At 37.2% G+C, this 288,358-nt stretch overlaps 5 protein-coding genes across 12 annotated transcripts; 3 read left to right on the forward strand and 2 right to left on the reverse strand.

The window, feature by feature from the left end:
* The first annotated feature begins 6,814 nt into the window (after positions 1-6,814).
* Su(var)2-HP2 lies at positions 6,815-79,777 on the forward strand. Of its 3 annotated transcripts, none has more exons than XM_067770494.1 (16): positions 6,815-7,177; positions 7,326-7,484; positions 7,577-7,666; positions 7,742-7,810; positions 8,400-8,581; positions 8,648-8,963; positions 48,032-48,196; positions 48,278-48,778; positions 48,836-54,412; positions 54,497-54,676; positions 55,454-55,510; positions 58,530-59,965; positions 60,069-60,189; positions 60,452-60,721; positions 61,574-63,492; positions 78,612-79,777. In XM_067770494.1, the coding sequence occupies exons 1-16, from the start codon at positions 7,129-7,131 to the stop codon at positions 78,954-78,956; spliced, it is 11,436 nt and encodes a 3,811-aa protein (XP_067626595.1). In that variant the 5' UTR covers positions 6,815-7,128; the 3' UTR covers positions 78,957-79,777. The 3 variants fall into 3 exon arrangements, with proteins under 3 accessions (XP_067626595.1, XP_067626597.1, XP_067626596.1); XM_067770496.1 differs by having other exon boundaries at positions 61,613-63,492; XM_067770495.1 differs by having other exon boundaries at positions 60,491-60,721.
* A 6,781-nt stretch (positions 79,778-86,558) lies between these two features.
* Acsl (Acyl-CoA synthetase long-chain) lies at positions 86,559-166,775 on the forward strand. 5 transcript variants are annotated; one of them, XM_067770500.1, is made up of 13 exons: positions 86,559-86,671; positions 119,990-120,355; positions 136,836-136,971; positions 154,253-154,691; positions 154,756-154,962; positions 155,352-155,511; positions 155,573-155,747; positions 155,830-155,969; positions 156,035-156,207; positions 156,282-156,391; positions 156,471-156,624; positions 162,885-163,160; positions 165,460-166,775. In XM_067770500.1, exons 2-13 carry the CDS (start codon positions 120,333-120,335, stop codon positions 165,612-165,614), a joined length of 2,148 nt encoding a protein of 715 aa, XP_067626601.1. In that variant the 5' UTR covers positions 86,559-86,671; positions 119,990-120,332; the 3' UTR covers positions 165,615-166,775. The 5 variants fall into 5 exon arrangements, with proteins under 5 accessions (XP_067626601.1, XP_067626598.1, XP_067626599.1 ...); XM_067770497.1 differs by lacking the exon at positions 86,559-86,671 and adding an exon at positions 86,994-87,195; XM_067770498.1 differs by lacking the exon at positions 86,559-86,671 and adding an exon at positions 87,722-87,983.
* Positions 166,776-181,276: 14,501 nt separating this feature from the next.
* On the forward strand, positions 181,277-208,513 carry LOC137243156 (uncharacterized). Of its 2 annotated transcripts, XM_067770504.1 has the most exons (4): positions 181,277-181,350; positions 181,703-181,809; positions 184,471-185,172; positions 203,299-208,513. In XM_067770504.1, exons 2-4 carry the CDS (start codon positions 181,730-181,732, stop codon positions 206,891-206,893), a joined length of 4,377 nt encoding a protein of 1,458 aa, XP_067626605.1. In that variant the 5' UTR covers positions 181,277-181,350; positions 181,703-181,729; the 3' UTR covers positions 206,894-208,513. The 2 variants fall into 2 exon arrangements, with proteins under 2 accessions (XP_067626605.1, XP_067626604.1); XM_067770503.1 differs by lacking the exon at positions 181,277-181,350 and having other exon boundaries at positions 181,359-181,809.
* A 35,541-nt stretch (positions 208,514-244,054) lies between these two features.
* Positions 244,055-262,105, reverse strand: LOC137243157 (uncharacterized). Its single transcript, XM_067770505.1, has 4 exons — positions 261,956-262,105; positions 260,911-261,017; positions 257,756-258,457; positions 244,055-249,239 (listed from the first exon to the last, which is right to left on the reverse strand). Exons 2-4 carry the CDS (start codon positions 260,988-260,990, stop codon positions 245,645-245,647), a joined length of 4,377 nt encoding a protein of 1,458 aa, XP_067626606.1. The 5' UTR covers positions 260,991-261,017; positions 261,956-262,105; the 3' UTR covers positions 244,055-245,644.
* A 2,643-nt stretch (positions 262,106-264,748) lies between these two features.
* On the reverse strand, positions 264,749-267,546 carry LOC137246194 (uncharacterized). Its single transcript, XM_067777278.1, has 2 exons — positions 267,403-267,546; positions 264,749-267,347 (listed from the first exon to the last, which is right to left on the reverse strand). The coding sequence occupies exon 2, from the start codon at positions 267,331-267,333 to the stop codon at positions 264,952-264,954; it is 2,382 nt and encodes a 793-aa protein (XP_067633379.1). The 5' UTR covers positions 267,334-267,347; positions 267,403-267,546; the 3' UTR covers positions 264,749-264,951.
* Between the last annotated feature and the right edge of the window lie 20,812 nt (positions 267,547-288,358).

The following is a 288,358-nucleotide window of genomic DNA, read 5'->3' on the forward strand; positions in this document are numbered from 1 at the left end:
GTCCTAAAAATCACAAAATTATCATCCGCAACTCTAGGAAACTCTTAGTTTATGAAATATAAGCCTTTTAATTTCCAAATTTAGTAAAATTTCAACTTAAGTCCTGCACTTAAAATTCGGGTCGCACATGTCGATAGCGATATCAAAAGACGCGTATTTGCGTCAAGATTCAGAATCCGACAGCAGAAACTACATTTTTTATCTCGTTTAAAAGTTATTCGCATTGTAAATTTTACCAAGTAGCGCAACTAACAGCTGATCGGTGAAAATTCGCATATTCACACGAACAGTTCTCGACTCAGTTTCAAAACAAAACTTTAGATTATTTAACTCAAATTTTAAAGTGAGATAATCTTTACAAATTTATGTACATAGAATATATAAGGCGTTTTTCTTGTTATTAAAACAGTAGTTTTATTTTTATTAAAGCTTTTATCAATTTATTTTTTTTAATTTTGAAAAAACTCCGAACACCATTCCTTCATTTTATGACATTCGACTGCCTAGTCCACTGCCTTCCACCCTATTCGCAACATAACCTCTGTTTAAGTTGCCAAACTATATAGTAAACAATGGTTATTCGCGGAAAACCCGTCGGTACTTTTGTCGCTTTTTTCGTTGTTGCAATTAAGCAAACGAAAACAAATGAAGGTTGTGAATAGTGTTGCCAGCTCCGCAACAATATCTTTTTACCTTGGTAGAAGATTATAAGGTGGTGACACGTCGACATAAATGCAAACAAACATACACTATCAATGTATTTTGTTTTGTAATTCTCTGAATAATTTGAAATTTATGTATTTAATTGAAACATGTGCAGAATACATACATTTGTCAAAAAAAAATAAAAAATTGGACTTTATAGAGATTTTTATGCTGATTCCAACGGTAATTCTGCGTAGAACACCTTTCTGCATAGGCGGCCTTCGGCCGCGCTTATAAAAAATAACCCTGGGCTACGCCATGCCAAGTCCGGGTGTGTGGTATAACCGTGGCTACCGCCACGGTGATGTCCTTCTGCGTAGTACACCCTTCTGCGCAGCACCCCAAATAATATTAGACTACAATTATTAAAAGTGTTTTACAAAAACAAAATACATTAATAGTGTATGTTTGTTTGCATTTATGTCGACGTGCCACCACCTTATAATGTTCTACCAAGATAAAAAGATATTGTTGCGGAGCTGGCAACACTATTCACCACCGTAATTTGTTTAATTGCAACAACGAAAAAAGCGACAATAGTACCGACGGGTTTTCCGCGAATAACTTTTAAACAAGATAAAAAAATGTAGTCTCTGCTTTCGGATTCTGAATCTTGACGCAAATACGCGTCTTTTGATACCGCTATCGACATGTGCGACCCGAATGTTAAGTGCAGGACTAAAGTTGAAATTTTACTAAATTTGGAAAATAAAAAGCTTATATTGCATAAAAGAGTTTCCTAGAGTTGCGGATGATAATTTTGTGATTTTTAGGACCCCCTCTACCCTTGCAAATCAACAAAAGTTTGAAAATCGTGGCACCTTATATAAAATCCAACCCCAAAAATTTGAAATCGAGTTAGGTTTTCACGTAGAAAATTCAATTTCAGTTGCTCTCATAAAAAGTTGTATGTGCATGAGACATTTTTGACAGGTTGATAGCATAGGTTGGCATTTAGGTGCACTGCGCTACGGCAAAATATTCCTTGCATCAAATATTTGAACTTAAACTGTATTTATTTATTTTAATAATTGATGGGTACCAAAGATAAATAAATATCTATCCTCTTTGGTGAGGTCGACAATTGGGTTGCGGAAGCTTTGAACTATTGAATAATACTATGTTCAAACAGAAAAATAGATTAAGCAATTTCGATTTAAATTGTGTGGTGTTCATACAACCAATTTAGCTTACGCAATAGTAATTTGATAGCTGGTTGGCTCATCTCTGCAGCAACAGTTCAGACTCAAAATATGCATGTTTGTATTAGGTAATGGAATGGAATGAAAACATCAAACTTTGAAATTTGTGGGTGTTGAAAGAAAATGCATTCAATATTTTGGTTTCATTTTGAGTTTGCCATCTTATTTTGACAGTCCCCACCCAAGTGAAATGAAAAAAATCAGATCAGCTGATGATATTCGCCAACCATATAGTTGAGCCATTCGTAACTGACGTTTAAATCTGCTCAATAAACACACTTTACAAGGTTGCATTTGCAGTTTGAAACAATAAGTTTTTTTTAATTGGCAATTTATTATATGATAAAATGCGTAACAAATTGCCCAACTGGTATAAATTGTCAGTTTGGTGTGCGCTTGTACATAGTCTTCAGCTGGAGACATTGGTGCTTTATCGGTAACCTTTTAACAGCTGATTCGACCAACCTTATGGGAATCAATTATTGGTGCCGCTAACGTCGTAACCGTATAGTGGCCTACCAATTGGTTTTTGGTTTACCGTCGTAACGATTAACAGCTGATTACGTTAGGGATACGACTACAGCGATACGACAAACGGCAGTCGCTTCCCAAGGCAGTCGGTTCTATGTACCGGAGCGACTCGGGATTTTTCCCGACCAAGGACTGTCATTTCAGTGTGACCCCATATAATTTGTTTCGTCCCTCCCACAAATTGTCATTCTCCCAGCATCTCCTTGCAGCAGGACTGCTACATATTCTCTTACTCCGGGAAGGTATCGAACCCAATCCGGGTCCGTCTCCTGACCCCGGTCCTGAGAAATGGTTTTGCTGCATTTGCCAGAAAAGAATCTTTTTAGGACGGTCATACTCTGTTCAGTGTGTCTCGTGCAAGGGATGGTTGCATGGGACAGGTTGTTCTGGGCGTGATCCCAAAACCCGACGTCCACGTAACTTTTATAAATATTTTGTGGCTCCTTGCTGCTCACGCCCAAGGGCGTCCCGTAGTCTACGCCTAAGCGCCCCCCCTACCTTCCAGCAGCCTCGCTGCTCAGCAAGCCACAACAAGTACCCGCTGCTGCTCGCGTCCCACGGCGCCAACAACTCAAACAGCTGATACCACTCATAACTACTACCTTCGTAGTAGAGCTGGTAGCAATGCTGAGCATCAGCCCCTGCCCCCGTCTTCCTCTCCTCCCCTCTTTTCTGGCAGCAATCGTGCAGGTCAAGGAAACAGGCTCTTAGTCCCTACCTCCGTTTGCACCGTCTGCCAGCACAGAATATATAGGTTTGCGACATCCGCTCAATGCAACTCCTGCCTTGGGTGGTGCCACTTTCCTAGATGTTCTGGTCTCCGCGACGGCAACCCCTTGACGGGTTTCATCGCGCCATGTTGCCAGGTCGCAAACCCAAATCATCCGGGTACCCCAATGCTTGCCCAAGGGCGCCCAGTCCCAAGGCCACAACAGCAATTGCGTCCTGGCCTTCCACAACCTAGGCGTAGTCACCCGTCACTTACCCCTAGAGTGGCGGCGTCACCCCTCATGCACTTCAGAATTCTGCAGTTAAACTGTAATGGACTAACTGGGAAGATTACGGAGATAGTCGATTTCATGAAGCGGCACAACATCCGCATTGCTGCGATTCAAGAGACTAAACTCACAGCGAGATCTGCATTGCAGACCTGCTCTGGGTATAATGTCCACAGGAAGGACCGCGAGAGCGGAAATGGAGGCGGCCTCGCGTTTATTATACACCACTCTGTGCAATATCATATATTTGATCCTGGCATCGACCGCAGGGACAATGTCTTAGAACGTCAAGGCCTATCTGTCCGGTCAGGCGATGCAAATCTAGAAATCATCAACATCTACATCCCTACTGTCACCTGTTGCCCCAGTGCATACCGCCCTAAAATCGAGGCCTTACTCACTGGCAACAATCGCATTATCTTAGGCGATTTCAATGCCCATCACGACCTATGGCATTCAAACTTGCGGGCGGACAGTAGGGGTGAGATGTTGGCGGATCAAATAGAAGAAACGACGTTCTGCACAATAAACGGAGACGCCCCCACACGTATGGTAGGAAGCTGTCATAGCTCGCCAGATATCTCAATCGTGAGCGCAGAACTCGTAAACTGCGTCAACTGGCAGCCGATAGTAACATTGGCATCCGACCACCTGCCCATACTTATTTCGTTGGAGTGTACCGCCGACTTCATCGTCACCGAAAAACGCACTTTCATAAACTTCAAAAAAGGAAAGTGGGAAGAATATAAATCTGCAACAGACAGCAGCTTTGCTGCCCTCCCTATCCCAACTGATGCCCGCCAAGGCGAAATGGGAAGAGCACCTAAGAGGTTGTAACCTCTCTACCGGTGTAGGTAAACTTTGGTCCACCGTAAAGTCCCTATCGAATCCGACTAAGCACAAAGACAAAGTTTCCATCGCCTTTGGCGATAAGGTGCTGTCGGATGTGAAAAAATGCGCGAGCGCTTTCTGCCGACAATATATAATGCATCCTACGGTCGACAAAGATAGACGGAGAGCCAATAGACACGTACATAAACACAAATTCAGCGCGTCACCAATCACCATCACCGCTAGAGAGGTTGAGGACGCCATTGGTCGCGCTAAACCATCCAAAGCAGTGGGCCCAGACGGCATAGCCATGCCGATGCTTAAAAACCTAGGGAAAGAGGGTTTCAAATATTTAGCGCATGTCTTCAACCTGTCTCTCTCCACCTTTGCCATACCCGAGAAATGGAAAATGGCCAAAGTGGTCCCGCTACTAAAGCCTGGGAAACCAGCTAACGTAGGTGAGTCATATCGTCCGATATCTCTCCTATCGCCAGTGGCAAAAACGCTTGAAGCTATTTTGCTCCCTTATTTCCAAGCACATTTGCAGCTAGCCCCTCATCAGCATGGCTTCAGAAAACTCCATAGCACTACCTCCGCGCTAAATGTCATTAGCACCCAGATAAATTGCGGTTTGAATCAATACCCCCACCATAGAACAGTACTCGTAGCGCTAGACCTATCAAAAGCCTTTGATACGGTCAACCATGGCTCATTACTGCAAGACCTGGAAGGGTCTACCCTTCCCCCATGTCTTAAAAGGTGGACCGCAAATTATCTGGGTGGTCGGCAGGCATCGGTGCAATTCAGAAACGAAACATCAAAACCAAGGAGAATTAAACAAGGGGTGCCACAGGGTGGTGTCCTATCCCCACTTTTGTTTAATTTCTACATATCTAAGCTACCTTCACCACCGGAAGGAGTCACAATCGTTTCCTACGCCGATGACTGCACAATAATGGCCACAGGCCCAGGCCCAGAGATCGATGAGCTATGCAATAAAATAAACGGCTATCTCCCTGATCTCTCCAGTTTTTTCGCCTCGCGAAACCTGGCATTGTCACCGACTAAATCTTCCGCGACCTTATTTACAACATGGACGCCCCAAATGTCGACCATATTGAACATCCACGTCGATGGCACTACGCTACCGACTGTCCTACACCCCAAAATCTTGGGTGTGACGTTTGATCAGGATCTACATTTTGGTGCGCACGCAACCGCAATTGTTCCGAGAATTCAGAGCCGTAATAAAATCCTCAAATCCCTTGCTGGCAGTACCTGGGGAAAAGATAAAGAAACGCTCATGACCACATACAAAGCAATTAGCCAGCCGATTACGTGCTACGCGTCACCCATATGGTCGCCAGGCCTAAAAACTACCCACTGGACGAAACTACAGGTCTGCCAAAATACTGCTCTCAGAATCGCCACGGGCTGTCTTATGTCCCCAGAACACCATCTGCATAATGAGGCGAGAATACTCCCCATCAGGGAGAGAAATGAGATGCTGACCAAACAGTTTCTGTTGAATACCAAGAAACCTGGGCATCCCAACAGACATCTGATTGAGGAACCAGCACCGCCTAGGGGCCTAAGGAGTCATCTCCGTAAGCATTTTGAGGAAATACTGCACCTGAGAACCCAGCCGTATGAAGCGAAAAAACACAAGCAGGTCCTTGGTGAACTCCATAGACAGGCGTTGGATCTTTATGTCGGGAATTGCCCGGTGAATCCAGTACTTGAAGAAAAATATCCAGAACTCGCGGAAGAGGAACGCATACTCTCCAGGGAAACGCGTGTCACTCTTGCTCAACTTCGTTCTGGATACTGTAACAGGTTAAACTCTTACCTATCCAGAATCAACCCCGACATACAAAATGTATGTCCCGCTTGCAATGTGTCCTCACATGACACCAACCATCTCTTTAATTGTAATGTGGAACCAACGCCTCTAACACCCCTTTCCTTATGGTCCACCCCTGTTGAAACGGCAAGTTTCCTTGGACTTCCGTTAGAGGATCATGGCGCAACGATACAAGGTGGCAGCATGGGACAGCTGATTATTAGCTTTTTTTATTTGATTTGATACATCAAAATACGGTGCAGTACGATTTTGACATTTGTCCATCGAATTTACAAAAACAAAGTACACGAAATTTTTATTTATGTGTGTAGGTATGTCACCATGCTGCCACCTTGTATCGTTCCGCTATGTAGAGGATATTGATGACAATTTGTGATCGGTCGCGGCTATTAGGTGAGGCGAGCATTGCTACAACAACAACAACAACAACAACAACAAACGGCACCAATGAATCCCGCTCAAAGCCGTGTATTGCGCTTGTCAACCCCATGAATCCCCAAGGCCATTGGTGCTAACTAAATACGATGAAAATGGACATGGATTTCTTAAATTAGGCCTTAAAATTTTCCCTTAGCATTTTTTAAATTTTTACAACAAAAATAGCGGATGCATTTTATGCCCACATCAGGCAGCTGTCAAGCAAGTGTAGGCATTATTGAAATCCATGCAAAAACAACAAAAATTTTGTGGATGTACGCGCCGCTTTGTCTTTTGATGAAATTTGGCGAGTTCAGTGAAAAGTGATTTTATGAAAATAATTTTTGCGATAAAAGTGCATTATCAGTGTGATTAAAAAAATGGTAATGTTGTAAATTGTGGATTATGTGTTAAGAAAAACTTTTGTGTATAAGAAAAAATAAGAAAAAGTTCGCGTACAGTCGCTGCCGCAGCCAGCTTTTATACGTTTTCCTTATACTGAGTGTTGGTCAAAAAATGCAGGAAAAAATGGCGTAACCGAAAAGCCAACCATTTTTACTAATAATTGTGCATTTAGAACATGGACGAAATAGAATATCTTGAGGAGTACGAAGACTTGATATTACCAAGTAAGTGACATTATCTAAAGTTGTAAGTAAAGCAGAAATAAAATCTGCATGTACATACGTATGTATATATGTAGCATTGTATAAGTATACCTACTTGTTCTACAGAATACGATTATCCTTAATATTCGTTCTACTTCACATTACCTAGCAATGAGCTCTCACTCCACCGCAACGAAGAACCGCTCCAATACCAATCAATTAACAACTAATATGGCGGACGATGAAGATTCCTCATCGATCGATCAAGATATATTTGAAAGTTTATTTGATGACCATTCTGATGATGAGTCAATAATGCAGAAAAAGTGTGAGTACATGCTATTTTAATATAATAATATAAATCCTTTAATCAGGTTTAGACTATAAAAATAAAAAAAACTAATTATTTCCTATTTTTAGTACCAGCTAAGTTGAGCCAACGGAGTGAACGTAGTTCTCGCGTTTCTGGCATGTCTATGGATTCGCTTGATATGCTCGTTAAAGATTTGGGTAAAAAAATGCCAAATAATAAATATTTTTCTAATATTCATATTTATGTGTTTGGTTTATCAATATTGAAAATAGGTGAGCCACTTAATTCCGCAACTGATCAACAATCCAAAGCTACAAATAAACCTATAATGAAACCAAAGGGTAAGTATAGCTTTTAATTTTGACGTACGTTTTTGGATCCACACTACTTTCCGCAAAACATATTACATCCCTTGGCGGCCTTTTACCGAGCTTAGAAAAAATGGAACCTGGGAGGGTCCAACACCGTTCGAACCAGGCACATACAAATTTTTAATATTTTCACTAAATATCTCTTAACTGAGTTAAAATTCTTCCGCCTTTTAAATTTCTAGGTCTCTGCTTTACGGTTATTGCTTCCTTGCAATTCTGATAAGGTATTTTTTTTTTTGGCCGATCCGAATAATAGTCTTGATTTTAAGTTGCTGGATTTTTTTATGTCATTCGTTGGCTTCCAATTGCTTTAGCCTTTTATCATTTGACATCGTGTCACGGAGGGCTTCGTGTCACTACATTTAAAACCAGTGTTAATGAGGTTTATTTATCATTGTACATTTATCTTGTGTGCAATTTAATATCGCAAACTAATTTATTTTTTTTTTTTTTTTTTTTTTTGATAACGCCCATCTCTGCAACGAATCCAATTGCATTTATGCAAATTTATAACTGCAAGCATTTGCACATTCCTTTTCTTATTCATAAAAAAATACAGGCATATCATCAAATCCTCCAAAGGACATCAATAACAAAACAGCCAGTAAATCAGATATCAATGCACACAAATCATCAACCGCTGATGAACGTAATGCTAAAACTAAATCCGTGGCAACTGTTAGACCAACGGTACAACAACATACAGCACAAGCGCCAGCTAAACCAACAAATTCAAATTCTGTAAGTTCACATATTATGCGCTTTAGCATTTTAGTATATTTAATATTCCTTTTATTTATATATAAGGGTGCTACTTCTTCAACATCGACAACCAATCGTACACTAACCAGTACTACAAGTGTTAATAGTAAGCAAGATGCTGCTAAAGAAGATGGTGCGTCAATAAGCACTTCCGGCAAGCCCACAGCTAAACAAGTGACAGCTGCTACTTCAACAACTAGCGGCAGTTCTGGTAGCAATAACGTTGCAGCGAGTAGTAATAGAAAGACCAATTCAGCATCTGACGTAACAGCACAGTCCAAACATATCATTGAACGTGCCCAAACGACCATAATAAAGCCAGAGAAACCACAAATTAAAGATCCTGCTGAAGATCCACTGAGTAAGTACAATAAACTCAATATGCCTTTATATTTATACACATTGTCATACACGATATAATATACAAAGGACCTAAATTATATATTTTGTTCAAATCTAGATTGTTTATTCAAGTTAATTACTTCAAAAACACTGATATTTCAATTTTATATGAACAAAGGGTTAATGTTTTCAGTATTTTTCGTTACTCGTTCAGACTACATAATTATGATCTATGCCTTAATAAGGTGATGGTTTTATGAATCATCGACATTTTTTTTTTTGTAATTAAAGTAATCAAAGTTGGACAAACGGGAAGTTTTGATTCCGAAGCTCATTGCTTTTTAAGGAAGGGTTGGAGAGGAAAGCGGATGGGCAGAGTTCCTTGTGAAAGGCAAATTACTTCGTGTTGTCTTTCTTCTGTTGTCAAACTCTTTATTTGATAATTTTCTATAAGTAGCCATGATTGTATTTGTATGTGATTCAATCACTATAGGTTTGTTCTCATGATTCAATTACTAGAGGTTTGTTCTCTAAGTGACAGCAGAGCTTTGACACTCCCAAAATTAAAAATCCGGATGGGTTGGTTTTACGAAGCAAGGAAAGCGGTAGTAGTAGAAAATTACCTTATTTATTTTTTAATGTAATTTATTTATTATTACGGCTGTTTTAGGCCTAACACTTAAACTACTAAGTACAATTCATTATTATAATCACTTATTTCTATTGTATATGCTGTTGGAATGCCATGTGATTGGAAAGGACGCGTTTCCAATCCTCCAGTGCTCCCAGCTTAAGGCAACAAAATTTTGAACTTATATTTTTCAATTATATTTGTATTTTAAGCTGTCGGAATATATTGGTTAACATGTGTTTGGATGTTGGAATTTGAAAATACCATGTACCCAATCACCCCTCAACTTTGTTTAGTAAAGACGCTGTCGGAATGCATGAAGATTCCGATCAGCACAGCTCAAAATATAATGGGGGGTTGAAAAGGACGTGTTTCCAATCCCCCCCGCTCCAACTTTTGTTTGACCTTATTTTCGTTACACATATAATATTATTGTTATATTAATGCTGTCGGAATGCGAGTGATTCCGATCAGCAACAGTAAATATAGGCTGAAAATACCGAATTCCAGCGAAATTAGTTGTTGGAACTGTCTGGAGTTACAGGTGGCGACTGATTATCTTTTCCTTAGGGCCGGGTGCATTGTATTTTGCTGCTACCAATATTGCCATTCCCTTTTCGCGCTCCAGTATCGGATATATCATGTAAAAAAATAAAAGAAAAAAAACTTTATCAAAACTTTTACAATGCTCCAATAAACTTTTTTTTAAAAGTATTGAAGTTATTACTACTTTTTATGTGATTAGGAAGTTCATTGAAATATTTCAGGTTCTTATAAAATATATTTTGCTTGTCCACTTCTGTTTTGAAAAGAGGTAATCTGAAATTATTGTTTTCTCTGATTACGTATGGATGCGCATCATTTACATATATAAGCTTTTCGCTGAGGTATTTTGGTAATTTACCGTGCTTAATATTAAATACAAATTTCATACTGTGGTAGAATATAAGCTGTTTTATACTCAACCAGTTTAGTGCTTCTATCATGTTATTAATGGGAGTATCATACCTCATATTTAATATAAATGTCATAGCTTTATTTTGCATAACTTGTAGCTTATCTACCTGAGTTTCATTGGCCATAAATAATATTGTGGGACAATATATGAAAGGCGGCTCTGAGATGGATTTATACACTTTCAGTTTGTATTTTCTACTGATAAATTTGCATGACCTCTTCCAAAAACCAATTTCTTGCTTATTTTGGCAACTATATAACCAATATATCATTAAATTTTAATTTATTATCAATCTGAACCCCTAAGTACTTGAAAGTTTTAACTTCGTTAATGTTTGAGTTCATTATTTTTAGCTCGATATTACAAGATTCCTTATTCATCGCTCTAGATAAGACCATAAAACGGGATTATTATTTGTATTTTTGTATTTTGTATTTTATTTATTTATTATTAACATTAAGTTTAAGCTTATTGTTACAAAGCCACCTGTATAGGGAGTTCAAGTCTTCCTGTAATATGCTCCTAGCTAACATGATATCAATTTCACTTACTTCGAGCAATGCGTCATCCGCAAAGAGCCTTATTATATATATGTTAAATAGGACCGGTGCCGATCCTTGTGGCAATCCAATTCCTGTCCATACCTCATCCGAGACAATAGACTCAATGGCTGTTTTTTTGTCTTCGTTGCCCCTAATTCCAATTTTTTCTAATTTTTTAATCATTATATTTCTGTCTATAGTTTCAAATGCTCTCTTTAAGTCGATAAAAACCGCAAGTATACTTTTCTTTTGATTTAGTTCTTCTTTTCAACTCGATATTACATAATTTAAAGCCGTTTCACAAGAGTGGCCTTCTCTGAAACCGGATTGTTCTTTAATTAGTATTTTATTTACTTCCAAGTAACTTATGAGCTGATTTTTTACTACTGTTTCTAGAATTTTTTCGATATTCGGCAATGAGTTCTTTACCTTCTTTATTGGCGCTATTGTTGATATTTTCCATGCGTCGGGCACTAGTCCCTCTACTAATGATTTATTTATGATATCCGCATAGAAATGTCCCATGTATGACACCGAATCCTTAATTACTCCTTCTGATAGTAAATTTGTTACTCCAGTTTTATTTTTTAACCAATATGACATCATCAATCGTAACTTCTTGGAATTTCAGACATGTGCTAAGCGTGTATTGCACACTGTCACCACACACTGTCAACACAGAAGGAATTCAATGTTGGAGCTATATCTTCGGGTGTTTCATATGTTATACCATTTACAATCACTGTCAGGATATTGTCTCGCACCTCAGTTAAGTTTACTGCTTGCTGGCTTGTGAGTGCAATTGGATTTTTAATTTGTTAATTTCGGTCAGTTCATGATCGTACCACTTATTTCGCAACCTCACTACCCTGTCTTGTTCTGATGTTAATAAACCCATGCAGTGTGATAAGCAGGTATTCATATATTCAACCGAGTCATTGAGATGCATATTTATTAATACGCTGAAATCATCGTATCTTAATAAAGCGCCAAATACACGAAACGAACATTTCCGCGAACATTCCCGTTATGTCATGTTTCTGCGACCTTTTCTGTCGTGTATGGTGGTGTTTGCCAGTTCGCGCAAATGTTCGCCAAAAATCAAAATATTTTAGTTTAAGGCGAACATTTGCGCGAACTGTTCGTGCGTGTATGGCGAAATAGCTCATAATCGTAGTAATTTCTGAACGGAACAGACGTGCGCGGAAAAGTAAAATGGACAACAAAAAATTTCTGAGTGAATTTATTGAAATGTATAAATCTTTGCCATCATTGTTGCAAGTAAAAAGCAAAGATTATTGTAATAGAATTAAAAAGAATAATGATTATGCGACTTTAATCGAAAAATTAAAAAATTTTTTGTAAAAGTTGGTCAAATGTTGCCTTGCTCATACGAACGTAAGTTTTAAAATCATTTTGTGGCGTGAATTCCAGTTCTTTAATAAGCTCACTTTGTCCAAGAACTGCTCGTTTTTTAAACCATTCTTTGCACCAAATTCTTTTTTTGCGATCTTCTCTCTTTTTTTACGCTTAATTGCCACAGCGAGCAATATTGCTGCAGCACAATTGTTTTCCGTATTCATCGCTGTCTGAAAGAGAACTAATGTTCGGCCAAAAGTTCGTATGGTGTATGGCCAAAGCTGCGAACAAGATTGCGGAATGTTCGCGGAAATGTTCGTGTCGTGTATTTGGAGCTTAAGTAAATGAGGTTATCGGCAGAATAATTCTTCCAACACATTGTGGGTATCATTCTCCACAGAGGATTTTAATTACACACTTTGAAAGCAAATGAAATGATTTCGTGATCAGAAATTCCGTGATTTTCAAGATTAGTACAGGACAGTACATCAGCATTTGCATATAATAGATCTATTCTCGTTTGAGACCTCTCAGCAATTCTTGTATTGAAAGTTGCCATTTGCCTCATCGCGCTACTTGAAAATATCTCATTGAGCTTAGAACTCGTTGCGGTATTAACATTCATGTTAATGTTAAAATCCCCAATTAACAAGGAGTTTGTACCACTCTCCAGTTCCTCAGAAAGTATAGCTTCTAAGTGATTTAAAAATTTGATATCACTAGAGCTTGGATAATGGTACAACACACCTATTTGCCATTTAATGTCGAACTTTTTTAATTTAATTATAGCACACCAAACATTTAAATCAATAGATCTATTATACCTGACTTTGTACTCGATACCTTTTTTTAATAGTAAGACTACACCTCCTGTGTGTCTGCTATGAGAATCGCAACGAACCATTGTATAATAAGGAATGTTTATTTCCGCATCACTAACATCCGGTGTTATACATGCTTCTGAACATAGAACAATGTCCGGATCTAACTCTTCTATAATTCTTTCGAGTTCAGCTTTGTTGGGTAGAAAACTACAAATGTTTAGGTAAATGCGCTGTAAGTTAAAAGCTTTTATCCCCCGATCAGCTAGTTTTGGTGGCTAAAAGCCCACGCGTTGTCTTTCCAGCTTAAGTTTCCTTAAATAAACTGGGCATTCATGTCTCATGATGTTGTGTTCTGTATTAATATTTAAACCTAACCGATTATTGGTATCTATGCAATTACCACATTTATTTAGGGGTACACTCTGTACAGTCTTCGACTTTATGTTCCCCGCTGCTACACCTCTGTTTAAGTGTACAAGTAGCTATATGGTTAAACCCTAAGCATTTATAAAATCTTTTTACCGTTTGAGCATCGTAAACTGGACAGCGGTCCCAACCAATATTGATTTTCTTGCATTTCAACACGTCTTCAAAGTATTTGTGCTCAATCTCAATGACTGCATTGATATATGAGGCTCTGTTTTCCTTCCTTGATTTAATAACTCTTACACATTTCATTTTAGCATCTCGCAAAAACTCATTTGGTTGGTGCTCAGTACTAATAATAATAATATAATAATTTATTTATTTACGGTCTTTAAGACCTAGTTCAAGGTAAAAAAAAAAAAAAAATATATATATATATATATAAATAAATTGTATACATTACATGCTTAATGACTTACAGTATAAAAATAATTTTGCTTTAAACTTATTAATATTTTCACAGTCTTTTATCGCATTTGGTAATTCATTGTACATTTTATAACCTATATATTCTAAAGTCTTCTTCGCGAACTCCGTTCTTACTCTAGGCAGTCTTATATTTCCGCTGCTTCTAGTTCCATAGTTATGTATTTCATGATTAAAATGTATTCTCCCGTTCAGATAATTCGGTGTTATTCCTAATTTCATATGATGTATAAATTTCAATGTGAAATAATATATCGACTGTTTTACACTGAGCCAGTTTAACATATTTAGCATTGTAGTTTTTGGTGTTCTAAGCGAACATTTTAAAATTAATCGCATTGCCTTGTTTTGTTGTATCTGCAGTTTTTTTATTTGTGTGTCATTTGCTAATAGCAGGATTGTTGGACAATAGATAAAGTGCGGTTCAATAATTGATCGATACACTAATAATTTGTGTCGTTGACTAATATATTTACAAGTTCTGTACATAAAACCAATTTTTTTTGCAATTTTGTTTTCTAAATAATTTATGTGTTCTCCAAATCTAAGGTTTTTGTCGATCCAGACTCCTAGGTATTTGATCTTGTCTACTTGCTGAATTTCAACATTTCTTATCTTCAGAGTAATATTGCTAAGGGTATTGGCACCCATAATGCTTTGATTTTTGCAAAATATCATACTTTTGGTTTTATCCACGTTCACTTTCAACTTTCTATGGCATAGCCATTTGTAAAGGGAGTCTAAGTCTTCTTGCATTTTCGATACCGCAAAGCCCTCACTTCTTTCACTAATGGTTATCAATGCATCATCCGCAAATAGTCGAATATTGCAATATTTCAAGCATTCTTTAATATCGTTAATATATATTGTAAACAATAGCGGTGCCAATACTGAACCTTGCGGTAGCCCAATATGTACATCAGCAACCGGTGAAACTGCACTTCCAATTATCGTCTTCTGTTTTCTATTACTCAAATAGCTTCTGAACCATTCCAAGGATTTTCCTCTTATCCCATTATTAAACATAACATTCAGCAGTTCCTCTCTATCCACAGTTTCAAAAGCACGTTTTAAGTCTAAAAAGACTGAGATCACAACTTTCTTATCAGTTATATCCTCTTTCCATTCCGCAATAACCATATTCAGTGCGGTTTCGCAAGAATGGCTTTTCCTAAACCCAGATTGTTCAGGTATAATAATTTGGTATTTATCTAGATATGCCACTAATTGAATTTTAACCACCTTTTCCATAATTTTTTCATCTGCGGGTAGCGTATTAATTGGGCGCAGTTCCTCTGGCCTTACGGTATTTTTGACTTTTTCCGCAGGTACTATAGTTGATACTTTCCAGCAATTTGGAACAATGCTACTGTTTATTGATTCATTTATTATATCTTTGTAGAAGTGAGCAATGTAAATCATGGCATCTTTAAATACCCCCTCCGACAAAAGCTTTTTTCCACCATATTTGTTTCTAAAAGATTTAGAAATGTTCATTATATCATCTAACTCTACGTCGGTGAATTGAAAAGTTTCAATTGCATTATTTACACTTGTTTCTGCCGCAATCGGAATTATTTCAATGCTATCATTAATTTCAGCTATGCTCTGTATAAAAAATGTATTTAGGGCATTGGCTATATCGTATTCCTTCTCGAGGCATTCACCGTTAATTACTATTTTGCTAACGACCTTTCTGTCATCGGTGAGCTCAGCAAGATGTTTTAAAGACTTCCACATCCGCTTCATGTCTCCTGCACTATCGAGCACTTTATCTTCCATATATTTCTTCTTTTTATACATAACAGTTTTTTTATATCTTTTTTTTATGCCATTATAATCCACCCAGTTGCCAGTATTTCTAGCAGTATTATAGAATTCAATTTTTCTTTTGTGCAGTTCCCTTAGCTCACGGTCATACCACTTATTCCTCAGTTGTATTTGGATCCTCTTCTCATACGTCAATGCTTGCATAGCTCCAGTTAAAATATTGTTCAGGATCTCAGTTCTACGTTCTATTCCTACATGAGACACAGAGCTAAAGTCGCACGTTCGCAGCAGATTTAAAAGATTTTCTGCGCTATAGTACTCCCAGTTGGTGACAGTAGCAACTTTTCTCATTTTGCAATATTTAGCTGTTGGTACTTTGAAATGAATTGTTTCATGATCGGAAATTTTATATCCACTTACATGTTCAGTTTTAACTTGCTCATTATTGCTGAAGAGTAAGTCTATTTTCGTAGAGGAGTGCTCAGTTATTCTTGTGTTGAAATTTATTCTTTGTACCATAGCCATTTGTGCAAATAAACTTATAAGCTGGTTTGAGTATGTTGATGATATATTCATATTAATGTTAAAATCTCCAACTATTATAATGTTGTCAGATTCCCTGAGGTGTTCATTGATGACATTGTTTAAGTATGTCATGAAGTCAGCATCACTGCTATTTGGTGAGTGATAGAGTACGCCAATTTGCCATTTTAACGCATATTTTTTAAGTTTTATGACAATGCACCACACATTCCTGTCAATAGCTTTATTACACACTATGCTATATTGTAAATTTTCATGTACATACATTAGAACACCACCTGTATGTCTACTGTGGGAATCGCAGCGGATGAATTTATATGTGGAAATGCATAGCTCAGAATCCATGATTTTATCTGTTGTACATGTTTCCGCGCATAAAACAATGCTGGGTTTTTTTATTTCTATAAGATGTTCCAGCTCTAGCTTATTTGCTGTAATACTATTAATATTAAGATATATACAGTCCAAGTTGAGCACTTTGTTACGCAGGTTTGTTTTAGTTTTTGACTTGTGCTTTGTGGTTACAGATTCCCTCGTTGGTTGCTAATAGCCAATCTTCCTCTTCCTTGCTATGAGCTTTTGTTGATACACAGGACACATTCTGTCCATGGAATCGTGATTTTCGTCCAGTCCCAAATTTAATTCTTTATTTGCCCTGATGCAGTTGATGCATTTATTTATTGCTTCTTTATTGCATACCACATATTTGTGCTCACCCAAGCATTTCGTGCATACTTCTTTTTCTTTGCAGTCACTGGCTTTGTGATTGAAGCCTTTGCATTTGAAACAACATAGTACTTGCACTGCATCATATACTCTGCACCGCTCCCAGCCTACATTGAGCCTTTCTCCGGCTAGTATATTCATAAAAGCTTCAACCTCCACTTCAAGTACGGCATTATAGTAAATTTTCTCATTTTTTTTAACTTCATACTGCTTGACAATTTTTATATCTGTTTCGGATAGACAATTATTCTGACGTTTAATTCTCTGGGTAAGCTCATCATTATCATACTTGAAATTTATACCAGTTACAATAACGGTTGGTTTCACTTTCATAGGAATCTTCACATTGTAGTTATTTCCGAGGCTGTTCTCAATAGCATTTTTTATTTTCTCACGATCATGGTCATTTGCACTCTCTACAATCACTACACCGCTTTGTCTTGCTACTATATTTGTAATTTGTAGCTCCTTTGGATCGACATTCAAGTTTAGATCATTTTTGGTTTTTTCAGCACCTTGCTTTGTATTTGGCTTAACTATTAAGGGAACAACTTTTCTAATCTCTGGCAACGCTTTTGTTACAGCTGCATACGATGCCTTGGCTTCAACATTGCTGTTTCTCTTTATTTCTGTGCATATTTTTTTATTTTCATTACTAATTGTTTCAATCATTTTCTTATTGTCATTTTTATTACTTTTTAACTCTTCGCATACTTGCTCACTGCTTCGCTTGAACCCTTCTGCTATTTCACGGATTTTGTTTACTTCTTTCACACTTCTTTCGCAAGATTCTTGAGCTTTTTGCATTGCTTTGATTCTTTCACTAAATGCAACTTCCACTGCTTTAAGTACTTGTTTAATCTCTCGCTCATTTTTCTTTAGTGAATTATCAAACTCACTTCTATACTCTGCTAATTGTTGTCCATTCTGCTTTACCACCATTTGCATATCTTTAAGGATGTCATCAACGTTATGTACATACTGCACACAGTCAGTACACATAAACCTAAGCATCTCACATTCTTCAAGTTTGGTGACGCTGTATTGATCCAAGCCTGAGCATTTTGTTGTTAGGTGGTAATATTTACCACACACCCCTTCACACCGAATTTTTGACGCTTCTCCTCGTATATTACTTTTGCATTTGTCACATTTTTTCTCCATTCTTCTTTACACATATACAAAATTTATTATAAAAGTAGTTTACAATGTTTTTGCATCAAATAACTGCAGAACATTTATGTCCGCTAATTGTAGTTGAATTTTAGAGTTTTTATGTATATTTCTCACAAATATTTAGTGCGTATAACTAATTTAAAAAGATTTTAGAATATGCGCATATTTTTCACCGCTTTCTTTCACCGTTTCTTTCACGTGACTAATGTTAGTCACCATGATTTTAGGAAAATATACTTTCGGTTCAGCTATGTTGTATTTACTTTTATCTAGCCTTTCTGTTAGAGTGTCCTTAATTTTATCCTTATCACTAGCTGACTTCGCACTAATAATTATTGTACCATTGTATCTATTTTGGACCCTTACTATATTCAAATTAGATGAATAGGGTTGGGTTATTATTCCAGTCAATTTAAAATGGTTAACTTTCTTTAAGTTTGAAACTCAGGCTTTGAATTTGAGAGAAGAGTTAGCTTATGTTGGGTTCTGCTACACAGGGGGTTTCTTATTTATTCTGTAACTTCGGAAAATTCTATTCCGTTAGTTTGGAATATTCGTTTGATACTACCTCATGCGGTTCGAATATTCCAGTTATGTATATAAGTGATATTACCAATAGAAAAACGATTCCATTAATAATTATTAATTAAATATTATAATAATTATAATTAAATATAGACGAATGTTCCAAACATACGCAATAATAAGTTCTAGTATATGTGACCCGGCCTATGAAAATGAGGCTTATGACTAAAAAAAAGGAAACTACTAAGAAACTGAAGAAATGCATTGTTTATCTTTAACAGCTGTTTCTCTTAATTTCTTTTTTGAGTCATAAGCCACCTTTTCATAGGCCGGGTCACATATTACGGCATTTTTATATGAGTCCACTTTCTGCTCTAGTTTTTGGCGTACAACCATGAATTTAAATTTTTATTTAGCTTTCGTATGTTCGTAGGTTTACGGAAGTGCACCTTTTCATAGTTTTCAAACAATTTCATTTGATCATCCTCACTAGTCCAGGATATAATACTACAAAATCAGAAAAATACTAAGGAAGTTTGCTTTATTCAGCCACGTAGTAGGTCCTGATATATTTCTTACATTTACCATAAAACTAGAAAAATTACACAGCTCAGTACGTATATGGCAATTGTAAATATTGTAACGAATTTAGGGAAATTCCGCTTATTTCCAAACGTCTGCAAACGTTCGAATAGCTAAATTGTCGAATAAACAACTTCAACCCTCAATAATGCAAAATGGTCTTTATTAGAGTACTTCACAATAACACTTCTACATCACAACCAATTGCGTGTTTAAATTAAACTGATTGCCCATGCCTCAGCTGGTGCTGCTTTTATACTCTTCGGTTTACTCGTTTGCTTATATCTAGGCGTTTCTCCTTCTAGAATTTATTACTTGTTTACCAGCTATAAACTACAGATGCACGTTTATACCTTCTCGCATAGCAATATGCGCGATGATTGCATCCTTTTGTGAGTATCTCAGATGTATGCATGTATATGTGTGAGAACTACTTTGATGATGATTGCATACTTTTGTGAGTATCTCTCCGCTGCTGGATGTACATATGTGTAGACATAATGATTGATTAAGGCCTAACGTTTCGCCAACTTTCCTTGGCATCTTCAGGGGCGGATCTATATTTTTAACAATAAAACATACCAAATAACAACAGTTAATGATTTACAATAATCACGAGAAAAACATAATTTCATACACCAATAAATTGAAAACCATTCACTTATATTGATATTTATTAAATTGAAGTGCCATGAATGGTACATTTGTGTTTCAAATCAGCTTTTCTTTTAAATGTCTATACAGAAAATCAGACTACATATTAATCAGCTCTATTCTGCATTTCGACATGGATTGGAATTTTTTCGATTTGGCAATTTTGGTATTCTGTGTTTCAATCTCTTTCGATCCAACTTCGAATCGTTCGATTTTGTGTATTCTGCATTTCGATCGTAGTTCCGTTTTTCTAAGTTGCAAATTTGTTGGCGGAAAATTATTTTCTTTTTGTCTTTTTCTTAATTTATAACAGAATTTTAACAAAAATGTAGTAAAACTTGTTGAGAAATGTAAAAGGCTTCATGGTGATTGTTTTTTATATGTTTCCAACACAAGTGCAGTATGAGACGTTGCCTAATTTAATGGCAACAAAGCGGGATATGATGAGTCCTGGGAAGCTAGCCCTCGCATAAAATTCTTGCTTCGCTTGTATATTCTCCTCTTCACTTTGTTCAAATGTTATCCACTGAGGGCATAATTTTGGTTGCATTACATCCAGAAACATAGACAGTGACTTTGACACTGTTGACTCTCCCACTCCTACGTTATAATCCGCCCCTATTTCATGCTGGTGGCCACCGTGGTGTGATGGTAGCGTGCTCCGCCTACCACACCGTATGCCCTGGGTTCACACCCTGGGCAAAGCAACATCAAAATTTTAGAAATAAGGTTTTTCAATTAGAAGAAAATTTTTCTAAGCGGGGTCGCCCCTCGGCAGTGTTTGGCAAGCGCTCCGAGTGTATTTCTGCGATGAAAAGCTCTCAGTAAAAACTCATCTGCCTTGGATATGCCGTTCGGAGTCGGCATAAAACATTAGGTCCCGTCCGGCCAATTTGTAGGGAAAACCAAGAGGAGCACGACGCAAATTGGAAGAGAAGCTCGGCCTAAGATCTCTTCGGAGGTTATCGCGCCTTACATTTATTTTTATTTTATTCCATGCTGGTAACTGCCATCTGCAAAAAATTTCAAAGCAGCTACTACAATATTAAGGGCAGATGTCGATGCCGAAGTCCTTGGACGAATTTGCTCCGCAAAAGTATCTAACACTTACTTGAAAGCATCCTTATTAAGTCGACAGTTTTTTTTTGAACCTAAATAAGAAAATAAGTCATTAAACTTTACCACTTTTAAGTTCGATTTCTTACAATTCGTCACTCATCTCAAATGGATTACACAAATCTTGCAATATTTGCCTTTCCATTCTCGCCTGGCCATTTTCGTATGCGTTGCTTTCCAACTCCACAAATAATGCCGCGGCTATTGATTCCATTATAATAGACAGTTATAATTTGTGTCTGTTCGTTGGGTTCAGTTATATGCCAAAGCAAGCTGCCGGAGTAGAGGAAGGTGAAGAGAAAACGTAAACAATCCTTGCGGAGAGAATAAATAAATCTTTATAAAGTATTTTAGGCCACTGCAATGAAATTAGCATCTATAAAATTCAGAAAATGTCAGCTATAATCGTGCAGGAATCCGTTTTTAACAAAACTTGGTGGCCACGGCAGGGTATTGCCCAAAAGAACGACAAAAGCACACTTACAATTGTGAAAGCACTTCACTCAAAAAAATATAACACTGCGGCAATATATTCTAGTTATTGCTTTTTTTTGTACAAAATGGCGTGGATAATGAAATATAAACGTTTTTCCGTGTTTTTTACAAATTTTCTTAAATTTATTTTGTTCCAATGTTCACACATTCCGTACAAACAGCTGATTTCGAAAAATCATTTGCTCTTCCTCTTCTCGTTACGATTCCGTCGTAATGCAGAATACCAAACTTTGATTAAAGCGGGGCGTAGAACGGGAACGTAATCGAAATGCAGAATAGGGGTGAATATTCATTTCTAAAATCTAGTTAATAGATTCAGTTTGAGCAGCCAGTTATGCACACATTTTAAAATATGTAAATAATGAAATATACCAGTCGTCTACAAAAATGTTCGAAGAACACTATTGAGCAAATAATTTAAGGCCCCAATTATGAGCATTATTCGATCTTCGATCGTCGCTGGCTATCGAACATCGAAAATCGAATTTGAAATTGGTATTATGACACCTCATCTCTGTCGGAATTTTCCTTGTGAATCTAATTTTCAAGCGAATAGAAATCTGTTGTCGACGCTGTATCGAATAGAAAAAGAATTGTTTAAAATGTAAGTTTTTTGTATTTATATTCTACTTTTTTACTACCTAGTAGTAATTTTAAACTATTTGAATTAATTTTATATAGGTCCAAGGTCGTGAGTACAAAACAACAGCTTGAAAGAGTGGTTTCAATTATGGAACACAATCCCCATATAGCAAAAGGAACTTGCACATTATAGAAATGCAACTTTGCTTGATGCAGCTCAGCCTCCTCGTAATTCAATTTTATCAATCTTTCACAAATAAAAATTTCCAAGACATTACCTCTGATAGTACCACAGACACAGTCGGCCGGGCAAGTCCGAGTGCATTTTTGTTTCCAATTCTCAGTTGGTAGGATCCCTGAGCACAAAATCGGAGGACTGTTGCCAATTTTAGAATAATAGGAATAGACTTGGCTCTTGTGCATTGCTGCAGCAGTTCATCTAGACTGGACAACAAGTCCATGAACGCTCCTTTGGACAGTCTGAAGTTTTGAATTAATCTACAAAGAAAACTTATAATTTCAATAATTTAACAACTTATTTAGAAAGCTACACTTAAGTGGTGGGATTCATTTCCCAAGGAATTGAAGCATCCCTCACCCGTCTTCTTCTTCTGGTTAGCTCCAGGAAGCTTTCTTCCTCTTCATCTGACGAATAATCAAACCACAATTCCGCCATAGCATACTTATATTTTTAATATTTGTATTTAATAACTAGTTCTGCTTTTGTTTATTTATTGTATTTTATTTGACAGAGTATTGGAAATGTGCTATTGTGAACTTTTGAATTTATCGAAATTCACAATAACGATCGCCTTCATCGAACGCGCGTCATAATACCAAGAGAAAGTTCGTTCGATCAGCTCTTTCGACCACAGTCGAAGATCGAATTTGTCTCATAATAGGGGCCTAAGTAATCGAACAGCGATTGAACAGGTGATCGAGGCTGCTTACTATTGTGAACGTTTTTTTTCAAACATTCGCTACTTGTCTGAATTCACAATGAATAAAACCGAACACATAAGGCAAGGTGCACACGAGGCTACGCGCCATAGACGCGTACAAGATATTTTATGTAGCTACAATACCTCTACGCTTCAAGATCTGCATACGTAGCTACTTCCAAGCGTCGCTACAAAAAGAAAAATATTTCTAAAAAAATTAAACAAATTAATTTAGGCGGTATAATTGCCATTATACGAAAGTTGATTGTGTATAAAATTAAAAAGGAATGTTTTCGCCACATATTTGTAGCAACAGAAGCACAGAACAAGTTTGCAAATGAAAAATTTTAAACAAACGTCTTCTTCTTGCTCTTTTCTGGGCGTATTTACGCCTAGCGACCAACATTGCTGTACGCCTAGCTACATGAAACTTTCATGCTTTGTCGCTTTCATGCAGCTGATGCCTCGTACGCAGCTCTCCATTCAAGCACATGTGTTCGACATCAAAGCGTACATATTTCGCCTGCATCGTCTCGTACCCCTCTGTGATGCGTAGCCTCGTGTACACCTTGCCTAAGTAATATTTGAATATCTGACATTAGCCGTGTTTTTTTTTTTTACATCTATAGACGTTCACGCTTAAACTTTATATGGACTGCTAAGCGTCAAACTTTAAATACACTTCTGAAAAAGCTGCGCATAAAATTAGTACTACTAAATTTCAATACGCATTATACTCAGATGTAACTGAAATATTTGTCTTATGTTTCACCTCTACGCTAATTCTATGTATCACCACTTAAAATGGTGCGTGTCCACAATTCATCGCAACTGATTCAGCTATTATACACTATGTCCATCAGAGGGTTGTGTCTCCGCTTTTCGGTACACCCTACTGTAGCTAATTATTTAACCACAAATGGGTATCCTAAGCATTATCTAAGCGAGGATAAGCGTTTTTTTTTACGTGCAAACGTAAACGTATACGCCTGAAAAAAAACGGCTATTATCAGCCCAATTCCAAACGAAAATTCCTTGCGAGTTGTTTGCCTTCTCCCATTCCTCATATTCTAAATAAAAATTTCTTGTGAGTTTTTTCACCTCTCCCTTTCCTCTTATTCTGAACAATGGTCGAAAAAGCGGAAACCGGTTATGGGAGAAAAGTAGGTATTATGAATGTGAGTGAGAGGGAGATTTCTCTGTCATTTCTTAGGAGCTTTTTTCCCTTTTAAATTAAAGGGAACACATCAAAATAGTTAAAGTAAATTGGTTCTATTAAGAAAGAACACTTATTTGTACACATTTGTGGTAAAATATGTACATTCTACTACAATCATCATATTGTAACGACTTTACTTGCAAATCCTCTTATTTGCAACCTTCTGCTAAGTTCGAATCACTAAACTGTTGAATAAATAACTCCAATATTTAATAATGCAAAATGGCCTTTATTAAAGTACTTCACAATAAATAACTCTACTATTGCCCGACAGATAGCCTGCTTAATTGAAACTGATTCTAGCGCCTCTATCTGTCGCTGCCTTTTATACTCTTTGATTTCCTCGTTCGCATCTGCTAGGCGATTCCATTTCCAGAACCTACTAGTTGGTCATCAGCTATCAAATTTCTCAGCTGTAACTATAATTGCACGATTTCATAGCTTCTCTCATTGCATACTTTCGGGAGTATCTCAGATATATGCATGTGGTTGTGCGTTGCTTCTCAGCTGCGTATACGTACATATGTGTAGACATAATGATTGATTCGTTTATGTAGATAGATAATGATTGATTTATGGATGTGCATACAAGGCGCTGCTTAGCATCGGCTTAGAGATGGCAGTACCCCTTAGTGTTGCTAATATTCGTAACAATATATATTATTTCTAATTGCTGTTTTTATGTACGGGTCCCTTTTTCGCTCTTATTTGGAAGCCAAATGTATAAATTTTTGGTTGTAAATATGGAGGGTCGGGCTATTAGCGATAAAAAAAAATAATTTTTTTTAAAAATAAACGACAAAGAAATCTATTTATACTATGGCACTATTGTGAATATTTGCACTGCATTACCGGCAGTTGCTACCATACACCAGATACACTAGATGACAGTGCAAGCTGTAAGTTTTAAATGATTGATAGAACAGCTAGCTGATTTCTGTTGTTATTTGATAAGATACTTTTATATCGGTTGCGCGCAAGATGCGCACGGGTCCGGCTCGTATTCTTTATTTTAAGTGGAAAAGTATATTATAAGCAACGGAAGAGCTCTTGGTATATTTCATGCAGCCATTCAGAAATGGCGCAATGATTTTTCAAGAAGATTTAAATAGGTTTTGTCATATGACGAAAAACGAATTCAACTTGACTTGGCCGCCAGAAAATTGCTTTGCTGAAAGGAAGCAGGCAACTTCAGCGGATTTCTGTGTTCCCGCCGTCTTCTTCTTATGCTCCTCTGTGGTTGTTGCTGTGGCACCAATTCAGTAAACACCATATGAAATGAAATACTGTGCATTGTTTATACCTCATTTCTTTATTTCAAACAAATTCGCAACAATAAGTAAGCTTTTTAATTTTTTAACAAAATAAGAAATGCGTAACGAAATTTCAATTGACAAAACAGCTGATTTCGAAAATTCGAAATTCCTCTTTCCCAATTATGGTTCTCCCTAGGAGGGCCCCTGAGGACCTGGGGAGTGTTATCGATGTTTACTTTCCGGTAGCAAGCATCATGAAGGTACAAGCCCGACCATCTCTGGAACGATTTGGTATGACCACATGAAACCTTGTAGGTCATAACGCCCTCCCACCCCCTGGATCCATGAGGAACCTGGGGTAGTCAGAGCCTCGGCTGTTAACGAAAAGAATCGCCACGGGTAGGTGAAGTCGACAATCCCTTGAAAGGGCTACGCTACACAACCACGCTAGGGGTAGCATGTTCTTATCGAAAATGATGGCAAACTTCTTTAAAAATACAACATTAACACATCGCTCAAAACATCGAACAATCTACGGCGAAAACTAAGAACTAACACTAACTCAGAGGATCCTTTTAGCAGCCGCGGCGTATACAAGCCTACCTGCCGATGCCAAAACAGTTACTTAGGACAAGGACGGCAAATAAGAACGAGGTTCGAATTATAAAAAAATAATTAAAATAACCCTGGAACAGAACGACTTTCGCAAAGAGTTAACAAATAGACTTATTCACAATTTCCATACAACGATAAATAATGAAGAAAAAAGAACGGACGCGACCAACAAAAACTATTTAACAATGGAATATGTTCCAGGAGTATCGGAGAGGATCAGGAGCTCCAATCTATACCACAAGGATAACTATAATCTAGCATTCACATACAAAAATACACTAAGGCAAGCTTTTAATAACACAAAGGATAAGATTCCCAAGTTCGAGAAATCTGACGGTAGTTTATCGAATCCCATGAAACGGCGACGGGTCCCGCGTATGCGAGAATGTATATGTGGGGACAACAAAACTCAAGCTCATGACAAGGATTTCCGGTCACAGGTCAAACATAAAATTAAGAACAGTTGTTCAGGAAATAAGACGGCCCTATCTGCTCACAGCAAAGATACAGGACATCACCCTGATTTTGAGAACGTAAATATATTGGAGAAGGAAAAACATTACCAGAAACGCTATACCCTAGAAATGCTAAATATTTTGAACACTCCTTTTGAAAAACGAATTAATTTTAAAATGGCCACTGCCCTCTGTGCGAGCGCTTATCGCAATTTGATTTTGAAACAACATACACCGCGCTCACTTAAATAAGAATATTCAGCATCCAGCATACTTCAAGACAACAACTAAGCAAAAAGGGGGGTTGATATACATACTAAGTCTTATTTGTTTTGATTATGAATTTTGTTATTGTAAAATTTTTGTTTATACTTACTGTTCTGGAAAATTGTTTACACTTGTGGTATTTTGTGCATTTGTTTATTTTTCATGCTTTCGCTCTTTTGTACCTTCAGCACAGATTTTTGTCCATTGCTAATTTAGTCGATCGAACATATTTAAATGAGTAAAGCTGTAGTTACCCACGAACGTACGTACAAAAACGTGTCAGCTGACAAGACCTATATTATGAATGTGCAATGTAAACGAAAACTCACCGAAAACAATTTTGATTTTTTCTGTAGGAACGTGTCAGCTGATCGCTCTCTCACTAGACAGAGTTGCCTAGTAAACTTTTGTGCGCTAATTTTTGACCGCTTGCAGTTCCATGTAAAAACGCCTAATTAAAGTTTGAAAAATTGTGAAAATAATTCTAAATCATCATCATCATCATTTATTTAAGAGTTCGTTATTAGTACAGTAAGATAACATAACCTTTTATCGTACAACACAAAATTATTACAAGTCAAGTGAATCGTATTCATTTATAAATATACATACATATAATTAATTTAACAAATTTTAAACAGAATAAATAGCTTAAGTATAAAAAGCATAGAAAAAGGAAGGTAAGAAGTCAGTAGAGCATTATGCTGATAGTTGGTTTATGTTTTATTAGAAAAAAAACTACAAAGAACACGTCTACAGTTGTTTTGGTTTAAAGAGTTTCTCACAATAGACGGTATTGAGTTCCAGAGACGTATGGTGTTGACGAAGAACAGCCTAGCCGATGCCACATAATTAAAACTGGGTATATTCAGAGTACATGGCCTGGTGGACCTATTAAACGCAAGTTTGTCATAAAAGTATGGGAGAGACTTCGTTAAGATTAGTCTGAATAAAAATATGCAACTCCTTGCCATTTGATACTCAGTTATGTGGCAACCTAATAGACGAGATCTCCATGCAGATACATGGTCAAATTTGTGCAAGCCATACACATACCGAGTGACGTGGTTGAAAGCAACCTCCATTTTATGGGCAGAGCTCGAGTCTAATGCATTGTATACCAACTCTGAGTATGTTATGATTGGCATAATGAGCTGTATGGCTAGCTTTCTCCTAATTTGAAAGGGAGTGTAGGGCGCGGACTGCCTCAGATTACGCAAAGTGCCATAAACTTTACCCATCACGGCGTTAATATGGTCGCTGCCATTAAGACTGGAATTAATCACTATACCAAGATTCTTTACTTTATTGACGGTCTTCACGTTAGAGTTGCCAATAATTATTGCAGGTATTTAAAGGCTCGATATATTTTTCTTAGCAATAGGTAACATGTATGATTTTGAAACATCGAGACATAGGCCATTGTCATTCGCCCAACATAATATGGATGACAAATCCCTATTTACTCGACAACATAAGTCACATATATCAGTAAATTCACTAGACAAATACAACTGAATATCGTCAGCGTACGCATGCACATTAACAAATTTACACACATTAAACACATCGTTTATAAAGAGACTAAATAGCAAAGGACCAAGTATATACCCTTGAGGAACACCAGCTGTTAACTCCTTTGGCTGCGATACATCAGCACCGTTGCTCACGAATTGTGACTGGCCGAATAGGTAACTTTTTATCAAGTTGTAAGCGTTGTTACCGAATCTAAAGTATCGTTGCAACTTGTAACATAACAATGCGTGGTTAACAGAGTCGAATGCCTTGGAAAAGTCGAGTAAGCATAGAAGCGTTAGTTGGCTTTTATCAAAGGGCACACGTATGTCATCCAAAATTTTTATTAGGGCAGTAGAGCAGCTATGTCCAGCTCTGAATCCGGACTGACACGGAGATAATAAGTTATGTTTAAGTATGTGTGTGGCAATTTGCTCCGCTAGTAAACCTTCGAATGCTTTATACAAAATTGGTAAAATGCTTATAGGTCTAAAGTCTCCCGGAGAGTTTGCCTTCATATTTTTAGGATGAGATAGAACCTTGGCCACTTTCCATACATCCGGAAAGCATGAGGTTGTAATAGAGTGATTGATGATATGAGTTATTGTCCCTCTTATGAACGGAAGAATAATTTTCAAAAATTTGATAGGGATTTCATCCACTCCTATAGCCTTGGTTTTAATTTTGAGGATGCACCTTATGACATCAACTTCTGTCACCGCAGAGAACTCAAGCCTCTCCCCCGAAGTACATGCAGGTACACAATACAGGGAATTCACAGGACTTAAACTACACATAGGACCACTAAGAAATGCATTATTAAGGATATCTGAATTCAAGGAGCATTCGGAAATGGCCTTACCACAAACACGCAAACTTTTTAAATTTCGCCACAAAACACTGGGTGGAAGATCTGAACCCAAACGTGACGAGTAGAACTTGCACTTTTCCATTTTAATAATCTTTGTGGCTGTATTTCGCGTATATTTATAAAAGTCCCAGTCTGATTCCCGCCTTTTCTTTTTCCAGATGGAATAGGCCTTATTCCTCGTTTTAATTGCATCTATCACTTTCCTGTTAAACCAGGGGCATATTAAGGACTTAACCTCTCGAGTGCGCATGGGAACATGATTCTCAAGTGCATCAGTTATTTTGTTGTTAAGAAACCCCAGCTTCTCATTTACGGTTGGAAGACGCCAACATTCACACCAATCGACACTAGACAAATGGGAGAAAAGAGCGTTTTGGTCAAGTGAGCGGTAATCTCTATAACTATATGTAGTTCCTATGCTAGGTGGGTCAAATTTGAGGTCAAGTGAACAAAATATAAGATCATGGTCTGAAATAAACGATAACTGGTCACATTTTAGGACAATTGTAGGGTTAGCGATAATAAAATAATCCAACAGGCTAAGACTACAGTTATGAGCATATATAGTAGGTACACTTGTGTTAACGACAGAGAGACCTGCTCCAGCTACGTTATCAAGGAGCCTAACACTGGAACACTCGCGAACAAGAAGGTTGACATTTAGATCTCTACATATAAGCAAATAAATATAGTCGACTACACATGAAGCCAAAGACGAAAATAGTGCGTCAAGGCTTATCGACTTGTGGGGATTGTACACACATGAGACAAACATTTTAACAGAATTACTATACAATTCGATAAACAAATACTCTACCCCTGGACACTCAGACATCTTTATACATTTCATTTTGATACTATTTTTGCAATATATCGCAACGCTTCCACCTTTTTTATCCTTTCTGTCATTTCGGATTAGGCTATAGCCATCGATGGTAGCGTGAATGTCATCCAACTCTGGCGTAAACCAAGTTTCTGAAACACAGATTACATCCACAGCAGAAGATTCAAACACATACCTGGCGTAGTCCATCTTTTCATTGCATAGTCTTCTAGCATTGAAGTGAACAATGTTGAATCCCGTTTGTTGTTTACTCAGCAAGTTTACCATCACAAGGCTGTTATCGACAGCACCACTTACGCCTCTGCTAGGAGACATAAACAAAAAACAGACAACCCAAAACAACTATAACAATGAATCTCAAAACATAGATATTGGGTATCCCACTTAAACTGACCATGCCAGCACTTGATATTAAATGTCGAAGCTTAAGAGGAGAATAGGAGAAAGGAAAGGAAGAGCATAAAAATAAACTTATAAAATAGAGTGAAGAATGCTCAAACATAATAATTTTAGTAAAAGCCATGCAGATCGTCAAGCGCAGATATCTTTACTGTCTGAGAGTATCTGCTTTCTCGTATGTGAACTTCTCTAATAGTGAATGCTGATTTGATTTTACCAGCTCTTCGAAGTCGAACCGCTGCTTGCAGAATTTTCCTATTCTCCAGAGTTAAACTTTCAAATATTCCAAAGACACCGGCGAGACCAACAACAGACAGTGATATCACAGACTTAGTGTGCTTACGATACTCACCAAAAGCACGCAGCACCCGATTTCGATCGTATGGGCTGTGGAATTTTATTATTATCACGCTGTTTGATTTGTTTACTGCTCGCGCTGGCCGAAAAATATCACGTATTTGTGGGGAGAGAAAATCAATGGAGACGCAAATTTGGTTGAAAATGTTCTTTAGATTTTCCCCCTCTACATACGGAACTCCAACAATAATCGCGTCAGCAGCAATATAAGACGTTGGTTTCTCAGTTTTTATTTTGGTTACTTCGCTCTGTAGTTTATCCAACTTAATTTTAAAATAATTATGTAAAAGTGCAGATTATAAATATGTAATCTATTTTTACTTATTTAATATTAATTCCAGCCATTTACAACATCAAAAATTAAAATAGAAAAACTTGATGTTTCCATAAGCATGTATTCAAACAGGTTAATGGCAACATTTTTTTCGTTGCCACTACGGGCATAAATTTCGCTCAAATGTGTATACGTGCGGCATACGTATACGTACGTTACACACGTCGGTGGGTAACTGCGGCTTAAGTCGCTGGTTATATGTATATATATACGTGAATATTGTGATTAATACTTTCTAATGGTTTGTTTTTTTTTTTATACCCCTAGTTCCGAAGATGGATTTAGAATAAAGCCGAAATATCGACAAGAATAAATTATACAACTACAATACAAAAAGTTGTGTTTTTATTTAATTTGGCCTTTAGCTCAAAAATTCAACAATATCTATATATTAATACGCTAACGAAATTTCCATACAATCAATTGACAGGCTGTTTCGCATAGTTAGCGTACGTAAAATCATATAAAAGTTATAGAATCGCTTCGTATAGATCAGCCGCAGTGCATAGGCCTATTTTTGTTAACAAATATTACTCTATTTGTTTATAATGAATAGAAAAAGTTTTTTGTAAATTCGAAAATCTGTGCAACTATCGAAATTGCCATCTGTAGGACACATTATGTTCACAAACCCCCCTGAGTACAAAGCTCCAAATGCTGCATTGTCGCGTTGCTCAAATGTTTCATCTCTACATCTATCTATAAATCTTATAAAATAAAGTCGCTAAATGCCATGTATGCACATAACTTCACACAGAATGCTCCGATATTAAAACGGTTTTTTGCATTTTAAAGCTTAGCTACATGAGATGGTACAGTTAATATAATTTGAAGACATATATTATAGGGGCGTGGCAAATTGCCAAAATGTAGTAAAAAATCATAAAATTTTTGTTTACACAGCTATAACTCATAAACGGATTGATGGAAACTTTGAAATATTTACCTTCGATCTGCATAAAAAAAAAATACTTGATTCCTTTCTTATATCAGCCAAATTGTTTAAACAAAAGTAACATTTTTACCAAAACATGTGTTTCTGTGGTTGTTCGCTTTGAACTGTGCGCGCTAATTGCTTTTGAGCGAGGCATGATGCGACACATACATACGTACATATATAGCATTCGCTGCGTTATTTAACTTCGGGCGTAGCTTTATAGGTATGTATGGATGTACATCACTACATACTGCCCTATTCTGCATTTCGACTTGGATTGTAATATTTTCGATTTGGGAATTTTGGTATTCTGTGTTCCAATCTCTTTCGATCGAATCGTTCGATTTTGTGTATTCTGCATTTCGATCGTAGTTCCGTTTTTCTAAGTTGCAAATTTGTTGACGGAAAAATATTTTATTATTTTTTTTTAAATTTATAACAGAATTTTAACAAAAATGTAAGTCAAACTTATTAAGAAACGTAAAAGGCTTGATGATGACTGTTTTTTATATGTTTCCAGGTCAAAAACAACATTTCGATGTCGCACATTGGGGACGAACTTTTCGAAACCACCTACATATCACAAATATTACCCGATTTTAATCATTGTAATTGAATTCTGAAGAGATACATCGCCCGATTTTTAAAAATAATTAGAAAAAAAATTAAGAAAAAAAAAACAATTTTGCAAAATGTTCTTTAAAAAATTGTTTAAACAAATTAATTTTGCAAAACGAATGTCAATTAGCAATACCTACTATCTCTTAAAGTGTATATCATTCTCTTAAGTATTGAGCAAAAATTGTATGTCACGAAAGTGATACATAAATACGTATTATAATATAAAGTTCTGCAAAGAATAGGCTATTTTGCAACAAATTGTTTAATAAACGAATTAAATTGAAGAATAAAGCGATGTGAGTCTCTTCAGAATTCAATTACGAAAATTTCTGTGTAAACATTGTTGCAATCGGTTGATTTTTCGAACCTGTAAGTGGTTTTGAATTAAATTAGTGCTTAATCCCCAATGTGTGTCGACGTCCTTGGTCGTATTTGCCCCGCAAAAGTATCTAACACATACTTGAAAGCATCCTTATTAAGTCGAAAGTTTTTTTGAACCTAAATAAGAAAATAAGTCATTAAATTTTACCACTTTTAAGTTCAATTTCTTACAATTCGTCACTCATCTCAAATGGAATGGCTATTGATTCCATTATAATAGACAGCTATAATTTGTCTGTTCGTTGGGTCCAGTTATATGCCAAAGCAAGCTGCCGGAGTAGAGGAAGGTGAAGAGAAAACGTAAACAATCCTTGCGGAAAGAATAAATAAATCTTTATAAAGCATTTTAGGCCAGTGCAATGAAATTAGCATCCGTAAAATTCAGAAAATTTCAACTATATTCGTGCAGGAATCCGTTTTAACAAAACTTGGTGGCCACGGCAGGGAATTGGCCAAAAGAACGACAAAAACACACATACAATTATGAAAGCACTTCACTCAAAAAAATATAACACTGCGGCAATATATTCTATCGCTTTTTTTGTAGAAAATGGCGTGGATAATAAAATATAAACGTTTTTCAGTGTTTTTTACAAATTTTCTTTAATATATTTTGTTCCAATGTTCACACATTCCGTACAAACAGCTGATTTCGAAAAATCTTTTGCTCTTCCTCTTCTCGTTACGATTCCGTCGTAATGCAGAATACCCAACTTCGATTAAAGCGGACCGTAGAACGGGAACGTAATCGAAATGCAGAATAGGGGTGATAGTTAGTATAAAACAAAGTCACTTTTTCTGTCCCTATGCCCCTTTCAATGCTTAAACCTTTAAAAATACGCAACGGATTTTGATGCGCTTTTTTTAATAGACGAAGAGTGATTGAAGAGGAAGGAACCGATGAACATATTTCGCTGAAAATGGGTGGAGGGGTAGCTTAGAACCAGGAGACAGACATAGGGTAATTTTTATCCCGTTCTGGCTAGGGTCTTGAGATCAAAACGTGGACCTGGGTAATCCTGGGATATGTTTGTACAATATGGGTATCAAATGGAAGCTGTTTATGAGTACTTTAATACGGGGTATTTTTCGTACCCCTGGGTGACTAGGGTCCCGAGATATAGGCCAAAACATGGACCTGGTTACCCTTAGACAGTGTTTATACAATATGGATAAGAAATGAAAGCTGTTGATGAGTGCTTTAGTACAGGGTTGTTTTCATAACTATTGGTGACTAGGGTCTCGGGATATAGGCTAAAACGTGGACCCGGGTACCCCTAGAATGTGTTTATAAAATATGGATAACAAATGAAAGCTGTTGATGAGTGCTTTAGTAGAGTGTAATTTTCATACCCCTGGGTGACTAGGGTCTCGAGATAAAACGTGGGCCCGTGTACCCCTAGACAGTGTTTATACAATATGGATAACAAATGAAAGCTGTTGATGAGTGCTTTAGTACAGGGTTGTTTTCGTAGCTATTGGTGAGTAGGGTCTCGAGGTATAGGCCAAAACGTGGACCCGGGTACCCCTAGAGTGTGTTTATACAATATGGATAACAAATGAAAGCTGTTGATGAGTGCTTTAGTAGAGGGTAATATTCGTACCCTTGGGTGACTAGGGTCTCGAGATATAGGCCAAAACATGGACCCGGATACACATAGAATGTGTGTGTAATAGGGATATCAAATGGAAGCTGTTGATGAGTGCTTTAGTAGAGGGTAATTTTCGTACCACTGGGTGACTAGGGTCTCGAAATATATGCCAAAACATGGACCCGGATACACATAGAATGTGTGTGTAATAGGATATCAAATGGAAGCTGTTGCTGGGAGCTTTAAAGTAATTTTCATTTTGATATTCGATTTAGTCGCATCATCCTGGCAAAACTGATAAATATGCATACGAAGCCGAAATAAAGACATGAATTAATAATACCCACATAACTATTTACATATGTACGTCCTATTCGATTTGCCTGGCAATAAGGGATGAATAAGAATGGGAAAAACTTGAGAGAAGAGAAAAGATGGAAGGAGAAGGAGACTGAGAAAGAGATAAAGTGGGCCGAAAATATAGATAGATGAAGCGAAAAGACGGAGGGAGGAGTGAATAAAAGGATTAAGAAATAGTGAGGGGGGGGGGGGGGGAGGGCTGAGTTAGATGGAAAACGCTTATTAAAATTTATGTAGATAGACCAAATTTAGGGCAGAACAACGTCTGATGGGTCTGCTAGTATGCGGGGTATTCCATCCCATTTCGACCAATTTTGAACCCGACCCCTTTAGAATTGGCTGAAAGTTTTTCTTCTTTTTCTAGCTTACGAAAGACGTTTTTCATAATTTTGTTCAAATTTTTTCATCCAACTCAAAAAAAGTTATGAATTTAAAAAAAATACCGTTTTTGTTTTCAAAATGCTATAACTTTTTCAAAAATTGACCGTATGGGATCTTTTTTTTTTTTAATTTGTTTTTAAGTGTACTTTTCGGAAAAAATACAAAAAAATTTTTAAAGTTTTTTTTTTGTAATTTTTCAGTTTTTCGAGATTTTTCGAATTTCGCCATTTATTATTTTTTTTTTCTCATAAAAAACTTCAATCAATTCTGCAATCATCCCCACTAATACCGGAATGGGCCGATTATTATTTTTTTTTATTTAATTGAATTGAATTGAAAAGATCCCAAACGGTCAATTTTTGAAAAAGTTATAGCATTTTGAAAAAAAAACACCGTTTTTTTTTTAAATTCATAACTTATTTTGAGTTGAAACCAAGATGAAATCAAGATGATCCACCGTTTAATAATCCAAAAATTCCATCACACATACAAAGAACGGAACGACATGTTCAATTGCTAGATAGCGTTTCCAAATGGGTTATACCGGAAAATGTAGAGGCTGTTATGGCGACGGCGGCGAAATTGCCCAGACTGGAAAGTAAAAAAGACTTCAAACAATAATTTTTTTTAGTTTCTTTTCTATAACTCACGTAAATTAACTTTTTTCATTTACATATGGCCTGACTAAATAAATTTCTTAAGAGAAAAAATAGATATTATTATAAATAAATAATAAATATTATTATAAATAAATAAATAAAAATAAAGAAAAAACATAGGAATTTCGCTGATTTTTTCATGTAAAGTGCAAAACCGGCGATTTTTTGAAATGTTTGTATGGTGAACCCCCACTGCCACTGGCATCGGTGGGTCGGGACTCCAAAGTTAGTGGGGGTCGGTCAGACATTTGGACTCGATTGGAGCACTCTAAATGGGTCAAAGTGGGATTTTTCAATATTTGCCCCTACCCAGAAGTTCGACCCAAATTGGAGGACATCAGAAGTTTCTTATTTTGATCCCTAGAATATGATTTTCACAGAGCAATGGGCGATTTTTTGCCTCCCCACAAATCGACCCGGCCTAATGTATACATACATGTTCATGCTCATGATGAGCGTAAGATAAACACATTTTTTTTATTTTACTATTCGAACTATTCGAATAGTACTACTATTCGAATAATAAGGAAATGAATTTGAATAAATGGAAGCGAATAAACGAATTCAAAGGTCGAATAAATATTATTCGAATTACGAATACTTGGCGAATAAGGGAGTTTATTATTCTAAAAAATTTTATTCGAAAAGTCCCACCCCTACTAAAAACCATATACATATTGTAACGAATTTACTGCAATTCCGCTTATTTGCAACCTTCTGTTAACGTTCGAATCACTAAACTGTTGAATAAATAACTCCAATATTCGATAATGCAAAATGATCTTTATTGGACTACTTACTTCTACTGCTCGACAGATAGCGTGCTTAAATCAAAACTGAATGCTGATTCTCAGCTTTACCTCCTTTTATACTCTGTGATTTCTCGTTCGCATACTTCTAGGCGCTTCTATTTCTAGAATTTACTAGCAGCTATAAAATTACCAGCTATAACATAACTACAGATGCACGTTATAGCTTCTCATATGCGCGTGTATATGTGATTGCTACTTCCACAGATAATTGCCAACTTTGAGGGTCATCTCAGATAAGATATATGCATGTGTTTGTGCATCTCTCTCCGCTGCGTGTACGTACATATGTGTAGACATAATTATTGATTCGTTTATGTAGATACAAGTGACTGCCTGCTTTATTTTTGTTGTGGCTTCATTTACTTAGCATCAGACTAGTGATGTGAGTATCACTTAGTGTCACTAATATTCGTCACACTGCCCTCCACCTAAGTCTGATCGTCCCTATCAGACAAATCTCTCGATCTAACCGCTGCTAGCCTCTCGAAATGAACCACCCTTCTATTTCGTGGTTTCCCAATTGTTTGTATGCGGTAGATGACATCACTGATCCTCTTTAGAACTCCGCACGGGCCTTCGCAGCTGCACCAAAATTTGAATGGAACACCTTTCCGCCGGTGAGGGTTGTATAGCAGTACCAAATCTCCCTCCAAGAAACCTTCCGAATTATTGTTCTTGTCGTACCTGTGTTTCATCCTACTACTCATTATCCTGGACCGTTCCCTGGCACTCTGTTGTTTGACCAATGAACTACTTCGTAGAGCTTGCGCTTGACGGATTGGCTTTGCATAATCAGTATCGTTCAGACGCTTCACCGCAGTAGTGTGCCCTGGCTTGAAACCACCCTTGCATTCTTTCTGCGAAATTCTTTCCTTCGTTTTATTGCGTCCGTTTGGGTTTGTCAATGCCAGTGTTTCTCTCGCAGGTACTTTTGATTTCGCTTTATTGGGCCCATTCGATCTATCAACCTTTACCCTTGACTTTCGTGGTCTTTTTCGAGTCTTCTCCACCAGCAATCGCTTACTGCTGAACCCTTGGTCAAAACTGAAGTTAAGTGGCACATCCTTGTTCTTATACTGCATATCGATCCTGATGTCATAGTCAACTAAGAAATACACTCCCAATATGACTTCATCAATGATCTCTGCCACAAAGAACTTGTGTAGAACATTGACCTCCTCAATTAAGACTTCACATACCACTCTCTCCCCACCTAATAGCCGCGACCGATCACAAATTGTCAACAATATCCTCTAACGGGAGTCCAAGGAAACTTGCTGTTTCGACAGGGGTGGACCATAATGAAAGGGGTGTTAGAGGCGTTGGTTCCACATTACAATTAAAGAGATTGTTGGTGTCATGTGCGGAAACATTGCAAGCGAGGCATACATTTTGTATGTCGGGGTTGATTCTGGATATGTAAGAGTTTAACCTGTTAGAGTATCCAGAACGAAGTTGAGCCAGGTAATGGCTTTACTCTCCTGTTGACCAAATCAGATCGGATCAAGGAATGAGATGCGCCCGTATCGACAGTCAGTACACGTTCTATGCCATCCACATTTCCTCTGACGTTAAGACCACTCGATTTTCTTCCAATTTGCGAGACAGATATCACAGGACATTCAACAGCTCGAGCTAGCTCTCGTTTTTTACATCTGGCACGCTGTTGCTCATCTCCTCCCGCTTTGTGTTTACGGCCACCCAAGTTGGAACTACCAGGACCGGTGCTGCAATGACGTGCAATGTGAATTGCGTTACCGCACTTGAAACACTTCATAACTCCCGCATTTTTCTGTTGTAACCTCTTCAGTGCTTCCAAAATTGTGTCTTCCCAGTCTGGCCTTTCCACTTCCACGCGATAAGTTTTGTACGCTGGCTTACTCAAAAGTGAGGCTGTTTCCTGAGTCAGTGCAAGCGATAACGTTTTAGCAAATGTTAGTTTTGGATTCGCATATGTAGCTCGTTTCGTTTCCACATCTCGTATGCCATTTATGAAGCTCTGGATTTTTACCCTCTCGGTGTATTCCACGGGTGCATCCGCATTTACTAGATGGGCCAGTCTTTCGACATCCGACGCAAACTCCTGCAAAGTCTCATTCCCTTTTTGGTTGCAATTTTGCAACTCAATTTGATATATCTGTTCCTTATGCTCGCTTCCGTAACGTTTCTCGACAGCGGCCATCAATGCTTCATCACTGTTCCTTTCGTACTCTGGAATAGTCTGTAAGATTTCAGCTGCAGGCCCTTTCAATGCCACGAACAGTGCAGCAACTTTATCTTCAGCATTCCAGTTGTTCACTGCAGCGGTCTTCTCAAACTGTAGTTTAAAGACCTGGAAAGGAACAGAACCGTCAAAGGATGGTGTTTTTACCTTTGAATTACTCGCTGAAACTGCTGGGCGATTTAGTTGTAACTGCTCCATAAGACCTTTCAACGCTTCTATCTCGGCATCAATTTTTTCCTCGAGTTGTAAAATTTTTGCATCTTGCTCAGTTTCGCAAAGAGCTGCGACAATACCTGTTCCGAAATTTGTGTCGACATTTATACGTGCCGCTTGCGCTTCCAGTTGAGATGACATATACGTCTTCTGTTCTTCCAATTGAGATGACATTTGCGACGACATTTCTGAAATGAGTGCCTCCTGCGACTCCAGCTGAGATGCCATTGTCGATGTTTGTGCAGATATTGTGCTCGTCACTGTCTGTGGTGTTTCGTTTTTTTCTTCCATTTTTGTTGTTGTGTTGTCGCTATCAGAATGAAAGGCATACTTGTCAGCATTGATTCCTTCAAATACCATAGCTACCCTTAGTCGTCTTTGTAGCTGGCATTTATTGCCAGTAGTAGCCAATCCACGGGGTTCCAACTCCTTCAGTAGCTGGATCGTCAATTCACTCAACTTTGCCATGTCCAAGTTGTATTCCCAATCTTCGGAATTTATTCAACAATTCCTCTTCTGACACCAATTGTAACGAATTTAGAGCAATTTAGATTACTTGCAACCTTCTGCTAACGTTCGAATCACTAAACTGTTGATTAAATAACTTCAATATTCGATAATGCAAAATGGTCTTTATTAGACTACTTTCAAAATAACAGATAGCATGCTTAAATCAAAACTGAATACTGATTCTCAGCTTTACCTCCTTTTATACTCTGTGATTTCTCGTTCGCGCTTCTTGGCGATTCTATTTCTAGAATTTACTAGCAGCTATAAAATTACCAGCTATAACATAACTACAGATGCACGTTATAGCTTCTCATATGCGCGTGTATATGTGAGTGATACTCCCACAGATAATTGCCTACTTTTGGGAGCATCTCAGATAAGATATATGCATGAGTTTGTGCATCTCTCTCCGCTGCGTGTACGTACATATGTGTAGACATAATGATTGATTCGTTTATGTAGATACAAGTGACTGCCTGCTTTATTGTTGTTGTGGCTTCATTTACTTAGCATCAGACTAGTGATGTGAGTATCACTAACGCCCCGATTCTAGTGTGGTAACAAAATTTTTCACCACGGTAACGAAATCATGTGGCAACACCCTTTTGGTATTCTACCCGCTGAAGTAGCCGGATAATTTTTTACCAACAAAAGCAGGTGGTTAAATCGAAATAACCACACAACAGCTGTTGTTTAGAAAAAGGCAAAACTGAAAAATAAAGAATTGTAAGCGCAAATAAGTAAAGATAATAGTAAAAAGTGTTGCCTCTTGCTATACATATTTGTTTACATTATGTACTTTCACAGAATAAATTACAATAATGTACCTATGTAGAAACTTATCATGCATAATTTGTATATACACATCGTCCCGTTTATTTCGTTAACCTCGTATCTGCAAGTGAGACATTTTCGGTAAAGCGAACAGGGTTGCCACACCATGTTTTCATTTGGGACCAAAATTCATCGAAAAAAATGACAAAATTTTTGTTTTATTTTATTAGTATTAAATACAACATTTTTAGGATATAAAATTTTACTAAACATAGTGAAAACTTTCCTTTAATTCAAGCTGAACAAGCAAATATATGTGCATGCAACCAAAAATGGTGCTATATTTTGACATAGGATAAGTCTATGTCTTTCACGTTGTGAACCTAGTTTTGGTCAAAAGCTCTTGGTTCTAGCATTATGTTATTGATTGCAATGAAATAAAATGTATAGCGCAGTTAGGTTTTAGTAAGAAACAGTTCAAAATTTGCGTTCTGGTGTTGCCGAACTATGTATGTGGAAAACTCAGTAAATCATAAAAGAAACTAGGCAATTTTTTTACTGCTATTTTTATAGATGCTTACTTTTTCCCTTAACGTTTAAACTTCATATCAGAGCCTAGATTCAGTAAGTATGAGTTTTGATCCCAGGCCTCAGGGGTTCTGCTAGCACCTACGGGAATAATTTTATACAAAACATTTCTTCCGAAATCAAATCTCTTTTGTATTTGCTTTCTTCTGTCTTGGAGTTAAAATATTTCTTGTGCCAAGATACATAGTTTTCAATTACCTTGCGTGGCTTAACACCACAATAGTCCTGGAATTCCTTGAACTCATTGAGCTGGGTGAGAAAGATTTAAATATTAACGTGCCAATAGTGTTGTATAACCGATCGAAATATCTAGCCGTTATTAATATTATTATAAAACAAGAGTTTTTTTTGATTAGTCGGGTATATCATCAACAATTAACGACAATGTTTTTGCCAACATTTTTCTTTTTAATGCCTGGCATAAATTATATCCTAGGTGAAATGTTATTGTTCTGGTACATTTTATTGACTGAGCAATTTTTTATGGTGAGAGTTCCATTGAAGTAAATTCAAAATTATATGGTGGCTAACGAAAGTGGCGAATTTTTGGGCAATATTGTGAATTTTTACCTGAGTGAAAAAGAAGGAAAAGTATCAATCGTGGCTACTGCCTAAAAAGGACCAAATGGGGTTGGAAGGGACCATTTTTGATCAAATGGACCAAAGTGGCAACCGTGAAAGCGAAGAAAACTACCTTTCAAATTTCTCCACAGACACTGGTGAGTTTTTCGGTGATGACAGCGTTACCACTTGGGCCAGAATCGCAGATAAAAGAACTGGTAACGATATTCGGTTACATAATGTTCTGGGTACTATTTTACCGGTAACGCTCAGAATCGGGGCGTTAGTGTCACTAATATTCGTCACAATATGTAATACTCCTATATTGCTAATAGAAAATGCTCGCAATGTGTTTTGAATTCGAAATCAAAACAAGACAGCCTATACAATTTTTGTGATTGTAGCAGCAGAACAAGCCAACCTAATATAAACGCACGCAAGTCATTTTCTGTCAAAAATGTCTCATGAACATACAACTTGTATGAGAGCAACTGAAATTGAATTTGCTGCGTGAAAACCTAACTCGATTTCCAATTTTTGTTCTGCGTGACATTTAGATTTGACGTTTGCACACATGCTTTACATTGTCCCAACGCATGCTTATTTCGGTTGGGGCAAAAAACGCCGGTTGTATGCGTGCGCTAAAAAAACGCAGTGCGGTTTTATTAGGTTGGCTTGTAAGTGTGACAAGAAAAAATTTTAATTTAGGTACATTCGATTATTGAATACAAAAACGTTTAAACAGCAATATATCGGCACTCTGATGTTTGGAAATGTACCTAGCCTTACATATATGCTAAAAACAAAACAGAAAAATTTTACTAGAAATATTCGCTCAGTCCATAGAATTTCTTGACTTTTTGATGTCAAAGAGGTCCCAAGGCAGTTTGGTGGATATTAGTCTGTGGGTATACGGCAGTTTTCCGATTAACAATTGGTGCGTCTTGGGCCTAAGTGCACTGGTGCTTGCACCGGTGGCCACTCTGACCTAACCTAATCTAGCCTTGAAAGTTGAAAATTTGTATCTAAGGGACAAAATCTGGGAACATTAATCTTCTGCAGCTTCCTGTATTCTGGATTCACTTTGTTTGCAATTTTACAATCGGTATTTTTTTACACTGCACCGAAGCTTTCTGCGAATGGATTACAAAAAAGATGTTAATAAAACTTTGAACTTGAAGAATCAAAAAATCAAAATATATATTTTTTACAAGTTTCCAAAAATTTTCCAAACATTTTGCCACAGTTGGTTATAATGTTTACGAAAAATAGAAATATAACAGTTTCTTCCTTTCTTTCCCCCAAAATTTTTTTTAAATAAAACTACTCCTATATATTTGTGGCGTGGTTTGTACTTCCTGTTTTTATCTAATGTTATAAACTCTTCCTAATGTATCCATGAACTCCCTTTTGGCTTCTGTAAAGTTGCTAAATAATTATTAAACAAAGAAGTATGTCTTACCCGTGACAGGTGCAGAGGAACAGTTGTTAAAAGTTGCTTTATAATCGCAATTGTAACTGAAATTTATTTGACCAATGAAATGATTTCGAACCTTTGACACATTTTATTTATGTATAATATAAAAAGAAGTCGCTGAAATGTGAAATAAGCGCTAACCTCGAGAACGGTTGGACCGATTTCGCTAATTCTGTTTTTTTTTTTTTTAGAATATTCCTTGAGGTACGAGGATTGTTCTTACGGAGAAAAAAATTCTAAAAATTGCCTAAAAAAGTCTAAAGACTCCACTTTTGTAGTAAAAAATCATAAAATTTTTGTTTACACAGCTATAAATTTAAAACGAATGGATCGATTGGAATATTTCTTCTTTGCAATAAATTTTAAAATATTTACCTTTGTTTTGCATAAAAAAATACTTGATTCCTTTCTTATATCAGCAAAATTGTTTAAACAAAAGTAACATTTTTACCAAAAATGTAGTGCGTATGGTTGTTCGCTGTCAACTGTGCGTGCAAATAGCTTTTGAGTGAGGCATGATGCGACACATACTACGTACATATGTACATTAGACTGGGTCGATTTATTAAACATCCGCCATCGATTTTTCATTTGATTGCAAAATTTTCATATATAAATTTTTTTTCAAAAAACTGTTATCGACAACGTTTTTAGCGGACATTTTTGGGTCGGACAGCGTATACATATGAAATTATATATATAAAAATGAATGTCCGTTTGTGTGAGGCTTATAGAATCAAAAAATAGCCGGTCGATTTTGTTCAAACTTTCACATAAGTTTCGTATACCTCACGTGGTGGTTTGTACATAGGTTTGGTTGCGATCGACGCACAGGGTCTCGAGATATAGGCCAAAACGTGGACCCGGGTACCCCTAGAATGTGTTTATAGAATATGGATATCAGCTGAAAGCTGTTTGAGTGCTTTAGTAGAGGGTAATTTTTATATCCCTGGGTGACTAGGGTCTCGAGATATAGGCCAAAACGTGGACCCGGATACCCCTAGAATGTGATTATAGAATATGGATACAAATGAAAGCTGTTGATGAGTCCTTTAGTAGAGGGTAATTTTCATACCCCTGGGTGACTAAGTTCTCGAGATATAGGCCAAAACGTGGGCCCGTGAAAGCCCAGCCAGTGTTTTTACATTATGGGTATACAATCGAAGCTGTTGATGAGTGCTTTAGTAAAGGGTAGTTTTCATACCTGTTGGTGACTAGGGTCTCGAGATATAGGCCAAAACGTGGATCAGGGTAACACTAGGATGTGTTTTTACGTTATGGGTATCAAATTAAAGCTGTTAATGTGTGATTTACTACAGAGTAAATTTTATTCCACTGGGTGACTACGGTCTCGAGATATAGGCCAAAACGTGGACCCGGGTACCTCTAGAATGTGTTTATAGAATATGGATATGAAATGAAAGCTGTTTATGAGTGCTTTAGTAGAGGGTAATTTTCAGACCCCTGGGTGACTACGGTCTCGAGATAAAGGCCAAAACGTGGACCCGGGTACCTCTATAATGTGTTTATAGAATATGGATTACAAATGAAAGCTGTTGAGTGCTTTAGTAGAGGGTAATTTTCATACCCGTGGGTGACTATGGTATCGAGATATAGGCCAAAACGTGGGCCTGTTAACGCCTAGACAGTGTTTTTACATGACCCGGATACCCCTAGAATGTGTGTGTAATATGGATATCAGATTAAAGTTGTTGCATCAACCTGGAAAAACTGATAAATATGCATGCGAAGCCGAAATAAAGACATGAATTAATTATACCCACATACCCATTTACATACGTCCTATTCGATTTGCCTGAAATTTGGTATAAAAATTTGCCTATATTAGTATTTACGATCCTTTTTTCCGGGAAGTAGACCAGAGGCGGACTGGGACTGGGATTAGGACTAGGACTGGGATTGAGACTCGAAGTGGGACTGGGACTAGGACTCGGAATGGGACTGGAACAAAATACATACCACCCTCTGGGACTGGCAATAAAGGATGAAGAGGAATGAGAACTTGAGAGACGAGAAAAGAGAGAAGGAGGAGGAGACTGAGAAAGAGATAGAATGAGACGAAGATGGAGATAGATGAAGCGAAAAAGGAGGGAGGAGTGAATAAAAGGATTAGGAAAAAGTAGGGAGGGGGAGGGGGGTGAGGGCAGAGTTAGCCGGAAAAATCTTATTAAAATGTATGCAGATATACCAAATTTAGGGCAGAACAACGTCTGCCGGGTCTGCTAGTAGGTCATAAAAAAAACCTTAAAAATAAAGTCGAAAAAAAGTAAAAAAAAGTGAAATTTAGCAGGCTCGAAAATTATTTTTTTGGGTATACGTAGTGGAACTTTTTTTCACTGAGCCCAAATCCTATCGAAAAATCGATGGCGCGACTTCGGTTAACTTTCGTCCATACAAATCGATCCACCCTAATGTACATAGCATTCGCTGCGTTATTTAGCTTCGGGCGTAGGTTTATAGGATGTATGGATGTATATATTGTGGCGAATGTTGACAGCAGCATAAATGGTTAAGATGCATACATCTATTGAAAAATACTCTTTCGTTACAAATTATAAACAAAAGTTCAATTTTATGGTATTGTCACGGATATTAGCATCACTAAGCAGTTAGATCGGGAGATTTGTCTGATCGGGACGATCAGACTTAGGTGGAGGGCAGTGTCACTGATATTAGCATCACTAAGCTATACCATCACTAAGGCGATGCTAAGGCCATGCCGAGCAGTATTCACATCAATAATTCAATCATTATGTATCTACATGAACGAATAAAGAATTGCGTCTACACATATGTACGTATACAAGCATCGGAGCGGCAATGCACAAACACATGCATATATCTTATCTGAGTTGTCACAAGAGAGAGCAATAATTTGTGCACGTAGTTGTGGCTGGCGATTTTGTAGCGAAACTAACTAGTAACTTCTGGAAATAGAAGAGCTTAGATGTATGCAGCGTAAACTATAAAAGTGGCGCAAGCGAGTAAGAAGTAATTCAGTTTGATTTGAGTTGTCAAGCAGTTGCAATTAAGACGATATCTAGCGAGCAATAGCAGTATTATTTTGAATAGTAGAGTTTCATTGAGCTATCAATCAGTGTGGTTATTAAGCAAGCTATTCGTTGCACAGTTTGAGTGTTATTGTGAAGTACTTTAATAAAGGCCATTTTTCCATTATTCAATATTGGAGTTATTTATTCAACAGTTTAGCGATACGAACCTAGCAAAAGGGTAAATAAGAGGATTTCGTTACAGTATATTTGTATGTATGTATATGCTAATGTCTGTGCACTAAGAAGACTTAATCTCCAATATATTTTGTATGCTAATTTGTATGCTGATCGTAAAGACCAAATGATTGAATATTAATTTTTTATATTTTTTCACGGCAGTCCTGTGTTTTTTCACGAATTTTCTTATTAATATTTGTTCGTAATTTGTGTAAGCTGTGCTCATAGTGAATTAATTTTATCATAACAAAAGTGAAGTGAAGTGAGAAAGAGAGAAAGGCAGAGAGAGGAGTGAATAAAAGGATAGAAAAAATTAGTAATAATAAAAACTTCCTAAAAGTTATGCAGATACGAGTAGATCAAAGTTAGGGTAGAACAAAGTCTGCCGGGTCTGTTAGTTCATAATATAAAAATATTCATAACGGTTGGACCGATTTAGCTATTTCTTTTTTTTTTTTTTTTGAGTATATTCCCTGAAGAACGAGAATGATTCTTACGAAGAGATAAAATCTTTCCAAGAAGTGGACCAGAGACCGATCCATTCGAATGACTTCTATTCACAGTTCGATTTGCCTGAAATTTAGTGTATAGGTAGACCTTTGCATAGATTAGTATTTACGAAACTTTTTTCCCAGGAAATGGACCAGGGACCGCCTGGGAGTGGGATTGGGATTGGAACTGGGATTGGGACTCAGACTAGAACTGGGTGGGGAGGTAAGAGGTAAAAACTTCTTAAGAGATATGCAGATAGACCAAGGTTAGGGAAGAACAACGTCTGCGGGGTCTGCTAGTTATAAATAAGTTCATTGAAGGAAAATTAATTACTTTGACATTATTAGACTTCCCAAAAATTCGGATATCTAAAAGTATTTAAACAAAACAAACTTCTTTCATGTATTCGCAGAGTTTTAACGATACACAACTTTACTAATGGATATTCTTTTTTGGTACACTCGTAACAATTATTAAACTTATAATTTGCAATTATTGTAAGATATTTTGAGCTGTTTTCGATAACAGCAATAACTGATTGTTAAATCTCTCAGCCTACCTATGCGGGTCTAGCATCCGATTTAATCAAAATACTTAATAGAGATGAAATATTGCGTGCAATTGTCCCATCCGTAACGATGGAACCAACCCATATCAAGTTTCGAGTTGCCAAAACAAAACTTATCCTTTATAAACTTTGTCGAATGATTGAGAACTTTTTTCTCGTTTGTTCCTCGACATAATCATGTGCTCGACTCTGCCACACAAAAACTCATAATCATCCAAGATATTTTATTTTGGTCTTTAAGTTATACTAAATTGGAAATTTTTTTCCAATATTCATAGGTTTGGAAAACGTTGATAATGAAACCGATTCGGATACAGAAAGCTTTCTTTACTCTGATATATCTGCAGATACATTTGTTTCGTTGAGCGATGTGGACGACGATGATGAAGAACGTCAAGTTATCGAACTCTCCAATGATTCAAATTATGATCGTGTTAATTTAGGTAAGTGAATATGATATGCTTGAACATGATATTTAATTGAGAAGGAGAAGAGTAAAACTACACTCAAACCAAAACCTACAGACAAAATTCGTGGGTCAACACCATCGCCCACAGTTTCTGAGGATGATAAAAGCGAAAGAGGGGATTCACCAATGAAAATATTATCAAAGCAGGATGATAAAACTACGGAAGGCTCTGCGTTGGAAATAAATCCAAGCGCAACTAATAAAAGTTCTGATACTGAAGTAGCAACAACAAGTATTCAAAACGTTCCAGAAATAACATCACCAATAAATTCTAAAACAAAAACCAAAAGTGTGGACAAGAGTCCTATTGTGAGTGATACGAATCTACTTGAACGTATTGATACAGTGCTTTCAGTGACCAATGCCGAAGAAGAAGATAAAGAACTAGAAACTGATAAACATACTAGCAATGAGGGTGTTGAGCTTAAAGTTGATGCCGAAATTAATATGACAGTTGATGAAGCTGAGGGGAGTATAGCGCCTATACCACCAGGCAGTGCAACGGTATATGACAATGATGATGCTGCTGCAAATACTACAGACGAAGGAATCCAAGGTGATCAACTTAAAACAAACAAATTAGAATTATTAACCAATGCATTATCTTCCGCAGAGCCATCCGAAGCGAACACAACTACAATGGATGAGGAAATGAAAGAGTGTCACAACGACGTAGGGTTGAATGCGGGAGAAGAAACCAAAGAGTGCGAAGAGGAAGAAGTTGAAGAATATGAAGAAATGGAGGAGGGTGAAATAGAAGAAGAAAAAACTGACGTAACTGACACTTCTAATGAAGTTAGCGATAATTTGGCCGAAAAGAGTAATGAACACCTCGAACAATTGCCAAGAGATATTGTTGAATCTGGTGGTAATGCTGATGTCAAGGAACCATCCACAGATATGCAGGAGGATAGTGTAAATTGTAAGGAAGATGAAAAAAAATCCCAAGAACCGGAAGCAGATCAAAATTTCGAATTGGAAACACTTGGCGAAAACGCAAATTCACAGGTTGAAAAAGACCTCTGCAACAAATCAGACGAAAATTCTAAAAAAGAAAATGAAAAGGAAACTTTAAATAAGATGAATAAAAATCTGGATGAGAAACGAGACGACGAACTTGAACAAATGGCCAATAGAGCTAATTCTAAAGGCACTGAAGAAGTAGAAACCGTCGAAGGGAATGAGTTTAATGAAGATACAGACAACCTGAAAGACGATGAGCGAGAAAAAATAAAAAGTCAACCTAAAATTGATAAAACACATAAAAACGATGAGGGAACTGCAAAAGAAGTCCAACTTGCAAATCCAATATCCGGGGGGAATAGTCTCCAAAAGGAAGATATTGAAGGAAACATGGAAATTGAACCAAAGAACGACGAGCCTGATAAAACAACTGAGGAAGTTTCGCTATGCGATGTCGAACAAACGATTGAAAGATCTGATAAACAAGGTGTCAAATCGAATAGTGATAATAAAGTCAGTGAAACGACCATAGAAAAAGAAAAAAAAGAAGATCAAACTGCGGAAGGTGAACGAAGAGTAGAAACAACTTCTGAAAAAAAAGTCGAATACGAAAATAACAGCAAGGGAAATGAAATCCGGGACGCTAAGTCAAAAGTAGAAATTGGGTACATAGATATAACAAACCATGCCAGCAGCTCGAAAAATCTGAAAACGCAACTTCTTAAAAATAGTAAGGGGGAAAAATTTGAAATTAGTTTAGAAAAAGAAGAAACGGAAAAGCAGAATATGAAAGTTATAAATGAATTGGAAGAAACCTCTAAAAGCGTTGGCGAAAACATTACGCAAAGAGAAACTGAAAATAAAGGAATTGAGGTTGAAAAGAAAGATGAACCAGCAATAAGCGCGAAAAATTCACAGCCGCTGCAAGGTGAAACAGAAACAAAGGTAGAAACCCCTAAAAAAACTAAAAGGCAGATAAATACCGGAAAAAAATCTCGGACTCATATGAAAAATAAAAAAACTGAGAGCAAAAACGAATATGATGGCAAAAAACCGGCGATAGAAGCTATTAACATTGATACTTCAGCAAACGAAATAGAAAATGGAGAGCAAATAGATATACGTTTAACTAAAAAAGAAACATCAGACACAAAAGACGCGTCTAATACAAAGAAAGCTGAGTTGGCCAAAGACGTAAAAAGCATTGCAACACCAGCTATAGTCAACACAAAAGAATTGTTACACGAAGGAAGAACGCCATCGCGTAAAAGGAAAACTCGTAAAGAAGAAATTAATACAAAAGAGGAATCAACAGTCATAACATTAATTACCGGAATGGATAAAACAGCAATTGAAACACAACAAAGGAAAACGGAATCTGCCGAACAAAGTTTGTTAAAGTTGGAAGATGGGAATAATATTGAGCACAGAAGCAGATCGCAAACTACTCAAGCGAAAAAAATAACAAAAAATATGGCTGAAAAGGCCAAAGTTTCGGAGAAACTGCCTACCCAGGAGCAAAAAGAAGATGAAACGTATGTGCATAATATTAAAAACACAGAGGGAAAGAAGCTAGATGAAAACGATATAATTTCCGTTGATCAAGGTAAAGTGATAGAAAATAAAGTAGAGAAGACAGATGAAAAACAACAACCACCAGAAAACTGTGCGGATACTAAAGTTTTAGATGGTGAACAAACAAAAGAAAAAGCGTTAAATCCACCATCATCGCCCAAGGCTGATAGAAGAATACGAGGGCTTGTAGTATCCCTGAAGAAAACAGATTTATCAATGGTGCTAAATGAAATGCTCGTACGTAATAAAGAAGAATCAATTGCGACAAAGTTGACAAGTGGTGCTGCAGAAGTTGAAATTCCCATGGCAATTACAACAGAAGTCCATGAGAAAGATGAAACAAAAGCCAAGAAAAATCTGGAAAACCTCGCAGAAAATCTTGGAGACTCCCAAGAGAACAAATCAGTTGAAGAGGAAAAGTCAAAAGTTCAACAAAGTGATATAACATCAAAACTTACCACTAAACACAATAAGAGGCATAAGAAAAAGAAGAAAACACAACGGAAAGAAATTGAAAGCATTAAAGATGGTAAACATATAGAGGAAGTCAGTGATAGGGCAAAAGATGCGATTATTCCTAAGCAAAATGAAGAACTTAAGGAAACGGTGGAAAGTAAAAATATCTCAAATTTTGAGAAGGATAATATCAATGAAAGCGAAATGGCGTGTACAAGTAAAGCTGCGGCGCATAAAATAGCGCTGAAGACGAACACGCGTAAAGCTAAAGCAATTGAAAGTGCATCGGATGCAAATACATTGGCTGAAGGTACTGAAAGTGTAGATGAAAAAGAAGTTGAGGATGTGAACGAGACTGATAAAGCGAGAGAAAACGCATCTGAAAAACCGGATACTTTGGAAACGAATACTAACGCCGCGAGACCTAAACGTAGAAAGGTGGAAGCTAAATTACATGAAAATGAAAAGAAAACAGACGAAAATCAAAAACAAAATATCGACACTACAACTTCAAGTAAAATTGCAAATAAAAACCTATGTAAGAAAGTGGAAACAAATGAGATAATTGAAAGCGCAGATGAAGCGAAAGAGCAGAAATTATTAGCTCGTAGTTCTGTTAAAGATGAAGAGATGAAGAATTCAGCGGAGTCTTCAAATAAAACAGATAATAAGAACGATGAAGTAAAAACGGAAGCATATGTAAAAAGCAAGCGAGATAATAAAACAAGGGCGAAGGGAAATGTTCAAAGCTCCCTTAGAAAGTCGGTTATTAAAACTGAAGCTAAAACTGGTGATAAGATAGAAGCTAATACAGACAATAGTAATTTCGGTAAAATCGACCAAGAAAAACATGAACCAGAGCTTAATTTAGCAGAAACGACAATATCAAGTGAATGCACAGAAGAGGAAACTCATAAAGATAAAAATAGAGATAAATTTCAACCAAAAAAATCTGAAGGTACAGGTGGAAAAAAATTGTTAGATCAGAGGCAGGAAGCAGAAGCAGTAATCGAAAGTACAGATGATCCACAAAAGGGCCTAAAAACAGTTAAAAAGGAATCAGAAAAAACGTTGCCTAAAAATATTGAACCAGATAAAGTAACAGAGGATGAAGATGAAAAACAAGAGACAATATTCGAAGCTAAAAGCTTAAGAAAAAGAGCGAATACATATTTGGAGAGGCCAGAGTGTAAAGATGTTACGCAAAGGCAGGTAGCACAAGCTTTAACAAGTAAAAAAGATGTTAATAAAACGTTCGATGCAAACACTGAGGCAGAACAAATAATTGAAGAAGAATTAAATAAAACGCAAGACAATGTTGTCGAACCAAAAATACTTAGAAAAAGGATAAATAATCCTTTTGACAAGCAGCCAGCAGAAGTAGAAGTGGCACATAACAAAGATAGTCCACAAAAAGAAACAACACAAGCTAAAAGTACTAAAAAAGAACTTTATAAATCGCTGGATAAAAAACTGGAGCCAGAAGTAACGGAAGAAAAAAATAAAATGGAAGAAAATATTGTTGAAGCAAAAACTTTTAGAAAAAGGTCAAACAAAACTCTTCAAAAAAATGCAGTGGAAGAAGCACCAAATACTAAAGATAGTCCACAATCAGCTAAAAGTACCACAAAGGAAGTACATACATCGCCAGATAAAAAAGTGGAGTCAGACGAAATAATGGAAGATAAAGATAAAACGGAAGGAATTATAGTTGAAGCAAAAGCTCTTAGAAAAAGACCAAATAAACTAACCGAAAGAAAAGAGGACCAAATGATGGACCACGAAAAGCCAGCCGAAGATTTAAAAGATGGTCAAGATAAAAAAGTGGAGTCTGAAGAGGTAATGGAAAATAAAGATAACACACAAGAAATTATTGTAGAAGCTAAAACTCTAAGGAAAAGAGCAAATAAACCTCTTGAAAAGAAAGAGGAGAAAAAGGCAGTTGGGGAAAGCACAGGAAAACCTCAAGAAAAGGATGACGAAGAACTAGCTAAAATCACAAAAAAATATTTAGATAAATCAGCAAACATGAAAGTTGATTCAGAAGATGTAATAGAAAGTAAAGATAAGTTGCCAGATATTATAGAACCTAAAGTTCTTAGAAAAAGAGGGAATAAGCCATTCGATGAGCAAAAACTAGCCCCCGAAGCCACAGACACAACTCAAGGAAGGGAATCTGCCGAAGATAAAACAACACAAAAGAGCGACAACAAATTGAAGGATAAGAATGAGGAGGAGAAAATTCTCATTGAAAATGTAGATGAATCTTCTGAAAGCACTGGCGAAGTTAAAATTATAGAAGAAAGCAACGCTAATTCGTTAGATAAAGAAACGGGCAGAGGAAACGAAAGTGCATTTAAAAAGGAAACAAAGAATTTTGCTGCAAAAACGTTGAGAGAAAGAACAAAGAAATCCGTAAATAAAACTGAACCAGTTATAGAAATTGAAAATACCATTACAAATTTGAGAAATGTAACAGAAGTTCAAGTAGGTCTAGAAAATATCCAAAGCAAGCAAGAAAATTATAGAGCTGTGATCGAAGAACTTAGTGAAAGTTCAATAGAAAAGTTGGCTACTGAAGCTTCTGAAGCAGAAAATAACATAGAAGAAAGTAAAACGACCACTGATTTAGAACCACCAAAGTCAATGGATGAAGTGCCGAAAGTTGAAAAATCTTGTGATGTAGCAACATTCAGTACCTCAACAAAAGCAGCATCGGAAAGCTCAGCTAACTTAGGTAAAAATGTGAAACCGGCAAGTTCTAAAAGTGACTCCCGAAGCACGGATAGCACTGTAAGAATGAATATAGAAAATAATGAAAACACTGCAATAAACGAAGAGCAATGTGAACTCAAGGTCAATGAGACTAATAAATCTAAAGACGATTCCAAAATACCTGGAAGTAATGCAGAAGAAGTCATAAGACCTGATGAGGGGCAAGGGGTAGAAGTCGCTCGCCATACCAATACACCAGTTCCAAAAGATAATGTATCAGAAAAGGAGTTAGATGTAAGTGTAAGTGGAAGTGGTGATGCAACTAGATCTCTACGAACTAGACATCTGCGCCAGCAAACAGAAGCATCAACACCATCTCCCGTGCACTCTACCGCGGCCGGCAGCGAGGATGATCATGAAGGTTCCACACGACGCATATTACGCAAACGCGGTGCTGATCAATCGCCCAACAATACAAATGGTTAATTTTTTTCCTAGTTATAACTTGTAGCAATGAAGTTATATCAATATAATTAAGAAATTTTTTTTTATTTCGTATTTACAGAACTTGCTAAGAGGGGGCTCAAAGCAACGACAGCAGCAAATGCAGTAACGATTGCACAAAAGCTTACAAGGGAACAGCCAAATTTGAATCGCGGTCTAACAGTGCCGCCAACATCGACTTTGTCGACAAGGAAGCGTTTGCGTGACATACCACCGCAGAACACAACTGCTGAAAAAAATGGTATACTATATATTTATGTGACCCGGCCTATGAAAAGGTGGCTTATGACTCAAAAAAGAAATTGCGAGAAACAGCTGTTAAAGATAAACAATACATTTCTTCACTTTCTTAGTAGTTTTTCTTTTGCATTATGGTCATACCCAAAAGGCAACCAAAAATGCAAAATAGCATAAATGAGATAAGTTCGTGTGTGTGTATAAAGAGCGATGTTTTTTTTCAATGCTGAAAAAAAAAAACAGTTTCTGACCGAAAAAAAAATCGTGTGAGTGCTCAGATTTAAAAGCAATGCTGAACGAGCAGGACGTGTGTCGCTTGTGAATAATGTCTGTCGAAGAAGAATTTAGCGAGTTTTTTCAAACATATTTCTGTGAAAACGAAGAGAATGATGATGATTCTTTCGATGATGTTGGTATCAATTACGAGGACGAACTACAAGCATGGTTCAAGCTGAAGGTCAAATGGAAGTGGATGAAAATATCATCTCCAGAACACTTCTCAGCAAGTTAGGATTTTCTAGTTTTCACCACGTGAAAGAGCGTCTCAAAAACTATCGAAACCAGAAAAAAAAGTCGGACATTTTTTTGAGTCATAAGCCACCTTTTCATAGGCCGGGTCACATATATTTTTAATATTAACTTATTTTGTTAATATAAATAGGTTTTATTTATTTTGGTTGAGCTACAAAATATCTTAGATCTTATTGTACCAATATCTTGTCAGAAAATAAATGAAATGAAACGAAAATGCTGACCATATAAACGTTTTTTTTTTTACTAGATCCTAATAAATCACCTACGGAAAAGAAAACCAAAGTAGAGTCGCACCGAAAATCTTGTAAGTATGAATATTCAAAGTTAACTATTGAGAATTAATTTTCAGTAAAAGGATTCGATTATGAGATATACAGGGCAGTCATGAAATCCAATATTATCGGATTAATGTTCGAAATGGAATTAGTGTTCGGTTTTAGGTGTCACAGAATCCGATAATATCGATTTTGCTATCGGAAACAAACCAATCAGTTAAGTGCTGTTGGATTTCATTTTTTCTTAGTTGTTTTTCTCTTGCAGTTGAAGAATTTCTAAAAATGTAAGTAAATAAAGGCTTATTTTATAATAATTAATGTAAATTTACATATATTTTCATTATTAATAGGGGAAAGCATAAAATTTCAATGCAAAACAGTATTTTGATTGAATTTATGGGGAAACACCCAGATATTGGGAAGGGATTCACGAAGCACATCATCTAAAATCGTTGACACCGTGCTTCTACCTACACTCATGCTAGAAACCTTGCCAACTGATCCTTGATAGAATCCTTCAGCTAAAAATCGTAACGTAGCTGCTAGTTGCAGCACTGGCAGAACTTTCGAGCGAGTTAAGTGTCCTACAATGGTGTACAATACCATTCGAAAAGCCTCTTTGTTTATGCGATAGTATGCAAGGTAACTGCAAATACACTATAAATATTTAGAAACCCACATTAAGAAATATTTTTTAATTACGCTGTCTCTGGTAACTCAAATGGATTGCTGCGATCTCTCAAAATTTTCATTTGACCTCGCAACTTTCTTCTTCCAATAACATGAATGATACAACTGCTCATGCCATTTTGATGTCAATAAATTTGTTTGTTTCTGATTAGATGCACAAAACAATTATTTTATAAAATTTTCCAAAAAAATCAACATCAAAATAGCCGGTGCACCGACAACACTGCAAAACAGCTGATTCGAACATCGCTTTTATTTACATTCAAAAAGAGCAAAACCAATACGGTTTTATGACACCGATTCAGGGATGTCATGGAATCCAAGTCGGTTTTGCGTTTTGTCGGAATTACAAACCAATATTGAATTAAATTGGTGTCATAAAACCGTATTGGTTTCGCTCTTTTCGAATGTAAATAAAAGCGATCTTCGAATCAGTTGTTTTGAAGTGTTATCGGTGCACCGGCAATTTTGATGTTAATTTTTTTGGCAAAATTTTTTAAAATAATGGTTTTGTGCATCTAAGCAGAAATAAACAAATTTGTTGACATCAAAATAGCATCAGAAGTTGTAGCATTTATGTTATTGAAAGAAGAAAGTTGCTAGAAGGTCAAAAGGAAAATTTTGAGAGATCGCAGCAATCCATTTGAGTTGCCAGAGATAGCGTAATTAAAAATATTTCTTAATGTGGGTTTCTAAATATTTATAGTGTATTTGCAGTTACCTTGCATACTATCGCATAAACAAAGAGGCTTTCCGTATGGTATTGGACACCATTGAAGGACGCTTAGCTCGCTCAAAAGTTCTGCCAGTGCTGCAACTAGCAGTTACGTTACGATTTTTAGCTGAAGGATCCTATCAAAGATCAGTTGGCAAGCATACTAGCATGAGTGTAGGTAGAAGCACGGTGTCAACGATTTTAGATGATGTGCTTGCAATATCTGGATGTTTCTCCATAAATTCAATCAAAATACTGTTTTGCATTGAATTTTTATGCTTTCCCCTACTAAGAATGAAATTATATGGAAATTTACATTTATTTTTATAAAATAAACTTTTATTTACTTAAATTTTTAGAAAATATTCAACTGCAAGAGAAAAACAACTATGAAAAATGAAATCCAACAGCATTTAACTGCTTGGATTGTTTCCGATAGCAAAATCGATATTATCGGATTCTGTGACAGCTAAAACCGACACTAATTCCAATTCGAACATTAAACCGATAACATTGGATTTCATGACACCAAAGTAATTTTTTTGTCGTTTTTAAATCCGATTCCGACAACAATTGGATTCCATGACAGCCCTGATTGTTTTTTAATTCCGACAAAACGCAAAACCGACTTGGATTCCATGACAGCCCTGATAGACCTCCTTACATTTAAAGAATCAATAACGAAAATTTTAGTAAAAGTTTAGTTTTTCATAAAAAAAAAAATTACAACTTCGTTTCAACAAATCAAACAACACGATTTTACAATTTCTTTTAAACCAATAACTAGAATTAACAGAAATTTAACTGGTCACACATATGATAAATCATATCTACACAAAATTGGAGTTTTAGTTCTCCTTATTGTAGGCATGGTTTGATTGATGATGTATATCATAAGACTTTTGTTTGTCGTTTTTTGAATGAGATTAGAAGTTCATATGATCTTTTTATTAATAATTTTTCTTTTAATGATATTTTTTTTTAATATGAGTCTTACCATAGTAACTCAATTGATTAACTTCTTTAATGAAGCGCAAATTGATTTTTAATAAATGATAGTATTATTCCTTTTAACTTGTTGAGGAAATTATAAAATTTTATTTTTTCCTTTGTCGTATCCACCTGTTTCTTTTCATTTATTCGATTATTATTTTTTTTTTGTAAATAATTAAATATCATATATATATATACATATTATTTAAAAAATTAAATGGCCAACTTGCACTGGATATAAAAACAAGGAAGATTTACATGAAGAATATCAAGCTTTGAATTTTTGTCAATAACTATTTCTATAATTAATATAAGAATACAAGAACATTTTTAATTTTGCAAGATTATTCGAAACATATCAAGATTGAAATTTTTGTCAAGAACTAATTCTACAATAATATTTTTGAATTATTTGTCAAGTTTGAAGAATTACCTGGCAGTGGAATCAAACTTTCCAGCCATTATATCAAATCTCTAAAAAAAAAACCAATAACTAACTAATTATTAGAGCAATGAATTTGGTTCGCATGACTTGGGAAATCGAAACGCGTTAGTTGTCGTTGGGAACGCCGTTATGATGCTCACTTACACACGAGTGTAGTTTATTTTGTGCATTCTCTAATAATGTTATTTCTCATTTTTTCCCTTAGCTCGAAGGCAAGATGACGCCGAAACTAGTGAAAGTGAGATTGAAACTTCAGCTTCACAACGCCGTTCAAGATTATCTGGCATAAAAGATAATCAAACCAACAAGAATGCGCGTGATAACTCAGCTAGTTTGGAACGCAAAACAGCACAACAAGTAGCAACAAAACAAAATGCTGAACAAGAAATAAACGAAACTATGCTTGGCTCAGGTTCACCTAGAAAGAGAGACAAGTCTGCAACTACAAACACTAATACTGCCAAGTTACAAACAACAACAACATCAACCACCACAACCACAGAGGCAAATAAGAAGCGTACTAAACAAGCATCAACAACACAATACAACAACAACAACACAATACAACAACAGCCACAAAGACAAACACCCATGACACAAAAAAATCCAACAAAACAGTCGGCTGGTTCAACTTCAGCTATACAACAACAACAGCGTTTTGATGCAAAAGCTGATACTAATGAGCCTGATTGTGATCCCCTATTAATACCCACAAAACGCTTAAGACGCTTACAAGCTATTGATGATTACGATGCTTTAAAAGTAAACGAGGATACGCCTTCAAAGGCCGCCGAACAACTGGAAAAGAAAAACATGGCGAACATGCCTAAACGTAAGTCTTTACGAGCTGTAGCTACATCTCAAGCTGATATTGGCAAGCCAAATGACGGGAACAAAACACATTTAAAACAACAACCTCAGCAACAGCAAGTAGAGATAAACAAAGCTTTAACAACGAAAAGTATAAATAACGAGGCTAGTAAGTCTATCAGTGCTAATAGAAGCAGTACAAGTGCTTTAAAGACACAAACATCGCCGACAAAGTCATCACCAGCCTCCAAAGTATTGACATTTAGTGAATGGTTGGAACAGCAGAAGAACAATGGTGAACCTAATGGTGGCGAAGCAGCTGAAACAACTGCACAAGCCAAAGAAGTGACTACAAATATTAAAGGAACAACAACAACAGCTTCAGCGAAAATATTAGCAAATGTTTCAAAAAATGTGTTTCGAGCTAATATAGATGCTTCTACTGGCCCTGGTGTTGCCGTTGCTACTTCCTCTACCCCAATTGAAGTAATGAATTTGAGCATGAGTGGTGAAAAAGAGCTGAGGCAAAGAGCAGCTATACGTGAGATCCGTGATGCTGCGGCTAAAGCAAATGAGTCGATCATCACGTCGTCCCATAAAACACAGAGTGACACAATTGAAATGGTAAAATCACCTAAAACAGAAGACCTTGGAAATAGTTTAATAAATGCTACAAATACTAAAAGTGCTGCCAATAGAACAACAACACAATTTAAGCGACCATCATTGCCACAAAAGCAAGCAGGGCGTTCAACAGCACAGCGCGCAGGTGGCAATAGAACACCGACACCAATGCAGAGCAATAACAACAATACTCCCCAGAACGGAAAGGTAAGCTTGACACAGAAATGTCCCTTCTTTTGCACATTATAATTAAATACTTGGCATATTTTTTGTATTTTACTGAAAAACATATTTTTATTTTACTTCACAGCCGTCTGTATTACACAAAGTTAACACCAAATTGAAGCTGCGTAAATTACGTGTACGGATTAATCGTTCCACGGTTCCAGCATATTTCAGGAAACTAAGTTTAGCTCTCTCACGTGGACAAGGTAATGCAAAATTCTTGATCATGTAATGTAAGTTCACAAACGACATCCCACAGAGGCTAACACTGAAGCTGTGGCTCAAATTATATTTAAAAGTTTCATCGCCATACGTGTGCTTTAATAAATTGTTAGCTCTTTCGAAACAGCTTTCTGAGCTTCATTCACTATTCAATGTGTTAAACATAATTTTTTAGTTAAATTTTTTAATTTAATTTTAAAGCTTATCGATTAAGTACATATTGTTTTTTGTTTTTCTTCCATTCAGTAAAAAATGATGTTGAACAAAATTTCCAAACATCTCCAGATACCGCACAATCGGACAACGCCACAAAACCACAAAAGCAACCCTTACCTATTTCACAGAAACGGGTAACGATGAAGTCATCCGTACAGGCACAAAAACAACAACTTCCCACACTTACTGCACGGCCAACCGTTAAAGCAGCACCATCACCTAATAATATGGCTATATTCGGAGGTTCATTGCCTACGTTAACAAAAGTTCCAAGCTCATTGGAAAGGCCCACAACTAGACGTGAGTTGTATATAATTTCAATATCATGTTTTGTGTTTTGTTTTAAGTTATTTCAGTTTCTAATGAAGAATTCAACAAGCCTAACGCCATTATTGACCTAAATTTTTCAAATTGGAAAAGAACTGTCTTCTCTCTGCAAACAACGCTCTATACTAATCATAAAGCACGGGATTTTGGACGGGGTTGAGACACGGCGCAATGATACTTAAATTGTTTAAGAGAAGTTTTTCGGAAGATTAAGGTCATTCCCCTGAAGTCAACTGGTCGTGCTCCTTTTTATTTTTGCCCAAAAAATTTTTTTAATATCTCTTTTCCAATAAGATGAATGAAATTCCACTGCCCGGCGGCCAGCGTGCTGTGAAGGTAGCATGCTCGCCTATCACACCAACAGTCCTAGGTTCAAGTCCCGGGAAAGTAAAATCGATGTGTCCCCCGGCAGTAACTTAAAAAGCCTTCGCTGGCTGCGCCATTTTATGCGAATGAATGAAGGCGCTCTGGGCCAGGTTGGTTATGGTTAAGTTGTCTTTTTCGAATGACAAAACGTGTTCACAAGCCTTACGAAAAATGTAGGTTTTAATTAGTTTAACCTATCATTTATCTATTCTTATAAGAAAGTTTTCGGTTATCACTATTTGCCTTTGACCCTTTCTAACATCTCAGTGTTAGACCAAATGAACTTGAGTGAAATTTCGGGGGTCAGCTACCATGTTGCACTTTACTAGTTAAGGCTTATTTTGCGCTCTTCTGCTGTCAAAGCCCCACTTTCATTTAACTTGACCTAGCCTTTTATAATTTCTTTGTTTTGATTTCATTACAAGTTTTTTTCTTTTTATGCGTTTTATACCCATTCAGCGCAAGATGATTTGAATACTTCTCACAATACCGCTGCAGGCTATCAACACAATAATGCCGAAGAGCTCTCTCTGCTAACTCCAATGAAATCGGTAGCTGTGCCATCAACTACAACTTCGTCACGTTCGCAGCAGCAACAACAAAAATCCCAATTGGCGTCCAGCGCTGCCGCTGAAGCTATCCGTGAGAAACGTGCAAGTGCTGTAAGCACCGTCGATGTCAGCAACAACACAACGCGTACTCAAGTAATTGTGGGCCCCGCTAATACCAACAGCAGTCTTACTAAAGATACGACAGCAGCACCTTTCACACCTTTCGTACCAAAAGAAGAAATTGTTGACGACCAACAACAACCACAACAGCAACAGCCATCACAAACAGTTTTAGGCACATCAACTACTTCTGCAGCAGCAGCAGCAGCTGATAGTTCCTCTCTTAGTACGAATTCGTTAGCCTCACGTACATTAGCAATTGCTGCTGCTACCAATTCAGCTCTAAGTCAACCCCCAACTAGTGATCCAAGTGGCTATTATGGTCTTACACCCACCCAATTAGATACAAATGGTACACGTTTATATTCTTTCTTGCATCCGGCTAAATATAACCGTAATCATGGTTGTGTGCTACTCGATTACTGTTGTCCTAATCTTGATGGTCCAATGCCGGCCATTGACCCAACACGTATTCATGCTCAAGTACAAGCTGGTGTACGCGAGTTACCCGCATATATTGTTATGACAACAAAGTTAATAACTCGGGCTGATTTAGAGGCAAATAAGAGTGTTATCCCTGCATCTATAAGACAAAAGGTTGAAAAGATTACAGCTGATGCTCAATCTGTTGGGAATCAAATGCCAACATCCGCGGTTGCTGCTGTAAATGGTACACCAAATTTACAAAACGCATTAACATCTAAACCACCGACTGCTGCAAGCACCGCCACATCAGCAACATCGAAACCTTCCCTTACACCAACTATTACAGCACTACAGAAACACTTACCATCAACAACATCTATTACTCCAAAATTAATGCCACCAACATTAACATCATCATCAACAAATGCAACAGCAATGTCGACAACTTCTACATCATTAAATAATAGTTCTCAACGGACTGGTGGTAGTACACCAACACCAAATCCACCAACATCTCACCATATGCTCCTCAGTGATTATCAACGTTCCTTATTACGTACAAGTGTACGCCAATTTGATGCACGTCTCAAAAAATATTATTATCGCATTGCATTACTTTCATTTTCTGATCGTCAAAAAATTATTGATAATCTTATAACAACAACAACGTTAATACCTAAAGATGTTGAATGTGCTGTACGCTTATTGGACGAATATGCTTCACAAATAAATTTATTGCCTAGCCCACCTGCCGTAGGTGGTAGCCCCATGAACACAAATCCTAGTGGGGCAACACAACCAATGCAACAACAACAATCAACATCAAAAGCAACTATAACACCAACAACTAATACATTACCAATGCGTACCAATACAATTCAACAACAGCAGCTTCAGCAGCAACAGCAACTACAAAATCAACGTAACTCCAGTGGTCAAGGTGCTGTTCTCGATAAGGATAATAGTTTATTAGGCTATCAGTTAGCATTTTCGACATCAAACACCATGGCATTAAACAAATCGACAATTTCTACGCGTTCGAGTATAATGTCAACTGGTTTTAAAAATACATCTATGCCTAATGTATCAACTACATCGGGTGGCGCTTTGCCCTCATTAAAATCAGCTCAAGAATCGCCACGTATATTTTATACTAAACATCCGATGCAGACATCTACACCAATTGTAACTACAAGCAGTGGTAATACTTCGATGAGCGGCGGCAAATCAATTTCATTAAGGAGTACACCTCGCCTTGGCCGAGAGGTGACTATACGACAGGTGAGAGAGAATATTAATGATAGATATTTAAATATGAGTAAACATTTGTGAACCCACAGTTAAACAAAAGTTTAAATTTGACCATTCTTCGCAATCCAAATAATTTTCAGCGCTATAAAAAAAACTTAAATTATTGAAGCGGGAGAACTCTATTGCTTTATGTATGAAAACATATTGGCATTTTTAAATTATGGAATATTTTGAGAAAACCTGAAACAACGAGACATCAGAACGGACAAGGCAGCCGCTGTTGTAAATTTCTTTAAAGCCTTTTTTCTCGGCAGTGGGATTTGAAACCGCATGTGCCAACAAATTAACAGTTGCATAGCTTTCGTTGCAATCTGTTATGAGGTGGGTTTGGTCAAAGGCTGAAGTATGCTCAGTCAATCCAGAGTCGGGTGGAGGTCCCACTTCCCTCACCTAAATAAATACACAGTAAATTAGTGTTTTGATTTCGAACATACAAACACATACGCTGCTCTTAGGCTAGAATATCCACAACCTTGAATCCAGTAGAGAGAGAGAGAGAGAGATGTTTCCTAGGTAGTGTCGCTGAGAATATTACGATCCAAGGACGGCGGTTCTCCGCACAGAGAGATAGACTACTAGCTAACGATGGCTCAAATGGTGATGACGGCGGTGAATGACTGTGGTTCCCACCAAGGGCTGATAACGGCGGTAGTGATGATCACGCCCGAAGAGAGAGTATTAAATGACGGTGGCTCTCGCCAAGGGGTGATAACGTCGGTAGTGATGATCACGCCCGAAGAGAGAGTTTTGAATGACGGTGGTTCTCACCAAAGAGCTATGACGGCGGTGGTGGCTGTACTCCGGGATGGGATGTCCAAGGATCGGTAAGGCGATGGTGGTTGTACCTAGTGTATTTGACAAATCATCTTATTCATATGCGTCTATAAACACACGGGGAATTATACTCGCATTGAGGGGCACAGCGCGACACGAATGAAAATGCTCAACCATTGTGCGTTTACCATCGCTGGCTTGCCTTGTGCCTGCGCGATGGTTGTTGGGCCGGTATGTTTGCAATTAGTGTGTATATGTATGTCGGTATGTATGCATGGCTATCACCATGCATTCTGTTTGCACGGTAGGCCAGTAATATGCAGTAGGTACATATAATACGTAGGATGGGCGATGTTTTGAGGGATAGATATTGTGGCGTAGTATTTGCTACGTTACACTGTGTTTTATAAAAATTCTTTGAAGTGAAGCATTTGACCACGTTCTACTACTATTTCAGTGCTGCAACAGCATATCTACAAAACAAGTAGTATGTGTGAAATAATATACACATATACGTACATACTAAGTCTTACCCTAGTGGAGATATACCCCGCCGATTTTGGTCGTTTTTCGCACGCCACTGCCGAATGTCAAAAATATCGGCGCGGCGGCGGCGGCGTACGGCGCTTTACTATATTTTCTCGTTTAAGACTGTTTAGGCCATTTATTGTTCATGTCGAAAATTGGTCGGATATGGTCGAAAGTGTTATCAACGGATGCGCATCACTGCCAGTTATAAGAAACTAATTGCGAAATTTAACTCTTTCTAATTGTTCCAAAGTTATTTTAGAAACAGGCGTTTTTGATGTCAGCTTAACACGGACTTTGCATCGCCCAATTTATTAAAAAAATAATAAATTTATATGCTCACTTTGCATATTTTTTTTTTTTTTCAAAAAATTTATAATGAACAATGAATTCAAATAAAATGAACCACGGCGAACATGTTTTCAAATTGTCCTCAAGTTGTTAAGAAAAGCAAAATACCCAAAAAGTGCCGATTTTTAAAAAAAATTATATTGCGATTGGCTGAAAGAATAAGCGAAATCAGTGATGCAAAATCCTTTAGTAGGTTCTAGGGGCATAAACACCTCTTTGAAATGATTCTTACCTCATACTTAAGTTGAGAATATACATATGGACGTATGAGAAGGATTTGAAAAATCACTTGGGCTTACATTCAAACATCTGTTGTTTATTTGCGAAAGTTTAAAATAGCGTCTGATGTGTTAATTTTGATATTCACACTTCATCCTTCAACACCCAAGTCTCCCGGTTTGACATTTCCTAAATTTGGCGGCCCTATCCAAAACTAGTCCCTTAGAGTGAATCACATTGATTATAGCCTATCAATCAAGTTTAAATATCACCTACACGTTACGGATCCTTTTATAAATGTGAATACGTAGGCACATATATATACCAGGTGAGGCGTTGTCCTTCGCAAGAACACTCAAAGTGGTGAAGCAAAAGCTTTCCCAAGACAGTCGAACTAATGACCGTGTGTGCTACTACCCTAACGTAGTAGAGAGCCGAACTAGTCTGAAGCTACTCGGTCATCCATAATGAGCTCTTATATCATAATATCATATGTTTTCCAGTTAACATCTTTCAACTAAAAATCAGTCGACTTTCATTATAAAATATCGGTTTGATTTAACGAAGACTATTAAAATCAATGTTGTGAACACAAACGTCTGCAAACTTCGGTCTATATTTTAAAAATTTTATCCAGGATCCTTGTAAAATTTTAATTATGTAGATGCGCCGAGGATTATACGATTTTCACCCATTCCGCAATGACATCCACCTAGACGAGGGCGGCATCCTTGGCCGAATAGTCACTCCCTTACGTTTCAAGGTGCTTCTCTGGTGTAGCTCGGAAGCATAGCTCGTCAAAAGCATCCGTTGGAAAGTCTTCGGAGCTACGCTACGAAGTCGCAGTCCTATAGCTTCTGTGCTGGCATATGGTGTGAGGGTCAGGAGGCTTGGTAGCGATTGGTGGTCGGGGTTGCTACTGTTCGCACATCGGGCATTGTAGCTCCTAAAAACAGCCGAAAAAACTGGAGGCGCCCTGTGCCACGAGAGTCATGAGTATTAATAGACCATTAATAGCAACCGTAAGTCGCCTTTGTGCGTGACCGCCAAGGAGCCACAAATGATTTAAAGAAATTGTGTTCGTGACGATTACTAGGAGTTAACCCTAGGTGAAACTACGCTTTCAACGACATATACAGACAAAAGTGTGACTATTTTATGTATCTCTATTTCTTTTCAGCAGACGCAGCAGTACCAATTCCAAAGACCGGGGTTAGGTTCGAAGACTCTTGAGTAAGTGAACGAGGGACAATCCATCCGCAAGGAGCTACTTCTGAAAATTGTTGAACGGTCTGCGAGATCTTGAGGAAAAAACCCCGGATCTTTCCGAAATGGCCAACACGTTGATTTCCTTAAATACATACAAACAGAACCTTTCCTAAATATAATTTTTTTAAATAGAAAAATCAAGCATTTTAAAGTAAGAACACCGGCATATGCCGGCGCGCCGGCCACGCCGCCGCCGCCGATAAAGTGATCGGCGTAAACCTCTATACCCTAGCAAACATTCGGAGTCTTAAAATCGTCAGAAAGGTGTCCTAAAATGGTGCGTTTGCGCTCTATGAGCTTATTTTGGAGTCCGAAGTGAACGCATTTCCCTGCTTGAGAAGGTCGTATGATATTAGCGTAATTTCATATATCATATGAGGGTGAATAGGAGTCATATATGACACATATTGGTGTCCCAAACAGCTTATTTTCGGCACTTATTGGACTCCAAAGATACTAGCTTATGACGATTTTCAGAGTAATTTATGCCCCTTGTACTTGATCCGTTTTGACCCTTAAATTACATATTTTCGCCATTGGAAGCATTCCCAAAATCATTTGAAAACATTATATCTGATAGGACTCATTTCGGAATCCAAAGCTATGAGCGCTTCGAGAATGTTTGAGGCGAAAATATTTCAATATCATTATCTGATGAATGAGAAATACTTGAATTGTTCATTACATTACACACATACATAAAATACGAACATACATAAATACCATGGGAGAACTATACAAAGTGGCAGCACGGTGACAGTTAATTTGTACTTTTCTAATATGCTTATATTTAAGAATTCATGAGCTTAACACCGGCTTATAATAATTGAATTTCAATTATTATGTTTTCTAAGAGAAACTGAAAAGAAAGAAACATTTACTGGCATATTGCGATGGACCCATTTCGAAAACCGCCAACGTAATCATCATCAGGCAATTTTGTAATGTTATCAAAGGTTTCACCGGGATTCGAACCGTGAATCACATGGTGAAACTGCAGTAGCCTTTAACCACTAGGCCGTCCTGCTGGTATTTGTTTTCATGCTTAATTCAGTTTTTCTCGTCTCTCTTGAGACATTTTGTCTCTATATTGATTTGTGTGCCATGTAGATTTGTTTTTGTAAAGTTCTTCGTTGCGAATGAGAAGCTTTGTAAACTCGGGCTCAGTTGTACATTTTTATGTATGTTTGTTGAATGGTGTGTTCAGTTTATACTTATATTTAAGAATTCATGAGCTTAACACCGGCTTATAATAATTGAATTTCAATTATTATGTTTTCTAAGAGAAACTGAAAAGAAAGAAACATTTACTGGTATATTGCGTTGGACCCATTTCGAAAACCGCCAACGTAATCATCACAGGCAATTTTATAATGTTATCAAAGGTTTCACCGGGATTCGAACCGTGAATCACATGGTGAAACTGCAGTAGCCTTTAACCACTAGGCCATCCTGCTGGTATTTGTTTTCATGCTTAATTCAGTTTTTCTCGTTTCTACACTAACAAGAAACGAGAAAAACTGAATTAAGCATGAAAACAAATACCAGCAGGATGGCCTAGTGGTTAAAGGCTACTGCAGTTTCACCATGTGATTCACGGTTCGAATCCCGGTGAAACCTTTGATAACATTTCAAAATTGCCTGATGATGATTACGTTGGCGGTTTTCGAAATGGGTCCATCGCAATATGCCAGTAAATGTTTCTTTATTTTCAGTTTCTCTTAGAAAACATAATAATTGAAATTCAATTATTATAAGGCGGTGTTAAGCTCATCTTTTCTAATATGATTTGATATATCAACTTCCGGCGCAGTACGATTTTGACATTAGTCCATTTTATTTATGTTTGTAGGTATGTCATGCTGCCACCTTGTATGGTAATACCTAAATCGACCATATTTTGACAAAAATAAAATTACCACGAAAAAAAATTCTATCACAAAAATTTATAACCATCTAACTAACATAACTTAACTAAATCCAAAAATTGAGATTCACAATCTCTGCCATAACTTTATTTTATCTAATATAAATATACTAAAACACTAAAATTAAAGAATAATCTAATCGCAAGCTGCTACACATGTTTCTGGCCTCTATTACCATTGTGTACTAGTGGTGCCTAATGTACACTCAATCAACATTGGAACTTTAATCCAGAAATTAAATAACTTACATTGGACAACAATCTCGAACTGGAAGGTCCCCCTTCATGCAATCAAATCTCGAAAAAAAATATTACATATGTAATTGAATTTAATATTTTTACGTTATTCTTAGCACTAAAAATTCGCTTAATTTCTGCATCACCAAAGACCGTTTTGATCTTCCATCTTCAATATGTCACTTATCTATAAGTTCTCCATGATAACTTAAAATTCGCCTTTCAGTTAAGTGTAAGAAAAAAGTAGAAATAAAATTCATAGTTTCCGTGTTATCACAATGGCGCATAGTCATAATCAAATTAGTTACAGCTTTTTGACATAGTTGACCCATCTGTAAAAAAAGCTGCAACTAAATATAAAACCTATTTTATTTTGACTATGACTATGAGTCAATGGATTTTCCGATTTGTTCTACAAAATATTTGCAGTTATAAATTTAACCGGTTACCATGTGCTGGTGAATACAAAAATGTCAAATGAAGGTTAAGATCCGGTTTTTAAGTGCGACTTTAAATTCCAGTTAAAGTTTGCTAGAGTTTTACCTTACCACTTTGGTAGATAAACCAAAATTTTGTAGCTCATCTCAGCTTAAGCGGCCGAAGTGGCAGTGTCAACTTTGACTGGAGTTTAAGCTTGCACTGAAAACCCGGACCTAAGATAGCTAGGTCGAGGTAAGGTCTGAACTGGAGTAATGTTGGCCGATCCCATGGTCTTTGCGGAACAACGTTATATGTGATTGTGACTTCTAAGTCACAGCCGTTTTTACTCGTGACTGTGACTGGAACAAAACAACAAAGGAAAATGCATTTATATTTTTCCCTAATTCTATTTCAATTTTCTCGGACAGTCAGGCTGCCATAAAATCCCTGCAATGCAGCAACACCTCATGACTAGTGGCGTTGAAGCGCAGAGAAACCCTCAACAAGCTAGCTGAAAAATGCAACCTGAGCATTATATGGGTTCCTGGCCACCGTGACATTTCAGGAAACTGCGCTGCGGACGAGCTAGCTAGGGAAGGCACCAATCTGCAAACAATAACCTCCGCTGGTTGGGCCAGACCTCCTCTAAACACCTGCCAGCAATGCTTGCGATCTCTATTCACGCATCAAGCAAACGCCAGATGTGCCATGGAACCTACATGTAGAATATCCAAGCAAGTCTGGCCTAAGCTGGATGAAAAGATATCACAATCGGTGATACTGTTAAACCGTATCTCTATAAGCCCAATAATGGGCCTTCTCATAGGTCACTGTCTCATTGCCATTCATGGTGCCTATATGGACCTACAAACAAATGACTTCTGCCACAGCTGTAGGGACGAGGAGGAGATAGAAAGCGTAGAGCACTATCTGTGCCACTGTCCCGCACTGTCAGAAACCAGGTACCGATGCCTCCACAGACACTCCTTTGGGGGTCTTGCGGAGCTTGAATCTGCACACACAAACGACATCTTGCGTTTCATCAGGCAAACGCGCTGGTTTAGCCTCATTGGGGTCTAAACATTCTTCGGCCCCCGCGTGGTAGCACAACGGACCACAACGGCATACGTGAGTCTCCGCTTGGACAGCGGAGGCAGCCACTTCAACCTACATAAACTGTGTGAGAACTATTTATTTATTAAAATAGCCGAACCTAAGGTTTGTAGTCTGACAACACGTAAAATGATTTTTCTCCAATTTCCTTTATTGACTACAAAATAAGTTTGTCAAATAAAAAACTCACTGATACACTAACAACATATATTTTTTATTTGGCACAACAAATGCATTTCGGACAGACCTGCTGTCCATCATCAGCGACGCGCTACTAAAACAAAGGAGTCAAGAATATAAACAAAATAGAAAATATTAGCAATATTATATCAATTACAAAACAACGCACATATGTATGTATTAAACTAAAGAAAAAAGAGGGGAATTTATGTTCCCGTTGTCAGCATTCATGGCAATCTTGGTTTTTGTGATGTAGAGAGATTCGTAAGCGTCTAACTTTCTGTTGTTGTGCACCGCTTTTATTAAATGAAGACTCTCTTCTACAGTGCCGATGCTGTGCTTTGTTGAGCTGTCGTCATTTGTCGTGTGAATATGCGCTGCTACTGCAGACCGATGAATTTGTTTATTGTTGGCGTGCTTTTCGTGTTCTTTGAAACGAACAGAGATTTGCCTTCTAGTTTGTCCAACATATTTTGCATCGCAACCCAGGCAGCTAATTTGGTAAATGCCGCTACGCTCAAGCATTGGGACAGTATCTTTTGTGGAGCCCAAAATGTTTTTCAATTTGTTGTTGTTTGTATATACGATTTTCATTTCATTCTTTTCAAATATGTTCGTTAAATTATTGGTGATAGCAGGAAAATAACTAAATGGTATGCGTGCTAATTTGTTTGTTTTAATTTCTTTATTTTGAGCGAAGAGAGTAGTTAAATTGTTTTTGTAGTGTAAGTTGGAATGTTTTTTTATTAGTTTATCGATGAGTTTCTTGTCAAAGCCATTGGTAGTTGCGAGATCAATAATTTTTGTATACTCGTTTTTATAATTGATTACGGAGAGTGGTAAATTCACAAGGCGATAAACCAATGATTGGTACCCAGGGGTACGAAAAATACTCAGTATCAAAGTACTCATAAACAGATTCCATTTGATACCCACATTGTACAAACACATCCCAGGATTACCCAGGTCCACGTTTTGATCTCAGGACCCTAGCCAGAACGGAATAAAAAGTATCGTATGTCCGTTCCTTGGTTATAAGCTACCTCTCCACCAATTTTCAGCCAAATTGGTTCATCCGTTCTTGAGTTATGCGTAGTGTAACTAACAGGACTTTCTTTTATATAGTATTTTTCTAAAAAAAAATCATAACTCAAGAATGGCTAAACCGATTTGGGATTTCAAAATCAACTAACCATCATCTCTCCTTCCTGTATCTTTCCTAAACATTTCATGGCAATCTTTCTATCCATTCTCGAGTTATGGAGTGACAATCAAAATGTACACTTCTTTTTATATATATAGATAATACAACTATATATTTTTTAAAATTTTATTTATTTTTATTTTAAAATATTATTAATATCTATATTGAAAATTTATTAACACTGACACTAAAATTTTCTTTTTTTACATTATAGTTAAGATAAGAACTATTTCTTTAAAATATTTCTATTTTATTTGTTGAATATCAATTTCACAAAAATTATTTATTTTTATTTAAATTTTCTTTTTTGAATGATTCAAAATTTTCTTGAACAAAAGTTTATACGATAAAACATATAAAATATTCAAATTACAAAATTAACAAATGCAATTTAATAATAATATAAACCCTACAAACACCACCCACCTTTTGACAATAACACAAAAATAGGTTAATACCCGCACTTGCTTTTATCGTCAAACGAACGGTTGGATTTGAAAAAATGTATGAGCTCAGAAAGGTTGGTTAAATAGTTAACTTTGTAGAGCGGTACGTGGACGCTCAAGCTCAGTCAACTTAGTCGAGCGATTAACTTTATCGCGAGTTAACTTTTTCGCGATTTTACTGTACTGTTAAAAAATAGATATGCGCAATTGAGAATAAAATGAAAATGTGAACTAAGTTTTGTCTTTAAAACTACTACTACTACTACAGGCTAGGTATACTCTCAAACATCGAGAATGCCGATTTATTGCTGTTTACGAGTAAATGTTTTCGTTATTGTATTCAATAATGGCAGCCGCCGTGGTGTGATGGTAGCATGCTCCGCCTACCACACCAAAGATCCTGCGTTCATGCCCCGGGCAAAGCATATCAAAATTTTAGAAAGAAGTTTTTTCAATTAAAAGAAAATTTTTTGGCAGTGTCTGGCATGAAAAGCTCTCAGTGAAAACTCATTTGCCTTGCAGATGCCGTTCGGAGTCGGCATAAAGCAAGTACTCTCGTCCGCCAATTTGTAGGAAAACTAAAAGGAGCACGACGCAAATTGGAAGAGAAATTGTTTATTATTCAATAATGGAATGTACCTAAATTTAAATTTTTCCTTGTCACACTTATCCTGCTACAATCAGAGAAATTTTGTAGGCTGGCTGTCATTTGATTTCGAACTCAAAACTCATTGCGAGCATATTGTACTATTGTATTACTATGTGTTGTAAAAGTAATAATATTATTTTGAAATTCGTGTACATTAACAGTGAAAACTCATTTGCCTTGCAGATGCCGTTCGGAGTCGGCATAAAGCAAGTACTCTCGTCCGCCAATTTGTAGGAAAACTAAAAGGAGCACGACGCAAATTGGAAGAGAAATTGTTTATTATTCAATAATGGAATGTACCTAAATTTAAATTTTTCCTTGTCACACTTATGCTGCTACAATCAGAGAAATTGTGTAGTCCGGCTGTCATTGTTTGATTTCGAACTCAAAACTCATTGCGAGCATATTGTACTATTGTATTACTATGTGTTGTAAAAGTAATAATATTATTTTGAAATTCGTGTATTTTGTTCAAACAAATATTTAGCAAACACGTGCAATTTTACGTGGTAACGAGACATTACCTCCTATTTTAATGGTAACGGTGTTTATCGGCAATCAGAATACGAAAAGTTGTTTGTCATTTTCGTAACCGGCAAAATTAATGTTGTTACCAGCTTAGAATAAGAATAAGGGCGTAAATGGCAAAACTAAAAATTCCGAAACAAAATTTGAAAGACTGTCAAAAGATTTTTTCCAAACTAGTTCTTATACTCTCGAACCTGTCCCCATAATTCAACTGTGGAACTTATGTTATGCCAATTATGTAAATACAATTTGAAATGGTTTGAGTTCGTCGTTTAGGGCAACATATAGCATTTCGTTTTTTTTTTTTTCTAAATATGGAATCAGAAAAGCAGTTATATGTTTCTGAAATCAAAAATTCAATTTCGCTTGCAAGTTCTTTCGAAGCAGATGAAAAAGGCAACGTGATAATAATAATAATAATAATACCTAACGGATTAGTACCCTCCAAAGTCCGCCCGACCGGCGCGAGGGGCGCATCCGCATGACGCACGGATTTGTTATTGCCGAGTTGTTGATAAGCGGAGGTTTGTTAAGCGTCGAGATCTAAAACTAAAAAGTGAATCCGTTATATCAAATGAATTAGAATGAGTGTTAAAATCATGACACAAACACCGAAAAGGTTCATTTAATTCGAAATTAGTTCTACACTGCCTCAAAAGTAGAGGTTTGTAATGTCTTGACACCCGTGATGGGACGTTAAAGTTTACTTCGTTCAAAAGAATTGGACTAGAAATCAGTCCATTCAGGAGTTTAGCCATAAATATAACGCCTAGCATTTCTCTACGACTTGCAAGAGTTGGAAGATTGATAAGCTTCAACCGACTAGTATAAGGTGGAAGATTATACGCAGAGTCCCACTGAAAATTCCTTAAAGAGAAAAGTAGAAATTGCTTTTGTATTGATTCAAGTCTATCTGCATGAGCTCGATATTGTGGATTCCAGACTGATCCGTATTCAAGTATCGGTCTAACTAAAGTGATGAAAAGAGCTTTAGTTAGATAAGGGTCACTAAATTCTTTGGACCACCGTTGCACGAATGAAAGAACACCTCTAGCCTTATTGACAGTACCATTAATATGAGGGTTGAAACTAAGTTTAGTATCTATCGTGACCCCAAGTCCACAAAATAGTTTACTGATAGAAGACAAAAATTATTAATTACATAAGAGGCTGCTGGCAAAGATCTCCGAGAGAGGGACATGAATTTACATTTATTGAGGTTAAGTGGCATTGAATTCACGTTGCACCAAGTAACTAGGCAGTTTAAATCCGCTTGAAGCAAGGGACGTTCTTCGATAGACGCATAAGACCTTAAAAAGTTTTACATCATCAGCATATATTAAGATTTTGGAATATTTTATAGTGGTACAGATATCATTAATAAATAGCAAGAACGGAATTGGACCAAGGTGGCTGCCTTGTGGGACGCCAGAGGAACATCGATAACATTTGAAAAAGTATTTTTAAAAATAACTTTTTGCGTTCCACCGCAGAGATACGACGAGATCCACTGGGTGAGACCAGGTTGGAAGCCAAGCCGCTCCGGCTTGTAGATAAGTAAGGAGTGGGATACTTTGTCAAATGTTTACTGAAATCAGTATAAATAACATCTGTGTGAAGATTTTCTCTAAATCCCTTAGAAACATGAGTTGTGAATTCAAGTAGATTAGTAATGGTAGATTTGCCTTTACAGAATCCGTGTTGCGGTTCTGCAATCAAAGTAGAAATGGAAAATGTTAGCTGATTGGTAACGAAAGCTTCAAACAACTTTGGGATGGCCGACAACTTTGCTATTCCTCGATAGTTCTCTACACACGACCTACTACCACTTTTGTGAAGGGGTATGAGAAAAGATTCATTCCAAGCAGAAGGAAATACCACGTTTTAAGGACATATTGAATAAATCAGTTAGAGGCTGATAAATGTGTTCAGCGCATTTTTTAAGAAAACAAGTGGGAATTAAATCAGGACCGTACTTGTAAGATTCTTTCAAAGACGTTAAATATGAAAAAACTTCATCTGGAGATATTTGTGGAATATTAATTTTGTTAAGTGAGTTAAGTTGAAATGGATATTCATTTGGAAAAGTATTAAATTCAGTGGAATAGTTGGACTTGAAAAATTGTGCAAAGAAGTTAGCAATATCCTGATCGTCGCTAGACAAATCATTCTGGTATTTTAAAGCAGAGGGAAACCCTTTAACCCTACGTTTAGAGTTCACGAAATCATAGAAGGCTTTCGGATTGCAAGTTATTTTCCTTTTCATCTTACAGATGTACGTATTATAGCACTTTTTGTTTAATTCAAAATATTTATGACGCAAAATAGAGTACTGCAAGTAATCGGAGCAAGGCGAATCTATACCAGGTGGTGGCAAAGCGAATCCAATCAATTCGCCGTGCAGAAGAATGTCAAGTCAAAAGAAAATTTTCATAGATTTCGATTAACTAACATTTTGTTGTACAAGGCTTTGTATGGAAAATCATCAAGAAGAAGCAATCAGCTGATGTGATAACAACACCTGGTACTGAATTCGCTTTGAATCGGAGTGAGAGCCCGACCTTTCCAATAATTTGAAGAAGCGCGATTTTCTGTTTTTTAAAGACCTCAGCTCTTTAGTGAACCATATTTGGACTGGTTCGGTAGACACTCGTTTTCGCTTAGGTACATACGTGTTTTTCCAAAATACCGTAAATGGTGGTATAAAAGTCAGAAACATTTTTGTCAATATCTACAGGAATTTTGGGCCAAGCCACTGTAGATAAACTTTGATCAAGTTTACTAAAATTAACCTAAGCAAATTCAAATCTGAAACTAGAGTCGTATGTAGTAGCAATGCTACTCGGAGAATTTCTTTCGAATTCGTATGCTATTTCCAGGGAAGGATGGTAAGGGTCTTCAGGTACAGTAAGAGGTTCACCCCGGTTTAGAGTATTTTGATGTAGCGAACGGCAAGCACACGGAACTGAAAGGATATTAGGTTGATGTAGCTTTTTAAAGTTACTACGCCTCGACTTCTGCCTACCAAAATGCAAGCGTTATCTGTTCTTATGCCCCTCAAATTTTTAACATTCAGGCCAAATTAATTCAAAGTTCTTTAAAATTTGGAAAAAAGGCTAAACATTTCCCACACTAACTACAAAAGAGTCACAACTTGAAAAATGTATATGTTCAGGAGAGAAGAAAAACGGTTTATGTGAAAACGTCTGTAATGTTATACAGAAATCCAGTTCTACAAAGAAGGAGACCTTCATTATAAAATGAATTGACGAAATTTTGTTGTAATTATTTGTTTACGGACAAAATATATAGCAATTTTGAATTATGACTATTTGACTACTCGCACATTCACAAATATTTCATCAAAAAAGGCACATTTCACAATAATACAAGCAAATTTACTTACTCTTTACGTATAAAAAGACACAATTTTAATTAATACACAACAAAGTTAAAACTTTTTTGCAACAAGATAGTCAGAATTTAAAATAATACGCTTTATGCGTAAAAAAGCTGTTCACTTGTTCTTAAGCACATTGACATAACTAAAAGTAGTACTCATTAGTTTATACAACGCAAGCGACACAATCAACACCAAAACTGGCATAACGGTAACTTTCCAGTTAAAGAAAATAATGCCAACGAAATTTAAGGGGCAGTTAGAGATGTGTACTGTGAATTGGTTTATGGAAAAAACCGATTTTGAAAAATTTTAAGTTATGACTTTTGTAGAAAAAAGCTAAGGCTGGATTGAAAAAATTTAAATTGCACAACTGCTTCCCATTTCCTATATTGTTATGATTTCTTCTCTTTTATATTTCCTCAGAGCCGAAGTATTACCCTCTCCTGACTATCCTTTCCTTCTCTTAATCCCCTTACGTCCCTCTATAACTATTTTTCTCACATCTTTTTTCGAACAAGTAATATCAAAAACAAGAGCATTCACACCTGTCCAATACCAATACCTTTCGCCAAAAAATCTTCAATTATGACCCGCATATTGAATGTCCCCACACGATGTTTAGCATTACATTAAAAAATCCCTATGACAACTTTGTAAATGTGATACATCTATTGGGAAACTGCAAATATTTCATCAAAAAAGGCACATTTCACAATAATACAAGCAAATTTACTTACTCTTTACGTATAAAAAGACACAATTTTAATTAATACACAACAAAGTTAAAACTTTTTTGCAACAAGATAGTCAGAATTTAAAATAATACGCTTTATGCGTAAAAAAGCTGTTCACTTGTTCTTAAGCACATTGACATAACTAAAAATAGTACTCATTAGTTTATACAGCGCAAGCGACACAATCAACACCAAAACTGGCATAACGGTAATTTTCCAGTTAAAGAAGAAAATAATGCCAACGAAATTTAAGGGGCAGTTAGAGATGTGTACTGTGAATTGGTTTATGGAAAAAACCGATTTTGAAAAATTTTAAGTTATGACTCTTTTGTAGAAAAAAGCTAAGGCTGGATTGAAAAAATTTAAATTGCACAACTGCTTCCCATTTCCTATATTGTTATGATTTCTTCTCTTTTATATTTCCTCAGAGCCGAAGTATTACCCTCTCCTGACTATCCTTTCCTTCTCTTAATCCCCTTACGTCCCTCTATAACTATTTTTCTCACATCTTTTTTCGAACAAGTAATATCAAAAACAAGAGCATTCACACCTGTCCCTTACAATAGCCAATACCTTTCGCCAAAAAATCTTCAATTATGACCCGCATATTGAATGTCCCCACACGATGTTTAGCATTACATTAAAAAATCCCTATGACAACTTTGTAAATGTGATACATCTATTGGGAAACTGCAAATTTCCTAGGACTATAGATCGACGTTCTCGACGACAATCCTGGAAATGAGCGTGTCGGCTAGCCAGGGGAATGTGTGCTAAAAAACAAAACTCAGTGCATCTTCTGGTATAACCAAGAGAATAGAAATAATAAGAGATGTCAGTTTGTACTTTCTGCCAAATTCATTTGTAATGCACCATTTGCGGGGTAATTTTAAATTGCTTCTAAACATTTGCATGCGGTATTTTTGTTTGTTTTAAGGGATTGTATTAATTAAACAATTCATCCTTTTTCCAACAATCACAATATATATTAATATAAACTTCTTAAAAATGTGTCGAAGATATTTTCTGATACCCGCCAATCAGGTACATTCTCTTGTCAGAGCAACAACATACGTGATTAATAACGGTCACTGCTTTATTTTTCAGATTCCACAAAAGCTCGCATCAGTATCGTCTACATCGGTAACATCAACTCCCCCTACCACTCGTCGTTTGCCATCTCTAACACGTAATCCCCATTTACCAACAACCAATTCATCAACTCAAAATAGTTCGGCTACTGAAACAGTTACAACACGTTCAGCGGTTACAATATCAACTGCACCGAAGCGTATGACACGCGCCTCAGCTGCTGCTAAAGTTATTGTAATAACACAAAATAGCGAAGGGGGTACCAATACTCCGTCGGACGAGTGTATATTACCAGATTCTCATAATAATACCGAAATTAAGCATGAGAAGATGGACGATGATTTCGTTGGTGGTAATTAAAAATGGCTGCACGAGGAAAAGAAAACACGAAAAAATATTAAAGTATAATTACAGTAAAAAATAAATGGTAGAATTTTCTTATTATTTTAAGTTAACTCTCCACGCTACCGTAGAATGAAAAGGTTCACAGGATAGCGTGGAGAACTTTTATTTTACATGTTTAAATATAAGCACTCAGTTTGGTAAGAATTCTAATATTATACATATATGTATAAGCTAATCTATGGGATTATCACAAACAATTTAGGTACTTTGCAAATAGACATACAGCTTTTCTCAAAATAAATATTGTCCCTATATACATGATATGTGACCCGGCCTATGAAAAGGTGACTTATGACCAACAAAAAAACAAAAAAGCTGTTAACAGCTGTTTCTCGCAATTTCTTTTTTGAGTCATAAGCCACCTTTTCATAGACCGGTTCATATATATTCATACTACATATTTAATTCGCCTTAATATATGCAACAATAAAATGTGTGTAACAGATTTTCACAGAAAATAACGTTATAAAAAAGAATTAAATCCTCATTTGTCATTCATGAAAAATGAAATACTGAAAGAGACACAAAAGTTGTTTGCATCCAATTTATGAACAATTATAAAAGTAAAACGCAAGATTAATGTAGTATGTACATATACCATTTTCTTTTTAGTAAACAAAATTGAATATTAAGGACTTTTATTTCTCAAAAAAATGGGGATAAAAATTTTATCCCAGTCGGGTGTATTTGTTATATGCAGTGTAAATGCAAATAAAATTTAATTTTCTGTAAAATTATAAGCAGAATAAATATATATACCCTAATGTATAAAACTATTTTATGTGTATAACAAATTTCATACTTCTTGACTAATTTGTCCCACGGATAGGAAATGGGTATGTATATTGAGTATATTAAAGCCTGGTTTTTCAGTGCGAGCTTAAACTGCAGTTAAAGTTGACCAGAGTTTAACCCTGTCATCCTGGCTGCTAAAGCTGAGAAGTATTATTTTATGTTATCGACTAAAGTAAAGGGTCAGGGTTAAACTCTAGTCAACTTAACTGTAATTTAAACTCGCACTGAAAAACTAGGCACAGGAATTTAAAATATGGAATACATCTTTTTTTAGTAATAGGTAACTAAAGGGTATAGCGGAAAATATATGGTGAGTGTGCCCTCAGATAGTACAGTGCGCCCTCTTGTATATCTATCCTCTTTGCCCTAACCTAAAAATCGTGAAAATTTCATAAAAATGAAGAAAACGCAAAAAATTACAAACATATTCCACAAGAAATAGGAATCTTAGTTATAACGTGTTCAAAACAATGAATAAAATCTACAAAAAGTTATTGAATTCACCAACTTAAATATTTTTAGGTTATGGATATGGCGAGAAACCAAAAACCAATTGGTTGGCTATGGTACGGTTATGGCGTTAGCGTTATAGTATTAGCTGCGACACATAAGCAGTTTTTCATATAGATGAGTTTAATACAAGCTAATGCATTATGAGTAGATTACACGTATTTTTATGGAGAATGGTAGAATGAGCGACACTGGCCCATCTGATATTGAAAAGTAGCCAACTCCCCAATTTCGTTCCAAGCAAATCATAAGAAGAAGAATTTGACATTTGCTTTGGCTAACGGTGTTGGCACACTTTGCAAGTGAAATTATTTTTCCACCCGTTGGTAAATTTTATAACATTCGCAAGTAAAAACTGCAATATAAGAAATGAATGCGACACAAAATATGTTAGCAAGTATTTTTGTTGTATAGGGAGAATGTTTATACCAGTGCTTCGCGAAATTTTGTATGTGAATGGGCAAGGCGAAATAAATTGCCAAGTCTGAAATTCCTTTATATTTACAAACGCGGCATATTGGTTGATTGTGGTGATGTTATTGGAATGCATAAGCTTGCGTTAAACGCATCTATATTAAAAATGTCATTGTGTCACGGCCTTATGGCACCATTAATCGATTACATTGATTTCCATAATGTAGGTTCGATCAGCTGTTTTACCTCGTTATGGTTATAAGTCACCATTAATTGGCCCTTAAACTCCAGTTAAAGTTCACTAGAGTTTAACTTTGCCACTTTGTCTGATAACATAAAATGTTGCTGCTCATCTCAGCTTAAGCAGCCAAAGTGGCAGGGTGAAACTGTAGTCAACTTTAATTGTAGTTTAAACTTGAACTGAAAAACAGGGCATTAATTGAAGGAAACACGTTTGCAACGTATCAACAAAAGTATAGATCTCTGAAAGCGGCCAATGTGCTGCAAATGGAACAATTTATTTTTATCAGGATTTGGATCACTGTCCATTGGAACACGACAACGATCAGATAAGGCCAAGAACACATTCAGCATAACTACCCTACAAGAATACTGACTAACATATGACTAACATCTGATTGTCAGCAATGTCAACCTAACGATCAGCGCCTCATACAAACTTTCTATCACAAACTTAAGGGGACTTGCGCAAATGTGATGTAAACAACTGTGTACGTGTGAGTTTTTGTCTCCTTCTTATACACGAACATGGCCTACTGATTAAGTATATAGCCGTACTGCTCACTCTCATTCCTTTTCCTGGATCAGTGCTGACACTCTAACTATCAAAAAGTGTCATAAATGATAGTTTACTGTAGATATCAGGTTTCACTGTTATACTATCATAAATGACCATTGTTATATTCCGCCATATTATATGAGTGCGCCCCATACATTCCGACAGCTTTTGGTATTTTTTAATATTATTCTCGATTTTTTTCTTTTAGCATGGAGCTTTGAAATGCTCTCTTTTGCATTTTTTAAAATTATTTTTATATGGTTTTCGTCGGTTAAAAATGGCGGAATTTTAAAAATAAAACCACCGTGAAAATCATTTGATTGTCATATGACAGTCAGTAGTGACAACATGTTTAAATCGGATAAACTGTTCCCGCATACATAAAATTCCGTTGAGAATTATGTATCTGTCTCACATGCATAATGGTATCTGCTGTATGTTCTTTGGTCTGTACCAGGTGTCCGAAGCTTTCCCAGATTGAGTCCTTTTTCATGATTATAGGCTGTCGTTGGGAACATGCGGACATGCGTGAGCTACCAAAGGAACATACATAAATTTGAGTATCAATGTTTACGTCATCGCAGGATCAGCATTGTCAATTACAAGTGTGAGTGTATTAGTAAAACTATCAGCGTTTCTTGTAGGGTACACTACGCGCCAAGTTTTTGTTCAGGGATGCACCTTAACGTTAAGCTAATCGTTTATCAAAAAATTTCCACCGTTTCCGCTGAAACACTTCGAAATATTATCGATAAAGAAATTATCAAGATAAATTGTATCTCGTTTTTAACCGAAACGAAAAGCTTTCGTTAACGTTAAAAACGTTAACAAAAACGTGATACTTTATGTTTGAATTGTGCTGGTAATGCTATAGCCATGGTGAAGCCGTAAGGTGGTAACAACGAGGGCACATACACACACAAACTCCATGTAATTTGTTTGTGTAATTCGTTGGTGGTAATGTCAAAAATACTCTGAGAAATGTTCGTACTGTCAAAATTCATGAGAAAAGTTGGAGTCAGCTTGGCTAATGCTTTCACCTTTAATGACTCTGCCACCAATCAGCTTTGCCAGCATAGTTTGAAATTAATAATCAACATACACGATTTGATTTCGTTTTGATATGGCAGAAAACGAAACGAAATCATTTCGTTAATTTGACGTTCTTAACGTTAATAAACGAAACGAAATGACTTTGTTTCGTTTATTAACGTTAATTATCGTAACGAAATGATATCGGTTGTTGGTTAAGCATGCCTGTTTTTGTTTGCCTATTTGATCAACTTTGTTGCGTTTTGCCATGCCGCTGGATATGAGTTGCAAGAGTTCAATGTAAATCCGGCATTCGGAATTATCAAGGGCGATTTTGAATGACGATTGAAATTGAAAGGTTTTTTATGATTTGCAAGAAAATAGAAATTTCAAGCAATAATGGACTACGCAAGCGAAACGTAAGTTTTTGAATTCTTTTTGCTGTAGTTTGGAATTACCGTTATGTCGCTTATGGATTAAAGGGCCAATTAAACTTCCTTAACCCTAACGCCATAGTCATAACCATATTTTTACTTATACATATCAAATGGGCATCGTGAAAATTTTATAAAAATGAAGAAAGTGGAAAAAAGTACAAACTTATACCACAAAAAATAATTCTTAGGCAAAACGTATCCAAAATATTAGCCATCATCCGGTGGCAAAAACCTGAGCCAGATAAATAAATTTGCATGTAAATACAACAACAACGATTTTAGCCAGATAAATCCAGATAGAAGTCTGGTTCAATTCGTGAGCCAGATAATTTGTTAATTACTTGTCTTTAGTTTGGCAACGTTGCCTTTAATAAACCTACTTTTTCAAAAATAGATGTCGCTGCTTATCTTTTCGCCGTATGAGTTAAATGAAAAACAGCGGCGACATCTGCCTATCACATTTCACGTGTGCGAAAATATCGCGACATCTGCTTCTCAAGTCTCTCAATGATCCAGAGCATTCCCGTGAGAATTGAGCGTTAGCCGGTGCTGTAAAACTCACTGGAAGACGGCAAATAAATAAAATCTACAAAAATTTAATAAATTCTCCAAATCAAATATTTTTAGGTTATGGATATGGCGAAAAACCAAAAACCAATTGGTTCGCTATGCTATGGTTATTGCTTTAGCGTTATGGTATGGCTCCATTAATCGATTACATTGGCTTCCATAAGGTAGGTTCGTTTTTTATCTGCTTATGGCTTTATGGTTATAAGTCCCCATTAATTGGCCCTTGAGCGGCAGAAACTTCAAAACACCCCTATTATGAATTATGAACGCTTGCTAGCATTGTAAATTTTACCAAGTAGCGCAACTAACAGCTGATCGGTGAAAATTCGTACATTCACACGCACAGTTCTCGACTCAGTTTCAAAAAAAAACTTTAGATTATTTAATTCAAATTTTAAAGTGAGATAATCCTTACAAATTTATATATACAGAATATATATGGCGTTTTTGTTGTTATTAAAACAAATTTTTTATTTATATTAAAGCTTTTATCATTTTTTTTTTTAACTTTGAAAAATCTCCAAACACCATTCCTTCATTATATGACATTCGACTGCCTAGTCCACTGCCTTCCACACTATTCGCAACATAACCTCTACTTAAGCTGCCAAACTATATAGTAAACAATGCTTGCTAGCGTATCGTAAAAAATCAGCTTTCATATCAGGCATGCTTAACCAACGAACCGATATCATTTCGTTACGATAATTAACGTTAATAAACGAAACAAAGTCATTTCGTTTATTAACGTTAAGAACGTTAAATTAACGAGATGATTTCGTTTCGTTTTCTGCCATATCAAAACGAAATCAAATCGTTTATGTTGATTATTAATTTCAAACTATGCTGGCAAAGCTGATTGCTGGCGGAGTCATTAAAGGTGAAAGCATTAGCCAAGCTGATTGCAACTTTTCTCATGAATTTTGACAGTACGAACATTTTTCAGAGGATTTTTGACATTACCACCAACGAATTACACAAACAAATTACATGGAGTTTGTGTGTGTATGTCCGCTCGCTGTTACCACCTTACGGCTTCACCATGGCTATAGCATTGCCAGCACAATTCAAACATAAAGTATCACGTTTTTGTTAACGTTTTTAACGTTAACGAAAGCTTTTCGTTTCGGTTAAAAACGAGATACAATTTATCTTGATAATTTCTTTATCGATAATATTTCGAAGTGTTTCAACGGAAACGGTGGAAATTTTTTGATAAACGATTAGCTTAACGTTAAGGTGCATCCCTGTTTCATATTGAGATTTCCACACTCCCTATTGTGAATGACAGCAGAGTTTTGTTTACAAATTTTTGTGAATCTATACGAAACAGATAGCAAAACGAATCGTAAATACTAACAATTCAATTGTTTTGTACGTAAAAGTGACAAAAGTTTTTAAATCCTGTAATAATAAAATGTTTTCTGCAACCTCTGTTGCCTTTTTATAAACTCAAATGAACAAATTGACGAAACTTGCGTAGAGGTCATAGAAAGAAGAAAATTGAGAGATGCTTCCAATCTTCTTGGAATGAACTCTACACTGTAAGTACTTGACATACTAAAAGTAAAAAAAAAGTTGAATAAAAAAATAGATTTCAGAGTATGTCTTATCAGAAGTAGGTGGCAGTTTGCGCGCCCGTAAAAATAGGTCATCCATTCCAAATATTTTGAAAGTTTGTGCCACTTTAAGGTTTCTTGCCCAGGGTGTTGCAACAGAGTGTTGAGGCTCTAGTTGGATTCTTTTGTATTTTTTAATAATTTTATATTTACTTTTATTTAAATAGCTCCCAACGTATCGTGCAAAAATTTATCAACGATAGATAGCGTAGAAAATTGAACAGCTGGTACGGTAGTAATGCGGCAGTTACCCACCGACGTGTGCTGTACGTAAGGACGTTTGTCGTACGAAGCATGTTTGACCGAACTCTCAAGCCCGTAGGAATCAATGTGTGCGTCTGTGTACATGTACATAAGATATTTGTGTGTATATTGTTTACAGATAAGCACTGTTGCCATTGACCATTTTGCATGTATGCTTATGGAAACATCAACTTTTTCCAATTTAATTTTTGATATTGTAAAAGGCCGGAATACTATTAAATAAGTATAAATAGATTAAATATTTATAATCAGCACTTTTACATAATTATTTCGAATTATTTTCACAATTTTTCAAACTTTAATTAGGCGTTTTTGCATAAAATTGCAAACGGTCAAAAATTAGCGCACATAAGTTTACTAGCCAACTCTGTCTAGTGAGAGAGCGATCAGCTGACACGTTCTTACGGAAAAAATCAAAATTGTTTTGATTTCTACGTTCCGGGCTACGTACGTACGGGCGTTGCACGTCGGTGAGTTTTCGTTTACATTGCACACTCATAAGATAGGTCGTGTCAGCTGACACGTTTTTTCTACGTACGTTCGTGAGTAACCACGGCTTTAGCGTATGGCAATACCACGATAAACGATAAACGCTAACGATCGGATTTCACACGCTAGAATTTATTTCATAATACGGTACAACAGATTGCAAGCGTTTATCGTGTATCGTATGAGTTCATAATAGGGGTGTAATTTCCATTTAAGGGCCCATTACTAATACTTAGCGTAGACTTGACTTGGCGTAAACTTGGCAACTTAGCCACCATTATACTCCACTTAGCGCGTACAATCTGGCATCATAATCAATAAATGTCAATTTGTATGACAAAATGTCAAAATGATATGGAAACAAACAAATGGCATCTCAAAATGTAAACGTCACTTAGAACTTACATAGAAAATTAAAATTCAACAGACTTCTAAGTCAAGTTAAGTGTTGCTAAGTTTTGAGTAATCACTAACATGCAATGTTCATTTAACAGAACTGTAAGTGACAGTTCTCAAGTCAAGTCAAGTATATGCTAAGTATCAGTAATGGGCCCTTTAGGCTGTCAGCACGCAATAATTACAAATCCTCAAAAGCAACTCTGTACAGAAACGTCATTCGGTTTGCCGTTTGTCATCTTTACCCTTGTTGGTGGTTGGTAAAAGAAAACTATTCAAAATTGTGCACAAATTTAATAATCTAAAAGAAGTATTGAATGAAAAGCAAAATTTATTAAAAGAGAGGTGGGCGTGAAGAATAATAAAGATTTTGATTTTATTGTTTGTATGTTCTCATTTATGTGTTAACTATTGATGACGTGCACAAAACGTTGTGGCAGAGCAGAGCGCCTGCAGACAAATTGCTTGCATATATAAAATAAAAATGAGTAATAAAAAGCCATCGCATTAGAATATGAGCGAAAAACTGAAAAGTTTTGTTTTATATATATGTAAGTTGATTGGCCCGGGGTTGTTGGGGCCTGTACATGCGGTCATGCGAAGGGGAAATCAGAGACAATTTAAAATTGTACCTGGGGAAATACGGCGACGTCCACGAAGCAGCGCTAGGGTCGTCGTCAGCGAAAGATGATTTTTACTAAAAAAAGCATTTGTCGCTGATTCAGATGTAAAGTTAACATGGCTGAACGTGAATATTGTTTATGTAAATTTAAATAAATAAATAAACTAAAGTTTGCTTTGGATTAAAATGCATAACTATACATCTCTGGAGGGATTTGCCAAAGGTTAAACTAATGTGTGGTGTTTGTGTAAGTAACACTAGAAAAAAGAAGTCTGATGTGAAATGAGATAACTTAAGAAATAAATGCTTGAGAATAAAAATCGAAGTGTATGTATGATAAAATAAATCATTGTTTCATGGGTCTGCCCGATACTGCGGCTCTGACCAAAGCAAGCTCTGCACAATTTGGCTTTATTTAGATATCTATGTGAACTCATAAATCGTGAAATAGTTATTTAAATAAAAATATACCGCAGACGATGCAGATTACGTAGGTTTAGTGGTATTGGTGCAGAATTTTGTGTTAAAAATAAAATAAGTTAATCCAGATACATATGAAATGTACTTGGCTACGTACGACACGTACCAATTCACAGTGAATATACATACATACATATATAAAAATTAAGCGCAAGAAAAATGCCCGTTTTATGTAATTTTATTTACGGTGCGAATAGTACACTCTTTTTTATTTCAGTTTTCATTACATTTTAAGGGCGTGTGTGCGACAATGCTATATTTATCGCTAATGCCTTAATTAAGTAGTTCATAAAATTGCATGGTTGTCTATACATAGTTCTTTCTTTTTTCCTTTTTGTTTTTATTTTTGATAAAATTCATCCCCTCTGTGGTGACCGCGAAAAAATGCTAAAACAACGTGCAATCAACGTCAAATCAACATAATTTATATATTCGCCGCAACAACAAAAACGTCAAAAACATCGGATATATTACACTAACAAAAAATTATAATAACTGCTACGTCACATAAAAATTTACCCAATAAAACAACAAACCGTATACCAGTAAGCACAGGTACATACATATAAACATTTGAAATTATTTCTATTATTATTAATTTTTTGAAAGTTTAGGACAAAGATAATATAATAGCAATTAAAGCTATTCATTCCCACAAAAGAAGGTTCTACGTCACACTGCGCTTTTTTAACCCAATCATGCCACCTTCTATTTGATAGTTGTCATTCTTACAGTACCTTGTCACCGCTGAGCTGCTTCTACAAAACTAAGTGCCAAAAATGCTTTCCCGCGGCAGTCTGGTAAGAATTATAAGTTGCTAGCTCCGGAATGTGCAGTATTGATAGGTATCCCTCGGGATCAGTTTTACAACCACGGCAAGTGTATTTCAGGGCCCTGCCGTTTCCGTAACATTTCCTTAAGTGTTTTTGTGGTTACAACAACAACAGAGTTTCATTAGGGTATTAGTTTGGCTTAGGTCGCGTTGTACAAAACCCAGATATGTATGTTCGAATACCCCTGCTAAAATAGCAACTATAGATTCAGAACGTCATAAACCAAAAGAACGCCAAATATGAAACCACAACGCTGAAATCTGCTTACTGGTGCATCAACACACAATTCCCAGATGGAAATATTACCACAAGCCCCGCAAACAAGAAAATTTGTTGTGGACAAGCCATTTGTAACTTAAATTGTTCTGCTCTTGTATTATTTATAGAATAGATAGGCAATTCACAAGGTCTCTTATTCACCGCATGTGCCATGCTTTAATCAGATTTTATATTGAAAACCATGGAAACAACTCAAATCTTAAAATTGCCGAAGTGTTTTATATAATGCGAAGAGCGCTATTTGCGAATAGAAAAACTACGTAAAGAAAAAATTCGCTGGACCTTCCTACTCCATATCGAATTAAATAAATTGGCTCTAAATAAGCCAATAATGTTTCTAATCTTAATATTTGAAGTCATAGCAACTTGTTGGTTTATTTATGAAAAAGCTATTATGCGCATGTTGAGTGACAACTCCCACATTCAAAATTTGCTTATTGTATATACTTATGTATATCTCCGCCGTGCATTCAAACATGTGGGTTTTTCCAATGTTACGATTTTTGTCAAATTTTTCTAGTGTATCTACCTACGTTTTTTTTTTTTATACAAAAACGGGAAGACTGTTTAGCGGATTAAGATTGGCACAATAATGATCGTAATTATCCGGAGCCAGATAAATAATTTGCATAAAAAGCCAGATAAATCCATATAAAATATATATAAATCCTGTTTCAATTTTTGAGCCACATAAGTTGTTAATTTCTTGTATTTATGCCCGGTTTTTCAGTTCAAGTTTAAACTCCAGTTCGACTTTGGCAAGGTTAAATTCTAGTCAACTTTAACCGTAGTCTAAACTCGGACTGAAAAACCGGGCATTAGTTTGGCAAGACTGCTTTTAATTAACCTACTATAAAAAAACTGATGACGCTGCTTGGTCTCCCCCAGCGGGTTAGGGGGTCAGAATATACCCACGGTAGGTGTTTAAATTAGAAGAAAATTTTTCTAAGCGGGGTCGCCGCTCGGCAGTGTTTGACAAGCACTCCGATTGTATTTCTGCCATGAAAAGCCATCAGTGAAAACTCATCTGCGTCCCTGATGCCGTTCGGAGTCGGCATAAAACAAGTACGTCCCGTCCCGCCAATTTGTAGGAAAAATTAAAAAGGAGCACGACACAAATTGAAAGAGAAGCTCGGCCTAAAATCTCTTCGGCGGTTATCGCGCCTTACATTTTTTTTATTTACGTATGCCTGTCGTAAGAGGCGACTAAAATACCAGATTCAAGGGGTTGTGTAGCGCAACCCTTTCAGGTTGCCAGCGCAATATATTGCTTCTCCATACCCAATTGTCAACCTCACTTATCCGTGGCGAATCCTGTTTCATTAACAGCCAAGACGGTGGCGACCCCGAACTGCTCATGGATCTAGGGGGTTGTTGTTGTTGTTGTTGTTGTAGCGATATGGTTGCTCCCCAAAGGCTTTGGGGAGTGTTATCTATGTGATGGCCCTTTGCCGGATACAGGTCCGGTACGCTCCGGTACCACAGCACCATTAAGGCGCTGGCCCGACCATCTCGGGAACGATTTATGTGGCCACATTAAACCTTCAGGCCATCCCCTCCCTCCCCAACCCCAAGTTCCATAAGGAGCTTAAGGTTTACAGAGCCTCGTCTGTTAGTGACACAGGATTCGCCGCGGATAGGTGAGGTTGACAATTGGGTTTGGAGAAGCTATATATTGCGCTGGCAACCTGCAGGGTTGCGCTACACAGCCCCTTGAATCTGGTATTTTAGTCGCCTCTTACGACAGGCATAACTACCGCAGGTATATTCTGACCCCCTAACCCGCTGGGGAAGATATAGGGAGGGTGTTATGGGCAAGAAAGTCGCATGTGGTCATAAAAAATCGTTCCCGATATGGTCCGGCTTGGTACCGGAACGTACGGGATCTACATCCGGCAAAGGACCATCAACATCGATAACAATCCCCAAGGCCTTTGGGGAGTGTCCTTATCGCTACGACAACAACGGTCTTTAGTCGTATGTATTATATGATTCACAACAGTGACATCTGCCTAACACAATTCATATGTACAAAATATCTCGACTTCTGCTCTCAAGTCTCGCAATGATGAGCATCCTCATCAAAATTTTCATGTATTGTGGATGAAACAAGTGTGATATCTTATCCGTCAACTGTCTCACTGGATGTTCAAGATGGCTACTTTTTAGCATTTTGAAAGGATGTTCAATATGGGGGTGCATAGGGCCGGCTATCTTCAGCGGTTGATAGAAAGGAGATTGAGACCACGATAGTTAATTAAAAATCAGGTGATCGGTTCTATTTGTAATTTTGACATCTATGCGGAAGTTATCACACTTGTCTTATCCCCAATGTTTTTATTCATATTAGATAGGTTATTCGTTAGTTTTAAGGGAAAAATTATTGTTTTGAGGAAGAAATTTCGATGGCTTTGGTCTCACCCAGAGAGTGTTCCCGTGAAGTTTATTGCCGAGAACTGGAACAGGGACCGACCCTATTCACGGTTCGATTTGCTTGAAATTTGGTATATTGGTAGCCCTTTTTATCGCAAGCCACTGATAACTGATGTTCCGATTCAGTCATTAACGGAAGATGCTTTGGCCAGAGAGGATAGATAGAATAAGTGACATCATTTCATGCTTTTTGCGAAATTTATTTGTAATGTCCCATTTGAACGGTAATTTTAAATTAAAAATGTGCAGAAGGCAATTTTCTAATACCCGCCAATCAGGTACATTACAAATAAAAATTGAAATGACGTCTCTTATTCTATCTATCCTCTGCTTTGGCAGTGGACATAATTATACTCAGCTGAGCAGAGCTCACAGAGTATATTAATTTTGTTCGCATAACTGTACCCGTAACGGCATAAAAGAATCGAGATAGATATAGACTTCTATATATCAAAATGATCTGGGCGAAAAAAGAAATTCATTTAGCCATGTCCGTCCGTCCGTCTGTCCGTAAACACGACAACTTGAGTAAATTTTGAAGTATCTTAATGCAATTTGGTATGTAAGTTCCTGGGCACTCATCTCAGATCGCTATTTAAAATGAACGAAATCGGACTATAAGCATGCCCACTTTCTCGATATCGAAAATTTCGAAAAAACGAAAAAGTGCGACAATTCATTACCAAACACGGATAAAGCGATGAAACTTGGTAGGTGGGTTGTCCTTATGCAGCAGAATAGAAAATTAGTAAAATTTTGGACAATGTGCTTGGCACCGCCCCCATTTATAAAAAGATAATTTAAAAGTATTGCAAGCTGTAATTTGGCAGTTGAATATGTAAAAATAATAACAATAATAATAACATTCGATAAATTCGCTAATTTATGTTACACTTATTGAAAGAAAATAAATATTTATTTATTTAAATTTTTCAAATTTAAACTGACTTTATTGACTTTCTTTTCCCAGTTCTTTTATTATTGTAATTAATTATTTGCATGCAGTCAAAACTATTTTTTAATAATGAGAAAGAAGTACAACTTCTTATGCGGGTACATATGTAATTACACGCACCTATTTTTTTACATTATTCATTTGAAACGGTTTATCAGATTTTCCAACTCGACTTTCATGCTTTTCAGTATCGTTACATGTTGTTTTGCTTCTAGGTTTTTATTATATTTCCATCTTTTAATTCGGAATCGGCGGATGCCCTGGTGTGATGGTAACGCGCTTCGCCTACCACACTGAAGATCCTTGGGACAAGTCCCGGCAAAGCAACGTCAAAACAAGTTTTTTAAATTAGAAAAATGTGTTTCTAGGCGGGGTCACCGCTCGGCAGTGATTTGGCAAATACTCCGAGTGTAATCCTGCCATGGAAAGCTTCTCAGTGAAGGCCCGAACACATATAATTTTTGATGCAGCAACTTGTGCTAACAGATGAGTTGATTGCATGTGTTTGCATCGAAAATCGTATGTGTTCGGGCTTTGAAAACTCATCTCCCTTGCAGGTGCCGTTCGGAGTCGACGTTAAACATGTAGGTCCCATCCCGCTAATTTGTAGGAAAAAATTAAAAACGAGTACTACGCAAATTGGATGAGAATCTCTGCCTAAATCTCTTCGGAGGTGTATCGCGCCTTTTATTTATTTATTTAATGCGGCATGGCCATAGCTTTTCACTAGATTTTTTTATGCAACCTACTCCGATTTTCGCTTTCGATTTAGATTGGTAAATGAAATTGAAAAAAAGCCGATTCTGACTCGTTATTACAGTCAATCCAATTCTGCAACGTTCCTAGTGTTGTAAAAGTAAAATTTGAAAAGGTCATCATGTCGATTTAATTTTACATCACTAATATATGTACATGTACACATATGTATGTATGTATTCACAAAATCTTGATTTTGTAATGAATCGAAAACAAGTTTTAAGTAAACAAATTGAATGCTGAACTTTCTCTATGCTTACTTCTCTTTGGCGACTTTTTATTTCCATAGTCAAAATTCAAATCTCCATTTTACAAAGTGAGCAAAATGTATGTAATTGTAATTCTCCAATAACAATTTATTTAGCTCTTTTTGCGATATGCATCGTTTTCGCGCAATCATGTGACTTTCTAATTCAAAGTGGTTTGTGTAAAAGCCTACAGTATTGTGTGTAACAACGTAAACACACTCAGGTTGCTTTAAATTTTGGGAAAGTAGCATCATTAGCATTGTTTGACGCTTAACGCTTAAGCGACTTCATCCCAGCCATGCCCGAATTCGGTATACCAATGGAGATCTAACCAACTTGGAATAGACGCAGTTCTTCACAATTTCAAAGGTGATTGATCTCGCCTTCACATATTTTGTAGAAGAGTTGATGCATTCATTTACCAGCTTTGCATATCCTTTCATTAGCCGGCGCTTTTTATATTGTAGTGCAATGTACTTTCCGTCAGTAGGGATGGTTATAGCGGGTTCGTTATCTCCATTTTTATTGTGAAGCGAAAGAAGCATACCCCTTTACGTCGGTTATAAGGACGAATTTTTTTTTTCTGGACTCTTGACAAACCCTAAAGTGTTCTCAGTGGCGTTACGCCGTAAGTGAAATATTTGCTCGCAATGCTCAGTTATAAAGTTTTTAGCTGTCCTGTTCATAAGCAGCCGTTTTACGATGATTCGCGCACTTGCCGTTGCACAACATTCTGTATTTGAAGAACGGTTAACGTTATACATATATTATTATATTTTATTGTACATAGAGTTCAGCCATATATGCGTTATTTTTATTTTCAGCGTGCTTTGCACACAGAGTATATTAACTTTGATTGGGTAACGGTTGGTTGTACAGGTATAAAGGAATCGAGATATATATAGACTTCCATATACCAAAATACTCAGTATCGAAAGAAAATTTGATTGAGCCGTGTCCATCCGTCTGTCCGTTAACACGATAACTTGAGTAAATATTGAGATATCTTCACCAAATTTGGTACACGAGCTTATCTGGACCCAGAATAGATTGATTGAAAATGAGCGAAATCGGATGATAACCACGCCCACTTTTTATATACATATATCACATTTTGGAAAACACAAAAAACCTGATTATTTAGTAAATAATATACCTAGAATGTTGAAATTTGACATGTGGACTGATATTGAGACTCTTGATAAAAATTAAAAAAAAATTTTTAAATGGGCGTGGCACCGCCCACTGGTGATAAAGTCAATTTTACAAATATAATTAATCATAAATCAATCGTTAAACCTATCGTAACAAAATTCGGGAGAGAGGTTGCCTTTACTATAAGGAATATTTTGAAGAAAAATTAACGAAATCGGTTAAGGACCACGCCCACTTTTATATGAAAGATTTTTAAAAGGGTCGTGGACGAATAAATTAAGCTATAACTTTGCAAGAAAGAGGTTTATATCAATGGTATTTCATTTCCCAAATGGATTTATAACAATAAATAGGAAAAACTTCAAATTGCAAAAAATGGGCGTAGCACCGCCCCTTTTATGACTAAGCAATATCTGTTTCGGGAGCCATAACTCGAAGAAAAATTAACGGATCGTAATAAAATTTCGTGCACAAATTTTCCTTATAGCAGAAAATATTTCTAGTAAAAATGGACGGGATGGGTTAAAGACCACGGCAACTTAGATATAAAAAAGGTTTAAAGGGTTCGTAGACTAGAATAATAAGCTATCACTTAGCAAAAAATAGTTTTGAATAAATGATATTTCACTTATCAAGTTTTACGTAAGAGGAAATGGGGAAACATTTATTTTTTAAACGGGCGGTGCCACGTGTTATGTAGAAAAGTAATTTATCTGAAATGAAATGTTCAGTTGAAGCTCACTGAGTATATAATGATCGGTTACACCCGAACTTATTAGACACCTTTATTTGTTTATTTTAGTTTTGCATTTGCATTTTAATTGTGAGTAGGATTTTTTTGTTACTGATTGCATTGCGTTTTACTTAGTTGTTACTGATATTTGGTTTCCAATCTTTTATTAAGAGCTCTGGTTACCAGTAAGTACTGATTGAAGTTCAATGGGAGTAACTTAAATTTGTTATATCTAGTATAACAAAACATTAGCAATTATCTGTAAAATATATTTCATTACTTTGCAAAATCCTTGAATTACTTATAAATATCGTAGCAGACTTTCACAGACGACAGTTGAATTAGAAGTTCAACCAGAACATAGTGGCCTATCAACTTTGTTCGATCTTCAGAGGTAATACCTAACTAATAGCGAAATCGACCAATGTAAACGGCTCACTTAATGTTAAGTGTAACTAAATATTCCATGTCGAACTTAATTTAACAGCGTTATATATTACACCTAGTAAGTACTAGCATTCAGGTTAAGTTTTACTTTGTTAGGAATAGGTATGTATGTATGTATTTGTGGGTCTACCTCCTCAACTCATCCCTCTCCGTATCCTCCTTTGTATTACCCTGTAATATGCGTCCAACAGTGTCCAAATTTTGAGTAACATACCCAAAAGCAGCCACCGTGGTGTGATGGTAGCGTGCTCCGTCTACCACACCGTATGCCCTGGGTTCACACCCCGGACAAAGCAACATCAAAATTTTAGAAGTAAGGTTTTTCAATTAGAAGAAAATTTTCTAAGCGGGGTCGCCCCACGGCAGTGTTTGGCAAGCGCTCCGGGTGTATTTCTGCCATGAAAAGTTCTCAGTGAAAACTCATCTGCCTTGCAGATGCCGTTCGGAGTCGGCATAAAACATGTAGGTCCCGTCCGCCCAATTTGTAGGGAGGAGCACGACGCAAATTGGAAGAGAAGCTCGGCCTTAGATCTCTTCGGAGGTTATCGCGCCTTACATTTATTTATTATTTATATCCAAAAGCGGTTAATATATGGAAACGAAACTCGTCGAAAGACGTCATTAGGAATATTACCGTACATTGGTTAACACTTAAGTTATAGTTATTTTCATAAGAATTTATATTTATATTTTAGTAGTTTCAAAACGATTGAAGAAAAAATTATTTATCTATTTTTTATACTCAGTTGAGCAGAGCTCACAGAGTATATTAACTTTGATTGGATAACGGTTGGCTGTACAGTAGGGCGGGTCGATTTGTGGGGAGGCAAAAAATCGCCCATTGCTCTGTGAAAATCATATTCTAGGGATCAAAATAAGAAACTTTGCCGAAGGAACCATACCTCTAAAACGAATTCTGATGTCCCCCCCCCCCCCCCCAGGTAGGGGTAAATTTTGAAAAATCCCACTTTGACCCATTTAGACTGCTCCAATCGAGTCCAAATGTATGACCGACCCCCACTAACTTTGGAAGCCCGACCCACCAATCCAGTGGCACACCCCCTAAGTGCATGTAAAGTGCAAAACCGGCGATTTTTTGAAATGTATGGTGAATCCCCAGGGGGGTTCCAGGGGGTGTGCCACTGGCATCGATGGGTCGGGCCTCCAAAGTTAGTGGGGGTCGGTCATACATTTGGACTCGATTGGAGCACTCTTCGGCCAAGTTTCTTATTTTGATCCCTAGAATATGATTTTCACAGAGCAATGAGCGATTTTAAATCGACCCGCCCTATTGTACAGGTATAAAGGAATCGAGATAGATATAGACTTCCATATATCAAAATCATCAGTATCGAAAAAAAATTTGATTGAGCCATGTCCGCCCGTCCGTCCGTCTATCCGTTAACACGATAACTTGAGTAAATTTTGAGGTATCTTGATGAAATTTGGTATGTAGGTTCCTGGGCACTCATCTCAGATAGCTATTTAAAATGAACGATATCGGGCTATAACCACGCCCACTTTTCGATATCGAAAATTGCGAAAAACAGAAGAAATGCGACAATTCATTGCCAAAGACAGACAAGGCGATGAAACTTGATAGGTGTGTTGATCTTATGACGCAGAATAGAAAATTATTAAAATTTTGTACAATGGGCGTGGCACCGCCCACTTTTAAAAGAAGATAATTTAAGTTTTGCAAGCTGTAATTTGGCAGCCGGTGAAGATATCATGATGAAATTTGGAAGGAACGTTACTCCTATTACTATATGTATGCTTAATAAAAATTAGCAAAATCGGAGAACGACCACGCCCACTTTAAAAAAAGAATTTTTAAGTAAAATTTTAACAAAAAATTCAATATCTTTACAGTATATAAGTAAATTATGTCAACATTCGACTCCAGTAATGATATTGTGCAATAAAATACAAAAATAAAAGATCATTTCAAAATGGGCGTGGTTCTCTGCCGTTTTTCATTTAATTTGTCTAGGATACTTTTAATGCCATAAGTCGAACAAAAATTGACCAATCCTTGTGAAATTTGGTAGTGGCTTAGATTCTAGGACGATAACTGTTTTCTGTGAAAAAGGGCGAAATCGGTTGAAGCCACGCCCAGTTTTTTTACACAGTCGTCCGTCTGTCCTTCCGCTCGGCCGTTAATACGATAACTTGAGCAAAAATCGATATATCTTTACTAAACTCAGTTTTCGTACTTATCTGAACTCACTTTGTATTGGTGTAAAAAATGGACGAAATCCGACTATGACCACGCCCACTTTTTCGATATCGAAAGTTACGAAAAATTAAAAAAATGCCATAATTCTATACCAAATACGAAAAAAGGGATGAAACATGGTAATTGGATTGGTTTATTGACGCAAAATATAGCTTTAGAAAAAAACTTTGCAAAATGGGTGTGACACATACCATATTAAGTTGAAGAAAATAAAAAAGTTCTGCAGGGCGAAATAAAACACCCTTGAAATCTTGGCAGGTTTTACATATATAAATAAATTAGCGGTATCCAACAGATGATGTTCTGGGTCACCCTGGTCCACATTTTTGTCAATGTCTCGAAAACGCCTTCACATATACAACTACCACCACTCCCTTTTAAAATACTCATTAACACCTTTCATTTGATACCCATATCGTACAAAAAAAATCTAGTCACGCTGGTCCACCTTTATGGCGATATCTCGAAAAGGCATCCACCTATAGAACTAAGGCCCACGCCCTTTTAAAATACTCATTAACACTTTTCATTTGATACCCATATCATTCAAACAAATTCTAGAGTGACCCCTGGTCCACCTTTATGGCGATATCTCGAAAAGCCTTCCACCTATAGACCTAAGGCCCACGCCCTTTTAAAATACTCATTAACGCCTTTCATTTGATACCCATATCGTATAAACAAATTGTAGAGTCGCCCCTGGTCCACTTTTTGGCGATAATTCGAAAAGGCGTCCACTTATGGAACTAAGGCCCACGCCCTTTAAAAATACTCATTAACTCCTTTCGTTTGATACCCATATCCTACAAATAAACTCTAGAGTCACCCCTGGTCCACCTTTTTGGCGATATCTCGAAAAGGCGTCCACCTATAGAACTAAGGCCCACGCCTTTTTAAAATACCCATTAACACCTTTCATTTGATACCCATATCGTACAAACGAATTCTAGAGTCGCCCCTGGTCCACCTTTATGGCGATATCTCGAAAAGGCGTCCACCTGTAGAACTAAGGCCCACGCCCTTTTAAAATACTCATTAACACCTTTCATTTGATACCCATATCGTACAAACAAATTCTAAAGTCACCCCTGGTCCACATTTATGGCGATATCTCGAAAAGGCGTCCACCTATAGAACTAAGGCCCAATGCCTTTTAAAATATTCATTAACACGTTTCATTAGATACCCATATCGTGAAAACAAATTCTAGAGTCACCCCTGGTCCACCTTTATGGCGATATCTCGAAAAGGCGTCCACCTATTGAACTAAGTCCACGCCCTTTTAAAATACTCATTAACACCCTTCATTTGATACCCATATCGTACAAACAAATTCTAGATTCCGCCCTGGTCCACCTTTATGGCGATATCCCTAAATGGCGTCCACCCATAGATCTATGGCCTACTCCCTCTTAAAATACTCTTTAATACCTTCCATTTGATTCCCATGTCATACAAACACATTGCAGGGTTACCCTAGGTTCATTTTCCTACATGGTGATTTTCCCTTATTTTGTCTCCATAGCTCTCAGCTGAGTATGTAATGTTCGGTTACACCCGAACTTAGCCTTCCTTGCTTGTTTAGCTTTCATATTAAATTCAAACCATTCCTCTAAATCGTGCTTATCGTTGACTTACAAAATATAAAAAATCAGAAATATTTTATGGCTCCTTTTTGGTTTGTTAATTTTTATATTAAGTTAGGTAAAATGTCTTATAAAATTGTTAAAATTTTCCTACTCTGTTTTCAGTTTTCTATTTTACTATATTCAACTTGCTTGTATCAATGAAAATGACCTTCGCGGTACAGAGTCCATTTTTGAATCGATGCTACAAAGTTGTAGGGGTATACGTTCTCATTTACGTAAATCTCATCACAAATTAACGCATATGAATGGTGGTATGTGTAATTAGGGTGCGTCGGTTTTTATTAAGATTAAAAATTTCGTCGTCCTACTCGAATCGTCGACGCCGCGGTAATGGCCTACGACTCCACTTCACACTCCAAACGACTTTTTGATACAGATGGAGTGAGAGATGACTTCTGCACATTGATGTAAAATTCAAAATTTTTAAAAGCTGCTAACTCCATACATTTTTAATACATTTCAAAATGTTTATTCAATTTCATTCAGTTCAGTTTTTACAAAGGGTTTCCCACAATTCATATGTATGTAGCTTCTCCAACCCAATTGTTAACCTCAGCTTTTTTAAAGGCAAACCTTACGTTTCTCACGGTATTAGGGGATGGAGTGACTTAGACGTTTAACATAATCATATCTAATCGGTCCCGAGATGGGATAGTACCTTAATGCAGCTAGTTTCCCCGAACTTACCGAATCAATATCTGCCAAAGGCCTATCAACATCGATATCAATCGCAAAAATCTTCGGAGAATGTCTATCGCAATAATAAGAAAAAAAGATCGAATTTAGCGTAGTTGTCATGAACTCATCGTATACCGAGCCCTTGCATAATTTCATTACACAAAACAAAACTTTTGGTTATGGAATAAAAAGGAGTAACCCTTTTATGGCGATTACGAATTTTGTGCATAATTTCAGGTGGATTGTTTGAGCAGTAGCGGGGACGGCTTAAAAACATATTCACTCGTGCAAAAATTCCTTCGAAATTGCACAGAGTCAGAATTTTCTTTAGACCTTTGTATGTTCAAATGGAAAGAAAAGTTATTTTGGAATTGTATGTATAATCCCGGTCGGATAGCTATAATGCCGCAAAAAAATGAGCCACCCTTTCATATGCATATCGTTTCGCTTTTTCATTTGTTGTTCTTTGGTTGTATCTTTGATATTTATTGTATAAAGTAGATAAAACAATTTCTTATTGTGATAAAAAATTTCTTATGTGATAAAAAAATGTCACATTTTATTTATTTAATTATTAAATTCAACACAGACACAAAGCGGTCGACTACTGGATATAAGATACAATACAAATAACAAGGAAAAAAACATAAGTGTAAAAACAAAATTTAAAGTAAAAACTTAAATAACAAACAATCAAATTAATTAAGTTAAATTTTAATTAATACATAAATCAAGTCAAAAATAAAAATGAGTTAAATTTAATATTGAAATAAAATTGACATCGTATTTAAAAATCTTTAAAGAATATCATGCCAGACGTGAGAGTATTTCCTTACGGATAACAGCAATAGAATACTCAAAACTAATACAGTTGTACAGTTCATTATAGCGCGAGCACCAATTGCGAATAGGGCTATATTTGGCAAAATTACGCCGGAGAATGGGTAAATGAAAGAGTACATAGTGCCTTGTAGTTCTCGCAGGAACAGAAAAATTCAGTCTGCTTACTAGGTCAGTGGAGTCTATCTCACCGATAATCAGTTTATGAAGGAACATTACCCCGAGTAATGTTCTTCTATTGTCTAAAGTTGACAAACTAATGAGAAAAAGTCTATTTCTATAAGGCGGAAGATGATGATTTGATTCCCAGTTAAGACCGCGTAAAGCGAAGATTAGAAACTGCGTCTGTACCGATTCAATTCGATCTATATGATTTTTATACCCCAGGGACCAAATACAGGAACAATACTCAAGTATTGGGCTTACCAATGATGTGTAAATGGTCTTGGTTAAATAGGGATCATCAAATTATTTAGCCCATCTTTTAATAAATCCGAGTACACCCGATGCTTTGTTTACGATAGATGAATATGCCTGTTAAAGCTCAATTTCCATCAAAAATAACACCTAGGTCACATACTACAGATATACGCTCCAAGGGAGCACCATCTAGCATATAGGATTTTAAAACTGGGTTGATTCTGTGAAATGTCATTAGTTTACATTTCTTCGGAAAACCCAGTAAGTCAAGTTTATGAGTTAAAAGCTCATAATTAACAGAATCAAATGCTTTGCTGAAGTCGGTTTGCTTATTGGATAAAAATCCATCCATGACTAGAGAGGTGAACTCAAACAAGTTGGTTGTGGCTGACCTTCTACGCACAAAACCATGTTGGCTGGGTGATAATAAAGAAGTACATATATATTGAATTTGGCAGATGATGATCTTTTCAAACATTTTAGGAATAGCCGAAAGTTTAGCTATGCCCCTGTAGTCCTCGATATTGGACCTACTACCTTATGCAAGGGAATAATAAATGATTGCTTCCAAATTGAAGGGAATGCAGAAGACTCAAGAGATAGTGTAAATAATTTAGGGATCGGCTTAGATAAGTTGACAGTGCAAAACTTTAGAACACAACTAGGAACACCATCTGGACCCGGAGAGGAAATTGGTTTCAACTCCAGAAGACTCTTCAGAACAGTATCTATATCTATGACAGGATCTAAAAATACAATTAGAACTTTCTAAGGTGTACGGATATCCGACTTCTTGGCAGGTTAGAGTACACATTTACACAGTGTCGGCCAAAACATTTGCACACCAATTGAATGTTTTTCATATTATTAAATTTTTCAGAAAAGTTTCGAACTTAGAAATTACAGTTTTGTTAATTTAGGCAGCGCTACTCTTTCAATTTCGCGGAACGGGACGTACATGTTTTAGCCGACTTGGTATCGACGTCATCTGCAAGCAAATGAATTTCCACTGCGAAGCTTTTCATGGCTGAAATACACTCGGGGTGTTTGCCAAAGCATTGCTGAGTGGCGATCTCGCTTAGAAACACTATTTTGTAAGTTTGTTTCTAAATTTCTGAACACAGAACAAGGATTTCTGACTTGAACACGGAACCCTCGGTGTGGTAGGCGGAGTACGCTCCCACCACACCACGGACCTCTTGGATTAAAGAAGGCGCTGACCGTGACTTTCCAGTTTTTTTTCTTGGATCATGGAATTCTCTTTTAATATTATAGGCACAGAGCCTGCCAATGTTCTGATTTTGGAAAAACAAAATTTAAGAAACCGCTAAATTGGCATCTCAACACGACCTATAGTGGTGCCGATAGTCTCTTAACATACTTTCTTCTACCGAAATGGAATTTAATGAATAAAAAAGTGGGCGTAGGTTTTGACTGCGCACTACTTTATTGACTTCGAGTCGGTACGGTGACATAATGGAAAGGCATTTGACCCTAAATTACAAGCGGGTCAGCTTGTGGCAACTCTTGGTGTCAGTAACTTTTAACCAAGCACAATCCCCTTCTCTGTTGACCACAAAATGATTATTAAGTTAGATTTGCCTTTGTACAATTTTACTTGATTAGGGGAGAGTCCCCTCCCAAAGCCCTCGTAACTCTTCTAATCTGCGACCAGATACCAATTCTTTACTCAAAAATTTTCTTTTCCAAAGTGGAAATGATGGATAAGACGAGTGTGATAACTTCCGCATAGACGTCAAAACTAAAAAAAGAACCGATCACCTGCCTTTTAATTGAGTATTGTGGTCTGATTCTGTATCTCTTTCATCACCCGCTGTAGATAGCCGGCCCTGTGCGCAACCATTTTGAACACCCTTTCAAAACGCTAAAAAGTAACCATCTTGAACATCCTGTCAGGCAGTTGACGGATAAGATATCAAAATTGCTCTATCCACAATGCTTACAACTTTTTTCAAAAAAAAAAAAAAAAACCAAAAAAAAAAAACATATCTAATATGCATGGAAATTTTCTTCACTACTATAAAAGAATATTTTAATAAATTGACGAAAAATTAAAAAAAAAAAATCCCTCCAGTTCTTTGATCGTTTATTTTATATTTTGCACATTGGCACATAGTACAGGTCTACAAGTAGGATATGTAGCAGCACGCACATACACAGCCACGCTCACCTGATAAAATGCTTGTTCTTGTTCGTTTTTTTTGTGGATGCTATTTGGCACTGTTGTACTTCTTGGGTCCAAGAAAAGTTTAGTAGCTGCTAACGAAAACTGGGTAAAATTTTTATTGTAAAATTACAAAGAAATATCCTTATTTACTTTCAAACGAACACTTAATTACATCTCTCTTTAAAATCCATATGTTTTGAACAATTTTAATTAACAAATTGTGATACTTTATTACCGGGGAAGATTGCTAAAACATGACCAAAACCGTTGGGGGAAGTATTAATAGACGCGTTTTTGCCTTGCCTCCAATAATTCGAATACTTTTTCGCCTTTAGACTATTGATAACAGGACAAAACGCGTCTTTTCGTATCTCTTTCTACTATTTTGGACGGGTTATTGCCGTCGACCTCGGTTTCAAACTGTTTTTCACGGAGAACTTTTGAACGGGTAGAAAAACTTAGCACCCGTGTTTGTATTCTTAATACTGCAATAACTACGCGTCCTCAGATACCCCTATTCAAGACTTTTGTATAATTTTCTATAGGACCCATATAGGTGCACTATATTTTTATACTAAATTCTTTCGAAAAAATTTACCATCACAGCAACCCATATCTGATATTCCGCTCCTTTTTTTGTTTCCCTGCGTCGCTTTCCACAACAGCAACGCATATTCCACGCAGGTTCTACTGAGTTCCACAATAGTTTGACACTGACCGAAGTGTCAAACGGCAGTGTGTTAGAAAGAGAAAGGAATTGTTTCCTTCTCATACATATCATACTTGTAAACCTGTACTATGCATTGGCATTTGTTGTGAAGAGTGGGTGGAACATTTTGAATTCATACAAGTGAAAAATCTTTCTATTCCTCCATTGCCATACTTACCTGTGAAATAATAGCTGACAGGCAGAACGGCTGTCGCGAATGGCCAGAGAATGGAAGAGAGGTTTGTTTTTTACTCACGATTATTAAATTGAAGAGCCATGAATCGCCCATTTGTGTTCCAAATCAGCTTTTTTTTTGATTGTGTATACAGAAAGTCAGACTACATATCGATTTAAATTTCTAAAATCTAGTTATTAGATAAAATATGGGCAGCCAGTTAAGCAAGAATTTTAAAATATGTAAATAATGCAATATATCAGTCGACTACAAAAATATTTGAAAAACACTATTGAACAAATAATTTAAGTAATCGAACAGCGATTGAACAGGTGATTGAGGCACTTGTATGAATTCACAATGGGGTGGAATATTATCATGAATAAATTAATATTCAGGTGTTCTCATCCCGTTGACGTTTTCCCTTATTCTGACCAGTTCGGCAAGCATAGTTTAGAGGGTTGTCTATCATACAGAACTGCCTTTGAGTTCTACTACGATCGTAGTAGATTTTACTCTACGTTTAGAAATATTATAACTATATAAGCCGTTACTAGAATTGCTCAGCCAAAAAGAGTAACGTAACTTTGTATTCCCTAACAGAATATAGATACAATTTTGCAGAAAACTAATTTATTTGAAGAATTTGTACGAAAAATTAATCAATCCAAATTTATTACTTTTGAAATACCCGTAAATACCGGCATTTAGAGCTGCCGAAAAAGTGAGGTTATGTTGTTGACATCACCTTTATTATTACATCATGGAATATTGGCCTCTTCACTCGATGCATCATCACTGCCTCTGTTTAAGAGGACAGCACTCTGAACATTAGTTACCAGGTCACGCTTTTCGTATTGTCAGAAATTTGACCGGGGCTTCAAACCTTCCGTGTTTCGGCGAAATTTGGGTAACGTTTTAAATATTTCCAATACTCTGTAGAAATAATTTCGATCTAGTTTCGTTTTTTTTTTTCGATCGGATGACAGCGATGCACCTTTATGGATCTTATGATGCTTAAACTTTGAGGTGGAGTTATATGACAATATTTCGAGCAAGTTGATTGCCTTCATTCCATTAATTAATATAAGTATGCTGAGTATATTTATTTTTATGAACAGGATATGAATAAATTTTTTCAAAGCCAGGTTCTGTGGGAGGGCTCTCTTAATACCTCTCACCGCTTGTAGCGCTTTTGTCTGCCCTATTTTATGACTATGCTTCCTCTTTTCTCCTTGGTATGGAAACGTTGCGCTGAAATACAGCCGCATATCTGGATGCAAGTCATCTAATAGCAACAGTTCTTGGTCAGGGGAATCCCATCGCCCTCCTTATAGGCAGAAGGGCGTAGCTGGAATGCCCGTTAGCTCTAAGCCACATAGTCGGGGGCTATGGAGTTCGGCTAAGCCATCACACCATCGACAAGGTGCCTACCCTAGCGAGCCCCTTGAGTAAGCTCGTAGTAACAGGAGAATCCCGTCGCCCTCCTTATAGGCAGAAGGGCGTAGCTGGAATGCCCGTAAGCTCTAAGCCACATAGTCGGGGGCTATGGAGTTCGGCTAAGCCATCACACCATCGACAAGGTGCCTACCCTAGCGAGCCCCTTGAGTAAGCTCGTAGTAACAACAAATGAAGAAATATTGTTTCTAGAAATTGAAGTCAACATTATGATGAAATTTTCCGTACATTATATACAATGTCTGCAAGTCTGGGAAAATAACAGCTCGGGCGCCGGGTTTTTCGAACTTTTTATTTTATTTGACTTCCAAATTTGCTACAAACGTATACTGCCGGGCACATAAAGGTAGAGAGGATAGATATAATAAGAGACGTCATTCCAATTTTTATTTGTAATGTACCTGATTGGCGGGTATTAGGAAATTGCTTTCTACACATTTTTAGAAGTTTATATTAATATATATTGTGATTGTTGGAAAGAGGATGAATTGCTCAATTAATACGATCCTTTAAAACAATCAAAAATACCTCATGAAAATGTGTAGAAGCAATTTAAAATTACCCCTCAAATGGGACATTACAAATCAATTTCGCAAATTCTATGAATTGACGTCTCTTATTCTCTCTATCTTCTCTGGCTATAGGAAAAAAAAATGCTAGACGCCACTACCAGCGATCAAGTTGAAGGAATCCAAAACCTTCTATCATCAAAGCTCTCTACTTAGAAAGTAGCACTACCTCCGCGCTAAATGCCATTAGCACCCAGATAAATTGCGAATTAAATCAAAACCCCCACCATAGAACAGTACTCGTAGCGCTAGACCTATCAAAAGCTTTTGATACGGTCAACCATGGCTCGTTACTGCAAGACCTGGAAGGATATACCCTTCCCCCATGTCTTAAAAGGTGGACCGCAAATTATCTGGGTGGTCGGCAGGCATCGGTGCAATTTAGAAACGAAACATCAAAGCCAAGGAGAATTAAACAAGGGGTGCCACAGGGTGGTGTCCTATCCCCACTTTTGTTTAATTTCTACATATCTAAGCTACCTTCACCACCGGAAGGAGTCACAATCGTTTCCTACGCCGATGACTGCACAGTAATGGCCACAGGCCCAGGCCCACAGATCGATGAGCTATGCAATAAAATAAACGGCTACCTCCCTAATCTCTCCGGTTTTTTCGCCCCGCGAAACCTGGCATTATCACCGACTAAATCTTCCGCGACCTTATTTACAACATGGACGTCCAAAATGTCGACCATTTTGAACATCCACGTCGATGGCTCTACGCTACCGACTGTCCTACATCCCAAAATCTTGGGTGTGACGTTTGATCAGGATCTACATTTTGGTGAGCACGCAGCCGCAATTGTTCCGAGAATTCAGAGCCGTAACAAAATCCTCAAATCCCTTGCTGGCAGTAACTGGGGAAAAGATAAAGAAACGTTCATAACTACATACAAAGCAATTAGCCAGCCGATTACGTGCTACGCGTCACCCATATGGTCGCCAAGCCTAAAAATTACCCACTGGAAGAAGCTACAGGCCTGCCAAAATACTGCTCTCAGAATTGCCACGGGCTGTCTTCTTATGTCCCCAGAACACCATCTGCATAATGAGGCGAGAATACTCGCCATCAGGGAAAGAAACGAGATGCTGACCAAACAGTTCCTGTTGAATACCCAGAAACCTGAGCATCCCAACAGACATCTGATTGACGAGCCAGCACCGCCTAGGGGCTTAAGGAGTCATCTCCGTAAGCATTTTGAGGAAATACGGCACCTGAGAACCCAGCCGTATGAAGCGAAAAAACACAAGCAGGTCCTTGGTGAACTCCACAAACAGGCGTCGGACCTTTATGCCGGGAATTGCCCGGTGAATCCAGTACTCAAAGTAAAGTTTCCAAAACTTGCGGAAGAGGAACGCATACTCCCCAGGGAAACGCGTGTCACTCTGGCTCAACTTCGTTCTGGATACTGTAACAGGTTAAACTCTTACCTATCCAGAATCAACCCCGACATACAAAATGTATGCCCCGCTTGCAATGTGTCCCCACATGACACCAACCATCTCTTTAATTGTAATGTGGAACCAACGCCTCTAACACCCCTTTCCCTATGGTCCACCCCTGTTGAAACAGCAAGTTTCCTTGGACTCCCGTTAGAGGATATTGATGACAGTTTGTGATCGGTCGCGTCTGTTAGGTGGGGCGAAGCACTGCTACAACAACAACAACAACTTAGAAAGATATAAACACCACACCGGGTGATTTTGCATGTTTTTGTTCTTCAGCTTGGACAGCTTTCGAAACTTAAAAGTCTAGAAGAGGGTTCTATGTTTCTCTTGAGGGGACAGGCTGGAATGCACTGTTGGAGTATAGATATTTTTTTTAGTTCCTTGAAATTGGGCGCTTTTGTCGTCTGGTCTTAGGATGATCTGTGCTGGTGCACTACGTTAAAAAGTCTTGTCATGCCATTGCTCAAGTTAAATCTCAAGAATATGTTTATATAAATGTAAATAGGTACCTGCTAAGGGCAAACATGTCCTTAAAATTTCATTATTCAAATACAGCCAAGTGGCAACACCGACTTTATCCAATGCATTCATCCATTGTTTACTATATAGTTTGGCAGCTTAATTCGAGGTTATGTTGCGAATAGAGTGGAAGGCACTCGCAGGCCGTGAAAATAGGCACTCGAATGGAGTGGAATGAAGAACAGTAGGAAGACCAGAGTTGCATTGGATCAATCATTGCATCAATATTAAAGATAAATTTAGAAAAAATAATTAAATACTTGAGTATAAGCAAACATTTTCTGTCAATTACTGCAATTAAGGTGTCCTAGATGCTATATATTCCAAAATTATAACATTTTATGTCTGTTTAAAAATTTAACTTCAATTTCCCTAAGATTTCCGTAATATGGCCATTAGTTATGTTTGTGTATGTGTGCAAATTTTGAGCGATCAGCTGTTAGTTGCGCTACTTGGTAAAGTTTACAATGCATTCATCCGTTGTTGCATGCTGCATTATGCCTTATATTCTTTACTATTCTTAGCTGTTCGCTTTCCCAGCTCTTAAAACTTTTCCATTGTTCTTCGAGACGGTTGCCACTTTCGTCCATTTGGACAAAAATGGTTCTTTCCAACCCCGGTGGTCCCTTTTTTCAATTTTAGTCCTTTTTAGGCAAGTTTTGCACAGATTCAAAAATTGTTCAATCATTAAATTGTGGCAAATCAAAGGCAACTCCGGTAACAGATAATAAAGATGGACTTAACAAAAAAAAAAAAAATATTTTCTTGCCATTGATGGAGTCGGCGAAAAAATTTATTGAAAACAAAACTTTACATTAAGTGCACATGCAAATGACAGTACTTATTTTCAAGCTATGCGGACAAGCGTACCGAAGATATTGAGTGTTCCTCAATAATCCTTTCAAAACCCTTTGCATAAGATCTTTGTTAAAAATTTTGAAAGTCTTACATATCGTGTTACAGGTGGATATATACATATATATATCTCACATGAGTTCAAAGAATTTGACGACTATTTTTGTGTTAGGCCATACTAATCCTTAGCACTTTTGTTACACGTTGGCTCTCGTATTGAGAACCAATGGGAGTTGTGACGATATTAATATGTACCATAGATAAAGAATTCCAATCAGATAAAGTTCTTCTGCCGTTTTTATACCATCTAATTAGAGATTTCAAGCATATTTTGAGTAATATATGCATAGTAACTATATAAAAAATATTTAATAAATATGCCATTGCTACAAGTGGGAAATTTAAAAATCATTGAAATTTACTCTCGTGCCTAAAAGGGAGCATACCTGCTACATTTTAGAGAAAAGTGCGCTCCTAAAAAATAAATAGAAGTTATAAATGCTTTATTTCATTTATGATTAACTAAGTTCGCTAAATAATTCTGCGGCAGCATAGCCTAAATTGTTCCAATGCTCTTTTTAAAGCCAAACTCTGCTACAAGTTAGAGATTATTTCAATCAACAAAGCAATAAAAGGTCCTCAACGTTTTCCGATGAAAGTCTTAAAAATGTAAAACTGGTTTTATAATAATTATTTTATTTTGATGTAGTCCTTTATTTTTTACATGCAAATTACTGCTAAATTCATTACTTTTATAAAAAAAAAAAACTGTTGTTCCTTTTTTAATTTGTCCTTTTTTCGATGAATTTTGGTCCAAAATGCAAACATGGTATGGCAACCATGCTCTTGGCTATCCATATCCCCAAACATGTTTAAGGGGTAGACTTGCTTATGTGTGTGTTGCGGCGAAGTGGCTAACAATCACCGCAATCATTAGCAGCTGCGCAGGAGAACAAATGCTTTGCTCGCTGCCGCTGTTGAACACGTCATTTCCCCTTAAACTCATACGATTTTCAGCGTGTATAATAGCGGGGTTTTCTCGACATTGCTAACCACTATGAGCTATATTTTGTGCATGCATGCATATACATACGTAGCTAGCAGTTTTCTATTTGCCTGCAGTGTTGCCGCTGTTATCAAATACTTCAGAATTGATACGTGTTAATGCCTATTTTCAAATAATAATGTAATTACTTAGCGCATATTGTATAAAATGGCAGAACGGAACCTACATACTTTATACTGACTCCGAGCGACAGTTGCAGATAAATTTCGGGTGTGAAGCTTTTCACGATGGAAATACACTGTGAGGGTTTGCGAAACTACTGCCGAGGGGCGACACCGCTTAGAAAAACGTTTGCTTATGTATTTTGAGAGTGTGTCTCACGTTACTTGAACTCAGCACAACACCACGGTGGGAATACGCGTGGTGGGGTGGTAGCGTGCACCGTTTATCCTGAGCTCACGGCCGGGCAAAACAACTTAAAAAACTTAGAAACATGTTTTTCCAATTTGAAAAAAGATTTTCTAAGCGGGTTCGACCCTCGGCAGTGATTTGACAAGCACTCGGAGTGAATATCTACCATTAAAAGCTTCTCAGTGAAAACTCATCTGCCTTGCAGATGACTTTCGGAGTCGGAGTGAAACATGTAGGCCCCGTCCCGTCAGTTTGTAGGTAAAATTAAAAGGAACACGACGCAAATGCGACGAAGCTCGGCCTAAAATCTCTTCGGAGGCTATCGTGCGTTGCATTTATTTTATTTATTGAAAAGTGTATGTGTGTGGCAAGGACAAAATATTTATATATATACAACCAGCTATGTATGGGTGATTCCAACGTTACGGACGTTCCATCCCCACACAATGTTTTGAGTATAAAAACTGCGGCAGGCATTGGATCAGGCAGTTATCTTTTGTTATAAACAACGACATTCGTAGACGTCAATCCAATCCAATTACAAATATTTTTAATATGACAAGAGCCCGTGACTGCCAAACTTTCGTCATTTTATGAAAGCCTTAATTTTATCAGCGCATACATCCAACTGAAACAAGAATGTTGGTATACTATGAAGCTTGAGTCATAGTGGGCTTAGCAGATATCGTGCAAAAATGTTCAAAACGATAGTTCTTACTCTCGTCATTCTATATAGGCTGATTTTCATATATTTTCTTCGTAACGATATTAGAAATCAATAGCGTGATTGCCGCACACTTTACATAGTACATACTAAGCTTTGTCCAGCCAGACAATTGCAAAATTTTTATTTCGAAAACATCTCAAGCTTTAATCCGTACATTTTAAGTTATTTTTTGACTGATACCGAGAAAAATGCAAAAATAATGTCTGTTAAATTGTTAGATAAATAAATACAGGCATTCTCATTTAGGCTTAATTATATTTTCCTACATTTTCTTTTACGATCGTTGGACAACTTAATTTTTAACGCGGTTGTATTAGCTTCACTTGTATGTATGCTTTTTCGTAACTCTCTATGCTAGGCGCCCAAAGGAGAGTTAGACCCATCTAGCAGCAATTATTGAAGACTCGCTGCAGAGGTTAAATAACTCGCTACAAAACGAGTTGTGATTAATAGCGGAGACACGAACCTCTGTGCTACGGTGCTATCAACATCAAATATCTAAGTGGATTGTAGATACTAAAACGGTACGATATTTGCATGTTGTTTAGTTTTTTATACCCAGTTGTACTTGTACACAGCGTATTATAACTTTGATTGGATAACGTTTGGTTGTACAGGTATTAATCTTCTCATATCGCGCCAAATTATTGTAATTTATTTGTATATTCTAGCAACTTATCATTAGATTAGAAAAACTGTGTAAACTTTTTGAAAGCAATACAAATAAAATAATTTTATTTCGACGGCGACGAATTAAATGTGCGGGCAATTGTAATTTGGACTATCGACTCATAAATGTGTCTTAGATTGAATAATTGGCGAATGCAATATGTAAATAGTTTAATGGTTGCAGAATTATTTGATTGATATTAGGGATATTAATTCCTGGATCACGCCATCATGTAGAGAAAATAGTGATTGAAGAAAATAGTAAGAAAAATATGTATGCATATTAGACTGGGCTCAGGAAAAAAAGTTCCACCACGCATACCCAAAAAAATAATTTTCGAACCTGCGAAATTTCATTTTTTATACTTTTTTTCGACTTTGATTTTTAAGGTTTTTTTCATGACCTACTAAAAAAATTTTCATTTGATTGTAAAATTTTCATGTATACATTTTTGGTTCGGACAGGGTATACATTTGAAATTTTTTTAGTAGGTCTTAAAAAAAACCTTAAAAATCAAAGTTGAAAAAAAGTAAATAAAATGAAATTTCGCAGGTTCGAAACTTATTTTTTTGGGTATGCGTAGTGGAAATTTTTTTCCTGAGCCCAAATCCTATCGAAAAATCAATGGCGCGATATCGGTTAACTTTGTCCATACAATGCATATCTAAAAATATGCAACTTTTGCCAGGAAAGAAAATTGCAACAGAGATAAGTAAAGTAACGACACAATAAGGAGTTCGATAAAATCTCCGACATTGGGCTTCCGGTCATGTACATACAAAAAAATTGTATAACCTTCCATCGTGCCAGGTTACAAATAGATAAATGGAAAGTTTCTTAAAAATCGATTTTTATTGAATACTTCGATGCGTGTGATATGTAACGGAAAATTTTGCCCTACGTATTGTATTTCCAGAAGCCTCTGAACCATGTTCGAGATTTCACGAAAAAATATTAAACTTTTTTGGTAGCCTTCTTCAACTTGATTGGTGGTAGCGCCTAGCCATTTCTTTTATAGCAGATTAAACTAAACCGAAAAAAATCGGCATTGCTTATCCATTCATCGGTCCATCCGTCCGAGGAGTCATTCGCAAATATTTTTTTGCCATCATTACTTTCTTTAAAATAAATATATTGTGATAAAAATTCAACGTACTACTTCTTCTGACCACGACGGAAACTCCTGCCGAAAATGGGCAAAATAGGTATGTAATCACTCCCACTTTTTATATATTAAATGTTTTTTCAAAATAAGCAATAATTCTGTGATAATTCGATACTTAACCTTTATGCGCCCGGCAGTCTACATTTGTAGCAAATTATTATGATTTTTTAAGTCGATTAAGCGCTTAAAATTATTCGAACTGTTGTTTTACCTACCCCTACTGGTCCTACTTAAAAAAAAAAACACCATCTCCCAGCTGGTATCCTACATTTGTAGACATTATTTATAATGTATGGAAAATGTCATCATAATGTGGACTTGAATTTGTCAAAACATGATTTTTTCATTTTTTGTTACTACTAGCTACTCAAAGCGTTCACTAGGGTAGGTATCTTGTCGAGATGTGATGGCTTAGCTGAACTCCATAGCCCCAGACTATGTGCCTGAGAGCTTAATGGGCATGTCATCTACGCCGGCTGCCTATATGAAGGGCGGGGAGATTTCCATGCCCAAGAACTTCTTCTATTGGAAGATTTGCAGTCAGAGGGTATATCCGGCTGTATTTCAACGCAATCTTTCCGATACCTAGTGTTGGTAACAAGGAGTAGAGAGAGAATAGAGTCATAAGCGAGAGTAGACAAAAGCGTTACAAGCGATAGGTCAAACTCTGGGAGCAAAATAAGCAGACAACTAATGAGGTACGTTATGGAACAGCAGGTTAATCCTAGCGGAGAAGAGGAGCGGAGAAGCCTACGCATCAGAGGAATTAAGAGAGCCTTTCCCCAGTACCGTGACGTTTTTAAAAATTGTCAAGTGCTATCTAAATTGATTTCTTTCCTGTTAGGCGTCTTTTCTCGCGGAGAGTCAGAGATGTAAACTAGTAGAATTTATTGATAAACAATTTTAAAAGAAAGATTAAAATTTAAAAAAATTAGTTAAAATTAACAAAAAACTATAGAATTTTAGGCAAAATGTTGTTTTTGTAGGTTATTGTTATAGTAAAAAATTAAAAATAATAAAAAACTTAAAGCAAAGAATAAAAAATTTAAATGAATATGAAAACAAAAATAATAAAACAAAAATAACTGAAAAGTTAAATAAAGTTGTGGAAATTATCGGAAAAATAAAGGTTTTAAAAATGAGAAAAGTAAAAATAAAAAATTATATCTTAAAAAAAATTTACAAAAAACATATCAAAAATTAATGATATAAATAAATTTGGAAACGACATTGAATGTAAGATTATAACTTTTTAAATTAAGAAAGTGCCTATAAATAACTCCGACGAGGTTTCAGGCCAAGCTTCTCTTCCGATTTGCTTCGAGCTTTTATTAATTTATCCTTGAAATTGATGGGACGGGCCTGTATACATGTTTTACGCCGACTCCGAACGGCGTATGCAAGGCAGATTAGTTTTCACTGAGAAGCTTTTCATGACAGAAATACACACTAATTGAAAAAAACTTGTTTCTAAATTTTTGATGTTTGAACCCCACGTCCACGCTACCACCAACCACGGCTGCCGCTGTTGCCATACGCCTGGAAACTCTGAACGAATAATTTTTTTCTAATTCGCAACTAAAGCAACGCCAATAGAAGCGCCAACAACAACTTAATAAGACCTACAAAACCCATAAGAAAACAAAACAAGTAGCATTCAAACAAATATTTGAGACGAATAAAGAAAAAAATATTTCGAAACTTCCATGGACATTATGTAAAAAAATACTTTTTCTGATATCTTAAACTCGTCTCCTGAATCGCTTTTCCGATTGCCCGTTCAAATAAAAAAAAATAGGTAAGGCGCCTTTTTAAGCTGTTCTAAAGCGTTTTCAACCTACAGCCGAGATAGAGTGATCTTGCACTCAGCCGTCGGTATCTATTGTATTCAGAAATAATTTAAAAATAAATCTCTTTACAGATGAATTCACCAATTGTCAAAGTCCAACCAAGATTTTTTTTTTGGCACTCAATTCCGGTGTCGAGTGTTTGCGTGGGAGTTTGGCATCATTTTTGTTTGCGTTGTTTATTATGTATTTAAAAAAAATTTACGTAGTATTCTTCACACACATACCCGTATAAAAGCTACATATTTATATTTTTGTATTCTTTATTTTCCTTTGCTTTTACTTGCCGGCTTTCCATTGTGTTTATTTATTATGTTTATTCATATGGTTGTTATTGCTAATTCTTGTTTTTATTCTTCTTATTGTTGTTGGTCATCAAATTGTGTTTTACGAGTGTACTTAATTTTACATACTTACATACATGCATACATACAAACATTCATACATATGTACATACATGCATGTAAATCTACGTAGTACAAATATTTAAATTATTATAAAAATATATATTTTATCAAATCGTGTGCTTTGTCGTAACTGGTTTGCGAGAAATTAAGTTTAAAGTATGAATTTGATTTACATATGCGCAATATTTATTTAGTATAAAATGTTTTCGTATTAAGAGTATAAACTGACATACATACATATGTATATATTAATGGGCTTAAGTAAGATCTTTTATAATGTCATGAGGAAAACTTTCACAACGGTATTACTGGAAAACGTGGTCAAATACACTGTGCAATAGTATGATAGATGTAATGTAGCTCTTAGTTAGACCGCCTGAGCGACACACTCGATGCCAGTGGCCAAGCGACAACAAAGTATACAATAGGGGGACTCATGAAAGCATATACACTTATAAGGTGTAAAATTATATCCATTTACACTTGCTGTTATATGAACGCACCTAGTAATACTCTTGATAAACTTGATTGTTTATCGGCTGTATTATTGCCGAACATTTTTTTGATTGTTATACAAATTAAAAAATGCCACGATTAAGTGAAAAATCAAAACTAAAATGTTTTTACTAAGATATACTTGTAAATGACTTGCTAATGTTGGAGATTTCTGATGAAAATGCCTGCTGTAATGTCTGCAAGGTTGCATTCCTTTGAGTTTACCGCGTTTACACAATGAAATGTGCGCGTAAATTTATACAAATTGTGTAAATGATTTTTCATACAAAATTTGACAGCTCGTTTACGCACTAGATAAATTTATATGTTTACACACTTTATAAGGCATTTATACGGTTACATGAGTCCCCCAAATAACTTCTATATTTTAGCGAAAAGTAAAGCAATAAAATAAATTCTATTTTTAGAGTAGTAGAGCAGCTCTTCTTGAGGATGAGTTTGAATCTTTTACTTTGTTTGTTTTTCGATGTCCTTTTTATTTTATTTTTTATTTTTTTTATTTTGAGATTGATTATTAAATATCATGATTCAATCATTAGATCTTTAATGTCAGCAGAGCTTCGAGACTGTTTGCCAAAATTAGAAATCGGTATGGGTGGCTTTTACGAAGCAAGGAAAGTCCAGAATAATTCAATCCCTTCCACGAAAATTGTAGTAGAAAATACCTTCATTAGTATACATATTAGTAGCGATAGTAAATTTGTAAATGCAAACAGGTTTTAGGGAAATTATTCACTTTTGACTTAATATTTCGTAAAATGATAAGGAATTATATTGCTTTTATCGTTTTTTCAGAATATGTTTGAAGAACGCCGTACTTGAAATTTTTATTTAAAAATACACTATTTCAGTATTTGTTAAAAAACCGACATTTCTGTGCATAAATTCAATAATTATGAAATGAGATAAGAGGATTATGAAAAAAAAAAAATTGAAATACAATGTTCTTCAACCTAATTCAGAGATAGGGCCTTTGAAACAAATTCTGAGATAGCGAATTTTTGAAAAATACTTCGAGGTAGGGCTGGTTCAGTTGCTTTGATCTCACAAAAAAATAGAAAAATGGCAGACTTCGTAACAACTCAGGCTTTTACTTTGACAGGAGAGTTAAGCAGTTCAGTTTGTACACAAGGAGTGCATTTACCTTTTTATTCTGAAACTTCGGAGAGCTCTTTTCTGTTTAATGCCCCTATTACCGTTTACAACTCAACTCTGGTTGAGTTGAAATTTCGCAATTTGGTATTACAGATTACAACTCAACCTGTCAAAAAAATTGTCGGTTGAGTTGTCTAGTCTAACAATTTTTTTTTGTGGCATTACCGTTTACAACCTTGTGTTGGTGTAGTTGTCAAAGACGTCAAAATCTTACAACTGATTACTAGCAGTTGTCTCATACAATTTTGCAGTTGTTTTGAAAAAATGTAACAACGAACACCTAATTTTTAACAAAAATTTTCAAAGTTGGTATCAAAATACACGTTTCGACCTCCGATTTAAGAATCGGAAAACAAATTTTAAAAATTTAATTTCTAATAAAATCTAATTTCATGTGGTTGTATTTTGCCAGATTTTTTGTACACAATAATGCTGAAAGGCACTGGACCCACCCAGGGTTATTTTTACAAATCGCGACCAAAGGCCGCCAACGCAGAACGATGTTCTGTGCACAAAAACTGTGGAACGGGCCTCATATTTCGGACACTCTCGGCCCTTTTTGTGGGTTTTTGTAAATATTTTTCGACAGAAATAAAATTTTTAATTTCCGCTTTCGAATCCTAAAAACGGAGATCGAAACGCGTCTTTTGATACCACCTTTAAACGTTACCAAAAAAAAAAAAAAAAAATTTAAACCGGTATTAAACCTTTTTTAATCCAACAATAATCAACAATTTTGTACACATTTATGGAAAAAAACAACGTCTAAACGAATAATTACATTGAATAACTTTTTGACTTTATGGAGCGACATTCCGAAGTTGGACGAGGCTGGCCGCAGTTCGGATACAGCCAAAATAGGTGAAATTATGCGAACGTGAGTCTCATTGATACTAATCACTACTCCTGGGAATCCTGTTTTAGAGTAAAATAGAATTTTTGCTGTGTGGGTTTTAATCCACTTCGCACAAATATGCTCCTCAATAATATCTAAAACCAGTCCAACACCAAAATCATTTCCACAGCATTTTTGATAGCTGCCATCAGCAAGGAATCTGAGTGTGGCGCATAATTTTAAAATAGGGATAAAGCCTTCCCTCGAATGCGTTTGCGGAAATGGTCCTTAATTGTGTTTAGTAATGAGCAAAATGCTTCCTTTCAAATCTGCAAAATAACTTCATTTGGGGCTCATCATTTGTCACTTAAACATTTTCTTACTTGGCTTGGTGGTTCGAACGATCACGCTAATGTTTTTTGTTTTCGCGACATATCAATCACCAACATTTTCGCCATTATAAAATAGATTTCATATAATATCCGTTTTGCTTTTAATAACAACATCACTTGTAAATCCTTAAATTTCCGCTAAAAATTGATCAGCTGTTCATTTATCTGTCAAATCATCACTTTCTGAAGTTGGCAACTCAATTGAATTTCAACTGAAATAAGTTGTAATTCGTAATATCAAACAGGAGTTGAGTTGTCTTAAAGTTGAGTTGTTTTAATTACAACCCAACTAAGTTGAGTTGTAAACGGCAATAGGGGCATAAGTATTCATGAAATCGTTCCGGATTAACTGTTAATTTGGAATATTCGGAACTACCTCTTGTGGTTAGAATATTCGAAATATGTATATAAATTATATTTCAAATATAAAAATGATTCCATGAATACTTAAATGTACTCGAATGTTCAGAACAAACGGAATGAATAAGTTAACATGCTCAACGAGTACAACAGTTCTTTATTGCAATTCTAGTATTTAATAACGGCGTTTTTACATGTTCGAAGGTTTACCGAAGTGCAGAGTCTCTAGTTTGCGAAAAATTTCCTTTATTCATCGCCACTAGTCCAGGATATACAACCAGAAAAATATTAATTATTATTGTAGAGGATGTTTGATATTTTTGGAGGCGTATTAGCAGTCGACCGTTGTTCTAGACTTCTACCAAATATACCATAAAATCAGAAAAGTAATGCAAAGTAATTTACTTCAGATATTATTTGGCAATTGTAAATTCTTTGCTTCCTTTTTCAATTTCTAATATATTTCATAAGTTTGCAAAGAAACAACACAGGTAATGGCGGTACCCCAGCGGATTAGGGGGGTTAGAATATACCCGCGGTAGGTATGCCTGTCGTAAGAGGCGACTAAAATACCGGATTCAAGGGGTTTGTGTAGCGCAGCCCTTTCAGGTTGCCAGCGCAATACATAGCTTCTCCAAACCCAATTGTGAACCTCACCTATCCGTAGCGAATTCTGTTTTATTAACAGCCGAGGCTATGGAGACCCCGAACTCCTCATGGATCTAGGGGGTTGGAGGGCGGTATAGCCTTCGGGGAGTGTCGTTATCGCAACAACAACAACAACTGGTAATGGCGGTGTGTGTATTAAAAATAATTTTGAGACGATTTTCTTCATTACACTGGGATTATTTTTAACAAATTTCGTTTATTTCCATTCCTTATGCCGCTTCGTTCTACATGTGTTCATCAATTTAATTTTACGCACGATATTTTGTACTCATTCTGCTTGTGGAGAGAAACACTAGCCGTGTTTTTTAACACGCGTATATCCGTTTACGCTTAAACTTTATATGGACTGCTAAGCGACACACTTTAAATACACCTCTGAAATTGCTGGGCGTAAATTTTGTCCTACTAAATTTCAATACGCATTATACTCAGATGTAACTGAAATATGTGTCTTTGTTTCACCCTCTACACTAATTCTATCTATTCTATGTGTGTCCACAATTCATCGTAACTGATTCAGCTATATGTTATACCCTATGGTCATCAGAGCGTTGTGTCTCCGCTTTTCGGTACACCATGTTGCTGTAGCTAGTTGTTTAACCACAGCCGCTAGATGGGTCTCCTAAGGATTATCTAAGCGAGGATAGGCGTTTTTTTTTCACGCGCAAACGAAACGTATACGCGTTTGAAAGAAAAACACGGCTACTATTAAACTATTTGTAGTAATAATTATTTATTTACTTACTGTTCATTTATATGTTTTCGTTCATCTTCACATTAGTTGTACCGTTTCTCTTTGTATTTTCTCGTTACAGGGCATACGTCATTCACGTCTAGTTTAAAGATATAAGTATATATGACAAACAGATAGAAGGACATCAGCAATATTTGCGTTAAGCATATCCAAATAAATACTATAAAATATCGTCCAAAAATATCAACAGCTGAACATCAGCATCATAAGAAAACAACAACACGTCAGCTGACGGTAGTCAACATATTTACGAATGACAAAACAATACATAGTATAAGTAAAATATAAAACACAACAAAACTAAGAAATAATACAAAGGAGCTTAAAAAAACAAACAGAAGTGTGAAAATTTGAGTTACTCCAATTAACTCCTTTTTTATTGTTGGACCATTGCTAATTCAAAAATGTTTATCGAAGATGATGCCAAGTAAGTACAATTAAAAAATCATAGCCACAATTTTTTCATAAAGTTTGTCATACTCTCAATATTAAATACTCATGCTTACGTAATTATATAACTTTAAATGTCTTATTATTAAATATATATGCATACATATATCACATATTATTTATTTTACCTTTTTTGGTTTGAAGTCCACTTGCTGATGCCTTGGTTACAAGTTATCTCAATAATTCGTTCGTGGTTTTGGTTTTTTCTTATCTTCGTTTCATTATATGTGCTAGCATTTTATTTTTATTGCAACTTATGTTTGACAGCTTGCACTGCAAAATTTTTAAAATTTACATTTTTAATTTCGTTTACCGGCCTAGCATAACTTGCCCTTTAGTTTACTTACTTTCAAAACGAATCTATCCTTTCGAAGAAGAGTTAAACCATCTTTGCACATCCGCTAATCTACAATAAATTCACAAAAAGTTGGTCTACGCGTTTATCCAATCCCTAGGAAGTAGAATGTGGTCACGATTTCCAATGATTCGAGGGAAAATTTGGACAGCTAATATCCTAGTTCCTAGGGATGCGACATATTTGGTACGTGTATATTAACTTTCGTGGATTTATTGTAGATAGGTGTATATGGAAACATGGTCTTAGTGCGTTATACAATCACGATGACCTTTTCAGCGCACAGCCTGAATCTGTTATTTTTCGACCCTGCCAATTCTGAACATTTATTTTTAAAATTCATTAAGAAGACGTTGGCTGATGGTATCGGGGAGGCAAATGCTGACATTCCTGTCATCTCAGAGTTACAATAGACGGGGTACGGAAGTGTGACGGTTATGCCTTGCGCAATTGAATGGAGTGGCCTTGCAGAAAAGAACAGCCTCGTTGCCTGATTTATAGTGGGAGAGACTTCGCCGCCCAATACTGTTGGTAAATCATTCCACTCTAAATACCATTCTCGCCTGTTTTATTTACTCCCACTTCCTCTATTATATATATACATATATATATATATTATATACTGCAATGTCGCATTAAAAACTGCTTGTGACAAAAAAATTAAACTTGAACAAGTTTTGGTCCTTTGTTAAAATGACTTTTGGTCCTTAAACATTTTTGCGAACCGTAAGTCAATCTAGAATTTTTGTGTGTGATAGTATTTATTTTGAGCACAATGCCGATCATTATTTTAATTTTAAAAATGTACAGCAACGAATACATATAAAAATAACAAAATTGATTAAATTTAAAAGAATGAAATAAAAAAATATATAAATAAAAAAATAAAAAACTGCCATCACACCATATTTCGCTTATCAATAGGTACAAATTGTTTGAGCAAAGAATTTGTTTTTGCAAATGTAACAGCCTTTCAAAATTAGCGTTTGTATAGATGCAAAAATACAAATATACACAATAAGAGTTCTTAAGCTAGCCCAACTTTTCCAGGTCAATCAAAAAGTGAGAGCGTACTAAATTGTACTATGTTTAAAACTAATTGAAGACATGTTAATTTAATTTGTTAAACTTGTTTGTTAGAAGAATATCGCAGGTCGGCCTAGCTTAACTTTAAGCTTTAAGAGAGAGCGATAAGTAAAGGGAATGAGAGTTGTACAGAGACGGAAGACAGGAAAAGGCAGAGGGGTGAGTAGAGGTGATGGTTAAGCGAAAGACAAATATTTAGAGAAAGAGGAGAAGAGTGAGGAAGAGGTATAAGGTTACAAAAAGGAAAGTGGAGAAGGATAGGAAGGGGGAGAAAGAAGAGTAAAAGAGTAATAATGATAAGCTGTAACGACGCTGCAAAAAAAGAGCTATTAGAGCTGTCTATTTCTCATGGCGGAACCATACAAGGTGGCAGCATGGTGACATACCTACAAACATAAATAAAAGTTGCATTTACTTTGTTTTTGTAAATTCGATGGACTAATGTCAAAATCGTACTGCGCCGGCACTGTCAGAGCCGCTGCTGTTGCTTATTCTGAAGCGAATTTCGCGAAGTACATCTGCTAACGTGAATGGTCCTGTTGACTTCACCGCCTCTGCGACCATTGTGTACAAAACAAGTGTGATATCTTATCCGTCAACAGCCTGGCAGGATGTTCAAGTGGCTTCACCTAGTTAATTTAAGCCTGAAATAATCAGAAGCCCATTGGTGAGGCGTTTTAAGTTCAGGCATAGCATCGGAATGCAAAAAAATTCTTTCAAAGTTGAATTATTTTTCAGTTCATTCAACAAAGCTTTTTTTATCTTTATTAATTAAGACTGCGAAAAACGTCCATGCATTCAAGGCTACATGCATGCATCCAATATAAAGAGACAAATATTACTAATATATGGATAAAATGTGGTTAAAAAATTCTATAATCCTAATCCAAAAACTATTATTATTTTAATATAGAATAACATACAAAGCTGTTCTGCATTCTTTTGTCAAAGTACCTACTTCCGCATTTAAAAATATTCTAAACTTTTTTATGCTAAAACAAGTAAGGAAGGCTAAGTTCGGGTGTAACCGAACATTACATACTCAGCTGAGAGTTTTGGAGACAAAATAAGGGAAATGAACCATGTAGGAAAATTAACCTAGGGTAACCCTGGAATGTGTTTGTATGACATGTGTATCAAATGGAAGGTATTAAAGAGTATTTTAGAAGGGAGTGGGCAGGTGGACGCCTTTTCGAGATATCGCCACAAAGGTGGACCAGGGGTGACTCTAGAATGGTTTTGTACGATATGGGTATCAAATGAAAGGTGTTAATGAGTATGGGAGTGGGCCTCAGTTCTTTAGGTGGACGCCTTTTCGAGATATCGCCATAAAGGTGGACCAGGGGTGAATCTAACATTTGTTTGTACAATATGGGTATCAAATGAAAGGCGTTAATGATTATTTAAAAGGGAGTGGGCCTTAGTTCTTTCTATAGGTGGACGCCTTTTCGAGATATCGCCATAAAAGTGGACCAAGGGTGACTCTATAATGTGTTCGTACGATATGGGTATATAATTAAAGGTATTAATGAGGGTTTTAAAAGGGAGTGGCCCCTAGCTGTATATGTGAAGGCGTTTTCCAGATATCGACCAAAATGTGGACCAGGCTGACCCAGAACATCATCTGTCGGGTACCGCTAATTTATTTATATATGTAATACCTGCCAAGATTCCAAGGGCATTTGATTTCACCCTGCAGAACTTTTTCATTTTCTTCTACTTAATGTGGTAGGTGTCACACCCATTTTACAAAGTTTTTTCTAAAGCTATATTTTGCGTCAATAAACCAATCCAATTACCATATCATATTTGGTATAGAATTATGGCATTTTTTTCATTTTTCGTAATTTTCTATATCGAAAAAGTGGGCGTGGTCATAGTCGGATTTCGGCCATTTTTTATACCAAGATAATGTGAGTTCAGATAAATTTAATTTCAGTATATATGCATGTGCTTTTAATAATAATAAATAAATTGGCGCAATATACATACCTCCGCTTTGTTGTAGTCAGAGCAAAATTTTTGTCGAGCTGTTTAAGTTTATTATTAATTATGTGTTTTATGCCAACTCGGAACGGGAAAGCAGTTGAATTTCGCTTTTAATAGCAGAAATACACTCGGAGTTTTTGGAAAACCACTGCCAAGAGGGACCCCGCTAAGAAAACTGTTTTGTAAAGTATTTTGATGTAGCTCCTCGCTGAACTTGAATCCAGCGCCGCCGGGATATTCGGACTTTTAAAATTGTTTTACAAAAAAAACAAAGCAATAACCAAGGTAAAACAAACAAACGCGTAGAGACAAATAAACAATATGAAAATAAACGAACACGTTTATTTTTTATGGGTAAATAATGGCCTGGGCTTGCCTTTAGGGAACCACTTAGGCACGCCATGTACATAATGCGAAACCGTTAAATTTGTCGAAGATAAGGCATATCTCGGTTCAGCAATAAAAAGTATCCATTTTAAATAAATCAATAATAAATGGAAAGTAATGTTGTACAAATTCTTTGTTTTTTGTGCGATTTGTTGCTTATCTTGTGGTTCAAGATTTTTAATGAAATTTTAAATGACAGACTTGTCGATATTTATAACTTTTTATCGTTGAAATTATGTTGTGCGACCGACTTTGAGCTGATAAGTTTGATATCAAAATCAATAACAGTTCAATGTACAAAAGTTTTTGATAATATTTTTGTAAATGCAGTAAATACTTTTGGTGTATTAACGGTCGCCGTGGTGTGATGGTAGCGTGCTCCGCCTATCACACCAAAGATCCTGGCTTCACGCCCCCGTCAGTGCAATATTAAAATTTTAGAAACAAGTTTTTTCAATAAGAAGAAACATTTCCTAAGCGTAAGTTTGGCAAACACTCGAGGGTATCTCAGTATATTCTGAGTGAAACCTCATCTGCCATGCAGATGCCGTTCGGAGCCGGCTTAAAAACCAGTAGGTGCCGTCCCGCCAAGTTTGTTTATTTGGGCGCAATATAATATACGCCGGGTTAATTTCGGGATCGGATTTATAAAAGCAAGATTATCTTGAAATTTTGGTAAGCTAGATTTAGTAAATTTCATCTGATTTCTTTTTTTTTCAGGATTAGGGGCGTTGAGCACAATTGTTGGGGGTACACCTTTTTATGCCTTAATATTCACAATCAGCCATGGAACTTAATTTCAATTTATCAGTGATTAAATAATGTATAATTCTATAAGGTTTTTGTCTGCAGGGACTCGCTATAGGGTATCCAACAACGTTAACAAGCACTTGATATACATACATACCTAGAGAAAAATCATATTGTTACGAATATTAGCAAAATTAAGGGGTGCTGCCATCTCTAAGCCGATGCTAAGCAGCGCCTTGCATGCACATCCATAAATCAATCGTTATGTCTACACATATGTAGGTAGACGCAGCTGAGAGCAACGCACAAGCACATGCAGATATCTTATCTGAAATGCTCCTAAAGGTATGCAATTGTGATTGTGGAAGTGTCGCTCACACATACAAGGGCATGGGGCATGAGAGAAGCTATACAAATTATACATCTGTAGTTGTAGCTGAGAAGTTTATAACTAACAAGTAAGTTCTGGAATTAGAAAAGCCTAGAAATATGCAACGAGGAAGTCGGACAGTATAAAAGGGCGACAACAGTGGAGTATAAGTATAAGTGTTATTGTGAAGTACTTTAATAAAGGCCATTTTTCCATTATTCAATATTGGAGTTATTTATTCAACAGTTTAGTGATTCGAACTTAGCAGAAGGTTGCAAATAAGGGAAATTGCAAGTAAATTCGTTACAATATATTGATCACATTTCATTCATAAACCAAAGACTCTGATCTGGAACTCATGGAAATTAGCCCGCACGTTGAATAATGCACCTTTATTGAATCGTTCAAACAGATCGGTCGGTATTGGTTCAGAAAGCCGGTAGTATGTATAACTTCAAAACTTAAGAAATCCGAGTTAACTCCCTATACATCTGAGCGTGGATGTCTTGTCTAAAATCTTATCACCTCGAATTAATACTAACTTGCGACTAGCAGCACGCGACTTATGTTATTATTTTACTTTTTGTTGCCGTTTTCTAGTCTATGTTCTTAGTCTCAAAAATCGAGATAATAGTCGCATGTACATATGTATATATGAGGAGTTCCATATTAAAAAGGAATAAGTGCGCATACAATTTTTTAGAATTTCGATAGAGTCATATTCTAATTTACAATATCTTCCGACTGTTCATAAAAATTATAGGAATAGTTGATCTTACTAACATAAAATTCCGATTAAAAATTTGGATTTGTACTGAGAACTGACATTTTTTGATTACGCTTTTTCAATTTTCTCGAAAATTTTCGATTGTAATTATTACGTTTTGATTTGGAACTTCTCATATATACATATATTAGGGTAGAGCGAAACACTTTTTTAAAAGCTTTAGATGCAATATGTACGTTTGTTTTTGACCTCTAGAATTCCCTTTGCTTTGTAAGATCTAATTTTTTGCAACCCAAAAGAGATAATGTATCACCTTCTAAAACTTTCTACCTAGGTGTCGCCACTCAGAATGTTTCACAAAGTTGCCACCTATTCGAAATAAAAAAAAAATTGCATGAGATATGCCGATATGGGTATCAAACGAAAGGTATTTCACTACGCATTACAATAGGGACATTTTAAAGTAGGGTTGCCATTTACGGTTGGGGTAGTTAGATGAAATAGTACTCTACTTACTCATGTTCTATTAAAGCTTTAAAGGAGAACATTAAAGTTAAAAATCTTCGTAAAAAAATCTTACACATGATTCGACTTAATTTTCTAAATTTCATACACGCTAATAAAATTGAAATGCAATATAAAGGCACCGTTGCAAATTCTAGCAAAATATATTTAAATGCATATTTTTGGCAAATATAAAATGAATGATTGCAATTTCTCACAGATTACTATTAGAAAAGATATATCAGCATGGTAATTTGCTACCGTTGAACACTAGAGGCATATGTTCAATTTGAAAACGACATCTAACCATTTAACTATTTATGACCAGATGGCGCTTAGGGAAGTAAGTTGACATTTAATTAAACTAACTGATAGTTGTCATAACTGATAGTTGTCATTCGTGAAATTTACAAGTTTTGGAATGTAATAAAATTGTGAGACTTTCATAGTGTATAACTAAAAAATGTTTGAAATTAATAATTCGGCGCATGAAGATACTCGACCTAAATAACTTAGTTATCGATTTCACTAATTATCATAACAATCCGTTAAACTATAGGCTGGAATTCCCATTTCCAATTTTTCATTCCAGTTCATTTTGCGGTTAGTGTTTGATATGTTTTTGAAATCTATTTTTAAGGAAATCAAATATTGGAAAAAAAAAATATATAATATATGTGCATATAAAAAAAGTCGAGTTTGATTAATGATGACATGTAGAACAAAGTAAGTTATGCGGCATACTCGAAGGTTGCCGAGCAAAGTTCGGTCGCCCAGGTACTTAACTTTGATTGGATAATGGTTGGTTGTACAGGTATAAAGGAATCGAGATAGATATAGACTTCCATATATCAAAATCATCAGTATCGAAAAAAAAAAATTTGATTGAGCCATGTCCGTCCGTCCGTTCGTCCGTTAACACGATAACTTGAGTAAATATTGAGATATCTTCACCAAGTTTGGACCCATAATAGTTTGGTATTGAAAATGAGCGAAATCGGATATAACCACGCCCACTTTTTATATATATGTATAACATTTTGGAAAACACAAAAAATAAAATAAATAAATGTAAGGCGCGATAACCTCCGAAGAGATCTAAGGCCGAGCTTCTCTTCCAATTTGCGTCGTGCTCCTCTTGATTTTCCCTACAAATTGGCCGGAGGGGACCTACATGTTTTATGCCGACTCCGAACGGCATCTGCAAGGCAGATGAGTTTTCACTGAGAGCTTTTCATGGCAGAAATACACCCGGAGCGCTTGCCAAACACTGCCGAGGGGCGACCCCGCTTAGAAAAATTTTCTTCTAATTGAAAAACCTTATTTCTAAAATTTTGATGTTGCTTTGCCCGGGAGTTGAACCCAGGGCATACGGTGTGATAGGCGGAGCACGCTACCATCACACCACGGTGGCCACCAACACAAAAAATACCTGATTATTTAGTAAATAACACACCCAGAATGTTGAAATTTGACGAGTTGACTGATATTGAGACTCTTGATAAAAATTTGTTTAAAATGGGCGTGGTACCGCCCACTTGTGATAAAATAAATTTTACAATAATTACACTGGACCACGAATTTTAACTTTTTTCTTTACCAGAAACGCCGTTATGAAATTCGTATGTAAAATCACCCCCTGATTTCGAAAATTGAGTTCATTTTTGATTCTATGGTACCGTTTTTGAGATATTTGCAATTTACCGTTATTCGAAAAAACCAAAAAGATGGCTCCCTTTAATTACGTAATAAGTTTACAGAATCGGAAAGACGATAAAATTTGCTATAAATGCATCATACATTGTTTTTTGCTCAACCATATAGTTTTCGAGATATTAGCTCATCATTTCAGATTTTTGTTTTTTTTTATGAAAAAATATGAAAAAAATTACTTTTTGCGAGGGCAGCATTCCAAAACCACAATTTTTTTTTCCAAATATTTTTTATTTACGTAAAGCTCTGTTTAATTAGAAAAAAGAAAAGCTATCATCGAAGAAAATCGATGCAAAACTACGCAAGTTATAAGCGATCAAATAAAAATACCCAGGTTGCGCAACTTCAATGTATGTATACATACATATATTAAAGGTATAAAGTGCAAATGGGATATTATCCGGATAAACGAATAACACCATAACAATGATAATACTTTTTCTTTAAATAAATCAAATAGTACTTTTAATACTCGAATTGTTTTATAGTAGGTTGAGTGGTTGCATCGAAAGGAAGAGTGGTTGGGTTCGAAAGCTGCTGTAGGCATGTAATTATAAACATGTATTTCCGTCACTTATGGGTAAGTATGCAGGTAGATTTTCAAAATTATAAGACACAGAAAATTTTTAAAGCCTACATCTAAAGCAGGTAGTATTTTCTTTTCCCGGCTTCGTATAAAAAGGAACCTTTCTGTCTAGGTAAGATTTGATTTTTTAAATTTTATTCTCGTTCCGAGTATAAATATGAGTTAATGCGCCTTGAAACTTCATAGCATCTGCAAGGCTCGCCGGAGATAGTTCAGTTCATAAGTCAAATTTCAAAACCGTGATTTAGTAAAAAAAATAAAATGAGTAAAAGGACGCGAGAATTTGAGTGTAATAACGATCCAGATATGTTCTGTTTCATGTGCGGCCAATATACTATCATAAGGCGACGACGAGTATTCTCAGATCATATGAAAACTTTATAGTCCAAGTATTTTGGCATTGAGCCTAAAAATGCTGAAAAACCATGGACACCGAACACTTTGTGTACATCGTGTCGAGTAGAATTGATTCAGTCGGAATCCGGACAACAAATAAAATTTGATACACCAATGATATGGAGAGAACCTACTTGCCATTCAATAGAGTGTTATATTTGTCAAACAAAAGTACTTGGCGTTGGAAGATCAAGAAGAGTAACCTATGCCAGCGTACCTACAGTGACATTACCAGTACTACATTCAACGGCAGTTGCGGATCCAGTTCCATTGTCAACAGTAACATCTGAGTGCGGGGAATCAAGTTGTACTGAATTTCGCATGGGAAAGGAGAGAAACGTTCTATCACAAGCACAACTTAATGACTGGATAACAGATTTGGAACTATCCAAGGAAAACGCCGAGATCCACACTTCTCGTATGCAACAATTTAAATTTGTATCATCCGATGTTAAGGTGATATATTGTAGAACTCGTCACGAACCATTTTCCAAACACTATACCAAGAAAGACAGTATATGCTACTGCAACGACATTCCTGGTTTATTCAAAGAGTTTGGTCAAACATATGATTCAAAAGAGTGGCGATTGTTCATAGACAGCAATAAACTGAGTTTAAAGGCTGTATTATTGCATATTGGTAACAAAAAGCCTTCTATCCCGCTAGCACATGCAGTAAATACAAAGGAAACCTACGAGGAAATGCTACTTAAATTTATCAAATATGAAGAGCATGATTGGAAAATATGTTCTGATCTAAAAGTCGTTGCAATGCTATGCGGTCTACAAAGTGGCTACACCAAGCACTGCTGCTTCCTCTGCAAGTGGGATAGCCGAGCTCGTAAGGACCACTACGTCAGAAAGGATTGGCCGGAAAGACTCGAGTTTACCGTTGGTGTGGATAACATCAAATACACCCCTCTTATCAAGAAAGAGAAAATCATACTTCCACCCTTACACATCAAGCTCGGTCTCATTAAAAACTTTGTTAAGGCTTTGGACAAAGAAGGCGAAGCATTCGACTATTTGAAAACAATTTTTCCAGATATTTCTCAAGCCAAGATAAAGGAAGGTATTTTTGTCGGGCCACAAATAAAAAAGTTGATCAGCAATAATCAATTCAAAGGACTACTCTCATCAGTTGAGGCAGCAGCGTGGGAATCCTTTGAAAAAGTCGTTGCTTCTTTTCTCGGTAGACACAAAAACCCTAACTACGAGCAGATAGTGAAAGACTTAATCAATAATTATGCGAAAATGGGTAAATATTAAAGGCTTATTAAAATTAATTTCCCAAAATTCTATAACTTATTTACCTAACTAATATTTTCTTTCCAGGCGTAAATATGTCGTTAAAAATTCACTTTCTGCACTCACATTTGAGCTTTTTCCGGCAAATCTTGGCGACGAACATGGCGAAAGGTTTCATCAGCAAATGAAATTAATTGAAAATCGATATCAAGGATTCTGGGACGTCGCAATGATGGGTGATTACTGCTGGTTTCTCATAAGAGAAACCGATCCTAAACTGAATAAGCGTCAAAGTCGAACACATAATTATTTCGACTACATAGGAAAATAAAATTAAGATAAAGATTGTTAGAATATAGTACAAACATAAATAAATTTTAAAAAAAGTTAAAAATAAGGGCAATTTCATTCATAAATTGAACTTTTAACTAAATAGAAACAGAGCATAGCTAGATATTTCACTCTTCTTTATACCATACATACGTTTTGAGGTATACGTTGAAATTGCGCAACCTGGGTATTTTTATTTGATTGCTTATAACTTACGTAGTTTTGCATCGATTTTCTTCGATGATAGCATATCTTTTTTCTAATTAAACAGAGCTTTACGTAAATAAAAAATATTTGGAAAAAAAGTTGTGGTTTTGGAATGCTGCCCTCGCAAAAAGTAATTTTTTTCATACTTTTTCATAAAAAAAAACAAAAATCTGAAATGATGAGCTAATATCTCGAAAACTATATTGTTGAGCAAAAAACAATGTAAGATGCATTTATAGCAAATTTTATCGTCTTTCCGATTTTGTAAACTTATTTGCAATTGCTTGACCCGTTCGTGAGATATACGTAATTAAAGGGAGCCATCTTTTTGGTTTTTTCGAATAACGGTAAATTGCAAATATCTCAAAAACGGTACCATAGAATCAAAAATGAACTCGATTTTCGAAATCAGGGGGTGGTTTTACATACGAATTTCATAACGGCGTCTCTGGTAAATTTTGGCCGTCGACCAGTGTTATTAATCATAAATCAATCGTTAAACCTATCGTAACAAAATTCGGCAGAGAGAATGCCTTTACTATAAGGAATGCTTTGAAGAAAAATTAACGAAATCGGTTAAGGACCACGCCCACTTTTATATAAAAGATCGTAGACGAATAAAATAAGCTATATCTTTGCAAAAAAGAGCTTTATATCAATGGTATTTCACTTCCCAAGTGGATTTATAACAATAAATAGGAAAAACTTCAAATATTAAAAAATGGGCGTGGCACCGCCCCTTTTATAAATAAGCAATTTTCTATGTTTCGGGAGCCATAACTCGAAGAAAACTTAACATATCGTAATGAAATTGGGTACACATATTTTCCTTATAGCGGAAAATATTTCTAGTAAAAATGGACGGGATCGGTAAAAGACCACGGCAACTTAGATATAAAAAAGTTTAAAAGGGTCGTAGACTAGAATAATAAGCTATAAAAAAAAAAAAAAAATAAATTTAAGGCGCGATAACCTCCGGAGAGATCTAAGGCCGAGCTTCTCTTCCAATTTGCGTCGTGCTCCTATTGATTTTCCCTACAAATCGGCCGGACGGGACCTACATGTTTTATGCCGACTCCGAACGGCATCTGCAAGGCAGATGAGTTTTCACTGAGAGCTTTTCATGGCAGAAATACACCCGGAGCGCTTGTCAAACACTGCCGAGGGGCGACCCCGCTTAGAAAAATTTTCTTCTAATTGAAAAACCTTATTTCTAAAATTTTGATGTTGCTTTGCCCGAGGTGTGAACCCAGGGCATACGGTGTGGTAGGCGGAGCACGCTACCATCACACCACGGTGGCCACAATAATAAGCTATAACTTAGCAAAAAATAGTTTTGAATCAATGATATTTCACTTATCAAGTTTTATTGTAAGAGGAAATGGGGAGAAATTTTTTTTAACGGGCGGTGCCACGTGTTATGTAGAAAAGTAATTTATCTGATATGAAATGTACAATTGAAGCTCACGCTGAGTATATAATGTTCGGTTACACCCGAACTTAGACACCTTTACTTGTTTATTTTTAAATTTTTTTTGCAAATATCTCTTCACAGACGAAACATTATTTATTCGCGTTTTCGGATCCGCGAATTTGAGTTCAAAACGTGACTTTCGACACTCCTACCGATATTTTTGGATATGTATTATGATTGTCATGCTGTCGTATAGAATTACCATCACGAGAAGCAGAGTCACGTGATTTTATTTAGGTTTTATTTAGGTTGACTTGACAGACTGCACGGCCGGCCGGCCAACGCGAATTTTGTAATTAAAATTTAAGTAACCTCTCGATAAGCTACAAGCTTGAAACTTGGAATATAGTTCAGAACCCGATGATAATGCAATAATAAGAAGAAAATCGGCGCTAGGTGGCGCAAGGATCGAGATATTCACAAAAATCGCATTTGTGGTCCGATTCCGCTCATATTTGGAAATCATATTTGACATACAGAAATAGAAACCGCTTTAGTAAAAAAAATTCACGCTAGGTGTCGCAAAAGTTGAGATATTAAAAAAACTCGTACTTGTCTGTCCGATTTGGCTGTTTGAACAAATATTATATACAGTTCGGTAGAAGTGACATCAAAATACTTTGGAGCACATAAGTTCAAATTAAAAAAAAAAAAAATAAATGTAAGGCGCGATAACCTCCGAAGAGATCTAAGGCCGAGCTTCTCTTCCAATTTGCGTCGTGCTCCTCTTGATTTTCCCTACAAATTGGCCGGACGGGACCTACATGTTTTATGCCGACTCCGAACGGCATCTGCAATGCAGATGAGTTTTCACTGAGAGCTTTTCATGGCAGAAATACACCCGGAGCGCTTGCCAAACACTGCCGAGAGGCGACCCCGCTTAGAAAAATTGTCTTCTAATTTAAAAACCTTATTTATAATATTTGTGATTTTGCTTTGCCCGGGGTGCGAACCCAGGGCACACGGTGTGGTAGGCGGAGCACGTTACCATCACACCACGGCGGCCGCTACAAAGTTCAAATTTGGCTAGCGAAATTTCAGTATAATAAAATAAATAAAAAAAAATGTTTAAGTTAAACGGTTTTATTGAAAGCAATACTTACATTAAGTAATAATAATACTAAAAGATAGAAAAAAAAATAATAAAAAAAAATTTTAAGTTGTTCTTGTTGTTGTTGTTGTAGCGATAAGGTTGCTCCCCGAAGGCTTTGGGGAGTGTTATCGATGTAATGGTCCTTTGTCGGATATATATCCGGAACGCTCCGATACCACAGCACCATTAAGGTGCTAGCCCGACCATCTCGGAACGATTTATGTGGCCACATTAAACCTTCAGGCCATTCCCTCCCTCCCCACCCCCAAGTTCCATGAAGAGCTTGGGATCGCCAGAGCCTCGTCTGTTAGTGAAACAGGATTCGCCGCGGATAGGTGAGGTTGACAATTAGGTTTGGAGAAGCTATATATTGCGCTGGCAACCTGAAGGGTTGCGCTACACAGCCCCTTGAATCTGGTATTTTAGTCGCCTCTTACGACAGGCATACCTCCCGCGGGAATATTCTGACCCCCTAACCCGCTGGGATAAAATATTTTAAGTTAAACGGTTTTATTGAAAACAATACTTACATTAAGTAATAATAATACTAAAAGATAGAAAATAATTAGGTAGGTCGCAGGTACTAGTCATGACACTCCTCATCAATATAGGGCGTTGGTCAGACAATTAAATGAAAGCGTTGGACGCGTCAAATTTCTATTGATAGTCATAAGTAAGACCAACTGAACCTTGATCAGGTTATGCTACGCCCCACATTTTTAGAAAATTCACGCCCAATGCTTTTATTTAATTGTCTGATCAACGCCCTATATTGATGAGGAGTGTCATGACTAGTACCTGCGACCTACCTAATTATTTTCTAGCTTTTAGTATTATTATTACCTTATGTAAGTCTGGTTTCAATAAAACCGTTTAACTTAAAAAAATTTTTTTTATTATCTTATTTTAAACTTTATTCAGAAATTTTTTTTTCTTGGTTGCCACTATTCGTCCGATTTTTGTTTGTAATTTGTTATTCATTTTATTATATTCTCGACGAAAAAATATGTGGACAAATAGCCATTTTCAATTTTTAAGTCTCATGTCTTAATAAAAAGATGATAAAAAAATTTTAAGGGCTACCTTTATATAAATGGACCAAAAAATAGAAGCAATTTTCCTTTAATACAGACATAATCTTGTTGAATTTTGACTAAAAAACTTTAACAATAGCTCTTGTAAAAGAATTTTGGAATTTAAAACTATAAAGGTGGAGCGCAATCTTTCAATTTAAGGCAAACCATGTACTTGGGATTAGCTAATTGATTATTTAAAATTTAAGCACGCGCTCTACCTTTATAATTTTAAATCCCAAAGTTCTTTTACAAGAGCTATTGTTAAAGTTTTTTAGTCAAAATTCAACAAGATTATGTGTGTATTAAAGGAAAAATTGCCTTCTATTTTTTGGTCCATTTATATAAAGGTAGTCCTTAAAATTTATGTATCATCTTTTTATTTTCACTTTTTTAGTGCTGCCTACAAAAAGGCATTTGGAATTTTGGGCTCTGACTCACGGCCCAAGTTTCAAGTCTCTAACTCACTGGGAAGTTACTTAAAAATCGATTGCAAGATTCCCCTCGTTTTTCAAGGATTTGCAGTTATCTTGACTAGCGCGCCACCTAGCGGAAATTTGTTTTCTATAAGTTGTATTGTCACTAGGCGTCTAACTAAGTGCCAAGTTTCAAGTCTCTAGGTAACCTGGAAGTTAGTTAAAAATGGATTGAAAGATTCCCAAATTAAAATTTGTTTTCTTACCATCTCGATCCGCGTGCGCCACCAAGCGAACTTTTTTTGATCAAATGTTGCATTGTCACCGGGTTCTGACCCACCGGCAAGTTACTCAAAAATCGATCGCAAGATTCCCCTCGATTTCAAGTATTTGTAGTTATCTCACTTAGCGCTCCACCTAGCTGAATTTTGTTTTCTATAAATTGTATTGTCGCCAAGCCTCGAACTGTGTGCCAAGTTTCAAGTCTCTAGGTAACCGGGAAGAGATTGAAAGATTCCCAAATCAAAACTAATTTTCTTAATATCTCAATCCATGCGCCACCTAGCGAAATTTTTTTGATCAAATGTTGCATTGTCACCAGGTTCTGACTCACGGCCCAAGTTTCAGGTCTCTAGCTCACCGGGAAGTTACTTAAAAATCGATCGCAAGATTCCCTGCGTTTTTTCAGGGATTTTCGTTTATCTCGATTCGTCTGCTACCTGGCGGAATTTTGTTTTCCACGAATTGTAGTGCCATCGACTCGCAAACTATGTGCTATGTTTCAAGTCTCTGGATCACCGAGAAGTTAGTTAAAAGTCTATAGCAAAATTTCCATTTTAAAATAAATTTTCTGTATATCTCGATCCGTGAGACACCTAGCGGATTTTTTTTCACTTGCATTTCACTTACCGTGGGTCAAAAATTCGTATGGAAATGAGGGGACAAACACGACTTAATATAAAGGTAAAAAAATTACTTTTATTGAAATTTTTTTTTAATTAAATACCCTTATTTTTCAAAAACTATTTTTAATATTTTGAAACCATTTTTTTAATATTTAGCTTTTTTTATATATTTTGTTTTATAAATCTTTATTAGGTTTGAATGTTTTTATGAAAGTTAAAAATATTTTAAAATTTTTTGTTATAAAAATATAATTTTTTCGTAAGGCGTTTCTCTTACCATGTTTTTGTTGCTTGCTCTACCCTAATGTCCATTCATATGTATGTACTTGTAAGATTTTTTTTACATGCGACAAGATCCTATCAGTTATTTAGTTTGTTAAAAAAAAATACCACAAGAAAATCATACGTTTCTTAAAAGTGTTCAGGGCATAGAACGTTTAGTGAAATATTTTTAATTTTTAGTTTAGTCGCATTGGCGGTCGCGTTTAGTACTTAAGGCGGTTCGTCTGTTAGACGTTCTATAAACAAATAAATCGTGCGTGTGTGCATATATGTATATATTTTTTTAAATTTCCTACTAAATTTAAGTTGCGGGAAGTAAGTTAAATAATTGTGACCTTAAATGCCTGTTTGCGGTCCATCATTTGAGAGCAAATCAGTGTACATTGAACCCAATTAATCATTGGTCGTACCCATACCTAACATGTGACTTTGGCATCTATTTGTATCTAAAATAAATATGTACATATGTGCAGAAATAATTTGTTTGTGAAATACATTTAATTTTAAAAACATTTTTATCGTATAACTTAACTATATAATTTGTTATTTATTTCCATTCATCTTAGGATGGAGAGCTTGTGGGTGCAGAGTGCGATCGGTGCCATTAAGGTGCTCGCATTTGTGTGTGATATAATAACATTGCCGGTATATTTGGTGTTGCAACGACCATGGAAACGAAGAGAGGAATCGGCACGCGTCAAGGTGAGAGCACAAAACAAAAAATTTATACATTACAGACAGATATAATTTGTCTTTTTTTGTTGTTGTAAGGAAAATTGATATTAATTGGGTGAGAGCTGTGAGTACACAACAACAACACGAACAAATACCTAGTGAAAACATTGCCAAAAATTTACTTATATACGTACATCATTTAACGTTACCCAAAAACGTGTTTTTTATCGGCACTTCATTTCTTAACAGAAACAAATATTAATAAATTGTTATCAAAGTAATCTAAATATAGGTCCAGAAACAACAACAACGTTGAAGGCGAGAGGTTATGAAAGGAAAATAAGATGCCCCAATATAACATCGTGTTAGTTTAACTAGCCCCTTAGTCTAAATTTCAAAGTCTAAAACTTTTCGTAGTATGATTTATTATTGCTAACAACAGGGGACAACAAATTTCGATATTTTGTTTGCAAATGTATAGTCGTATTATATTTTTAGAAAGGAGACCTTGAACAAACCAGCAATTCTGTAGCTCTTCAAAATCTTGTACAAGTGGTCAAAAAACCCCGTGTTAAATCACTAAAGATAAAAAACCAGTAAGGTAGTCTAAGGTCGAGTGCAACCGAAAATTATATATGAACTGTGGAGTCATGCTCAAATATAAGCGCGGTATCCACATGGCAAAAAATTAAAAATTCGATACAAAAAAAAAAAAAACAAGTAAGCAAGGTTAAGTTCGGGTGTAACCGAACATTACATACTCAGTTGAGAGCTATGGTGACAACATAAGGGAAAATAACCATGTAGGTAAATGAACCGAGGGAAACCCTGGAATGTGTTTGTATGACATGTGTATCAAATGAAAGGCATTAAAGAGTATTTTATGAGGGAGTGGGCCATAGTTCTATAGGTGGACGCCATTTAGGGATATCGCCATAAAGGTGGATCAGGGTTGACTCTAGAATTTGTTTGTACGATATGGGTATCAAATGAAAGGTGTTAATGAGTATTTTAAAAGGGAGTGATCCTTAGTTCCATAGGTGGACACCGTTTCAAGATATCGCCATAAAGGTTGGCCAGGGGTGACCCTAGAATTTGTTTGTACGATATGGGTATCAAATTAAAGGTATTAGTGAGGGTTTTAAAAGGGAGTGGTGGTAGTTGTGTAGGTGGTCGCCTTTTCGAGATATCGCCATAAAGGTGGAGCAGGGGTGACTCTAGACTTTGTTTGTACGATATGGGTATCAAATGAAAGGTGTTAATGAGTATTTTTAAAAGGGAGTGGGCCTTCGTTCTATAGGTGGTCGCCTTTTCGAGATATCGCCGTAAAGGTGGACCAGGGGTGACTATAGACTTTGTTTGTACGATATGGGTATCAAATGAAAGGTGTTAATATGAGTATTTTAAAAGGGCGTGGGGCTTATTTCTATAGGTGGACGCCTTTTCGAGATATCGCCATAAAGGTGGACCAGGGGTGACTAGAATTCGTTTGTACAATATGGGTATCAAATGAAAGGTGTTAATGAGTATTTTAAAAGGGAGTGGGCCTTAGTTCTATTGGTGGACGCCGTTTCGAAATATCGCCATAAAGGTGGACCAGGGGTAACTCTAGAATGTGTTTGCAAGATATGTGTATCAAATTAAAGGTATTAATGAGGGTTTTAAAAGAGAGTGGTGGTAGTTGTATAGGTGGTCGCCTTTTCGAGATATCGCCATAAAGGTGGCCAAGGGGTGACTCTAGACTTTGTTTGTACGATATGGGTATCAAATGAAAGGTGTTAATGAGTATTTTTAAAAGGGAGTGGGCCTTCGTTCTATAGGTGGTCGCCTTTTCGAGATATCGCCATAAAGGTGGACCAGGGGTAACTCTAGAATGTGTTTGTACGATATGGGTATCAAATTAAAGGTATTAATGAGGGTTTTAAAAGAGAGTGGTGGTAGTTGTATAGGTGGTCGCCTTTTCGAGATATCGCCATAAAGGTGGACCAGGGGTGACTCTAGAATGTGTTTGTACGATATTGGTATCAAATTAAAGGTATTAATGAGAGTTTTAAAAGGGAGTGGTGGTAGTTGTATATGTGAAGTCGTTTTCCATATATCGACCAAAATGTGGACCAGGGTGACCCAGAACATCATCTGTTGGATACCGCTAATTTATTTATATATGTAATACCTGCCAAGATTTCAAGGGTGTTTTATTTCGCCCTGCAGAACTTTTTCATTTTCTTCTACTTAATATGGTAGGTGTCACAACCATTTTACAAAGTTTTTTCTAAAGTTATATTTCGCGTCAATAAACCAATCCAATTACCATGTTTCACCCCTTTTTTCGTATTTGGTATAGAATTATGGCATTTTTTCATTTTTCGTAATTTTCGATATCGAAAAAGTGGGCGTGGTCATAGTCGGATTTCGTTAATTTTTTATACCAAGATAAAGTGAGTTCAGATAAGTACGTGAACTAAGTTCAGTAAAGATATGTCGATTTTTGCTCAAGTTATCGTGTTAACGGCGATGCGGAAGGACAGACGGACGACTGTGTATAAAAACTGGGCGTGGCTTCAACCGATTTCGCCCATTTTCAGAAAACAGTTAACGTCATAAAATCTATGCCCATACCAAATTTCAAAAGGATTGGGAAATTTTTGTTCGACTTATGGCATTAAAAGTATCCTAGACAAACTAAATGAAAAAGGGCGGAGCCACGCCCATTTTGAAATTTTCTTTATTTTTTGTATTTTGTTGCACCATATCATTACTAGAGTTGAATGTTGACATAATTTACTTATATACTGTAAAGATATTAAATTTTTTGTTAAAATTTTACTTAAAAAAATTTTTTTTTAAAAGTGGGCGTGGTCCTTCTCCGATTTTGCTAATTTTTATTAAGCGTACATATAGTAATAGAAGTAACGTTCCTGCAAAATTTCATCATGATATCTTCAACGACTGCCAAATTACAGCTTGAAAAGTTTTAAATTACCTTCTTTTAAAAGTGGGCGGTGCCACGCCCATTGTCCAAAATTTTACTAATTTTCTATTCTTCGTCATAAGTTCAACTCACCTACCAAGTTTCATCGTTTTATCTGTCTTTGGTAATGAATTATTGCACTTTTTCGGTTTTTCGAAATTTTCGATATCGAAAAAGTGTGCGTGGTTATAGTCCGATATCGTTCATTTTAAATAGCGATCTGAGATGAGTGCTCAGGAACCTACATACCAAATTTCATCAAGATACCTCAAAATTTACTCAATTTATCGTGTTAACGGACGGACGGGCTAACGGACGGACGGGCGGACATGTCTCAATCAAATTTTTTTTCGATCCTGATGATTTTGATATATGGAAGTCTATATCTATCTCGATTCCTTTATACCTGTACAACCAACCGTTATCGAATCAAACTTAATATACTCTGTGAGCTCTGCTCAACTGAGTATAAAAAGGCAAGTAATATCAACCTCTCAAGAAAACTCATACTCTTACCTTTTTCTAAAGATTTTTAGCAGACGTGCACAGGGTTACGCTAAGAAATATATAGCTGAGTTCTAATGAACATTGATCCAGATCCCGATATAAATTTAATATGCAAATGCAACAACAACGTTATGATCCTTATATCTATCTGGATCAATTTCGGATTCACTGGGTGGATCTGTTGATTTTGTTTTTTGTGAACAATTTTTTTGACAGCTAACCCTTTTTATTTCGTAGCACTTATTGACATACATATGTATGTACTAGTGTATCTGATATTAACCAAATTTTTTCCTTTGAAACTTCATACATTTTTGCTTAAAGCCTGAAAGCAAATAATTAAGGTCATATAATAATTACATTGTATTCATTTTAAATCATGATTTAGGAGCTATAAATTTTTCATTTGCCTATCTACAACAAAATATGAAAAATACAAAAACCACAACAAAATGTGCTTTTGTTTTTTGCACAAAGCTCCTGGCAGAATAACAACTTTAAATATCAGCCTTCGGAATATTGTTATTAGGTTCAGAACGTGTTTCAACTGCCGACCCTTTTGTTAAGTATTAGTACTCCAGCTTTTTGTTTTAGTCCAAAATGGCAATTTTATGTGAAAAATATATCGCATTTGTGGCTTAATTTGCTTTTAATTCTTAAGTAAAATTTTATGGGGCTGTTCGGAAAAACCAGTTTGTAAATAACAGATGCCCTATTGTGTAAGTTGAGCGCTGCCGACTCCCATAAATCTGATCCGGATCGTTCCAGTGAGATTTGAGCGTGATCCAGAGCTGGATGGCTCATTGGAACGCAGTATATGTGCATTTCATTATTTCTTATGCCCCTATTACGGTTTACAACTCAACTCTTGTTTGGTATTAGGAATTACAACTTATTTCAGTTGAAGTAGAATTGATGTTGCCAACCTAAAATGGTGATTATTTGAGAGATAAAAAAACAGCTGATCAATTTGTGGCTAAAACTTAAGCATTTGTAAGTGATTTTTTATTAATGGCAAAATTGATATTAGCATAGATTTATTTTATAACGACGAAACAGTTGATGACAAAATTGACATTCGCGAATAGTGAAAAAATTCACGTGATCACTCCAATCCCTTGGAACTACAAAGCACCAAGTAAGAAAACGTTTTAGTGGCAAACTATAAGATTCTAATGAAGTTATTTCGCAGATTTCTAAGTTATTTTCGGTTAAGTAAGGAAGCATTTTGTTTCTTACTCAACAAACTGAAGGACCATTACCGCAAACGCATTCTAGGGACCGCTGTACTCCTATTTTAAAATTATGCGCTGCACTCTGATTCCTTGCTGACTGCGGCTATCAAAAATGCTGTGGAAATGATTTAAGTGTTGGACTGGAAAACATTCATAGTTTTTATAGAGGTTTTAGATTTTATTGTGGAGCATATTTGTGCGAAGTGGCTTAAAACCCAAATGACTGCAGAGGAGCAAAGCGCTTCAAAAATCGCATTTTACTCTAAAACAGGATTCCCAGGAGTAGTGGGTAGTATCGATGGACTCACGTTCGCATAATTTCACCTATTTTGGCTGCATCCGAACTGCGGCTTGCCTCGTCCATCTTTGGGATGTCGCTCCATAAGGTCCTATAAGTTTTTCAATGTAATCCTTCGTTAAAACCTTGTTTTTTCAATAAATGTGTATAAAATTGTCGCTTATAAAATTTGCTTTAATTAATTTTAAAAGGTTTAATTACTCGTTTTCCATTTTTTTATAATATTTTTTCCAAACAACTTCAAAATTTTCTGAGACAACTGATAGTAATCAGTTGTCAGATTTTGATGTCTTTGACAACTACACCAACACAAAGTTGTAAACGGTAATGCCACCAAAGTTGTAAGAGTAGACAACTTCAATCGTAATTTTTTTTGACAGGTTGAGTTGTATACGGTAATAGGGGTATTAAGCAGAGACCCTGTAATAACGCAGTCTGACTTCATTCATGAATTTTTTGAATGGAATTTGCAATTATATTTGAACATCAGTGTTCTTTTTTTCGTGTTAGGTATATTCTCTTTAACTTATAGCAATTTTAACTTTTTTTCCTCTATAGATAAAGGAAATGTCAAGAGTAATTGGCTGTTACTATTTTTCACACAAGAAATATATACGAAATTTTTATTGACCGCTTTCTTAAACTATTTCTCCCACGTTTGCATAAGCTTTTTTGACACAAAACGAACGTGATTATATTATTAACCGATTTTATCCATTTTCTTCAGAAATAAGTTTGTTGTTTTATTTTCGAGTTGTGACGCTTTTTTTTGTTATTGCATTTATTTGTATTTGTTGGGCGTTGTGCCCAACCGATTCCGTAAATTTTGTTGCTACTCTTCAACTCCAACAACAATTGTTTTAACTAAAAGTGGGCTGTACCACGCCCATTTTACAAAATTTTAACTGTCATATTAAATTTGGTTATCGTAGGTATTTTTCTAAATAATAATTTTCTACACAACACACAAATTAATATAGAGGCAGAATGTCTCAATTATGTTAGTGTAGAAATGAAATAAACTTAATTAAGTAAGGAAACAAATACAAGCAGAATATCCTAGTGGTTAAGGCAACTGCAGTTTCACCGTGTGATTCGCGGTTCGAATCTCGGTAAAACCTTTGATAATATTACGAAATTGCCTGATTATGATAACGTGGTGGTTTTCGAAATGGTACCATCGCAATATGCCAGTAACAAGCCAACCTAATATAAACGCACGCAAGTCATTTTCTGTCAAAGATGTCTCATGCACATACAACTTGTATGAGAGCAACTCAAATTGAATTTGCTGCGTGAAACCCTAACTCGATTTCAAATTTTTGTTCTGCGTGACATTTAGATTTGACGTTTGCACACATGCTTTACATTGTCGCAACGCATGCTTATTTGGGTTCGGGCAAAAAACGCCGGTTGTTTGCGTGCGCTAAAAAAACGCAGTGCGGTTTTATTAGGTTGGCTTGTTAATGTTTGTTTCTTTCTTTTCAGAAAACATAATAATTGAATATTCAATTATTATAAACTGGTGTAACCTCATGAATTCTTAAACATTTTTTTTGTGTTTTCCAAAATATTGCGTGGTTGCCTGATTACTCTCCCGTGCGTTGGGCTATAAATTTATTCAGCAAAAATCCAAAAAATCGAATTTTCACCCTTTTACAAAGTTGCTGTGCTTAGTCTGTCGGTCCATAACTTACATAATTATTACTTATTAACGATATTTATTTAAATGGCATTAAAATGAATGCCATGCGTAATAGGACAACAAAATTTACCCTTGTATTGCAAGGGAAATAAATGAGTACATACTTGTCCAGGAATTTTATACTTTAAACTTGCGAAAATAACAAAGACAAAAGCAATACGCTATTGACGAACTTTGATTTTCACTTATCTATTGGCGCAATTGCGTTGTTATCGTTAACGACTTATAAATCGTACTTTGTATTCTAACTTGCGAAGTGTGATAGTTTAGATTGCAATGATTAAAAAGTAATAAACTGGTTTTGGTGGCAAATGGGTAAACTGAATTACAATATACATACATACATGTATTTATGTACACACAAACATATGTAAATGTACATATGTATGTATATTGTGGAGTATAAAAACTACCGCCTTTCAGAAATATCTTGCAAAGGAAATCAATTGCGTAGTCTTCATCTCATTTCCTACAACATTTTAAAATGTTCTCATTCAAAATTTTTAAGTTTTTAATATGTGTACTAACCTGGGTCGATTTGTATGGACGAAAGTTACCCGATATTGCGCCATCGATTATTCGATGGGATTTGTGCTCAGGAAAAAAAAAGTTCCACTACGCATACCCAAAAAAATAATATTCGAGCCTGTGAAAAAAAATGGCGAAAGGTAAATTTTTCGACCAAAACGCTCGCCAAAACCCAAAAAATATATTTTTTTAAAAAAACTGTTGTAAAAACGTGGGGTTTTGGGGAGTGTTTTGTTTGAAAAATTGACCTTTCGCCATTTTTTTCGCAGGCTCGAATATTATTTTTTGGGTATGCGTAGTGGAACTTTTTTTCCTGAGCCCAAATCCTATCGATGGCGCGATATCGGTTAATAAATGGACCCAGTCTAATGTGTACCTTTTCTTAATTTTTTTTGCTGAAATATTTAATTAAATTGGTAATTTCTGTTTCAAAATTTAACTTTTCCAAAAATGCATTTTTTCTAAAACTAAACTTTTTTGATTTGTTCCCAAATCCTCTTAAAAAGTGTATTATTTTAGGAACTTTGAATGTAAAACATATTTTTTCAAAATGTTGTTTTTTATTTACTTAAAAAAAGAATTTTTGAAAGCACGAGGCTAGTTAAAATTTGTTAATAAATCGGCAAATTGTTGCCATCGCTTTGTGTTATGTTTTAAAATGATAATTTGTATGGGAAAATGCTTCGCATTTCAGACTTTAAGACTGAATGAAGCATTTGCTTCAGTGTCAATGCAGTGTTACAATTTTACAAATTTTGTTTATTTCTTTTTTTAATTACATATTTATATTTAAGCTAATTATTTATGATTTCTTGACATTTTAGTTTTTCCAAAAGCCAAGTTTCCCAAAAACTAATTTATTATACTACTATTTCAATAAATTGTTTTCTGTTTTATTTTTTTTTTTATTTTTAAGATTAACCCCGTTTGTTATAAAAAATGATTAGGTTAAGGTTTATTACCAATATTTTAGTTTACTATATCATTTTAATAATTCTTAAAAAATTAATTGTTCAATCTGTTTTCAACAATTTTGTAAGTTTTGTAAAACATAAATTTTTTGTTTAGCTAATTTATTAAAAAATATTAAGGATATTCAACTCATTATTTCTTGGACATTGAATAGAATTAAAAATAAGCCACATTAAAAGATAAGAAATTGAGTAAACAAAATTGGATCATAAAAAGTTACCTTTCATAAAATTCAACGCTTTGGCTTGCTTGTAATTTCTTTTATCAATAATTCTCATCTCTTGCAATCAAGTTTCAAAAAAAAAAAAAAGAAAAACAAGCATGGTTAACAGCGCTACTATTTATCAAGATACGCGGACATAGAGTTCATGAAGAGTAACGTATAGTGAATGAAATCCGAACACAACTTGTGAACACAAAAATTAAGTAGCCCTAATATTTTAAAAACATATTTGAATGCATAAAATTTACGGGAAATCTTCGTGACATTTTCGCGTAAAAATTATTTATATGAGCACACCAATTTTGTCAAAATAATCCTGACAAAAGCACAAATGTAATATTTCATTATTTTAGGGACATGGGATTTAAGAAACATCCATATACAAGACTATTAGTCTTTTCAGAGATAATAAAAGCATATTTCGAAAAAAGGTTCCGACAAAAACCGTGATTTTCAAGACAGTAAAGTACGTGAAAAGTTGAAAGCAGATACAGTGGGGCGCAAAGCAAAATCGTATCGTCAGCTTGGACGAAAATACCAAGTTGATAAGAATACTATTAAACATTATTTGAAAGATATGAATATACAAATTAAAAAAAGAAAATTGAAACCAGCTACTACAGAGAAGCAGGCACAAACAATTAAATCCAGGTTGCGACTACTTTCGCAAAAATATTTTGCCGCATCTTCAACTTACAAATGCGTTATGGACGATGAGAGCTACTTCACAGTGGAAGGCAACGAATGACAGCCAAAATATTACTTCGAGTCCAAAAAACGAAAATCTTCCGACAAAATGATATATATTCAAAATAATAAATTTTCCGGAAAAGTTTTGTTGTGGCTAACAATCAGAGAGCGTGGGATAAGTGAGCCCGTATTTTTCAAGGGCAGTTTAGCCGTTTCTGCTCACACTTGTATGGAGAAATGCATTCCAGAATTTCAAAAATTTATTAAAAAGTAGAAAGCTAGTGTTCTGGCTGGATTTGCATCTTCACATTATGCAAAAACCAAGCTAAACTTTTGGGCAAATTTTAATAGGCGTGTTTATGGGGAAGGACACTGTACGAAAAACACGCCTTATTTAGTTAATAAAATCAAATAGGAGCTTAAAAATATCAATACATAAGGAAATCAAGAATCAATGAGGAAATTGCCGGAAAAAATACTAAAAGCAAGCCGTAATGGAGTAAATATTTATTTAAATATTTATCTTATATATCTAGATATTAAAATAAATTTACTTTAAATAAAACAAATATCATTTCATACTTTGTTTTGACTATAATACGTTTGTTCAGATTTCCTTCACCATACGTTATAGGGAGTTTTATGTGCACTAAAAATAGACGACAAAACTAACGTCCAAGAAAGTTTTTTTTATAAATCGGTATAACTTTGAGTTGATATAACTCGGCAAACAATATATGGAATATCTAAATCCAGGTTTAAACAATTTTTTTCGGGTCTATCTCGAGATTCTTTCAGGACTACCTTAAGACCAGATGGACAAAGTTTATTCGAATAACGAATAAAAGATTAAAAAAAATGTATCGGTTATTTACAAAGTGAGTGGTGAATCAACTTTTTTTCAGTTATACGCAAATAATTTTTTTGCTTCATATTTAAACGAAAACTTATTCAGGGATTATCCTTTCATGAATAAATAAACTTTGAAAAATTTTCTCACAATACATCTTCATTGGAATAATTATCTTAATAAATATTTATTCGGTTAATGCCCAACACGCTAAAACTGTTCAGATGCAGCCGTTGTTAAAGGCTGGTTTACAATATACATAACTGTATCTCGTTCAGCCAATGAGATTTCTTCTAAACGAGGTTCTGTAGGTTAGGTTGCAAGGGCTGAGCTGGACACTATGGTAACAGCTCACTACTTAGGCCACCAATGGGCCCATTGTAATGCCCTATACGGTCTCAAAGAGGACCCCTACCCCACCTAAAGCGGGTCAAACTACCTCGTGGAAATTACAAATTTTGTTAGAGCCTTTACTTCATAGCTAGAGATCCCATCAAGGTCATGTAGAAAAGGTTTACCAAGGATGGCCAACCTACGCCTACTAAGCGCTGGACAATGACAAAGAAGGTGCTGGACACTCTCTTCCTCTTCTGTACATCTGCAGCTGCGACAATAGTCGAAGGTCGTTGCCCCCATTCTAGCACCATGCGTGCCTATTAAACAATGCCCTGTTAGAACCCTTATCAGGGACGATAGAACTGATTTGTTTAAAATCAGAAGCGCTCCTGTGCGCCCCTTGTTAGATGAGGGCCAGGTTTGCCTGGATTTCTCACACGAAGATATGGCTGACCATAGTCCATTTGCAATTCTTATAGTTCTTGGGTTCACACGAAGTCCGAAAGTGGCCATGGTTATAACTACCGAATCATTTCCCGGAAGGATATGGTCGGTGGTGCCTCTTCTGGCCAGCTCGTCTGCTCTGCAATTGCCTTCAATATCCCTGTGCCCAGGTACCCATATAAGGCTGATACTGAAGTGCTGAGCCATCTCGTTAAGAGCTCTAAGGCATTCAGTGACCGACTTTGCGTTGTCGACGTATGAGTCCAGGGCCTTTAATGCGGCCTGGCTGTCTGAGAAAATAAACACTCGTTTACCATCCTTAGGCATAGACCCGAGATGGTTCACTGCCCTGTGTATTGCCAGCATTTCCGCTTGGTAAACACTACAGTGATCTGGTAGGCGAAAAGAGACCTCTAGACCCAGATCCAGCGAAAGGAGGCCTGCTCCCACCTTCCCGCCAAGCTTAGAACCATCCGTGAATATGTTGATGGCACCCGGTACCGTATGTTGTCTGGTATTCCAGTCCTGTCGCGATGGTATATACATATATACTATAGTTTTTAACGAAGACGTTCTTTGGCGTGTAGTAGTCAGTGCACACCGCTGTCAATTAATACGAAATTTAAAAATTCGTTCAACTTTTTTTTTTCAACCATCATTAATCATAAAAACCATTCAATATAAGGATAAAATAATAAAAAAAAGTAAACATATCCTTCCGTTCCATAATAATATGTATATAGACCATTCCAAAAGTGAAAAACATAGCATAATTGATAAAATAACTTTAGAACTGCACTAAAAAAATGCTACAGAAAGCACTTAATACGTATATTTATAAAAACGATTTAATATAATAAAAACAACGATAAGTATGTATGTAAGAAATATTAAATTTTCAAGACCTTGTATCTTGTATCTTAGCAAACTGTTTTTGAGTGTTGCTTTTTGGCATATAAGCTGAAGTACCAAAGTAAAATAATTCTACATAGTTTCATCGAATTTGGAGATATAAATAAGTTTGGGTGGTACATAATAATAATGATAATAATAATGATTGTTAGTGTAATTTTTAATAAATCGTATGTAAGTTTATGTCAACAGTCTGCTCTGATTGGTTTTGTTGTTGTAAATAAATTTCGTTATTTTACCGAGTGGCCGAGTTACTATAAGATTATCCTTCATTTCAAAGCTTGAAATTGATAAGAATTTTATTATTGGTTGTGATTGCAAATTACATCTAAACGATGACATTTTCACACTATATAATGAACTTTTAATTGACAAAAATAGCTAACAGTCAATCATACATATACATTAGGGTGGGTCAAATTTATTGTTGGAAAGGCATCTGAATCTATGGGTCATACTGAGTAATATTGTCCATGGAACCATTGGTCTGAAATGAATTTCGGGCCTCACTAATTTTGTTAGAAAACATTTTTTTTTAGAAATGTTTATTATTATTTTTGTTAGAAAATATTTTGGGCTATTTAAAAATTTAATTTGCCATATGGAAAAGTAAAATATTCGTCGCTATAGGGCGCTTTCCTACCATTTTTCGCATTTTATCGCTTCTTTTTGGGGAAAATCGACGAATTTGTTGCATACATCGACGAATATTTTACTTTTCCATATTGCAAATTCAATTTTTAAATAGCCCAAAATATTTTCTAACAAAAATAATAATAAAAATCTCAAAAAAAAAAAATATTTTCTAACAAAATTAGAGAGGCTCGAAATTCATTTCAGACCTATGGTCCCATGGACAAATTACTCAGTATGACCCATAGATTTAGGTACTGGATGTGCACCTGAAGTTTTTTCCCCATACCATTTGACGCGCCCTAATATACATACATATATACATACATATTATGTAAATATATATGCATATCAACATACGGATAAATCATTTAACACTAAATTAACTCGGACACACACTGCCATTAACATTTCACCAAATATTATTATCTACATTTATGTAAGTTGAATCATTTAATTATAAATTCTCTTTATCTCTTTATTTTATTTATTTCTCTATCGCTTGGTTATTCATTTTGTTGTGTATTTTATATTTTGCGCTAGGCTGTTCCAGTAAAAAAAAATGTGGTAGACGGGAACGAGAGCCCCAAGTATGACGCGGATGACATTGAGGTTTTTTCGCTAATTCATTTATATGTTTACATATGTTAATTTTGTTTTTGTTATTATTATACTAGTTCTATTTCTTCTCTTTGGTTCAATATCCTTAATTGTTTATTTATTTCGGTTTTTTGAATTTTCACTTATGTAAATATTTTTACTTTAAATTCAATTGCAGTCGATAAAATTAGCATTTAAATTTAATTAATTATCTACTATTTTCTTATGGTTTATTATGTATTGGTTGTTATTTGGATTAACGAGGATTTGTCGTTTTATTGTTATTATTTCAGTGTGAAGATGTTAAAGATTATTTTCTCTTTCGGTTGTTTAGTTAGCTATTCATATTTAAGATTTTATTGTGTTATATTTTAAGTATTTTTTGTATGAGTTTTAAGCGGGGATTACATTTATTGCTTTAAATGTATGAAAACATTTATTTGAAGCAATTTTTAATTTATTAAATGATTTGGGAAAAATTTAAACAACGTGACATCAGAACGGACAAGGCGACAGCTCTTTCGATTACACCTTGTAAATCTCTTCAAAGCCTTTTCTCCCGGGAGTGGGATTTGAACCCATGGGGGTTTAATAAATTATAAAAGAAATCCCCGCTTAAAACTCATACAAATGACAACATTGGTTAATTCGTTGTGCAACAACACCAAGTGTCTTTGAAACCGCCTTACCAACGCATAACTTGACCACATGATGCCATACGAAGTATGGACTGTGAATAAAGAAAAATATGTAAAGAAGGCAATAGGGATAAGGTTTACAAACAGCTTGTCCGTCCTGATATCACGTTGTTTAAGTATTTTTTTTTTAAATAAGAATATTATTAAAGTATTTCACGTTATTCATACTGCAAGAAGCAAATGCAAAGAGGGAGCGCTTAAAACTAGTCACTGCTATTGTTTCAGTAGAATTTGCCCTTGCCTCGAAATCAGTTAAATGTACGCCGAAACATCGGGTAGTATTTTCGGACATTACTCTCCTCAGCCAGATATATACATAAATGGTTATTGTAAATTTAGCAAACATTTTTAGCTATTTTGACATAAAAATCGAGATGTTTGTTATTGGCGGTCACAATCTTCAAGGCATATTACACCTAATTCCTCGTTTCCGTAGATTTCGTCAATTTTGACTTGATTGCTTATTGTAAGGTACAGAAAGTTCTGCAAATTTAGAACGCCATATAAGTAAGTTTTTGTAATGACAAAGTACGCTTTAAATAAATAATTTTTGAATTGGTGTTTCATGACATTTATAAAAATATATTTGCTTCTAAAGTCAAGCCTTCAGCAACGGGAATAATGAATACGAATATGTAAAAAAATGTTGTACAATTGGACGCATAATCCCAATGTTGCTCACAAAAAAGTTGGCGAAACTCTCAGGATCATTCTATAAAGCTGCACAAATAACAGTTTTGAGCTTCAAAGAAGTTGGCTTCGTTAAGGACGCGCCAAGAAGAGGCCCCTCAAAGAATCAGCAGACGCCTAGTTAGAGTATTAAGTAGCATCCGTAAGTAGAAACAGCAGTTCCATTTCAACAAAAGATGCCAAAAGCACCTTGTGCAAGTCATACAAATCAAGCAAAGAAGTTGTCGATTGCAGTAGATATTTGACCGCTGAGCAATAATCGAGTATCTTTATAATGTATACAAATTATGTTATATACACCGAAAAGTTGATAAAATAGCAAAATATGTCTTGTACAAGATAACTGTTTATAATGGTCCAAAGATTTGGCGATTAATTTGCATGGTAATAATATTAAATGCAAAAAATGGAATCGACAAGTAGTCGATTCTATTCCGATCGACACTCGCAATAGGGGAGAATGATTGATTTATGGATATGCGTACAAGTCACTCCCAGCATCGGCTTAGAGATGGCAGTACCCCTTAGTGTTGCTAATATTCGTAACAATATATTAACTATGCCATAATCTATTAGTGTGGTTTTATGAAAAGTACGGACATCAAGGAATCGTGCTCTTTCGTAAGTCTGTGAACATACTAAACCTAACGGAACACTTCCATGAATACTTAACGGAAAAGAAATTTCAAAATAAGAAGGTGAAAACTCGCTGTGTAGCAGGACCGCACAAAAACTTAGCTCTTCTGTCAAAGTCAAGGCCGGAATATAAAGTTCTAAGACAATAAGCCATTTTCTGTTTTTTGTTTTTTGTCAGTTCATTGCGGCTGCTGAGTAAGAGTCCATGTCGGCTGCCTGTTCAAAATATTTTTTCAAAAAATTCCCATTTCAGGATTTGTCACAGAAACGCCCTATATTAGAATTAGACATCTTATCTCAGAATGCTTTTCATTAACTCCCTCTTATGTCAAAATGCATAAGTTCAATGCTCAGATAGGGAGTTTTTTAAACAAATTTTTATAGTGTATTTTTGAATAAAATCCTAACGTACGGCATTCTTCAAACAAATTGTGAAAGAATGACCAAACCAATATCAATTCACGAAATATTTAGTAGAAAATGAATTATTTCCCCCAAAACCTGTTGGCATTTACAAATTTATTATCACTACTAATATACTATTAAAGGTACTTTTCTACTACAATTTTCGCTGAAGGGGATTGAATTATTCCCCATTTTCCGTCCAGATTTTTCAATTTGTAAGTGTCAAAGCTCTGTCATCATTGGAGAACAAACCTCTAGTAATTGAATCATGATTTACACTAACAATTAGACAACTAAAAATTATTCAAAAACATTATAACTCAAAAAAAAAGTGTATGTTTTTGTATTTTCTGGGAAGCCGAAGGTGGAGAAATGGTTCGGAAAATCTTCGGGCACGATTGAAAAAATGTGTGTATGTGAAAAAAAATAAGATTTTCAATGAAAAGTAAAATTTTAACAAGTATAAAACTCATTATTCAGTCAACAAATATAGTCAGAAAAGATTCAGAAAGCTGAATTAAAAATGATTATAAATTTTTGATCATCTAAAGTAAACACATTTGATTCAAATATGATTCCAAAATGTGATTGAAAAACTATATTAAGTTTTTGATCATCAAACGTAAGCATATTTGATTGATTTGATTGATTTCAGGGAAGTGAATCCAGTTTGAACTGTGACAATGGATTTGCCAAAGAATTACCTGAATTATTAGCCAATCCATAAAATTTATCAACACTTTGATCTAAGCCTAAAAGCGAATCATTTTTTATGAAGGCATATGGCTCAATGTACACTTTGACTATTAATAAACAAATCGTTTAATCAATATCCTTCATATAATACGATCACCTCAAATTTAACTTAAAACGGTTTCCGCACCACATCCACCAGCTATCACAATAGTAGAGCTGGATTTCGATTCGATTCTTAATCGATTTAATCGATCTTTTTTTAAGAAATGAAGAATCGATTTTCTTTTTAGAAACGTTCGATTTGTTAGCCTTCGAACTTTTGATCATCTTTCAGCAACTGTGCCTATTTCATTTTTATTGATGACAACGTGCAGAAAATATATTTGTTGTATTTTTTATAAATTTAGCTTTATTGGCGCATATTCGCAGGCCAAATAAAATAGTTTAAATTTTCAATATGAAGAAATTTAACATCACCAACAATTGGCACTTAGCCGCCTAGGAGATTTTGACATTGCAGTTGCGCAAGTCAGCCTAGCTATCCCGGCTTCAATATAACTGACACCAATTGCGGACACCAAGGGAGATCAAGTCTTCTTGGCGGAGGTCTTGCGCTTCGTCTGTTTTCAAATACGGCTGCCGATAGGAACACCTGCTGTGGCGAAATCTTTTCATGAATTCCCATAACAAGACCTATCGGCTGGTTCGACGGAGATGGTCATAATTCATCGACATGACTTTTCTCTTGGAAAGGGCGATGTCATCGACTCTCGATACCGCAGTTATGATGAGAGATTAATAGAGGGCTATAGCCAAAAGTTGTTCTCCTTGTGATTTCTAAGCTAACATTGCAGATAATGCAGAACTAACTGAAGAAATGTCTGCGCACAAAATTTGAATATGTTGAAAAAACACAGAAAGCATGATATTTAGGTATCGAATACACTATCAATCTCACTCCGATGGGAGGAACAAGTGAATAACCCTGTGATACTCCTTGATGTTTCCAAAGAGCCTCAGTCAACGAAACGAGAAAAAATCTGGCGAGATTTTTTAGCGGTACAACCTTGGTAAACAATTGAGTAGCAATCAACTATTTTCAGCTCGATTTAATCGATTAAGTCGATTTTTGTTTTGAGAATCGAATCGAAAAAATCGATTCCAAAAAATCGAATCGAATTCAGCTCTACACAATAGCTACTGGCACTCATTAACTTTGTTTTCGGCGAACGCGAACTATTACACTAACAATAATTTTAATTTACTTTTCTCTTTTCAGGCTCGTGTTGTTAGCTCTGATGATCATTCGCTCACGTATCGCACAATTGAACCACCGCGCGAGGTGCATGTCACGATGCTGCAAAATAATATTGATACACTGGAAAAAATGTTCAACTATGTTGCTAAAATTCATTCAAATAAACGTTGTTTGGGCACACGTCAGATACTCAGCGAAGAAGATGAAATGCAACCGAATGGACGTATATTCAAGAAATACAATATGGGCGAATACAAATGGAAGAATTTCAATGAAGCTGATCGCATGGCTGCTTCATTTGGCCGTGGTTTGCGCGAGTGTGGTCAGGGTGCACGTGAAAATATTGTCATATTTGCTGAGACGCGCGCCGAATGGATGATTGCGGCTCACGGTTGCTTTAAGCAAGCAATGCCCATTGTAACTGTGTACGCCACATTAGGTGATGATGGAGTAGCGCATTGTGAGTTTGAAAAGAGGATTCACATGTTCATGAATAATATTTTACATGCATCGCTTTTTCTCAGGTATCAGCGAAACTGAAGTCACAACAGTAATTACTTCACATGAGCTGCTGCCCAAATTTAAACAGTTATTGGATAAGTGTCCTAAAGTTACAACCGTGATCTTTATGGAGGATCAGCTGCATAAGACGGATACGACGGGCTTCAAGGATGGCGTGCGTATACTCTCTTTCACACAGGTCGTACGCATGGGACAGGAGAGTAAATTTGGTGAGTTAAGTACTGAAAAACACAAATTAATAAAATGAGTAAAGGTGTCTTATTTCGAGTGTACTCGGCCGTTTTATTGTCAACGATGTGATGCAAAACTTTCATTTCTCACGACTTTATGTTACACCAAATTAGGCGGCTGGTGAGATTACGCTAGTCTATAAAATTGACCGGTATAGCTGTCTTTGGGTCAATATTAAGAAATTAGTGACCCCTTATGTTGTGGAACAAATAATCGATTTTTGCATAAGATGAGCAATATTTAGTTTTTGGAAAAAGTTGAGGTCATGAATATTTTTTCTTTATCCAAAGAAAGCTTCATTAATGTGGCCCGCTTAAAAAATTGTGTCTGTAATATAATTCTTCTTTAATATTGTTTTTTCTTTCAGAATGTGTTCCACCAAAGGGTGACGATACAGCGATTATTATGTACACATCCGGTTCCACAGGCACACCAAAAGGCGTTTTACTCTCGCACAGCAACTGCATTGCTACAATGAAAGGATTTTGCGATGTGGTAATCATTAAACCTGATGATGTCTTGATTGGGTAGGTAAAAAATTGAAACGGCGTAATTCCAATTATACTAAACTATTTTCTGTGCTTGCAGTTTCCTTCCATTAGCACATGTTTTCGAGCTACTCGCCGAGAGTGTTTGCTTAATAACTGGAGTGCCTATTGGCTATTCAACGCCATTGACTTTAATTGATACCAGCAGTAAGATAATGCGAGGTAGTAAAGGAGATGCGACTGTATTAAGACCTACTTGCATGACTTCCGTACCGGTTAGTATACATTTTTGCAATATATATTTTTTTTGTTGAGTGCAATGATTTGGCTTTATACTATATTTTATTATACTTTTAGCTAATTCTGGATCGTATCTCCAAAGGTATTAACGATAAAATCAATTCAGGATCTCCTTTCAAGAAAGCGCTTTTCAAATTTATCTATCAATATAAAGTTCGTTGGACGCATCGTGGCTTTCAAACCCCGTTAATTGATAAGTAAATTATAAACGGCATTTAAAACAAATATACATTTCATTTATATTTCCATTCACTCTCCACAGATTGGTTTTCCAGAAAGTTGCTAAACTTATGGGTGGACGTGTGCGCATGATTATGTGCGGTGGTGCCCCACTCTCTCCCGATACGCATGAGCAAATCAAAACGTGCTTATGCGTGGATTTAGTTCAAGGCTATGGTCTGACAGAGACAACGTCTGGAGCTTCAGTTATGGATCGTAAGTGTGCCTTTTAATGAGTAAAGTACACAATTCTAGTAATGTTAGTTTATTTAATAACATACTAATTACAGATTGTGATATGACTTATGGACGCACTGGTGCACCACTGACAGTCTGTGACATACGCTTAGTCAACTGGGAAGAGGGCAATTATCGTATTACAAATAAACCGTATCCACAGGTTAGCTTTTAATTCTAAGGCAGCATGTTTTAAAAATTCTTTATATTCATTATAAACATTAATAAAAAAATGCTTTCAGGGCGAAGTGTTAATTGGCGGTGACAATGTGTCGAAAGGTTACTATAAATTGCCAGGCAAAACTGCTGAAGATTTCTTTGAAGAGGATGGCAAAATGTGGTTTAAGACTGGTGATATTGGTGAAATGCATCCAGATGGTGTACTTAAAATAATTGGTGAGCGTGCGTTCTTGTGCGCACTTAATATTTTGCATTTTGTTAAATTATTCCGATAAAAATTATGTTATAGATTTATATGATTTAAATAATGGGGTTGACTAATGCCATAATTTTCTCCAGATAGCCAACGTTAATGCAGGGGGATTTGCAGTCGTCTTTGGCAGTTCTCCTGCCATATATTTGATTCCTGCCTTGCACATTGCGTCTGGTCTGTTCTTAGTGAAGGTCTTAAGATTCCAGATATCATTCTTGTAAATTTATAAGGTATATTGTACATGAGTTTCGACAGTATAGAAAGAGTGGTTTTTTTCTTTAAAAGGAAAAAAGGTGAGAATGCCTTTGAAAAAGCAGTGCAACATGGAAACATTTTGTAATTTCAATTGATATCCCACTGCAGTAATTTTGTAGATACCCACATTTTTCATTAGAATTTGTGGAAAACTGTGTTGATACTGCAGAAGTGTGGATTTAAAACCACTATAACTTTGTCTATTTGCAATTTCAAAAATGTTGTTGCACGAATAAATTAGCATTTTCAAGGGCAGTTCGCGTGTGTAAATCTCCATTTTCGAAACAAAAAAAAAAATATGTAGATACCCACTAGAGGTTTACGCCGATCACTTTATCGGCGGCGGCTTGGGCGGCGCGCCGGCGCACGGACCGAAATTTAAAAGTTGGGACTTAGGACTTTAAGTGTACATTTTCGTATTTTGTGAGTTTGAATCGAGCTCAAGGCCTAACAATAATTATTTTATCATTATTATTGTTAATAATATATTTTTTCTTAATTGAAAAAAATTTAAATTAGAATAGAAGAAAAGAAAAAATTTAGACAACTGCCAGAGCTCGTTGTATAGATCCATTTCGGGAACTGCTAAATTCCTTCATCGGCAACGTTTAGGCCCTATACAACGAGCTTTGGCAGTTGTCTAAATTTTTTCTTTTCTTCTATTCTAATTTAAAATTTTTTCAATTAAGAAAAAATATATTAGAACAATAATAATGATAAAATATATATTGTTAGGCCTTGAGCTCGATTCAAACTCGCGATCTTATAAAATATTTTTGTTTTTAAATTCTACCAACAATTAAAAAGTGATTTGCAATACTAAAAAAAAAATACAAAAAAAAAAAAAAATAAATAAATTAAAAAAAAAACGCGAACCTTTTCGAACCATGAAAACGAGTACATTACACAGTATATAATCATAACTATATAGATAAATTAATCAAGTTTTGAGGAAATGTGAGGAAAATGAGTTAACGGTAAAAATGTGATTTTTCCCATACATAAATTTTTTTATGCTATAACTTTTTTGTTTAAGACTATGAAAAAATACTCATATATAAAATCGTCATGTAATGAGACTTAAAATCGATCCCCATCAACGTTTTTGTGTTATTAACTAATATTTTTTTCATTTCCCTAAGTCCACTGAAATCCAAATCCAGACCACTGTGTGGCGTACTCCGGTGTTCTTACTTTAAAAAGCTTGGTTTTTCTTTTTAAAAATAATATTTAGGAAAGGTTTTGTTTGTATGTATTTAAGGAAATCAATGTTTTGTCCATTGCGGGGTTTTTGCCTAAAAATCTCACAGATCGTTCAAAATTTTTCAAGAACAGCTCCTTGTGGAGTGGTTGTCCCTCGTTCACTTACTCCAGAGAGGCTTCGAACCTAACCCCGGTCTTTGGAATTGGTACTGCTGCGTCTGCTGAAAAGAAATGGATATACATAAAATGGTCACACTTTTGTTTGTATATCTCGTGAAAAGCGTAGTTTCACCTGGGGTTAACTCCTAATAATCGTCGCGAACACAATTTTTTTAAATAATTTGTGGCTCCTTGGCGGTCACGCACAAAGGCGACTTACGGTAGCTATTAATGGTCTATAATACTCATGACTCTCATGACACAGGGCGCCTCCAGTTTTTTCGGCTGTTTTAAAGAGCTACAATTCCCGATGTGCGAACAGTAGAAATCCCTACCACCAGTCACTACCACGCCTCCTGACCCTAACACCATATACCAGCACAAGCTCGACGTAACTTTACTAGAAGCTATAGGTGTACAGCCGAAGACTTTCTAACGGATGTTTTGGTCGCGCTATGCTGCCCAGCTCCACCAGAGAAACACCTTGAAATGTTAGGGAGTGACTATTCGGCCAAGGATGCCGCCCTAGAAATCATAAGCAGTCTACGTGGATGACATTGCTTCACCACTTTGAGTGCTCTTGCGAAGGACAAAGCCTCACCTGTTAAATATATGTGCCTACGTATTCACATTTGTAAAAGGAGCCGTAACGCGTAGGTTGATAGGCTATAATCAATGTGATTCACTCCAAGGGACTAGTTTTGGATAGGGCCGCCAACTTTAGGAAATGTCAACCCGGGAGACTTGGGTGTTGAAGGATGAAGTGTGAAAGTCAAAATTAACATTTCAGACGCTTTGTATAGTTTCGCAAATAAACAACAGATGTTTGAATGTAAGCCCGAGTGATTTTTCAAACCCTTCTCATACGTACATATATCCTCAACTTAAGTATGAGAAAAGAATCTTTTCAAAGCGGTGTTTATGCCCCTAGAACTTACTAAAGGATTTTGCATCACTGATTTAGCTTATTCTTTCAGCCAATCGCAATATAAAATTCTTTAAAAAATCGGCACTTTTTTTGCGTAATTTGCTTTTTTTAACAACTTGAGGGCAATATGAAAACATGTTCGACTTGGGTAATTTTATTTGAATTTATTGTTCATTATTAATATTTTGAAAAAAAAAAAATGCAAAGTGAGCATATAAATTTATTATATAACTTTTCTTTTAGTTTTTTGTTTTAATAACTTGGTGAATTGGGTGATGCAAAGTCCGTGTTAAGCTGACATCGAAAGCGCCTGTTTTTATACTCAGTTGAGCAGAGCTCACAGAGTATATTAACTTTGATTGGATAACGGTTTGTTGTACAGGTATAAAGGAATCGAGATAGATATAGACTTCCATATATCAAAATCATCAGTATCGAAAAAAAATTTTATTGAGCCATGTCCGTCCGTCCGTCTGTCCGTTAACACGATAACTTGAGTAAATTTTGAGGTATCTTGATGAAATTTGGTATGTAGGTGCCTGGGCACTCGTCTCAGACCTCTATTTAAAATGAAAGATATCGGACTATAACCACGCCCACTTTCGATATCGAACATTTCGAAAAACCGAAGAAGTCCGATAACTCAATACCAAAGACGGATAAAGCGATGAAACTTGGTAGGTGAGTTGAACTTATGACGCAGAATAGAAAATTAGTAAAATTCTTGACAATAGGCGTGGCACCGCCCACTTCTAAAAGAAGGTAATTTAAAAGTTTTGCAAGCTGTAATTTGGCAGTCGTTAAAGATATTATGATGAAATTTGGCAGGAGGGTTACTCCTATTACTATATGAATGCTTAATAAGAATTAGCAAAATCGGAGAACGACCACACCCACTTAAAAAAATTTTTTTTAAAGTCAAATTTTAACAAAAAATTTAATATCTTTACAGTATATCAGTAAATTATGTCAACATTCGACTCCAGTAATGATATGGTGCTATAAAGTACAAAAATAAAAGAAAATTTCAAAATGGGCGTGGCTGCGCCCTTTTTCATTTAATTTGTCTAGGATACTTTTTAAGCCATAAGTCGAACAAAAATTTACCAATCCTTGTGAAATTTGGTAGGGGCTTAGATTCTAGGACGATAACTGTCTTCTGTGAAAAAGGGCGAAATCGGTTGAAGCCACGCCCAGTTTTTCTACACAGTCGACCGTCTTCCTTCCGCTCGGCCGTTAACACGATAACTTGAGCAAAAATCGATATATCTTTACTAAACTCAGTTCACGTACTTATCTGAACTGACTTTGTATTGGTGTAAAAAATGGCCGAAATCCGACTATGACCACGCCCACTTTTTCAATATCGAAAGTTACGAAAAATGAAAAAAATACCATAACTCCATACCAAATACGAAAAAAGGGATGAAACATGGTAATAGGATTGGTTTATTGACGCAAAATATAACTTTAGAAAAAAACTTTGCAAAATGGGTGTGACACATACCATATTGAGTACAAGAAAATGAAAAAGTTCTGTAGGGCGAAATCAAAAGCCCTTGGAATCTTGGTAGGAATACTGTTCGTGGTATTACATATATAAATATACATATATAAATAAGCGGTACCCGACAGATGATGTTCTGTGTCACCCTGGTCCACATTTTGGTCAATATCTCGGAAACGCCTTCACATATACAACTACCACCACTCCCTTTTAAAATATTCATTAACACGTTTCATTTGATACCCATATCGTACAAACAAACTCTAGAGTCACTCCTGGTCCACCTTTATGACGATATCCGGAAAAGGCGTCCACCTATAGAACTAAGGTCCACTCCCTTTTAATATACTCATTAACACCTTTCATTTGATAACCATATCAAACAAATTCTAGAGACACCCCTCGTCCACCTTTATAACGATATCTCGAAAAGGGGTCCACCTATAGAACTAAGGCCCACTCCCTTTTAAAATACTCATTAACACCTTTCATTTGATACCCATATCGTACAAATAAATTCTAGAGTCACCCCTGGTCCACCTTTATGGCGATATCTCGAAAAGGCGTCCACCTATAGAACTAAGGCCCACTCCCTTTTAAAATACTCTTTAAGACTTTTCATTTGATACCCATATCGTACAAACAAATTCTAGAGTCACCCCTGGTCCACCTTTATGGCGATATCTCGAAAAGGCGTCCACCTATGGAACTAGGGCCCACTCCCTTTTAAAATACTCATTAACACCTTTCATTTGATACCCATATCGTACAAACAAATTCTAGAGTCACCCCTGGTCCACCTTTATGGCGATATCTCGAAAAAGCGTCCACCTATAGAACTAAGCCCACACCCTTTTACAATAGTCATTAACACCCTTCATTTGATACACATATCTTACAAATAAATTCTAGAGTCAGCCCGGTCCACCTTTATGGCGATATCCCTAAATGGCGTCACCCATAGAACTATGGCCTACCCCTCTTAAAATACTCTTTAATACCTTCCATTTGATACACATGTCATACAAACACATTCCAGGGTTACCCTAGGTTCATTTTCCTACATGGTGATTTTCCCTTATTTTGTCTCCATAGCTCTCAGCTGAGTATGTAATGTTCGGTTACACCCGAACTTAGCCTTCCTTACTTGTTTTTTAATAACTTTTGAACAGTTAGAAAGAGTTAAATTTCGCAATTAGTTTCTTATAACTGACAGTGAAGCGCATCCGTTGATGCCACTTTCGACCATATCCGACCAATTTTCGACAGTCCTAAACGAGTAGAAAATATAGCCCCCAGCGGGTAAGGGGGTAAGAATATACCCGCGGTAGGTATGCCTGTCGTAAGAGGCGACTAAAATACCAGATTCAAGGGGTGTGTAGCGCAAACCTTCAGGTTGCCAGCGCAATATATAGCTTCTCCAAACCTAATTGTCAACCTCACCTATCCGCGGCGAATCCTGTTTCACTAACAGACGAGGCTCTGGCGACCCCAAGCTCCTCATGGAACTTGGGGGTGGGGAGGGAGGGGATGGCCTGAAGGTTTAATGTGGCCACATAAATCGTTCCGAGATGGTCGGGCTAGCACCTTAATGGTGCTGTGTTACCGGAGCGTACCAGATCTGTATCCGGCAAAGGACCATCACATCGATAACACTCCCCAAAGCCTTCGGGGAGCAACCTTATCGCTACAACAACAACAAAAACAGTAGAAAATATAGTAACGCGCCGGACGCCGCCGCCACGCCGATAATTTTGACATTCGGCGGCGGCGTGCGAAAAACAACAAAAATCGGCGGCGTACATCGCTAATACCCACATTCTCTATAGGGATGGCAGTATATATCCTCAGATGTTTACTACCGTTCTTAATGCTAGCGATAGGGAGACCCCGCGATGGTTTTGGTGAGTTTTGCTGTTGTCGATGCTGACAGGATATTGATCCGGTACATTCCGAAAAATACCACCATTAAGATACTTGCCCGACCATCTTGGGAAACCACGTTGAACCTTCTACCCCCTTTCCGAAAGGAACTTGGGGTGGTCCCATCCTTGCTTGTGAAATAAATAGGATTCGTTGGCTCATGTTTTTTATCTACCTCTATATTTTTATTCATATCTTCATATTTTGCATTTGCCAAATAACATTAATTTACTTTCATTCCCTTCCAGATCGTAAAAAGGATTTGGTTAAGCTGCAGGCCGGCGAATACGTTTCTCTGGGAAAAGTTGAGTCCGAATTGAAAACGTGTCCTCTTGTGGAGAATATCTGCGTTTACGGTGATCCATCTAAACAATTTACAGTGGCATTGATAGTTCCAAATCAGAAGCATCTGGATGAACTAGCGGAGCGAAATGGTTTGCAGGGTAAATCATTTGAGGAATTATGCGCGTCAGCGGCTATGGAGAAGGCAGTTATTAAGGAAATTTCCGAACATGCTCAAAAGTGTAAGTGCAAAAAAATAAAATAAAATAAAAACTTCCAAAAGAATTATGTTTATCGAATTTTCGTGTTAAAGACGGGTTGTTATTCATGTGAGAATAGTGCCGACGAATCCACTTACCAAATTTCAGTAAAATAACTTAAATATTTTTAAAGTTGTTATGCCTGAAGACAGACAATCGGACGGACATGGCTTAGTCAACTTTTCATACTTTTTTGCTTTATTGTTGTTTCTCATATTAAATTTTAATAAAAAATGCAATTCAGATGTGTCAAGTTGTCGTCCCACTTGGGCAATTCACAAGAGTGTCATATGCATGTAAAACTTGAAGATTTGAGTTGTTTCTATGGTTTCCAATATAAAACTTGATTAAAGCATACGGCGAATAAAAGACCTTGTGAATTGCCTAATTATTTCTTTATTTATTTTTAAAAATTTTAAAGGATTTTCCAAAAAAATCTTAACAGATTAGCGGTTTCATAAATTTAGATTTGTCAATCCTTTTTACGATGTATTTAAATACGACACATAGAAATTTAAGAGGTCATCTGAACTACCTAAATAACTTAGCACATCTGGTAAACGTGGGCTGTTGAATTGTACTTTTCATTTTAATTTTATATGAGAATCAACAACAGAGCCTATATGAGCCGTTTATTTTGGAAGTGGTATAAGTCATTTCATGTCGTTTAAGTTCAGGGGTAATTTGTTGGTATCTCTCCTCGCCTCCTGCTTGTTAAGAGTCCATTAACCAAAAGATGCAATTCTTATTATTAGTATATAATTGTAGAACCATCTATATATGCGTTCGTTCAGCAATAACAATGCGTTCAAGACCATGAGTTGAAAATGACTTATACCACTTTCAAAATAAACGGCTCATATAATGAATTTCATATCAAAACCTATAAAAGGCACATTTTAAACCCGACCGCCTCAGATTTTGATGAAATTTTGCATAGAGGTACACTTTACCTACACAAACACCACCTTGTTTTTAGAAATTGCGTTGTGAAAAATGGGTGAAAAATGACGGTAATAGGTACTTTTGAGCTGTGTTAACGACGGAATGGCTCGCCGATTTCAAAGATCTTGGTACCATTGGATAGGTATTCAGATCGGCTTTCGAAAACATTCTAAAAAATTTTTAATACACTAAAAAAATTTTTTTTTCTAAAATAAAATTTTAAACTTGAAAAAAACTTCAAAGGGCAAGTGTTTTAAAATAAAATATATTTTTTTAGAAAGGTCTATTTAATGTATATAACATATCCAAAAACTAAAATGGTGCATTTTTAATTTTTTTTTTAATTTTGGCGGCCACCGTGGTGTGATGGTAGCGTGCTCCGCCTATCACACCGTATGCCCTGGGTTCAACTCCCGGGCAAAGCAACATCAAAATTTTAGAAATAAGATTTTTCAATTAGAAGAAAATTTTTCTAAGCGGGGTCGCCCCTCGGCAGTGTCTGGCAAGCGCTCCGATTGTATTTCTGCCATGAAAAGCTCTCAGTGAAAACTCATCTGCCTTGCAAATGCCGTTCGGAGTCGGCATAAAACATGTAGGTCCCGTCCGGCCAATTTGTAGGGAAAAATCAAGAGGAGCACGACGCAAATTGGAAGAGAAGCTCGGCCTTAGATCTCTTCGGAGGTTATCGCGCCTTACATTTATTTATTTATTTTTTTTAAATGCATCTCTTTATATTTTGATATCATGGTAATTTTGAGCTGTGACAACTACGGAAAGGTATTCTAATCTGCTATCGAAATCGTACACTGAGAAAATATTTATTATTATTAAATGCTTGATCTTTGTAATTTTTTTCCAAGTTTAGTTTTTTAAAAACTTAAAAAAAAATGTGTTTTCAAAAAAATTGAAATTCTTACAGTATACGTTTTCGAACCTTTCTAATGGTACCAAGATCTTGGAAATCGGTTGAGCCATTCCGTCGTTAACACAGCTCAAAAGTACCTATTACCGTCATTTTTCGCAATTTTGACACCTTGCCACGCCCACAATTTTTCAAAAATATAATTTCTAAAAATGAGGTTTTGTTTGTATAGGTAAAGTGTACCTGTATCAAAATCTGAGGGGGTCGGGTTCAATGCATATCGGTTTTAATATGAAATTCATCATAATCACAAAACATGTGGAGAATAGGCGACCTTATAAATTGCCTAATTTATTTTACAAAAACAACAAACCCGGTCTGGAACACAATTGATTTACATATCGCTAGCACACCAGTAAAGATACAATTTTTACATCAATGATTTTCGGTTTTATTTTAACATTTACCATCCAGGCAAATTACAAAAGTTTGAAGTACCCGCAGCTATTACGCTCTGCAAAGAGGTTTGGTCACCGGATATGGGTCTCGTTACGGCCGCTTTCAAATTGAAACGCAAGGAAATACAAGATAAATATCAGCATGACATCAATCGCATGTACGCTTCATGAAAATCAATGTATTGATTTGATGTTGCGGGAGAAGTAAATTAAAAGCGTACATTTTTCCGTTGCGCATGCAGAGTTTTTCGTAAAAGGGAATTAATTTCAATATTTTCCAAATTGTAGAAAAGAGGTTACAGCTAAATAATAAACTAACTGGCTGCTCATTGGCTACGGAAAATTGTACAATTTAGATTAGCAAGAACGAAATTAGTGACGAAGGTGAAGAAGGTGAAAAAGGTGAAAAAGGCAAACAAGAAAGAGGACGAGAGTAGCAGCGTTTGTGTTGCATAAAATTATAAACAGCAGACAAAAAATGAGACCACTCAATAAAGTTCTCACAGAACACAATTTCTAACTATAATTATTAGTATATATAAATGATATTTTTTTTTGTAAATTATAATTATTAAATATAATGGAAGTTGTAATGTGTTTTTAGGTGCGTTATTACGTTTATATTTATATTGTGTAATTAGTTGGAGAAAAAAGTTAACTATTTGAATGCTGATTTATTTAATTATAATTAATATGTATGTACTACTATATAAAACTACTTTGCGACTAGAGGATATTTTTCAATAATTAAAAAAAAAAATAAAAATAAACAGTTAAATAAGTGACAAGTGCAACGATAAATGGACGCTTCCAATTTTTTAATGGAAGCAAGCAACATGTTACAAATTAAAATATAGGATTGGCTGCACATTGAATTTGGCCCTTGTTTAATCTTAGCTTGTGTTTAGTTTTAAGTAAACTTTATGATAAGACTAGCAAACATTTTAATTTTATTTTGCAAACATTAAAACTTATTTAATAAATATTGAGTTAATGACGCATAAAAAATAATTAAAATTTAAAAGTCAATAATAAACACAAACCATGTTATTTTAAATCAAAAATAAATAGCAGAGCAAAATGTTTCAGAAAATAAACACAATTACAGGAGATGTGAAATGGAGCGCACGAGCGGACAATCCATTAACGCATGCTCAGCTGATATGTGTTTAAAATTTTTTTAGAATTTTGTCAAGTAGAAGAAATATTTTTGCTAATTACTAAGCACTGCATAAACTTGTAAATATTCATAAAACATGTGTACGTGTAAAGGTAAAAACAAATAATGACCAATAAAGTCAAATTTAAATTAAATAACTGAAATAAAAATAAGTTGTTTAAGTGTTAACTGCGTAAAAGACTTTTATTTTGTGTTCATTCAAAAACACAAACGTTTTGATATAAAGTTCCATCATTAGCCCTTCAAGGCAAAAATGGGAATTATCGGTACACAAATGACTCAGCACCAAACCAAACAAAATTTACTTAACTTTTGTTTCGCATTAGCAAGTAGGTACTTGTAGATTAACCCACAATTTGATTCAAAGTTCCATCACTAAGACGACTAAACCGATTATTGTGTAAATCTTTGAAATTTTTGTAGTTGCGTTATGTAGCTACTGACTTTTAGATTAAGCCACCATTTGACTCAAGGTTCTATTGTTCACGTTTGAGGCGCTAAGTGGATTAATCGGTTTTTCGATATTTTCTGTTCCTTTTGGGCATAACTCCTGAACCGTCAATGATGGAGCCCTTCATCCAATTGTGTCTTAATCTACGTGTAGGCGGATATATGACACGAAAATAATGTTTAGAAAATCTTGCTTGGTTCAAGAAATATAGAGCAATTTAGATGCTGGGTCATTTGCGTACAGATAAATTCCCATTCTAGCCTTGAAGGCTTAATGATGGAACTGTATAACAGATTGTGGATTGATCAACAGGTGGATACATATGTATATATTGCAAAAACAAAAACTTTGTCATTTGGCTTGGTTCAAGAAATATACACAAAGGAACAGTAGTTATCGATACACCGATTAATCCACTTAGCAACTTAACCGTTAAGGGTAGAACCTTGAAACAAATTCTGGATCAATCTACGTTAGGTAGCTATATGAATGCAAATAAAAATCTTTGAATTATGCTTTGTTCAAGAGATATACACAAAAATCAGTCGGTAGTCAGCACTGATTGATCAACCGATAAATCGCACGTAGAAATTGAACTATTAGTGATGGAACCTTAAATCAAATTGTGGGTGAGTCTACAAATAGGTGGCTTGCTAATGCGAAACAAGAGTTAAGCAAATTTTGTTTGGTTTAATACATATTGGGCATTTAAGTACTGGGTCATTTGTGTACCGGTAATTCCCATTTTTGCCTTGAAGGGCTTGAAAATTGCGGTGCGCAGCTTCCTATCTGTAGATTAAGCTACCATTTGATTAAAGGTTCTATCGTTAACGGTTGAGGCGCTAAGTGGATTAATCGGTTTTTGGATACCTACTGTCCCTTAGTGTATATCTCTTGAACAGTTATTGATGGAACCTTAAATCACATTGTGCCTTAATTTAAAAGTAGGTAGATATATCACACGGAAAAAAGTTTAGAAAATCTTGCTTGATTCAAGAGATTTAGGGCAATTTGGGTGTTGGATCATTTGTGAACCGATAAATTCCAATTTTCGCCTTGAAGGTTAACGATGGAACATAATAATGATTGTTTGGCGACCTTTTTAAAAAGGTAAACATGTTAATGATGGGACTGATAAAAAATTATGGATTAATCTACGAGTGGGTAGCTACATGCTTCAAAAAAAAATAAACTCAGTTTTACGCAGATCTATGTATGTATGTATATGAACAGTGCAGAAAAGCTGAACAGTTGCTCGAATTACACCATTTCAAGATGGATTTTAGAAAGTCTCAACTGTATTTAAGTAAAAGTTAATTGGATTTTAGAAAGACAGATGGATTTTTTAAAGCGCCATATTGGGCGGATGGCTTGGAATCACGTCCTTTCCAACCTCCCACACATCGCAGCCCTGCATGTTGTGTGTCAAATATACATCAGCTGCTCGAAATCACGTCCATTCCGACAGCACTAATAATCAATTCCCGTTGTTCGGCATCACAGTCCATCCCGACAACTGATTTAATAATATTGTAACGAATATTAGCATCACTAAGGGATACTATCATCTCTAAGCTTCCCAAGGCAGTCGGTTCTATGTACCGGAGCGACTCGGGATTTTTCCCGACCAAGGACTGTCATTTCAGTGTGACCCAATATAATTTGTTTCGTCCCTCCCACAAATTGTCATCCTCCCAGCAGCTCCTTGCAGCAGGACTGCTACATATTCTCTTACTCCGGGAAGGTATCGAACCCAATCCGGGTCCGCCTCCTGACCCCGGTCCTGAGAAATGGTTTTGCTGCATTTGCCAGAAAAGAATCTTTTTAGGACGGTCATACTCTGTTCAGTGTGTCTCGTGCAAGGGATGGTTGCATCGGACAGGTTGTTCTGGGCTTGATCCCAAAACCCGACGTCCACGTAACTTTTATAAATCTTTTGTGGCTCCTTGCTGCTCACGCCCAAGGGCGTCCCGTAGTCTACGCCTAAGCGTATCCCCACTACCTTCCAGCAGCTTCGCTGCTCAGCAAGCCACAACAAGTACCCGCTGCTGCTCGCGCCCCACGGCGCCAACAACTCAAACAGCTGATACCACTCATAACTACTACCTTCGGAGTAGAGCTGGTAACAATGCTGAGCATCAGCCCCTGCCCCCGTCTTCTTCTCCCCCCCCTTTTTTCTGGCAGCAATCGTGCAGGTCAGGGAAACAGACTCTTAGTCCCTGCCTCCGTTTGCACCGTCTGCCAGCACAGAATATATAGGTTTGCGACATCCGCTCAATGCAGCTCCTGTCTTGGGTGGTGCCACTTTCCTAGATGTTCTGGTCTCCGCGACGGCAACCCCTCGACGGGTTTCATCGCGCCATGTTGCCAGGTCGCAAACCCAAATCATCCGGGTACCCGAATACCCAGTCCCAAGGCCACAACAGCAATTGCGTCCTGGCCTTCCACAACCTAGGCGTAGTCACCCGTCACTTACCCCTAGAGTGGCGGCGTCACCCCTCATGCACTTCAGAATTCTGCAGTTCAACTGTAATGGACTAACTGGGAAGATTACGGAGATAGTCGATTTCATGAAGCGGCACAACATCCGCATTGCTGCGATTCAAGAGACTAAACTCACAGCAAGATCTGCATTGCAGACCTGCTCTGGTTATAATGTCCACAGGAAAGACCGCGAGAGCGGAAATGGAGGCGGCCTCGCGTTTATTATACACCACTCTGTGCAATATCATATATTTGATCCTGGCATCGACCGCAGTGACAATGTCTTAGAACGTCAAGGCCTATCTGTCCGGTCAGGCGATGCAAATCTAGAAATCATCAACATCTACATCCCTCCTGCCACCTGTTGCCCCAGTGGATACCGCCCTAATATCGAGGCCTTACTCACTGGCAACAATCGCATTATCTTAGGCGATTTCAATGCCCATCACGACCTATGGCATTCAAACTTTCGGGCGGACAGTAGGGGTGAGATGTTGGCGGATCAAATAGAGGAAACGACGTTCTGCACAATAAACGGGGACGCCCCCACACGTATGGTAGGAAGTTGTCATAGCTCGCCAGATATCTCAATCGTGAGCGCAGAACTCGTAAACTGCGTCAACTGGCAGCCGATGGTAACATTGGCATCCGACCACCTGCCCATACTTATTTCGTTCGAGCGTACCGCCGACTTCATTGTCACCGAAAAACGCACTTTCATAAACTTCAAAAAAGGAAAGTGGGAAGAATATAAATCTGCAACAGACAGCAGCTTTGCTGCCCTCCCTATCCCGACTGATGCCCGCCAAGGGGAGCGTGCCTTCCGTAAGGTCATTGAATCCGCCTCGGCACATTTCATTCCCGCCGGGAGAATTCCCGAAATCCGGCCCCACTTCCCGGCGGAGGCCGCGAGCTTAGCGAGGGAACGCGACTTTATAAGACAGCTTGATCCAGGCGACCCCCAAATAAGGGATATAAACCAACGCATCAGATTGCTTGTGGACGAACACAAGCGGGCGAAATGGGAAGAGCACCTAAGAGGTTGTAACCTCTCTACCGGTGTAGGTAAACTTTGGTCCACCGTAAAGTCCCTATCGAATCCGACTAAGCACAAAGACAAAGTTTCCATCGCCTTTGGCGATAAGGTGCTGTCGGATTCGAAAAAATGCGCGAGCGCTTTCTGCCGACAATATATAATGCATCCTACGGTCGACAAAAATAGACGGAGAGCCAATAGACACGCACATAAACACAAACTCAGTGCGTCACCAATTACCATCACCGCTAGAGAGGTTGAGGACGCCATTGGTCGCGCTAAACCATCCAAAGCAGTGGGCCCAGACGGCATAGCCATGCCGATGCTTAAAAACCTAGGGAAAGAGGGTTTAAAATATTTAGCGCATGTCTTCAACCTGTCTCTTTCCACCTTTGTCATACCCGAGAAATGGAAAATGGCCAAGGTGGTCCCGCTACTAAAGCCTGGGAAACCAGCTAACGTAGGTGAGGCATATCGTCCGATATCTCTCCTATCGCCAGTGGCAAAGACGCTTGAAGCCATTTTGCTCCCTTATTTCCAAGCAAATTTGCAGCTAGCCCCTCATCAGCATGGCTTCAGAAAACTCCATAGCACTACCTCCGCGCTAAATGTCATTAGCACCCAGATAAATTGGGGTTTGAATCAATATTCCACCATAGAACAGTACTCGTAGCGTTAGACCTATCAAAAGCTTTTGATACGGTCAACCATTGCTCGTTACTGCAAGACCTGGAAGGGTCTACCCTTCCCCCATGTCTTAAAAGGTGGACCGCAAATTATCTGGGTGGTCGGCAGGCATCGGTGCAATTCAGAAACGAAACATCAAAACAAAGGAGAATTAAACAAGGGGTGCCACAGGGTGGTGTCCTATTCCCGCTTTTATTTAATTTCTACATATCTAAGCTACCTTCACCACCGGAAGGAGTCACAATCGTTTCCTACGCCGATGACTGCACAATAATGGCCACAGGCCCAGGCCCAAAGATCGATGAGCTATGCAATAAAATAAACGGCTATCTCCCTGATATCTCCAGTTTTTTCGCCTCGCGAAACCTGGCATTGTCACCGACTAAATCTTCCGCGACCTTATTTACAACGTGGACGCCCCAAATGTCGACCATATTGAACATCCACGTCGATGGCACTACGCTACCGACTGTCCTACACCCCAAAATCTTGGGTGTGACGTTTGATCAGGATCTACATTTTGGTGCGCACGCAACCGCAATTGTTCCAAGAATTCAGAGCCGTAATAAAATCCTCAAATCCCTTGCTGGCAGTACCTGGGGAAAAGATAAAGAAACGCTCTTGACCACATACAAAGCAATTAGCCAGCCGATTACGTGCTACGCGTCACCCATATGGTCGCCAAGCCTAAAAACCACCCACTGGAAGAAACTACAGGCCTGCCAAAATACTGCTCTCAGAATCGCCACGGGCTGTCTTCTTATGTCCCTAGAACACCATCTGCATAATGAGGCGAGAATACTCCCCATCAGGGAGAGAAATGAGATGCTGACCAAACAGTTTCTGTTGAATACCCAGAAACCTGGGCATCCCAACAGACATCTGATTGACGAACCAGCACCGCCTAGGGGCCTAAGGAGTCATCTCCGTAAGCATTTTGAGGAAATACGGCACCTGAGAACCTAGCCGTATGAAGCGGAAAAACACAAGCAGGTCCTTGGTGAACTCCATAGACAGGCGTCGGACCTTTATGTCGGGAATTGCCCGGTGAATCCAGTACTTGAAGAAAAATATCCAGGACTCGCAGAAGAGGAACGCATACTCCCCAGGGAAACGCGTGTCACTCTTGCTCAACTTCGTTCTGGATACTGTAACAGGTTAAACTCTTACCTATCCAGAATCAACCCCGACATACAAAATGTATGCCCTGCTTGCAATGTGTCCCCACATGACACCAACCATCTCTTTAATTGTAATGTGGAACCAACGCCTCTAACACCCCTTTCCTTATGGTCCACCCCTGTTGAAACGGCAAGTTTCCTTGGACTCCCGTTAGAGGATATTGATGAAATTTGTGATCGGTCGCGGCTATTAGGTGGGGCGAGCATTGCTACAACAACAACAACAACAACATCATCTCTAAGCCGATGCTAAGCAGTGACTTGTATGCACATCAATAATTCAATCATTATGTCTTCACATATGTACGTACACGCAGCGGAGAAGCAACGCACAAACACATGCATATATCTTATTTGAGATGCTCCCAAAAGTATGCAATTATAATTGTGGAAGTGTCGCTCACAAATTCACGCGCATATGAGAGCTATACACGTGCATCTGTAGTTATAATTATATAGCAGGAACTAAGTAAATTTTGAAAGAGCCTAGAAGTATGCGAACGAGAAACCTAAGAGTATAAAAGGCCGCAACAGTAGAGGGGCGACAATCAGTTTCATTTAAGCAAGCTATTGGTTATGAAGTATCAGTGTTATTATGAAGTACTTTAATAAAGGCCATTTTGCACTATTACATATTGGAGTTATTTATTCAACAGTTTAACGATACGAACGTTAGTAGACGGTTGCGAATAAGAGGATTTGCAGTAAATTCGTTACAATATATAAACATATTTTGTAATATTAATTTGTTCAATTTGTATGCTTCTATAATTTATCTGTAATCCATAACTATATTTAGTCTGACTAATTGTTAAATTTGTAGACTAATAAATAAATAAATAAATATTGTCAATTGAAATTTTGGAAGCGGTATTTGGGGTTTAGAATTGTCAAAGGGATTTTAAAACGGAAAATGGGTTTAAAAAAACGTAAGGGATTTTGGAAAACGAAATTATATTTTAGAAAATGTCTAAAATCCAATTTCTTTTTTTATAATTCATCTGCGTTCTTTATTTCAAATTCATTTAAAAAACACAAATTGGGATTTAGAAAGAGTCAATTGAATAACAAGTAAATATGATTTCACCGTATTACAAAATCTGTTTTCTAAAATCCATTTGTTAATTCTAAAGCTCCAATGACGCTTTAAAATTCTAAATGACGTTTCTAAAATCCAACTGACGTCTGGAAAATCCAGTGGACAATTCTAAATTCCAATTAACGCTAAAAATTAACGCTTTCTAAAATACATCTGGATGTAATGTATTTCACGGCACACCCGTGTTGATCACATTGCTCAGATTGCACGACACGGACGAAAAACTTAGTATTCCTAAGTACCGTTCTACACCATACAATTCTTGAATTCAACTCTGTTGGCCACTCCCTTTTGTACTTTCTATTCGCGTTTACTTTTATTAATCTTTCTTGAAGGGAAGCGTGAAACAAAAAATGGCATACTAGCAGAGAGAGGAAGAGATAGCAAGAAAAAAATTAAAAGTACGTACTCTGCCCTTCTATTCCTTACCCCTTCGCCAATGTAGTGGCTGAATCAAGAACGAAATAAGCAGCCTATTTCACCAAGTCACTGTTTATCGATAACAAAGGGATCATATCTTTTAACGTTTTTTTTTAGCTTAGCAATTCATTTAAAATTGAATATGTGGCATCTCCATGAGGACCAAAACATTGCTCAAAACAAATGAAACCACCTAAATCAGCGGAAAACTAAATAAAATATTCCGTGAAAAGTTATATTATTGAATAATAAAATATATTAAAATTGCAATAAACATCGTAAGTACAGCAAGCGATACAGGTAATAGTCTAGTTGAGGGGTCGACTGCTAATACGCTACCAAAAATAACGAGAGAGGTATCAAACGACGCGTCTTGACATCAGTATTAATAATCTGAAGGCGGAAAATAAAAATAATAACTCGTTCAAAAGATATTAACGAAAACCCTTGAAGGCTTAATGATGGAACTGTATAACAGATTGTGGATTGATCAACAGGTGGATACATATGTATATATTGCAAAAACAAAAACTTTGTCATTTGGCTTGGTTCAAGAAATATACACAAAGGAACAGTAGTTATCGATACACCGATTAATCCACTTAGCAACTTAACCGTTAAGGGTAGAACCTTGAAACAAATTCTGGATCAATCTACGTTAGGTAGCTATATGAATGCAAATAAAAATCTTTGAATTATGCTTTGTTCAAGAGATATACACAAAAATCAGTCGGTAGTCAGCACTGATTGATCAACCGATAAATCGCACGTAGAAATTGAACTATTAGTGATGGAACCTTAAATCAAATTGTGGGTGAGTCTACAAATAGGTGGCTTGCTAATGCGAAACAAGAGTTAAGCAAATTTTGTTTGGTTTAATACATATTGGGCATTTAAGTACTGGGTCATTTGTGTACCGGTAATTCCCATTTTTGCCTTGAAGGGCTTGAAAATTGCGGTGCGCAGCTTCCTATCTGTAGATTAAGCTACCATTTGATTAAAGGTTCTATCGTTAACGGTTGAGGCGCTAAGTGGATTAATCGGTTTTTGGATACCTACTGTCCCTTAGTGTATATCTCTTGAACAGTTATTGATGGAACCTTAAATCACATTGTGCCTTAATTTAAAAGTAGGTAGATATATCACACGGAAAAAAGTTTAGAAAATCTTGCTTGATTCAAGAGATTTAGGGCAATTTGGGTGTTGGATCATTTGTGAACCGATAAATTCCAATTTTCGCCTTGAAGGTTAACGATGGAACATAATAATGATTGTTTGGCGACCTTTTTAAAAAGGTAAACATGTTAATGATGGGACTGATAAAAAATTATGGATTAATCTACGAGTGGGTAGCTACATGCTTCAAAAAAAAATAAACTCAGTTTTACGCAGATCTATGTATGTATGTATATGAACAGTGCAGAAAAGCTGAACAGTTGCTCGAATTACACCATTTCAAGATGGATTTTAGAAAGTCTCAACTGTATTTAAGTAAAAGTTAATTGGATTTTAGAAAGACAGATGGATTTTTTAAAGCGCCATATTGGGCGGATGGCTTGGAATCACGTCCTTTCCAACCTCCCACACATCGCAGCCCTGCATGTTGTGTGTCAAATATACATCAGCTGCTCGAAATCACGTCCATTCCGACAGCACTAATAATCAATTCCCGTTGTTCGGCATCACAGTCCATCCCGACAACTGATTTAATAATATTGTAACGAATATTAGCATCACTAAGGGATACTATCATCTCTAAGCTTCCCAAGGCAGTCGGTTCTATGTACCGGAGCGACTCGGGATTTTTCCCGACCAAGGACTGTCATTTCAGTGTGACCCAATATAATTTGTTTCGTCCCTCCCACAAATTGTCATCCTCCCAGCAGCTCCTTGCAGCAGGACTGCTACATATTCTCTTACTCCGGGAAGGTATCGAACCCAATCCGGGTCCGCCTCCTGACCCCGGTCCTGAGAAATGGTTTTGCTGCATTTGCCAGAAAAGAATCTTTTTAGGACGGTCATACTCTGTTCAGTGTGTCTCGTGCAAGGGATGGTTGCATCGGACAGGTTGTTCTGGGCTTGATCCCAAAACCCGACGTCCACGTAACTTTTATAAATCTTTTGTGGCTCCTTGCTGCTCACGCCCAAGGGCGTCCCGTAGTCTACGCCTAAGCGTATCCCCACTACCTTCCAGCAGCTTCGCTGCTCAGCAAGCCACAACAAGTACCCGCTGCTGCTCGCGCCCCACGGCGCCAACAACTCAAACAGCTGATACCACTCATAACTACTACCTTCGGAGTAGAGCTGGTAACAATGCTGAGCATCAGCCCCTGCCCCCGTCTTCTTCTCCCCCCCCTTTTTTCTGGCAGCAATCGTGCAGGTCAGGGAAACAGACTCTTAGTCCCTGCCTCCGTTTGCACCGTCTGCCAGCACAGAATATATAGGTTTGCGACATCCGCTCAATGCAGCTCCTGTCTTGGGTGGTGCCACTTTCCTAGATGTTCTGGTCTCCGCGACGGCAACCCCTCGACGGGTTTCATCGCGCCATGTTGCCAGGTCGCAAACCCAAATCATCCGGGTACCCGAATACCCAGTCCCAAGGCCACAACAGCAATTGCGTCCTGGCCTTCCACAACCTAGGCGTAGTCACCCGTCACTTACCCCTAGAGTGGCGGCGTCACCCCTCATGCACTTCAGAATTCTGCAGTTCAACTGTAATGGACTAACTGGGAAGATTACGGAGATAGTCGATTTCATGAAGCGGCACAACATCCGCATTGCTGCGATTCAAGAGACTAAACTCACAGCAAGATCTGCATTGCAGACCTGCTCTGGTTATAATGTCCACAGGAAAGACCGCGAGAGCGGAAATGGAGGCGGCCTCGCGTTTATTATACACCACTGTGCAATATCATATATTTGATCCTGGCATCGACCGCAGTGACAATGTCTTAGAACGTCAAGGCCTATCTGTCCGGTCAGGCGATGCAAATCTAGAAATCATCAACATCTACATCCCTCCTGCCACCTGTTGCCCCAGTGGATACCGCCCTAATATCGAGGCCTTACTCACTGGCAACAATCGCATTATCTTAGGCGATTTCAATGCCCATCACGACCTATGGCATTCAAACTTGCGGGCGGACAGTAGGGGTGAGATGTTGGCGGATCAAATAGAGGAAACGACGTTCTGCACAATAAACGGGGACGCCCCCACACGTATGGTAGGAAGTTGTCATAGCTCGCCAGATATCTCAATCGTGAGCGCAGAACTCGTAAACTGCGTCAACTGGCAGCCGATGGTAACATTGGCATCCGACCACCTGCCCATACTTATTTCGTTCGAGCGTACCGCCGACTTCATTGTCACCGAAAAACGCACTTTCATAAACTTCAAAAAAGGAAAGTGGGAAGAATATAAATCTGCAACAGACAGCAGCTTTGCTGCCCTCCCTATCCCGACTGATGCCCGCCAAGGGGAGCGTGCCTTCCGTAAGGTCATTGAATCCGCCTCGGCACATTTCATTCCCGCCGGGAGAATTCCCGAAATCCGGCCCCACTTCCCGGCGGAGGCCGCGAGCTTAGCGAGGGAACGCGACTTTATAAGACAGCTTGATCCAGGCGACCCCCAAATAAGGGATATAAACCAACGCATCAGATTGCTTGTGGACGAACACAAGCGGGCGAAATGGGAAGAGCACCTAAGAGGTTGTAACCTCTCTACCGGTGTAGGTAAACTTTGGTCCACCGTAAAGTCCCTATCGAATCCGACTAAGCACAAAGACAAAGTTTCCATCGCCTTTGGCGATAAGGTGCTGTCGGATTCGAAAAAATGCGCGAGCGCTTTCTGCCGACAATATATAATGCATCCTACGGTCGACAAAAATAGACGGAGAGCCAATAGACACGCACATAAACACAAACTCAGTGCGTCACCAATTACCATCACCGCTAGAGAGGTTGAGGACGCCATTGGTCGCGCTAAACCATCCAAAGCAGTGGGCCCAGACGGCATAGCCATGCCGATGCTTAAAAACCTAGGGAAAGAGGGTTTAAAATATTTAGCGCATGTCTTCAACCTGTCTCTTTCCACCTTTGTCATACCCGAGAAATGGAAAATGGCCAAGGTGGTCCCGCTACTAAAGCCTGGGAAACCAGCTAACGTAGGTGAGGCATATCGTCCGATATCTCTCCTATCGCCAATGGCAAAGACGCTTGAAGCCATTTTGCTCCCTTATTTCCAAGCAAATTTGCAGCTAGCCCCTCATCAGCATGGCTTCAGAAAACTCCATAGCACTACCTCCGCGCTAAATGTCATTAGCACCCAGATAAATTGGGGTTTGAATCAATATCCCCACCATAGAACAGTACTCGTAGCGTTAGACCTATCAAAAGCTTTTGATACGGTCAACCATGGCTCGTTACTGCAAGACCTGGAAGGGTCTACCCTTCCCCCATGTCTTAAAAGGTGGACCGCAAATTATCTGGGTGGTCGGCAGGCATCGGTGCAATTCAGAAACGAAACATCAAAACAAAGGAGAATTAAACAAGGGGTGCCACAGGGTGGTGTCCTATTCCCGCTTTTATTTAATTTCTACATATCTAAGCTACCTTCACCACCGGAAGGAGTCACAATCGTTTCCTACGCCGATGACTGCACAATAATGGCCACAGGCCCAGGCCCAAAGATCGATGAGCTATGCAATAAAATAAACGGCTATCTCCCTGATATCTCCAGTTTTTTCGCCTCGCGAAACCTGGCATTGTCACCGACTAAATCTTCCGCGACCTTATTTACAACGTGGACGCCCCAAATGTCGACCATATTGAACATCCACGTCGATGGCACTACGCTACCGACTGTCCTACACCCCAAAATCTTGGGTGTGACGTTTGATCAGGATCTACATTTTGGTGCGCACGCAACCGCAATTGTTCCAAGAATTCAGAGCCGTAATAAAATCCTCAAATCCCTTGCTGGCAGTACCTGGGGAAAAGATAAAGAAACGCTCTTGACCACATACAAAGCAATTAGCCAGCCGATTACGTGCTACGCGTCACCCATATGGTCGCCAAGCCTAAAAACCACCCACTGGAAGAAACTACAGGCCTGCCAAAATACTGCTCTCAGAATCGCCACGGGCTGTCTTCTTATGTCCCTAGAACACCATCTGCATAATGAGGCGAGAATACTCCCCATCAGGGAGAGAAATGAGATGCTGACCAAACAGTTTCTGTTGAATACCCAGAAACCTGGGCATCCCAACAGACATCTGATTGACGAACCAGCACCGCCTAGGGGCCTAAGGAGTCATCTCCGTAAGCATTTTGAGGAAATACGGCACCTGAGAACCTAGCCGTATGAAGCGGAAAAACACAAGCAGGTCCTTGGTGAACTCCATAGACAGGCGTCGGACCTTTATGTCGGGAATTGCCCGGTGAATCCAGTACTTGAAGAAAAATATCCAGGACTCGCAGAAGAGGAACGCATACTCCCCAGGGAAACGCGTGTCACTCTTGCTCAACTTCGTTCTGGATACTGTAACAGGTTAAACTCTTACCTATCCAGAATCAACCCCGACATACAAAATGTATGCCCTGCTTGCAATGTGTCCCCACATGACACCAACCATCTCTTTAATTGTAATGTGGAACCAACGCCTCTAACACCCCTTTCCTTATGGTCCACCCCTGTTGAAACGGCAAGTTTCCTTGGACTCCCGTTAGAGGATATTGATGAAATTTGTGATCGGTCGCGGCTATTAGGTGGGGCGAGCATTGCTACAACAACAACAACAACAACATCATCTCTAAGCCGATGCTAAGCAGTGACTTGTATGCACATCAATAATTCAATCATTATGTCTTCACATATGTACGTACACGCAGCGGAGAAGCAACGCACAAACACATGCATATATCTTATTTGAGATGCTCCCAAAAGTATGCAATTATAATTGTGGAAGTGTCGCTCACAAATTCACGCGCATATGAGAGCTATACACGTGCATCTGTAGTTATAATTATATAGCAGGAACTAAGTAAATTTTGAAAGAGCCTAGAAGTATGCGAACGAGAAACCTAAGAGTATAAAAGGCCGCAACAGTAGAGGGGCGACAATCAGTTTCATTTAAGCAAGCTATTGGTTATGAAGTATCAGTGTTATTATGAAGTACTTTAATAAAGGCCATTTTGCACTATTACATATTGGAGTTATTTATTCAACAGTTTAACGATACGAACGTTAGTAGACGGTTGCGAATAAGAGGATTTGCAGTAAATTCGTTACAATATATAAACATATTTTGTAATATTAATTTGTTCAATTTGTATGCTTCTATAATTTATCTGTAATCCATAACTATATTTAGTCTGACTAATTGTTAAATTTGTAGACTAATAAATAAATAAATAAATATTGTCAATTGAAATTTTGGAAGCGGTATTTGGGGTTTAGAATTGTCAAAGGGATTTTAAAACGGAAAATGGGTTTAAAAAAACGTAAGGGATTTTGGAAAACGAAATTATATTTTAGAAAATGTCTAAAATCCAATTTCTTTTTTTATAATTCATCTGCGTTCTTTATTTCAAATTCATTTAAAAAACACAAATTGGGATTTAGAAAGAGTCAATTGAATAACAAGTAAATATGATTTCACCGTATTACAAAATCTGTTTTCTAAAATCCATTTGTTAATTCTAAAGCTCCAATGACGCTTTAAAATTCTAAATGACGTTTCTAAAATCCAACTGACGTCTGGAAAATCCAGTGGACAATTCTAAATTCCAATTAACGCTAAAAATTAACGCTTTCTAAAATACATCTGGATGTAATGTATTTCACGGCACACCCGTGTTGATCACATTGCTCAGATTGCACGACACGGACGAAAAACTTAGTATTCCTAAGTACCGTTCTACACCATACAATTCTTGAATTCAACTCTGTTGGCCACTCCCTTTTGTACTTTCTATTCGCGTTTACTTTTATTAATCTTTCTTGAAGGGAAGCGTGAAACAAAAAATGGCATACTAGCAGAGAGAGGAAGAGATAGCAAGAAAAAAATTAAAAGTACGTACTCTGCCCTTCTATTCCTTACCCCTTCGCCAATGTAGTGGCTGAATCAAGAACGAAATAAGCAGCCTATTTCACCAAGTCACTGTTTATCGATAACAAAGGGATCATATCTTTTAACGTTTTTTTTTAGCTTAGCAATTCATTTAAAATTGAATATGTGGCATCTCCATGAGGACCAAAACATTGCTCAAAACAAATGAAACCACCTAAATCAGCGGAAAACTAAATAAAATATTCCGTGAAAAGTTATATTATTGAATAATAAAATATATTAAAATTGCAATAAACATCGTAAGTACAGCAAGCGATACAGGTAATAGTCTAGTTGAGGGGTCGACTGCTAATACGCTACCAAAAATAACGAGAGAGGTATCAAACGACGCGTCTTGACATCAGTATTAATAATCTGAAGGCGGAAAATAAAAATAATAACTCGTTCAAAAGATATTAACGAAAACCCGAAAAAAGACCCGCGGGTACCTCCGAAACCGGGGGTGGGATCCATAGTATTTTTGCGCAGAACACCTTTCTGAGATGGCGGCCTTCGGCCGCGCTTATAAATAATAACCCTGGGCTACGCCATGCCAAGTCCGGGTGTGTGGTATAACCGTGGCTACCGCCACCTTGAAACTTTGTCTTGTAGGAATAACAAGAGTGAGAATCGCTAACCATGCCCCGTGTGCGTTTGTGCATTGCCGGTTGTCCACCGTATACTGGACGCGTTCACAATTTTCCTTCGGACCCAGACAGGTATGTACATAATCAATTTTAGGCATTTAAGATTAAAGATAAAGCTTGTTGGCACACAGTGTAGCCATCAACGCCGGCCGAACCGACAATCGAGGTGCCGCAAACGATATTAATATGCAAATTGAAGTCGAAATGTATAGTCATTCATAGAAGGTCACTAGATAAAAGTGGAATGGAAAATATAATTTTAGACAACACTATTATAGAATACGTTGACACGGCAAAAAATCTAGGTGTAGTTTTTAACAAAACCTTGACATGGAAAGATCACATCTTCCGCACAGTGGGAAAAGTGTATGGGATGCTTCGTACACTCTGGCTTACACAATATTTTACTCCGTTACATATTCATCTACTAATAGCAAAAGCGTACTTAATACCTACGCTCCTTTATGGTTGTGAGATTTACTCTAATTGTGACTATGTATGTAATAGGAAACTTAATGTTGTTTATAACAACATTGCTAGATACGTCTATGGGTTGAAAAGACTTGACCACGTCTCTCATCATGCTTACAGGTTGCTAAACATTTCTTTCGATAACCTTATTAAACTTAAAACGCTCACTGCGCTACATAAATTAATATATTTGAAGGAACCTGACTATCTGTATCGGAGGCTAAATTTTCTCCAGTCGTCTAGATCTGTTCTCCTTACCCAATTCAGACATCGTATGCTAATATCTGATCGCCAGTTCTTCATTACTTCCATACGTCTTTGGAACTCGCTCCCTTCTAGTCTTAGGCTTATAAGCAATGCTCTGCTCTTCAATAAAGAATTAACAAGTTTCTATAATAACCTAGACAATTAAAATACTGATTTCTTCTAAGCAAATGTACTCGTATCATTCGTTTATTTATTTATTATTTATTAAATATATTATTTATTGTAACCTTTTCTTAGCCATAGTCATTAGCTTTAAGTTTCAAGTTTAAATTGTTCCTATTTTATGCCTTTTACCGACTAGCACTATAAAATAATTTTTGCCAAATTGTTGTGCTGGGATGAATTGTCTAATAAATACAAATACAAATACAAATATCCCTCACTGCCAATGTGTGATTTCGCATATACTTGCTTCTATACCTTATTGCGTGTAAAGATGGATGTAGTTTTGATAAGTAGGGCTCCACGTTCTAAATGTCAAGTACCCGAAACTTGCAGTTGAAATCAATCGCCCTTGTGAGACACGCGTCACTTTTGCACAAATTCGATCTGGATATTGTATTAGGTTAAACTGTTACATATCCAGAATGAACCGCGACATACTCAATGGTCCCGCTGGTGACGCGTCACCACATGACCAACCATCTTTTCAATTGTAATATGGAACCAACGTCTCTAACACCCATATCTCTTTGGACTCCCGTTAGCGGATGTTGGTGACATTTTGCGAGGGATCGCACTGCTAAAACAACAATTGTGATGCTAATCAAGATATTTCCTCACAAGGCTTTGGAGTACGGCTGGACTGTCACTGCTTTAGCCCTGCTTTTATTGAAGTCCAATGTTGCAGATATATCCTCTAGACCTATAACGAATACATTCGTCCATGAGATATATGGACACTGCCAAGTATTTTACCTCAGTTCCAGTATACAACAACGCTGGAAATCTCTCCTTGAAGGGTCGGCTATTCACCACAGATTGACCGAAATCTATGTTGCGATTGTCAAATTTCCGTTGAATTAAGAAATTAGTCATCCAAGTGCAGAAAAATTCACAGGCGGTTGTTGTTTAGTTTCTACATATAGGCATTTCCTCCTCACCAGAAAGAGAACCATTGTTTTCTACAGTCGGTTATGTTGTTGTTGTTGTAGAGATAGGGATACTCCCCGAAGGTTTTGGGGAGTGTTATCGATGTTGATGGTCCTTTGCCGGATACAGATCCAGTACGCTCCGGTAAGAAGCACCAATAAGGTAACAACCCCATTAAGATAACGTTGCTAACATCTTATAAAGCAATTGACCAGGCACTCAAAGAGCGGACACTTGAGAGAGAAAAACTGCCACCGAGTGTCTCATTATGACACCTGAGTATCATTGTTGTTGCTGTATTAATGATAAAGACATTCCCCGAAAGTGTTGGGAAGTGTTATCGATTTTGATGGTCCTTTTCCGGATGTAGATCCGGTACGTTCTGTTAACAAGCACCATTGAGGTACTATCCCAGCCATCTCGGGAAATATTATTATGACCATATTAAACCTTCTAGGCCATATGTCCTGCATGTTTTGGGTACCTGTACGACACAGACCATCTTTTCAGTTTTAATCTGAAGCGAACACTTCTAAGAGCAAAATACTTCTGGTCGTGAATGTATGAATGTGGCAAAGCATTGTTAACACAACAACATCATGTGGGATCTAACGTCTTTTCCGATCCCTATTCCGCCAATCCTTTCCATCCAACTTATATTTGTCGGTCTCTTATCATTGGCTCGAAATACCCTTTGTACCCTCGAATGGAGTCATAACTGTCACACAATTGTCCTGACGGTAACAAAAAAGTTCAAAACTTCAGAAAACACTGGCGTGCGAAAAATATAACCAGAACCTTGAGAAAGTTTCTGAAAAGTCGGTAGAAATAAACATATGTATTTCTTAAATTGACTATAACTATTTTGCAGCTTATAGGCATATACATCCATTTTTATTTCAGGCGGGATCTTTGGCTGAAACAATTTGGAAAATATCCCTGGGACGGTAAAAAAAAAAATTTATTCGCTTGCCATCGGCATTTTAGTTCCCGCATGAGACTAGGTAGAAAAATACATAGAACAGCTTATCCAGACCAAAATTTGACACCATACAATCCAAAAGTACCATATAAATTTAAATCAGCACTACCTTATAAAAATCTTTTTATGGAATTGGAACTAAGAAAATCACCACTAATTGAATTTGCAACAGTACAATATAATGTTCCTGTAAATTCGTGGGCGGATGATGGTATCGAAGGCGAGGACATCATTGTAATTAATTCAACCAACGTTGCAAAATCGAAAGCAAACCAACTTCTACCTACACCAAAATGCTTATTGAAATGTACAGATGCTCGCGTTCTCTATAGATTTCCTACGAAGGAAGGTGATTTTGAACGTCGTAAACAATGGTTCTTTTTACTTGGTATGGACCCTAACATGTTTAAAAGCAATAATATTTACGTTTGTGATCGACATTTCGATGAAGATATGGTTGACCCTACAAAAGATCAGCAAACCGTATATCCAAATAAAAATTTACCACCACCACTACAAGATTCAATACCCGAAGATATGGAACAGCTGACAACATGTATACAAGAATGCGTAGATTATAAAAGAAAGTACAGTTTTCCGTCAGTTGAAACTGATCTCCCTAGGTAAGATATTTTATTGCGTATGGCTTAACAAATTGGTATAGCGAATCCTATAAAGAGCAGGTTAGGCTTAGAGTATACCGCGGCAGGTATGCCTGTCGTAAGAGGCCGCAAAAATACCAAATTTATTCAAGGGGTTGTATACAGCAAACCTTTCAACCAACGCAACTTATGGCTTCTACCCAATTTTCAACCTCACCTATCCGTGGCGAGATGGTGAGGCTAGTTAGTACCTTAATGGCATTTATTACCGGAACGTACCGGATCTGCATCCGACAAGGACCATCAGCATCGATAACAATCCCCCAAAACCTTCGTGTGTTCGAGCCACCAAATATCTACAGCAATATTGCTACAGGACTGCTTGTTGATCGTATGTTGCTTATACTGAAGCTGATAATGTTTTGCAATAGCGGAATTATAGTTTTTAATTTTCGTAAGATTTGCTAGTACTGATCAATAGATTGTCACTATTTCATTCAACGAACGTGCGACATTGCATTGAGACTTCGCGCATAATGACACTTGCGTAAATACCAAACCCCTGTGTTGATGATGTCAAATGTACTTATACTTTGAAATATTTTATAGATCATAAGAACTTAGCATATAATTTCCTTTATTTGAATTTCGTGTCAATTTACTGTCATATTTTTTTTCTACTTCTGATAGCATGGCGGAACGATACAAGGTGGCAGCATGGTGACATACCTACAAACATAAATAAAAGCTCCATGTACTTTGTTTTTGTAAATTCGATGGACAAATGTCAAAATCGTACTGCGCCGGAAGTTGATGCATCACATCAAATAAAAAAAGTTTATAATCAGCTGTTCCATGCTGCCACCTTGTATCGTTCTGCCATGGCTGATAGTTTGTACGAATTTAATTTGGAATGAATCATTGGTCGTCAGCCGGACAAACTACAGCAAAATATACCGTTCGTAACTATTTCGCCCCTGCCCCCGTCTTCTTCTCCTCCCCTCTTTTCTGGTAGCAATCGTGCAGGTCAGGGAAACAGACTCTTAGTCCCTGCCTCCGTTTGCACCGTCTGCCAGCACAAAATATATAGGTTTGCGACATCCGCTCAATGCAGCTCCTGCCTTGGGTGGTGCCACTTTCCTAGATGTTCTGGTCTCCGCGACGGCAACCCCTCGACGGGTTTCATCGCGCCATGCTGCCAGGTCGCAAACCCAAATCATCCGGGTACCCCAATGCTTGCCCAAGGGCGCCCAGTCCCAAGGCCACAACAGCAATCGCGTCCTGGCCTTCCACAACCTAGGCGTAGTCACCCCTCACTTACCCCTAGAGTGGCGGCGTTACCCCTCATGCACTTCAGAATTCTGCAGTTCAACTGTAATGGACTAACTGGGAAGATTACGGAGATAGTCGATTTCATGAAGCGGCACAACAAACGCATTGCTGCGATTCAAGAGACTAAACTCACAGCAAGATCTGCATTGCAGACCTGCTCTGGTTATAATGTCCACAGGAAAGACCGCGAGAGCGGAAATGGAGGCGGCCTCGCGTTTATTATACACCACTCTGTGCAATATCATATATTTGATCCTGGCATCGACCGCAGTGACAATGTCTTAGAACGTCAAGGCCTATCTGTCCGGTCAGGCGATGCAAATCTAGAAATCATCAACATCTACATCCCTCCTGTCACCTGCTGCCCCAGTGGATACCGCCCTAATATCGAGGCCTTACTCACTGGCAATAATCGCATTATCTTAGGCGATTTCAATGCCCATCACGACCTATGGCATTCAAACTTGCGGGCGGACAGTAGGGGTGAGATGTTGGCGGATCAAATAGACGAAACGACGTTCTGCACAATTAACGGAGACGCCCCCACACGTATGGTAGGAAGCTGTCATAGCTCGCCAGATATCTCAATCGTGAGCGCAGAACTCGTAAACTGCGTCAACTGGCAGCCGATGGTAACATTGGCATCCGACCATACTTATTTCGTTCGAGCGTACCGCCGACTTCATCGTCACCGAAAAACGCACTTTCATAAACTTCAAAAAAGGAAAGTGGGAAGAATATAAATCTGCAACAGACAGCAGCTTTGCTGCCCTCCCTATCCCGACTGATGCCCGCCAAGGGGAGCGTGCCTTCCGTAAGGTCATTGAATCCGCCTTGGCACATTTCATACCCGCCGGGAGAATTCCCGAAATCCGGCCCCACTTCCCGGCGGAGGCCGCGAGCTTAGCGAGGGAACGCGACCTTATAAGACAGCTTGATCCAGGCGACCCCCAAATAAGGGATATAAACCAACGCATCAGATTGCTTGTGGACGAACACAAGCGGGCGAAATGGGAAGAGCACCTAAGAGGTTGTAACCTCTCTACCGGTGTAGGTAAACTTTGGTCCACCGTAAAGTCCCTATCGAATCCGACTAAGCACAAAGACAAAGTTTCCATCGCCTTTGGCGATAAGGTGCTGTCGGATGCGAAAAAATGCGCGAGCGCTTTCTGCCGACAATATATAATGCATCCTACGGTCGACAAAGATAGACGGAGAGCCAATAGACGTGCACATAAACACAAACTCAGCGCGTCACCAATTACCATCACCGCTAGAGAGGTTGAGGACGCCATTGGTCGCGCTAAACCATCCAAAGCAGTGGGCCCAGACGGCATAGCCATGCCGATGCTTACCTAGGGAAAGAGGGTTTCAAATATTTAGCGCATGTCTTCAACCTGTCTCTTTCCACCTTTGTCATACCCGAGAAATGGAAAATGGCCAAGGTGGTCCCGCTACTAAAGCCTGGGAAACCAGCTAACGTAGGTGAGTCATATCGTCCGATATCTCTCCTATCGCCAGTGGCAAAGACGCTTGAAGCCATTTTGCTCCCTCATTTCCAAGCACATTTGCAGCTAGCCCCTCATCAGCATGGCTTCAGAAAACTCCATAGCACTACCTCCGCGCTAAATGTCATTAGCACCCAGATAAATTGCGGTTTGAATCAATATCCCCACCATAGAACAGTACTCGTAGCGTTAGACCTATCAAAAGCTTTTGATACGGTCAACCATGGCTCGTTACTGGAAGACCTGGAAGGGTCTACCCTTCCCCCATGTCTTAAAAGGTGGACCGCAAATTATCTGGGTGGTCGGCAGGCATCGGTGCAATTCAGAAACGAAACATCAAAACAAAGGAGAATTAAACAAGGGGTGCCACAGGGTGGTGTCCTATCCCCGCTTTTGTTTAATTTCTACATATCTAAGCTACCTTCACCACCGGAAGGAGTCACAATCGTTTCCTACGCCGATGACTGCACAATAATGGCCACAGGCCCAGGCCCAAAGATCGATGAGCTATGCAATAAAATAAACGGCTATCTCCCTGATCTCTCCAGTTTTTTCGCCTCGCGAAACCTGTCATTGTCACCGACTAAATCTTCCGCGACCTTATTTACAACATGGACGCCCCAAATGTAGACCATATTGAACATCCACGTCGATGGCACTACGCTACCGACTGTCCTACACCCCAAAATCTTAGGTGTGACGTTTGATCAGGATCTACATTTTGGTGCGCACGCAACCGCAATTGTTCCGAGAATTCAGAGCCGTAATAAAATCCTCAAATCCCTTGCTGGCAGTACCTGGGGAAAAGACAAAGAAACGCTCTTGACCACATACAAAGCAATTAGCCAGCCGATTACGTGCTACGCGTCACCCATATGGTCGCCAAGCCTAAAAACCACCCACTGGAAGAAACTACAGGCCTGCCAAAATACTGCTCTCAGAATCGCCACGGGCTGTCTTCTTATGTCCCCAGAACACCATCTGCATAATGAGGCGAGAATACTCCCCATCAGGGAGAGAAATGAGATGCTGACCAAACAGTTTCTGTTGAATACCCAGAAACCTGGGCATCCCAACAGACATCTGATTGACGAACCAGCACCGCCTAGGGGCCTAAGGAGTCATCTCCGTAAGCATTTTGAGGAAATACGGCACCTGAGAACCCAGCCGTATGAAGCGGAAAAACACAAGCAGGTCCTTGGTGAACTCCATAGACAGGCGTCGGACCTTTATGTCGGGAATTGCCCGGTGAATCCAGTACTTGAAGAAAAATATCCAGAACTCGCAGAAGAGGAACGCTTACTCCCCAGGGAAACGCGTGTCACTCTTGCTCAACTTCGTTCTGGATACTGTAACAGGTTAAACTCTTACCTATCCAGAATCAACCCCGACATACAAAATGTATGCCCTGCTTGCAATGTGTCCCCACATGACACCAACCATCTCTTTAATTGTAATGTGGAACCAACGCCTCTAACACCCCTTTCCTTATGGTCCACCCCTGTTGAAACGGCAAGTTTCCTTGGACTCCCGTTAGAGGATATTGATGACAATTTGTGATCGGTCGCGGCTATTAGGTGGGGCGAGCATTGCTACAACAACAACAACATTTCGTTTTTAAACCGATTTTGCCTTTTAGTTATTAATTCGGACTTTTAAACGCGTTAAATCTGCTAAACCCGTCCAGCGATTACAATTTTTTTTTTGGAATTTATTGTTTTAGTTTTTATTTTATTTTTTGCATATTTTATTTTTATATATTTTTTTTTTGGATTTTACGTTGACTTGTTATATGTTAATACAGCTTTTGTTGGCGCAAAATCTGTTTTCTCTTCTTTCTCTTCTATTCATCTTCTTCAGACGATTTACTCTGTATAAGACTCGACACTGTCATCTCATAAACACACCTTTTTTGCTGTTCATCACTGCATTATTAGCAATTTTATGTTGAAACCCGTTTGCTTTCAACAACAATATCATCTTACGAGGGCATCCTTTTAGTACCCGAAAGAATGCCCTCTACCTTTCACACTTTATCTCAAATACTGGGTACTCAGTTCTATATCTGTTATCTATCTCTAGGCTTGTCCTTGATGGGAGCCGCCAACCTATTCAAAATATTTCATCATATTCATCTACAGTGTCTCCCAATTTTTTACGATTTCTTTAAATTCTTGCATTTTCATATAGTTTCTTAGATTTCCAGTTTTCTTACGATATCTACTACGAGTGCAAACATCTCCTCGACGCGACAGTTGCTAACAGGTGGGCTGAAGTAAAATCGCATCACCCTTGTTTCGCATGTATTAATGTGGGTCATTCCTCTCGAGAATGCAGACAACGGAAGGTTTGTGGCATCGATGGATGTAAACGCATGCACAAGAAATTGCTTCATGAAACCCAGTCAGTAAATGCGCCAGTTCAATCATCGTCGTCCTCAAAGAACTTCGTTCGTTCCAAATCATCTCAGCCATCGCCGCCAACACAAGGTAATGATCCAGGAGCTTCAGTGCTTAGCTGCGCCGCCGATTCAAGAGAAGGTAAGCTGTTGTTCCGTATTCTCCCAGTGACAGTATACGGAAAGCAACAAAACGTAAACACGTACGCTCTGCTAGACGAAGGTTCATCCATAACCATGCTTGACAACACCCTAGCTGAAGAACTGAATTTGCGTGGACAACCCCACCAACTCAACGTCCAGTTGTTCGGTGGTCATGCGGTGCAGGAACCAACTTCTTTGGTTAACATTAGTGTCAGTGGTGCAGGTATGTCAAAGAAACACAAATTCAAGAATGTGTACGTTGTTAAGAATCTTCAATTGCCATCACAAAGTCTTAGTCGTTCCGACTTAATGTGCGATGAAGAACAAGTGCGTCACTTACCACTGCACCCACAATCCAGTATAGTGCCGAGACTACTTATAGGAATTGACAATTGTCATTTGGGTATTGCATCCCAAACCTTTGCGATGCGTAAGAATGGTCCGTATGCCGCCAATACAGAATTGGGTTGGGTAGTGTTTGGGCCATCAAATAACACTATACCCAAGCCATCTACATGCCTTTTGATGAATGGCAAGACTGATGAAGATCTCCACAAGATGGTAGCCGACTTCTTCGATACTGAAAGTTTCGGTGTGAGAGCTGCGAAGCGTATTGAAGGTGTCGAAGATATACGCGCAAGGAGCATTTTGCATTCGACGACCCACCGTGTTGGTGCAAGCTTCGAGACGGCACTACTGTGGAAAGACGACAACATGCATCTGCCAGACAGTTATGATATGGAATTAAGGAGACTAGTAAGCGTGGAGAAACGAATGAACCGCGAACCTAGCTTGGTCGCAGCATACAAACTCATGATTGAATCTTACGTCGAAAAAGGTTATGCACGTAAGCTTGAACATCCTGAAGAAAATCTCACAACACCGCGCACCTGGTATCTACCACACTTTCCAGTGACGAACCCTAACAAACCAAACAAGTTAAGAATTGTTTTTGACGCTGAAGTTAAAGGTGTTTCGTTAAATCATTGTTTGCCAACACAAGAATACAGACCATTGCCATCAATTCTTTTCCATTTCCGTGAAGGAGCGGTGCGCGTTTGCGGTGATATTAAGGAAATGTTTCACCAGGTGTTGGTACGTCCAGAAGACAGACAATCCCAGAAGTTCCTGTGGACCTCGGTAGACAACCAGACACGTATGAAATGTGTGTGATGACGTTTAGAGCGGCGTGCTCGCCATGTGTCGCGCATTACGTCAAAATTCGAAACGCCTTGGAACATCGCAATGAAAATCCATGCACAGCCCGTGCAGTTGAAGCCATTTTGGAGTACCATTACGTTGATGATTTCGTCTACAGTTTTGACACGACAGAAACAGCTATCGCAGTTTGAAGCCAAGTGAAGTCCATACACATGGATGCCGGTTTCGAGCTCCGTAATTTCACGTCTAGCTCATCGGAAGTTCTCGCTGTTTTGGATGGCATTGATGTCACAAAAATTCTCGTAAAGAAGGAAGGTCAAGCATTAGAAAAGGTCCTGGGTCTGTACTGGCAGCCAAATTTAGACTGTTTCAAATTTAACTTGAAGTTCCACAATGTCAGTGAGATCGTACTTGAAGGTAAGAAGGTAGGTCGCCAAGAGGGAACTACTAAGTGTGGTAATGTCAGTTTTTGACCCACTGGGATTTATTGCGCATTTCGTAATTGGCGCAAAGCTTCTCATGCGTGAGGCGTGGCGTCAAGAAGCCTGCTGGGACGAGCCGTTGCTCGACTACGTTGTCGAGTTGTGGGAAAGATGGCGCTAGCAACTTTCATCAGTTAACCAATATGCCATTCCTCGCTATTATTTTCATGGAGGTAAGCCTGAAAATTACAATTGCATACATTTGTGGATGCAAGCGAGAACGCATTTGCTGCTGTTGCCTATTGTAGGTATACAAACGCCCGGGAAGAAGTTGGAGTCAGTTTCATCAGCGCTAAATCCAAGTGCGCACCACTAAAGCCTCTCACGGTGCCGCGACTATAACGGCAAGCTTCTATATTGGGAACACGACTTATGCAAACAGTGATCGAGGAGCACAGCGTAACCATCGACAAGTGTGTCCTCTGGAGTGACTCCAAAACCGTCTAAAATTGGATACGAAGCAAATACCGAAGATACAAACCATTCGTGCAACATAGGATTTCAGGGACTCTTGCCTCCACTAAAGTATCCAATTGGCAATGGATCCCTACTGCCGATAATGTGGCCGACGAAGCTGCACGTACCAACAACAAAATTGAGTTTTCCACGACAAGCTGTTGGGTTAATGGTCCGATTTTCCTGCGCCAGCCTGAGAATACCTGGCCATCCGAAGACCTTTCTGCTATTGAACTCGATGAACCAGATGAGGAGATGCGATCGCAATACACTTTTAACATCATAAATTGTGACTTCATAAGTTTTGATCGATTTTCGTCTCTCAACAGGTTTTTAAGAACCACAGCCTGGGTAATCCTATTTTCTAAAAGATGTCGACGCCAAGTTCCAATTTTGAGTAACTGCTACGGATTGACTGCCAGTGATCTGTAAGCAGCGAAACCCTTCTATGTCGTATTGTCCAAAACGAGGCATTCAATACCGAAATTGTTGAATTTCGTAAAATTTCAATGCGTCAACAATAGCGTATTGCTAGTCAACTACGCGACCATTTCTGGAATCGCTGGATATCCGAGTATTTTCCCACATTGACACGTCGCGTGAATTGGTGCCAGCGGACTAATCCTCTCAAAAAAGGTGATCTGGTATTTCTATGTGATCCGAACATGCCACGAAGGGAATGGTGCCGTGGTGTAGTGGAGGAAGTATATCCTGGCCACGATGGTGAGATACGACAAGTCGACGTACGAACGAATACAGGAGTTAAACGGCGAGCTGTGTTAAGTTGGCCGTTTCTTGTAATTAGTGAATCCAGTTGATTCACGGGGGTGGGAATGTCGTTGATGAGATACTTTGTCAAATGTACTTAAGAACTTAGCATATAATTTCCTTTATTTGAATTTCGTGTCAATGTACTGTCATATTTTTTTCTACTGCTGATAGTTTGTACGAATTTAATTTGGAATATTGGTCGTCAGCCGGACAAACTACAGCAGAATAAGCCATTCGTAACTATTTCGTTTTTAAACCGATTTTGCCTTTCAGTTATTAATTCGGACTTTTAAACGCGTTAAATCTGCTAAACCCGTCCAGCGATTACACCCTGTTACATAGATACATATGTAGATCCGAGGAAGAGGGTTACTATAAATTTCGGGTCACGTATCATATACATAGTTCTTTGAAGTCGTCTAGAGATATTATAAGAGATTTCGCCGTTTCTCTAGGTTACTGCACAAAGGGAGGATTAGATGAGTTGGTTTAATGTTGTCAACGGGTTGCCTGCCGGCCAGTTTGCGAAGTATTTGCAGCTGTATGTAACTGTCGAAATCCTGTGTATTTTGTTTTTGTAAATATATGGAGTTATGTCAAAATCGTCCTGCGCCGGCGGTCACCTGTTCCTGGGTCCGTCCAAAATCTTGGAGCTCTATATAATGAAGCCAAAATTTTCGTCAATCCTGATATTCACGGGCAGTTTGAAATTTATCAATCAGGCAGAAAAGACATTGTAAGACATGTACTATTAGACAAGATTCTGATCTAGGCTAGGTATTTATGGGGTTGAGATAAGTCTTATGCAACTTCAATTCAGCGGCAAATTTTCTCTGAATTTTGACGTATTCTTTCTCGGCAGAAACAAGTTTGATGGAATATGTACTCAAAGTTCGCATTGATATTTGACAATTTTTTTTTTTTGATATAGTATATGTTTTAGATTTTCATGCATAGAAAAAAAATCTTCACACTTTTAATGGAACAAATCTAAAACACCCACTAAAAAGAAATTGTTAAAAATCAATTTTAAGAGACCTTTTAACTTGTACTTTGTTGGCCTGAAATTAACTGATTTTTTCCTAAAATTTTCTCAATTTTTCGCGAAAATGTTTTTCAGATTAGATAGCATAGTTTCAGCTACAAAATTCAGAAAAGTTTTTCTTAAAATGAGGGCCTTTCCGTAACTCGCAAGTCGACACTCGTCCGCTCGATAGTTCAATGCGATATCAAAAATTTAGCCTACGAATATTAGAATATATCCGCCGTAGGTATGCCTGTCGTAAGAGGCGACTAAAATACCAAATTGATTCAAGGGGATGTGTAGCGTAACCCTCTCAACGGGTTGCCAGCGCAATATATAGCTTCTCCAACCCAATTGTCAACCTCACCTACCCGTGGCGAATCCTGTTTCATTAACAGCCGAGGCTCTGGCGACCCCAAGTTCCTCATGGAATTAGGGGGTGGGGTGGGCAGGATGATCTAGAAAGTGTAAATTGGTTAGTTATTTCAATTATTTTATACGATGTTTAATGATTAAGTTGAAACACGACTTTTCTAGTCTTTAGATTTACCGGAAGTGCCGGCCACCATATTTATTTTCAAGGTTGCCCTCTTTTTTCATATCGATAGTTTTACAATATTTACAATAGGGTTTCTTAACTTCTAATAACTTAAGCTACATGTACATAATGGGTTTACAACTCGGCCAATCTGCCAAGAGATCGGCCTCGATCGTAGATATATTTACTTTTTTTTCTTTACATACGCATGTCTAACTAATTTCTAAAGAATCTACTTCAGAACCTCCATCCTTAAAGTGATTAGGTTTTTCTAGCCACCGTTGGATGCGGTGAGCTTCCACAACCCCGTCATATGGTAACTGTGTCAACTGACAGTTCTTAATATCGCGGACGACATATCGATCATTCCCTTAACAGACAAATTCTAAATATTCTCGCGGATTTTTTTATTCCCGCGGAAAAATTCCTCCAATTCTGTGCTCCTAGGGAGAACAATAATTGGGGAATAGGAATTTCGAATTTTCGAAGTCAGCTGTTTTTTCAATTGAAATTTCAACAGTATTTATTGCATTTCATGTGGTATTCACTGAAATGAGTAATGAATTGGTGCCACAGCAACATCAACAGCGGAACATAAGAAGAAGACGGCCGCATACACAAATCTGCGGAGTTGCCTGCTTTCATTCAGCAAAGCAATTTTCTTCCGGCCAAGTTGAGTTGAATTCGTCCTTCGTCATATGCCAAAATCTATTTAAGCCTTATTAAAAATCCTTGCGCAATTTCTGGATGGCTGCATCAAATATGTATACCACGAGCTCTACCGTTGCTTATGATATAATTTTCGATTTAAAGTAAATAATATTGTGGTTGTTGTTGTTGTTGTTGTATTAACAGTGAGAATATTGTGGTAGAATGTACATACATATTTTAGCACAAATTTGTACAAATAAGTGTTCTTTCTTAAAAGAACCAATTTCCTTTAACTATTTTGATTCATTCCCTTTAATTTAACAAGTGAAAAAACTCGTATGAAATGACAGAGAAATCTCCCTCTCCCTCACATTCATAATACCTACTTTTCTCCCATAACCGATTTCCGCTTTTTCGATCATTGTTCAGAATAGGAGGAAAGGGAGAAGTGAAAAACTCACAAGGAATTTTTATTTAGAATACGAGGAATGGGAGAAGGGAAAAACTCGCACGGAATTTTTGTTTAGAATTGGGCTGTAAGACTTCATGAATAGCGTACGGTCCCTTGTATTTAGGTATAAATTTCTTATTGACTCCGACAGTCGTATCTATATTTCTTATCATCACATAATCGCCTACCTCATATTTCTTATAATTAGTTCCATCCTCGAGCTGTCGTTTCGAGTCGTAATCCTGTCTAGCTTTGATAGCGGCTGATGCTTGTGCACGGATGGATGCTAAATTCGATCATCATCAGGACATAACTTTTCTTGAAAATATTCAGTAAACTCATCGACTATACAACCCCGTTGTTCAACTTCAAACAAAAGTCGGCTAGGAGTATCTCGACACGTGCTATGTACGGAATTATTCACAGCATATTCTACTTCTTGTAACTTCTTACACCAGTCGGCATGGTTAATCGGATCGGTAATTTTACCTAACATCGTCTTGAGGGTTTTATTAACCCGCTCCACTTGGCCATTCGCTTGAGGAGAGGCGGTGGCTACTTTCACGTGAGCAATATTTCGCTTAGACATAAAATCACTAAACTCTAGGGATGTAAAGCACGTACCACGATCAATAATGATCCGTCTAGGTCGGCTATAATAGCTGAAATATTTTTCGAGGGCACAAGTTACTTCTCGTGTGCTGGTTGAATTACACAAACTTGGTAAAAGCGTCGACCACAACTAGAATATGTTTTCGTTTTGAATTAATAGACAGCAGAGGACCGAAGTGGTCTATATGGAGCGTATCGAACGGCAAGGGAGATTTAGGGATGGGATATAAATTCCTCACCTTGGAGCGAGGAGGGGTAGCATACATAAAGCACTTTAAGCAATTTCGGATAAATTTTTAACCTTCGTTCGCATATTGGGAAACCAGTAATACGTTAGTAGCTTCTCAATAGTCTTATCGACTGACTGGTGACCTAATTTTTCGTAAATCAGCCGTATTATATTAGATTTCATTTCGCCCGGAATAAACAACATTTTCCTTCCATTAGGCTTGCATTTGTATACAAGGCCGTCAATCAGCTCATGGTCCTTCACTGAACCATTTTCAAGACGGGTTCGAAGAATACTTATATTTTCATCGCGTTCCTGGGTGATCTGAACTTGAAATTTAACTTCCTCAATGTTAAGGACGTGTGCAATTTGCGCTCTATTCAGAGCATCGACATGTGCCATAGACGTGCCCTTCCTATGTTGTATTTTATAGGTATAGTTCTCAAGTTCGAGAGCCCAACTAGCAATTCTAGGGTTAAGTTGTTTCTTTTCAAGAGTCATTGTTAACGAATTACAATCTGTAATAATTTTGAACTGCACACCCTCAAGATAGGTTCTAAATCTCCTTAGGGCATAAATTATTGCTAGAGTCTCAAGGTCAAAGCTATGGTATCTGGATTCGACACTGGAAGCAGTTTTTGAAAAGTAAGATATAGGGTGAAAGTTTTTGTCATCCTGTCGCTGTAAGAGAACTGCACCAAATCCAATGGAACTTGCGTCAGAATGTAACTCAGTTTCCTTCCCGCGGTGATAAATAGCTAATACTGGGCTATTAGTCAGGCGATTCATCAATTCATTAAAGGCATTAAGGCAGTTTTCATCAAAATTAAAGTCAGTGTTTCTTTTCAGCAGATTCTGTAGGGGTTTAGCAATCTGAGAAAATGACAGCACAAAACGTCGAAAATATGAAAATAATCCTATACAAGACTGCAGCTGCTTTTGATTGCTAGGCATTGGGAAGTTAGCGATGCTTCGGATATGGGATCCGTTTGGCCGGATTCCCGATTGGGTCACTTCATACCCGAGATAATCAATTTCCCAGTATCCAAATTTGCTTTTATCTAGGTTAAGTTTTAGTCCTCTCAAAGACAATCTTTCCAAAACGGTTTTCAATAGGGTCCTGTGCTCTTAAAATCGACTGTGGCGATAACAATGTCATCCATGTATATTATTATTGCTCTATGGTCTAATAAATCTCGGAACACTGTATTAATAAATCGTTGGAATACGGCAGGGACATTCTTTAAACCGAACGGCATTTTCAAATATTCGTATTGCCCATTGGGGGTCACAAAGGCAGTGTATGGAATGGATTCGGGTGACATTTCCACTTGGTGAAACCCGCTTTTTAAGTCTAGTAAGAAATTTTTTTTTTATTTTCTAAGAACTCGATGCAATCGTCAATAAGGGGCAATGGGTAGTTGTCCCTAGCAGTTATTTTATTTAGAGGTCGATAATCCACACACAAACGAGTATTTCCGCTTTTCTTTCGTACCAGGACTATAGCGGAGGCGTATGGCGAAATGCTTGGTCTTATTATTCCTTCCGTCTGCAATTCATTTACTATTGATTGCACGTTATTTCTTTCAGCATAAGACAGACGTCGAGGAGCACAATGGAACGGCATATCTGTTGTCAGATGAATTTTCATGTGGTATTTAAGTGGTTCGACCTCAACGTCGTTCTTAACATAGCTATTCTCAATTAATAGTTTCATGCAACTATATTCTTTCTTTGAAAGTTTAAGATTTATATCAAGACAGTTATTATCTGTTGCTATACCCGAATCTATACTTAACCTCTTCAGACCCGAGCACGATCTAAACATGGTTTTAATGTTTTTTTTTGGTTTTTTGTAGTTGTGGAGGTATAAAAAAAACACATGTTTTGAAAGATATAAAAATTTTTATTTGTAAGTATGGAAAAATCGGGTGCACATATGTGTACTTTAGGTATCACTTATGTTATTTCGAGTTGAGATTTTTCACGGTGTGAAAGCCTTCAAAAGAATTATTTTTTAAAATACATAGGTAGATATTACATTTTACACAAATGGTGCGGCAGCGTGAAGAGCACTTCGGATGACGACATTTTGAGGCGAAGTTATTATCTACGAATCTCGGCTGATGACCGACATTGTTCAGTCTGGTTTCGGTTTGTGGCTGTGGAATAATCTGGCGGCGTTTCTTTGCAGGATGCTCATCGACATAGTCTAATTCGTCGCTTGTAACATTCAAACGGGATCTTTTCGAGGCACTGGTGCTGGAACGAGAACTAGGTCCAGGAAGTTCAACTCTTCCACCTTGATAGTTCATCATCGCTTTGGCCAGATTAAGTCTGTATGGGAGTAGTTCTGATTTGTCCTTGCATTGGATGTCTTCTTCAGCACAGCAACGCCTGTACATAATCCAACAATTGACGGAAAATTAGGCCAAGGAAATGACAGAAAGTTCTAACTGTCCATTTATTTGTTCGCATACTACACCGGTAGTAAGCAATTAGCCTGTCGCATAAGTCAATCCCACCCATACAGGTGTTGTAATTTCTAATAGCTGCTGGCCGATCTACATCAATTTTTCGCTTTTGTTTTTACACCAACGTTTACAGGTATCTGCCGGAGTACCTCCTGTGCATGTCGACAGCATTGTTACAGGCTTTGTATCCATCCATTTGACGACACATACTCGTTCGTCAATCCTTACTTTTTCATCCCACTGTCCTCTTTGCAAAGCTTTATCAGCCTTCAGTTTCTTTGTTACTGGGGCAATGCGATTTATCATCACAGTCCCAGTCAGAAAAATGCCATCATTTTTTTCTAGCAAAAGCTCGGCCAGTTTTAGACTAGTAAAAAACCTGTCGGTGTACAGGACACAGCTGTTTACAATTGTGCGACAAAGTTTTTGTACCATGCCTGCTCCTAGTCCTAGACTTTTCACAACCTCTTGGGGTAGAGTATTTTTGCCAACATAAATCTCAAAATCCAACACCAGCCCATCTCGGGCAGCCAGTACAAAGTTCTTAAGACCAAGAGGATTTGGCTTAGATGGCACATATTGGCAAAATTCACATCGTCCTGAAAATGGAATCATTTGTTCGTCTATGGACATATGCTTAGACCGTGGCAACTTATGGCATTTCTTCAAAATGGGGTCTATTAGTGGTCTTATTTTCCATAGTTTGTCATCGGCATTTGGCTTATTTATATCTACAAAGTGTAGATAATTTCGAAGCTCAAAAAATCTGTCTCGGTTCATTGTATCCGCAATAATAGGCACAAAAAAATCTCTATTCCAGTAAAGCTTAACTTGAGGATATTTGAGGTTGCCCATCAAGTGCACGCCTGCAAATTTAATCATTTCAATAGCGTTCGTGTTCAACGATTTTAAATCCCGCTTTTGTGCCGAATATAGGTTGCTCTGCTCTGCTACTAACTCCCAGAATTCTAGGCCCAGATAATCAAAAAAGCAGTACAATATATTCATGTCTGAAGTACCCTCCGAAAAATGTACATCCTCTGAAATATCTGGCCCACGAGGAGTCATTTCAGTAGTGCGCCACAACGCTGAACGCAGTGTATTCTGCGATTCCTCTCCTGAATTCGTCTCGTTCTGTACCAGTTCCACACCTGCATCTTCTTCGCCATCCATTTCCATGACATCTGCACCTTCTTCGCCACCCATTTCCATGACATCTGCACCTTCTTCGCTGTCCGTTTCCATGAAATCTGAAGGTAGGTACTCATCATCGCTATCTCCAGAGAAGTCCAAGTCGCTATCATTCAATAAAACCTCAATTTCTCGGTCGTCCATGTTGAAACTGAAAATCGGTCATACATTACACAAAACTAATGTTTGGTCCTGAGGTACACATACATATGTGTACCACAGAAAATAAGGAAAAGTTACGCGGGTAGAATTAAGAAAAATTTAAAACTTACCTTTTCACACGATAATCCAACACTTCAACTGTAGTATCCACTTTGAATTACCAAAAAAAAAAGTGAACAATCGATTTTTTATAGAATTACAAAGTTACTGAGTAGGCGTCTCTTGCAAAAATTCTCAACTGTCAAATTCAAATTGGATAAATACATAAAAAATAAGTGTTTAGGGCCAGCTAGTGATAAATAGTGGAACCTTTGATAGCTTTAGAAGAATTTTTAGTACAAACCTTTACCATAAGATGTCACTAAGATGATTAAGTTGTATGAAATTAAAAGTACACATATGTGTACCCAGGGTCTGAAGAGGTTAAAATATCTGGAATGTCAGTATCAACAGGTACCATACTACATAAGGGGTTACTAGTCTTAATATTGCATACAGATCCAGACGCCGCAGCATTTGGTACATTGAAGGCATTAGTAATATTTGTTTGCTTGTTGACAATTGGGCGGATATGGTAACCTGACAACAATTGCTTTTTTTTTTACTTATGTGTTGCTTATTGACACTAATTAATTTGATGTTAAATAAGTCTAAGAAATCACGTCCCAAAATAACCGGCAGATTCATGTGTTCATCAGATAGTATTTTCAATTCGATTTCTTTTATTTTATCAAATTTAATATTACATTTAATATTACAAAGATATTTAATTAGATTTCCACCGATCGATTTATATTTGGATTTTATTTCCGTCTTCCTTTTTATCAGCTGTTTTGGACCACTGATTTCCTTATAAAACTAACCGGACTGCCAGTATTAAAGAGACAAAATAAATTATTAGTTTCTACCCTTTCATTTAACTTAAGAGTTATACGTAATTATAAGCAGCAACCGTGGCAAATTCCTTATCATCATCGACATCAGCTTCAGCTACTTCAGCCATTTCGTTTTTTCGTTTGAGTACCTTTTTGGGGTTCGGGCAAGCTCGATGGTCGTGTCCCATCTTCTAGCATTTGAAGCATGACCCGTCTAGTCTTAGCGGAAATGGGAAGTTTATTATTATATTATATATTTTACCGCGGTGTAATTTTGCAATTCCTCGATCTGCTGCATTTCAGCATTTCTACTATTTTCTGGAGCAACGTTATTTCCTCATCGACCTTACCCAATATCATTTTCCCAGCGTTAGTAGTATTCGTATTATTAATACCATTAGGAGTAAAGTCATCGGCATTGGTAGTGGCATCGGCGTTAGTGGCGGCAGAGGCGTTAGTGCCGGCATTGGTACCGGCAGCGGCATTAGTGGCGGCATCGGCGTTGGTGACGGCATCGGCATTGCTAGCGGCAGAGGCGTTAGTGACGGCATCGGCGTTTGTGCTAGTAGTGGCATTAATTACGGCATCAGCGTTAGTGGCAGCTTCGGCATTTTTCCAACATGGGCAGTGGTAGGGGCCTCGACAGCATCCTCATTGTGCACAATACTGCCCAGCAATTTGCGTAATTGAGTTGTGGTGGCCGATTGTGGAAAATTCACATGTGCTTCAGTGAGAACATTTATAATTTCCTGTCTCTATTGGTTCATTGTAAAAATTTTGTATCGCACTTACTTTTTAGGGTTTACCCCACACCTGAAGTTGTAAATTGGTTAGGTATTTCAATTATTTTATACGATGTTTAATGATTGAAACACGACTTTTCTAGTCTTTAGATTTACAGGAAGTGCCGGCCACCATATTTATTTTCAAGGTGGCCCTCTATTTTCATATCGATAGTTTTATTTTATTGTAAATATAGGGTTGCTTAACTTCTAATAACTTAAGCTATATGTACATAATGGGTTTACAAAGGTTTAATATGGTCATATAAATCATTTCCGAGATGGTCGGGCTAGTACCTTAATGGTGCTTTGTTACCGGAACGTACCGGATCTATATCCGGCAAAGGGCCATCAACGTCGATAACACTCCCCAAAGCCTTCGGGGTGTGTCTTTATCGTTAATACAACAACAGCTATTTTGATTTCGAACAATCGTTCTCGAACGCTCGGTACTACACTACGGCATTTGGTGTAGCGGAAAGCAAAAACGCGGGCTCGAATCGAGCTTAACAATAATTTTTTTTGAAGAAATTCTTCTAAATCTGAATAGAAGAAAGAAAACATTTTGTTTTCAATTAAGAAAATATACATATGTATATCATAGCAAAAATAACAAAAAATTATTGTTAAGACCTTGTCCTGGTCCACCGAAGGCTTTAAAACAAATTACTCGCTTATCTCATGTTCAGAATTTGTGCTGTTCTAATAACTTAATATCATTCGCCAAGGGTTCTGGAACGGAAACTTTCGAGGCATTGCGACCATTTATGGCAAAGTTGTCAACTATGCTGCGCTTTTTGAAAGTCCCCTTAATCTGACCTAAAATTATATAAAAAAACCTATAGAAGATATCTAAGCCCATACAACTGAGCTTATGTAATAAAAAATCCTATTTCTCGTTTTTAGACGTAGAAGGTGGCTTATAAAATTTGGGCGTGAACCGGAATTTTACAATCATGACGTCTATGCCTGCGACCGTCATTTTAGTGATGCAATGCGAATTGAACGTTTTTTGACACCATCTGCCATACCAGATCAAAATATAAAACCATACATAGGGAAATTGCAATATGGATACACACAAAATGGCAGAAAAATAACAGAAGCCGAACGGGCTAAAATTAAAGAAGAAATAAACAAAAATATAGCATTACAAAGAGAGCAGTTTAAAAAACAGCAAAAGCAAAAAGCAATGTTAAGCGCAATCGCCCAGGAAAAGCAACCACAAATATCTATTGTTAAAGATCGCGATATACTCGACAGTTTGAATTCAACGGTAATAAAATCAAATGAACCATCTGAACCTCTGAGTTATGTCAAATTGAATACACTTGGTATATTTATACCCAGCTGTAATGGTTACATTGAATCGCTCAGCAAAATTTTATCGGCAAAAGATCCATTAGATCTTGATAACCAAATACCGCTTGATTTTATAGAACCAATCGAACCAAAATTGGATTTGAAGGTCTATAATATAGAAAAAAGTGACTATGACTTTGGAGAAGAAGAAGAAAATGTATGCAATGAAGATACCTATGAAGATTTTGATTGGGGTGGTTATGAGAGTGATGAGGAGGAAAGTCGAAGAGATGCGATGATAGCTAGACCAACAAGAAGTCTAACACCAATAGAAGATTTTCTAGGCGATCCTGAAAATAGTGATAAATGGAACCATTACGCGCATCAAACCACAAAAGATGATTTTTGTATTACAGATGGAAACGTTGTGCAATACGAAGAAGCAACTACAACAGACTACTACGATAACAATAAGAACATGAGCTATAACACAGAGAGTAGTGGCTTTGAAGATTTGAGTGCATCGCGAATAATACTAAAGTCTCAGAAAGCTGCAATAACAGAGCATAATGCAATTGGGAATAAAGGCGAAATGGCAAATAAAACTACGCATAACAGTTTTACTACTTATTATTTAAACCACTTGAAGGAGATAAAACAGAATCAACAAACTGTAAAAAGGCGATCTTTGGGATTTCCGTATGTTGGTAGAAAAGAAGAAACTAATGTAGGTAAAAAATTGAAACTTGCACCACAGGCAATTGAAACTAGCCGTCTAAACCATGCTGCAGCGAATATAGATCGCTACAAAAGTATAGGGAATCTCAGTCAGTATGAGAAGAGAAGTGTTGGTAATTATATTATTGAAGAGGAGAAACTGGAAAGTGCGCACGTGCAAAAAGATATAATACAAGTGGAAGAAGAAGACACATTGGAAGTGCTTTTAAAAAAATGTTACGCCTTAACCGAGAGAAATGCAAATAAGAAAATAAAAAATCTGGGGAACAAAATATCAACAAGAGTTGAGCCCAACGCAACACGTGTTACCTTAAACTGTGAAAACTTGATAGCGACCGCAAAACCTACTACTAGAGCAGCGCCAGAAGTTAAACTTATCACAAGTGAAAACCCCCAAAAAACTGAGCCCAACGCCACACGTGTTACCTTAAACTGTGAAAACTTGATAGCGACCGCAAAACCTACTACTAGAGCAGCGCCAGAAGTTGAACTTATCACAAGTGAAAACCCCCAAAAAACTGAGCCCAACGCCACACGTGTTACCTTAAACTGTGAAAATTTGATAGCGACCGCAAAACCTACTACTAGAGCAGCGCCAGAAGTTAAACTTATCAAAAGTGAAAACCCCCAAAAAACTGAAATTACATGCACTCTACCGAAAAGTAAAATTACTGAGGTTGTGGGATGTACGGCACCTGATAAGCACCCAAATCTTTTCACAAATACGAAGGTAGTAAAAAATATCACACATTTACTTGGTAGAAAACCGCTAGACCCGCTTACAAATTCTGTCGCATATGGTACAAGTTGGCAGCAAGTTGTCGATTTAGTACAAAAAATGCCAAAAGAACAAACAGCTGGTGATAATATGCTAACAGATGCTGTACTCAGCGGCACAAGTTGGCAGCAGGTACGCGAAATAATTGAGAAACAACACCAGAATTCGAATATGTCAAAAGCTGTAAACAAAATTTTAAATGAAGCTGAGGCAAATGCGCCGAAATTAGCTGATGTGAGTAACGTCAAACCTGTAAAGCTTGAAGTAAGTAGAACGGAAGAATCTAAGTTGGAGAAAATCAGTGACGAACTAACTAAATCACAAGCAAAAGAAGCGGAAGTTAGTTCGTTAGAGAATGTAAGCGGCGATCATAGTATACACGAATCAAAGGATACACCAAAGCGTAGTGCCGAAGAAGGAAGCGTAGTTATTGGAAACCAAGAAACAAATAAGGCACAAGAAAATAAAGATAAGGCGGCAATATCTACGAAACTCGAATCCCCTAAGCCAGATGAAAATAAATCAGCCTTAGTTGCAAGCACAACTCAAACAACAAAAGGAATAGTTAATGCAATAAAAGATCCAAAGATGCCAGTGGTGCTTGTTAAAGTAGGCGAAACGTTTCTTTTGATAAATCGTAATGTTGAATTAGAAAAGAAAAATGTAAATGCAGCACAGAAGGCTCGAGAACTAATTAACGCAAACCAAATGGCAGCAACAACAAAGCCAAGCAATGAAATATTAAATGAAATTGCAGTAGCAACATCAACAACAAAAGATTCAACCATAACAATTACAAATGTTGATAGAATAACACCAGAAGCTTCTCCAACAACTGGTTTAGCTAGTGAAAAGTCTGGCTCTGCTGCATCGTTATCCAAACCAGTTAACAATTTATCGAACTTGAAAACGCAAGATCTAGATGAAATATTGTGCGATGATGATGAGCGGCAGAAAAAAGTTAATGATGATCTGCTTGAGCAACAACTCGATGAAAGCTTGCCTAACGATATTGAAAATACCGAACAGCTAATGGATAGCTCACTTAATGACGATGTAAAGGCAGCCCAAGGAAGCTTGTGTGATGATGCGTTGACGAAAGAAGCTGAAAATAAAATCAAAGCTAAGCACAACGAATCGCAATCCGAAGGAATTGCCAAAAGTGATGTAACAGAACCACGGACAGAAAACTTGAATGGATCATCTACACCCAATATAACTTCTCAGGATTCCGCTGGATTATCAACCGATGTACCCGCATGCGTCATGAATTGCCAAAACTTTGAAACTTTATTCGCCTTTCCCTCACGCGTGGAAGCTATGCTACGACGTCACTTTTGGTTCCTTCAAGTTGGTTTGGATTTAAATATTGACTGGTATAAAACGCTGTACATTTGTAACAATCATTTCGATAGAAATATGTTCATTAACGCGAATATGTTAAATCAATATGCATATCCCAGTGAAAACCTAAAAGATCCTACGCATACTACAACTCATAAAAGCATCGCCATACAAACCATTAAGCGAGATAGACCTGATTTGTGCACCCAATTTGAAGAGTGGAAAAATTTAGAACACGAAGCAGATACCGAGATTACGCGCCTTAAACTTTTGATACGACTAAAACAAGAAGCGGCACGTATATTGAACGAGCTAAATAGTGCTGATGAAATTTCGTAAATTATATATTACGGATGTAAGACACAGGATTCCTTTTCTATATATATTCCGTCTTAGGGTAATTCATATATGTAATACACCTATATTGCTAATAGAAAATGCTCGCAGTGTTTTCAATTCGAAATCAAAACAAGACAGACTATAAAATTTTTGTGATTGTAGCAGCAAGAAAAAATGTAAATTTAGGTACATTCGATTATTGAATACAAAAACGTTTAAACAGCAATATTTCGACACTCTGATGTTTGGGAATGTACCTAGACTTTTGTAGCAATATAGGAGTATAACATATATGGGGTAATCATTTCATTAAAAAAAAATTAAGAAATTGTTTCTATGAACCTTAAGCTCATTTCAAGTTTATACCGTTTTCACACAGAAACTTACATCGAATTACAATTCTATTTAATGAAATAATTAACTTTCACTTTTCATACAAGCCCTTTTGTTTCATTAAGCGAACATCTGTCAGTAGCCCCAACAAAAATATTTCGTTTTTACAAAAAATAGTTAAAATGGAAATCAGCCGCTTCCTTCTTAACTATGAGTACAATCAAAATAAAACGCAACTACCCATAAATGCTGCACCTACCCATGGCGGAACGATACAAGGTGGCAGCATGGTGACATACGTACAAACATAAATCAAATTTCCATGTACTTTGTTTTTGTAAATTCGATGGACAAATGTCAAAATCGTACTGCGCCAGAAGTTGATGTATCAAATCAAATAAAAAAAGTTTATAATCAGCTGTCCCATGCTGCCACCTTGTATCGTTCCGCCATGCACCTACCCAAATATGTGCCTATTTTTGAAAAAGCATTATTTTTTTTACAGCAAATGCAGCGAAAATAAAATTTTGAATTTTTTCCTGTTTTTATATGTTTCGTAAATTATTAGGGGGACTCATGTAACCGTATAAATGCCTTATAAAGTGTGTAAACGTATAAATTTATCTAGTGCGTAAACGAGCTGTCAAATTTACGCGCACATTTCATTGTGTAAACGCGGTAAACTCAAAGGAATGCAACCTTGCAGACATTACAGCAGGCATTTTCATCAGAAATCTCCAACATCAGCAAGTGAAGGCGTTTTAGTTTTTATTTTTCACTTAATCTTGTCATTTTTTAATTTGTATAATAATCAAAAAAATTTTGTTTGGCAATAATACAGCTGATAAACAATCAAGTTTATCAAGAGTATTACTAGGTGCGTTCATATAACCGCGTGTATAAATGGATATAATTTTACACCTTATAAGTTTATATGCTTTCATGAGTCCCCCTATTGAAAATAATTTATTTTTGATTGTCATTTGTTACATTGACAATAAATTTCGAAGCACTAACCAAACCGACTGGATTTTTCACTCGATTAGGAATTCAATAAAACAATAATGAGGTAATTAAGATTTTGTATTTTGTATGGAAGATTGCGTTCAATTAGAGCTTTAATGTAGAAAACTTGACTAATTATTTCATTAAACCTCTGTGTGAAATTGGCATTAGGTTATTGCTAAACTATTTTAAGTTATATAAACTTCTTAATTACTACACATAAATGTTTATCAACTTTTTAATTAATAAAATGTTTTTAAATAATACTCAAGCTTTAACCGTCAATGATTGTTCTTTGGCCCCAAGCAATAACTAACTTTGGTTTTCAACTTAGGAATTTTCAAATGTCAACATACATAATGAGCATAATGAAGGGAATAAAATTAAATCATTTACATAAGCCGAAAAATTTCTCCTAATAATGGCTAATAAGCCAGACTCGGATATTCAGTCGGATATGTGTGTGCGTTCAGAACTCATTTCCTTTAGTGAAAAGAGCAAGAAGACAAACTACCGCAAGAAAAAATTAGAAGTGAAAAATGAATATACATATTGTGACGATTATTCACATCACTAAGTGATACTAGCATCCCTAATCCGATAATAAGCAGCCACTTGTATGTATGTACGTAAACAAATCAATCATCATTTACACATGTACATTAGACTGGGTTGGTCCCCATACAAAAAAAAAAAGTTGCTAATGTCCGCCCCTAAATTTAAAGATTATGTTTAGAGGGTTTCGGAAAAATTTTTTTTTATTTTTTTTTTATCCTTCGAAATACAGCCGAAAATGTTTTTTCGTTGTAATTTGGTTATTTGACGTCCGATTTTTAAAATTGATATGTCATTATTTTTGCCTTGAGAAGCTTCACATTTGCGTTTAATGTCCTTTTAAGCTATGAAGTCGTTTTCACATGATTAGGTCAGCTAACAAAATTTTACGCCCCCTAATGTATGTTTTTTTCCTTACCAAACGAAAGTACTTAAAAATACAAGAAAATGTTGCTTTGAAACCATATTACTAAAATAATAAACAAAGAAGTTATAGCACTTTCAATATTTATTACAACTGTTATTTTACCTGATTCTTTTTATACTTAGACCTGAAACTCATGATATTTTTGGAGGAAAAATTGCAGGGTTTGTATTGAAAAGTTAATAAAGATATGCCAAATATTATGAATAGGGGAAGTCAAAGTAAATAAGTGAGTCAAACCTGTTGTTTCGTATTTATAATAATAACGCTATGCGACAAAATCAACTTTTTTTCTGGGTATTGGACAAACCCCACTTTTTTGTAGAGATTGAGGCTTAAGTAAACAAAGTACTATCTCCGTTTTTCGAACTTAGCCTCCAAAAAATAGATATCGGCTTACGAAGTTCGAAGTTCGATATTCATTTCGAAATTTTATTTTTTTGTTAACGCGTTCAGCAAGAATACAACATGTACATATGTTAGAAAATGTTTATATGCACATTTGGGTATTTATATTACAGCGTTTAACGCGTTCAAGGACAATCAAAATTTTAAGGAGCGGCAAAAACAGACAGGAATTCGCTTTTGAAACTGGTCACTAGTTCCACTAGAATTTTGTTACATTTAAAATGGATTGCTTGAAACTTTTTTTATGACATTTTTTTCCAAAGTTTTCAATTAAGTTAACATTAACCTTAAATAACTTTTAAATCGTCAGACTTCGTAAAAAATGTTGACAATGACATGTAAAAATATTTTTTTAATGGTGTCCAAGTAGATGTTTATACAAACCAAAAGATATCAAAACAAAATTTTTCCACACAACTTACATATGTATGTATGTATATGGGAAACAAAAATTCCTACCATATTAATCCTATTAAAATACATGTACATTTACACACTTGTTTACTAATAAACAAAGTTCTATAATCAATACAGTGGATAACGGCCCCGATATTTCTAGCTTAAGACTCAAGCACAACTTTGGTTAGGTATTGTCAGGGCGTGGGTCGTCCCCGCGTTGGGCTTCATTCAGACCTTGGCCCGCTTTAATGTAGAGAGCCTCACATGTTGAGGTGGAGTACGCTGTTAAAACAGCAATATTAAATGTTGGCTCGTTCAAAATATATGAACAAAAAAAAAAACGAAAAGTTACCAGCGGGTCTCCATCCTAAACCGGGGGTGGTATCCACAGAATGGTTGCGCAGAACACCTTTCTACGTTAGCAGCCTTCGGCCGCGCTTATAAACAGTATCCTGGGTGGGTCCAACATCGGTTTGGAGACCAAAACTATATCCACGCAAAACACTTATGTTCACAGTTTTTTTGTTGGGTACAACACATAACAACAATCACATGAAAATCACCAACTTCCACTGCAAATATCTCCGGACAGAGATACAATTTTCATTTTTTTTGCCTTCGTGGCCGTGTTCTCGAGATTAATACGCGTCGTGGAAACCTCTCTCGATATTTTTTTTGGTAGCACATCAGCATTTTAATATAATGAAAATTATAGAAATCGTGTTTACCAAAAAGGTAAACACGACAAACGTCAAATGAAAATTCCCAAAAAAACACCATTGTGAACTCACGTAAATTCACAATGACGAAAAAAGCTTTGTTGGTAAGGTTGCCGGATGGGTGTGCATGATATGTTGAGAATAAGGACAGGGATAGATATAGGGTGGTCACGATTGCGGTAGGCAAAAGAAAGACCGTGGGAAACGGCAAATGGAAACGGTTCTTTTCAGCGATTCGGATAGTATAAAAGGGGGTAACTGAAGGTGAACAAGGGGAAAGTAAAATATAGCAGCATATCGGGCTAAAGTGCGCGCTCCGCTTATAAAAAGAAAAAAAAACATTTGTGATTTTTGCGTGTGATAAAGTTTTAAAATTCCCTGTGCGCGAAGATCCAGAAAGGATCAGGTTAGTGCCGATAGCAATAATTTTTATGTTTTGATAAGGCAAATTGCCTTCAATAAAAAAAAAGCGGTTTCGGTCGATAATTTTTAAAGAAAAAGGACGACGCTGCATCCAACCATCAGGACAGGATTTCCTTGCTGCATAAGGAGGTGGAATATTTGTTTACCTGGTGAGTGTTTAAATTATGAAGATTTCTTTTTAATCATGGAGACTGTCGCGCCGTTTGGGGTTCACGCGACCTCATTTTCGACTTCGGTCACCAGCCTCCTCAATAAATCCGCAGGCACGGATTTTCCTGAGTGAAGATTCCCACTCAATCATTGTTTTCTTGCGTAATCCCAAATTCTAAAAATTTACTGTCTCTTTGATTTTTCTTTTTGATTAAAATAATAAATTTTTTGCGGATACATTCGTTTCATATTGCGTGTAGGTATGAGGGCAATATAATGTTAATATATGTGTGACATAAGGCGCGTGAACGCCAAATCGGTTTTGGGAGCCTTAGTGAAAGAATTTAATTGGCGCTAATTGAGATTTCATTCTCGTAGTGGGAACCGGAGGTGGCCAGTGAAGCCTTTTTAAAGCGCCAGGGAATCACATTTTTTGCGAATCACACTTTTTGCGAATCACATTTATTACGAATCAAAATTTTTACAAATCACGAATTTTTACGAAAACTACGAATTTCTACGAATTCGGTATCAAATTTTACAAATGCAACAATTCTTTTTGCAACTTCAACATCAAAATTGTTACGAGTATCAACCATTTTTATAAAATCAACACCGTTTTTGTACAAAGTCCATATTATTCCTACATATTCGACGTCATTTTATACAAACTCAGCGTCATTGCCTACAAATCCGATACAATTCGATCTCCGATCTATCAAAACCCTACAACATTTTTTTATCAAGCAAAAATCGTAATTGCATCTCATCACGATTTTGGTATTACCATTTCATCACCAACAAATCCTTTTATGTGCGTCTCGGAAAGCTGCGTCCAATTGGATTTGTTTATTCACCTAGCCATTTACCCTAACGTTGGAGCGACTTACCTCATTATAGCATTCAGCAAAAAAGTTCACCATAATGGAATGTGTACAAAAGCTTTTTATGGTAGATAGAAATTAACAAACGAGTCAGGGTAGTCTAAGAATTGTTTTTTTTTATCCCAAATTTTAAACTGTATGAAATATGAATTTTACATTGATGTGCATGGACATATATCCGAGTCACTATAAATCTTTTCCGTTTTAGTCTTAAACGTAGTATTCGATTAAACCAAAATTTATAAAATTGTAAGGCGTCTATGAGTCACAAAATATACCAGAACGATTAATTAAGCTGTTTTTTTTTTGTCTTACCTTTTTTTTGCAGAGGGTATGAACCCTGCACCAATATGCCCCCCAATCCCCACATAAAAGAGCTCTTTTAGGCAGGCATTAGGGTGTGTTTTAAAACTCTTTTTTTTTTATATAACTCCACTTGAGTAGATAAGAGTTTGGTGATTTTGGCGACAGAAAGACCCAGAAATATACGTGAACATTTGTCATACAGTTTTTTTTTATACGGAATTCATGTGCGCATTTTGATCCTTTTTAGGTTGATAATATTTATAGGCCTGTTTACGCGTTCATAAATACTGTTTGTAATACGTTTATTTTTACTTTTATATGTTTGCATAAGGATATACATTTTTTTTTGCGAAGAAGGAACCCATATGTGTTAAATTAAAATTTACATATATGTATATATATAAATTAAGGTGTTTGAAGAAAAATATTATTGAATATAAACGAAGCTTGATTTTTTGTATAAGATTTTATTTCATTCGTGTATAGATTTTAAGATTATGTTTATTAAAAATGCGTTATTGAAGTGAAAAGAGAAGTAATATGGCTGGCTAAATTCTTTTGGGGCGGGATGTAAGGATGGAATGATGAGGAGGTAAGTAGGAGTATGGAGCATGGCATTAGGGTGACCGCAGAGTAGGTTGCACGATGCGAGCGGTCCAAGGTTGGGTGGGATTCCTATTGTGCGGTGGGTAAGTGAATCCGAAGAGGTGAACGGAAGTAAGTAAATATATGTATGCGTCCGGTTCCAAGATGGCGGGTTGAGAACCACGGCCTGCCAAATGTACTGAGCTAGCTAGGGCCACCATCGGGAACCAAAGCAACGTGTACGTGACATATATTTATAAATGGCGCCCAAACTAAAAACCCATGAAGGGGTCGCTATATTTCGTATAGCGCCCGAGAAATATTTTTTTTTATAATTCAACAGAGCGCAGGAAAAGAAGCTTGAATTGGCGCCCTTGCAAGAAATTAAATATCCTTCTGTAACATCTAGTAGAAATACAAAGATATAATCGTCTTTTTTATTACGCAAGTAATCTTGCACTTACAAATGTATTCAAGCTTTCAAAAAAAAAAAAAAAAAAAAAACGTTCATTTCAAAAAAAAAGGTATGGTGTAAGCGGATATCTAAGCTAGTTAGGTGACTTGCTTGTCTATTTGTTACAAAGTTTAATTGCACCAGTAGTTAGGAGCAAGCCCACCATATCTGATACAATAACCAAACGGTGGCATAGACACAAAACATGAGGGTGATCTATTAGCATCGACATTTTTACAACACAAAAGTTTATTTTAGATTTCAGTTTTTTGGTTTGTTTCTTTATAGAGAGTTAGTGTCAGGAATATGGCTACAAATGTGGAAGCCAAAACATAGGTTTTGAGTTTTGTTGTTCCATAAGTAGTAGATTTTGTGACCACAACTACATTGCAATTGGTAGATGTTGTGAAGCATAAAATCGTTTCGTAATTTGTTTCGTTATTTAATTTATCAGTGAGGATTCACCTACCTACCCACACAGGAACGAACAACTATGCTCCAGAACCCTAAGCCTCCTCAAGGAGTCAGGCCATCCGAACACCCGCCAACTCGTAATATTCTAAATTGTAAATTTTCTGTGTATACATTCTTTTATATCGGAGAGTTCTTATCTTAAATTTGGTATTGATTTTTTTTGGAGTCAGTGTACAAAGGTTTGAGTTTTTTTTGGTGTACGTGTTGCGTTAATACGTCAGTATAAGTTTATGAACATTCAGTTAACAAGGATTTGACCCACGGATATACTATATGCATGCAATATCTACTTATATATATATTCATCAATACAAACACTTGTTTTTAATCGATATATATATATTTTGTATATAATTTTTTTGTGTTGGGTGAGTTGTATGAAGCGCTAATACATGGGTGCGTGTTCGTAGACACTCAAGGTTTATAACATTTAACATACATATTGCTATGTCGTATATTCTCCTTTTTGAGATAACATCGAGATTACTTGGTTGCTTGATATTTTGGTTTACATAAATATTTTTTTTTATTATACCAATAGATATACATTTTTTTCATAAGGTTCAGTACCTATAGGGTTGTAACCCGCATATACATATATTTTATATTGATTTAAATTTTCTTTTACATAAATTTCCTTTTGATCTTTTTAAAGCGCTAGTACGTGAACGCGTGTCCGTAGACATTCAAGGCTCATAGGAGTTAGCATACATTTTGTGTTCTCATATTATAGTTCTCCCTTTTAGGGTTACATAAAGATTTTTATATACATATATACATTTACAGTGTGTCGTTTTGGTGCCTCGAACGCAAATATTTTTTTTAAGTCCAAATTTTTGTTTGAAACATTCGTATGAATCACTCGGCACCGGCCCATAATACACGAGCGAGAACAAAGATAGCCAACATGCCAGCAGAAGACGGAAACAAGCAAATGAATGAAGGTGATCCCGCATTCATCGATCTTTCAGATAGGTTCGTAGGTACGAAAAACAAAGGGGATGAAAATGTAGGCGGTAGTGGGCAAGGCGCACCACAAGGTAGTGTGCAAGCATTAACAACTAGTACGGGGACAATGCCCAAACAATATGGTCAAGCCCAAGTGACCCAATCGGTACTCATCCGGCCACCGTCGTTACCCTTTCCGCGCCCCCCTCCGGTTCACAATTTCGCGACTAACGTTACGGCCAGTAGGCCTATAACACCAAACATACGTGAGGAAGTGACGCCCATAATAAAAAGTATGATGGCGGAAACTCAGCAAGCCCTTTTAAGTGAAATGCGCGCAGGCATGCAGGCGATGTTTGAAACCGTACGCAGTTCCAGTGTCGAAGTGGGAGCTGGCCGTCAGACAAATAGGCCACGAATACAGTATAAAAAAAGGAGGCATAACATTAGCAGCGAGTCAGCAGAGTCGAGGCGTTCGATACCTGAAAACGAAAGAGTTAATGAAAACGTCAACCACAATCTTAATGCACATAATAATATTCCTGTTAGGTCGGCGGTAGGTCCGTTACCGGCGTTCAATAATCAAGCGAATCAGCGTCCAATCCTAGGCCCTGCAGCACCAGACCATCGTTCTTCCTCACAAAGATCACTACCTGAGCCTCAATACAGAGCTGGTACCTACCGAACTGAAATGAATATAGAAAAGTGGGGGATCAGTTATCAGGGTCACCGCGATTCCATGACCATAGAGGACTTTTTATTCAGGGTGGAGTATTTGAAAGAGCAGTATGGGTGTTCGTGGGCTGAGATCATTAGAGACTTTCATCGGCTGCTGAGTGGAGAGGCCCGTGAATGGTACTGGTTGTACATCCGAACGAATCGCAACCTAGACTGGCCAAGTTTACAATTCGCGTTACAACGGCAGTTCGGATCTCAGCTAACGGATTTCGATCTAATGAGAGAGATCACGGAACGCAAACAAAAACCCGGAGAGACGATTGATGATTTTTTTCACGCTGTCGGCATACTGCGTTCGCGTCTAAGGAACCCCATACCCGAATACGAAATGGTTCGGCTCGTCAAAGGGAACTTGCGGGAATCGTTGGCCAAATTAGTATACCCCATTGCGGTCTACTCTATAGAGCAACTCCGTATGGAGTGTAAGGAAGTTGAAAGGTGTTTTCCTCGCAGGGATCGAGTTCCCCAAGGTGGATTTGTGCCTCGTTCATACCAAGTGAACGAAATAGTTGATACATCGCCGGAAGAGCAGGAGTCCCCCGGAGATGAGGGTCAAGTCTCCGTGGAGGAGCTCCGCTATCAGCGCGTTACCAAACACCCATCATCTCGCGACCAAGCAAATCGTAAAAACCTGTTGTGTTGGAATTGCGGTGCCGAAGGACATGCATTCACCGATTGCATGTCACTTCAGAGGCGCATATTTTGTTTTAAGTGTGGGAAGGCGGACGTCATCACGCCGAAGTGTCCAATATGTAGCCTATCGGGAAACGCGAAACGGAACGCGATGACAGCGGGGGTATCGCGCTCCACACAATTCCCGCTAGAGTAGACGCGTCGACTAACACAGTAGATGAAGACCTCGTGAGAGGGGACGATCAGCAGATATCACGGATAAAACCAAAACTAACAAATTATACTATTAATAACAAAACAAATAACCCGGCTAGACTGTCCCTTGAAGAACGTATGAGGAGGTACAAAGAAGCCCGCGAAAGAATCTTTGCAGACGGCGTGTTACTAGGTCGTCGCAGGGTGTCACGCAAGATACTGAAGGCAAGGGATCGATTTCGAAACCGGAAGATGCTACGTCGAGCAGTTGTTGCCACTGTTAAAAGGGCAGACCGAGATGACCCACGGGTGTACGCGGACATCGAAATAAACGGTGTCCAAAAACGAGGGCTACTGGACACAGGTGCATCAGTTAGTCTATTAGGTAGAGGATGCCGTGAGTTAGTCGAGGAGTTAGGGGTACCTATCGAACGTTTCATTTCGAAGGTTACAACTGCAGGTGGTGGCGCACATACGGTATTAGGGAAGATAACTATACCTGTCAAATACAAAGATTTAGAGAATAAAATAACGTTTTACTTATGTCCATACCTGGAACAAAACATTTATCTCGGGATAGATTTCTGGCGCGTTTTCCAATTGGCCCCGAATGTCATAGATGTAAATGAAATCGATTTGTCCAAGTTAGAGCAGCAGATGGTGACGGCGGAAGACAGGAATGAACGGCGTGTGCTTCATGACCTCACGGCTGAACAACAACAGCGCTTAAATCAGGTCGTCGAAAGTTTCAAAACGTTTGAAAAGGATGGTTTAGGTCGTACACCGCTGGAAAAACACTCCATTAAACTCGTGGAAGATGCAGTCCCTGTGAAAGATCGCCATTACCCACTATCACCTGCCATGCAATCTATAGTTTACACAGAAATAGACAAAATGTTAGAATTGGGGGTAATTGAGGAAAGTGAGAGCCCGTGGAGTAATCGGACCACTATAGTACGTAAACCCGGTAAAAATAGATTTTGTTTAGATGCCCGAAAATTAAATGATTTGACCATTAAAGACGCTTATCCGCTGCAGAATATAGAAGGCATAATTAGCCGCATAGATGATACCCATTTTATTAGTAGCGTGGATCTTAAGTTCGCTTTTTGGCAGATAGAACTGGAAGACAAGTGTAAACCATACACCGCTTTCACAGTCCCGGGGCGTCCCTTATATCAGTTCGTGGTCATGCCTTTCGGACTATGCAATGCGGCGCAACGGTTATGCCGATTGATGGATCGAGTCATACCACAGAGATTGAAGGCAAATGTCTTTATATACTTGGACGATTTACTTATAATCGCTCCCGATTTTGACTCGCATCTGCATACGTTGCAAGAAGTTGCCATGTGTCTTAGAGAAGCAGGATTAACAATAGGATTAAAAAAGTCAAAGTTTTGTTTCAAGGAGTTGCCTTATCTAGGATACATTGTGGGCGGGGGCATGCTAAAAACCGATCCCGAAAAGGTAAAAGCAATCGTGAACATCCCGGTACCGAAAACCATGAAGCAAGTTCGGAGCTTCCTAGGAACAGCCGGTTGGTACAGGCGGTTCATTAAAGATTTTGCGGCGATAGCGGCCCCGTTGACCGATGCCCTTAAGAAGACAAGCAAATTCGAGATGACACCGCAAGCAGTCGAGGCGTTCAATAAATTGAAAAAGGCGCTTACCTGTGCGCCTGTCCTAAGACACCCGGATTTTACTAAACGTTTTTGGGTTCAATGTGACGCCTCTGATTATGGCATAGGAGCGGTGTTATTTCAAAAAAATCACGATGATTCCGAAAACCCTATTGCTTATTTCTCTCAGAAACTAAACGATTGCCAACGCAAATATAGCACTACCGAGAAGGAATGCCTCGCGGCTGTGATGGCAGTGCAAAAGTTTCGCCCATATATTGAGCTGATGCCGTTCACAGTGGTGACAGATCACGCCAGTCTTAAGTGGCTCATGGGGCTAAAAGATCTGAGTGGTAGATTAGCGAGATGGTCTTTGCACCTTCAAGCATTTAATTTCGAAATAGAGCACCGGAAGGGCTCTGAAAATGTGGTTGCAGATACACTGTCACGGTGCATCGAGGAGTTAGCTCAATCATCGATAGCGGGAATGGATACGGTAGAGTTTGAGTCGGAGGAATATTTAGATTTGATAGGCACGATACAAAAAAATGCTGAAAGGCTGCCGGACCTGAAAGTCGAAGACGGGTTTGTTTTCAAAAAAATGATTGCAAAAGATGTAGAACTGGAGGAAAACGAATGGAAGTTGTGGGTGCCGGCAGCATTGACATCGACCTTAATAGAGAATGCGCACTGTTGCGAAACTGCTGCGCACGGGGGTATGGCAAAAACTTTGCATCGCTTGCGACGTTTATATTACTGGCCAAACATGGTAGTACAAGTCCGAAACTACGTCCGCGACTGTCAGGTTTGTAAGGAAAGCAAGCCCAGTAACGCTATTTTGAAACCTGGTATAGGATCGGAGGTAGTTACCGAACGTCCCTTTCAGAAAATTTATATTGACTTTTTAGGCAAATACCCTAGGTCCAAACGAGGCAACGCCTATATCTTTGTAGTCGTGGATCATTTTTCCAAGTTCACATTTTTAAAGTCAATGCGTGAGGCTACAGCCACCAATGTCGTGAAGTTCCTCACCGAGGAAATCTTTCATAAGTTTGGTGTGCCGGAAATAATACACTCAGATAATGGGCAACAGTTTACCTCTAAACATTTTGCCAAAATGATAGAAACGTACTGCGTTAAACACTTGAAAACCGCGTTTTACTCGCCACAATCAAATGCCGCTGAGCGGGTCAACCAATCGGTCTTGGCTGCTATCCGCTCATATTTAAAAACAGACCAGAGGGATTGGGATCTATATTTGCCAGAGATTGAGTGCGCGTTGCGCAGCGCCATACACTCTGCAACGGGTGTGTCGCCATATTTCGCGTTATTCGGCATGAACATGTTCACCAGCGGCGCAGACTATAAGCTGGCTCGGAAACTAATTTCCCTCAATGACAACGAATTACTGTTGCTGAACGACAGCGACAGAATAAGATTAATGAGAGAGAAAATTAAAGAAAATTTACACGAAACCTATGAGACAAACGCGGCTCGGTACAACAAAAGAACCCGTGAAGTGCGCTTTGTACCCGGACAAGAAATATATAAGCGCAACTTCGTATTAAGCGATTTTAATAAAAATATAAACGCGAAGTTTTGCAAAAAGTTTATCAAGTGCAGAGTAACGCGAGCGTTAGGTAAAAACATGTACCTGTTGGAAACGTTGTCGGGAAGAAGCTTAGGTGCGTGGCATGCCAAGGACCTCAAACAATAGTCCTCCTTCATTCAATCACTATCTCTCCGGCGGCGAGGGTCAAGTCGTCCGGAGAGCCACAACCGATCCATTATGTCAGCCAACCTGAAAGAAAGATAAACAAAATATCCATAAAGTAACTCGCTTATATGGCAGTTTTATACATAATAATACTTCCCGTAAATCTATCTCCGGCGATGAGGGTCAAGTCGTCCGGAGAGGTCCAATATGCAGTACATACATAAATGCCCGGCATAGCTCGCGAAGCAGGAGACAGTGTCAGGGCGTGGGTCGTCCCCGCGTTGGGCTTCATTCAGACCTTGGCCCGCTTTAATGTAGAGAGCCTCACATGTTGAGGTGGAGTACGCTGTTAAAACAGCAATATTAAATGTTGGCTCGTTCAAAATATATGAACAAAAAAAAAAACGAAAAGTTACCAGCGGGTCTCCATCCTAAACCGGGGGTGGTATCCACAGAATGGTTGCGCAGAACACCTTTCTACGTTAGCAGCCTTCGGCCGCGCTTATAAACAGTATCCTGGGTGGGTCCAACATCGGTTTGGAGACCAAAACTATATCCACGCAAAACACTTATGTTCACAGTTTTTTTGTTGGGTACAACACATAACAACAATCACATGAAAATCACCAACTTCCACTGCAAATATCTCCGGACAGAGATACAATTTTCATTTTTTTTGCCTTCGTGGCCGTGTTCTCGAGATTAATACGCGTCGTGGAAACCTCTCTCGATATTTTTTTTGGTAGCACATCAGCATTTTAATATAATGAAAATTATAGAAATCGTGTTTACCAAAAAGGTAAACACGACAAACGTCAAATGAAAATTCCCAAAAAAACACCATTGTGAACTCACGTAAATTCACAATGACGAAAAAAGCTTTGTTGGTAAGGTTGCCGGATGGGTGTGCATGATATGTTGAGAATAAGGACAGGGATAGATATAGGGTGGTCACGATTGCGGTAGGCAAAAGAAAGACCGTGGGAAACGGCAAATGGAAACGGTTCTTTTCAGCGATTCGGATAGTATAAAAGGGGGTAACTGAAGGTGAACAAGGGGAAAGTAAAATATAGCAGCATATCGGGCTAAAGTGCGCGCTCCGCTTATAAAAAGAAAAAAAAACATTTGTGATTTTTGCGTGTGATAAAGTTTTAAAATTCCCTGTGCGCGAAGATCCAGAAAGGATCAGGTTAGTGCCGATAGCAATAATTTTTATGTTTTGATAAGGCAAATTGCCTTCAATAAAAAAAAAGCGGTTTCGGTCGATAATTTTTAAAGAAAAAGGACGACGCTGCATCCAACCATCAGGACAGGATTTCCTTGCTGCATAAGGAGGTGGAATATTTGTTTACCTGGTGAGTGTTTAAATTATGAAGATTTCTTTTTAATCATGGAGACTGTCGCGCCGTTTGGGGTTCACGCGACCTCATTTTCGACTTCGGTCACCAGCCTCCTCAATAAATCCGCAGGCACGGATTTTCCTGAGTGAAGATTCCCACTCAATCATTGTTTTCTTGCGTAATCCCAAATTCTAAAAATTTACTGTCTCTTTGATTTTTCTTTTTGATTAAAATAATAAATTTTTTGCGGATACATTCGTTTCATATTGCGTGTAGGTATGAGGGCAATATAATGTTAATATATGTGTGACATAAGGCGCGTGAACGCCAAATCGGTTTTGGGAGCCTTAGTGAAAGAATTTAATTGGCGCTAATTGAGATTTCATTCTCGTAGTGGGAACCGGAGGTGGCCAGTGAAGCCTTTTTAAAGCGCCAGGGAATCACATTTTTTGCGAATCACACTTTTTGCGAATCACATTTATTACGAATCAAAATTTTTACAAATCACGAATTTTTACGAAAACTACGAATTTCTACGAATTCGGTATCAAATTTTACAAATGCAACAATTCTTTTTGCAACTTCAACATCAAAATTGTTACGAGTATCAACCATTTTTATAAAATCAACACCGTTTTTGTACAAAGTCCATATTATTCCTACATATTCGACGTCATTTTATACAAACTCAGCGTCATTGCCTACAAATCCGATACAATTCGATCTCCGATCTATCAAAACCCTACAACATTTTTTTATCAAGCAAAAATCGTAATTGCATCTCATCACGATTTTGGTATTACCATTTCATCACCAACAAATCCTTTTATGTGCGTCTCGGAAAGCTGCGTCCAATTGGATTTGTTTATTCACCTAGCCATTTACCCTAACGTTGGAGCGACTTACCTCATTATAGCATTCAGCAAAAAAGTTCACCATAATGGAATGTGTACAAAAGCTTTTTATGGTAGATAGAAATTAACAAACGAGTCAGGGTAGTCTAAGAATTGTTTTTTTTTATCCCAAATTTTAAACTGTATGAAATATGAATTTTACATTGATGTGCATGGACATATATCCGAGTCACTATAAATCTTTTCCGTTTTAGTCTTAAACGTAGTATTCGATTAAACCAAAATTTATAAAATTGTAAGGCGTCTATGAGTCACAAAATATACCAGAACGATTAATTAAGCTGTTTTTTTTTTGTCTTACCTTTTTTTTGCAGAGGGTATGAACCCTGCACCAATATGCCCCCCCAATCCCCACATAAAAGAGCTCTTTTAGGCAGGCATTAGGGTGTGTTTTAAAACTCTTTTTTTTTTATATAACTCCACTTGAGTAGATAAGAGTTTGGTGATTTTGGCGACAGAAAGACCCAGAAATATACGTGAACATTTGTCATACAGTTTTTTTTTATACGGAATTCATGTGCGCATTTTGATCCTTTTTAGGTTGATAATATTTATAGGCCTGTTTACGCGTTCATAAATACTGTTTGTAATACGTTTATTTTTACTTTTATATGTTTGCATAAGGATATACATTTTTTTTTGCGAAGAAGGAACCCATATGTGTTAAATTAAAATTTACATATATGTATATATATAAATTAAGGTGTTTGAAGAAAAATATTATTGAATATAAACGAAGCTTGATTTTTTGTATAAGATTTTATTTCATTCGTGTATAGATTTTAAGATTATGTTTATTAAAAATGCGTTATTGAAGTGAAAAGAGAAGTAATATGGCTGGCTAAATTCTTTTGGGGCGGGATGTAAGGATGGAATGATGAGGAGGTAAGTAGGAGTATGGAGCATGGCATTAGGGTGACCGCAGAGTAGGTTGCACGATGCGAGCGGTCCAAGGTTGGGTGGGATTCCTATTGTGCGGTGGGTAAGTGAATCCGAAGAGGTGAACGGAAGTAAGTAAATATATGTATGCGTCCGGTTCCAAGATGGCGGGTTGAGAACCACGGCCTGCCAAATGTACTGAGCTAGCTAGGGCCACCATCGGGAACCAAAGCAACGTGTACGTGACAGTATATATGTATAACTAAATAAATTAATATTAACAAAGCAAACCCAAACAAACAAAAATATATGCACATATACATCTATACACACATAAATATATTGTAACGAATTTACTGCAAATCCTCTTATTCGCAACCTTCTACTAACGTTCGTATAGCTAAACTGTTGAATAAATAACTCCAATATTTAATATGCAAAATGGCCTTTATTAAAGTACTTCACAATAACACTGATACTTCACAACCAATAGCTTGCTTAAATGAAACTGATTATACTGCTATTGCTCGCTAGACAGCGTCTTAAATCAAACTGAATCTCGCGCCTCTACTGTTGCTGCCTTTTATAGTGTTTGGTTTCCTCGTTGACATTTCTAGGCGGTTCTGTTATAGAATTTACTAGTTGGTTATCTGCTATAACTACAGATGCACTATTTTTATAGCTTCTCTCACAGCTCATACGCGTGTGTTTGTGAGCGATACTTCCACAATTATAATTGCATATCTCAGATAAGATATCTGCATGTGTTTGTGCGTTGCTTCTCCGCTGCGTGTACGTACATATGTGTAGACATAATGATTGAATTATTGATGCGCATACAGTCACTGCTTAGCATCGGCTTTGAGATGACAGTACCCCTTAGTATTGCTAATATTCGTAACAATATGTATGTATACATACATGTGGATGCTCGTATGTACAAGCGATGAGCGTAAGATAAACAGATTTTTTTTATTTTACTATTCGAATAATACTATTATAATATATAAATAATCCTATTCGAATAATAACGAAACGAATTCGAATAAACGAATAAAAAGTTCGAATAAATATTATGCGAATTATTTTAAACGAATAAATTTATTCGTTTATTCGAATATAATTCGAAAATAATCCCACCACTACTCAGCTTAGACCACCTTTACATTTGCCTTAATCTACAATAAATCGTCTACGCGTTTACATATGTATGTTCCATCCCTGGGAACAAGATTATTTTCTGCAGAGACGTAAATTTATAGAGAATCGCCAACGACGGGCAGCAATAGAAATTGTCAAACTGGCGATAATTAATTCACCACATCACCTACTTGAAGGTTGGGAAAAAACGCATTGTAGTCGTTAAAATTTCACAAAAAAATTATTAAAAACGTTAAAAAATAGTTAAATTGTGGTTATTATAGCAAAATAAAATTTTTCTAGCTTTGGAATTGACGAATTTCATGCCACATTTCCCCAATGGGAAACTACATATCCGCGATTTGATGATTTACTCTGTCCCGCTACTCTTCTTTTGTGTACCGATAAATTCCAATTTTTGCCTTGCAGGGCCAATAATGGAACTATATCAAATTGTAGGTGAATATATGTTAGCACGACGCACGCCAAATAGTAAAGCAAGAAGACACTTGTTGCACAAGCTGGTAAACAAAATTCCATAACGAAACATAACACCACGAAAATAACTAAGAATGCAGCAAGCGGTGAGAAATGCATCGTCAACATTTCAACCAAGTCATAACATCACGAAAATAAGCAGAAATGCAGCAAGCGGTGGGAAGCGCATCGTCAGCGAATTCACAAAGCGGCAACAGCAGCGCAGTCGGTAGAGCGGCGACAAAATAAGTTAGTTGTAAGAAAATAATATTTGTAAAGGTTAGTTCTAATTCTGACATTGAGTAATAAAGGAGCCATAGCTCCCAATAAAACATTTTTTTTCAACTAAATAACCTTTAGTAATTTAACTGGCGCCCGAGCAGGAACCAGCGCGAGTGTCGGAAAGTAGTAGTGCCGTGACGTATAAAAAAAAAAAAAAAAAAAAAAAAACGTTAAAAGTGCCTGAAAAATAACAAGTAAGGCCACGCGTCTACAGCGGCACCGGGAAGTGGAATAAGCAGTACGACCGAGGTACCCAAGTACCAGGAGGGAAAAGGACGAACACCGAAGCGGCGAAAACCCCACATCCAGCGTTGGACATGATACTAGCGTAAGATTAAATAGTAATAAGTAAATAATTGAAAACAAAAATAATAATAACAATTGAAAAAAAGAGAAAAAGAAATTATTATGAAAAATAGATCTAATTGTGTTTTGTGAAAGAAAAGAAAAATTAAAAGAGAAATTAGCATACAAATCCATAAAATCAAAGATAAAAATTTACACAGAAATCATTGCGAGAAAGTAAATTGAGTTGCGCTTGTGAAACAAAAAAGAAAAGGGAATTATTTTGAAAAGTAAATTTAATTGCTTTTTGTGAAAGAAAAATTAACTAGAAATTAGGAAAGAAATCCATAAAATCTGAAGAAAATATTATACAGAAATCATTGTGAAAAGTAAACTGAGTTGTGCCTTGTGACATAAAAGAAGAACTAAAAGAAATTAGCAATCAAACAAATAAAAAAAAAAAAAAAAAATCTTTAGGAAAATGCCAGAATCCGCGGAGGAACTCGTTGATCAATTGAACCAACTTAGGTTGGAATACGGAAATACCCGTCAGGGAAACCCTCCCGTCGGTAATACGACGGCAGTAGAATCAGCAGCTATAGCAGCGTTAGATAGAATGAATAGGACTTCCCCTAATGATTTGCCACCAGACCATAGTGTTACATTAAATGCGCAAAATATAAACGATCTAGATAGGGTACCAGATATGGTAAAATGCCTGAGAGAATTCTCAGGACGACCAGGTGAATTTAGCTCCTGGAGAAAAAGTGTCGACAGAATACTAAAAGCATATGAATCTTTGAAAGACACACCTAAATATTTCGCCATACTACATACAATCAGACACAAAATTGTGGGCGATGCCGACACGGCTCTCGAATCCTATAGTACTCCACTAGATTGGATGCATATTAGAAAGTGCCTTATGATGCACTATTCCGACAAGAGAGATATTGGTACTTTAGAATACCAAATGACCACACTGGCCCAGCGCCACGATGATATCTCTACCTTCTATCAGAAGGTCTATCAACATCTTTCACTAATCCTTGACAAAATTTCCTGTCTCGACTTGGGCGAAGAGTCCATCAGAGCCATGACAAACTCCTACAGAGAGAAAGCTCTGGATACGTTTATTCGCGGGCTTAATGAGGACCTACCCCGTCTCCTCAGTATCCGTGAACCAACCACCCTGCCACAGGCATTGCACCTGTGTCAAAAACTTGATAACATGTCCTTCCGAATGAACCACGCGAACACTGTGAATAGATCAATTATCAATGGACCGACACGACTACCACGAAACACCACAAATTATAACAATAACAGACCCTTCTATCCCGAGCTGACTTATTCCTTAGCACCAAAACCTAGTTTTGCACCGAGGTTGCAACAGTTTAATCGACAACCAAATAGGTACCCAAATAATCCATTCATTCCACAGACAAATCGTCCTAGCAACTACAATTACCCCGGATATGAACAAGGATTCCGCACGGGATACTACGGCCAAACCAATTATCCCCAGTATAACCCAAATTTCCGTTCGAACCCAACAGGATACAACAATCAAAATAATTACTCCAATAATAACAGAAATAATCTACCACCAAAACCACCAGTACCAATGGATGTAGACCAGTCCATACATTCCAGGCAGGTCAACTATCAAAACCGGCCGCAGAATAACTAAAACAACTTCGCGCAGAAGCGTCCCCTTTCTACCCAACATCCTCACGCACCAAATAAAATGCAAAGAACTTTTTACGCCAATACGGACTACACTAAACCGGATGAATACTACGATCAGGTAGATCCTCACCAAATCTACGAGGATAATCCCATCCTAACTAATTATGGAAATAAAAATCAACCAGACCACATACCAAAAAGTAACCTCAATTTAATCACAAACAATAATCCGGCCCTGAACGGGCAGGATTGCACCGAACTAGATACTATTCATTTTTTAGACTAACTCCATCTTCACTCCCCTATTACGAGTTCATTGCTAGGAGCGGAGATGGACTAGACTTTCTAATAGATACCGGCTCGAATAAAAATTACATACAATCCTCGAGGATAAGAAATCCAATTCCTAATGAGCATACTTTTAAAGTTAACTCTGTCGCAGGAGACATAGAGATCACTCACCACACGTACGTGGATATTTTCGGACACGGCGTAGGCAAAATTAAATTTTTCATTTTACCAACATTAAACTCCTTTCACGGAATAATAGGTAACGACACGCTCAAACAACTGCAAGCAACAATCCACACTGATAAAAATATGATAACAATTTTTGAAAATATAGTTATCCCTCTAAAACAAAGGGTGTCACAAGAAGTGAATAATGTAGGAATAAAAATACCACATCTTTCTGCCGAAATTCAATCAAAAATTAATGGCATAATTGGGAAATGTCCCAATCTGTTCTCGGATCCCGACGAAAAACTAACATATACTACTTTAGTAAAGGGCGAAATCCGCACTACCAGCGACACACCCGTATATTCCAAGCCTTATCCTTATCCAATGGCGCTTAAAGAGGAAATAGAAAGGCAAATAGAGGAACTTCTAGATAACGGGATAATTAGGAGATCAAAATCCCCCTATAACTCACCAGTCTGGATAGTCGACAAAAAGTTGGACGCCTCTGGTAAAAAGAAATACCGGATGGTGATCGACTATCGAAAGCTCAATTCAATTACAATCCCCGATAAGTACCCTATACCAGAAATAAATGAGGTTCTTGCAAACCTCGGAAATAATTCACTATTTACCGTTGTTGATCTTAAAAGCGGATTTCATCAGATTCCACTTCGTGAGTCCGATATCGAGAAAACGGCATTTTCCGTAAACAACGGAAAGTACGAATTTCTCCGATTGCCATTTGGGCTTAAGAATGCCCCTTCCACATTTCAACGGGCACTGGATGATATCCTCCGGCAACATATCGGTGTAAGATGTTACGTCTACATCGATGATGTAATAATATTTGGGAAAAACGAAGAGGAACACTTAAAAAATATTGAATTAGTGTTCAGAACCCTAGAAAGTGCAAACATGAAAATACAGCTAGACAAGTGCGAGTTTGCCAAACAGGAAGTAGAATTCCTGGGGTACGTTGTTACCCCGGAAGGAATAAAAACAAACCCAAAAAAGGTAGAAGCCATAGTTAATATGCCTCCTCCTAAAAATCTTAAGGAACTTCGTTCGTTCCTTGGCATGGCAGGCTATTATAGAAGATTTATTCAGGACTTTGCCAAGATCGCCAAGCCACTTACGGCCATTTTGCGAGGGGAATTTGGAAATATTTCCAAAAACGCATCAAGGAAGCAATTCATTACCCTAGATCAGGAAGCATTAAATGCATTCGACAAAATAAAAAACACCCTTACTTCACCGGACATCGTTCTGTCCCATCCGAATTTTGAAAAGGACTTCGAACTGACCACGGACGCATCCGACTTCGCAATAGGCGCCGTACTATCACAAAATAAAAAACCCGTAACATACATATCCAGAACCCTCAACAAAACTGAAGAATCTTATGCAAACAATGAGAAGGAGATGCTGGCCATTATATGGTCCTTAAGCTCCTTAAGGAACTACTTGTACGGGTCAAGAAAAGTAAATATATTTACCGACCACCAACCGCTTACATACGCTTTAAGTACAAGGAATACGAATAGCAAAATGAAACGATGGAAAGCAATCCTGGAGGAATATAATTACGAACTGAAGTATAAACCAGGGTACTCCAACGTGGTCGCAGACGCCTTATCAAGGATACCTCCCCAAATAAATTCCCTCACTCCCACAATCCACAGTGACGAGAGCTCAAGCCATAACCTCATACCATGTACAGAGGCCCCAATAAACGTTTTTAAAAATCAAATATTTTTCAAGCAAGACGAAACATTTTCATATCAATTTAAAATAATATTTCCAACAATCCATCGCCACATAATTACAGAACCCCAATATGACGATCAAATTCTCACTACGCACCTAAAACGATACCTTAACCCCTCCGTCATCAACGGAATCAACACAGATGAAAGGATAATGGGCATGATCCAAAACATCTATCCACTACATTTTAGTAACTATAAGATACGCTATACCCAAAAATTAGTTGACGACATCACCAACGAACAGGACCAGGAAAACACCATTTTAGACATCCATAAACGCGCACACAGAAATGCAGTTGAAAACAAAGTACAGATTCTGGAAAAAAGCTATTTCCCAGGAATGCTCAGCAAAATAAAAAGAATTGTAACTAATTGCACAACTTGCAAAGAAAACAAATACGAACGCCATCCCAACCAACCCAAAATTGGCGAGACGCCATTACCCACATATCCCGGACACACGGTCCACATAGACATTTTTTTAACAGAAGGTAAAGTAATTATGACTGCCCTGGACAAATTTACGAAATACGCACAAACAAGGAAGCTTGCAAGCAGGGCAATAGTAGACGTTAGAGGTCCTTTAAGAGACTTGATTTTCTATTTCGGAGTGCCAAAACTGATTGTAATCGACAACGAACCTTCATTGAATTCTAGTTCAATTAAATTTATGATGACGGACGAGTTGGGAATAGAAGTTTTTACAACACCACCATACAAAAGCCAGGCAAACGGGCAAGTAGAAAGGTTCCATTCTACTCTGGTGGAAATAATGCGTTGCCTCAAAGAGAATGGAGGACACAGGAACTTTGACGAGCTCCTAGAAAGAGCTGTGTCGGAATACAATCATACTATCCATTCTGTGACTAAAAAGAGGCCAGTAGATTTATATTTCGGTAGAAATGTTACGTTTACTCCAGAAGATATAGAAAGAAGTAGGCAAAGTAACTTAGAGAAACTGGCACTTAAACAGAGAAAGGACATAGAATACCACAACAGAAAGAAACATAACGTAAAATCATATTTACCAGGTCAAATCATTTACGTCAAGAAAAACAGGAGGTTAGGGACTAAATTAAGTAAGCCATATACTAAGGAAATAGTTAAGGAGGATCGAAATAGTACAGTAATTACCGAAAAAGGACAAATAGTACACAAAAGTAGGATACGCAACTAATTAAACGATGTGTAAAACTTCTTCTTTGCAGATTTTTCATACCGCTCTGCCTAGCAGAGGTACAAATACTCGACTACTCTAACTCCCAACTTGTAACAATAGAAAAAGGAACAGCCAAACTACAGACCGGAACATTTAGAATAATACACGAAATCGACATTGACAAATACAACGAAATCCTGGAGCATATAGAACTGAAAACACAAGCAGAAGAACTCTATAAAAATCCCAATTATCCCTTCTTACCCCTTCTCATATCACAAATTAAGGCTCATCTAAAAAATCTAAAAATAGAGGGAAGATCGAAAAGGTTACTAAATTTCATAGGTAGTGCGTGGAAATAGATCGCAGGAAATCCAGACCACGAGGATTATGAAATAGTTTTAAATAAATTAAATAACGTCCTTGAAAATAATAACAATCAGGTTATTATTAACAAACTAACAATAAAAAAGATAAATGAAATTACAAATATTACAAACAATATTACCAGGGAATTGCAAAATGACAAAAGCAGGGAAATAGAAGCATTTTTGAAATTGAAATACAAATTAGAAATTTTAAAGGAAGAAATCATAAATATAGCATATGCTATTCATTGGGCGAAAGCCAATATAGTAAACTCATATATTATGTCAAGCGAAGAAGTAGACATTGCCAAACAGATTTTCGAAAAAGATAATATTCCGTTTATAAATTTGGATGAAGCTTTAGAATTTTCACAAATTAAAATAGCAACAAATGGCAAAATTATCATTTATATCATAAGTCTACCCACGGTAGAAGAACAAACTTGTAAAACAATAGACATTAGAGCAATAAAGAAAAACAATAAGATTAATAAAATAAATTTCGAATCAATACTTACCTGTGAAAGAAACCTTTATGGCATACAAAAAGAATGTAAACAATACAACTCAATTCAAATATGTTCAAAAAATAATTTGTTAGATTTAAGTAGGGACTATTGTATAAGTAATCTCCTAAACAGCCGCTTACCGAACTGCACAGTGACCAACAGTCAACACATACCGGAAGTTGAAGCACTCTCAACAGACATCCTATTTTTGAACGACTTTAAAGGAGAAATCGTAATAAATGAAGAAACTACATCCCTTAACGGCACATTTATAATACACTACAACAACGCTACAATTATAATCAACGGGAAAAAATTTTCCAATACAGAAAAGCGCACAAGCAAGCCCCTACCCGCTGTACTTCAACCATTTTCAGAATCAAATACAACCGAAGAAATATTGTCCCTAAAAATGCTAAAGCAGATAAACATAAATAACACGAAACTAATAGAATACACAAAATCTGCAAATCATTTCAACTATGCCACTAATATCAGTATCGCACTGGTAGCTATAATCATTATTATATCCATTACAAGGTCAAGATTACCCCTCAAAAAGGTTAACCAGCAGCAGCCCATCGAACTGACAGAGGCTGCAATAGAGGGGCTAAATCAAATATTTCAAAAACCCAGCACCTCAAGCGCGGACGTTTGAATTTCAGGGGGGGAGCTGTTAGCACGACGCGCGCCAAATAGTAAAGCAAGAAGACACTTGTTGCACAAGCTGGTAAACAAAATTCCATAACGAAACATAACACCACGAAAATAACTAAGAATGCAGCAAGCGGTGAGAAATGCATCGTCAACATTTCAACCAAGTCATAACATCACGAAAATAAGCAGAAATGCAGCAAGCGGTGGGAAGCGCATCGTCAGCGAATTCACAAAGCGGCAACAGCAGCGCAGTCGGTAGAGCGGCGACAAAATAAGTTAGTTGTAAGAAAATAATATTTGTAAAGGTTAGTTCTAATTCTGACATTGAGTAATAAAGGAGCCATAGCTCCCAATAAAACATTTTTTTTCAACTAAATAACCTTTAGTAATTTAACTTATACACGTACGTACCCATATATCATTAACGGTTAAGTCGGCACGTGGGTTAACCGGTTTATTGATAACTGATGTCAAGCCAAATGTATATTCGGTGTCGAGCCCAGTTGAAGCCCATAAACCAAAGGACCATAAGCGAAGGACAAAGCCTCACCTGTCAAATATATGTGCCTACGTATTCACATTTGTAAAAGGAGCCGTAACGCGTAGGTTGATAGGCTATAATCAATGTGATTCACTCCAAGGGACTAGTTTTGGATAGGGCCGGCAACTTTAGGAAATGTCAACCCGGGAGACTTGGGTGTTGAAGGATGAAGTGTGAAAGTCAAAATTAACATTTCAGACGCTTTGTATAGTTTCGCAAATAAACAACAGATGTTTGAATGTAAGCCCGAGTGATTTTTCAAACCCTTCTCATACGTACATATATCCTCAACTTAAGTATGAGAAAAGAATCTTTTCAAAGCGGTGTTTATGCCCCTAGAACTTACTAAAGGATTTTGCATCACTGATTTAGCTTATTCTTTCAGCCAATCGCAATATAAAATTCTTTAAAAAATCGGCACTTTTTTTGCGTAATTTGCTTTTTTTAACAACTTGAGGCCAATATGAAAACATGTTCGACTTGGGTAATTTTATTTGAATTTATTGTTCATTATTAATATTTTGAAAAAAAAAAAATTCAAAGTGAGCATATAAATTTATTATATAACCTTTCTTTTAGTTTTTTGTTTTAATAACTTGGTGAATTGGGTGATGCAAAGTCCGTGTTAAGCTGACATCGAAAGCGCCTGTTTTTGTATACTCAGTTGAGCAGAGCTCACAGAGTATATTAACTTTGATTGGATAACGGTTTGTTGTACAGGTATAAAGGAATCGAGATAGATATAGACTTCCATATATCAAAATTATCAGTATCGAAAAAAAATTTTATTGAGCCATGTCCGTCCGTCCGTCTGTGCGTTAACACGATAACTTGAGTAAATTTTGAGGTATCTTGATGAAATTTGGTATGTAGGTGCCTGGGCACTCGTCTCAGACCTCTATTTAAAATGAAAGATATCGGACTATAACCACGCCCACTTTCGATATCGAAAATTTCGAAAAACCGAAGAAGTCCGATAACTCATTACCAAAGACGGATAAAGCGATGAAACTTGGTAGGTGAGTTGAACTTATGACGCAGAATAGAAAATTAGTAAAATTCTTGACAATAGGCGTGGCACCGCCCACTTCTAAAAGAAGGTAATTTAAAAGTTTTGCAAGCTGTAATTTGGCAGTCGTTAAAGATATTATGATGAAATTTGGCAGGAGGGTTACTCCTATTACTATATGAATGCTTAATAAGAATTAGCAAAATCGGAGAACGACCACGCTCACTTAAAAAAAAATTTTTTTAAAGTCAAATTTTAACAAAAAATTTAATATCTTTACAGTATATCAGTAAATTATGTTAACATTCGACTCCAGTAATGATATGGTGCTATAAAGTACAAAAATAAAAGAAAATTTCAAAATGGGCGTGGCTGCGCCCTTTTTCATTTAATTTGTCTAAGATACTTTTTAAGCCATAAGTCTAACAAAAATTTACCAATCCTTGTGAAATTTGGTAGGGGCTTAGATTCTAGGACGATAACTGTTTTCTGTGAAAAAGGGCGAAATCGGTTGAAGCCACGCCCAGTTTTTATACACAGTCGACCGTCTTCCTTCCGCTCGGCCGTTAACACGATAACTTGAGCAAAAATCGATATATCTTTACTAAACTCAGTTCACGTACTTATCTGAACTGACTTTGTATTGGTGTAAAAAATGGCCGAAATCCGACTATGACTACGCCCACTTTTTCAATATCGAAAGTTACGAAAAATGAAAAAAATACCATAACTCCATACCAAATACGAAAAAAGGGATGAAACATGGTAATAGGATTGATTTATTGACGCAAAATATAACTTTAGAAAAAAACTTTGCAAAATGGGTGTGACACATACCATATTGAGTACAAGAAAATGAAAAAGTTCTGTAGGGCGAAATCAAAAGCCCTTGGAATCTTGGTAGGAATACTGTTCGTGGTATTACATATATAAATATACATATATAAATAAGCGGTACCCGACAGATGATGTTCTGTGTCACCCTGGTCCACATTTTGGTCAATATCTCGGAAACGCCTTCACATATACAACTACCACCACTCCCTTTTAAAATATTCATTAACACGTTTCATTTGATACCCATATCGTACAAACAAACTCTAGAGTCACCCCTGGTCCACCTTTATGACGATATCTGGAAAAGGCGTCCACCTATAGAACTAAGGCCACTCCCTTTTAATATACTCATTAACACCTTTCATTTGATACCCATATCAAACAAATTCTAGAGTCACCCCTCGTCCACCTTTATAACGATATCTCGAAAAGGCGTCCACCTATAGAACTAAGGCCCACCCCCTTTTAAAATACTCATTAACACCTTTCATTTGATACCCATATCGTACAAATAAATTCTAGAGTCACCCCTGGTCCACCTTTATGGCGATATCTCGAAAAGGCGTCCACCTATAGAACTAAGGCCCACTCCCTTTTAAAATACTAATTAACACTTTTCATTTGATACCCATATCGTACAAACAAATTCTAGAGTCACCCCTGGTCCACCTTTATGGCGATATCTCGAAAAGGCGTCCACCTATAGAACTAAGCCCACACCCTTTTAAAATAGTCATTAACACCCTTCATTTGATACCCATATCGTACAAACAAATTGTAGAGTCACCCCTGGTCCACCTTTATGGCGATATCTCGAAAAGGCGTCCACCTATAGAACTAAGGCCCACGCACTTTTAAAATACTCATTAACACCTTTCATTTGATACCCATATCTTAGAAACAAATTCTAGAGTCACTCCTGGTCCACCTTTATGGCGATATCTCGAAAAGGCGTCCACCTATAGAACTAAGCCCACACCCTTTTAAAATAGTCATTAACACCCTTCATTTGATACACATATCGTACAAATAAATTCTAGAGTCAGCCCGGTCCACCTTTATGGCGATATCCCTAAATGGCGTCACTCATAGAACTATGGCCTACTCCCTCTTAAAATACTCTTTAATACCTTCCATTTGATACACATGTCATACAAGCACATTCCAGGGTTACCCTAGGTTCATTTTCCTACATGGTGATTTTCCCTTATTTTGTCTCCATAGCTCTCAGCTGAGTATGTAATGTTCGGTTACACCCGAACTTAGCCTTCCTTACTTGTTTTTAAATAACTTTTGAACAGTTAGAAAGAGTTAAATTTCGCAATTAGTTTCTTATAACTGACAGTGAAGCGCATCCGTTGATGCCACTTTCGACCATATCCGACCAATTTTCGACAGTCCTAAACGAGTAGAAAATATAGCCCCCAGCGGGTAAGGGGGTAGGGATATACCCGCGGTAGGTATGCCTGTCGTAAGAGGCGACTAAAATACCAGATTCAAGGGGTGTGTAGCGCAACCCTTCAGGTTGCCAGCGCAATATATAGCTTCTCCAAACCTAATTGTCAACCTCACCTATCTGCGGCGAATCCTGTTTCACTAACAGACGAGGCTCTGGCGACCCCAAGCTCCTCATGGAACTTGGGGGTGGGGAGGGAGGGGATGGCCTGAAGGTTTAATGTGGCCACATAAATCGTTCCCGAGATGGTCGCGCTAGCACCTTAATGGTGCTGTGTTACCGGAGCGTACCAGATCTGTATCCGCAAAGGACCATCACATCGATAACACTGCACAAAGCCTTCGGGAGCAACCTTATCGCTACAACAACAACAACAACAACAGTAGAAAATATAGTAACGCGCCGGACGCCGCCGCCACGCCGATAATTTTGACATTCGGCGGCGGCGTGCGAAAAACGACAAAAATCGTCGGCGTACATCGCTAATACCCACATTCTCTATAGGGATGGCAGTATATATCCTCAGATGTTTACTACCGTTCGCGATAGGGAGACCCCGCGATGGTTTTGGTGAGTTTTGCTGTTGTCGATGCTGACAGGATATTGATCCGGTACATTCCGAAAAATACCACCATTAAGATACTTGCCCGACCATCTTGGGAAACCACGTTGAACCTTCTACCCCCTTTCCGAAAGGAACTTGGGGTGGTCCCATCCTTGCTTGTGAAATAAATAGGATTCGTTGGCTCATGTTTTTTATCTACCTCTATATTTTTATTCATATCTTCATATTTTGCATTTGCCAAATAACATTAATTTACTTTCATTCCCTTCCAGATCGTAAAAAGGATTTGGTTAAGCTGCAGGCCGGCGAATACGTTTCTCTGGGAAAAGTTGAGTCCGAATTGAAAACGTGTCCTCTTGTGGAGAATATCTGCGTTTACGGTGATCCATCTAAACAATTTACAGTGGCATTGATAGTTCCAAATCAGAAGCATCTAGATGAACTAGCGGAGCGAAATGGTTTGCAGGGTAAATCATTTGAGGAATTATGCGCGTCAGCGGCTATGGAGAAGGCTGTTATTAAGGAAATTGCCGAACATGCTCAAAAGTGTAAGTGCAAAAAAATAAAATAAAAAAAAACTTCCAAAAGAATTATGTTTATCGAATTTTCGTGTTAAAGACGGGTTGTTATTCATGTGAGAATAGTGCCGACGAATCCACTTACCAAATTTCAGTAAAATAACTTAAATATTTTTAAAGTTGTTATGCCTGAAGACAGACAATCGGACTAACGGACGGACATGGCTTAGTCAACTTTTTTGCTTTATTGCTGTTTCTCATATTAAATTTTAATAAAAAATGCAATTCAGATGTGTCAAGTTGTCGTCCCACTTGGGCAATTCACAAGAGTGTCATATGCATGTAAAACTTGAAGATTTGAGTTGTTTCTATGGTTTCCAATATAAAACTTGATTAAAGCATACGGCGAATAAAAGACCTTGTGAATTGCCTAATTATTTCTTTATTTATTTTTAAAAATTTTAAAGGATTTTCCAAAAAAATCTTAACAGATTAGCGGTTTCATAAATTTAGATTTGTCAATCCTTTTTACGATGTATTTAAATACGACACATAGAAATTTAAGAGGTCATCTGAACTACCTAAATAACTTAGCACATCTGGTAAACGTGGGCTGTTGAATTGTACTTTTCATTTTAATTTTATATGAGAATCAACAACAGAGCCTATATGAGCCGTTTATTTTGGAAGTGGTATAAGTCATTTCATGTCGTTTAAGTTCAGGGGTAATTTGTTGGTATCTCTCCTCGCCTCCTGCTTGTTAGAGTCCAATAACCAAAAGATGCAATTCTTATTATTAGTATATAATTGTAGAACCATCTATATATGCGTTCGTTCAGCAATAACAATGCGTTCAAGACCATGAGTTGAAAATGACTTATACCACTTTCAAAATAAACGGCTCATATGATGAATTTCATATCAAAACCTATAAAAGGCACATTTTAAACCCGACCGCCTCAGATTTTGATGAAATTTTGCATAGAGGTACACTTTACCTATACAAACACCACCTTGTTTTTAGAAATTGCGTTTTTGAAAAATTGTGGGCGTGGCAAGGTGTCAAAGTTGTGAAGAATGGGTGAAAAATGACGGTAATAGGTACTTTTGAGCTGTGTTAACGACGGAATGGCTCAACCGATTTCAAAGATCTTGGTACCATTGGAAAGGTATTCAGATCGGCTTTCGAAAACATTCTAAAAAATTTTTAGTACACTAAAAAATTTTTTTTTCTAAAATAAAATTTTAAACTTGTAAAAAACTTCAAAGGCCAAGTGTTTTAAAATAAAATATATTTTTTTAGAAAGGTCTATTTAATGTATATAACATGTCCAAAAACTAAAATGGTGCATTTTTAATTTTTTTTTTTAATTTTAAGTAAATGCATCTCTTTATATTTTGATATCATGGTAATTTTGAGCTGTGACAACTACGGAAAGGTATTCTAATCGGCTATCGAAATCGTACACTGAGAAAATATTTATTACACTGAAAAGCATTTTTTTGTTTTTAAATGCTTGATCTTTGTAATTTTTTTCCAAGTTTAGTTTTTTAAAAACTTAAAAAAAAAAATGTATTTTCAAAAAAATTGAAATTCTTACAGAATACGTTTTCGAAAGCCTATTTGAATACCTTTCTAATGGTACCAAGATCTTGGAAATCGGTTGAGCCATTCCGTCGTTAACACAGCTCAAAAGTACCTATTACCGTCATTTTTCACAACTTTGACACCTTGCCACGCCCACAATTTTTCAAAAATATAATTTCTAAAAAGGTTTTGTTTGTATAGGTAAAGTGTTCCTGTATCAAAATCTGAGGGGGTCGGGTTCAATGCATATCGGTTTTAATATGAAATTCATCATAATCATAAAACATGTGGAGAATAGGCGACCTTATAAATTGCCTAATTTATTTTACAAAAACAACAAACCCGGTCTGGAACACAATTGATTTACATATCGCTAGCACACCAGTAAAGATACAATTTTTACATCAATGATTTTCGGTTTTATTTTAACATTTACCATCCAGGCAAATTACAAAAGTTTGAAGTACCCGCAGCTATTACCCTCTGCAAAGAGGTTTGGTCACCGGATATGGGTCTCGTTACGGCCGCGTTCAAATTGAAACGCAAGGAAATACAAGATAAATATCAGCATGACATCAATCGCATGTACGCTTCATGAAAATCAATGTATTGATTTGATGTTGCGGGAGAAGTAAATTAAAAGCGTACATTTTTCCGTTGCGCATGCAGAGTTTTTCGTAAAAGGAAATTAATTTCAATATTTTCCAAATTGTAGAAAAGAGGTTACAGCTAAATAATAAACTAACTGGCTGCTCATTGGCTACGGAAAATTGTACAATTTAGATTAGCAAGAACGAAATTAGTGACGAAGGTGAAGAAGGTGAAAAAGGCAAACAAGAAAGAGGACGAGAGTAGCAGCGTTTGTGTTGCATAAAATTATAAACAGCAGACAAAAAATGAGACCACTCAATAAAGTTCTCACAGAACACAATTTCTAACTATAATTATTAGTATATATAAATGATATTTTTTTTTTGTAAATTATAATTATTAAATATAATGGAAGTTGTAATGTGTTTTTAGGTGCGTTATTACGTTTATATTTATATTGTGTAATGAGTTGGAGAAAAAAAGTTAACTATTTGAATGCTGATTTATTTAATTATAATTAATATGTATGTACTACTATATAAAACTACTTTGCGACTAGAGGATATTTTTCAATAATTAAAAAAAAAAAATAAAAATAAACAGTTAAATAAGTGACAAGTGCAACGATAAATGGGCGCTTCCAATTTTTTAATGGAAGCAAGCAACATGTTACAAATTAAAATATAGGATTGGCTATGGAGTAGCACATTGAATTTGGCCCTTGTTTAATCTTAGCTTGTGTTTAGTTTTAAGTAAATTTTATGATAAGACTAGCAAAAATTTTAATTTTATTTTGCAAACATTAAACTTATTTAATAAATATTGAGTTAATGACGCATAAAAAATAATTAAAATTTAAAAGTCAATAATAAATAGCAGAGCAAAATGTTTCAGAAAATAAACACAATTACACAGGCATGCTTAACCAACGAAACGATATCATTTCGTTACGATAATCAACGTTAATAAACGAAACGAAGTCATTTCGTTTCGTTTATTAACGTTAAGATCGTCAAATTAACGAAATGATTTCGTTTCGTTTTCTGCCATATCAAAACGAAATCAAATCGTTTATGTTGATTATTAATTTCAAACTATGCTGGCAAAGCTGATTGATGGCGGAGTCATTAAAGGTGAAAGCATTAGCCAAGCTGATTGCAACTTTTCTCATGAATTTTGACAGTACAAACATTTCTCAGAGTATTTTTGACATTACCACCAACGAATTACACAAACAAATTACATAGAGTTTGTGTGTGTATGTGCGCTCGTTGTTGCCACCTTACGGCTTCACCATGGCTATAGCATTGCCAGCACAATTCAAACATAAAGTATCACGTTTTTGTTAACGTTTTTAACCTTAACGAAAGCTTTTCTTTTCGGTTAAAAACGAGATACAATTTATCTTGATAATTTCTTTATCGATAATATTTCGAAGTGTTTCAACGGAAACGGTGGAAATTTTTTGATAAACGATTAGCTTAACGTTAAGGTGCATCCCTGCAATTACAGGAGATGTGAAATGGAGCGCACGAGCGGACAATCCATTAACGCATGCTCAGCTGATATAAGTGTTTAACATTTTTTTAGAATTTTGTCAAGTAAAAGAAATATTTTTGCTAATTACTAAGCACTGCATAAACTTGTAAATATTCATAAAACATGTGTACGTGTACAGGTAAAAACAAATAATGACCAATAAAGTCAAATTTAAATTAAATAACTGAAATAAAAATAAGTTGTTTAAGTGTTAACTGCGTAAAAGACTTTTATTTTGTGTTCATTCAAAAACACAAACGTTTTGATATAAAGTTCCATCATTAGCCCTTCAAGGCAAAAATGGGAATTATCGGTACACAAATGACTTACTTAACTTTTGTTTCGCATTAGCAAGCCACCTATTTGTAGATTAACCCACAATTTGATTCAAAGTTCCATCACTAAGACGACTAAACCGATTATTGTGTAAATCTTTGAAATTTTTGTAGTTGCGTTATGTAGCTACTGACTTTTAGATTAAGCCACCATTTGACTCAAGGTTCTATTGTTAACGGTTGAGGCGCTAAGTGGATTAATCGGTTTTTCGATATTTTCTGTTCCTTTTGGGCATATCTCCTGAACCGTCAATGATGGAGCCCTTCATCCAATTGTGTCTTAATCTACGTGTAGGCGGATATATGACACGAAAATAATTTTTAGAAAATCTTGCTTGGTTCAAGAAATATAGAGCAATTTAGATGCTGGGTCATTTGCGTACAGATAAATTCCCATTTTAGCCTTGAAGGCTTAATGATGGAACTGTATAACAGATTGTGGATTGATCAACAGGTGGATACATATGTATATATTGCAAAAACAAAAACTTTGTCATTTGGCTTGGTTCAAGAAATATACACAAAGGAACAGTAGTTATCGATACACCGATTAATCCACTTAGCAACTTAACCGTTAAGGGTAGAACCTTGAAACAAATTGTGGATCAATCTACGTTAGGTAGCTATATGAATGCAAATAAAAACCTTTGAATTATGCTTTGTTCAAGAGATATACACAAAAATCAGTCGGTAGTCAGCACTGATTGATCAACCGATAAATCGCACGTAGAAATTGAACTATTAGTGATGGAACCTTAAATCACATTGTGCCTTAATCTAAAAGTAGGTAGATATATCACACGGAAAAAAGTTTAGAAAATCTTGCTTGATTCAAGAGATTTAGGGCAATTTGGGTGTTGGATCATTTGTGAACCGATAAATTCCAATTTTCGCCTTGAAGGTTAACGATGGAACATACTAATGATTGTTTGGCGACATTTTTAAAAAGGTAAACATGTTAATGATGGGACTGATAAAAAATTATTGATTAATCTACGAGTGGGTAGCTACATGCTTCAAAAACAATAAACTTTGTCATTTGGCTTGACATCAGTTATCAATAAACCGGTTAACCCACGTGCCGACTTAACCGTTAATGATATATGGGTACGTACGTGTATATTCACCTACAATTTGGTATAGTTCCATTATTGGCCCTGCAAGGCAAAAATTGGAATTTATCGGTACACAAAAGAAGAGTAGCGGGACAGAGTAAATCATCAAATCGCGGATATGTAGTTTCCCATTGGGGAAATGTGGCATGAAATTCGTCAATTCCAAAGCTAGAAAAATTTTATTTTGCTATAATAACCACAATTTAACTATTTTTTAACGTTTTTAATAATTTTTTTGTGAAATTTTAACGACTACAATGCGTTTTTTCCCAACCTTCAAGTAGGTGATGTGGTGAATTAATTATCGCCAGTTTGACAATTTCTATTGCTGCCCGTCGTTGGCGATTCTCTATAAATTTACGTCTCTGCAGAAAATAATCTTGTTCCCAGGGATGGAACATACATATGTAAACGCGTAGACGATTTATTATAGATTAAGGCAAATGTAAAGGTGGTCTAAGCTGAGTAGTGGTGGGATTATTTTCGAATCATATTCGAATAAACGTTATTCGAATAAGCGAATAAATTTATTCGTTTAAAATAATTCGAACTTTTTATTCGTTTGTTCGAATACGTTTCCTTATTATTCGAATAGTACTATTTATCTATTATAATAGTATTATTCGAAAGTAAAATAAAAAAAAAATGTGTACGCTCATCGCTTGTATAAACATCTACTTGGACACCATTAAAAAAATATTTTTACATGTCATTGTCAACATTTTTTACGAAGTCTGACGATTCAAAAGTTATTTAAGGTTAATGTTAACTTAATTGAAAACTTTGGAAGAAAATGTCATAAAATAAAGTTTCAAGCAATCCATTTTAAACTTAACAAAATTCTAGTGGAACTAGTGACCAGATTCAAAAACGAATTCCTGTCTGTTTTTGCCGCTCCTTAAAATTTTGATTGTCCTTGAACGCGTTAAACGCTGTAATATAAATACCCAAATGTGCATATAAACATTTTCTAACATATGTATATGTTGTATTCTTGCTGAACGCGTTAACAAAAAAATAAAATTTCGAAATGAATATCGAACTTCGAACTTCGTAAGCCGATATCTATTTTATGGAGGCTAAGTTTGAAAAACGGAGATAGTACTTTGTTTACTTAAGCCTCAATCTCTACAAAAAAGTGGGGTTTGTCCAATACCCAGAAAAAAAGTTGATTTTGTCGCATAGCGTTATTATTATAAATACGAAACAACAGGTTTGACTCACTTATTTACTTTGACTTCTGCTATTCATAATATTTGGCATATCTTTATTAACTTTTCAATACAAACCCTGCAATTTTTCCTCCAAAAATATCATGAGTTTCAGGTCTAAGTATAATAAGAATCAGGTAAAATAACAGTTGTAATAAATATTGAAAGTGCTATAACTTTTTTGTTTATTATTTTAGTAATATGGTTTCAAAGCAACATTTTCTTGAATTTTTAAGTACTTTCGTTTGGTAAGGAAAAAAACATACATTAGGGGGCGTAAAATTTTGTTAGCTAACCTAATCATGTGAAAACGACTTCATAGCTTAAAAGGACATTAAACGCAAATGTGAAGCTTCTCAAGGCAAAAATAATGACATATCAATTTTAAAAATCGGACGTCAAATAACCAAATTACAACGAAAAAACATTTTCGGCTGTATTTCGAAGGATCAAAAAAAATAAAAAAAAATTATTCCGAAACCCTCTAAACATAATCTTTAAATTTAGGGGCGGACATTAGCAACTTTTTTTTTTTTTGTATGGGGACCAACCCAGTCTAATGTACATGTGTAAATGATGATTGATTTGTTTACGTACATACATACAAGTGGCTGCTTATTATCGGATTAGGGATGCTAGTATCACTTAGTGATGTGAATATTCGTCACAATATTTATATTCATTTTTCACTTCTAATTTTTTCTTGCGGTAGTTTGTCTTCTTGCTCTTTTCACTAATGGAAATGAGTTCTGAACGCACATACATATCCGACTGAATATCCGAGTCTGGCTTATTAGCCATTATTAGGAGAAATTTTTCGGCTTATGTAAATGATTTAATTTTATTCCCTTCATTATGCTCATTATGTATGTTGACATTTGAAAATTCCTAAGTTGAAAAACAAAGTTAGTTATTGCTTGGGGCCAAAGAACAATCATTGACGGTTAAAGCTTGAGTATTATTTAAAAACATTTTATTAATTAAAAAGTTGATAAACATTTATGTGTAGTAATTAAGAAGTTTATATAACTTAAAATAGTTTAGCAATAACCTAATGCCAATTTCACACAGAGGTTTAATGAAATAATTAGTCAAGTTTTCTACATTAAAGCTCTAATTGAACGCAATCTTCCATACAAAATACAAAATCTTAATTACCTCATTATTGTTTTATTGAATTCCTAATCGAGTGAAAAATCCAGTCGGTTTGGTTAGTGCTTCGAAATTTATTGTCAATGTAACAAATGACAATCAAAAATAAATTATTTTCAATAGGGGGACTCATGAAAGCATATAAACTTATAAGGTGTAAAATTATATCCATTTACACACGCGGTTATATGAACGCACCTAGTAATACTTTTGATAAACTTGATTGTTTATCAGCTGTATTATTGCCAAACAAAATTTTTTTGATTATTATACAAATTAAAAAATGACAAGATTAAGTGAAAAATAAAAACTAAAACGCCTTCACTTGCTGATGTTGGAGATTTCTGATGGAAATGTCTGCTGTAATGTCTGCAAGGTTGCATTCCTTTGAGTTTACCGCGTTTACACAATGAAATGTGCGCGTAAATTTGACAGCTCGTTTACGCACTAGATAAATTTATACGTTTACACACTTTATAAGGCATTTATAATAATTTACGAAACATATAAAAACAGGAAAAAATTCAAAATTTTATTTTCGCTGCATTTGCTGCAAAAAAAATAATGCTTTTTCGAAAATAGGCACATATTTGGGTAGGTGCATGGCGGAACGATACAAGGTGGCAGCATGGGACAGCTGATTATAAACTTTTTTTATTTGATTTGATACATCAACTTCCGGCGCAGTACGATTTTTACATTTGTCCATCGAATTTACAAAAACAAAGTACATGGAAATTTGATTTATGTTTGTACGTATGTCACCATGCTGCCACCTTGTATCGTTCCGCCATGGGTAGGTGCAGCATTTATGGGTAGTTGCGTTTTATTTTGATTGTACTCATAGTTAAGAAGGAAGCGGCTGATTTCCATTTTAACTATTTTTTGTAAAAACGAAATATTTTTGTTGGGGCTACTGACAGATGTTCGCTTAATGAAACAAAAGGGCTTGTATGAAAAGTGAAAGTTAATTATTTCATTAAATAGAATTGTAATTCGATATAAGTTTCTGTGTGAAAACGGTATAAACTTGAAATGAACTTAAGGTTCATAGAAACAATTTCTTAATTTTTTTTTTAATGAAATGATTACCCCATATATGTTATACTCCTATATTGCTACAAAAGTCTAGGTACATTCCCAAACATCAGAGTGTCAAAATATTGCTGTTTAAACGTTTTTGTATTCAATAATCGAATGTACCTAAATTTACATTTTTTCTTGCTGCTACAATCACAAAAATTTTATAGTCTGTCTTGTTTTGATTTCGAATTGAAAACACTGCGAGCATTTTCTATTAGCAATATAGGTGTATTACATATATGAATTACCCTAAGACGGAATATATATAGAAAAGGAATCGTGTGTCTTACATCCGTAATATATAATTTACGAAATTTCATCACCACTATTTAACTCGCTCAATATACGTGCCGCTTCTTGTTTTAGTCGTATCAAAAGTTTAAGGCGCGTAATCTCGGTATCTGCTTCGTGTTCTAAATTTTGCCACTCTTCAAATTGGGTGGACAAATCAGGTCTATCTCGCTTAATGGTTTGTATGGCGATGCTTTTATGAGTTGTAGTATGCGTAGGATCTTTTAGGTTTTCACTGGGATATGCACATTGATTTAACATATTCGCGTTAATGAACATATTTCTATCGAAATGATTGTTACAAATGTACAGCGTTTTATACCAGTCAATATTTAAATCCAAACCAACTTGAAGGAACCAAAAGTGACGTCGTAGCATAGCTTCCACGCGTGAGGGAAAGGCGAATAAAGTTTCAAAGTTTTGGCAATTCATGACGCATGCGGGTACATCGGTTGATAATCCAGCGGAATCCTGAGAAGTTATATTGGGTGTAGATGATCCATTCAAGTTTTCTGCCTGTGGTTCTATTACATCACTTTTGGCAATTCCTTCGGATTGCGATTCGTTGTGCTTAGCTTTGATTTTATTTTCAGCTTCTTTCGTCAACGCATCATCAAACAAGCTTCCTTGGGCTGCCTTTACATCGTCATTAAGTGAGCTATCCCATAGCTGTTCGGTATTTTCAATATCGTTAGGCAAGCTTTCATCGAGTTGTTCCTCAAGCAGATCATCATTAACTTTTTTCTGCCACTCATCATCATCGCACAATATTTCATCTAGATCTTGCGTTTTCAAGTTCGATAAATTGTTAACTGGTTTGGATAACGATGCAGCAGAGCTAGACTTTTCACTAGCTAAACCAGTTGTTAGAGAAGCTTTTGGTGTGATTCTATCAACATTTGTATTTGTTATGGTTGAACCTTTTGTTGTTGATGTTGCTACTGCAATTTCATTTAATATTTCATTGCTTGGCTTTGTTGTTGCTGCCATTTGGTTTGCGTTAATTAGTTCTCGAGCCTTCTGTGCTGCATTTACATTTTTCTTTTCTAATTCAACATTACGATTTATCAAAAGAAACGTTTCGCCTACTTTAACAAGCACCACTGGCATCTTTGGATCTTTTATTGCATTAACTATTCCTTTTGTTGTTTGAGTTGTGCTTGCAACTAAGGCTGATTTATTTTCATCTGGCTTAGGGGATTCGAGTTTCGTAGATATTGCGGCCTTATCTTTATTTTCTTGTGCCTTATTTGTTTCTTGGTTTCCAATAACTACGCTTTCTTCTTCAGCACTACGCTTTGGTGTATCCTTTGATTCGTGTATACTATGATCGCCGCTTACATTCTCTAACGAACTAACTTCCGCTTCTTTTGCTTGTGATTTACTTAGTTCGTCACTGATTTTCTCCAACTTAGATTCTTCCGTTCTACTTACTTCAAGCTTTACAGGTTTGACGTTACTCACATCAGCTAATTTCGGCGCATTTGCCTCAGCTTCATTTAAAATTTTGTATACAGCTTTTGACATATTCGAATTCTGGTGTTGTTTCTCAATTATTTCGCGTACCTGCTGCCAACTTGTGCCGCTGAGTACAGCATCTGTTAGCATATTATCACCAGCTGTTGTTTCTTTTGGCATTTTTTGTACTAAATCGACAACTTGCTGCCAACTCGTACCATATGCGACAGAATTTGTAAGCGGGTCTAGCGGTTTTCTACCAAGTAAATTTGTGATATTTTTTACTACTTTCGTATTTGTGAAAAGATTTGGGTGCTTATCAGGTGCCGTACATCCCACAACCTCAATAATTTTACTTTTCGGTAGAGTGCATGTAATTTCAGTTTTTTGGGGGTTTTCACTTTTGATAAGATTAACTTCTGGCGCTGCTCTAGTAGTAGGTTTTGCGGTCGCTATCAAGTTTTCACAGTTTAAGGTAACACGTGTGGCGTTGGGCTCAGTTTTTTGGGGGTTTTCACTTGTGATAAGTTCAACTTCTGGCGCTGCTCTAGTAGTAGATTTTGCGGTCGCTATCAAGTTTTCACAGTTTAAGGTAACACGTGTGGCGTTGGGCTCAGTTTTTTTGGGGTTTTCACTTGTGATAAGTTTAACTTCTGGCGCTGCTCTAGTAGTAGGTTTTGCGGTCGCTATCAAGTTTTCACAGTTTAAGGTAACACGTGTTGCGTTGGGCTCAACTCTTGTTGATATTTTGTTCCCCAGATTTTTTATTTTCTTATTTGCATTTCTCTCGGTTAAGGCGTAACATTTTTTTAAAAGCACTTCCAATGTGTCTTCTTCTTCCACTTGTATTATATCTTTTTGCACGTGCGCACTTTCCAGTTTCTCCTCTTCAATAATATAATTACCAACACTTCTCTTCTCATACTGACTGAGATTCCCTATACTTTTGTAGCGATCTATATTCGCTGCAGCATGGTTTAGACGGCTAGTTTCAATTGCCTGTGGTGCAAGTTTCAATTTTTTACCTACATTAGTTTCTTCTTTTCTACCAACATACGGAAATCCCAAAGATCGCTTTTTTACAGTTTGTTGATTCTGTTTTATCTCCTTCAAGTGGTTTAAATAATAAGTAGTAAAACTGTTATGCGTAGTTTTATTTGCCATTTCGCCTTTATTCCCAATTGCATTATGCTCTGTTATTGCAGCTTTCTGAGGCTTTAGTATTATTCGCGATGCACTCAAATCTTCAAAGCCACTACTCTCTGTGTTATAGCTCAAGTTCTTATTGTTATCGTAGTAGTCTGTTGTAGTTGCTTCTTCGTATTGCACAACGTTTCCATCTGTAATACAAAAATCATCTTTTGTGGTTTGATGCGCGTAATGGTTCCATTTATCACTATTTTCAGGATTGCCTAGAAAATCTTCTATTGGTGTTAGACTTCTTGTTGGTCTAGCTATCATCGCATCTCTTCGACTTTCCTCCTCATCAATCTCATATCCACCCCAATCAAAATCTTCATAGGTATCTTCATTGCATACATTTTCTTCTTCTTCTTCAAAGTCATAGTCACTTTTTTCTATATGATAGACCTTCAAATCCAATTTTGGTTCGATTGGTTCTATAAAATCAAGCGGTATTTGGTTATCAAGATCTAATGGATCTTTTGCCGATAAAATTTTGCTGAGCGATTCAATGTAACCATTACAGCTGGGTATAAATATACCAAGTGTATTCAATTTGACATAACTCAGAGGTTCAGATGGTTCATTTGATTTTATTACCGTTGAATTCAAACTGTCGAGTATATCGCGATCTTTAACGATAGATATTTGTGGTTGCTTTTCCTGGGCGATTGCGCTTAACATTGCTTTTTGCTTTTGCTGTTTTTTAAACTGCTCTCTTTGTAATGCTATATTTTTGTTTATTTCTTCTTTAATTTTAGCCCGTTCGGCTTCTGTTATTTTTCTGCCATTTTGTGTGTATCCATATTGCAATTTCCCTATGTATGGTTTTATATTTTGATCTGGTATGGCAGATGGTGTCAAAAAACGTTCAATTCGCATTGCATCACTAAAATGACGGTCGCAGGCATAGACGTCATGATTGTAAAATTCCGGTTCACGCCCAAATTTTATAAGCCACCTTCTACGCCTAAAAACGAGAAATTAGAATTTTTTATTACATAAGCTCAGTTGTATGGGCTTAGATATCTTCTATAGGTTATTTTTATATAATTTTAGGTCAGATTAAGGGGAGCTGATTGACGGCCTTGTATACAAATGCAAGCCTAATGGAAGGAAAATGTTGTTTATTCCGGGCGAAATGAAATCTAATATAATACGGCTGATTTACGAAAAATTAGGTCACCAGTCAGTCGATAAGAATATTGAGAAGCTACTAACGTATTACTGGTTTCCCAATATGCGAACGAAGGTAGAAATATTTATCCGATTTTGCTTAAAGTGATTTATGTATGCTACCCCTCCTCGCTCAAAGGTGAGGAATTTATATCCCATCCCTAAATCTCCCTTGCCGTTCGATACGCTCCATATTGACCACTTCGGTCCCCTGCCGTCTATAAATTCAAAACGAAAACATATTCTAGTTGTGGTCGACGCTTTTACCAAGTTTGTGAAACTGTACCCAACTAATTCAACCAGCACACGAGAAGTAACTTGTGCCCTCGAAAAATATTTCAGCTATTATAGCCGACCTAGACGGATCATTATTGATCGTGGTACGTGCTTTACATCCCTAGAGTTTAGTGATTTTATGTCTAAGCAAAATATTGCTCACGTGAAAGTAGCCACCGCCTCTCCTCAAGCGAATGGCCAAGTGGAGCGGGTTAATAAAACCCTCAAGACGATGTTAGGTAAAATTACCGATCCGATTAACCATGCCGACTGGTGTAAGAAGTTACAAGAAGTAGAATATGCTGTGAATAATTCCGTACATAGCACGTGTCGAGATACTCCTAGCCGACTTTTGTTTGAAGTTGAACAACGGGGTTGTATAGTCGATGAGTTTACTGAATATTTTCAAGAAAAGTTATGTCCTGATGATGATCGAAATTTAGCATCCATCCGTGCACAAGCATCAGCCGCTATCAAAGCTAGACAGGATTACGACTCGAAACGACAGCTCGAGGATGGAACTAATTATAAGAAATATGAGGTAGGCGATTATGTGATGATAAGAAATATAGATACGACTGTCGGAGTCAATAAGAAATGTATACCTAAATACAAGGGACCGTACGCTATTCATGAAGTCTTACGGCCCAATTCTAAACAAAAATTCCGTGCTAGTTTTTTCCCTTCTCCCATTCCTCGTATTCTAAATAAAAATTCCTTGTGGAGTTTTTTCACTTGTTAAATTAAAGGGAATGCATCAAAATAGTTAAAGGAAATTGGTTCTTTTAAGAAAGAACACTTATTTGTACAAATTTGTGCTAAAATATGTATGTACATTCTACCACAATATTCTCACTGTTAATACAACAAAAACAACAACAACCACAATATTCTTTATTTTAAATCGAAAATTATATCATAAGCAACGGTAGAGCTCGTGGTATACATATTTGATGCAGCCATCCAGAAATTGCGCAAGGATTTTTAATGAGGCTTAAATAGATTTTGGCATATGACGAAGGACGAATTCAACTCAACTTGGCCGGAAGAAAATTGCTTTGCTGAATGAAAGCAGGCAACTCCGCAGATTTGTGTATGCGGTCGTCTTCTTCTTATGTTCCGCTGTTGATGTTGCTGTGGCACCAATTCATTACTCATTTCAGTGAATACCACATGAAATGCAATAAATACTGTTAAAATTTCAATTGACAAAACAGCTGACTTCGAAAATTCGAAATTCCTATTCCCCAATTATTGTTCTCCCTAGGAGCACAGAATTGGAGGAATTTTTCCGCGGGAATAAAAAAATCCGCGAGAATATTTAGAATTTTTCTGTTAAGGGAATGATCGATATGTCGTCCGCGATATTGAGAACTGTCAGTTGACACAGTTACCATATGACGGGGTTGTGGAAGATCACCGCATCCAACGGTGGCTAGAAAAACCTAATAACTTTAAGGATGGAGGTTCTGAAGTAGATCCTTTAGAAATTAGTTAGACATGCGTATGTAAAGAAAAAAAAAGTAAATATATCTACGACTGAGGCCGATCTGTTGGCAGATTGGCCGAGTTGTAAACCCATTATGTACATGTAGCTTAAGTTATTAGAAGTTAAGAAACCCTAATGAAAATATTGTAAAACTATCGATATGAAAATAGAGGGCAACCTTGAAAATAAATATGGTGGCCGGCACTTCCGGTAAATCTAAAGACTAGAAAAGTCGTGTTTCAACTTAATCATTAAACATCGTATAAAATAATTGAAATAACTAACCAATTTACACTTTCTAGATCATCCTGCCCACCCCACCCCCTAGTTCCATGAGGAACTTGGGGTCGCCAGAGCCTCGGCTGTTAAAGAAAGAGGATTCGCCACGGGTAGGTGAGGTTGACAATTGGGTTGGAGAAGCTATATATTGCGCTGGCAACCCGTTGAGAGGGTTACGCTACACATCCCCTTGAATCAATTTGGTATTTTAGTCGCCTCTTACGACAGGCATACCTACGGCGGATATGTTCTAATATTCGTAGGCTAAATTTTTGATATCGCACTGAACTATCGAGCGGACGAGTGTCGACTTGCGAGTTACGGAAAGGCCCTCATTTTAAGAAAAACTTTTCTGAATTTTGTAGCTGAAACTATGCTATCTAATCTGAAAAACATTTTCGCGAAAAATTGAGAAAATTTTAGGAAAAAATCAGTTAATTTCAGGCCAACAAATTACAAGTTAAAAGGTATCTTAAAATTGATTTTTAACAATTTCTTTTTAGTGGGTGTTTTAGATTTGTTCCATTAAATATGTGAAGATTTTTTTTCTATGCATGAAAATCTAAAACATATACTATATCAAAAAAAAAAAATTGTCAAATATCAATGCGAACTTTGAGTACATATTCCATCAAACTTGTTTCTGCCGAGAAAGAATACGTCAAAATTCAGAGAAAATTTGCCGCTGAATTGAAGTTGCATAAGACTTATCTCAACCCCATAAATACCTAGCCTAGATCAGAATCTTGTCTAATAGTACATGTCTTACAATGTCCTTTCTGCCTGATTGATAAATTTCAAACTGCCCGTGAATATCAGGATTGACGAAAATTTTGGCTTCATTATTAGAGCTCCAAGATTTTGGACGGACCCAGGAACAGGTGACCGCCGGCGCAGGACGATTTTGAAATAACTCCATATTTTTACAAAAACAAAATACACAGGATTTCGACAGTTACATACAGCTGCAAATACTTCGCAAACTGACCGGCAGGCAACCCATTGACAACATTAAACCAACTCATCTAATCCTCCCTTTGTGTAGTATCCTAGAGAAACGGCGAAATCTCTTATAATATCTCTAGACGACTTCAAAGAACTATGTATATGATATGATATGTATATGACCCGAAATTTATAGTAACCCTCTTCCTCGGATCTACATATGTATCTATGTAACAGGGTGTAATCGCTGGACGGGTTTAGCAGATTTAACGCGTTTAAAAGTCCGAACTAATAACTAAAAGGCAAAATCGGTTTAAAAACGAAATAGTTACGAATGGCTTATTCTGCTGTAGTTTGTCCGGCTGACGACCAACATTCCAAATTAAATTCGTACAAACTATCAGCAGTAGAAAAAAATATGACAGTACATTGACACGAAATTCAAATAAAGGAAATTATATGCTAAGTTCTTAAGTACATTTGACAAAGTATCTCATCAACGACATTCCCACCCCCGTGAATCAACTGGATTCACTAATTACAAGAAACGGCCAACTTAACACAGCTCGCCGTTTAACTCCTGTATTCGTTCGTACGTCGACTTGTCGTATCTCACCATCGTGGCCAGGATATACTTCCTCCACTACACCACGGCACCATTTCCTTCGTGGCATGTTCGGATCACATAGAAATACCAGATCACCTTTTTTGAGAGGATTAGTCCGCTGGCACCAATTCACGCGACGTGTCAATGTGGGAAAATACTCGGATATCCAGCGATTCCAGAAATTGTCGCGGAGTTGACTAGCAATACGCCATTGTTGACGCATTGAAATTTTACGAAATTCAACAATTTCGGTATTGAATGCCTCGTTTTGGAAAATACGACATAGAAGGGTTTCCCTGCTTACAGATCACTGGCAGTCAATCCGTAGCAGTTACTCAAAATTGGAACTTGTCGTCGACATCTTTTAGAAAATAGGATTACCCAGGCTGTGGTTCTTAAAAACCTGTTGAGAGACGAAAAACGATCAAAACTTATGAAGTCACAATTTATGATGTTAAAAGTGTATTGCGATCGCATCTCCTCATCTGGTTCATCGAGTTCAATAGCAGAAATGTCTTCGGATGGCCAGGTATTCTCAGGCTGGCGCAGGAAAATCGGACCATTAACCCAACGGCTTGTCGTGGAAAACTCAATTTTGTTGTTGGTACGTGCAGCTTCGTCGGCCACATTATCGGCAGTAGGGATCCATTGCCAATTGGATACTTTAGTGGAGGCAAGAGTCCCTGAAATCCTATGTTGCACGAATGGTTTGTATCTTCGGTGTTTGCTTCGTATCCAATTTTAGACGGTTTTGGAGTCACTCCAGAGGACACACTTGTCGATGGTTACGCTGTGCTCCTCGATCACTGTTTGCATAATTCGTGTTCCCAATATAGCAGCTTGCAGTTATAGTCGCGGCACCGTGAGAGGCTTTAGTGGTGCGCACTTGGATTTAGCGCTGATGAAACTGACTCCAACTTCTTCCCGGGCGTTTGTATACCTACAATAGGCAACAGCAGCAAATGCGTTCTCGCTTGCATCCACAAATATATGCAATTGTAATTTTTCAGGCTTACCTCCATGAAAATAATAGCGAGGAATGGCATATTGGTTAACTGATGAAAGTTGCTAGCGCCATCTTTCCCACAACTCGACAACGTAGTCGAGCAACGGCTCGTCCCAGCAGGCTTCTTGACGCCACGCCTCACGCATGAGAAGCTTTGCGCCAATTACGAAATGCGCGATAAATCCCAGTGGGTCAAAAACTGACATTACCACACTTAGTAGTTCCCTCTTGGCGACCTACCTTCCCTCCTTCAAGTACGATCTCACTGACATTGTGGAACTTCAAGTTAAATTTGAAACAGTCTAAATTTGGCTGCCAGTACAGACCCAGGACCTTTTCTAATGCTAGACCTTCCTTCTTTACGAGAATTTTTGTGACATCAATGCCATCCAAAGCAGCGAGAACTTCCGATGAGCTAGACGTGAAATTACGGAGCTCCAAACCGGCATCCATTTGTATGGACTTCACTTGGCTTCAAACTGCGATAGCTGTTTCTGTCGTGTCAAAACTGTCGACGAAATCATCAACGTAATGGTACTCCAAAATGGCTTCAACTGCACGGGCTGTGCATGGATTTTCATTGCGATGTTCCAAGGCGTTTCGAATTTTGACGTAATGCGCGACACATGGCGAGCACGCCGCTCTAAACGTCATCACACACATTTCATACGTGTCTGGTTGTCTACCTAGGTCCACAGGAACTTCTGGGATTGTCTGCCTTCTGGACGTACCAACACCTGGTGAAACATTTCCTTAATATCACCGCAAACGCGCACCGCTCCTTCACGGAAATGGAAAAGAATTGATGGCAATGGTCTGTATTCTTGTGTTGGCAAACAATGATTTAGCGAAACACCTTTAACTTCAGCGGCAGCGTCAAAAACAATTCTTAACTTGTTTGGTTTGTTAGGGTTCGTCACTGGAAAGTGTGGTAGATACCAGGTGCGCGGTGTTGTGAGATTTTCTTCAGGATGTTCAAGCTTACGTGCATAACCTTTTTCGACGTAAGATTCAATCATGAGTTTGTGTGCTGCGGCCAAGCTAGGTTCGCGGTTCATTCGTTTCTCCACGCTTACTAGTCTCCTTAATTCCATATCATAACTGTCTGGCAGATGCATGTTGTCGTCTTTCCACAGTAGTGCCGTCTCGAAGCTTGCACCAACACGGTGGGTCGTCGAATGCAAAATGCTCCTTGCGCGTATATCTTCGTCACCTTCAATACGCTTCGCAGCTCTCACACCGAAACTTTCAGTATCGAAGAAGTCGGCTACCATCTTGTGGAGATCTTCATCAGTCTTGCTATTCATCAAAAGGCATGTAGATGGCTTAGGTATAGTGTTATTTGATGGCCCAAACACTACCCAACCCAATTCTGTATTGGCGGCATACGGACCATTCTTACGCATCGCAAAGGTTTGGGATGCAATACCCAAGTGACAATTGTCAATTCCTATAAGTAGTCTCGGCACTATACTGGATTGTGGCTGCAGTGGTAACTGACGCACTTGTTCTTCATCGCACATTAAGTCGGAACGACTAAGACTTTGTGATGTCAATTGAAGATTCTTAACAACGTACACATTCTTGAATTTGTGTTTCTTTGACATACCTGCACCACTGACACTAATGTTAACCAAAGAAGTTGGTTCCTGCACCGCATGACCACCGAACAACTGGACGTTGAGTTGGTGGGGTTGTCCACGCAAATTCAGTTCTTCAGCTAGGGTGTTGTCAAGCATGGTTATGGATGAACCTTCGTCCAGCAGAGCGTACGTGTTTACGTTTTGTTGCTTTCCGTATACTGTCACTGGGAGAATACGGAACAACAGCTTACCTTCTCTCGAATCGGCGGCGCAGCTAAGCACTGAAGCTCCTGGATCATTACCTTGTGTTGGCGGCGATGGCTGAGATGATTTGGAACGAACGAAGTTCTTTGAGGACGACGATGATTGAACTGGCGCATTTACTGACTGGGTTTCATGAAGCAATTTCTTGTGCATGCGTTTACATCCATCGATGCCACAAACCTTCCGTTGTCTGCATTCTCGAGAGGAATGACCTACATTAATACATGCGAAACAAGGGTGATGCGATTTTACTTCAGCCCACCTGTTAGCAACTGTCGCGTCGAGAAGACGTTTGCACTCGTAGTAGATATCGTAAGAAAACTGGAAATCTAAGAAACTATATGAAAATGCAAGAATTTAAAGAAATCGTAAAAAATTGGGAGACATTGTAGATGAATATGATGAAATACTTTGAATAGGTTGGCGGCTCCCATCAAGGACAAGCCTAGAGATAGATAACAGATATAGAACTGAGTACCCAGTATTTGAGATAATGTGTGAAAGGTAGAGGGCATTCTTTCGGGTACTAGAAGGATGCCCTCGTAAGATGATATTGTTGTTGAAAGCAAATGGGTTTCAACATAAAATTGCTAATAATGCAGTGATGAACAGCAAAAAAGGTGTGTTTATGAGATGACAGTGTCGAGTCTTATACAGAGTAAATCGTCTGAAGAAGATGAATAGAAGAGAAAGAAGAGAAAACAGATTTTGCGCTAACAAAAGCTGTATTAACATATAACAAGTCAACGTAAAATCCAAAAAAAAATATATATAAAAATAAAATATGCAAAAAAATAAAAATAAAACAATAAATTCCAAAAAAAAAATTGTAATCGCTGGACGGGTTTAGCAGATTTAACGCGTTTAAAAGTCCGAATTAATAACTAAAAGGCAAAATCGGTTTAAAAACGAAATAGTTACGAACGGTTTATTTTGCTGTAGTTTGTCCGGCTGACGACCAACGATTCATTCCAAATTAAATTCGTACAAACTATCAGCCATGGCAGAACGATACATGGTGGCAGCATGGAACAGCTGATTATAAACTTTTTTTATTTGATGTGATGCATCAACTTCCGGCGCAGTACGCTTTTGACATTTGTCCATCGAATTTACAAAAACAAAGTACATGGAGCTTTTATTTATGTTTGTAGGTATGTCACCATGCTGCCACCTTGTATCGTTCCGCCATGCTATCAGAAGTAGAAAAAAATATGACAGTACATTGACACGAAATTCAAATAAAGGAAATTATATGCTAAGTTCTTATGATCTATAAAATATTTCAAAGTATAAGTACATTTGACATCATCAACACAGGGGTTTGGTATTTACGCAAGTGTCATTATGCGCGAAGTCTCAATGCAATGTCGCACGTTCGTTGAATGAAATAGTGACAATCTATTGATCAGTACTAGCAAATCTTACGAAAATTAAAAACTATAATTCCGCTATTGCAAAACATTATCAGCTTCAGTATAAGCAACATACGATCAACAAGCAGCCCTGTAGCAATATTGCTGTAGATATTTGGTGGCTCGAACACACGAAAGTTTTGGGGGATTGTTATCGATGCTGATGGTCCTTGTCGGATGCAGATCCGGTAGGTTCCGGTAATAAATGCCATTAAGGTACTAACTAGCCTCACCATCTCGCCACGGATAGGTGAGGTTGAAAATTGGGTAGAAGCCATAAGTTGCGTTGGTTGAAAGGTTTGCGGTATACAACCCCTTGAATAAATTTGGTATTTTTGCGGCCTCTTACGACAGGCATACCTGCCGCGGTATACTCTAAGCCTAACCTGCTCTTTATAGGATTCGCTATACCAATTTGTTAAGCCATACGCAATAAAATATCTTACCTAGGGAGATCAGTTTCAACTGACGGAAAACTGTACTTTCTTTTATAATCTACGCATTCTTGTATACATGTTGTCAGCTGTTCCATATCTTCGGGTATTGAATCTTGTAGTGGTGGTGGTAAATTTTTATTTGGATATACGGTTTGCTGATCTTTTGTAGGGTCAACCATATCTTCATCGAAATGTCGATCACAAACGTAAATATTATTGCTTTTAAACATGTTAGGGTCCATACCAAGTAAAAAGAACCATTGTTTACGACGTTCAAAATCACCTTCCTTCGTAGGAAATCTATAGAGAACGCGAGCATCTGTACATTTCAATAAGCATTTTGGTGTAGGTAGAAGTTGGTTTGCTTTCGATTTTGCAACGTTGGTTGAATTAATTACAATGATGTCCTCGCCTTCGATACCATCATCCGCCCACGAATTTACAGGAACATTATATTGTACTGTTGCAAATTCAATTAGTGGTGATTTTCTTAGTTCCAATTCCATAAAAAGATTTTTATAAGGTAGTGCTGATTTAAATTTATATGGTACTTTTGGATTGTATGGTGTCAAATTTTGGTCTGGATAAGCTGTACTATGTATTTTTCTACCTAGTCTCATGCGGGAACTAAAATGCCGATGGCAAGCGAATAAATATTTTTTTTTGCCGTCCCAGGGATATTTTCCAAATTGTTTCAGCCAAAGATCCCGCCTGAAATAAAAATGGATGTATATGCCTATAAGCTGCAAAATAGTTATAGTCAATTTAAGAAATACATATGTTTATTTCTACCGACTTTTCAGAAACTTTCTCAAGGTTCTGGTTATATTTTTCGCACGCCAGTGTTTTCTGAAGTTTTGAACTTTTTTGTTACCGACAGGACAATTGTGTGACAGTTATGACTCCATTCGAGGGTACAAAGGGTATTTCGAGCCAATGATAAGAGACCGACAAATATAAGTTGAATGGAAAGGATTGGCGGAGTAGGGATCGGAAAAGACGTTAGATCCCACATGATGTTGTTGTGTTAACAATGCTTTGCCACATAAGGACCATCAAAATCGATAACACTTCCCAACACTTTCGGGGAATGTCTTTATCATTAATACAGCAACAACAATGATACTCAGGTGTCATAATGAGACACTCGGTGGCAGTTTTTCTCTCTCAAGTGTCCGCTCTTTGAGTGCCTGGTCAATTGCTTTATAAGATGTTAGCAACGTTACCTTAATGGGGTTGTTACCTTCTTACCGGAAGGTACTGGATCTATATCCGGCAAAGGACCATCAACATCGATAACACTCCCCAAAACCTTCGGGGAGTATCCCTATCTCTACAACAACAACATAACAATGCCCGACTGTAGAAAACAATGGTTCTCTTTCTGGTGGAGGAGGAAATGCCTATATGTAGAAACTAAACAACAACCGCCTGTGAATTTTTCTGCACTTGGATGACTAATTTCTTAATTCAACGGAAATTTGACAATCGCACACATAGATTTCGGTCAATCTGTGGTGAATAGCCGACCCTTCAAGGAGAGATTTCCAGCGTTGTTGTATACTGGAACTGAGTTAAAATACTTGGCAGTGTCCATATATCTCATGGACGAATGTATTCGTTATAGGTCTAGAGGATATATCTGCAACATTGGACTTCAATAAAAGCAGGGCTAAAGCAGTGACAGTCCAGCCGTACTCCAAAGCGTTGTGAGGAAATATCTTGATTAGCATCACAAAACTGCATGTTGTTGTTTTAGCAGTGCGATCCCTCGCAAAATGTCATCAACATCCGCTAAAGGGAGTCCAAAGAGATATGGGTGTTAGAGGCGTTGGTTCCATATTACAATTGAAAAGATGGTTGGTCATGTGGTGACGCGTCACCAGCGGGACCATTGAGTATGTCGCGGTTCATTCTGGATATGTAAGAGTTTAACCTAATACAATATCCAGATCGAATTTGTGCAAAAGTGACGCGTGTCTCACAAGGGCGATTGATTTCAACTGCAAGTTTCGGGTACTTGACATTTAGAACGTGGAGCCCAACTTATCAAAACTACATCCATCTTTACACGCAATAAGGTATAGAAGCAAGTATATGCGAAATCACACATTGGCAATGAGGGATATTTGTATTTGTATTTGTATTTATTAGGCAATTCATCCCAGCACAACAATTTGGCAAACATTATTTTATAGTGCTAGTCGGTAAAAGGCATAAAATAGGAACAATTTAAACTTGAAACTTAAAGCTAATGATTATGGCTAAGAAAAGGTTACAATAAATAATATATTTAATAAATAATAAATAAATAAACGAATGATAGAGTACATTTGCTTAGAAGAAATCAGTATTTTAATTGTCTAGGTTATTATAGAAACTTGTTAATTCTTTATTGAAGAGCAGAGCATTGCTTATAAGCCTAAGAATAGAAGGGAGCGAGTTCCAAAGACGTATGGAAGTAATGAAGAACTGGCGATCAGATATTAGCATACGATGTCTGAATTGGGTAAGGAGAACAGATCTAGACGACTGGAGAAAATTTAGCCTCCGATACAGATAGTCAGGTTCCTTCATATATATTAATTTATGTAGCGCAGTGAGCGTTTTAAGTTTAATAAGGTTATCGAAAGAAATGTTTAGCAACCTGCAAGCATGATGAGAGACGTGGTCAAGTCTTTTCAACCCATAGACGTATCTAGCAATGTTGTTATAAACAACATTAAGTTTCCTATTACATACATAGTCACAATTAGAGTAAATCTCACAACCATAAAGGAGCGTAGGTATTAAGTACGCTTTTGCTATTAGTAGATGAATATGTAACGGAGTAAAATATTGTGTAAGCCAGAGTGTACGAAGCATCCCATACACTTTTCCCACTGTGCGGAAGATGTGATCTTTCCATGTCAAGGTTTTGTTAAAAACTACACCTAGATTTTTTGCCGTGTCAACGTATTCTATAATAGTGTTGTCTAAAATTAAATTTTCCATTCCACTTTTATCTAGTGACCTTCTATGAATGACTACATTTCGACTTCAATTTGCATATTAATATCGTTTGCGGCACCTCGATTGTCGGTTCGGCCGGCGTTGATGGCTACACTGTGTGCCAACAAGCTTTATCTTTAATCTTAAATGCCTAAAATTGAGTATGTACATACCTGTCTGGGTCCGAAGGAAAATTGTGAACGCGTCCAGTATACGGTGGACAACCGGCAATGCACAAACGCACATGGGGCATGGTTAGCGATTCTCACTCTTGTTATTCCTACAAGACAAAGTTTCATAAAAGATTCATTAATTAATATTATTTTAAAAACAAAATTTGGTAATAGTCTAGTTGAGGGGTCGACTGCTAATACGCTCCCAAAAATATCGAGAGAGGTGTCAAAAGACGCGTATTAATCTCGACAATAATCCGAAACCGGAAAATAACAATTTTATCTCTGACCGGAGTTGATGGATACCACCCGCGGGTCTTTTTTCGGTTTTTCGTTAATATCTTTTGAACGAGATAAAATTTTTATTTTCCTTTTTCGGATTATTAATACTGATGTCAAGACGCATTGTTTGACGCCTCTCGATATTTTTGGACGCGTATTAGCAGTCATGCTGTCGTATAGAATTACCCAAAATTTAACTGCTCTAGTAAATCAAAACTATGTAACGCGGTAATAGTCTAGTTGAGGGGTCGACTGCTAATACGCTACCAAAAATTTCTAGAGAGGTGTCAAAAGACGCGTATTAATCTCGAGAACAATAATCCGATGGCGGAAAAGAAAAATTTTATCTATGTCCGGAGATATTTGCAGTTGAAGTTGGCGATTTTCATGTGGTTGTTGCTGTGTTTTTACTCACAAAAAAAACTGTGCATCACCGTGGCGGTAGCCACGGTTATACCACACACCCGGACTTGGCATGCGTAGCCCAGGGTTATTTTTTATAAGCGCGGCCGAAGGCCGCCAACTGAGAAAGGTGTTCTGCGCAAAAATACTATGGATCCCACCCCCGGTTTCGGAGGTACCCGCGGGTCTTTTTCGGGTTTTCGTTAATATCTTTTGAACGAGTTAACATTTTTATTTTCCGCCTTCGGATTATTAATACTGATGTCAAGACGCGTCGTTTGATACCTCTCGACATTTTTGGTAGCGTATTAGCAGTCGACCCCTCAACTAGACTATTACCTGTATCGCTTGCTGTACTTACGATGTTTATTGCAATTTTAATATATTTGATTATTCAATAATATAACTTTTCACGGAATATTTTATTTAGTTTTCGCTGATTTAGGTGGTTTCATTTGTTTTGAGCAATGTTTTGGTCCTCATGGAGATGCCACATATTCAATTTTAAATGAACTGCACATCGATAAGCCAAAAAAAAACGTTAAAAGATATGATCCCTTTGTTATCGATAAACAGTGACTTGGTGAAATAGGTTGCTTTTTTCGTTCTTGATTCAGCCACAACATAGGCGAAGGGGTTAGGAATAGAAGGGCAGAGTACGTACTTTTAATTTTTTTTCTTGCTATCTCTTCCTCTCTCTGCTAGTATGCCATTTTTTGTTTCACGCTTCCCTTCAAGAAAGATTAATAAAAGTAAACGAGAATAGAAAGTACAAAAGGGAATGGCCAACAGAGTTGAATTCAAGAATTGTATGGTGTAGAACGGTACTTAGGAATACTAAGTTTTTCGTCCGTGTCGTGCAATCTGAGCAATGTGATCAACACGGGTGTGCCGTGAAATACATTACATCCAGATGTATTTTAGAAAGCGTTAATTTTTAGCGTTAATTGGAATTTAGAATTGTCCACTGGATTTTCCAGACGTCAGTTGGATTTTAGAAACGTCATTTAAAATTTTAAAGCGTCATTGGAGCTTTAGAATTAACAAATGGATTTTAGAAAACGGGTTTTGTAATACGGTGAAATCATATTTACTTGTTATTCAATTGACTCTTTCTAAATCCCTATTTGTGTTTTTTAAATGAATTTGAAATAAAGAACGCAGATGAATTATAAAAAAAAAAAACAAATTGGATTTTAGACATTTTCTAAAATATAATTTCGTTTTCCAAAATCCCTTACGTTTTTTTAAACCCATTTTCCGTTTTAAAATCCCTTTGACAATTCTAAAACCCAAATACCGCTTCCAAAATTTCAATTGACAATATTTATTTATTTATTTATTAGTCTACAAATTTAACAATTAATCAGACAACCAAACAAGATAAGGCAGACTAAATATAGTTACGGATTACAGATAAATTATAGAAGCATACAAATTGAACAAAATTATATTACAAAATATGTTTATATATTGTAACGAATTTACTGCAAATCCTCTTATTCGCAACCTTCTACTAACGTTCGTATCGTTAAACTGTTGAATAAATAACTCCAATATGTAATAGTGCAAAATGGCCTTTATTAAAGTACTTCATAATAACACTGATACTTCATAACCAATAGCTTGCTTAAATGAAACTGATTGTCGCCCCTCTACTGTTGCGGCCTTTTATACTCTTAGGTTTCTCGTTCGCATACTTCTAGGCTCTTTCAAAATTTACTTAGTTCCTGCTATATAATTATAACTACAGATGCACGTGTATAGCTCTCATATGCGCGTGAATTTGTGAGCGACACTTCCTTAATTATAATTGCATACTTTTGGGAGCATCTCAGATAACATATGCATGTGTTTGTGCGTTGCTTCTCCGCTGCGTGTACGTACATATGTGTAGACATAATGATTGAATTATTCATGGGCATACAAGCCACTGCTTAGCATCGGCTTAGAGATGATAGTATCCCTTAGTGCTGCTAATATTCGTTACAATATTATTAAATCAGTTGTCGGGATGGACTGTGATGCCGAACAACGGGAATTGATTATTAGTGCTATCGGAATGGACGTGATTTCGAGCAGCTGATGTATATTTGACACACAACATGCAGGGCTGCGATGTGTGGGAGGTTGGAAAGGACGTGGTTCCAAGCCATCCGCCCAATATGGCGCTTTAAAAAATCCATCTGTCTTTCCAAAATCCAATTAACTTTTACTTAAATACAGTTGAGACTTTCTAAAATCCATCTTGAAATGGTGTAATTCGAGCAACTGTTCAGCTTTTCTGCGCTGTTCATATACATACATACATAGATCTGCGTAAAACTGACCTGTTATATTCGGTGTCGAGCCCAGTTGAAGCCCATAAACCTTTCGAAGCACTTTAAGTACTCCAAGAATTGTGCGTTGGATTTCTAGGCTTCTTTGTTTCCGTGATATTAAATAAAAAAATCATTCAAATTTCTTTGATGAAAACAATTAATTGGGCCATCTGACTGCAGGGAAGCAGTATATTGGCAGTGAGAAGGGAAGGCTTTCAATACGTTATCACCTATCGATTTTATGCAAGCTTTTTTGACACACCGTCGTAAGAGAGGTTACCGAGGAGCTTTTCTTATAATTTAAAAGTTTTGTTGTCAACGAATAAACTTATAAAATTGAGCCAAAATGAGAGGGATCCAAGAGGTTGTGTAGCGCAATATATAGCTTCTCCAACCCAATTGCCAACCTCACCTTCGAGTGCCGAATCCCGTTTCACTAACAGACGAGGATCTGGTCTGAAGGTTTAATGTGGCCATATAAATCGTTCCCGAGATGGTCGGGCTAGCACCTTAATGGTGCTGTGTTACCGGAGTTTAGCGGATCTGTATCCGGCAAAGGACCATTCACATCGATAACACTCCCCAAAGCCTTCGGGGAATAACCTTATCGCTATAACAACAACAACAGCCAAAATAAGATCAAACCATACCGGCAGCAACAGTGTATCGAACTAAATATGGTTATGTTTTATTAACAATCTCTGGAAGCGTGAAAGCTGAACCATTTCATTACATACATTCTCCTATCACAGAAGTAGAGGCAGTAAAATTTTTTTCGATTTCGAAACCAAACAAAACTTGATGTTCGATGAATCTTAGTCAAACACGAAATGAAAATTTGAGCTTTTATTTAGTTTCAACTAGTATTTATTTAAAAACTATTTACTAACTATAAGAAAGGCTATTCGGTCAACTTTTTAGCCGAAACTGAATCTTAACAGATCGGTAGCTAAATCCTAAATTCCCTTTTTTCATCAAAAAGTATGTAGGCATTTTCTTCTTTAATTCTATATCATTTTATGCTAAAACAATTATCTTAAGGATCTGTGATTTGCTTTATCTTTTGCGCGACGACTTCGGTTGGTGTTAAAAATCTCAGTGCTTGTTTAAGCGATTTAACTTCATCAAATTTCTGTTTTACCTTTGCTCTTAATGCAGCCATATTTTTTAGCAGTACAATGCCAACTTCGTCTGTTTGCGTACATTTCTCACGAGCCTCTACCTCCCCCTGCATGGTTCGCACTTTCTTTATCAGACTTTGGACAACTTTTTCAGCGACTAATGGTTCCAAATGGTTTTTCGAGCTTAAATTAGTATATTCCTTTGCAGTTTTTATATACATTGAAAGTGCTTTCAGATATGACGGTGAAAGTGTCGGTACAATGTCTGAATTTGCAGGTTTATCCTCATACTTATGTTCCATGCAGCCAGAAGCAGGGCTTGTGGTTTTTGGTTTAACTTCCTCGGGCTTGAAGCCAGAAGAGTTCAGTAAAAGATATTGTACAGAAGAGATCACAGCCTTATTTGCATCGATCATTCTTATTAAGGACTGGTTGTGATTTGGCTGTTCAGCCATATTAGTTATAGACCCTATGCATATTTTTGATGTTTGAGATGAAGTGGATGTGGTAGTTGAAGATTGCAAGGACGATTGTGCCGATGTAATCACATCCTTATTTGCATCGATCTTTCTTTTCAAAGACTGGTTTTGATTTGGCTGTTCAGTCATATTAGTTACAGACTCTATGGAAGCGTTTGATTTTTCAGACGAAGTGGATGTGCTAGCTGGAGAGTGCATGGACGATTGATTTGCTCGTGTCTTATTTATTACCGTAGAATTCGTTGTATAAGCATTTGGTAATTTTTTTGTAGAGGTGTTAAAGTATTTTACTGCTCGTGACTTATTTATTATCGTAGAATTCGTTGTAGAAGCATTTAGTAATTTTTTTGTAGAAGTGTTAACGTATTTTACAACTGTTCGCTTTGAAGTTTTTGCGCCTAAGGGGTCCTCGTTTGACATAACAGCATTAATATTAGCAAACAAAGAAGCCTTATTAAATTTTGGTAGGCTTATGAAGAAAACTTTACGTTTTCTGCACGGTAACTTCAAAGGGTCGGACACTGTAGAACTATCTGCTGCAGGCTTTAAATCGGTTGCCAAAGGGTCAAGCGTTTCAGTATTGGAGACATGCATTGCCGTTGTTGTAGAAGTGGTACCGTCTGGTGCCTTTGGTTGAGACGACACATCATCAATTGGGTCAGTTGTAGGTTCTGTGTTTGTTAATGTTAAAGTTTCGCTTTCCTTGAAATCAGCCGCCAAAAAAGGCTGTGCCCCTGGTCTGCCATCTAGTGTTACTCTTGTCACATGATCAGTGTCCTTCCCATTTGAAGCGGTGAAATCTTTCTTTGGGTTAGTTGTAACAGCGTTCACTTTGGAATCGGACATCACATGGTCCGGTGGTTCGAAAATAGTACCCTGTGCAACTGTGAAGCTAGTTTGACTTTGTTTTAATGATACGGGAGATGATGCCAGCAAATTAGGCTTGCTAGTGTTGGAGGCCAGTACTGCCGTTGTTGTAGGAACATAACTTTCCTGCGTTGGAATCGACTCAGGCAACACAGCCTCAAGTGAATCAGTAGTAAGTTGAACAGTTGTCATTGTAGCAGTTTCGCTTTTGGGGGCATTGGACATCAAAGGAAGTTGTGGGCCTATTATACCGGTTGATGTTGCTCTTGTTACAGGATCAAGGTTCCCCTCATTGCGTGCATCTGGTTCAGGCGCCACAGCAGAAGTTGCATCAGGAAATGTGGTCTGTGTACAATTTGAAACAGTTGTAGGAGTGTTCCTCTCTTCTGGTGAAATGGGATACGAATCCTCTGGTGTTGCACAGCGAGTTTCTGCTTTCAACAGTGCTATGGACTCGGAATCAATGGGGGAAAACGAGTTAGAACTGGTGCTCTGTGATGAAGTGCCATGTGCAACATCAGACTCCGAGGTAGATATTGAGCAAATGGTACTTGCAATTGGGGTTGTTGTTGTAGAAGCAATGGCTTCTTCCTCTTTACTATGGTCATCCGAAACTGACGTCCGCAAAACCTCTGTACCAGGTTTCAATTCCTTTTTAAACGCTTCCCCACCCCACTGGGTCTTTAGAATTGAAGTTCTCTTTTGAGGTGGTGAGTTTTTACTATCGTCAACAGACAACTTTCTTTTTGCTGGAATATTACTGACCCCATCTTCCCTTTGTGTCTGAGGTATCTCGGTATCTGCTGCATCGTTGCTTAATTGGTCCTCTGTCACTGATTTTTTCTTAGCGACCTCACCTTTCATTTCTCCGCCTAATGTAGCAGGTGAGGTTTCCTTTAGATTTTCAAGGTGCTCCACATCTTCGACTACCTTAAAATTCGGGTCACTCATTGTATCGAGGCAATCTGAAATCGGGATCGTCTACGGTAAATTGAATGTCAACTTACTGATCATACAAACCTTCAGAAACAGTGGATTTAAATTTCTGATCTATTTATTATTAATGCAAATGTATTAATTTTCCAGTGAAATTAGTCCACCTTTTCGTACACAAACTTATTTGCAGCTTTGACAACAGCTGATTGAGATACCAGAAAGCGATAAATTCTTTTAAAACCACAACTAGAGATGTGTGCATACGACATGTGCGGAACTAGATACATCGCAGCGAATAACACCAAAGACCACAGGTAGCATCTGTAAAACCTTGGTTTCATAAAAACGCTCTGCGGAAATCACAGTAATTGAAAAAAAGTCGTTAGACGTAAAGTACCGTTTAAGGAGCTAGAAGTACATATATTCGTGGAATCCTTGTCGTAAGAGGCGACTACCTTTGTTAAGAATAACAGCACAATAACGAAAGCAGTCTCGGGAGCAACTTCCTTTTACTGCTGTTCCTGATATGCCACGTATGGATGAAAAATGCCTGGTGAATTTAACTCGCACAACGGTATTAAGCACGGTGAACGGCGATGGTTCTCTCTGAGTTACGGGTCCTCAAATATTTTCAGCGCGGGTAGTGGGAATAAGTGGACAGTTGGCAAGCGTGAGTAGAAAGTAGGAAAATAACAGCATTGTAAATTTGACATTAAGATCTCGTTATCTTTCTGACTCAGAAAGCAAGTATTTTCATCGACACTAGACTGTACCAGAAGAGGATGTGGGAGGATGATCTTTATTGGGTGAAAAAAAGAGGTGAAAGAACACTTGATTCCCTTAACCTTCATGTGCCCGGGATATAAAACTTACGTACACGGTCGGAAGTCTACATTTTTAGCAAGCATGTAACTGCATATACAACCACGATAATTAGAAGGAAAGACTTTTTTGTTTCAGAACTGAACAGCATTTTCCCAAAATATATGCTTCGGCATGAGCATCGCACACTGCTTTTTTACACCAAATACAGATTTTGCGTGTACTTTTACGATTTCCCATTTCACAGTGTTTACAACGTACAGTAAAAATGGATAAATCACCTTTAGAAGTGGCAGCAAGGGATCCATCTAGAGCCATTTCGGTAGCTTTACGTGTTTGGATGTGCCCACCACCCGCGGAACTTTAGAGCGTTGTTCAATTACTTACTTACTTAATTGGCGATTAACTGTCTAAACGGTTATGGCCGTCCAACAAGGCGCGCCAGTAGCTCCTTCGCTCCGCCAACCGGCGCCAATTGGTCACACCAAGGGAGTTTAAATCGTTTTCCACCTGGTCCTTCCAACGGAGTTGGGCCGCCCTCTACCTCTGCTTCCATAGGCGGGTTCCGATAGAAACACTTTCTTGGCCGGAGCATAATTTTTCATTCGCATAACATCGCCTAGCCAGCGCAGCCGCTGTGTTTTAATTCGCTGGACTATGTTGATGTCTGCGTATAGCTCGTACAGCTCATCATTAAATCTTCTTCGGTACTCGCCATCGCCAACGCGTATAGGTCCATAAATCTTTCGAAGAAATTTTCTCTCGAACACTCCCAAAGCCGCTTCATCTGCTGTTGTCATCGTCCATGCTTCTGCCCCATATAGCAGGACGGGTACGATAAGTGACTTGTAGAGTTTTATTTTCGTTCGCCGAGAGAGGACTTTACTTTTCAATTGCCTACCTAGTCCAAAGTAGCATTTATTGGCAAGATTGATTCTGGATTTCAGTACTGATGTTGTTGCTAGGGTTGATGCTGGTTCCCAAATAAACGAAGTCTTTTACTATTCCGAGGTTATGGCTGCCAACAGTAGCGTGGTTGCCAAAACGCGTATGCGCTGACTCTTTGCTCGATGACAACAGGTACTTCGTTTTGTCCTCATTCATTATCAAACCCATCTTTACCGCTTCTTTTTCTAGTTTGGAGTAAGTAGAACTAACAGCGCGAGTGTTTAGGCCGATGATATCAATGTCATCAGCATATGCCAGTAATTGCACGCTTTTATAGAATATTGTTCCAGTGCGGTTAAGTTCTGCAGTTGTTCAATTGCTGGCATAAAAAGCTGCTTGGCCAAGCTAAGCAAGAACTTTCGTCGCGCGTCTGTACGACGGTCATATGGATTGTTTTCCGATTAAATTATGAATTATGCAAGTGCACTTATATCTATCATGTTATAAAACATGGCCAAGGGCCAACGCAAAGTTTTGCGATCGTTTCGTTGAATATGCAGAAAGCATTTTTTCCATTGTGTCGACGCCTTCTTTGTTTGCCTTCTAATCAAGGATATATTGTGGCTTTTTTTCTTTTCAACTACAATTGAATCCGTGAAAGGTGTACTGACAAATATTATGACTGCTCTGCCTCTTTTTGGGACGTAAGATGCCAAAGAAAACTTTCCATCGGGAAACCCGAAAATGGTAGACTCTTCTGCTCGACTGCGGTCAGCCTTCATTTCATTTGGTACAAAAGTCTTATTTTGGCGAACAGTACCAAGAAGAGCAAGACCTTTGGACATTAAATACGTCCCCAAGTTTAGCGATGTGAAAAAATTGTCACAAATTATAGTCCTTCCGGTGTTCTCCCAACACCTTCTACTACGTTGGTTGCTCGACTAGCATTTGAGTTCTTTCCGGTATATATCTCACTTTTGAGTGGGTAGAACGATTTAGCATCGCACGCAAACCAAACCCTTATCCCTTACTTGGCAGGCTTAGAGCGTATGTAACGTATGTAAAACAAAACTGAAGCCAATATACAAAAAACCGTTTAAAAATACAAGGCGAGGTATACCTCCAAAGAAAATTCAAGTAGAGTTTCTCTTCTAATTTAAGTCGTGCAACTTTTTAATTTTTCCTATAAATGGGCGGGACGGAACGAGGCTTCCGAACGGCACCTGTAAGCCGATGATATTTAGCTGAGAAAATTTTCATGGCAGAAATATACTCCGAGTGCTTCCCTCGAACACAGCACTTTTGGTGTAGTTGGAGAGCATGCTGTCGGCACACAACGGCGGCCGCCTTTTGGTATTCCTGATTGGCGTCCGATTGCCAGTAACAATGGTTTTCGAAATATGGTTGAAAGCCAATCAACCACATAACTGTTCCAAGACATTCCTTCTTATGAAGCCACAACATTGCCGTCATAGCACATATGGTCGGAAATAAAAATCTGTCCTCATGTTTAACGGGCAATTGCGTTATTACACCTGATAGCAAACTGATGTGATGCATAGTTGATAAGTTTTATCAGTCGGTGAACCAACGGACAACTCCCGACGAACACAATTAGGGAAATCCATTACTCGCCATCTAACATGACAAACGGAAAGAGTTTGCTGTGCCAGATTAAGATTAGGGGAAACCTTAAATCTCGAAATAAATAGGCTCTGTCGAAATCGTTGGACTTTAACATGTCACTGGTGGCAGGAGGAAAACTAAATCGAAAAACTTTAACACTCCATCATTCTATATCTGATAGTTCCCTCTTACATAACCTCTTGACCCTCTATACCATTGGAAATAGGAAAAATAGTTTCAGCATGAAATGAAGGTTCAAGAAAATGTTTCTCAGTGTGTAAACGTGATAACACCCCAGTCGAATGCATATATTTTTAAGGACGCATACTTATATGTGCGCATGTGTGTGTATAACGTCAGAGACAGACATTTGTAAATACTTTCTTTTTTATCACAACATACGTATTTAAATGAAGAGTCCTTTTGAGACATGGGACAGCGCTAAATGAGGCTAAAACCGGCAACAAATTTGTGGTAGATGTTTAAGATACGCAAAATAATACAGTCCTAGATCTAGAAAATTCGTATTTCTTTTTGCACTGTCAACAAATAGAGAAAGTTAAAAGTCAGATCGAAGTATCCGTTATCGACAATCGCTTATCCCCAAAGAGCTGTCAGTAATGGAAACGGTTGAGAACTGGTCGAAACTATTTTACTTAAGAACGGTCTTGAATAACCACACAGTAAGAAATATTGTCAAAATGTTGCTAAAATATTTAGGCCCAATATTATAGGGTGTTGCAATATTACAACTAATGTTTTTGAAATACTGCCGTGTGCAATATTAGCCGTGTTTTTTTTACACGTAAACGTCTAAACGCTTAAACTTTATATGGACTGCTAAGGGTCAAACTTTAAATACACCTCTGAAATTGCTACGCATAAAATCTGTACTACTAAATTTCAATACGCATTATACTAAGATGTAACTGAAATACGTGTCTTTGTTTCACCCCCTACACTAATTCTATGTATTCTATGTGCGTCCACTATCTATCACAACTGATTCAGCTATATGTTATACACAGAAATACAACAGAGGGTTGTGTCTCCGCTTTTCGGTACACCCTGTAGCTGTAGCTAGTTGTTTAACCTCTGCCGCTAGATGGGTCTCCTAAGCATTATCTAAGCGAGGATAGGCGTTTTTTTCACGCGCAAACGAAACGTATACGCGTTTAAAAAAAACACGGCTAATATTTGATTATATATTTCTTGTCCACGAAATATTTACGAACAGTTTTAAAATAATCATTAATATATTTGTAAATTTCACGATCCGTATATGTTCCGATGTAAATTTCATGATCATTTTTATTTGCGGAAATGAGTTTAACGGAACCGGAATCGGAACATACAAATTTTGATTTATCCGAATCGAAATCAGAGCCGACATCGGAAGTGTATGTGTAACCTGCCTATACGTACGTATGTATATCAAATTTCAAGAGGATAACGAATAACATAAATAATGAAAAAAATATATTTATGTGGTATGAGTTATTTCAGTGAGTGTGCCAATCGGAAACTTCTCAATCTGTGAGGAAATGTTGAGAGAAAACGTGCTCAAAACATTTTAGGGTTTGCTGTGCCATACACAAAAAACATCCTTTCAGTGGACAAGCCAAATATATTTTTGAGCAAGCTTTGTGTATTTTCCATTTCCTTCCTGGTATATGACATTAAAAGGTTTGATGTACAGGCCAAAACGTTTTAAACGTGTGTCGATCAAGGAACAATAGCGTTGGTCCCGAGAGAATGTGCACCTGGAAATTCTGGCGTCAAAGCAACCAACCAACTATCATATCGGCAATTGCAAGGTTATCAAGAACGTACAAACATGTATTCATAAGCGCCCAACATCTCTCACGTACTTTCCCAAACTTTTACTTTCTTTCACGCGTCGCTATCACACATACTCCTTAGCAGCAATACGTTCCAAAGTATATTGGTAGAGAGACGTGCAAATTTCTATATGTATGTACATACTAGGTACTTTTATATAAGAACATACTCTGCGAGCGCTAATGTAACTAATAAATTTTCCAAATTGCATTTGACATACGCGTTGGGTGTCATAATTCAGGCTTCATTTGCCGTTCCATGACCCGAGCACGACTTATGACTATAAGCAGGAAATTTATAGGATATTTTTACAAAGCCATGCGGACAGGAGTGAGGGCGTATGTGCGTTTCCAATGTGTGAAAATTATTCCTGTTGCTTTTAAACGTGTAAAATGGATGAAAAGAATAAGAAAAAGAACGAATATAGTCGCTGCCTATCCAGCGTGTGATAATATATTTAAATACGTGAAATTGTGAAGTGCCCATTTTTGGGAAAATTTTTATTAAAATAAAAGGGAGTAAGAGCAATGCCTTTAAAATAGCGGAATGCCATAAAAAGGAAGTGTGAGCCTGGGAAAATTGGTTGGAGAACTGTAAAAAAATATCAGTAAACATTTGATTACCAAGTAAAAATTATGACTAATAAATAAAAATAAATGTAAAGCTCGATAATCTCCGAAGAGGCTTCTCTTCCTAATCGAGCTCCTTTTAATTTTTCTACAAATTAGCGGGACGGGACCTTCATGTTTTATGCCGACCCCGAACAGCATCTGCAAGGCATACGAGTTTTCACTGAAAGCTTTTCAGGGCAGAAATACACTCGGAGTGCTTGCCAAACACTGTCAAAGGGCGACACCGCTTAGAAACATTTTTTTCTAATTGAAAAAACTTTTTTCTAAAATTTTGATGTTGCATTGACCGGGGAGTGAACCCAGGATCTTCGGTGTGGTAAGCGGAGCACGCTACCATCACACCACATCTCCACATTATCCAGTACTAGCTATACCCGGTGTGCGTTGTAACGCCCGAGATCGAATGAATGTTGCGTTATTTTTTCTGTTTATTTTTTTGATAATTTAGTTTATTGTTCTGTAAATTGAATTGAATTTTGTACGCATATTTGGTGAAATTTTCGTTTAAGACATTTTATTATTGTATCTTATTGTAATGCATCTGGGTACACAATATTTTTGGTTTTTTCGTTCGGTGCAAAGATAAACAAATTTTTTGGCGTTCCAAATCTAGAGCAAGCAACATATAGCTGACCATGGGAAAAGCATGGACGCTCTAAATTTAATCCTGCAACAGTAAGCGATTGCACTTGTGCTTTGTTGATTGTATTTGCAGGAGCAAGGCGTACAGAAAACTGTAAGAGCTTAAAATTGAATGGCAAATCTGTGGGAATCATTGGGATCCGTGTTATGAGCACATCTTCACCTTCGCTTTTACCGCTGATTGTTGTTGCTTCGATTACATTCGGCATTAATTTTTTAACGCAAAGTCTGGTTCCATTGCACAATTTTGGTGGGTCTAAATTCCGAAGAAGCATGATTGGTGAGCGAATTTTCAAAGTTAATATATGCGCAGGCATTCTAGGTGGTTCTAAAGAGTTTGGAAATTCAATTGGATAATTCACAATTTGATCTTCATCTGTAACTGTGTCGATCGATTTATATTTCGCCACTTCACCAGGAATTTGGTTTTGAATGCGATCATTGATTTTGTTAACATTATCATTTTTGGGAGCTAAGATTGCTCGGTCGCAAACAAAAACTTAAATTTAAAATTCTTTATTCTGAAATATGAAAAACCTTCGCCTTGATCGGAGGAACCTATAGCCGAAATTTGATGATGATTGAAGTGTGGGAAATGCGTTTCCATAGGGACACACACTTTTTATAGAAGATGTAGATAGACTGAAGCTATCAAATTTTTTTAACGGCGGCAGATTACTAAACGTCCAAAAGGAATAACATCCAAACTCAACAATGCAGTCAAACTTTAGGTGTTAAAATAACCGAAGTTTGTACCGTAGCCATAGTTCTGAAAAATCCCATTTGTAGGGAAGGTGCCACGCCACTTTTTTCCAAATTCCAAATTTTACAGGAGGTGATAGGACTTAACGTCATATAGCTCCTTACCAATTTTCATTATCCTACCATTACTACATCCAGAGATATTTAGTATGATATATTTCAATTGTATGGGAGGTGCCACGCCCCTTTTTCCCAATTCCACATTTTATTGGTGGTGTTAGGGATTGACCTCATATAACTCCTTACTGAATTTCAATGTTCTGGCATGTATACTTTCAGAGTTATGCAGTACCAAAAATTCCATTTGCTCTATCTTTTCTCAGTCTCCTTCTCTTTCCCTCTTTTCTCTTCTCTCAAATTCTTCTCATTCTTCTTCATTCCTTATTGCCAGTCCCAGAGGGTGGTATCTATTTTGTTCCAGTCCTATTCCGAGTCCCAGTCATAGTCCTAATCCCAGTCCCAGTCCGTTTCTGGTCTACTTCCCGGGAAAAAGTATCGTAAATACTAATATAGGCAAATTTATATACAAAATTTCAGGCAAATCGAATAGTACGTATGTAAATAGGTATGTGGGTATTATTTATTCATGTCTTTATTTCGGCTTCGCATGCATATTTATCAGTATTGCCAGGTTGATGCTACTAAATCGAATATCACAATGAAAATTACTTTAAAGCTCTCAGCAACAGCTTTCACTTGATATCCATATTGTGTAAACACTGTCTAGGGGTACCCGGGTCCATGAAAAATTCCCCGTATAAAAGTACTCATAAACAGCTTCCATTTGATAACCATATTATATAAAAACACATCCCAGAATTACCTTAGCATAAAAAATATATTGAAGAATTAAATTTTCTTAGTTCACAAATATTAGCATATACATGCAAAAATACCAAAAACTAAAACTTTTTTTAAAGAATTTTCAGGAAATGTTCAACATTTTTAACGAAAGAGTATTTTTCAAGAGATGTTTGCATTCTTAACCATTTATGTTGCATTAACTTGGCATATTGTACATACATATGGGAAGCTGATATGATATGAAAATACATACATACATCCATACATATAAATGTACTCCCGAAGTTAAATAACGCAGCGAATACTACATATTTGTCGCCTGCCTCACTCAAAAGCAATTTGTGCCCCACAGTTGACACCGAACAACCACACACATGAATTTTTTGGTAAACATGTTACTTTTGTTTAAACAATTTGGCTGATATAAGAAAGGAATCAAGTATTTTTTTTTGATGCAGAACGAAGGTAAATATTTCAGTTTTACTGAAAAATAGAATTTTTTAAATCCATCCATCCGTTTATGAGTTATAGCTGTGTAAACAAAAATTTTATGATTTTTTACTACATTTTGGAAATTTGCCACGCCCCTATAATATATGCCTTCAAATTATATTACGGGTACTATCTCACGTAGCTAAGCTTTCAAATGCAAAAACCGTTTTAAAATCGGAGGATTCTGTGTGAAGTTATGTGCATACATGGCATTTACCGACTTTATTTGATAAGATTTATAGATAGATAGATAGAAGAAGATAGATAGATCAGTAGACCCAGCCGACGGAGAGCTGGCGTTTCATCGCCTTCTTCCTTTTCTCCCTGTCCGCACCCATTTTCTCTCCTGCCTTTTTTTCCCTTCTGCTACAAGATTTAATACAATTTATTTCCGTATTTATAATAATTTCCCAATTTTATATTCTTATTCTTATTTCTGTTTCTATTTCTTTTCCTATTCCTAGTCCTATTCCTATTTTTATTCATACACCTATACCGAGGTACGTATTTATGCGGCAAATCATGTTTGACAAATTGAGCCCCACCTCACATTGTCTCACTAGTTATGAAGAAGTTGGGAGGCTAAGAAATTAAGTTCAGCTTGTTTTTCAAATCCAAAAGCGTAAACTCCTTCCCCACCTATGAAGACTTAAATAGATGGCTGAGGTATCCAGAACATCACCTTGTTATAGTGTAGTGGAAGTTAAGTGGAAGTCTGCTCCCTTTTACAACAGATAAACATATTTAGTCTATATGATGTCCAGTTCAACCTAACACCGATAGCGATGTGGTGTATATAAAAAGGTATAAAGTGCGCTTTGAGCTGAACAAAGACAATGTAAAGTCGTCTATGTCTAAAAAAAAAACACAATCTAGAACTATACTATTCTGTAGATCGTAATCATGATCGTCGCCTTAAAGGTTTCAAAGTTTTAGGAAAATATTAAGATCTTCCGGTGATGCTAATGAGTTGTGTCGACTTAAATATAATGATGAGCTTTATCAGCTTTGTACGGATGCAACGGATGAAGAAACTGTGTTCCAAATTTGGGTCAGTTATCGCCAAGAGGGGCGATTGGCATGCAGTGCTGCGGCTAAGCATCAATAAATGAATGAATCAATCCACTTTCTAACCATGAGCTCAAAGATTGAAAGCACTTGATAAGATTCATACCAAACTGCCTGGAACATTTCGTAGAAATTGTTTATTTTAATGTCGCAACTCAAGCAATCGCCCTTGAATAAGCTATGCACATTTAGCTTGAATAGGCTCCAAAATTTCACATAAGATATAAGTTGAGACAATGAAATGGGATTAAAAGTACCAAATTTCACCTACTTGCTTTGTTTACAAATTATATGTCCATTTGAGGGGAAATGATTTTGGGACAGCTTGAACAAACGGTTATTTTGGGATGGAAAAAGAATTTCTATTGAAAGGACATTCTCTGAAAGCTCTAACACACTCAAAAGCTGTACTCTCTTCACACCAAAAGCTTGGCACTCTCTACGAAACGGTAAAAAGAAGCGCGCTGAGAGTATGCCACTCGTTTATAGAACCGTGAAAAGTTCTGAAAGTCTATTTGGAATTTTTTGTTCATAACACAGTGTGTAACAACGACAGCAACGAAAGAACCTTCAGAGTTAGCGCCTGAGGCGGGCATGTGCACACACGCTCACGCTACGGATACCAGTAAGTAAACAATACATGTGCCATGTGACAGTAAATTGGTGTCCATTGTTTTTGTTTTTTTTTTTTGGTTTCCTTTTTTGTTTTCTACTTACTTCAATGTTTTCGTTTACGTTCCGTTACCGCATAAATGCTAGTGTACGTTTGGGTTCGCTGTTGTTGTTGTACGAATTCTTTCTATAGTAAGTGCTGAGCTATGCTTCATTCCCCAAAGATTTGTATCTCCCCTATCTACTTAAGAAAGAAATTCTGCTATGATATTCTAAATTCTCTCGGAGGTAGCCAATCACAGAGATTTTTGCTATATTTCATAGCCCTCACTTTATTTGGCTCAGCAATAGACTGTTCTTTGCCAGGCTAATGTTGTAGAGAGCGAGCTATTTGTTTTGCAACTTTGCAAATGCTAACCGGCTCTTGATGTGGGTATAGTTCCGTAGAGTGCATACATCAAACTAACGAACTCAGGCATTCTTAGATCAGACAGGGAATGTGTATCGAAATTAACTATCGCATTCACCAGGAGCCAGGGATCGTAACTGTTATGTGTTTTATTATAAAATTCACTCTTTATTATTTATTTTTTTAGTTCTCTTTTGCTTAGAAACATAAATTTCCATACATACGACGAAGTACTTGCTATCAACCAAAAAAGGATAGCCGTGTTCGCAACATGGTATCCACGTCACCGTAGACGGAAATAAATTCGGGACTATGAAGGACTTCATATATCTGGAGGCACCATTAACAGCGAAAATAATGTCAGCTTAGAAATCAAAAGCCCTTACCAACTAGTGTTACTTTAGACTGAGTAGACAAAAGAGTACAGCCCTTGCACGACGGACCAAAATCATGTTCTACAAGTCGCTGTATGGCTCGGAGTTATGAACGGCGTCGAGAGAAGATGACAGATGATCGAGTGCTAGAGAGAAAAGTTTTCTGGTCCTGTCCATGATGCCGACAGCGAGTATCAAAGAAGGTATAATGCTGAGCTGTAAGAGCTTTACGCAGATATGAAGATAGTGCAGCGAATAAGAGCACAAATCCTTCGCTAGGTCAGGTTATGCGAATTAACGAATACGCGCCAGCCAAGAAAGTAGTAAATCGACACTGCAGTTTGGGAGCTGAGGAAGGGGTAGACCTCCGCTGGGTTGGGAGAGGCAGGTGGCGGTGGACTTGACCTCCCTTACTGCTCCCAATTGATATCAGTTATCGCGAAAAAGGGATTTTTGGCATGACATGTTACGAATAGCCCAAAATTGTTCAGGGTGTTAATCGCCAATTAATAGTGATTATGATCATGGAACATCTTCATTTTTAGAAACTGACATAGCATTAGTTAACTCTTCTTGTTCCGTGTCAGTTAATCAATTAATACCGTTTAATCAATGGATACTCGCAGCACCAATCAGCCAACCGAGCGCCACTTGATCTACATTTTCATTGTGTGGCTTGTTCTTTTTTTATTTTCGTTGACCTTCTTTCCGTTTGTTATTTAACTTTACTACATATTTGCATTCTCTACACCATATTTCTTTTCTTCTTTTTCTGCTGCCTTATAATCTTTTCTTCTACTTTTTCGTTAATTTCCTACTTTTTCACATTGGAAAAGAAGCTTGGCTTAAAATCTCTTCTGAGGTTATCACGCCTTGCATTTATTTTTTTCTTTTTTGCGTCATTTCTCATCTCATTATTTTTATTTTCTTCATCTTAACCATTTTCCTTTTCTCTTCATTCCATTTATTTTTTCTCCACGTTTATTAAATAAAAATCTTATTTTTTGTTATCTGTCTTCCCACTCTTTTCATTCGTCTGCTTTTTCGTCCTTTATTTGCCCCTTTCTTTTCCCCTTATTCTAGTCTTTTCTTTTTATACCTTTCATGAAAATGAAATGGTATATTAACTTTGGCACGAATCTCAAAATTGTAAGTCCTTAAAGGAAAATAGATAGACCCACCATTAAGTATACCGAAATAATCAGGATGAAGAGTTGAGTTGATTTAGCCATGTCCGTCTGTCTCTTTGTCCGTCTGTCTGTTTGTATGCAAACTAGTTGTACTTGTTTTTCTTCCTTATTTCTTTATTTTTCAAATATTTATGTTGTTGTTGTTTCTTTATCTTTTTTTCTATATTATTCTTCTCTATGCTCGTATTTCTACCTTTCCTTCTTCTTTATCTCGTCCATTTCGCCCTTTTACTTTTCTCTTTCCCTATTTTTTTCTGACGGCCTGTTTCTCTCTCTTTTACTCCACTTTTTTCTTCTCCCTACTATCTTATCATCTTCTTCCTCGTGCCTGAAATCCTGCAGGCTATCACGAGGCGGTGCCCCAAAATTGCAAGTCACTATATGCGCAGTTCTGGATATCGACAAACGCAGTGCTTCTTGAAAGCTTCTGCAGATGGAACTTTTCGGTGCAGTGCCTAGTGATGATCTCACGGTTGTCACTCTTCTTTTAGTTTCCAAGCACGGTAAGAGGGACCTTGAAACTTTCCAATAATTCTGGTCCTTAGAAAAATCAACCAGTGGTGGTAGCATAGAGTTGGGTCCGAGTGTAAAGCAACTTCCTGATGTACAAGAAATTATAAAAATCTTCGGGAATTGGGAGATTGTGCGTCAGATCGTTTAGTATCATCCCTAAAAGCTTGAGAGTTGATAACTAGAACGCTGTTCTGAACATGTTGAGACTGTAGATGGACTTATTCGGTTCCCCTTATGAAACTAATAACAAACCCAGGATTCCAACTTTTGTATGTTACAGTTGTGTTGAGTCATTACACTTATGGACAAATAAAAAGAGACTTTCAAATACTAAACTCCTGTGATATGGCGTGAACCGTCGGACTATCACATGGCGACTGCTATTCCTGTGTGATAAACATAGCAGGAATAAACGGCAGAAATCACTCTAAATGGATTTGTCCCAGCTACCTTATTGCTGATCGACCAATCCATAGCCATCTTCACCATTTTCCTGAAAATTTAAGCGATCTCAGTGAAGAGCAAGGCGAGCGGCTTCACCAGGATCTCCGCACTATGGAAGAGAGATATCAAGGACCCTCGAACGCGCATATATCAAATAGAGATATACGCCGCCGATAAACGCCGCCGCCGCCGCCGATTTTGGTCGTTTTTCGCATGCCGCCGCCGAATGCCAAAAATATTGGCGCGGTGGCGGCGGCTTCCGACGCGTTACTATCTTTTCTACTCGTTTAAGACTGTCGAAAATTGGTCGGATATGGTCGAAAGGGGTATCAACGGATGTGCATCACTGCCAGTTATAAGAAACTAATTGCGAAATTTAACTCTTTCTAATTGTTCAAGAGTTATTTAAAAAAAACAGGCGTTTTCGATGTCAGCTTAACACGGACTTTGCATTACCCAATTCATCAAGTTATTAAAAGAAAATACTAAAGGAAAAGTTATATAATAAATTTATATGCTCACTTTGCATTTTTTTTTTCAAAAAATTAATAATGAACAATGAATTCAAATAAAATGACCCAAGGCTTTTCAAATTGTCCTCAATTTGTTAAAACAAGCAAAATACCCAAACAAGGTGCCGATTATTTTAAAACTTTTATATTGCGATTGGCTGAAAGAATAAGCGAAATGAGTGATGCAAAATCCTTTAGTAGGTTCTAGGAGCATAAACACTCCTTTGTAATGAGGATATACATATGTACATATGAGAAGGGTTTGAAAAATCACTGGGCTTACATTCAAACATCTGTTGTTTATTTGCGAAACTATACAATAGCGTTTGAAACATTAATTTTGATTTTCACACTTCATCCTTCAACACCCAAGTCTCCCGGTTTAATCCCTTGGAGTGAATTACATTGATTATAGCCTATCAACCTACACGTTACGGCTCCTTTACTAAATGTAAATACGTAGGTACTTATATTTACCAGGTGAGGCTTTGTCATTCGCAATAACACTCAAAGCGGTGAAGCAAAAGCTTTCCCAAGACAGTGGATCTAATGACCGTATGTGCTACTACCCTATCGTAGTGGACAGCCGAACTTGTCTGAAAACTGAAGCTACGTGGTAATCCATAATGAGCTCTAATATCATAAGGCCGGAAAACAGCAGTTAACATCTTTCAACTTAAAATCGGTCGACTTTCATTCTAAAATATCGTTTTTATTTAACGAAGACTATTAAATCAATGTTGTGAACACAAACGTCTGCAATCTTTGGTCTACATTTTAAAAATTTTATCCCGGGTCCTTGTAAAATTTGAATTATGTAGATGCGCCGAGGATTATACGATTTTCTCCCATTACGTAATAACATAAACTTAGAATGCTTATAATTTGGAGGGCGGCATCCTTAGCCGAACAGTCACTCCCTTACGTTTCAAGGTATTTCTCTGGTGTAGCTCGGCAGTATAGCGCGACAAAAGCATCCGTTGGAAAGTCTTTTGAGCTACACCTAGGGCTTCTAGGAAAGTGACGTCGACGAAGGTATGAACGGTCTGCGATATCTTGAAGCAAAAACCCCAGACCTTCGAAATGGCCAAAACGTTGATTTCCTTAAACACATAAAACAAAACCTTTCCTAAATATTATTTTTTTGAATAGAAAAATCAAGGTTTTTAAAGTGAGAACACCGGCGTACACCGCCGGTATATAATAGAGCCTACGCCGTCGCCGCCGATAAAATGAATCGCCGTAAACCTCTAATATGTACATATTTTATAAATTGGCATAGCTCTAAATTTGTGTTCACAATTCCAATAAAACTTATTTAAAAAATAATTGGCATTTAAATACATTCCACTTGATCGCTTTGACGCCCTAAAGCATGAAACAATTTTCGCATTTTTTTCACTTTCGAAAGAGCGTACAATAAAGGAGCATCTCAGTCCTGCATACAATTCTTTGCTCATTATTTAAGCCAAAGACGACAAAATTGCCAAGTCCCAAAGCCGATAAAGTGACAAAAGCTCACCTAAACACATAGACACAGTGCTTCGCTACTTTATTTTTACTTTTTTTCTCCCTCATGAATTTTTCTTTTTTATTTTGTCATTCCGCTCAATTACATTTGTTAATTTTCTTATGAAATAAAAAAAAAAAAAGCTGGCAAAACAATCATATACAACAGTACTCAGTAACATTGACTCACGCTCAGCACATCTTGGAATGCTTTTATTTATTTTTTACTTCAATAGAAGCAAAAGAGAGTGCGGAAAAAAGAAATCAATAAGTCCAATGCTTAAGAAATTTCATTTAAATTCTTAAAAATTACATACAAGTTATAAATATAAACTTAAAACTACATTATTAATATAAACAAATTGACCATTGCTTAAATTATGCTATTTTACGAAAGCACCAAAAATAACTTACTTTTAGTTAGCCCCAAAGAAGTCAGCTATAAAACTAATTGGCAAGTAATGCAACATTGCCATATAGTAAGTAATTACTGCTCACTACTTTTCAGTTGTCGTGTCCTGCAGGTGTAATTACCTCTGACTTGTTTCAGACATCGCCATAGAAAAGTAGTAGGCTCCTTTCCATAGAAAATAAGCAAATAGTAATACTTCCTTACTTACTTAATTGACGCTTAACCGTTTAAACGGTTATGGCCGTCCAACAAGGCGCGCCAGTCGCCTTCTTGTTGGGTTAACCCCAAGAGAGTTTAAATCATATTAAACCTGGTCCTTATTCCTTTCTTAACCGGAGCATCAGCCTCCATAAGCATAACATGGTCTAGCCAGCATAGCCGCTGCGCTTCAATTCGCTGGACTTTGTTGATGTCTGCGTAAAGCTCGTACAGCTCATCATTAAATATTTTTCGGTACTCGCCGTTGCTAAAGCGTAGAGGTCTGTAAATCTTTCGAATAACTCTTCTCTCGAACACTGTAACTTTAAGCTCATCCACTATCGAATCCATATTTTCCTCTTCTTTTTCTAGTTTAGTGTAAGCAGAACTTACGGCGTGGGTAATAACACAAGCCAGTTTTGTTTGGCTAATTTCAAACCAAGTTATATTAAACTCGTAGTTAGCTTTCTTTCTGCAGGGTAATGATGTTGATCTTTTCACTTTTTTATGCAACACAAAATATTTTCTCATACTTTCGAAAGTTTTCATACGAGTTACAAATGGCGCCCAACACGGGGCTCACAAGGGTTACCTTGATCACAAAGTCAGTTATTTTAGTCTCTCAGTCTGTTTTGGGTGTCTTTGTTTTGCCTTTTTACCTTTAGTGCAATTTGTTTGTTTGTAGTTTTGTGTTTTGCGTTTGCACAGTGCGTGTTTGTTTTGTAAATCAGCTTTAAAAGTTCTAGTTTTGCGTCAGAGCTTGCATTTGTTTGTTCGTTTATTATAACTTGCGACGCAGTGGGCGCTGTCTTCGGGCTTTTCAACGGGTTGTTAAAACAAGTACTGTTCAGACAGCGTGCACAATCTTTTAAGCCACAAACATTACTTTGCTTTTTCGCTTTTACAAAATCTTTCTTATCTACATAGTAAACGTCATTAGGCCTAATTTTTTCATTGCTTTCTGCCATACAGCGAGTTCGCTCAAATCAAAGTCCCTAAAATGTTTGCAGTGATCGTCAACAAAGAAAAAATAAAATAAAAAAATGTTAGCGCTTCCTTTATATAAATAACTTGGATTGGAAAGTTGGTGGGAAAGGATATATTATTAATCAATCAATTGCGCTCCACCTTTATATTTTCACTTCTCATAAATATTTTTGCAATTTCTATGTCAGATTTAAAAATCAAAGTTTAGCAAGAATATGTCTTTATATAAGGAGACATTTTTCGCTGATTTTTGTCCATTTATATAAAGGAGGGGCCTAACATTTTTTATTTTATTTTTATTTTCTCCTTTCCTTACATTTTCACGCTGTCTTAACCTATCTGTTAAGTTTTACGCTTGTAGCTCAATGAGAACTTACATAAAACTCAATCCCAAAATTCCCTCCGTTCCGTTTGAGTTTTCTAAATATCTCAGTCCGTGCGCCCCCTAGCGAAACTTTTTGTATTGTGTCATCGGCTTTCATCGACCTCTGAATTAAGCTCTAAATTTTTAGCCTCTAGCTCATCGAGAAGTTACTTAAAACCCGGTTTCAAATTTCCAAATTATTAGCTAATTTAACGGAATTTTTTTCTCCTTTTCTTGAATTTTCTCGGTGTCTTAATAATATAATAGGATAATAATAATATAAAGGAAGTAAAAATAACAACACGCGGCCGCCGTGGTGTGATGGTAGGTTGCTGCGTGGGTTCACACCCCGGGAAAAACTACATCAAAATTTTAGAAACAAGGTTTTTCAATTAGAAGACAATTTTTCTAAGCGGAGTCGCCCCTGAGCAGTGTTTGGACTTCGAAACATAAAAGCATAAAACAAGTAGGTGCCGTCCCGCCAATTTGTAGAAAAAATTAAAAAGGAGCACGACGCAAATTGGAAGAGTAGCTCGCCCTAAAATCTCTTCGGAGGTTATCGCGCCTTACATTTATTGCAAAACTAAAAAAGAAAATACGAAATATTAATTATATAAATTCCCTTCATAAAACGCGCATTCAACAAAACTTTACTCTGCTTCAATGCTTTTATTTTTCATACACAAAAGCACATTTATGCCATTGCATTTAGATTTTTTCTTTTGCGCGCTGTTGTTTCGAAGTCTAAACCAAATTTTTTTGTAACTAGGCATCGTACAAAAACACCAAGGTGCACTCACACACGCTCATTCCACACCCGCGAAATTATTTTTCGCTCAAGTTATGCAATGATTACGCTTCGCGCCCGAACGCGTCTTTCTAATATACATACATACATGCCAGCTGGTTTGTGCTGTTTCTATTCAGTTCAATAAAAAGTGCTGCGCTTGTACTATTCGCATTCGCTGACCATGACCCGAAAATGCGCTGCTATACGCTACAATGTTTTATGCAACGGTCGCGCGATGGAATTGTGGTTATTCAATTGTGTGCATAATACAAAAGCGCTTGCAGAAATTTGTAGTTATATATAAATATACCGATGTGGCGTGACAACAATATGCCTTTAGAATGCCTAGAGCGCGTTGTTTGTATACACAACGCGCGGTGCAACCGTATTTGAAGGTCCCAAAGTGGGGCGCGTGCTCTAACCAAATAGGTACTTATAACAGATGTTTGACGCGCGCATAGACGCTTCTGCTCTATACGCTGTATGTACTCTTTCAATTTCGTAAACAGTTGACAATGAATTGTGACATAAAATCGCGTTCTCATTTTATAACAACGACGCGTCACATTCAAGCGTTTGCAGCCCACAGTGGCCAAGTGGGAGTTTAAATCGCGCTGCCAACATTGTGCCATGCTTAGGCGCGCTTCTCAAAATAAGCAGTTCTCAATCAACGCCATAATTGCATTTAAGTGTTTGCTGAGCGCTGAATGTATACATTAGGGTGGGTCGGAAAAAAAGTTCCACTACGCTTACCTAAAAAAATAATTTTCGAGCCTGCGAAATTAAAATTTTTTTTTTACTTTTTTTCGACTTTGATTTTTAAAGTTTTTTTCATGACCTACTAAAAAAAATTTCATATGTATACTCTGTCCGACCCAAAAATGTCCGCTAAAAACGTTGGCGATAACAGTTTAAAAAAAAAAAAAACAGGGTATACATGCAACATTTACAATGAAATGAAAATTTTTTTTAGCAGGTCATGAAAAAAACTTTAAAAATCAAAGTCGAAAAAAAGTAAAAAAAATGAAGTTTCACAAACTCGAAAATTATTTTTTTGGGTATGCGTAGTGGCACTTTTTTTCCTGAGCCCAAATCCTATCGAAAAATCGATGGCGCGATATCGGTTAATAAATCGACTCAGTCTAGTATACATACATATAACTCGTTTGAATATTTGTTCTCTAGTTGTAGCGCTACATCATCACTGACGACCATTGACAGCATTATCGTCACACACAGCTTCCTTGACATGCTGTAGCCTAGTTTTTGAACGTTCTCTAGCACAACGTAGCATCCTTGATGCCTTTTTCTCTTTACATATATACTCATGTTGAGCCTGATACGCCTACATTTATATCAATAATAAAAGAAAAGTACCATAGCAACCCGCATTTGCGTTTGTTGCTTTAGCATGTTTCGCTTTTGGGCGCCCCTTTTTAGCTGGAGCATCCCTGTGAGCCAGTCATGCGAAGAAACAGTTTCGCACCACGGGTTTAAGGACTACCTCCGACTGGTGGAGAGCGAGACAGTTGGTAGCCACACTTGTGCAGCGCTGAAGTCTGAGCCATATTTATTAAAATCAGTTAATCAAAAGCTGCGACTATTTGAAAACCACCTACGACTTGAACATAACAATGTTAATATGAGGATGACATTAAAAAGCCTTCGGATACAACTACAATGAAACACAGTGATGCATTTTACGTAGGATATGGACAAAAACACAGCGGTTATGCCATACAAAGATAGATGACGAGCTAACAAGTTAACTTCATGCGTATGTTAGTACTGTGGTTTAAGAAAATGAAATTGTGCTCAAAAATAAAATTTATTTAATAGAATAATGTAAATGTCCACTTTCATGTTATTTTATTGTATTCACGTTTATTGCAAGTGAATTTTTTAGTTAATAAAACTATCAGAATCCCTGAGAATGAGACGTGAGAGCGCCGAAACGCGTAGGGGTGAAAAATGAAAATTTAATTTTGTCTTTTCATTCCTCGGTCAAAGAAAACTCAATTGAAAGCACTAAGATGGGATAGTCCCTCAGCGCAATAGTTCTGATCTAGTTCGGGACTAGTGCAATTCGTTGCAAGGATCTATTCATGCACACTCTAACGTCGATATATGAAATAACTTTTTTTTGTTACCGAGCTCCAAAATAACACAAGGTTGAGTGCTGAAATGCATGTTTAACAACAATACTGACTCTAGTAAATTAAATGGGGTCTTGCAGTAACGAGCCATGGTTGATCGTATCAAAAGCTTTTGATAGGTCTAGCGCTACGAGTACTGTTCTATGGTGGGGGTTTTGATTTAAACCGCAATTTAAATCAAAACCCCCGCCATAGAACAGTACTCGTAGCGCTAGACCTATCAAAAGCTTTTGATACGGTCAACCATGGCTCGTTACTGCAAGACCTGGAAGGGTCTACCCTTCCCCCATGTCTTAAAAGGTGGACCGCAAATTATCTGGGTGGTCGGCAGGCATCGGTGCTATTTAGAAACGAAACATCAAAGCCAAGGAGAATTAAACAAGGGGTGCCACAGGGTGGTGTCCTATCCCCACTTTTGTTTAATTTCTACATATCTAAGCTACCTTCACCACCGGAAGGAGTCACAATCGTTTCCTACGCCGATGACTGCACAGTAATGGCCACAGGCCCAGGCCCACAGATCGATGAGCTATGCAATAAAATAAACGGCTACCTCCCTGATCTCTCCAGTTTTTTCGCCTCGCGAAACCTGGCATTATCACCGACTAAATCTTCCGCGACCTTATTTACAACATGGACGTCCCAAATGTCGACCATTTTGAACATCCACGTCGATGGCTCTACGCTACCGACTGTCCTACACCCCAAAATCTTGGGTGTGACGTTTGATCAGGATCTACATTTTGGTGAGCACGCAGCCGCAATTGTTCCGAGAATTCAGAGCCGTAACAAAATCCTCAAATCCCTTGCTGGCAGTACCTGGGGAAAAGATAAAGAAACGCTCATGACTACATACAAAGCAATTAGCCAGCCGATTACGTGCTACGCGTCACCCATATGGTCGCCAAGCCTAAAAATTACCCACTGGAAGAAGCTACAGGCCTGCCAAAATACTGCTCTCAGAATTGCCACGGGCTGTCTTCTTATGTCCC

Source organism: Eurosta solidaginis, chromosome 3 (genome assembly GCF_040869045.1).
Source record: "Eurosta solidaginis isolate ZX-2024a chromosome 3, ASM4086904v1, whole genome shotgun sequence".
NCBI classification, from domain to species: Eukaryota; Metazoa; Arthropoda; class Insecta; order Diptera; family Tephritidae; genus Eurosta; species Eurosta solidaginis.

Excerpts from the sequence above, each read along its gene's own strand:
- Acsl (XM_067770500.1), top strand. The coding sequence starts at position 120,333 with ATGTTTATCGAAGATGATGCCAA. Across the intron at positions 155,748-155,829 it reads CTTGCATGACTTCCGTACCG|CTAATTCTGGATCGTATCTC; the intron begins GTTAGTATACAT and ends TTATACTTTTAG. Across the intron at positions 155,970-156,034 it reads CAAACCCCGTTAATTGATAA|ATTGGTTTTCCAGAAAGTTG; the intron begins GTAAATTATAAA and ends CACTCTCCACAG.
- LOC137243156 (XM_067770504.1), top strand. The coding sequence starts at position 181,730 with ATGCCCCGTGTGCGTTTGTGCATTGCCGGTTGTCCACCGTATACTGGA. Across the intron at positions 181,810-184,470 it reads TTTCCTTCGGACCCAGACAG|GCGGGATCTTTGGCTGAAAC; the intron begins GTATGTACATAA and ends TTTTTATTTCAG. Across the intron at positions 185,173-203,298 it reads GTTGAAACTGATCTCCCTAG|ACGTAGAAGGTGGCTTATAA; the intron begins GTAAGATATTTT and ends TCTCGTTTTTAG.
- LOC137243157 (XM_067770505.1), bottom strand. The coding sequence starts at position 260,990 with ATGCCCCATGTGCGTTTGTGCATTGCCGGTTGTCCACCGTATACTGGA. Across the intron at positions 258,458-260,910 it reads TTTCCTTCGGACCCAGACAG|GCGGGATCTTTGGCTGAAAC; the intron begins GTATGTACATAC and ends TTTTTATTTCAG. Across the intron at positions 249,240-257,755 it reads GTTGAAACTGATCTCCCTAG|GCGTAGAAGGTGGCTTATAA; the intron begins GTAAGATATTTT and ends TCTCGTTTTTAG.
- LOC137246194 (XM_067777278.1), bottom strand. The coding sequence starts at position 267,333 with ATGAGTGACCCGAATTTTAAGGTAGTCGAAGATGTGGAGCACCTTGAA.